Source organism: Onychomys torridus, chromosome 22 (assembly GCF_903995425.1).
Source record: "Onychomys torridus chromosome 22, mOncTor1.1, whole genome shotgun sequence".
Lineage (NCBI taxonomy): Eukaryota > Metazoa > Chordata > Mammalia > Rodentia > Cricetidae > Onychomys > Onychomys torridus.
The window spans coordinates 7,073,813-7,362,170 of record NC_050464.1 but is presented as its reverse complement, the minus strand read 5'-3'; the positions used below and the strand labels follow the sequence as shown (position 1 = coordinate 7,362,170).

Here is a 288,358-nt window from a genome sequence, read left to right as displayed (position 1 = left end):
TTTTGCCTACTAAGAGATTGTTGTTGTTGTTGTTTTATTGTAGCACACATACTACAGCACTCATGGGGGAATCTTTTCAAGTTAGTTTTTTCCTTCTACTCTGTGAGCTATGGGGACTGAATTTAGGTGGTCATACTTAGCAGCAAGTGCTTTACCTGCTGAGCCATCTCACTGGCCAGTTTTGACAATTTTGCCAGTGTTATGTTGAAGCGCTTCCCCTTATCGTCTTTGTTTTTAAATATTTATTCAGTTGTACATTTATATAATGAAATTTGGGGGCTTTAGTTGTTTAAGACAAGGTTTTCATGTAACCCAGATTATCTTTGAATTCTGGCTCCTTCTGCTACTACCTCCTAAGTGCTGGGATTACAGATGTGTGCTGCCACACCTATAATTCCATTTTGCTGTGTTTAGCTGGAGACATAGCTCAGTTGGTAGAGTACTTGCCTAGTTCATGAAGCATTGTGCTTGAACCCCAGTACCACATATACCAGGCTTGGTGGCACATGTCTATAATCCAACCACTTGGGAGGAAGAAGCAGGGTTATCAAAAATTCAGAGTCATCCTTTGCTACATGGTTCCCAGAACCCATTTGGGCAGCTCACAACTTCCTGTAACTCCAGCTCCAGAGGATCCAACGCCCTTGTCTGGCCTCCAAGGGCACAGCACAAACATATATACACATATATACAAGCAGGCAAAATACCCATACACATAAAATAATTTTCTTTCTTTCTTTTCTTTTTTTCCTCTTTTTCTTTTTTGGAAGAATGGTGGTGTTTAACTACTGGCCCACCAAGTTCTTAGAGATTCAACCAATACTTTCAACAGGACCCTCCTGGATGTCCCAGATGATCCAGCTGAGCTCTGCAAACCTTTAGGGTGCCCACAAGGCACCAGGTCTCCATAGCTGCAACTCATTCTGTACTAACCAGACTTCCTATCGTTCAGCCCGCAAACCTCCACCAGCTCTAGCTGGCAGGACACACAGAGCTAGTAGGTCTTCTGAATGATTGCTTGGCATGGAGGAAAACTTGGAGAAGGCTGCAGACAAGCACAGACAGCTACAGAAGCACTGAACTATTCTTGATTCTGATCTTAGGGAATCTAACCTCAAATTATGCTAAAAGCTGGCTTTTTTTTTGTTTTTTTGTTTTTCCTTTTCCTGAATCAGAGAAGAACCTTCACCAATCCAACAAGTCTTTGTCTTGTAAAATCTGTAACTAGAAGTCTTCAAGGCAAGTACTGGGCAAAGGTAGAAACAGTGAGGTGGGAGCCAGGGTAAAGGTTTCCATCAGACAGCCTCTGAGGAATGTGTACCTTAACCCATGCAAGGGGAAAAACAGTTGTGTGTTTGTGTGTGTTTCAACTTTGGGGCTTACTCAAATAAAAACAAAACCTGCTTTGTGATCACATAATGACACGTTGTTGGGGTGCATCTTAATTATGATTAATTACCAGGAGGATTACAAGGCAGGGCTTTCCCTGGGCCAGCTCTGCTCCTCACAGAGTCTCTTGTCAGGTTGTAGCATGAATTCCCAGCTTCCTTCAATGCAGCAGGCTGAGCTTCCTGATGGAACCCAAAGCACACCAAGGCGATGGTGTCTCCTCTCTAGACCTTTGCCTCCCTACCCTTTCCCACAGAAAGACCAGCAGAAGAAAGTGGCAGCAGAGCTCAGGCGTCTGTCACATACCAGCTTCTTGTTTCCTCAGGTGTTTAGTGTGAATTGCCTCAATCATCATCAACAGATGTTCCATCCTGTGCCCTGTGCTGAGTTGGCACCATGGACAGCTGGGGATTTACAGGGAGTTTGGAGAATGGAGGAAGCTCTATCTTTGCCAGTTGCTGAAGTCCCCTCATTCACAAATTAGACCAACAGAGTCAGAAAAGGTGGTCTCCCCACCCCCAACAAAGTGGCCTCGGAGCTGTGTTACTGAAAGTACTTTCTCCATTCCTTTTGTGTTTGCATGAGAATTCATGTATGTGTGTGCATTTTTTTTCCATTTGTTTCTCTCTGTGTGTATGGAGGGCAGAAGACAACCTTGGGTGTCATTCCTTAGGGTCCCCCCCCTTTTTGAGGTAGGGGCTCTTCTTGGCCTGGAACTTGCTTGTTAGGCTTGTCAGCAAACCCCAAGGATCCATCTTTTTCTGCCTCCCCAGCAAGCATGCTCCACCAAGGTGGGCTTTTCTTTATGTGGGGTTCTGGGGATCAAACTCAGGTCCTCAGGCTAGCAAGGCAAGCAATCTCTCTAGCTGTCTTCTTCCTCACCTGGAAGCTGCTCCCTCCTCACACCCAGCACCAACACCTAGTACAGTTCCTTTAGAAGACACCTACTTCAGGCTAAGAGAGGCTGCTGTCTCCAAGGAGTTTACAGTCACAGGAACAATAAAACATGGCATCTGGTCCAGGGCTGGGTTGGGGTGGGGCTGTTCAATTGTTTGGGGGATTGGTGAGAAGCCCTCATCGATGAAGTCATAGTCTAGGTGTGTCTTGACGAGTGAATGGAAGAGCATCTGCCAGGTGAACAAGAGGGGACAGGACGGGCCGTCTTGGCAGAGGGGCCAGCTTGAGCCTACAAGCTACCTCAGTGGGTGATGAAGGCACAAACATTCTGTTCTTGTTTAATTAAAATTTTAAAAGGTTCAAAGCTCCTCAGAAGCTGATAGGATGTGAGGGTCAACCTAAGGTGAAGAGGCTAGGAAAGTTCCGATTAGTAAAAATGAAGAAGGCAAAATCGGTCTATGTTTTGGGTGATAAAATACCGAGAACCATGTTGATTGAAAAGAAGAAAAGAAAAAGAATAAAAAGAAAAGTAAGAAAAAGAAAGAGAAAGTCCCAGATTGACTTATAAGTGGGTTTTTATGGCCTTCTTATATCTTCCTATAATTTACATTTTAAAGTAATTGGTGTTACCTGCTGCCCATTCCTCCGTCTGCAGGGGGCGCAGCGATCTCTACCTCGCCTCCTCCGGCTGAGGGGGCGGAGCCTCCGGAGCCAGTATGGACAGACTATTGGCTGATCTAGGTGTCGGTCACGGCATCCCGCCTCCGCCCTACGTCACATGACGCAGCCCATCATGGCGGCGGGAGCGCGGCTGCCCGGGCCCGCGGCTCCGCAGGGTGGCTGCCGTTGCTGCTGTTGAGGGGCGGCGGCGGCGCAGACGGGCGGGAAGAATGATGAAGGTTCTGCGGCCAGAGCGGCGGAGGCAGACCGGGAACGAGGTTGACATTTGGCCGAAAAGACGTGTGTCCCGAAGCAGCCGGCGCCGGTGTCGCTGAGGCAGCGCGGAGGACTGACTGACTGACTGAAGGCGGCGACCCGAGAGCTGGCCCCGGGGGACCGCGCGGTGGACGAGATGCCGGGGCCGCCGGCGTCCTCGGGGATGTCGGTGCTGCTGCTGCTGCTGCTGCTGCTCCTGACCGTCGGCAGTGCCCGGGCCGCGCCACTTCCGCAAACAGGTGCAGGTGAGCGGGACCAGGGGGCTGCGGGGCCGCTGCGTCTTGCGGGGTGGCGGCGAGGATGGCGGGCCTGCGGGGTCTGGCCGCCTCTGCGATGGATCGGAGGCCTGCCGAGGGCAGGAGGCCGCGGGAAACAGCGATCCTGGGGAGATTTCTTGCCGCAGGGGCGTGGGATGGGGGCGGGGGCGCGGCGACGCGCTGGGGGTGGGGGAAGACGGCGGGGCGAGGTGGCAGCGACGGATTCCCCCACATCCCTGGGGGACTCTTTTCCTGCTCTCTAAACTTGTTGCCTAAAGGTCCTTCAAGCTTTTTCCTTTTTTCCAGATGTCACCTGCCCGTTGTGGCTTTTCTCACGTCTTACAATAAGAACCGTTTCTTATCTCTCTTCATTCCTTAAATGAAACTAGTGACTCGGGGAAGCTGTGCGGAGTTTTCTTTACTCCCCGAAACTTGTTCTAAAGTTGTAAATTGATTTTAGATGCTGTGGTTGTTGATTGATTGATTGATTTAATATTATTCCGGGTAAATCTCTGGGGATGAGAAGGGAGCGACGAAACATATTTTTGTTTTAGGAAGCCAGTGATTAGAGTAGTAGCTTTTGAGTAACTATTGACAAATTGGCCTGAGGGTAATTGAAATTCCTATTTTAGTGGCATTAGTGAGTGATTCTCTTTTCCAGCCCTCAGACCTTCCGTATTTTCTGCATATAGTTTTGATTTAGAGTTTATAGAAAAACTTCAGCTAAAGAAAACATCTCAAATTTTAAGGAAAAAAAAAACTAGGCTAACTTCTCTTCATTACTGCTTATCTTTTCAATGAAGGAGGAGTTATTGAAATTTCAAAGAACTTTAGAGGTAGGAAGAAACTTCGAAGAGATTTAGTCCAATCTCTTCATCTTTTGCTTTGAGGCTATTAGAACCGTGGTGATCAAAAGATATGCTCAAGGTGACACAGCCAAGTTGTAGTTGGATCCAAACTCAGGTCTTGTTCGGTCTTCCCTCCCCACCCGCCAGTTCACGTCAAGTCTTGTCACGGTCTGTGGAATGCATCTGAGGTGAAGGGTTATTTTGGAATAATATCAAGTGCAGAACTGCCTCCCGTCAATACAGGTGTTTCAAACAAATCCACAGTGAAAGAGGTTATATGCCATTGAGTGCCCTTCAGTTGATCATTAAGTGATGTCATTATACTGTATACTAATGTAGCACTGTTTCTGCTGTCTCCTTAGAATCAATCAAATCCTTTTTGGTGACTTCTGTGTTCTGATCCAATGGATAAGATGTCAATGTCAGACGAAGTAGATAGGCAGCCAGGATGGGTGTTGCAGAAACTACCAGGGAAGCTGGGAAAGATTATATGTAAAGATATTGACATTTAAATAGAAAATTAACACTAGAGTAGCATACTGGATAGAGTGTATGTCAAGGGGATTCCAGAAACTTCCAGAAGACTTTGTGCCTATCAACTTTTTTTAATGCATTTTAACAAATATATATATATATATATATATATATATATATATATATACACACACACACACACACACACACACACACACACATATATATACACACACACACACATATATATATGTGAAGTATGTCTGTTTGCCTTTCTTCTCTTATTCTTCCTTTTTTCTATTCTTATATCAGTTTTGTTGAGGTCTTATAAAACAAAGCAACCAGAAAAAAAAAATACAAACTTCTGAATAGAAATAATCAGATTTTGCCTAAATGAAGTCCAGGTGATTTGTATCAACCTTTGCAGATTTTTCTTTCATATTTTGATCCTTGGAGGGTAGCTGTGTAGCTTAAATGTGTGGCAAGGGATTAGCAGGTATCTGAAACTAAACTGGAAATGATGTATCAAATATCAGACAGATTTGTGGTATTGTTCCTCCACCAAATAGCTTCTTGATATTGCAACTGGGGTTCTTTGTGTTTCTCTCTCTCTTTCTCTCTCTCTCTCTCTCTCTCTCCCTCTCTCCTTCCTCTGTACTAGGGATTCAACCCAGCATCTCACACTTGCCAAACACTCCACCATGATAGAAGAGAAGGCTCTATCTTGAACATACATGGTAGATAAAAGAGTAGCTATGCATTGAAAACATAACTGGGGTGTCTGATGATCTAGGGACCTGTACAAGACAGGGGTAGCTTTCCCCAGTAAGGGTAGGCCCATTGCAGAGAACCCTTCGGCTCCTTCCTCTTGTTCTATGGTGCCTTGGAGAAAGCACAAATCTCAGAAATAGGTTGGTTGTGCATGTGCTGGGGGAATATACTTGAAGTCAGGTATGGTGGTGCATAGGTGTAATCCGGGTACTCAGGAGGCAGAGGCAGGAGGATCAATGCAAGGATCAGGGCCAACCACATAGGCTACATAGTGAGTTCAAGGCCAGCTAAGGCTACATATTGAGACTGTCTCAAAAGGACAAAACAGCAATAATAACAAACACATGAGGTTTTATCCTTTGCTTGTCTGTTTGCATGGGAAACAAGGGAGTTGTGACTTAAAGTCCAGCTTTTCTTTTTGAAATTTTTATTTATGTGTGTGGATATTTGCCTGCATGTATGTCTGTGTGCCATGTGGGTGCCCAGTGCCTGAGAAGGGCAAAAGAGGTGTCACATTCTGGAGTTATAGATGATTGTGAATAGCCTAGGTGCTAGGAATCAAACCAGGTCCTCTGAAAGAACATCCTGTGCTCACAACTGCTGAGCCATCTCTCCATCTCATCTCCAGCCCTTTATTTCTTGAATTAACTTTTTAGCTTAGTATAAAAAGTATAAAAATGGATTTCATTAGGATATCTTTCATATATAAACTTTAAAATTGAAATTAACTTATGAAAGATGTCTTTGTTATTCAGAGTCATTCTCAGGATTGGAAGTTGAAAGGTGTTTACTCATTGACTCATTGTAAAACTATGTAAATATGTGGGTTGCCTTGTCCATGGAAGTTTTCCCTTTTATTTTTTGAGGCAGAGCCTTGCTGGGTAGCAAAGGCTGCTCACCAAATCTGGATCCTCTTACCTCAGCCTCTGGAGTGCAGAGATGACAGGGTTGCACCACTGTGCCTGGTGCTTAGTGGCTCAGAAGGCATTTTTAAAAATAAATAAATAACACATACACACACACACACACACACACACACACACACACACACACACACACCCAGACAGGGTTTCTCTGTGTAGCTTTGGATTCTGTCCTGGATCTCACGCTGTAGACCAGGCTGGCCTTGAACTCCCAGAGATCTGCCTTGCTCTGCCTCCCAAGTGCTGGGATTAAAGGCATGCGCCACCACCGCCTGGCTCAGAAGGCATTTTGTTGTTGAATTTTATTGTGAGCCACTTTGTGTCTGAAGGATGCCCTTTTATCTATCTCGTGTCTATGAGTCTAGTTTCTCAAAGATCCCTATTTCTGCTGTATGAGCCCTTGTTATGTAAACTGAGAACTTGCTGGGCCTCACTGGGAAGCTTAGGGGAAGGGAGAAAATATAGTTTTCACAAACTCTGCTAAGTGACCAAACTAAGATTATAGCTCAGTTCTTTTCTGTATGGTTATCAGATCATTTTTAGGAAACGTGTGTACTTGTAAGAGCCTGTGGAGTTATAACATCAATCTGGATGGCTAGAAAGGAAAGATCTATAGTGGTATATGTGAACATATTCCTCCGAGCTACATTGCCTTGTTAATATTAGGATAGTGGTTAGACAGGGAAGCCCATTTCTGTTGTTCTGCGGCATATTAGGTCACAGAGTACAGAGGAAGCTTTAGCAGTTCCAGATAAAGGCCCTCACGGAAGCCAGGGGGACTCAGCCGCTGATTAATGTGGTTTCTGAATCTGGCTCTCTTAGTTTAAATGAAGCAGACAGACTTGTATCATCAAGGAATTGCTTTCCAAAGTTTGAATTTTTGTGATTAATTTTCACAACTTCTGAGAAATAAGTATTTCTCAATAGGCTTCTCAAGGAGATTCTTGGGGCTTGCAAATGGATTTAGGTTAGGATTTCTCTAATTGCTTTCATTTGGTGACATTTTTGTGCCACTAAATATGCTTTTTGTACTATAATTGGAAGTCTGTCCAGTTTTGTAGCTGCTCAGCAATGAGGTTACCAAATCCTTACAGCTTGCTGTTATCAGTGTGCTGACTGTTGATGCACTTCTCTTGAAATTCGGAGAGTCCTTGGGCCCTCTCTGTCCCTTGTGGGCTGTGTCACTTTGATAACGACTGTACATATAATAATAATAATAATAATAATAATAATAATAATAATGAAAGGACATTGTCATGATAAAAGACTGTTTCAGGTTCTGAAACAGTTAAAATAAATGAGTCCTCAAAAAAGTCTTTGTGGCTAAGTGGCAGTGGTGGTGGCAGCAGTGATGGTGGTAGGGTGGGGGCACACTAATCCCATCACTGGGAGGTAGAGGCAGATGGATCTCTGAGTTTGAGGCCAGCCTGGTCCACAGAGAGAAACTCTTTCTTGAGAAACCAAACAAAATAAAAAGTCTTTGTGGATGTGGATGGACATAGAAAAAAAGAGTTGAGGGCTGGAGAGATGGCTCAGAAGTTAAGAGCACTGGCTGTTCTTCTAGAGGTCCTGAGTTCAATTCCCAGCAACCACATGGTGGCTCACAACCATCTGTAATGAGATCTGGTGCCCTCTTCTGGCCTGCAAGTATACATGCAGGCAGAATACTGTATACATAATAAATAAATCTTAAAAAAAAAAAGTTGAACTTTTCAGCCCAGTTGAGAGTAAAACTCATGAAACAATTATAGAGAGAACATGATGTAATGTCCTAGACATAAAGAAGCTGGGCTTTGTGTTAGACCTGGGTATGAGACCTTCTGTTTCACTAGTTTTAAAATCGTGGGTCAGTCCAGAAGGCTGAGGCAGGAAGATCCCAAGTTCAAGGCTAGCCCGAGCAACTTAAGAACCAGTCTCAAAATTGGAAATGTAAAATAAGGACTGGGAGCCTGATGTATACACATTTAATCTCAGTATTCAGAAGCAGGTGTGATTTCTGTGAGTTCAAGGTCACCCTTGTCTACATAGTGAGTTCCAGACCAGCCAGGGCTACATAGTGAAGCCCTGTCTCTAAAAAGGAAGGGGCTGGGTAGGGGTGGGGATATAGCTTAGTGGCATTTGCCCAAGCATGCAGGAGACCCTAGGTTCATTCTATATTACTGTAAAGACAAAAAGAAAGAGAGAAAAAATTCTTTGGCTTAGTTATCTGCCCTCTCTTGGCTTCCCAGAACTCAGCACTTTAAACAAAATAAACAACAGAAAAACAGGGCCTGGAGAGATGGCTTTAGCTGTTTAAAGCACTTGTTAGCTCTTGCAGAGGATCTGGATTCTAGTCTCAGCACCCACGCGGTGGCTCACGATCATCTGTCACTCTAGTTCTATGGGATCCAGTTCCATCTTCTGGCTTCTGTGGGCACATAGTGCACATACATATAAAATAAAGTAAATCTTAAAAAAAAAAAAAACCAAACCTAATAAAATCTATGTAAATGGTTGTTGGAAGGGTGGATGGGTAGCTTCATAATGGTGCACCCATGTCTGTTTTATGTTGTTCTTGGTAATGTAGAGTTCTTCATTGTCTCAGATTTCTTTGTAAGTTGGGTAGGTTAGCTAATCACGAATGGTATAGTTTCAAAGAAACAAAACTTTGTTTTGTTTTTTGAGAAAGGATCTCATGTAGCTCATGCTTGTCTCAGACTTGCTGTGTAGTGGAGGGTGACCTTGAGCTTCTGATCTTCCTGACTAACTCCTGGGATTGGAAGTATATGCCGCCACTGTCAGTTGTATGTGGTACTGGGGACCAAACCCAAGGCTTCATGAATGCTAAGCAAGTGTTCTACTAACTGACCAAATTCCCAGCCCCCAAAGAAGGAGGTCTTTTTTTTTCTTTCATGTGGAGGTGAGGATCGAACCCAGGAGTTCTTAAGTGGTGGTTGCTTAGCATGGAATATCTTATTTTTATTGGATTTGAAAAATCTGTTGCTCAAAATACCTTGTTATCGGGGTTGGGGATTTAGCTCAGTGGTAGAGCACTTGCCTAGCAAGCGCAAGGCCCTGGGTTCAGCTCTGGGGGGAAAAAAACAAAACCTTGTTATCTGGTGGATGGAGACCTTGTAAGGGGAAAGTCAGTCTGATAGATTTATGCAGGCTCTATGAGCTGGCATAGTTACTTCTTCAGGTTCATTCTGTTGGGGAACTATGCTAGAAATTTTTAGGATGATCTAAATTAGTCTGCTTTTATGTAATAAACCTGTTTTTAAGCCCCATGATGACTAAAGCTCTTGCAAGTGAACAATTGCTGGTTTTAATTTACTTAAAGGAACCATGAACAATCTAAATTTCCTTAATCCCATACACAGTTGCATATTTTCTTGAAGTATCCCCAAAGGCTGAATGGTTTAAGCCAGACTGAGGAATAACCAGCCCAAGGATAATGCTTCCCATTTTCAATCTATCCCTATCTATCTATCTATATATCTATCAATCATTTCTGTCTCTCTCAAATCATGCATTTTTGCAGATTACTGGCTATGCTTTACTCTTTAAAATTTTTCTTTGTGGGCCAGCAAGATGGCTCAGTAGGTAAAGGTGCTTGCCCTCAAGCCTAATAACCCAAGATCAATCCCCAGGACTGATATGATGGAAGGAGGAAACAAACTCCCACAAGTTGCCCTTCACTTGCTAGCATCCCCTCCCTGCAAAATTTAAAAAAAAAAAAAAAATGTGATAAAAATCATTTACTTAGTTGTGAAGAAAGGCGTGGTCTGTAAAGAAAAAGTTGGACTGGTGGTTCTGGTCTGGAATATACTGCCTGTTTAGGGTGTAGATTCTTCAAGTGAAGAATCTTCAAGTAAAGATACTGTTTTAAGAGCAAACTAGAGGAAGAGCCTGCTGTTCTTCCAGAGGACTTGAGATCAGTGGCCAGCACCCACATCAAGTAAGTCACAACTATCTGTTAACTCCAGCTCCAGGGGAATTGGTACCTCTGGCCTCTTCTGGCATCTACACTGATCTGTACATACCCACACACAGTCACACACTCCTATATGTAATTAAAATAATAAAATAAATCTTAAGAAAATAAAGAGAAGAAAACTAGGGAACCAGACTAGTAGTGCACACCTATAATCTTTTCACCCTCAAGGTTGAGGCAGAGGGCCATGAATTGGAGTCCAGTCTGGGCTACACAGAGAGGTCCAGCCAGCCTAAGCTACATAATAAGACCTCCATCTCAAAACTAAGGGCTGGAACTTTAGCTCCTTGGTAGAGTATAAAGCCCTGAGTTCAATCCCCAGAACTGCAAAGGAAAGAAAGAAACAAAAACAAAAAGCCAGGGAAATATGGTGAAATCAGTGTGTTGGCAGAACAAAAATATTGCAGTGATGTATTTTAAAATTGTGGCAAGTGACTCACTTGGAACCATGCCTTGGCATCAGGCATATCAGAAAAATAACCTCAGTATTTTAAAAATGTCTTTTGTTGGCAAAGGTTAGCACAGTGCAGCAGTCTCAAATCTCATTTGATTTTATTGTGACTCAAGTGGGAAATGAGCAGTGGGATGGGGCCAGACTCCTAACAGGATGGTGGGCATCTCTCATTCCCACCCCACCTGAATGTGGCCTCATTCTCTGGTCACTCCTGTACCCTCCTGGGCCTTCCTTGGCTAGAGTGGGGGAATGCATGACATTTCAATTTTGACGGTTTGGCAGATTTTGCATTTTGCTATGTAATGGGTATTTGTTTTAATATTTTAAAAAAGCATAAGTTACCGTCAGTTCAAATAAACATGCCAAGACTGTGCATTGTGGCTACAATAGTCCCTGGTTCCTTGTATCTGGCCTCAATTTAGTAGATTCCCATCTGGTATGATATGAGCTCTTCCTGTCTGCATGCTGTCTTCTGTAGCTGGTGGTTGTCCAACTCCCCCACCCCCACCGTGTGCGTGTGTGTGTGTGTGTGTGTGTGTGTGTGTGTGTGTGTGTGTGTGTAAGGGGTCCTAGTGGTGTTCCTCAGGAGCTGTCCATCTTGTTTTTGAGACAGGATCTTTCACTGACCTGGAGCTTGCCAAGTAGGTTAGGCTGGCTGGCCAGTGAGCCCCAGGGGCCTGGTGTGTATTGCAAGTGCCTGGCTGTTTTGCATGAGTGTTGAAGATCAGGCTCAGGTCATCATACTTGTGCAATAAGCACTTTACCAACTGGGCCATCTCCTCAGCACTTTCTTAAGAGCTCGGTTAACTTGCTTATAGTTTATGAAATGCTCTGTGCAGATTCTCATCTTCCTTTTTAAAGCTCTTTGTAAACCCCACTTCCTCCTAAATTCTTTGTTCTAGTCCAGGTCTTAGAAATTCCTACCCCAGTAAACCATGGGTTGCTGGTTGAAAACATTGCAACTTAGGTTTTGATTAATTTTCGTAGCACTCAACAAAGAGACAGACATCTCCCAGTAAGGAAGGGATTCCAAGGATGCTGTCCCAGGTTTTGATTTTTTTTCCTTTTAAATTTTTAACTTAAGTGACACTTGAAGGTATATATCACATTTGTACATCAAAAACATCTTAAAGTAAATTGTACACTGAAATACTGTAAATGTATATGAAATGGAAGGCAGTAAGGAAAATTTACTAATAGGCTGTGTGATCCATAAGAGCATAGATTTCTTTTATCTGTCTACCGCTTAGACTTAGCATAGACCTTAGGTCAAGTCCTCTCAATTGGCTTGCAAGGGCTGTGTCTAATGTTATAGGTATTTCTGGTGCTTTGTATAGCATGTTAGTCTAATGTGTAGGTGAGGACGATGAAGATAGTCCTAAATTCACCAAACTGTGATGCAGTATTCACACATAATAGGAGGTGGTGAATGAATCTTTCTCTATGCTCACTTGATTTTTTTCTGTTTTTATGAAGGTCTCATATTTTCTCTGTAGCGCAGAATGACCTTGAACTTCTGGTTCTCTTCGCCTTCACTTCCCATGTGCTAGGATTACGGACTAGGAGGAAGATCACAGAGATTATAAAGTGGCAATCTTACCAGGTCAGAGATGCCACATCCTTCCAGTGTGACCCTCACTGACCACCTGTGGTGGTCCTTTCCCCGTGGTTACTTTTCCTCCAAGGGTGCAGTCCACGTTTACTGTGTGTAGTTGATTTAAGTTCCACCTCCTTGTGAGGGAACATATCTCTAGAAGTTGTGTTTTGTTTTTTTTAAGATTTTATTTTTATTTGTAGGGGTGTGTGTGTGTGTGTGTGTGTGTGTGTGTGTGTGTGTGTGTGTGTGTCTCTATGAGGATGAAGGCCAGAAGAGGACATCAGATTTTCAGGAGTTACTGGTAGGTGCTGAGACATTGAACCTCTGACCCTTCTGTTTGCATCTTTTCAGTCCTAGGATTGCAGATGTGCTAGGGTGGAACCCAGGGCTTCCTGTGCACTAGGTAGGCACTCTACTAACAGCTACATTCCAAGCCTTTAATTGGCATCTAGAGCGTTTCATTTCTATTGTGGAAAATGTCAAACATATGTGAAAATAGCGTATATAGTATCTGAACTGAGAGCAACACATTGAAATTCATGGTCAGTCTTGTCTCACCCGTGTCCTTCTCACTGCTAAAATCTTTTCTTTGTATGGAAATCCCAGCTCCAGATTGGTTCAGATGGAGCTGATGGGGGACTGAGGGTATTTTCATAAAACAGGATCCTGCTTGCACCAGAGTCACCTACTTATTTGTAGAATTGCAGATGTTGGGGACCCAGACTAACCAACAGCATGAACTCTTTAATTCTGTAGGTTTTCTTAAAATGCTGTACTTAAAGTCCTTTCTGCTGCCCCTCCCCACCTCCATCCTGGCACAAATATTCTATCTAGATAACAAAACACAGGAGTTATTTAATGGGGACTTGGGGCTTGTTTGAACTGATGAGATTGAAGGAAGCAAGAGAAAAACTTAAATTTAAAAATCTTTCAGGCCAGGCGGTGGTGGCGCACGCCTGTAATTCCAGCACTGGGGAGGCAGAGGCAGGTGGATCTGAGTTCGAGGCCAGCCTGGTCTACAAAGCGAGTTCCAGGACAGGCTCCAAAGCTACAGAGAAACCCTGTCTTGAAAAACAAAAAAAAAGTTTCAGTTAGTTTGTGTGTGTGTGTGTGTGTGTGTGTGTGAGTGAGAGAGAGAGAGAGAGAGACAGAGACAGAGACAGAGAGAGACAGAGAGACACGGAGAGACACGGAGAGAGCGTGCGAGTGCGCTGGTGCTATAAAGTATGTGTCAGAAGACAACTTTTTCTTTTCCATCATGTGGGTTCTGGGGATGGAATTCAAGTCCTCGGCTTTGGTGGTAGATACCTTTATGGTTTTTTCTTCCTTTTTTTTCCCCCCAGGGGCAGGAGGGGCAAGGTTTCTTTGTGTAGCCTGACTAACCTGGAACTCTCTCTGTAGACCAGGTGGCCTTGAACTCCAGTGTTCTGAGTGCTGGGATTAAAGGTGTGCATTGCCTTTATTATTTTTCTTACCCCCTCCTCCCCAGCTGAGGATTGAACCCAGGGCCTTGCTGAGCTAAATCTCCAACTCCTTTATGATTTTTCTAAGCTAACTTATTTTAGGATAGCCTAAGATTTATGACTGGTTTCATGTTTTGTGTGCATCAGGGTCTTACTGGCTTGAACTCCCTGTATAGTTAGACCAGGCTGGGTTTGAACTTAGATCCACCTGTCTCTGTTTCCTGGAGTGCTGGGTTAAAGCAGTGCATGACTCCTCCCAACTCAATTTTGTTTTTTTTTTCTTTTTTGAGGCAGGGCTTCTCTGTGTAGCTTTGGACGTCCTGGAACTCACTATGTAGGTCAGGCTGGCTCAAGCTCAGAGATCTGCTTGCCTCTGCCTTCTGATTGCTGAGATTAAAGGGGTGTGCCATCATGCCTGGCTCAAAATATTATTTTTATTAATATTTATTTTACTGTCTTTAAATTACCTGTATGTATGTATTTATGTGGGGTATGCACATATGAGTGCAGGTATTCAAGGAGGGAAAAAACTTTGAATCCCTTGGAGTTGGAATTACAGGTGATTGTGAACCAGTTGATGTGGGAACTAGTTGAAAGGGAACTAACTCAGGTTCCTTTGCAAGACCAGTATGAACTCTTAACCATTGAACCATCTCTCCAGCCTTGTGCAAAATAGTTTCATGAGTTGAAAGAATGAAAACTGTGTAATCAATTGGATATCATTAAAAGAACATCATAGGCTCAATGAATTTTTTAAAGCAAAATACATACCTTGAATAGTATTTACCAACAAACATTTATAAATGTAAGTTTTGATAAAGCAAGATTTTTTTTTTTTTAGACATGGTCTGACTGTATTCCAGTCTAGTTGAAGCTCATTGTGTAGAACAGGCTAGCCTCAAACTTGCACCAATCATACTGCTCCTGCCTTCTGTGCTGGAATTTTTTTTTTTTTCTTTGAGACAGGGTTTCTCTGTGTAGCTTTGCACCTTTCCTGGATCTCGCTCTGTAGACCAGGCTGTCCTCGAACTCACAGAGATCTGCCTGGCTCTGCCTCCCGAGTTCTGGGATTAAAGGAGTGTGCCACCACTGCCCGGCATGTGCTGGAATTATAGTCATGTGTCACCATAGTGGACAGCCTTCAGCTTTTTTGTGGGGGTGGGAGTGGGGGTTGAGACAGAGTTTCTCTGTGTAGCTTTGGAGCCTGTCCTGGAATTCACTCTTGTAGCCCAGGCTGGTCTCAAACTCACAGAAATTCACCTGCCTCTGCCTCCCGAGTACTGGGGTCAAAGGTGTGTGCCACCACTGCCTGGGCCTGGCCAAGTAGACAGCCTTCAGTTTTTTATTGTAAAACTAAGGTGTTGTGAACTGCTGGTTCTCTCAGATGAGCCACAAAAGCCAAGCATTGCAATGTAATCCAGTAGCCCTATGTTCTCAGAAGGCTGAAGCAGGAGGTTTGCTTAAGCCCAGTAGTTCCAGGCCAGCCTAAGCAACAGACTGAGACCCAGTCTCGAAAAAAAGGGTTGCTAAATTTAAAGTATTGTACAAATTGCAGATTTTTCTTCAGGAAGCTCAATAAATTCAACCTGTGCTGCTTTAGAAAGGAAATTCTCTTCCTCTCTGTATTCTGCCCAGAATTCCCCTCTGTAGCTTGGCTCTCTATAGGCAGCAACTGTTCCCTCCAGAGATGCAGACTGTCAGTTACCCAGCAGAGCTGCGCTTGACTTTTATCTCAGACTGTTATTAAAGCCAACACCCGGATGCTGATTGCTAGTAAGGCACTGAAAAAATAACAAAGCTACCAAAATAGCCCCCTGGAAATACTACCCAAGGATCATTGCAGCAGAGCTATCCAGAAATCTGCAATTCAATTTAGTTTTCTTTGCAGAAAATAAAACTTAAGGAGATGGGAGATGACTCAGAGTGCTTTCTGCAAGGGTACCAGAGTTTGATCCTTAGACATCCTGTGAAAAAGTCAGCATCGGTGATAGGCATGAATAATCCCAGTGCTAGAGAGGCGGATAGGAAAGGTCCTGGAGTTTGCTGGCCAGCATACCTAGCTGAATGGTTCAGGTTTAGTGAGAGACTCTGTCTCTAAAAATAAGGTGAAAAATGGATTGAGAAAGCCACTCCACACCAACCTCTAAACTCTATGTGTACCTGCACACACATGAACTTAAACACACACAAGAGAAAATGTAACCAAATATCCCATAGCTGATATTAACCATGAGTACTCAGTAGACTGAGAAAGGTTTGAAGTTTTGATTCCTTGTCTATAGAACTTTAAAGCTGCAATTTCAGTTCACAGATGGAAGATCCAAAGATTGAAGTTGCAAATTCACTGCTAATTTTACCTGAGTGACTCTTGACACTCAGAGCACCCTGTTTACGAGGGTAAGCTGTCTTGTGCTTTGAGCAGCATGCTCGTTTAGTATGAGACATAGTCTAACTCCAGTCACTGTTCTCCAGCATTGACTCATAGTTACCACCCAAAAGCACTGAAGTGAAATTTTAAGCTGCTATGTGTACTTACTCTGCCTTCCTCCCTCCCTCTCTCTCTCTCTCTCTTGAAATGTTAACTGTATGTCTCTGGGTGGCCTGGAGCTCTTTAAGTAGACCATGCTGTCCTCAAATTTACAAAGATCTGTCTCGTGAGTGCTGGGATTCAAGGTGTGTACCACCATAGCTAGCCTATCAAAATTTCAAAGATGATAAAAGAAAAGCAATATTGAAAAAAATCAGGAAACCATGGGGTTGGGGATATAGCTCAGTGGTAGAGCGCTTGCCTAGCAAGCACAAGGCCCTGGGTTTGGTCCTCAGCTCTGAAAAATTAAAAATTAAAAAAAAAACAAAACCAGGAAACCAAAATAACTAAAAGAATAAGCATATGCTGTGTGTGGACTGTGAAGCTTGAGGTATTGGATCACCAGGAGCTGGAGCTTCTGGCAGCTGTGAGTTGTCAAACATGGATGCCAAAGAGAACCTGGTCCTCTGAAAAAAAAGCAGTTCACTTTCTTTCTTTCTTTTTTTGGTTTTTCGAGACAGGGTTTCTCTGTAGCTTTGGAGGCTGTCCTGAAACTCCCTTTGTAGACCAGGCTGGCCTCAAACTCACAGAGATCCACCTGGCTCTGCCTCCCGAGTGCTGGGATTAAAGGCGTGTGCCACCACTGCCAAGTTTAGAATAACTTTTTTGAGACAGGTTCTCGTACAGTAGCCCATTCTGGCCTTGAACTCTATATACCTGAGGATGACCTTGAACTTGTGATCTTACTCCACCTCCTGAATGATGGGGTTACAGGTGTGCATCACAATACCTGGTTTATACAGTGCTGGGGATAGAGCCCAGAGCTATATGCCAAGCAGACACTAGAAGCTGAGCTGAATCCCCAGCCCCCTAAAAGAACAACTGTAGTTTCCACCTCTGAAGTGAAGCTACATCAGTTAATTAAAAGGACAAGAGTGTTTCTGCCTTTTAAGAAACATAATCATAAACTTGTAAATGTTCATTTGTAAACATGAAAATCCTTTAAACACCACAGGCTTCTGTAAGGGCCCGGGCCCTTTTAAGAATCTGCTGACTACTTGGGTTCCAAGAGTAATGCTCATTGCAAGTATTTAGTTTATCTTTCCCAGGTGCCAGGTAGATGTTAAAAATACATAGGGAGGGGCTGGAGATCAGAGTGGGGGAGTGGGCAAAAGGGGGTGAGGAGACAGGCAGACCCAGTCCTTGCTGGCCAGCTAATCAGTGAACACCAGGATAAGTGAGAGAAGCTTTCAAAAAATAAGGTGAAAATTAGTCAGGGAAGACATTTCCATCTTGACCTCTGGCCTCCTCCATACAAAGCTTCATGAGTGAGCACACCTGCACATACACACCCACTCAGAGCACATGCACACACAAACACCCTCAGGTAGTCAGGCTTGGCAAGGGACCTACTCTGACCCACTCCCCTGGCCCCTTGGCATTTATGCTATGACTGCAAGTATTCATAGCTGACTAAAGCATTTATTCAGTTTTTGACACCTTTTACTTTCCCTATGTCACGTGTTTTAGTTTTATGTAATCATCATTTACTCATTTTGTTTTGTTTTGTTTTGGTGTTTTTTGAGACAGGGTTTCTCAGTGTAGCCTTGGAACCTGTCTTGGAACTCACTCTGTAGTCCAGGCTGGCCTTGAACTCCCAGAGATCCACCTCCCAAGTGCTGGGATTAAAGGCATGTGCCACCCTGCCCTCCCTTTACTCATTCTTTACTCATCTTACTGTCCTGAGTCCCCAGGATCCACTGTCCTAATCTTGGAGTAGAGACCCTCTGCCTGTCTTCGTGTTCCTTTGAGAGCTCTGAGGCAGTCTGGCCTATTCTTTTCCTGTGTAGCCTCTTTTCTCTTGCTCTGTTAGTTGTTGTTGTTGTTATTATTATTATTTTTCATCACTGACAAAATACCAGACAGAAACAACCTAAGTGAAAAAGGATGTATTCTGGCCACAATTTGGCTCTGTCCTGCTGGGGCAGTCATGGTGGACTTCATGCAGGCAGCATGTGTACCAGGAGGCTCACATCTTGGCAGATCAGGAAAGTGGACTGGACTATTAAACAGGGCCAGGCTGTTAGCCTCAGGGTCCATCACCCCAGTGGCTTAAGTCTGCTTGGTAGGCCCCTTGTCTCAAAGATTCCATAGCTACTCAAAACAGCAGCAGCAGCTAGGACCAAGTCTTGGACATATGAGTATTCATCCAGCCCTTTGAATCTTCACACTTCTTTGCTTTGGGTCTGGAAAATTCTCATATTTGTTTACCCACATACGCTTTTGGAAAAGTTACTTGTGTGTCCTATTCTTTTTACAGTTTAATTTGACTCATTGTGTGTAGACTAGGTTAGTCTCTAACTCATAGAGATTCTCCTGCCTCTGCCTTCCAAGTACTGTCTTTGTTCTTTTAAAACTCTTAGGATGAGCCTCTGCTTTACTTCTGTTGATTAAAGAAAACATTTAAATATTTTTTTGGAATTTATTTATTTATTTATTTATTTGGGTTTTTCGAGACAAGGTTTCTCTGTGTAGCTTTGTGCCTTTCCTGGAACTCACAGAGATCCGCCTGGCTCTGCCTCCCGAGTGTTGGGATTAAAGGCGTGCGCCACCACCGCCCAGCTTATTTATTGTCTTTATGAGTGTTTACCTATGTATATGTATGTGCAACACATGGGTGTCTGGTGCCTCCAGAGGCCAGAAGAGGGCATTGGATGTTGTGAATTATTGTGGTTGTTTGGGGGTGGGGAGGAACGAGACACGGGACAGACTTGAAGGGTATCCTGCATGCAGGGAAACATTCTGGGCAGAAGCATGCCCTGCGGGCACAACCCAGACACTGCATCCATGTGGAGAGTTTATTATAATAGAGAGATGAAAGAAAGAGATGATGGAGAGAGAGGTCGAGGGTGCACACCTTGTGGAACGAAAAGCGGAAGAGAGGGAGAAGGGGAGAGAGAGAGAGTGGGAAAGAGGAGGAGTTTTTCCTTAGAATGAGGCTTTTATGTCAGGACGCAGGGCAGTGCCAAGTGGGTGGGATTTCAAGAGGCGGGTCAGAATATTAACAGTGTATACCTTGGAACTGCAGTTATAGACAGTTGTGAGCTACCATGTGGGCGCTGGGAACTGAACCTGGGTCCTCTGCAACAGCAACAAGTGCTTCTCTCATACTGGGATTTCAGGCATGCACTGCTATGCCTGGCTCCCCTACTTTTTAAATAGCATCTTCTCATGAATATAGTGTCTCCTTTAGAATTCTAGAAATATTGATTGGAGTTTGCTTTCTACAGACATTTCTTGCATGCTGTTTTTATCTGCTGTGCAGGTTGCTATCTTTGCCTAAATGACATTTTCTCAAATGTCAGGTGATCTTTGCTCCTGAACTAGAGATTAAAACACTAAACTGAGATCTCTTCCCTGACCATTTTTTTTTTTTCTCTCTCTCTCTGCTTCACATCTACCAACAGCCTGGCACTGTTGGCTCCACCCTGTCCCTTTCTGTCAGGGAGTGCTGAGGTAGTGTACTGAGCAATGGCCATTACTATACATCTCTGTCTCTTAGTTGCTCAGTTTTTCATTTGAAGATGGCTACCTGCTTCTGAGGTTGTTGTGGGGTTGCATGAGTTTAGCGTAGTGTCTGGCACTACTTAAGTGCTGTTTAAGTGTTGGTGTTTCATAACTCTCGGGGACCAAGTCACTACCACGTCCTATGTGGATTACTCTAATATCAGACATATACTCCTTGGGGCTGGCTGCACAATCAAGAGGACCTGAGTTTGGTTTCCAGAACCCATGTAAAAAGCTAGGCATGGTGGTGCATGCTTGTAACCCCAGCACTGGCAAGGCAGAGACAGGCAGATCTCTCAGACTAAACTAATATAATTAGCTAGCCCCAAACCACTGAGAGACATTGTCAAAAAAGGCAAGGTTGGGGCTAGTGAGATGACTCAGTGGGTAAATATGCCTGCTGACGATCCTGAGGATCTAAGTTCAATTCCTGAGACCCACATAATGGAAGAGAATCTACTCACACAAGTTGTCATCTGCTAATGCGCACTTGTACACACACACACACACACACACACACACACACACACACACACAACTGTATGTTCCCCAATCATTCCATATACAGTAACAGTGTCTTAGTCCTTGCTTTACTATTCCATGGTGTGTCTCACCCTCTGTGCACTATGAATTTACCTGTCTGTCTAGTCAAGATGATAAGTTATAGGCTTAGCATGGTGGTACACACCTGTAATCCCAGCATTGAGAGTTCAGTTCTAGCCTGGGCTGCATAGTGACACCCTGTCCCTAAAGAAATTCTTGTTAGTAGAATATCTATTCTGTTACTTCTGAGTTGGGAGGGGGTCAGAGCATAGTATTCTGACCGAATCAGCTGGTATAATACTCTTTTGACCAGACCGGGCCACCATACAGTAGTTCTGTATAGTCCACATTCCTCATTAGTGTTTTAGAAGTAGGGGTCAATTGATGTTTCAGTAACAGATTTTAATGGGATAGGCTGAGAGAAACCAGCACTTTCCTATAAAATGATCTCTTTCACAGATACTCAGTCAGCCCTCAAATTATGTCATACTCTGTCAGTGCAAGTGACCTTGATGATCACTTTTGAACCCCACCCATTTTGTGTTTGTAGGCCACTGGTCTTCTTCTTAGGGGTTCTTGTGGAATCTCTGATTCATCTACTGGCCCTCAGTGTGTGGCTGAGTGTATTTAGTGCTGTTTCATTTCCCCTTTCTAATATTAGAACCCTTTGTGGGGAGTCTAGATTGCTTAGTGCTATTATAAATAGATGTATTGTTATGTTAGGAGCTCAGAAAACATTTAGTGACTTAAGGTTCTGTGTATAGAAAGCTTTTATGATAGATGGGCTTGCAGTTTTGAGTTATAAAGCAAAAATGTGGGTCTCACAGTGATTGTCCACATTTTCCCATAAACTGTGAGAGTGACTCACATTACCAAGTCTGGGATGCAGAGCTGCTTGTTTGGTGTTGGAAGAGGAAGACGGTTTTCTTGGTCTTGACCTGCTTAAAAAGAAAAGAAGGGCTGGAGAGAGATCTCTGCAGTTAATAGTGCTTCCTGCTCTTCCAGAGGACTTCAGTTCCTAGCACCCACCTTGAGTGGCTCACATCTACCTATATACTCTAGCTCAGGAGGATCAGTACCCTCTTTTGGCTTCCACAGGTACCTGCCCTCATATGCATATACCCCTCTTCCTAATACACATAATTAGAAAAAAATTAAAAAAGAAAAGCCAAAGCTATGTATTTTAGAGGTGGGCTTTATAGGAGGACTAGTTTGGAAGATTGCTGGTGCTTGGCTTCAGGTCTCCTTCATTAGACCAGCCTGGTCTCCCTGAGTTTCCATTCTCATGCAAGCACAAGTTTCTCTTGTGTCAACTTCCCAAGATGAGAGTGCCTGGGAAAGCAGAAAGTAGATGAACTCTAGAAAGCAGTGCCTCCCAGGAGCTTTGCTTGCCTTGTTTTGCACTTTGCTGGTCAGGCAGTCTGAACTAAGTATAAGCCCCTGGTTCCTGGGGAGACAGAGCGGAAATGGCCTGGACTTAAACTCTTGGTGCTCTCCAGGATGGCCCCTCCACCAGCACCAGTGGTCTTAAATTGATTTTTATCTTGGACATATGATAGTCTATACACCTGTAGTCCCAGCATTCAGTAGGTTAGGGCAGGAGGATTACTAGGACTTTAAAGCTAGTCAAAGACTCTGTCTCAAGGGTTTGGGGATTTAGCTCAGTGGTAGAGCGCTCGCCTGGCAAGCACAAGGCCCTGGGTTCAGTCCTCAGCTCCAACAAAAAACAAAAACAAACAAACAAAAAAACTGACTGTTTGGACCAGGGCTTTTGAAGAGGTGACTGAGTTCAGATGAGGTCATCATGGCAGGCTCTTAATGCCTCCTGACTAATATCCAGAAGAGGAAGCAGGTCAGGGAGACAATAGGGATCTGCACACAGAAGACCATGGAGAGTGTGATGTGAAGGCAACATCTGCAAGGCGAAAGCAAGGCTGCAGGAGAAGCCAGCCTGCTGCCACCCTGAGCTTGAACTTCAACCTGCAGAACTGTTATTGAAACCCCTCAGAGAAAAGTGATGATCACCCCTGTCTCTCTCTCTCTCTCTCTCTCCCTCTCTCTCTCTCTCTCTCTCTCTCTCCCTCTCTCTCTCTCTCTCTCTCTCTCTCTCTCCCTCTCTCTCTCTCTCTCTCCCTCTCTCTCTCTCTCTCTCTCTCTCCCTCCCTCTCTCTCTCTCTCTCTCTCTCTCTCTCTCTCTCTCTCTCTCTCTCTCTCTCTTGCGCGCGCGCGCGCTCGCGTGTGTGTACGCACGTATGTACCATGCATGTCTTTGCAGGTGCACATGTATGTTTGTATGTGGAGGCCAGGAGGCCAGAGGTCAGTCTTGTTCCTTAAGAACCATGCATCTTATTTTTTGAGACTAGTCTTTTTTTTAACTACCACTGGGGAGTCAGTGGTAGATTATAAGCCTGGTCCCTGACCCCATTTAGTTTAAGGGGCATTTAAGATTGTGTGGTGGGGAAATGCAGGGAATTGGGCATCCAAAGGTAGATCCTTAACTTGAGACCTCAGGGATGATTCCCACTGATGGGCAAGGTATTGCAGGGTGAGGTGGGTAGAGGTTCCTGGTAGGTAGGATATAAGGCAGAAAAAGAAGATTGATTTGATCAGAGAGAGGGCCCCACAGTCTCAAGTGGAGAGCAAGGGCAGCTCAGCAAGAGTCTAGGCTGCAAAGGTGGTGGGAGTCAGAGGATGCAGGACACGCCCTTTGTACTACCCTGCGAACACCTTGAACTTGAGCTTGGAACTTGGAAAGTAATGCTTTCTGGTTGTTTGAGTCACCTGTCTTGTGAGTCTTTGTTGCTGTAGTCCTTGCATAACAAAAACACTAGTTCAAGAGTAGATAAGGCATGTGTTGCCAAACCTGAGCTAACAGCCTGAGCTCAACTCTCAGGACCCACATGGTAGAAGGATCATTCTGAAACCAACAATGGTATAAAACAGTGGCAACTTGTTTTCTGAAGTAGTTGTAATGTCAGCAGTGAACAAGTGAATAAGCAGTTCAGTTGCCCAGGGCTGGTGGGGGCGGGGGTGGGGAGCTGTCTTTATTATTACTGTTTCTGCTGCCACCACTGCCGCAGGCCCCACCACCACTGCCGCAGGCCCCACCACCACCACGTGGATTGAGTCCAGGAACTCCACATGCAAGGCAGCACAGGCCAGCACATCCCATTGAGTTACATATCCAGCTGTTAGGCTGTGGTTTTAAATAAACAAGCCCTTGGCTCTTGGAGTACTGATTGACCAGAGGTCTGAAGTAGATATATCTAAAAGGTGAGCCTGCAACATAGCAGAAAACAGCAATCCAAGGCTCCTGGGATTTTGGCAGAGAACTGAGGAGCAGACTTCTGCAGAGCACCTGCTGGGCTATGGGACAGTGTAGCCTCATTAAGAATAACTACAAGCCAAGCATAGTGGTTCACTCCTTTGATCCCACTACTTGAAAGGCAGATACATGTAAATCTCTGGAAGTTCATAGCCAGCCTGGTCTACATATCTAGTTCCAGGACAGCCAGGGCCATACAGAGAGAGCCTGTCTGAATAAAGGAAGGAAGAAAGGGAAGAAGAGAGAAAGGAAAACTACAGAGGATTGGGCATGCCAGGCAAAACAAACTGGAAAGGGAAGTGTCTGTGGCATGACATTGCCATTGCTGTCGTAAATCAGAGCCTCTGTGATGAGCCACAGGAAACTCTCACTATTAACATTCTGCTAGGGGACTTGGAGGAAGGTCTTTAGGTTACCTGAGATCCCAGTCCTCACTCTTGCCCTGGCTGCACATGGTTCTTGGGAGGCGTTAGCCCACAGATGTGCCCAATCCTTTGACAGTGCAACATGACATTGTCATCTACAAAGTTGAACTTGAAAACTATACAGTTGAATTACCAAGAAACAAAACAAAAGAACCCTATCAAATCTTTTTTCTCTGTGTAACAGCCCTAACTGTCCTGGAATTCACTTTGTAGACCAGGCTGGCCTGGAATTCACAGAGATCAGTCTGCCTTTGCCTCCCAAGTGCTGGGATTAAAGGTGTGCACCACCACTGCCGGCTTTTTAAATCTTTTAAATATAGGCTGCTGTGAGGATGTATCAGGTAAGGGCATTAGCCATCCAACTCTAACAGTCTGAGTTTGATCCCTAGAACCCACAGTGGAAGAAGAGAACCAACACCCCAAAAACCTCCACACACACAAAGATGCACATAATAATACATTTTAAAAATTAGGTCTCTGCCGGGCAGTGGTGGTGCACGCCTTTAATCCCAGCACTTGGGAGGCAGAGCCAGGCGGATCTCTGTGAGTTTGAGGCCAGCTTGGTCTACCAAGTGAGTTCCAGGAAAGGCGCAAAGCTACACAGAGAAATCCTGTCTCGAAAAACATAAACAAACAAACAAACAAACAAATAAATAAATAAAAATTAGGTCTTAATATTTTAATTAAGTTTATGATTTTTGTATTGGGCTATGTTCATAGCTATACTGGAGTGCATGTGGCCCACAGGTTTTGGGTTTTGGATATGTCTGTTGAATTTTTGTTTTTGTCTTTGTTTTTGTTTTAGTTTTTTCAAACAGGGTTTCTCTGTGTAACAGTCCTGGTTGTCCTGGAACTCTCTTTGTAGACCAGGCTGGCCTCGAAATCACAGAGATCCTCTTGCCTCTGCCTCCCGAGTGCTGGGATTAAAGGCGTGCACAACCACTGCCTGGCATCTGTTGAGTTTTAGGGGTTGGTGAAGTAGCAGTGAGTCACTCTCACTTGTGAAAATAATCCCCAAGAAACTCAGTGGGAGCCTTTAAGATGGCTCAGCAGGTAAATTGTTTGCTGCACAAGCCAGGTGACCTGAGTTCAATCCCAGGACCCATGTAAAGTTCTTCTCCATAGGTGCACTCACACATGTACATCATTTGTGCATACACAATTTTTTTTTTTAAAGAAATTCATTAGTTCCTCAAGCTAGATTTGAATGGAACACTTTCTTTGATCATTGTTGATGCTCTTCCTGGGTTGTAAACAGACGTTCACACAGCATCTGCCCTGTCCTTCTCCTTTAACTCAAGCTCCCAGTTAACTACCAGGCAAATATAAGGAACTTTTGTTTTGTTTGGTTTTTCAAGACAGGGTTTCTCTGTAGCTTTGGAGTCTGTCCTGGACTAGCTCTGTAGACCATGCTGGCCTCGAACTCACAGAGATCCACCTGCCTCTGCCTCCCGAGTGCTGGGATTACAGGCATGCGCCACCACTGCCTAGCGGAACTTTTTATAAAAATACATTAGCTGGAACCAGAGGAGGAGTGACAGAAAGAGACCGGGATTTGGACATTGGTCATCAATTTCTTTTTACCTGTGACCCTTTAAAATGGACTCCCAGGCAAGTCTCTAGTTAATTACACATGTGCACAGGTTTCTTTGGAGGTTCTGGGCACCATGATCAGATAATTGGCTGGATTTATGATGACTAAATTAATAGGCAGGTAGCAGCTCCTGATCCACCATGAGTCATTACTGGGAAATTATCACCCTTCCCAAATTACCTGTCTCTAAAGCAAATAGTAGGTACCCACCTACCTCATAGAGTTCCTCAAGTTTTAGTAAGCTTAGTAAGTCAAGTACTAGACAGCTATTAGAATGCTTTGAAAACTGTGGGATCAAAATGCAATGGAATGTGCTTTGGAGATGCCGGGTGTTTTTAAATAGTGTCTTGGAGGAAGTACATTAAGGAACCCAAGCCCCTCATTATCTTCCTCCTCTGTGGAGCCTGGGGAGCTGTCTGAGGGTATGGTGACATGCCTGTCACTGTTGATGTTTTTCTACAGCAGACGATTGCTTTGACTTGTGCATTACTGAATGCTGAAGGCAGAGCATGTTAAAGAGAAACTGGCTTAATAGTTTCCTGACAGTTGCAGCCAGGAGCCTTTTCAAGGCTGGGTTTCTAGTTTAACCACTAGGGCCTGGGGATTTCAGTTGTGGTTCTTGCTTCTAGAATTTACTTCCTCTCTGTGGTTTGAGCATACCCAGCTCACCTTCAAGTCTATGGCTTCTTGTTCTCATTTTATGGGAGCTTTTCCCTCACCAGTGTAAGGAAAGAAGGCCTGAGCTTGATCCCCAGAATCTACATACAAGTGGAATACAGTGTTGAACTAGTATAATCCCAGCACTGGCAAGCTGAGAGCTGGAGACTATGTATTCTTGAAGCTCCCTGGCCAGCTAGTGTGTCCTACTTGGTGAAGTTCTAGGTCAGGGTGAGATCTGAGGAGATTGTCCTCCAACCTGTATACACACTTGCACATGCACACTGGCATATGTTTATGCACTGGCCGCACACACACACACACACACAGACAGAGAGAGAGAGAGAGAGAGAGAGAGAGAGAGAGAGAGAGAGAGAGAGAGAGAGAGAACAAAACAAAACAAAACAAAACAAAACAAGAAAGTATGTGAAAAGGTAGGTGAAGCTTGGCAGGACTCCTTGTTAACATGAGTCTGTCTTTTCATACCTGCTTAATGACTCACAGAAGAGCAATGTGAGTCAGATCATTGGGCCAGCCTTCAGGCAGCCCTGTGATCCAGTTTTATAAGAAATAGATTAGTATTTGAAAATGAAAAGAAAGATAGGAGAAGAAAATGATACCATCTTTTGGAGTTTGGAGAAGGGGCTTCGAAGCCCTTAGGCATCGGTGAGCTTGGGTTAAATACACTAGGGTTTCCTAAGTGTAAATGGTAAGCGTGGTGCTAGGCATGGTGGCACAGGCCTTAGTCCCACACACAGGCAGGTGGAGCTCTGTGAGTTCCAGACTAGCCAGGGCCATATCCTGGGACAAAAGCCCAAAAAAGTTAACCACATGGAGGCTTTAGAGACATGGTGTTAGAAGGGTGGGGACATGCTCTTAACACTTGGCCTCTCACTTTCCCAGCACAGGCTCTGGGCACATCAGTCTCTGATGTGGAGCTGCTCCAGTTCCATCAGGTGTTGGGCCAGTCAGATGAAATGATGCTGCCTTTTATCAAATCTCAGCTGCAATCAATTCCAAGCCACACCTTTCCTTTTGTACCATTACAAAAAAAGAATGCTGCCAGTTAAATCAACTTGGTTTCAGGTGTGATGTACTCAAAATTCAGAGATGTTAAAATGTGGTGGGCAAGCTGGACATTAATGCACATCTATAATTCTGACACTCAGGATACTGAGGAAGAAGCATTGAAAGCTTGAGGTCAGCGTGTGTTATATTGCAAGACCCTATCTGGACAAAAAGGGGAGGGGGTTTGGGAAGATAGTTCAGCAGCTTTTAAAGCACTTGTCACTCAAGAAAGAGGCCTGAAGTTTGGATCCCCTTGAATCCATATGAACACCAGATGTTCACCATGGCAGCCCTCATGGTGAAGTGGGGGTGACTAGTCATATCAATGAACTCTGGGTTTGATTGAGAGATCCTGCCATGAAAGGATAAGATGAAAAAGTGACTGAGATGCTGACATCAACTCCCCAACCTACACACACACACACACACACACACACACACACACACACACACACAACTGCATATGCATACACATAAAAAAAGTGGTGGAAAACCATGGTTTTTTGTTTGTTTGTTTGTTTGTTTTGTTTTTTCGTGACAGAGTTTCTCTGTGTAACAGCTCTAGTTGTCCTGGAGCTTGCTTTGTAGACCAGGCTCAGTGATCTACCTGCCTCTGCCTCCCAAGTGTTGGGATAAAGACGTGCACTACCACCGCCCGCTGACAAACTGTGTTTTGAAAATCAGTAAAATCTGACATTTTGGATAGGAAAGCACTCAGCTATACAATTCTCTAGAGTCATATTTGGTCTTTATTATGTGCATCCAGCAGATGAGGTATAGTTTTTAAGAATAAGTAAATCACTGGCAGGCATGGGGAGATGGCTCAGTCATTAAATTACTTCCATGAGGGCCTGAGTTTGACCCCCAGTACCTGTGTACAAAAGCTAGAAGTGGTGGTACACAGATGAGTCCCAGTGCTGGAGTGGCAGAAGCAGGGAGATCACTGGGGCTTGCTGACCAGCAATTCCAGAACTTAGTGGGATCCAGGTACAGAGAGAGACTTCGTGTCACATATATATATATATATACACTAGAAGGCTGGATGTGATAGCAGTACTCAGTAGGTAGAGGCAGGTATTTCTGTGAGTTTGAAGTCAGTCTGATTTATTTTCAGTGAGTTCGAGGCTAGAATCAAGCCTATTTGGGAAAAGGGATTTATTTTTATTTTCTTTGTATGGGTGTTTTACCTGAATGTATATATGTTGACTATGTGGATGCAGTGCCTCAGAGGGTTCCCCTGGAACTGGAGTTACAAATGGTTGTTAGCCTCCTTTAGGTCCTAGGAATCAAACCCATTCTTCTAGAAGAGAAGCCTCCTTTAGGTCCTAGGAATCAAACCCATTCTTCTAGAAGAGAAGCCAATGTTCTTAACCACTGAGCCATCTCTCCAGTCTTTCTAATAGATTCTTGACAAACCTTGGCTAATACACAGATTCCAGGAAGTCTGCAGCTAGCTCCTCAGCACATCCTGGCAAGTATGGGACATCAGCATTGCTTTTACAAACAGACTTTGGTTATTGAAAAAGAACCTAGTTCCTGTTTGCAGTTCATTTTAGGCCTCTCAGTTTTCATCAGTGGATATGCACTGGACTTTGGATCTGCTCATAAGGCATTGAGTCTGACTTGATGGTGACAAGATCCCCTGGATCACATGGCCAAAGTTCACACCACCCGGGACAAGTCATGTGCCTCTGATGTGCTGCAAGTGCAGGAGTGGAGGTGTTCCCTCCTGTGCTGTTTTAGATTCTCCCCAAATACCTGTAATCACTCCGTGGTCTTGGGAACATCAGGCCACCCAAGTTGAGGGACATACCACACATAACTACTGATCAGCACTCTCCAGAAGTATTGGGAAGACTGAGAAACTGTCAGAAATTAGAGGAGACTAGGAGACAATTAAGGACAGTCTGAAGCTTGGCTCATCCTGTCTGTGAGGCTCGCCCTCATGGTAGGAAAGTGCCATGCAGATGTAAGATCTGAGCACCAGTGGAGCTCAGCAGAAGGACTGGAGCTGTTTTCCTCTGCAGTGCCTCTCCAAATCTACTGTTGCTTTAAAATACAGAGTTGACTGGGCCAGCACTTGGCCTCTTCTAGAGTGGTGAAGCAGTATTTTTTTGTGAGCCCTCGGTCCCATTTATATCTAGAAGAAAAGGTGTTGGTTCAGTCAATTAAAGTTGACTTGGGAATTAATTTTAACATAATTTCTGTCCTTGCAGGGGAAGCACCTGTGGCAGAAGTTCCCTCCCTGTTTGTGATCCTGTCCGTGTGCAGTTTAATGATCCTGATAGTGTTAATTGCAAACTGTGTTTCCTGCTGTAAGGACCCAGAAATAGACTTTAAGGTGAGCACAGATGGCATGGACATTTAAAATCATGTGCTGGTTTTTAAAATGATGTATGTGCATGTATGCTTATGCTTTCACGTGTTCACATGCACAGGTGAGTACACTTTGAAGACAGACTACAACCTCAGGTGCCATCCTCACTTTTTGAGACAGGGTCTCTTGCTGGCCTGGAGTCTGCTGAGTGGGCAGGACTGGCTGGCCATCAAACCCCAGGGATCCATCTGTCTGTACTTCCCTAGTGCTGGGCCTTGCGATCACATCCAGCATTTTTACTTGTGTTTGGGAGACTGAACTCAGGTCCTCCTCATGTGTACAAGGCAAGCAGTTTACTGACTAAGTCATTTCCCCAGCCCTAAAACAGCTGAGACATTTATCAGTAGCATTGCTGTGGATCACATTCTCTTGGGAGCAAGGGTCACTGGACTTTTCTTTTCCTGTCCTTGTGTATAGCAAGCTGTTGTGGGCCACAGAATCTCCCTGCTGTAGCCTGTTCACCCTCCATTGTAGTGCTGCATCAATGACAGATGTCCTGTTAACAAATGGGCCTGACTTTGTGCCAGTATAATTTGATTGACAAAAGTAGGCGACTTGGAATTGACCCATCAGCTATAGTTTGTCAGCCCTGCCTTAGGGAGGGAGTATGTATATGTACACATTTGTGCAAGTACACTTCTATATGTGTGCGTGTACATATAGAGAGACCAGAGGTCAACCTTATAGGTTGTTCTTTGGGAGCCATTCCAAGTTGAGTGTTTTTGGTTTTTGGAGACAGGATCTTTCATTGGAACTGGAGTTCATGGATAAGGCTAGGCTGACTGGCCAGTGACTCCCAGGGTTCTGCCTGTCTTCACCTCCCAAGCAATGGGATTACAAGTGTGCATCGCCATGTCTTGCTTTTTGTTCTATTTTGTTTTGGGTTTTTTTTTTTAAACTTTTTTTTTTTTTTTTTGCTGGAGCTGAGGACCGAACCTAGGGCCTTGCACTTGCTAGGCAAGTGCTCTACCACTGAGCTAAATCCCCAACCCCTTGTTTTTGGTTTTTGATTTTTTTTTTTTTTTTTCCTCCTTGGTTTTCCAAGACAGGGTTTCTCTGTGTAGTTTTGGAGCCTGTCCTGGATCTTGCACTGTAGACCAGGCTGGCCTCGAACTCACAGAGATCTGCCTAGCTCTGCCTCTCGAGTGCTGGGATTAAAGGCATGTGTCACCGCCACCTGGCTGGTTTTTTATTTTTTTAAGACAAGGTTTCTCTGTGTAGCCCTGGCTTTCCTGGAACTCACTATACAGAGCAGGCTGGCCTTGAACTCACAGAGATCCACCTGCCTCTGCCTCCTGAGTGCTGGAATTAAAGGCATGTACTACTCCCATTCTGCTTATGTTTGGCCTTTACATGGGTGCTGGTGTTATTGAACTCAGGTCCTCATGCTTGCAGAGCAAGCAGTTTACTCACCAAGCTATCTCCCCAGCCTTCTTGGGACCTCTTTGACAGTAAGCACTTATTGGTGTGTCTTAAGTTTTTGTTTAAATAAGGAACAGTGTGTGGTGATTGAATTCACTTATTTATGGTCTGTCTGCACAGAAGATCAGGCAGGTTTTGGTTTCTTTCAGTCTTTTGTGTAAACTGGCAAATTTGTGATCATTAGCTCATAAAAGCAAAGGAATTTCCTCAGTATTTTGTGTATGAGGAAGGGTACTGGAAACCTCAAGTTTGTCTCTAAACCTTAGTTCCCTAAAGTGAATACTTCCTACTAGGACACTTCCTATCTACAGTCAGTATAACAGAGGATCTGGCATAGTAGCAACAGATGGATAGGATCTATCAGCAAACCAGCTGGGAACTCTTTCTAGAAATTATTTATTGCCCATGTGTTGACATATTAGGGCCTCACAACATTTGCTTGGAAGGAGTATATAGGCCTGGTGTGATGGTTGCATGAATGTGATCCCAGACTGTGGGAAGCTGAGGGGAGAGGATTGCTAGTTCTAGGACAGCCTGTCTCAAAACACTTTCACAGCAAGCACTTTATGGACTGAGCTCTCTCTCTAGACTCCCTCAGGTCATTTTTATTCTGTGCTGTCTGCACTTGGAATCTTTGTTGTCTCTGAGGAGATAGGGAAGTACACTGTCCTCCTGGTTCAACGCTTTGCCCTGCACAGAAAGCTAAGTGCAGGGGAGGGAGGCCTGTAGGGAATCCTCAGCCCAGACTGTAGTCTGCGATAGTGGTGGCCTGTGGGCACCTGTGGGCTTTATGCATCAACACCCTGCCCCCAAGGCTCACATTGATGTACATGCTTCTGTGGGAACTTGCTGACTTCCCCATTGAGCACGATAGATCCAGAATCTGTATCCCCTGGCCATCAGTCCTGCCAAGGGACTTTGCACAGAAACCTGGCCTCTTGGGGACAAAGATAAAAGTCTGATGGGGTTGCTGATACCAAAGTCTGGCCTCTTCTCATGTTTCCAGAAAGTTTGAATGTGAGTATTCACAAGGGAGCCAATTGTGATGCAGCTCAGAATCTGGGAATGTACATCACTTTGCAGCTGCCCCATGACTGATGCAAGGCTACAGTGTGTTTGAGCTCTCCAACTTCAGAGTCTGTGAGTGAATGAGTATTTATTGGTGTTCATGACGTGTTGGTTGGTTTCCTTTAGACTTAAGAGCTCTGCATTTGCAGGGGCTGAGTGGCCCTGGGGAAGATATTTACAGATCAGGAAGCCATTTGGCTTTATCTCAGTATTTTATTATTATTATTACACAGTATCATCTCCCTGAATCTTTAGAGTCTACTGGCATAACTACTGGTATATCAATTGCTGCCAAATTTCAAGTGACATTTTTTTAAAGCTTTATTTATTTATTATGTATACAGCATATATGACTGTAGGCCAGAAGAGGGCACCAGATCTCATTACGGATGGTTGTGAGCCACCATGTGGTTACTGGGAATTGAACTCAGGACCTCTGGAAGAGCAGCCAGTGCTCTTAACCTCTGAGCCATCTCTCCAGCCCTTAAGTGACATTTTAAAGGTGTGATGGATGAAATCCTTTTTAACAAGAGAGGGTTTTTGAATGTACAACTGTAAGTGTGAGGACCTGAGTTCAAATCCTCAGAACGTGTGTAAAGCCAGACACAGTAACACATGTCTGTAATCCCAGTGTCCCAGAGGGGAGATGGGAGGCTTCCCAGAAGCTAGAGGACAAACTAGCCTGACATAGGCAGTAGAGGACAGCAAAGAGACCTGTCTCAACACCCAAACTTGCCCTCTGACCCACGTGCCACAGGCATAAAAATGGAACATGTAGTTGGAGAGCTTCTCTCCAGGTGCCACCAAGTCCCCGCAGTCCCACAACCCATGTATAAAATAATCATACAGACATTTATATTATTTAAACTGCTTGGCCATTAGCTCAGGCCTATCATTGTCTAGCTCTTACTCTTATATTTAGCCCATTTCTATTAATCTATATTTTGCCACATGGCTCGTGGCTCACCAGTACCTTACATCTTGTCATGGCGGCGGCTGGCAGTATCTCTCCCCTCAGCCTTCCTGTTGCCCGTCTACCATGTCCTTCCTGCCTGGCTACTGGCCAATCAGCACTTTATTTATTAACCAATCAGAGCAGCACATTTGACACACAGAACACTCCACAGCACTGGAACAGGTTTTTCCTCCCACTTTTCTTTATTTACTTTACTTTTTTCTTTTTCTTGAACAAAATCTCATGTAGCCCCTAGTAGCCTTGAGCTCCTGGCCCTCCTTCCTCCACTTCCCAGGTGCTGTAAGCCATCACACGCAGCTTCCTTTGTCTTTTGAGCCAGTGTTTCAACCTGCAATTGAGGCTGGCTCAGCCCTGCCAGTGCTGCACCATCACACCCAATGTTGACTCTCATACCGAACTTTCAGAACCTCATTTTACCTGCATGCAAATAGCAGTAGTGTGGTTTAGTGCCTGAGAATGTCTGCTCACATGTATGCAGAAACCTAAATGTCAGATGTCTCCCATTACTATTTGTCGCTTTTTCTTGTAGTAGGTGGGTCGCTAAGGGAATGGGACAGAAAAGGAAAGTGAAAAGAATGCAAGAGTTTTGTTCTCGAATCTGTTCCCCATCTCTATTCTGGTGCTCTAAGGGATGGCACTTGATAATTATCTAAAGTAAGGGATGGCCTCTGTAGCTCTGTTAAGTTCACCTGGGCCCCTGAAGGACACCCAGCTTACATGGATGAGAATAGGAGGGGTCAAGATAGCACGTGCCCATCCAACTCATTGAAGATTCCCAAAGCTTGGTAGTCTCAGTTGAAACAGTCTCAGATGGCTTTGTTTTGTGGTGCTGGAATGGAGCCCAAGCTCTGCCACATGCTAGGCTAGTGCAGCACCACTGACTCCAGCCCTCTTTCTACTGTATTGCATTTATTTATTTTGAGACATATTCTTACTAAGTTGGCCAGGCTGGCCTTGAACTTTCTATTTTGCCTATATCTCCTGAGTAATTGGAATTACAAGGCATGTGCTGCCTGCCACACCCAGCTCCTGGCATGGTTTCTTTTTAAAGCAGAGTACTTTCATTATTTGTAACTATGTATATATGTGTATGTGGGTATGTGCACAAGCACATATGAAGAGCCAGCTATTAATGCTGTGGGGGCTGAGAACTGAACTCAGGTTCTCTGCAAGAGCAACAAATGCTCTATATTGAACCCTCTCCCCAGCCACTTAAATAACTGAATTTTTAAACTCTTTATTTCAGTAGAAATCACATTGCAGTTAGAAGTGCAATTAGAAAATTTCAGAATAAAATTAACTTTGACCCAGTTTGCAAAGAGATTTGTGACAGTAAATGGTGATTTTTTTTTTTTTTTGAAAGAATTGTTTAATCTCTTAACAATTCTTGGTCTTTTCAGTCCTTGAAACTTTTACGCCTGAGCAGATATTTCCAGGTTAAGTTCTGTGGGCATTTTAGAATTTTTTTTTTTTTTTAACTTTAAGCAAGCTGTTAGTTTAAAAATATTACATAAAATATTTATTGCTTACTTTAAAATCTTATTCTCATTCCAGATGTTGTGGTACATGCCTGCTGTCCTAGCACTTGGGGAGAAGGAGCAGGAGGGTCAGGAGCTGCAGGCTAGCCCAGGATATGGGAGACTAGACTGAAAAACAAGGCGCAACAAGAAAGAAAACATCTTATTTTTTTCTGCTATTTGGAGTTAGTGAGCATAATTACTTGTGCTTTTTACTGGAAGTAAATATGAATTGGATAAAACTATGGCCAGGTGTTCCAGATGAGTGTGTACACACTCCTTGTTTCAGCATTCACATCCTGCTTTTCTTATGCGATTTTTTTTGATTGCAGGAATTTGAAGATAATTTTGATGATGAGATAGATTTCACACCACCAGCAGAAGACACCCCCTCCGTCCAATCCCCAGCAGAGGTCTTCACACTCTCAGTGCCAAATATTTCCCTTCCAGCACCGTCCCAGTTCCAGTCTTCTGTGGGTAAGAGCTTCTGTCCTCCTGTCAGTCGTCCATGACCTCTCTCCAGACGTAGAGTATGTAGACACCGTGCTACAGCCACAGCCGCCGTCTCTCCCTCTGCCTGTCACACTGCATTGTGATAGTCAGACTCATCCTGCAAAAGCTGTCTGTCCCTTCCTGAGTTCTTCCTGAAACACTGAAATGGAGGCTGGGGTGTAGCTCAGTGTTAGAGTTCTTGCTTAGCATGCACAAAGCCCTGGGTTCGATACCCAGCATTGCATAAACAGGGTGCATAGCAAGTGCCTATAATTGTGGCACTTGGGAGGTGGAGGCAGGAAGATCAGGAGTTCAGGGTCATCCTGGGTTACACAAAATCCTTTCTTTAAAAAATGTAAAAAGCAAAAAGGTTCCAGTGCTGTCTCTGGTAGGCTGGTTTCTCTAGCCCACAGCACTGCTTACCTTGATGTGTGCTGCCTGACCGAGGAGGACCATAGTGAGATATATTAATTGGCTTGGCTTTTCATAAAGTTTTTTAGATTTATTTTATTTTATTATTATTATTGTATTTGTGTTTTAATTTTACACATCAGCCATGGGTTCCCCCGTCCTCCCCCCTCCCGCCTTTTTTTTTTTTTTAAGCTGAGGATCAAACCCAGGGCTTTGTACTTGCTAGGCAAGCACTACCACTGAGCTAAATCCCCAGCCCAGGTTTTTTAGATTTTATTTCCTGTTATAATGTAACTGTGGTTCAAGAAGTAGTGTTTTCAAGACTGTAAAAAAAGGAAGGCTGTTTAAGTCTTGGCAGGTACTAACCCTGCCTTTTGTGGTAGCCATTGCACTGTGGGGTATGTTTAGGGCAGTATACACCCAGCTTTATCCTCCTTCAGGCACTTGTCTTAGTTACTGTTCTGTTGCCATGAAGAGACACCATGACCAAGGCAATTTATAGAAGAAAGCATTTAATTTGGGGCTTGCTTGCAGTTTCAGAGGGTGAGTCCATGATCATCATGGCAGGGAGCACGGCAACAGACAAGAGGCAGAGAGATGAGAGAGACTAGGCCTGACATGGACTTTTGAACCCTCAAAGCCCACCTCCAATGACACCTCCTTCAACAAGGCCACATTTTTAATTTTTCCCAAAATAGTTCCACCAACTGGGGATCAAGCATGCAAACATATGAGCCTATTGGGGGCGGGCATTCTCATGCAAACCACCACAGCATGTGATGACTAAAAGAAAAAGCAAGCTAGACAGAGCTGGTGACACATACCTTTAATACCAGCCCTCTGTCTTGGTCTACATAGTCAGTTCCAGGACGCCAGAAGGAAAAAAGGAAGGGAGGGAAGAAGAAAAGAAGAAAGAAAGTAAGCCAAAACATGGTAATCAGAGGAGGCTCAGAGAGTAAAGTGCTTACCATGCAAAAATGAAGACCTGAGAGCAGATCCCCAGCACCACATAAAAGCCAGACATGGCAGTTTACATGTTAACCCTGGGGTTAGGGTTGGGCAAGTGGATCCTTGGAGTTTGCTGGCTGTCCAGTCTAGACAAATCAGTGAGCTTCAGGTTCAGAGATAGAGCCTGTCTCAAAAAATAAAAGTGGAGAGTTGCAGAGGACCCACTGGCCTCTTCGAACATCCGGAGGTACCAGACATCCTTGTGGTACACACACATGCATGCAGTCAAAACACTCCGACACATAAAATAAAATAGATAATTCAAAACAACTTTTAAATGACATGTAATATATTAGCTTTAATTTCTCTAAATCATATTATTCAAGGGTTGGCTTTAATCAAAATGGTATTTAAAAGGAGTCCAATGAATCTTTGGGATAGCTTAAGCTAAAATGGAAATGCTTCAGCTTGTTTAAGTCATTCTTTACTTCCTTCTACTTAAGGAAAGCCCTGAGCTGCTCGGTCCATCTTATCCGCAGGCAGTAGAATCCTAACTCAGATGAGTACTGGTGGAAGACAGACCAGATTGTGGAAAGAAAAAAGATGGAGATGGCCTTGGAAATAGCTTGATCCAGGGCCTTCGGATTCAGTCAGCTTTTTTTTATAGTCTTTGCCTGTCAGCTTCATCTCTCAGGCATTTCTCCTTGGAAGAAAGAGTGACTGCTCAGAATTCCAGATCCCTATCTTTGTAGCTTCACTCCTCAGGGACTAGGAAGAATCACCTTGGAGAGGCATTCTGGGTGTGTTTACTTCAACCATATGCAGAAGCATCACTTAGGAAAGTGCAGATAAGAGACCAAGAGCTTCCCTTCAAAGTCTGTTGGGATGGTTAGGATCACAAAGAGACAAGAGCATGAAAGAAATTACCAGTGAGCCAGGCAGCCATGCCTTTCTGTTTTGAAGCCTCCTTGAAGTTCTTGGAGCTGGGGAGATGGCCCGGTAGGAAGATGGCTCACTGCTGTATGGGACCTGAGGTTGGATCTCCCATTCCCATGGAAAAGGCTGGGCAGGATGACAACACTGTTAGCCCTGGGTTCACTGAGAGATTCTGTCTCACAAAATGAGGTGGGGAACAACAGAGGAAAACACCTGGCATTGGCCTTTGATCTACACACATGCACACACAAATGTAGGTGTGCACTACACACAGCTCTCCCTCAAATGTATCAATAAATAAAATTTTTCTCAATAGGAAGAAACCATTTTGCGTTTCTTAGAATACTCTCAAGTATTTTTATCATCCTAGGATATAAAAGAACTTGTCATGCTCAGCACTAAATCTAGATGCCATGAATGAAAACATTGCCAAATTTGATTCATAAAATAAAATATTCTGTATTAGAAAAAATACGCTATACATCAGTTTGACATGGTAGCAAAAAAAACTGTAAAGTACATTAAAGAGTTCACACAAATGTTTTAAGAAATTAAAGAGAAGCACTCGGTATGGTGATATTTTATTTGTACTGAACTTTAAAAATGACTGTTACATCTACAACTCAGAAGTGGGGTGGTGGTGGTGGTGGTGGTGACGGCGGTGGTGGTGCACACCTTTAATCCCAGCACTTGTGAGGCAGAGGCAGGCAAGTCTCTTGAGTTCAAGGCCAGTCTGGTCTGCAGAGTGGGTTCCAGGACAGACAGGGCCACACAGAGAAACCCTGTCTCAGAAAAACAAAGAAAGAAAGAAAGCAGTGAAAGAGTAACATGGGGTGGGGGAGATGACTCAGTTGGCAAAGTGTTAGAGGACTTGAGTTTGAACCCTAGAACTCAAGTAAAAAGCTGGGTGTGGAGGTATACACTTGTAACCCCAGCACTGGGGAGGCTCAAACAGGCAGGTCCCTGGGGCTCACTGGCCAGCCAGCCTGGCTATTTGGCAAGCTTCAGGTTAGTGAGACTCTTAAAGTACAAGACACCTAAAGAATGATACCAAAGGTGGTTCTTTGGCTTCCACTTTCACACTTACGTGCTCACCCAAACGTGCACACAAACTAAACATAAAGAAATACTGTGTCACTAGAACAAGTAAGCTAGGATGTGGAAGGAGATAGTGATGGCATGAAATTGAAAGTGTCTGTATGTGCACACAGGAATAACATCATTAATTGATGAAATACCGACATTTGGAAAGATGATAACATCAGGAGGAGGAAGGGGATGTCCTGGGTAGTTTGGGGAGTGGGAAAGGACCTGAGCCTTCTCAGCCTCTCACTGTCAGTACAGCCAGAGAGGGGAGCTTCCTGATTGTGCCTCTGAGTGTGGATGTTCTTTATCTTTATCCAGCAGGTCCACTTGGTAGCTTATCTTTAAGAACCGATTGGGTTCATGCAAGATGTGCAAAGTAGCAGATTGCAGCACTGTTGGGCAAGGCAGATGGAGTATCAATTGGTAGCTTGCTAAGTTACAGGAAATTCTGACAGTCGTCTGTTATAGGTGAGCAGTGTCTGATTGTTAGAGATAACTTGTGAAATGTGAGGTGTGTTACCTGTTCACAAGCAAGTTTAGAAGCTCTACCTATTTTTTTCTCTGTAGTGTGGCCTGCCTTCCTTCCTTCCTTCCTTCCTTCCTTCCTTCCTTCCTTCCTTCCTTCCTTCCTTCCTTCCTTCCTTTTTCTGTTGGGGGTGGGGGTCTACTGGTTTAGCTCTGACTGGTCTGGAAGTTTCTATATAGGCCAGGCTGGTGTCCAGCTTGAAGAGATGAGCCTGTCTCTACCTTCTGGATGCTAGAATTACAGGTGTGCACCACCACTCCTGGTCACAAAATATATTCTCTTGGTCCTGAAACTGAAGCATAGAAAAGTATCTATAATAAAATGTTCTTCTTTGTTTCTTATATATCTTTCCAGAAGATGTTTTTTGGGATAGGGTGGGGTGGAGGGGTGGAGTGAGGGGTGCAGGGGTGATGACAACAAGATCTCTTTTCATAGCTCAGGTTGGTCCCCTGCTTTAGCCTCCTGAGTACTGGGATTATAGGCCTGTGCCACCACGCTCAGCTTCTCTAAGATTTTTTAATGCATATACACTCTAATCTCACTTTTCAGTTTAAGTATTTTGTTTCCTTTTTAGAAGGTTTTTGTTTCCCCTTGGTTTTTTGAGACAGAGTTTCTCTGTCTAGCCCTGGCTGTCCTGTCTTGGAACTCACTCTGTAGACCAGGCTGTCCTCATACTCAGAGATCCGCCTGCCTCTGCCTCCTGAGTGCTGGGATTAAAGGTGTGCACCACCATTTTCTGGCTTGGAGGACTATTTTTATAGAGCAGTCTTAGAATGAGGAGTTGCAATGGTCTCCACGGTATAGCTCTTCTTGCTCACGTGCTTAGCCCCACCCCCTTTATGCGGTTATCACAATAAATATACTATTTGGTATTGTGCTCTGATTGTGTGTCTGTCTGTCTGTCTGTCTGTCTATGTAGTATATGTGCTGTGGGTTTAGGTGTAGTATATACTCCCATATGTGTGAAGATGTACATATCCATGCATATACAGAGGGCAGGGGAGAGTGTCAAGTGTCCTGCTGTGTCACTCTTTAACTACCCTTAAGACAGGTCTCTCGCTGAACCTGGAGCTAAGCTGACAAGCAGCAAGCACTGTTGCTCCTACTGTTTTTGTCTCTTATAGCACTGGACACCTGGGGTCATGCCTGGATTTGTGTGTGGGTCCTGGGGATTTGAATCCAAGTCCTCAAGCTTGTGCAACAAGTGTTCTTACTTCTCCAGATCCACACTGTGCTTTTTTACAGATTTGCCAATTGGGTTAGTTGTTTTTCTCATGACCATGACAAAGTGTCTGACAAAAGATGTGTGAGGAAGGAAGGGTTGATTTGGGTTCACGGTTGGAGGGTTCAGTCTATCATGGTGGGAAAGGCACATCCCAAATTAGGAAGCAGTGACAAATACTGGTTTTCCTTTGGATTCAAGGACTCTAGCCCATCTTCAGAGTTTTCTCTCTTCAATTTAACCTTTCTGGAAATGCACTTAGAGACATATCTAGACACGGATCTTCCAGGTGATTCCAAAGCCAGTCATCTTCTTGATAGTGACGATCTACCATCACACCGATAAATCCCGAAGATCTTTCCTTATCAATGAACATACCTTGTTTATTTTTGCTTACAGTTTGTAGTACTTGTATTTTTGTATACTCTTAGCATAGTTTATCTAACCGGTCTCTAGTTGGTAGATATATTTGTTGTTTTTAATCTTAAACTATTAAAAAATATAAATCTTCTGGGTGGCCAGAAAGATATAACTCAGTGGTTAAGAGGACCTGAATTTAGTTCCTAGCACCTGTGTCAGGTGGCTCACTACTGCCTGCAGTTCTGGATCCAGGACACCTGATATCTCTGGATTCTGAGGGCAGCCCCCATACACGCAGGTCAGATGGCTCGTGCGTAAAGGTGCTTTCTGCAAAACTTGATGCAAACCTGAGTTCAGCCCCTGGAACCCACATGGTGGAAGGAAAAAACCAACTCCCACTCATTGTCCTCTATCTTCTACTTGCTTGCTATGTGTGTATAAACCTACTACTCACCCCCATAGCAAACAAGCCAAATAAATGAAATTTAACAATTACTTCTTTGTGGAATTCCTTCTTAGAAGTAAGTCAGCATTTCCTTTATTATTATTATTTTTATTGTTGTTATTTGTTTTTTTGAGACAGGGTTTCTCTGTGCTGTTTTGGTGCCTGTCCTAGATCTCGCTCTGTAGACGAGGCTGACCCCGAACTCAGAGATCCACCTGGCTCTGCCTCCCAGGTGCTGGTGCACCATCACCACCCGGCTACCTTATACTTTTGACGGATGTTGCCAGCTTACTCTTCTTCAGGAGTTGTATAGTTTATATTCCTGCTAGTCAGGCATGGATTTTTATGTTATTGATTATGAATAAGGTGGTGTAAATTCATATATTAGAGTGTTATAAATATAGGATGTTAACTGTAGTCTCCATGGTAGCCACTACAATAAAATCCAGTAAGGGATGTCAAAGTTTTTCACTAAAAAACCCCCCAAATACAAGAAAAAGACTTTGATGAACATGGTTCCTGGTTTTATTTTTTATTACTTTACATTTAGTTTGTTTTTTGAGAGAGAGAGAGTTAATTAATTCATGCCTGCAGGTGATGAGGCCAGAGGTTGATGTTGGGTGTCTTCCTCTATTGCTCTCCACCTTATATATTTATTTATTTAGAGATAGGGTCTTTTCCTGACACTCACTCACTCACTCCCTCCCTCCCTCCCTCCCTCCCTCCCTCCCTCCCTCCCTCCCTCCCTCCCTCCCTCCCTTCTGGCCTGGGATCACAGGCATACAGTTGCTAAACTGACTTTTGTGGATGTTGGGGATCTGAACTCAGCTCTTCATGCTTAAGCAGTAAGCACTTTAACCATCTTCCTAGATGCTATATTTAATTTTTTGAGACAAGATCTCATGTAGCTGGGCTGGTCTTGTATGTGTAGCTGAGGATGGCTTTGTACACTCTGTCCTTCTGCCTCCCAGTACCTCTCTGTCCAGCTTCCAGCTTCTTCTTCTTCTTCTTTTTTTTTTTTTTTTAAAGATTTATTTATTTATTATATATACAGAAGAGGGCGCCAGATCTCATTACAGATGGTTGTGAGCCACCATGTGGTTGCTGGGAATTGAACTCAGGACCTCTGGAAGAGCAGCCAGTGCTCTTAACTACTGAGCCATCTCTCCAGCCCTAGCTTCCAGCTTTTAATAAAAGGGTCTCTTGATTTCAATAAAGCACATTGACATTTTTTTAAAAATAAGAATTCAAGGAGTTGGGGATTTAGCTCAGGGGTAGAGCGCTTGCCTAGCAAGCACAAGGCCCTGGGTTCGGTCCTCAGCTCCACCAAAAAAAAAAAAAGTATTCAGGATTTTGGCCATGCCTTTGATCCCAGCACTCAGGAGGCAGAGGCAGGCAGATCTCTGTTCGAGGCCAGCCTGGTGTACAGAGCAAGATCCAGGATAGCCAGGACTGTCATGCAGAGAAACCCTGTCTTGGGGGAAAAAAGAATTCAGGATTTATCAGGTGTTTAGAGATTTTTGTGTCTTAAGAAATCTATCATCAAAATGGTACTTTTAAAAAATATTACTGGGCTAGAGAGGTGGTTCAGCAGTTAAGAGCTCACAACCATCTTGTAACTCCAGTTCCAGGGATCCATTTCTTCTTCTGGCCTCCGTGGGCACCATTCATGCACATGGTGTGCATATATACATGCAGGCAAAACACTCATACACAAATCTTTTAAAAATTAAAACTACTTATTATTATAAGAACTTCTTTTGTGGTGCTAAAGATTAAATCCAGAGGCTCATGCATAGTAAGCAGGCACTCTTTCTATCATTGAACTACACTCACAGCCTTACTATTTACATTTTAAGTGAAATCTGTAGCCTATCTTGAGTTGATTTCTGGGTATGGATCCAGGTCTGGTCTTAGTAGATCTCTGCATCTTTTAGCTTCACTCACTCCTTGGTCCTTCTGAGAGCTGTGCTCCCACATGTGTGAGTCTGGTCTAGGCTTTCTGTTCTCTTTTATAGCTGACGTGTCTGTTCATTGTCCCAGTGTCATGGTTAGGATCACAAAGAGACAAGGGCATGAAAGAAATTACAGTGAGCCAGGCAGCCATGCCTTTCTGTTTTGAAGCCTCCTTGAAGTTCTTGGAGCTGGGGAGATGGCCCGGTAGGATGTATGGGACCTGAGGTTGGATCTCCCATTCCCATGGAAAAGGCAGAGGACAACTTGTGGGAGTTAGTTCTCTTCATGTAAGTTCTGGACATTGAACTCTGATAGTTAGTTTTGTTAGCAGGTACCTTTCACCACTGAGTCACTATGCTGGCCTCTGTGATCTGTTCTGAGTTAATTTTTTATATAGTGTGGGGAAAGGCATTTTTTATTGTTTGTTTGTTAGCTGTTGGTGGTCTCCTGTAGCCTTTCAGCTTTTGTAGTCGAGGATGATCTTGAACTCTTGGTCCTCTTGTCTTTACATTCCCCGCAAGGTGTGCTAGGATTACAGGTGTGTGCCACCATACCTAATTTTATGGAGCCGGAACTCGGGACTTTTAGCAGGCTAAACAAGTACTCTACTTCCCAAGGCCAAGGATAGAATATTAGAGTTTAGTTTTAGAGTTTAATTAATAGCATATAGTTATCCATTGGTCCCAAGACTCTGGTTTTTCCTTCATTGAATTGTAATGGTACCTTAACTTTTTTTTGGTTTTTTGAGACAGGGTTTCTCTGTAGCTTTGGAGCCTGTCCTGGACTAGCCCTGTAGATCAGGCTAGCCTCAAACTCACAGAGGACCACCTGCCTCTGCCTCTGGAGTGCTGGGATTACAGGCGTGCGCCACCACTGCCCTATACCTTAACGTTTTTTTTAAAAAAGATTTTTATTTTTAGTTATGTGTGTGTGGATGGGTGTTTTGCCTACATTTATGTATATACATTGCATGGGTGCCTGGTGCCTATGGAATCTAGAAGAAGGGGCTGGATCTCCTGGAACTGGAGTTAAGGATTGTTGTGAACCACCATGCTGGGAGCCAAAACCTCAGTCTTCTGTAAAACCAGTGAGTGCTCTTAACTGCTGAACTATCTCACTCAGGTTTGGTCACACTAGAAGGCTCACACCTACAACTCCAATTCCAGAGGATCTGATGTTACCCACATGGTACACATACAGACAAGCAGGTGTGCACATACACACAAATAATAAGTAAATAAATATAAAGCAAATCTGAGTCCTCTGGAAGAGTAGCAAGTGCTCTTTACCGTTGAGCCATCTCTCCAGCCATATCTTGGCACCAAAATACCTTCATTTATTTGTTCATTTAGTGTATGGATGTGGGTGCAGTGCGTATGTGGATGTCTGAGGACAGCTCCTGGGAATTTGTTCATTGCTTCCACCATGTGGGTTCCAGGGATGGAACTTAGGTCATTAGGTTTGGCAAGTAGGTACCTTAGCCCAGTGAGCCATTTTGTCAACTTTGACACCTATTTTAAAGAAAATCACTTCACCATTTTTGTTTGGGTTGCTTTTTAAATCTTAACATTAATATTTTTCCTTTTGGAAAAGATTTGTCTTTATTATTTTTAATTTTAAATATATGCATATTTGCATATGGGTATGTGCATGTGAGTGCTCGTCCAGTGGAGGGCAGAGGAAATGATCCCCTAGAGCTGGAGTTACAGACGTAAGCCATTATGTGAGTGGACTAGAACCCAGATCCTCTGGAAGAGCAGCAAGTGATCTTAACCACAAGCTATCTCTTCACCTCCTCTCTGTTTTTATGTTTATTTATTTATTCTTTAAATATTAATGATTGTAATGAAGATTGCAGTTAACATCATACTTTATAACAATTGAGCTTTAATTGATGGCAATTTCACCAGTTGGACTGGAAAGGTGGCTCAGTCAATAGAGTGCTTGCCTAGCATGTGTGAGAGCCTAGGTTCAATCCCCATCACCTCATAAAACCATAAAACTGTGTGGTCATGCATGCCTATAATCTCAGGAAGAATGAAGCCAAGGATTATCCTTGGCTACAGAGTTAAAGGCCAGCCTATTGGTGAAATTATTAAGGCCACTCCTTGTAGTTAAAAGGGAGGTTTATTTTGTGGGGTAACTTACAAATGAAGGGGTAGGTTGTAGGGTCTAACAAAGGTACGGCGCAGTCTGGCAGTGTTCTCTGGAGAACTCTGCTCAGTCTACCTCCTGTGTCCAGCAGTCCCCGAACCAAGAGAGCACGCGCCCCTCCTCTCTCTCTCTTGGGTCTTCCCCTTCCTCCTCCACCCCGCCTTGTGGGCGTGACCATTACCGAAGCCTCAGTGGGGGTTGGAACTTCCAGGCCAATGCTGGGATGGCTAGGATACATGAGACCTTGTCTTAAAAACAAGTAAAATTTATCACACATTACATCTTTATGCATTTTATATCTGTTAACATAGGTTATAACTTTTTAAAACATTTGTATTTTAAATCATGTAAGAAATAAAGAAGAGAAACTATGTCTCAGTAATACAATGATGCTGGTTTTATACTTAACTCTTCAGTTGTACTTTTGGAGACTTATATTTTCTTTATTTTCTTTCTTCCTCTCTCTCTCTCTCTCTCTCTCTCTCTCTCTCTCTCTCTCTCTCTCTCTCTCTCCTCCTTCTCCTTTTTTTTTCCCCCTTCAAGACAGGGTTTCTCTGTATAGTTTTGATGCCTGTCCTGGCTTTCGCTCTGTAGACCAGGCTTGACTCGAACTCATAGAGATCCTCCTGCCTCTGCCTCCCGAGTGCTGGGATTAAAGATGTGAGCCACCACCTTTTGCAGTTCTGAGGTTCTGTTCATTGTCCCTCGATCACATACTGAAGGTATTCCTTTGGCAGTTATTTATTGCAGAGCAGGCATATTGGTAGAAAGCTCTAGCATTGCTTATCTGAGAGGTCTTCATTTGGGGAATGTGGTTTTGCCAGATATAGCATTCTTAGTTCGAAGGTCTTTTTCTCCCAGCACTTTATCTTGGGAGCCCACTGCCTTCTGGTCTCCATTTCTGATGACTTGGCTCTTAGTTTTATTTAGGACCCTGTGTACAGAATGAGTCATTTCTGCCCTCCCAGGTTTCTCTGTCTCTACAGTTTGATTGTTAGAGTCTTGATGTAGTCTCTGAGTCCAATGTTATTGGAGTTTGCTGATAATTTTGGATATGGAGATGCATGTCCTATAGCAGTAGCAGGCCATTTTCTACCACTTTTTTTTCCTTCTGGAACTCCCCATATATATATATATATATTGGTCTACTCGATAGTGTCCCCATGACAGAGTTACTATATCAAGAAAAACAAAACAAGACAAAACCAACAGTATAAGATAGTATTAAAAGAACAAGATATCAAAAACATATTGTCAGCATTTAAACTTAAGGATCTGTGTTGTTAATTTGAAAGAGACGCTAATGTATTTGTTCTTATTAGCACAAATATTAAATTTATGCCAGTATTTTTGCTTTACAGGTTATGTATGTATTTGACATTTATTTTAAAGATTTATTTTCTCTATTTGTGTGTGTGTGTGCACACATACATCATATTCTCTGAAGATAAAATTGCAGGTAGTTGGGAGCAAGTTGGTTGATGTGAGTGCTAGGAACCAAACTTGGGTCCTCGGGAAGAGCAGTGAGCTCTCTTAACCACTGAGCCATCTCTTCAACCCTTACTTATTTTATTTTAGTTAGATATTTGTGTGTGTGTGTGTCTGTGTGTCTGTGTGTGTCTGCGTCTGCGTGTCTGCGTCTGCGTGTCTGTGTCTGTGTGTCTGTGTCTGTGCATTGTTGCTTTGAGACAAAGTTTCGTCATGTAACCCAGGCTGGCCTCACACTCATGATCCTCCAGCCTCAGTCTTCCTAAGATCTGGAGTCAGAAACTTGCACCACCATGATGACTCTTCCTGACTTCCCTAGATGCTTATATTTTTAATAATTTTTCTCTTTTTTTCCCCCAGAAGGTTTGAAGTCTCAAGTTGCCCGACACAGTCTAAACTATATACAGGAAATTGGAAGTGGCTGGTTTGGAAAGGTAAAGTGCTCCTTACTTTCTTTTACTCCTTCCTGATTATACAGTTGATGTTAAAGCTAATTAGGAATTGGGTCATGTGACATTGCATATTCTCTGTAGACACTATAGTGTTAGTAAGACTTTTTCGGCGCAGCGTTGGTGATATAGTGGTGAGCATAGCTGCCTTCCAAGTAAGACTTTTTCATCACCTTTGCAGCTGTGAGGTGGCATAACCTTCTAGGAGGTTTCATTCTGTTCTGACTGCTATGACAAAATACCATAAGCTGGATAACTTTAAGAAGCAAAAAAAGTATTTCTTGCAGCTCTGGAGATTAGTTGATTAGACATCTGATGAAGGTTTATAAATGGCACCTTCTGGCCATTTTCTCACATGACAGAATGGGCTTGGATGGACGTTCTCTGGGATTTCTTGTGGCTTTTGTTTGTTTGTTTGAGACCGGGTCTCACTGTGTATCTTTGGCTATCCTTGAACTCACAATGTAGCCCAGGCTGCCTCGAACTCACAGAGATCTGCCTGCCTGTGCCTCCTAAGGGCTGAGATTAAAGGACTTTGCCATTAAGCCTGGTGCTGGTGGTGGTGCTGGTGGTGCTGCTGCTTCTTGTTCTTGTTGTTGTTCTTCTTCTTCTTCTTCCTCCTCCTCCTCCTCCTCCTCTCTTCCTTCCTCTTCTTTTTAAATAATGATTTATTTATTTATTTATTTTATGTGTGAGTGCTGTATCTGCATGTATGACTTTATGCCAGAAGAGGGCACCAGATCTCATTACAGGTGGTTGTGAGCCACCATGTGGGTGCTGGGAATTGAACCCGGGTCCTCTGGAAGAGCAGCAGGTGCTCTTAACCACTAAGGCATCTCTCCAGCCCTGAGCCTGGTTCTTATGATTATTTTTTCTGTAGATGGTGAGGGAGGGGGGATGTGTGTGGATTAAGATTTTCATTTTATTGGACAGATTTCTCTGAACTCCTAGACTCAAGAGTTCCTCCTTCAAGTTTAATTATTTACTTTCTTCCGTCTCTCTTCCCCATATAACATCTAAACCAGTTTAGATTGTAAGCATTGACATTGAATACATCCAAACGTTTTGATTTTGGATTTTCCTGAAAGTCAAGCCACGACCTAATCAAAGGATCCGCCTAAGCAGTTACATTGCAGAGCGCCAAGATGAAAGCGGGGAAATTAGTTACAGCTGTTGCTAACGTCAGTCTATGTTCCTTGTATGTGTGTTTTCAGGGCTGACCATTGGTGTTGGATAACCCATTGGTGTGTTCCTCTTTCAGAAGACTACTTCTCCTGCTCAGCATTCCTGAGTTCCCTGTAGTTCTTTGTCTAGGGTTGAAGCATTGTGAGCTTTCCCTCTTTCATAAAATATTATTTTTAGACTGAGTCTTGCTATGTATCTGACCTTTTGATCTTTCTGCCTCAGCTTCCCAATTGCTGGCATGAGAAGGGGTGTCCCACCACACCCAGATGTGCTTTAGTTTGTAGGTTGAGAAGCAACTTAAACCTGTTTCTGTGTCAGGGTGTAGGAGAGAAGGGGACAGTTGTGAGAGCAAAGTCGTTGGTAAGCAAGAGGTCAGGGGTCAGTAGCACATTTGAAAATTAGGTCTTAGAAACAGAGGTAGTGTCTTTCTTGCATTGAGGCAGAAGCAGATTGTGTAGGTCTGGGTACAGGTGTACCCCTGGGTGTCAGAATGAGAAAGTTTACTTCTGCTGTCTTCAGGGGGGAGGCCAGTTCTCTCCTTAGGGGAACAGGGGAATGATGTGAGGAAGTTTGCATAGAAGGTGTGAGAGTCATTAGGGAGAATGGCCCAGCTTAGGATGTGGGGTGCTCAGAAACCCTGTATATTTAGAATGGCAGCAATAATCATCTATAATTTTTCCTCTCCTTTTGATTTTTTTTTTATAGTAGTTGAATTTAGCAAACACCAAGGTCTGGTTAAGCTGCTTGCATATTTTAGAGAGGGAACAAGGGATTAGTGATAGGTAGGGAGGCTAGTGGGTTTGCAGGGCAGGTTGACTCCTTGTAGGTAGAGTTAGAGTACAGAGCTAAGTAAGTTTGAGATAAAGAGACTTGTGAGGAAGTAGAGGTCAGAATTCAGGGTCTGTAATGTAAGGTATTTACTAGCAAGGTCTAGATTTGTGGGAGTAGTGGTTGGGATTATAGGAAAAATGTTTGCAAGTAAGATAAAAGGATGGAAAGGTCTGTTGGAGAAGTGCTTCAGCTGGTAAGCATGCTTGCTGCATAAGCCTGAGGACCTGAGTTCAAATCCCAGCACCCACATAACATACCAGTCGTGACCTATGCACACTTGTAACCCCAGCACCAAAGGAGAGAAGGCTGCCGTCCTATCTGAAGAATGCTAGTTGTAGGTTCAGGGGTGGATCCTGCCTTGAAGAACACCCTCCTCTGGCCTCTGCTCACCCACAGGTACATGCAACCCACATGCTCCACATATACCACTCACATTCCCAAACATACAAATTAAAAAAAAAGAAATCCAGTGGTTTGGCTCAGCAGGTAAGAATGCTTGCTATTGAGCTTGGTGGTCTATATTTAGTCCCTGGAACCTACACGGTGGGAGAGCTGCCTGCAGGTTGTTCTATCTCTCAAGTGCTGTGTTTATGTATGCCTGTGCATACATTAGATACAATTTTAAAAGTCTGGGGCAGTGTCTGGTCTCTGCAGACACTGGACACCAAGAATGCTCACAGTGATGGCAGAGAGAAACAAGCAGAGTCAGGCAGATGCAGTAGCCCACCACTGTTCCTCCACTTGGTGGAAGTTATTGTGTAGATACAGGCTGACTCATTAGAGCAAAGACTGTGATTTAGCTAATACTCAGATTTTTTTTTTTTTTTTTTTTTATAAACTGTATGGCCGTGGCAGGCTTCTTGTTATCTACTTCTTCTATCTTAAATTAACCCATTTCTATTCATCTATAACTTGCCACATGGCTTGTGGCTTACCTGTACCTTACATTTCGCTTGTCGTGGCGGAGGCTGGCAGGTCTCTCTGACTCTGCCTTCCACTTTCCAGAATTCTCTTCTCTGCTTGTCCCACCTATACTTCCTGCCTGGCTACTGGCCAATCAGTGTTTTATTTTAACCAATCAGAGCAACACATTTAACATACTTGAACATCCCACAGCACTTCCCCTTTTCTTTTTTTCAAAAAGCAAGGTTTTAACTTTTATATAGTAAAATTACAGATAACAAAACTATTATCAGGCAAGAATTACAGTTACAATATTAAAGAAGATATCCTATCTATCTTATATTTGTGAGTCTAAGGTTTTATATCTAACTTATCTTTTATCATAACTGAGGAAATTATAACCATCTAGTCTTCAACCATATAAAAAACTTCAGAAGGATATAATATTACCTGAGAACCAGGTGAAAGATGCAAGCAACTTTCAGGAGTCTTGCAGGGTAGACAGAGACAGCTGGCAGCCTGGACAGTCACCTAATGTTCCTTTGTAAAGTTGGTGCATCTGTCTGTCTTCAGCCCACAGGGCTAGAGTCTCTCGGTCACTTTTTTCAGTGTCCTGTAGAATAATACTCAGAATTTATTGTCCCGTAGACTCCTGGTAAACCCATTTAATTTTGTAGAGGTTTTTATTGTAATCTCTACATTAAAATTAATCTACCTTATACAAATATTTAAATGATCTTTCTCTGTCTATGACTCTGTCTCTCTACCCATGTATGATATATGTTTCCTGTGCATGCATGGAGGCCAGAGGTTGATGTTGATTTCTCAGTTGCTGTCCACTTTATTTTTTGAGAGAGTTTTTCACTGAACCTGGAACTCTTCAATCTGGAGCTCTTCAATTAGGCTAGATTAAGCTAGACTGGCTGCCTATAAGCTCCAGGGAGCCCCTATCTTTGCCTCCTCAGACCTATGATTGCAAGGGTTCATCCCCATACCTGGCTTCTTTATGTGGGTTTCGAGGATTGAACTCAGGTCGTCATGCTTATGGCATAAACACTTTTTACCACCTGATTTATCTCCTCAGTGTTTAAAGACTATTTCAAGGGGTTGGGGATTTAGCTCAGTGGTAGAGCGCTTGCCTAGCAAGTGCAAGGCCCTGGGTTTGGTCCTCAGCTCTGGCAAAAAAATAAAAAATAAAAAATAAATTAAAAAAATAAAATGTTTAAAAAAAAAAAAACTATTTCAAAAGGAAGTCAATTGATCTTAGCCGTGTTTGGAAATGCTTTTGTTCTGTCCTATGTTTAACCTTTTCCTTGTAGCAAGTTCTTAGGAGGTAGCTCACTTCACCTTTGAATCTCAGGGGAGTGTATTTTTCTGTGTTTTGGCTGAAGTTGGGACAAGTCCAAGGCCTGATGTCATCAGAATCCCCTGGACTTTTCATTTCCGTGTGATGATTGTTGTTGGCTGTTTGTTAGCTGACTGCCTCACATGTGTGGACCGGTAACTGTGCCTGAAGTGCTCTAGAGGAGTGCTTGAGTTGTTTGGATGGAGCTCACAAATTGCTCTACTGTTGCGTCATGGTTCACTTCCGTGAAAATGACATTTCCAAGGAAATGGAAAAGATATGTAACATGAGTGTTTAAATGCCTGGTGGCTGCTTAAGTGGCCCTTCCAGGACAGCCCTCCTCCTTCCTTTTCTTCCTTTCTTCCTCCTCTTCACTCTCTTCTGTCTCCTTCCCTTTCTTCCTTTCTCCCTATTCTGTTCTTTCAACAGGATATCTCTGCGTAGCCCAGGCTAGCCTTTTATGAACTCTCTCTTCCTATGCCCCTCCACAGTGTGGGGTTACATTTGTACTCTTTCATACCCAGATACGTGTTGGAGTTTCCTAAGCTTGAGAGTTGGTGTGCAGGGTAGCAGGCCATTTGGTTGTTACTTGTTTTCCCTCACTCTGTTTCCTACTCGTTGAGACATACTTCTTTATCATTTTGGTAGAAGTGACAAGGAAAACCATTGTTTGCTTTCAGGTCCTCCTGGGAGAGACGTACACCGGCACCAGCGTAGCAAGAGTCATAGTGAAGGAGTTGAAAGCCAGTGCAAGCCCAAAGGAACAAGATGCTTTCCTGAAAAATGGAGAGCCTTACTAGTAAGTAAGCCTTCATGTGTTCTGCAAACAGTCTGAGGTTCTGAAAATTAAATTCCTAAAACTGCTTTGAGACTTCTGCTGGAAAACCAATCTCATTAGATCCAAAGTGCCCATAAGTCAGTTGAGAACTGTTTAACCACTTAGCTTGAATAAGAAAAGGCAACAGGCCTGTGGTGGTGTGCTGCACACCTTTAATCCCAGCACTCGAGAGGCAGAGGCAGATAGGTCTCTGTCTGTTTGAGGTCTGCCTGATCTATAGAGTGAGTTCTTGGACAGTCAGGGATACACAAAGAAACCTTGTCTTGAAACACAAAAAAAGAAAGAAAGAAAGAAAGAAAGAAAGAAAGAAAGAAAGACAGAAAGAGAGAAAGAGAGAAAGAGAGAAAAAGAAAGAAAGAAAGAAGACAACAGCAGTGAGATGACAGGACTTCAAGCCAACCATCATAGAGACATTTCACTGAACAAGTGCAGCACACTTGACATGATAGGAAATACAGGGTTATGTAGACAATCCCAAGGAATCCATTACAAAAATCTAGGAAAAATAATCAAGTCCAGCAAGGTTGCAAGATACAGGATCATTGTGAAAAAGTCACTTTGGGCAAGAAGTGTATTTTAGTGATAGAGCGCTTGCTGGCCCAGAACTAGCTATGTAAACCAGGCTGGCCTTGAACGTGAGTGCTGGGATTTAAAGGCATATGTCACCATCCCCAGTTGTGATGTGACCTTTTAAGTTTGTCATGCTGTAATTGAAATCATTGTGATGTTAAAATGTGAAGCACTAGTGTATTTCTTTTATTTTTACCAGTATTCTTCAGCATCCGAATATTCTTCAGTGTGTCGGGCAGTGCGTGGAAGCAATTCCCTACCTTCTGGTGTTTGAGTTCTGCGACCTGGTAAGTTTTTAGTAGAAATTCAAGTTGAAGTGTTCGAGGGGTATTTGCAGTTTCCTTTTTTTCTTCTTCTTTCTTCAAGACAGGGTTTCTCTGTGTAGTTTTGGTACCTATCTTGTATCTCGCTCTGCGGACCAGGCTGGCCTCACAGAGATCTGCCTGTCTCTGCTTCCCAAATGCTGGGATTAAAGGCACGTGCCACCACTGCCCAGCCAATTTCTCCCCCCATACACACCCAGAAATGGTGGATGGGGCTGGCTTTAATGTCTACCCATTGAAGACCTTTGTGATATGTTAGCTGGATACCTTTGTTACCTTCCTAGTGTTCACTGTACCTGACCCCAAGCTGAGCTGTTTACTATTACTACCATGTTGAATCCTACAGACCTCTGATTTAGCTTTTAGTATCTGTCAGTATTATACATACGACTGAAAGAAGGCTCATGGAATTTAAGCATGTACTGTAGCACTATATGGGTGAGCTAGAGTGTGGATCCTCGATACCCATCCTGAGGGCCCAACGTCCTTCACACCAACCAGGCATTTTGCAATAGATTTTTCACCCATCAAGATAACTCATGAAAACTCTTACCAACAGAATGCCACTAGTCATTCAGATGATTTCTTTCTTGCTTATGCATATGTGTGTATGTGTATGCATGTTTGCATGTGTAAGGGCACATGTGTGCAGGTGCATGTGGAGGCTTTAGGGTGATGTCAGTTGCCTTCCCCAGTCACTCTCTAGAATCTTAGTCATTAAGGCAGTCTTTGGCTGAACCTGGAGCCCTCACATACAGCTAATCTAGCTGGCCATTTTGCTCCAGAGATCCACTGTCTCCACCTTCCACACACTAGAATTACTGGCAGGCTGCCACACCCACTCAGCATTTATATGGGCAGTGGGCACTCAAACTATGGTCCTTACACTTAATCCACCAAGCTGTCTCTCCAGCCCCTCTCCATTTTGAAAACGCTGACTGTATGCATTTATATTGTTAAATTAGATGATAAGTTCAAGGTCATCCTCAACTACATAGTGACTTGAGGTCAGCTGGAGCTATGTGAGACACACCAAAAAAAGGCATTTTTTTTATTTCTAGGCATGTAACATTGATGTTGATAATTAGAAAGATTGTTCTTCATGCAGGTATATGAATGCTTTGAGTAACAATTTCTGTGTGAAAATTTTGAAAAAACATCTTTTCCCCAGTGCAGAATATTTCATCTCTTAAGCCTATTCTTAGCACATAATAATTGTTATTTTCAAAAAACAGTGGTAAGAATGTAATTGAATTTGCCAGATTTTAATTGATTTCTCTGCATTGTCTCAGTTTTCAGAAACATTAAACTTCCTTGGCTATGTACAGAGAAGTGGGAGTGCCCCAAAATAAATCCCAGTTCACTCAGATAACATTCTGCTGCTATAAAAGAAAGCAGGTTATAGTGTGCAGTTAGATTTAACTCCTAAACATACTTCAGATGTTTCTATCCTTGGCAGAGGTGGCCACTTCCCAAGGAAAGTTAATCAGTAAGTTTGATATTAGCTTTAGTTGGATTTTTTCACTGTGACCCTAGATCCCTATGGTTTGGTTTATAACAGTAAAGATGTTTTTCTGGTTTATTGTTAAATCAGTGCCATAGCTGTCTTCTTTTTGTGTATGTTGGGGCAGCAGTGTTTTCCAGACAGGGTTTCTATATGTAACAGCCCTGGCTCCCCTGGAATTCTCTCCCAGGCTGGTCTCAGACTCACAGAGAGCTGCCTGCCTCTGTCTCCCAAGTTCTGGGGTTAAAGGAATTTGCCAGTACCACCCAGCCAACCAAAGCTATCTTCTAGGTTGCATTCATCTTTAGGATCAGTATTTTTGTTTTTGTTTTGTTTTGTTTTTATTTATTATATATACAGTATTCTGTTTGCATGTTTGCCTGCATGCCAGAAGGGAGCATCGGATCTCATTACAGATGGTTGTGAGCCACCATGTAGTTGCTGGGAATTGAACTCAGGTTGCCTGGAAGAGCAGTCAGTGCTCTTAACGTCTGAGCCATGTCTCCAGCCCCTTGTTTTTTGTCTCTCTATATAAATGGTAGCATGTGCATGCATGGATTCATTCATGTACACTCAAACACCAGTCAGTATTTGGACATTATTTCATGTGTGTTTTATGAGTTTTTGAGTCAGTCTATACCTTTGTTCAAATCTATATCCTCCTCAGTTTGGGGTGAGGGTTATGAAGTGTTCTATTATTACTAAAAGAGGTATATTAAAATCTACTGCCCTAGGACCTGGGGAGATAGCTTAGTGGGTAAGAACATTTTCTGTCCAAGCATGGGAACCTGACTTCAAATACCCTGGACAACTAGTCTGGTGATGCATGTCTTTACCCCCATCACTATAGGAAGACAGAGATGTAAGGATCCTGTGGCTCTATGGTCACCAGGCTAGATGAGATATGTTAAGCTCCAGGTTCATTGAGAGAGCCTGTCTCATGGGAATAATTGCATATAGCAATAGAAGAAGACCCCTGTGTCATGGAAATAGGTATATAGCAGTAGAAGAGGACTCCTGATATCCTGTTTATACCAGCTGGTACACCCTCATGCACACACATGAACATGCATGCACATACCACACACACAAAACACAAAATAATAATTAAAAGAACCTTGCATGCTGATTATGTAGTTTCTTGATTTCTTCTTATCTAGTGGTTTTCCTTTATACTTCTTGTTGCCTTGTGTGAGAGGTTACAGATGTAGACTTGGTGTGACTTACTAAAACTTTTTGTTATTGTGAAGGGTTCCCTTGAAGACTCAAAGCATTGGTAAAACACTATGATGATAACTGGTCAAAATGGCTTTCTCGATGCTAGAATTTAATTCTTTTTTGGGGGGGGGTGGTTCGAGACAGGATATCTCTGTGTAGCTTTGCACCTTTCCTGGAACTCGCTTTGTAGACCAGGCTAGCCTCGAACTCACAGAGATCCGCCTGCCTCTGCCTCCTGAGTGCTGGGGTTAAAGGCGTGCACCACCATTGCCCGGCTAGAAAGTGTAACTCATTCACTCTTCTCTGCTTTGAGTCTCTTGCAAATAGTTTATTGTTAAATGCTTGCTAACCTGCAATCCTAATCTGGAACATGTGGTCCATAATGCTTAACCTAGTTAGTGTAGTATTTGGAAATTTCTTTCTCCCGTCTTTTAGATCCCCCAGTTTTATTTTATGTGCATGGGTGTTTTTGCTTCCCTACATCTGTCCGTGCACCACATGCATGCTTGGTGCCCCAAAGGCCCTAAAGAGGGCGTTGAAGATAGTTGTGAGCTGCAGTGGTGAGGGGTAGCTCTAGTCCTGGGAGGTCAGCAAGCACTCTTCTGAGCCATGTCTTTAGCCCCCTGGATTTTGTATTAGTGTCATTTCAGTTTGAATTTAGCTTCCTTCTCCTCTGGCTATGTGTGACTGACATGACTGGTGAGTTCAGGGCCAGTAAATGAACGCCTGTGCCTGCATTCGAGGGCTCAGGCCTGCTCACCAGAAACCTACTTCTCTGGGGCTTAGTGGGTAAAGGCATTTCCTGTAAGTGCATTAAGAACTGAGTTCAGGTCCCCAGAACCAATGCAGAGCTGTACGGTAGCATGTAGTTTGTAACCCTGGTGTTCCTTCAGTGAATGGGAGGTAGAAACAGGAGAATTCCTGGAAGCTAGCCTGGCACATGCAGTGGCAAGCAAGAGCTCCTGTCTCAAACAAGCTGGAAGGCTGGAACTGATACCAAGAAAAGCTCTGTCATTGCTTGGTATGTTAGTGTGGTTAGTCTCACTAACCAGGGTTAAGGCCGTTAAGGTGAAGTGACGTTCATCCCCATGGGCCATCTTGTGCTCACCCTTTTAAGCCTAGAAAACCTCACAGATTGGTTCTTCGGCAATAAAGACTGGACCCTCACTGGGTTCTGAAGTCTGGCTACCCTAAGCTCAGTTTGTTCAGAGACTGTACTGTAGGAGTAGTTAGGTGGCCTCAGGAGCTAGGAGGCTAGAGAGAGAGCAGAAAATGGTGCCCACCTACACAGACTACAGGGTATCCCCTGGGCCCAGCAGGCCTCAAGTGTACCTGGAGCCCTGTTCCTACATGCATACTCCTGCCTTCTCAGAAACAGGCCATTCTGAATGGAGTAATGTCGTCCAAAGGCAGGAGCCACCCTCTAGTCCTAAGCCACTGCAGCCACAAAAGACTGGCTGTCCCCTCTGCTCCCTGGGTCACAAGCCTGGATGGATGCTGGCCTTTTTAGTCGTCACCAGACAGTACTCGTGCTCACCGATAATGTCTGCATGATCCAGGGAGAATAATTGCATTTAAGTGATCCATACACAGTTACCAACCTCACTTTGGAACACTTGTGAAAGCGTGTGACAGCTCTGCTGAAGGAGTTTGTGGCAGGTCTGCCATGGCCAGCTTATACTGCTTGACTTGATGGTGGCTGTGCTGGGGCACAACCTGAACTATGACTGCAGGGTTTGTACAACTTGCCATAGTGGATACATGAGGCTCTCTCCAAGCAGTGAGTGTTTCAGTTGAGGATTGCTCATCCAGCAAAAATGTACTGAATGTGTGTGGAGCTCTGGGAGCTGTGCTCCATACTCAGAGAATTCCAACATGATAAGCTTGCCCTGCCTAGTGTGCCTGCAGGTGACTCACCTGGCCTGTCAGTTTCAGGTAAACTTGCAAAATTCATTTCATCTATGAAATGGTGATGAGGGCCTAAAGGCATTGTTTTACATACAAAAGTGCCTGGCAAACAGGTGTGTGGGGTGTGTGTGTGTGTGTGTGTGTGCGTGTGTATGTGTCTGTGTGTCTGTGTGTTTGTGTGTCTCTGTCTGTCTGTCTGTCTGCCTACACGTATGTATGCATGTGGAAACCAGAGATTGACATAAGATGTATTCTTAAATCACTTCTCCCCCTTTTTTTGGACAAAGTCTCTCACCTGACCTGGCTTGCCAGTTCAGCTAAGGTGGTTGGCCAGTGAGCTCCAGTGATCTGTCTTTGAGTATGCCCTGCCCACCCGCCCTGTAGTGCTGGAATTCCAGGCCCCTGTTTTTTATGTGGATGTTTGGGATACACCTTCAGATCATCATGTTTACAAAACAGAACACTTTACCAGATGAGCTGTTTCCTCAGCCCAGTAATTATTTTCACTTTCTTAAATGAATCTAACTGCTAATTAAATAAAGATTTGTGTGGATAATGACAGTGCTGCTGCTGAGACCCCAGTTGCTCAACCTCAGGTAAACATGGTGACATGCTGGGAGAAAATTTAGAACTATTGGTTTTGTTTTATTTTTTTAAATTGTAATTTAATTTTATTAATTGTGTTTGTATATGTTGTATGTATTTGGGGGTGTGCACATGTTATGGCACACATGTAGAAGTTAGAGGGAAACTTTCAAGAATCAGTTCTATCCTTCCACTATGTAGATTCCAAGAGTCAAACTCAGATCATCAGGCTTGGTGTCAAGCACTTTTACTCAATAAACGATCTTGTCAGCCATCTTGCCAGATGCACCTTTTCCCTCTGGAATGTTTGCTGTATTAGGGATGCAACCAGGGATCTTGAACATGCTAGGTGAAAGATCTGCCACTGAACCACACCCCCAGAGAAGTACAGAAAGTCAGATTGGGATCCTAAGAGAGGCTTTGCCTGGAGGTAAAATTTACAGAGTGAGTAGGTTGACTTTCTTCAGGTGGGACTGGCCAAGCCAGGCCTGGAAGCTTGGTGACATGTTGAGTTGAAGTGGGAGAGGCAGACTGGACTTGCTGGGAAGGATAAATGGGGAGGGTGGAAGGTAGGCTTATGAGTATGCTTGAGGCCAGGCTGTGAGCTGAGGTGCTCAAGAGTAGAGAATGAATTTTCTTACATTCACTTGTGCATTTACCTCCCTCACCGCCTCCAGAGCAGGGGTGCTGGGCATTTCAGGTGGTGTTCTTGAATGTCCTGTCAGACTTAAGACAGCAGGTGGATTTCAGTGCTGCTAAGGAAGACCTTGAACCCCTGATCCTCTCATCTACTCTCAGAGTGCTGGGATTACAGGCAAGACCACTACACCCAGTTTATGCTGCACTAGAGATGGAACCCAGGACTTTCTACATGCTAAGGGAGCAAGCACTCTTACCACTCAGCTTAGAAAATAGCAGGGCACTGTCCTAAGCACATTGCTGTTCAGGAGAGCGGGTGACCTAGCTGGACAAAGTTCAGAGCACTGTCACTGCTCTTAGACCTGGAAGGTATGTATAAGAAGGGAGGGTCCCAGCCAGCGCTAGCTTCCTTTTGGACATTTGTTACTCATTTTATGTGTTTTTGACAGAACAATGGCAGAACTGTCATTGTCTCTGAGGAAGGACACTGGAGATGTACCTTTCAAGAGCAAAGACCACTTTTAAGTGAGCTTTGCAATAACACAGATCCTCTGCTGGAAGTAAAATCAATAGTATTCATCGTACAATGGTGAAACTTTCAGGTAGAAGAATCAGTTAGCTGTGATTGGGATCATCCAGGGTGGTGTGCCAAAGTGGTAGTTTGAATGAGGTGTCTCCTGTAGTCTTGGGCATTTGAATGCTCCCCAGTTGGTGGTGCTGTGTGGAGAAGCTTGTGGCCCTATGGAGGAAGTGTGTCATTAGAGGTGGACTTTAAGAATGAAAAAGCTGCCAGGCAGTGGTGGCGCACGCCTGTAATCCCAGCACTCAGGAGGCAGAGGTAGGTGGATCTCTGTGAGTTTGAGGCCAGCCTGGGCTACAGTGAGTTGTAGGACAGGCTCCAAAGCTACACAGAGAAACCCTGTCTCAAAAAACCAAACAAACAAACAAACAAACAAAAAAGAATGAAAAGGCCTGTGCGTTCCCATTGTGCTCGCTGCTTGTGCTTGTGCTTCAAGATATGAGCCCCCTGCTTCTGCTTTCAGCATCCAGTTCCTGCTGCCTACTGGGTACAGTGGCTCAGGACTCTGATCCTAACACTCAGAAGGCTGCCTGCCTGTCCACACAGGGACTTATAGGCCAGCTTTGTTACAGAGTGAGACCCTGTATGAAAAAGAAAAAGAAAGGAAAATAGTTCCCATGGTAGCTGTCTTTGGCTATGTTTTATATACAAAGTAATGAGGTCATAAATTTGTAAGCCCAATAAAAATCTGAAATTATAGATTTACTCCTAAGTTCATTATTATTAGACTGTTAATGAAATGCTAGCATGGCGTGCATGGGAATGTGGCTGGCCCAGCTTGGACTTGGGCACATCATTGGAGCTTCTCCAAAAGTTTTCTGCCTTCTCTTGCTCGTCAGGCAGATATTTTAAACATATCTGTGTCCAGTATTGTTGTGGGGTTTAGGGACACAGTAGGGAACAGGTGAAAAGCTAGCCGTGTTCACAACTTCCTTGTAGTGGAATAGACAAAGAAAATGATCATCTGCAAACAACAGTGTGTTGAGGGGAGTGTGTTACAGTATGGCTTATGTTTTAAATGATGGACTTAAATGGTTAGAACTGGGGGTTCGAGAGATGGCTAAGCAGTTAAGAACACTGGGTTTAATTCCAGCATGCACATGGAAGCTAACAGCCCTCTGTAACTCTATTTCCCTTTTCTGACTTCTACAAGCACTGCACACATTCAGTGTACAGACATACATGAAGGCAAAGCATGCATACAAATAATATAATAATAAAAATTTTAAAGGCTAGGCCTTTGGATCAGCAATAGAGCACTTGTGATGGGCTGGGGATGATGTAACTCAGTGGTAAGAATACCTGCCTAGAATGAACAAGGCCATAAAAACACAACAACATGGAGAACTTTGGCTGCTCAGACAGAGGTGGATGTATCTCAGACATGATGGCCTTCTGAAAACTGCAAAGGTCTGGAGATAGATGGCTTACAGATGGATCTAAAGGGGGGTTATGAGTGGCATCGTTGATTTTTGTCTGATCTGCTGAAAAATGGAGATGCCATTTTCTGCATCAGAACAGATTGGTCTGTTTCATTCTGTGCATGCATTAGGTTTAAGCTGCCTCTTAGACATCCAAAGAGAAAACCACAAGGTGTCAGAGGAGGGGCTGGCCAGCACAACACACATGGAGCATGAACAGTGAGAAGAGAAAGATCCAGGGAAGGGCCGTGGGAACTTGTGAGAGAGCAAGGCCCACAGGAGACTGTGGTGTCCAGAAGCCAGATGGAGCAGAGTGAGGTAGTTATTTTGTTCAATAACTTCTTACATTTATTTATTTTGTAGGGCAGGGTTGGGTGAACACATGTGTGCCATGGGGGACCATCTTGGAATGGGTTCCTTGTACCATTTGGGGTGTGGAGATGGATCTCAGATTGCCAGGCATGCTGTTAAGCACCTTTATTTGGTGAGCCATGAGGCTGCCCATGGAAAGGCTGGACTTAAAGGAAGAAGGAGACCTCTTGGGGTTTCTTGTTTGGTTGGCTGGTTTTGTTTTTGCTAGCTTTTGGCAGAGCTGCTGGCTGTGGAGAGGTGGGAATTCAGCACCTGTAGCTGAATAGTGGGTGCAGGTGTGTTGGGGGCAGAGAGGCTCATACAAGGAAGAAAGCCAGAAGATGCAGCCAGGCCAGACCAAGCATGTGAACTCAGAAACAGGACCATAGTTAGAGCAGTGTAGAAGGGGGAGGAGCCAGAGGGGTTTGGGTGTTGCTTTTCTCTGAGAGCTGCTGGAGTAGTAGAGCTGCTAGAGAACTCCTGAGGAGATGGCTGTGGAAGGCTCAGATAGATAATCCACAACAAAGAGGCAGGTGATATTAGGACTGCATCCAGATGCAGGCCTCAGTGTGCTTCAGCTGGAACATACCCATTTCAGGAAGGGACATACTGCTGGGGCATACTTCAGTCATGAAGGTAAGAGAAATACAGGCCAGGCTGGGCTACATGAGATCCTATCTCAAAATGCAACAAAGTTCTTTAGACATATTAAACATACAAATGACCTGTGTGTCAGTTATAAGGCTGTTTACTGTTTCCATTACATTAAGTGTTACATGTTTAAAAAATAATTCATTGTGCTCAGTGATCTGCCAAAACCGTGCATAAAGCACTACTGCCTTTTGTGTTGGAATTTAGAAGGGCCTTTAAGTGGCCTATGTGCTATGTCCTTGCAAGGTGCTTCTCTTCCTAGTGCCGGGTGCAGCTCTCTGTCGCCATCTAGTGTCACCAAATTGTCTTTCTTGAGTTTTCTTAAATTTTAAAACCTGGATAAAGGGTATTTAATTTTAATTCAAAACATATTGAGGTTCTTGATGATTTCTTATTTTTCCTTTAAATAATAGGTAGTAGTATTTTTCCAGGTCTATTCACCAAGAACCATTAAAGTAAAAATAAGACAAGCTGGGGCCCTATGGGTATAGGCCTGTACTTTCAGCTACTTAGGAGACAGTATCAGGAGGATCACAAATTCAGGTCCAGCTTGGGCAACACAATGAGACATTGCCTTATAACAAAAAGCCAAAAAAGGACTGGGAATGTAGTGCCCTGGGTTCAAGTCCCAGTATATGTGTCTCTGTTACATTCTCTGTCTGTCTCTGTATACAACCCCTCAAATATCTAAATACTGGTTTGTCTGTTTTAGATAAAATGAATCTTTTTAGAACTTTTCTTGAGGTAAAATTCCTTTACTGTAATTGAAAAAAAGCTGTTCTTGATTGATTGATTGATTGATTGATTGATTTTTGAGATACAGTCTCTATGTAGTTCTGGTTAAATTCTGAGACTTGTTATATAGACCAGGCCTGTTGAGCTCACAGAGATCCTACCTTTGCCTCCTAAGTGCTGGGACTAAAATGGTGTGCACTATGTGCCACCAGTTGTTTGTTGTTTAAACTGTGGTATCAGGAGAGTTCCAGAGTACTTCTGGACCACAGACCTAACCCTGAGTCCTGCACACACAGCACAAGTCTTCCTGCAGAGGGGCGTGGCTGGCCCCTGGAGAGTCACTCAGGGATGTCACTGGGAGAAGGCAGTTTAAGACCAGGAGGGGCAGTGAACACACTTCAGTCGATCTTGGAAAAACAACCCCACTTCTTAGTCACAGTCATTTGTAAACTGTTGACCAACAGCTGATGTTTGTTTTACAAGTTAGCAAGAGGCAGCATGATTATGTGAAAGTTGGTTTTTCTCTCTTTCTTTCTTTCTTTCTTTCTTTCTTTCTTTCTTTCTTTCTTTCTTTCTTTCTTCCTTCCTCCCTCTCTCTCTCCCTCCTTCCCCTTCCTCTGTCCATCCACCCATCCCTCCCTCCTTCCTTCCTTTTTTTCTTTCTCCCTGCCCCCCCCCCCCAACAGAGTTTCTCTGTTTAACTCTGTGTAATCCTGGGACTCGATCTGTAGACCAGGCTGATCTTGAACTCACAGAGATCCACCTGCCTCTGCCTCTTAAGTGCTGGGATTAAAGATGTGCACCACCATTGCCTGGCCAGTGGGTTTTTCTTTATTTTGGGTATTGCCGCAACAATAAGGCTAAACAAAAAAATAAAAAATAAATTTAAAAAATTGCCATTTTGATTGGCAGTGTCAGTGGATTTAAATGCTGTTTCTGTGCTTTATTTTTTAGAGACAGTTCCTGGAGTTTCCTGCTGGAACTTCTCTGAGTTAATTTGTTATTCAAATCTTTCATCATTCCCCCAATTTGCACAGCTGGAAAGAGCATAGCCTTTATGAAGAGCTGTTTGTGTTGGGGTGATGAATTCTAGCAGGAACAAAGGGAGAAAGTTTTCCATGTTGGGAAAGAAACCCAATGGCTCTAATGCCATGGCTGGGTATGAGTGTGCATGGCAATGCTGATGGTGATCAGTGGTGCTGGCTGTACATTTACTAGTGATCCTGTTGAGTGCTTGAGTGTGCATGATGGTGCTAGGTGGCTGGGTGTGAATGGTGGTTCTGGGTGTGCATGTTTATATTGGATGGTAGGCGTGCACAGTGGTGCTAGGTGGCTGGAGAAGGATGCTGTTTCCTTGTAAAGCTGTCATGGCCTGACTGGAAGAATCCCACAGGTGTGTGTTGAGTCATCTCACACTTATTCTTATAGAATAAGTTGATTTCATCTGCATATTGATTTAATTCACTTGCTTGCTGACTAGAATTTTCTTGACTAGATAGTAAATTTTAAAATGTTAGTAGTTTATTAAAACAAATTTCTTTTCCTCCCTCCCTCTCCCTCTCTCCCTCTCTCTCTCTCTCTCTCTCTCTCTCTGTCTGTCTCTGTCTGTCTCTCTCTCTCTGTCTTTCTCTCTTTCTTCAGGGTTTCATTTATTCCAGACTGGCTTCAAAGTAATTTTATTTTATTTTATTTATTTATTTTTTATTTTATTTTTTTGGTTTTCCGAGACAGGGTTTCTCTGTGTAGCTTTGCGCCTTTCCTGGAACTCGCTTTGTAGACCAGGCTGGCCTCGAACTCACAGAGATCTGCCTGGCTCTGCCTCCCGAGTGCTGGGATTAAAGGTGTGCACCACCACCGTCAGGCTTCAAAGTCATTTTATAGCCAAGGATGACCTTGAATTCCTCATCCTCTTGCCTCCACCTTTCAGGTATCAGAGACAGGCATTGTCTTGAGCTCTTGAGCAAATTTCTTACCTCTTCTAAGTTCTGTATCTGAAGTTATAAGAAGTATGTGTCATGGGTAACAGTCATAAAGCCTCCTCAAAAGCACAAATGGTAATCCCAGCACTTGCAAGGAGGAGATGAGGATTTTTGATTAGCCTGGACTACATAGCCAAAGTCTGTCTCAAAACTACAAAATAAGATTAGTCCAAAATAGTCACAGTTACCAGTGTAAACGTGTGTGTGTGTGTGTGTGTGTGTGTGTGTGTGTGTGTGTGTGTGTGTAAGGATCATTAAAGCTAGGGATAGAAACAAATGTAGATCCTGGGTTGGGACCTAGATGCTGCATTATCATTATCATGTACCAAGAATTAAACATGGACATCTGTCTGTGGAGGACTATTATGTTTGCAAATTTCATCCTGGGAGGAGTCTGACAAACTCACTGTCTTCAGGACATTACAAGAAAGTTGGCCAAGGAGAACATCCATCTTCTGAGTCTTTTCTTGAGTCGGATTTAAAGAAAGCTGAATGATCTTGAGTTACTTTCTACTTTAATAACAGATATTAAAAGTCTTCAGTTTGGGGGCTGGGGAGATGGCTCAGTTGGTGAAATACTTACTATATAAATATTAATACCTGAGTTCAGTCACCAAAACTCAGGTAAGAAAAGCCAGGGACAGTGGTATGTGCTTGTAGTCTCAGCCCTGGAAAGAAAGACAGGAGGACCTTTGGAACAAGCCAGCCCGCCAGTCAGGCCTAGTAAGCAAGCTCCAGACCAATAAGAGAGAGACACTGTATCAAAAACTAAGGTAGGGGGTGATTGAGGAACATGCCAGGATTGACCACTGGCCTCCAAATACATATACACTCTTGAACATGTATGTACATATTCCTCTCCCCAGAAAGCTTTTGTTTGGATTAGGTCACATCAGTAACTATCTATTCTTGTGTAAGGAGACTATAACGTGTTATTTCCTTGAGTGTACTCCCCCAGGCAGATTTGATGTCTATGCATTCTCTTAGACAGGTGCCCAGAGCACTAATGGGAGTAACTGGGGAGCTGAATGCCTGTGTGTCTGACTGGGTTTGTTCCTGCCAAGGCTGCCATTCTCTGCCTAGGCTTATTGACTTGAATTGGTGTTGTTTGCAAGTGACTGGAATATTCTTTTCTAGTGTTGGTCTCTGGGGAAGGAAGCGGGGTGAGACTTAAGCCTTGTCACTAACATTCAGTGGCTTTCCTCACCTCTTCCATGTCTTTTTCTCTTTTCAGCCTCTATTCCATGGCTCATTTATGCATTAATGCATTTATGCATTAATGGTGTCCATGGAATCTTGTGATAAAGCACTCACTGACTACGTGAGTCCTGGAAATGGAAGTTAGGTGGTGTGAATGGCACTGTTTCTTTAGCTTTCCATATCACCTCTTTGTTACCTGGAGGTTTCTAGCCATCTTCACAGCACTTAATGTAATTGTGCATCATTGTAAAATTATATTTTGTGTACTGTTTTGTTCTACATGTGTATGTATAGTAACTAGCGAGAATGATTCTTAAAACAAAATCACGTAAACTTTGGGTTGGTTGGAATTACCTTTAAGTCGTTCAGTAAGTCATCCTGATAGTTCAGATCAACTGTAGAGCTTGTCTAGGAGCTTGGTTTCTTCTGGTGCTGCACTTGTCACTCATGTGGGCTGATTTTCACAGGGCGACCTGAAGGCTTACCTGCGCAATGAGCAAGAGCATGTGCGGGGTGATTCACAGACCATGCTGCTGCAGAGGATGGCGTGTGAGATTGCTGCAGGGTTGGCAGCCATGCACAAGCTGCACTTCCTGCACAGGTAGGTCTGGGTAGGCACAGGCACACCCTTCATATTGCTGCTGCTACAGCTGTCTGAAGAGGTTGTGAGGTTTGGGAAGAGGCGCTGGGCTGGGATGCAGCTTATTTGGTAGACTGCTAACATGCCTAAAATTCTAAGCTTGGTAAACTGAGCGTAGTGGTACACATATATAATCCCAACACTCAGTAAGTAGGAGAATAAGAAAGAAGTTCAAGGATATCCTCAACTACATAGTGAGTTTAAGGCCAGCCTGGGATACATGAGACCCTATCTCAAAAACACCAAAACAAAAAACAAAGGCAAGAATGGAGGAAGGAAGGAAGAAACCAAAGAGATCAGGTTGTAGCGTGAGCTCTCTACTTAAAGAAGTATTGGTAAATAAAGGCAGAGTTGGGCTTCAGTTAAACCAACACCAAGGAGTAGCATGAACATAGTCTGAATCTAGGAAATACTTGAGGAATTTGAGGCAGTATAAGAAGTCTGCAAGCCTCAGAGTAGGGAGTGAATGTACCTGGTTCCCTCCTGACCTCTGGCTTGTTGCATCTGATCAGTCAGTTTAGGCTTCTGATTATACCCACAGGATCTCCTTATGTGCCTGTTCACAGTCCTGAGAAAACGCTATAGGCACAGCAGCACCTCGTTGCAGTAAGTGATGGCTTTGGTTTCTGGCTGGTGAACAGGCTAGCTTAAGAGTGTTAGGATTTGGGGCTGGAGAGATGGCTCAGAGGTTAAGAGCACTGACTGCTCTTCTAAATGTCCTGAGTTCAATTCCCAGCAACTACATGGTGGCTCACAACCCTCTGTAATGAGATCTGGTGCCCTCTTCTGGCCTGCGGTCATACATGCTGTATACATAATAAATAAATAAATCTTTAAAAAAAAAAAAAAAAGGTGTTAGGATTAAGTCTGAAGAGGCCTCTTCCTATTTGTACACCATAGGCTTCCTTCTATCCTAGCACAGGTGACTGGTCTGCTCCATGACTTGGAAAGCAGAGTCCTGCTTATTCTCCTTTAGACTTTAGGCTTTTGAGTGCCAACTTTTCAAAACAGATTTATTTCTTTGTGTGTATGTAGAGTTATGAACCCCGGCCAGAAGAGGGGGTCAGATTCCTTCTTGATCACTCTCCATCTTTGAGTGAGAATACCTTTGAGGCAGGAGCTCTTCCTAGCTGGCCTTTTCTCAACTAGGCTGGAGGCCCACAATCCCCAGTGATCCTCCTGTTTCTGCCTCACCTCAAAGCTGGAGCTACAGGTGTGAGTGGCTTGAGATCATTCTATTCCTCATGCTTGCATGGCAAGTGCTCTTAACTACCAGCCATCTTTGCATCCAGATCTTTGTTGATTCTAAATTACTTTCTAAGTCTCTAGGAAAATTTGACAGGGTCTCTTTAGTTGACTTTGGGTAACTCATGTGACTCTACCCAAACTATCTGAAAAGGCATACCTGTCTAGAAGAGATGTTTGTGAAGTTTTTGTTTGTTTGGTTTTGTTTGGATTTTTCGAGACAGGAATTTTCTTTTTCTTTCTCTTTGTAGCCCTGGCTGCCCTGGAACTCATTCTATAGACCATACTGGCCTTGAACTCAGAGATCCACCGGCCTCTATCTCCTGAGTGCTGAAATTAAAGGTGTGCACCACCACTGCCTGGCAAAGTATTGTATTTTTAAAATAACTCTTGGGCAGCCAGGTGGTGGTGGTGGTGGTGGTGGTGGTGGCGGCGGCGGCGGCGGCGGCGGCGATACACACCTTTAATCCCAGCACTCCCAACACTCGGGAGGCGGATCTCTTGAGTTTGAGGACATCCTGGTCTACAGAGTGAGGACAGCTGAGACTATACAAAGAGACCCTTTATTGAAAAACAACAACAAAAATGTCTTGGGCTAGAGAGATGGCTCAGAGATTAAGACTGCTCCTTCAGAGGACCCAAGTTCAGTTCCCAGCACCCACATCAGGTGCTCACAATTGTGTGTAACTTCAGCATCAAGGGATCTGACTTCCTCTTCTGTCCCCATCAGGCACTCCCACACACATAGGATCCACACACATATACACAGTTTAAAAAACAATAAATCTTTTTTAAAACTTAAATAAAAAGCAAGTCTGCAAATAATTTGTTTTTAGTATGAGTCATCTATTTATTTGTTTGTTTGTTTGAGAGCACCTGTTTGTATCTGGGGATATGGTGAGCTGTTATAGGACTGTCCCTTTTAGATGGTCATCACTTCAGGATTAGAAAAATAAAGGAAAGTAGTTATCTTTTTCTTCCACATCTGTTTCTTGGTTGATCTGCAGTAGTAAACACATTATTTTGTTAGAGTACTTTTAAATTGTGAAAGGTGGGACTGCAGAGAAGGCGAACAGTGCAGAGAAGCAATTCAGTTCCCAGCACCCACGTCAGGCAGCAGCTGATCAGCACCTTTAATGTCGCCTCCAGAGAATCCAGGACCCTCTTCTGGCCTCAGTGGCAACTTCACACACATGATACACACACACACACACACACACACACACACACACACACACACACACACACACAAACATAATTAGAGCATGAAGTTTTAAGTATCCCATCAAAGTCAGCAACATGAGGTTCCCAGAGTTGGCTAGAAAGTGTCCTGTTCTTACAAAGATGACAAAGCGTCATAGCCAGTAGTGTTTCCATGCATTCTCAAGGAAAAGTCTTCAGAGACTTGAAAACAAATAAAGATAAATCATATGATTTGGACGATATTCAAGAGCAAAGGCTCAAGGTACAGAAGAATCTGGGAACCATCAGCAGCTGTTACATTCTGCTTTTTAAAGTAACTGCTTTAGGCTGAGTAGGTGAGACAGCTTGATTGGAAAAGAGCTTACAGGACCAAGTTTGACTCCGTATTTTTTATTTATTTAAATTCATTATCCAAAAGATTTATCTGTCCTTTTTTTTTTTTAAACATACATTTTGATTTGATTTGACTTGATTTTTGAGACAGGGTTTCTCAGTGTAGTTTTGGTTCCTGTCCTAGATCTTGTTCTGTAGACCAGGCTGGCCTCGAACTCACAGAGATCCTGCCTGGCTCTGCCTCCCGAGTGCTGGGATTAAAGGCATGTGCCACCACTAACTTGGCAGTTTATCTCTTTTGTTTTTTTTTTGTTTGTTTGTTTTGTTTTGTTTTGTTTTTAATGCGTATGAGTGTTTGCCTGTGTTTATGTAAGGGTACCACGCCCCATGCATTGGCCTCAGAGTTCAGAGAGGGCATTGGGTCCCTGGAACTAGAGTTATAGACAGCTGTGAGCCACCATGTGAATGTTAGGAAGAAACCCAGGTCCTCTGCAACAGCAGCAAGTACTTTTTAACAACTGAGCCATCTTTCCTGTCCCAATTTGTGTTATTTATTCATTCATTCATTCATTCATTCATTCATTCATTCATTATTTATTTAATAAAAGCCAGTGTGGTGTTGCAAGCTTGTAATCCTAGTGCGGGGTTACAGATAGGAGTGGGGGAGTGGTATTGTAAGACAGTGTCTGAGGAGCAGCACCTGAAGTTATCTTGTGGCTTCCACACACACATGTGCATGCATAACTGCACACTCAGATGCCCAGATACACACAGGCTGTTTGATATAAAGTCTCCTGTGGAGCAAACTTCTGTTCTTTATAAATTCTTCTTGTGTGGGTAGCCTTCCATATGGTGTTATTTTAAAATCAAGATTTAGAATATTGGTTGACTCAGAGGACTTGGTTGAAATAGACCAGTCCACCTGTCTAACCCAAAGTTAAGTTGTCCTTTTGTTGGAAACTGATCTAGTAAGTCACCCTAGTTAAAATCTGTCTTTACATAATGTTTACAGAGAACCTTATCTCAGGATCTCAGGCTGCCTACATTTCAGAGGTGACACACACACAGCATTCCTGAAGGCCGTGTGAACAGCACATGCTGCTGTTACCTTTCTACAGGTGACCAAGAACCTAGGCTCCCCTGCCCTCCACTCTCAAGGTCTCCTGAGCAGAAGGGTTTTTTTTATCAGGTCACTTTGGTGGGTAGTGTATGTGCTCAAGCTGGCTAAGTAACTAACTTGTTAGCCAACAGGAACATGCGCCCAGGAGGTGATAGCACACCAGGGAGCCTTTTATTGATTGGCCTGGGTTTTTGTTGTTATTTTGTTTGGCTTTTCTTCCTTCCCTCCCTTTTTTTTAAGATAAGGTCTCAATGTGTAGTCTTGGGTGACCTGGAACTCAAAGAGATCATCGGCCTCTGCCTCATGAGCTGATTAAAGGTGTATACAGCTACACCAGCTAAAAAGATTCTTTTTTTTTTTTTTTTTTTGAGCTGAGGATCGAACCCAGGGCCTTGTGCTTGCTAGGCAAGCGCTCTACCACTGAGTTAAATCTACAGCCCTGAAAAGATCCTTTAAAAGGAAAAAAAAAATATTGTACCCAGTGGTCAGTAGGCCAAGATAAGAGAATGACAAGTTCATATAATGAGACCCTGCCTCAAATAGAAAAACAAAATATTTATCCTAGTATTACTTGAAAGGGTGGCAAATGGGAGAGACAGACATTCACAAAGGAGCTAGTGTAGGTTCCAACTGTACTATTGAATGTAACAGTAATGGCTAAGGATGACTAGGTTGGTTTATAGGAGGGATGTCTGTATTGTGATATCTTAAGTATGAAGGTGCAGTTTAGTAGTCATAACAGTTTATTCTCTTCTTTGTATATTTGTTTTGGTGTGCGTACTATGTAGAAAGACTGTACCTACCAGTTGTTATTCTGTACTACCTGGAAGGGTAGAGGGAAAGGTGGAAGACTTTTAAAAAACAACAAAACTTTGTACTTCAGGAGGGCACAGAAGGAGCCCAACACCCTTACTACCCAGTTAATGTGGTATCTGTGTGTAGCTCAGTTGATAGAACACTGGCCTGGTATCCTCCAGGTGCTGGATTTATCCCAAGTCCTAAGTAAACCAGGTATGGATATGCATACTTGGGATTCTGAGATTTGGGAGGTGGAAGCAGATAAGACCAAAAGTTCAAGGTTTTCCTTAGCTACATAAGAGTTTGAGGCCATTCTGGGCCACATGAGACTCAGAAGTAAATCAAGGGACACACCATCTGCTAGTATGTCTCTATCTTACAAGTGAACAGCCATCTGTAGAAAATCATTTGTGGTATATAAAGCACCAAATACTGCATCTTTCTAGGCTGGTCCAGGGTAGGCCCCCTGAGAAAATTAGCATTCCAGGTGAAAAGTGCTAGCTTCCTTCTTAACTAGCACTTGGGCCACTGATTACAAATGTGCTCACAGATAATACACCAGCTTTCTTTTATCCTGATCCAGCATGGCTTCTAGTCTAGAACTGGCTCTGGGAAGGTTGTCTCATGGTAGTTATCCTGGTGACACTGTGTTTTAGCAAAGCTGTCTGGTTATGGTGTAGGTCCAGGGTACAGGAACCTGAGGGGATAGGCCAGAAACCTCAGGGTCCCTCTCAGAAGTGGAGTCGGCTCACATCCCAGGGAGACTCATTAGACATGCACTGGCTCCTAGGATATGCCCATTCTCAACCCAGGTCTGCTGCCTGCTGTGTTTTGTTTAGAAGTAGGGAAGTGGGGCCCCCAAGTGATTCTAGGATGCACTTGGTGGTGAGCACCATCAAGGCCTTGCCCTAGAGATAGTTCCTTGAAAACTAGGTTGGCCCTTTGGTTTTGTTTAGATTTGGCTCATTTTGTGTTTTGTCAGTGCTGAGGATGGAATTTAGTGTCTCATGTATACCACTGAGCTGTATCTCCAGCCCCTTACTGAGGGGTTCTAGGTAGGGACTTCATAACTGAGCCCTGCCCCCAACCTAACCTTGGTGTTAGACGTTGTCAAAGCATCCTTCTTTCAGGGTCAGCCTCCATTCTTGGGGTCCTCTAGGAAGTTTTATTCCCTGGGCTTAGACTTTGAGCTGGGGGCACGGAGTATGGCCCCTAGAGTGGTACTTACCTCTGCTTTCATATTTCTCCAGGGTCAGTACCCTGGACAGGTTGGTGTCCAGTACCCAGAAACTGCTTATTTGAGTATTTCATCTTGCTTTGCAGTAGTGTACAATGGAAGACTAAGCTAGAGCCAGTAGAGACTCATAGAGGCCTGGCTGTCCAGCTCAGACTTGATGCTGGACAAGCCCAAGGAAAAAGCCACCCAGGAGTCCTTATCCCATCCCATCACCAGTCCAGAAAGTCCAGCCAGCAGTTGCAGACAGTCTGTAGGCACTGTCCTCTATGTCTAGTCATAATTTCACAGTGGAAGACCCTTCGCATTCCCAGAGCCCAATACAGGTGGCTGGTATGCAGTAGGTACTCAGTAATGTGGCATTGCTAACCAGCAAGGATAGATCTAATAAGCAGGAAAAAGGCCATCAACGCTTTAGGAAGGCTTGTGCACTCCCCCCCCCATCCCTCAGATTTCTTGATATAAGCTGGCACATCTGAGTTCTGCAGCGTGATGAACATGGTCCTTCAGAGCTTCAATGTTTGTGGCTGCTGCAGGCAGACAGTGAGGAGGACAGAGAGGGTCAGCTGGGGTTGGGGTTGTTAACTCTCCTCTCATCAGCTTTATAACTGTGAGTCTCCTTTGATCCCTCTGAGCTTATTTCTTCTGTAGAGCTGGGGATCTGTTTTACCCAGAAGTACTGTTACCAAGATAGTGTAAGCCATGCTCCAGAAGAGTATGCAGTGGCTCTCAGGCAACTGGTTCCCTGTCTTCACTCTCTCTATCAGGAGCTTAGTCACTCTGCTTCCTATAGACAGAAACTTGGCATGGATTAATTTGAACTGTCCTTGGTCACCTTGAACCATTTGCACTAGAGAATCCTTTTACAGATGGGCAGACTGTGATGTATAGCTGCCCGCGTTAAAAACAAATGGTGATGAGATGTGGCTTGGAATCCTTGGACCTGCTGCCAAATGGAGTGACCAGCCACTGCCTTCTGAGAGCCAGGCAGGGCTGGAGCTTGGGCAGCCTTGTCACCAGACCTGTTTTTCAGCTTAAAGGAGAATGCTGGCTGCGTTTATGTTTCCTAACCTGAGCAGCTTTGACGTCAAGTTGCACACTAGCACCTTGTGTTTTTTCTGTTCCATAGCTTTGCACATTAATGAGTGCAGAGAATACTTAATGCTAACATTTGGAGGCCAATTATATCATTACCTTGAATCTAGATAGTAGTCGTAACATTTAAAAACATTCTGTGCGTATTTTTTTACGTTCCTGTAATCCCCGTTTCTGTGCACATACACTAAAATTACAAGTAAATAAATAAAGAAATAAGGAAGAAAAAAGAAAAAGAAAAAAATTAGAGGGTTCTATATTGTTCACGACAGCAAAGTCAGAAAGTGTCCAAGGTTTTGCTCATTGGCTTCATGATGGAGTGCCACGTAGATCACCACACATGAGCAGCATAGAGCCGCTCAGTACAACTGAATCAGCATTACTCTCAGAGTGCCCATTGAGACCCAACAATGCAAGGTCCAGTGTTGCTGCCCCCCACTGCTCTGCCCCTTGTAGCTGTTGATGGTGAGGACATGAAAACACTTCACCTGCTGGCAAAGCTACTGCCAGCCTCTGCTCACTAGTAGCTACTGTTTCTTCCTCTAGCTAATAAATAAGAAAACTCAATCACTTAGAGAAAAAGGAGGTTTTTCTTAGAGTAGGAAGGGCATCGTAGCTACCTTAGGCAGCTCACAACCACCCGTAACTCCAGCTCTAGGGGATCAAATACCCACTTCTGACCTCTGAGCAGCTAAACTCATGTGCACAAACCCACACACAGATAGACACTCATATACATTTTTTTAATTTATTCATTATATATGCAGTGTTCTGCCTCAGGCTAGAAGAGGGCACCAGATCTCATTACAGATGGCTGTAAGCCACCATGTGGTTGTTGGGACTTGAACTCAAGACCTCTGGAAGAAGATCAGTCAGTACTTTTAACCTCTGAGCCATTTCTCCAGCCCACATAATTTAAAAATAGTAATAAAAAAGTACTTTAGAAAATACTTTAAAATATTTTGAAAAACCAAAACAACAAAGGAGTTTTTGTTTTTGTTTTTTGTTTTTTGTTTTTGTTTTTTTAACTCATTGAAGTTTTTTGGTTTTTGTTTTTTTGTTTTTTGAGACAGGGTTTCTCTGTGTAGCTTTTGCGCCTTTCCTGGGACTCACTTGGTAGCCCAGGCTGGCCTCGAACTCACAGAGATCCGCCTGGCTCTGCCTCCCGAGTGCCACCACCGCCTGGCCTGAAGAATCTGAAGAATGTTTGTTTGAAAGACAGGGTTTCTCTGTAGCTTTTGGAGCCTGTTCTGGACTAACTCTGTAGACCAGGCTGGCCTCGAACTCACCTGCCTCTGCCTCCCGAGTGCTGGGATCACAGGCGTGTGCCACCACTGCCTGACGGAAGACAATCTCTTATGTTGTTTTTCCTGTCCATTTTATTTGAAACAGTGTCTCTTGCTGGCCTGGAACTCGCTATAGGCTAGGCTGGCCTCCTGTCTCTGCCTCCCCAGCTCTGGGTTTGCAGGTGTATGATACCATGTTCAGTATTTTTATGTGGGCTCTGGGAATTAAACTCAAAATCCTTAGGATCACAAGGCAAGCACATTAGGTCCTAAGCCATCTCCCACCCATCAAAGTACCAGTTTTCTAAAGATGAACTTGTTCTTCAAGTGAATCCTGTCTGTATGTTGTGACAGTGTACTCCCCTCCACCCCCCACTCAGGAGAGTGGGAAGAGACAGCGTTCTTGTAGAGGGTCCGGTACTAGTACCTGTATAGCTTTGAAAAGTCAGGGCAGGTTGGGTGAGGGCACAGAGTGGCTTTTGGACCTTTGGAGTTGCACCTTTATTAAAGATTTAGAGACTGTTTCTAACCAGATTGTAAAGAAAATGAAGTTCTTCCTGAGTCAACTCTGTAAGTACAGTGATCCAAGCTATTGATGTAGGTATGTTCAGTACTTAACCAGTAATCCTAGTTATATGCCTAAAATGTGGTTAGGAATGTGGGATATAACTCTTAAAGTGTGCAGAAAAAAAAACAAAAACAAACAAACAAACAAAAGAACGGGACACTAATTACTAAGCAGAGAGCTGAAGACACTCCGGTTTCTAAGGAAGACTCTGACCTGTGGCAGTTCTGTGTGATGGAGTCCAGGCTGCAGATCCTGTTTGTTCTTACGCTGGCCTTACTCCTTCCATTTGCAGTGATCTGGCCCTACGGAATTGTTTTCTCACCTCCGACTTAAATGTCAAAGTGGGAGACTATGGAATAGGATTCAGCAGATATAAGGTAAGCAAAGCTCTGCCTCTGACTTGTTAACACATGTAGTGTCAGCTATGGAGTTGGGCTGAAAAATGCTACTCATGCTAGAAGAGGGGATGAGTCTTTCTAGAGCAGGGTCTGTCCCGGGCCTTTTAACAGTACCATTGACATCTGGTTTGTCTAAATCAGTGGCTTTGTGCCAAAGTTTTGTGACAGCTTTAGAAAGACTCCATTTAAAGACATTTGTAAGTCAGTGTAATTGATTCAATTTGACTGAATAATATAAAAAAATTAAACACTTTAATTGTGCATATGCATGCCAAGGACATGCATGTGGAATTCAAAAGACAACTTGCAGAAGTCAGTTCTCTCTTTCTACCATGTGGTTCTGCAGGACAGAACTCAAGTTATCAGGTTTAGCAATAGGTGTCTTTACGTGTTGAGCCATTTCACTAGCCCTATACAAAAAAACTAATAATTAACGTGTGGGAAAAATGATAATTAATATTTGTACAGCCAAGCACACTTGTCGTGTAGATGTTTCTCCACTACAGTCAGTAAAACTGCAGCACAAGTTTGATAAACTTGATTTTTAAACTGTTATAAATATACCATAAAGGAAATAAATTAGTAGATGATATTTTCATCTGTATGTGTTTGCTGAGCTCAGCTGGACAAGGATGTGGGCAAAGACATTGCTGCGGCTGGAGAGACAGCCTGGGCTGAAGCACTGCTGTCCTTGCAGCAGAGGACACGGTTCAGTCCCCAGAACCCAGTGGAGGCTCACAAGTCTGTAACTCCAGTTCCAGAGGATATGATGCCCTCTTCTGATCTCCTCCTTGGACTTTGGACACATACATACATTCAGACAAAATAGTTATACACATAAAATTAAGTGAATTGTATCTTTTTTTTTTAAGAGAATTTTATTGCCACAATGTCCATTGTTTTCTAAGCAGCAACATAAAGATAACATTTATCTTCATTTAGTGGGTTCTTATGCTCTCAAAACCTGCAAATTTAGGTTGGTTCCCTGTCAAGCAGTAGCTGTAGTGTCTGAAGCACTTGGTGTGTGCTGTGAAGTTGCTGCTGGCATCCCCTTTCCACCCTCACAAAGGTGTTGGCTTTGTTCAGCCCTTATTTATAGCTAAGGAAGAGGGCTTCTAGTGTCTGTAGCTCACCATCACTTTGCTGCTGGTAAGTGGACGGGGGACAACCTGTAACGTCAGCTGGGGGAACCAGCACAGTCCTTCCTCAGCGCAGAAGGCTAGCCTGTGCTAAAAGTGGCTGAGCAAACGTTGTGCTTTAGAGACCCATTTACAAAGCCTTTAGATTTCAGAGGAATACCTCACATCCTTCCTTCCATCCAGAAGTCTCTCTTCATGCCACCTTCCCCTCCTCCCCCTACTACGTTCTTGGTTGGGTGTGTGTTTTTTGAGAATATTTTGCTCTTAAGCTATCAAACTCCCCTTACATGGACTCCCCCTGAACACTGTGCTTGTGACCATGCAGGAGGATTACATTGAGACAGATGACAAAAAAATTTTCCCTCTGAGATGGACTGCTCCAGAATTAGTGACCAGCTTTCAAGACAGGCTCCTGGCTGCAGATCAGACTAAATACAGTAATATCTGGTAAGTACCTGGTATGCCGTTTTATTTGGTTTCCTTAGCAAGGGCCCGACTCCCTTCTCTTTGAGTATAAAAGTAACTATGTTAGGATGTAGCGGGGAGGAAGACACATCATGTGCCAGAGCAATGATGACAATTGTGAATACTGCTTCTTTTGTCCATTTTTTTTCTACCATAAACAAGAACTACATTGGTTTTACATTTGTGACTACACAGAGCCTGGGATAGAGTAGGTACTTAATCTTTACTGAAGTGAATGGGAAAGCTGAAAGGGGTTTGGACTGTTATGTAAGACTGATTTTTTGTTTGTTTGTGTGTTTGTCTTTTTGAGACAGGGTTTCTCTGTGTAGTTTTGCACCTTTCCTAGAACTCGCTTTGTAGACCAGGCTCTGCCACCCGAGTGCTGGGACTAAAGGCATGCGCCACCACCGCCCGGCGTAAGACTGATTTTTAAGAGTCATTTCAAAAGGTGCTAAAATGATGTGTTCAAATCTTAGACTTGACAGTGTCATGGTTTTCTTAATAATAGCTACATTTTGGGGTGCTGTTTTCATGTTTATTTTTGGCTTTGCTTTGGATTGTTTTCCTTTTCATTTGGGAGCTATGCATTCTGTGCCTGTACTTTTATCAGTTATCCTAGAAATTACAGCATGTGTGAACTTCACAGACCTTAATCTGACTTCATTTCCTAACCCTCTCTCTTGACTAGTGCAGGGACTTAGAACATTTTACTTCTGTTTAGCTGTGCACCCTCACGTATGTACACATGCACACATTCACTTATGTGCCATTGTTGGATAGTCTCATGTTTTCTTTTACCCCCACCTTTCCCAACAAAACACATGTTACCTTTTTTGATTTGTTTGTTTGGTTTTTCAATACCCAGTTTCTCTGTATAGCCTTGATTATCCTGGAGCTCACTCTGTAGACCAGGCTGGCCTTGAACTCAGAGATCCACAGGCTTCTGCCTCCTGAGTGCTGGGGCGAAGGGTGAAGCGGCACGCCTGGCTGACGTGTTACTTTCTAACATCAGTTGATGGACCACCTAATAAACTGCTTTCCACCTGTCTCTTTGGTTCATTCTTGTGTCTGATCTTAGACCGTCCTCTGGGGGGGTGTCCTTCCTGGTTTGCTTTAGTGAGGCCTGCTGGTAACAGACTGCATTTTCCATGAGCCTGCACACACTTGCCTGTTCTGTTCTCATTCCTTAAATCACTTTTACTTGGTGACAGTGATTTCTTCCCAGCATGTTGAAGATGTCATTCTACTGTCCCCTGGCTTCCATTGTTGCTTTTGTGAGTAGCTCTAAGTCTGCCTAAGATCTTTGAAGGTAACGTGACATTTTCTCTCTGGCTGGCTTAACACTCTTCTCTGACTTTTTTCTCTTCTCCTATTTTATTTTCCTGTGATGTTTGCCAGTGTGAACTGTATGAATTTGGATTGATGTACCCACCCCTGCTTGTTACTTATTTGACCTTCTAAATCTATAGGTTGATAAAATGCATTGGTTCTAAAACATTTTTAGCCCTTATCCTTTAAGTCTTGCCTCTGTTTATGTTCTCTCCTTCTGAAAGCTAACTGAACATGTGTTATTGCTTCCTACTCTGTCTTACATCTCTTACCTGATCCTCTGCATTCCACTCTTTGGATTCTAGAATATGTGCTCTAGCCACTAACTTTCTATTTCTAATATTCCCTCTTCAGCTATGTCTATTTTGTTAAATCTCTCTGTTGGGTTTTATAATTTTAAAAAATTATCAGAGTTTTTTAGAACTGAATTATGATCTGTGTCAAATTACTACAGTAAGTAACTTTCCGTTTCTGGATGGAACATTGTCTCCTCTGGCTTTCCTTATGGTGAGAATCCATGGTGGTCTAGACTGAGACACACTTCCCCACGGAGGACCCGTGTTTGCCTCTGTTGGGTACCTGGGTGTCTTGCCACACACAGGGCACTACTCTCTCAGGGCCTTGCAGAATGAGCTTGAAATGCTTCACTCAGATAATGAGGATTGTTCAAGGCTGACTCTGGGTACTTTGTCAGTCAACCCCATTAGTCACTGTTCTCTCCCTACCTGGCAGCTTGCCTTTCAGGAGCTGGCTTATAACTGCCCTGAAGCAGAATCTTCCTGTGGGACACCTTACCTGGGTGGATTCAGGGCTTTGGCCTGCTCAGCAGTGTCTTCTTCCATGGAGCCTTAGGAAACATACAAAGAAGCCTAGGTGCTTGCAGGGATGCCCCAGGGCTCAAACATGGCTTTTGTATTCTCAGTGCTCACAATTCTAGCTTCACACTGAAAGTTCCTGCCTTGTTACCCACCTGAGATTCTTCAAGATGATTTTTTTTTTTTTAATGCTTCACTGGCATTTTTATTGTACTTATCAGGATGATTGACATGAAAACAGAGTCTGTGTTCCCCAAGGCAGAGCTGGCCCTGTTTCTGACTGTCAGAACATTTGTGGGCAGCATTGCCAGGTCCCGCCATACTGCTTATGCCAAGGTGGATGAGGGAACCTCATGCAGAATTTAGAGTGGAGGTGGGGAGAGCAGCAGGACACATTCCTTCCTCAAGAACATGACCTGTGGGCTCAGGGATCTGGGGAACCTGTGCTTTCTTTCCTGTCTTCTGAAGAGTTGGGGGTGGCAGAAGCCTGGGGCTTTGGTCTGACAATGTCTTACTGGAAGAGGAGAAGGAAGTGAGGTGAATGAGGGTTGTGAAAACCTGAGGCAGGGAGACAGGCCTGTCTAGGGCCCGCCCAGGGGAAGGCATTGCCACTCATTCTGCCACCTGCCAAACAAGCCTTTTGGTTTAGTGTTTCACATGGACTTCTTATTTTCTTCAATAAAACTGGCAACTCTCAGCCGGGTGGTGGTGGCACATGCCTGTAATCCCAGCATTCGGGAGGCAGAGGCAGGTGGATCTCTGAGAGTTCAAGGACAGCCTCCAAAGCTACAGAGAAACCCTGTCTCAAAAAACCACAAAAACAAAAAAAACAAAAAACAAAACAAAACAAAAAACCACCTGGCAACTCTCCAAGGTCAATGGACAGTGTTTTAAACATTTTCTACTTAAAGTGGTCATCCGCCCTGCTGATGTTTACCAGGGAGGACCTCCTTTGCCAGGGAGAAGATGCTGCCTTCTGGGCTGGTGTGAGGGCTTTTCATCCTCTTCCTCCCTTAGGAGCAATAACCTCTGTGGCCATGGAACACTGGCTCTTCTCAGTCACTTGTAAAGAAGCATCAGAAAATTGAACACCAGGTTGCACAACAGCAAATAGCTCCAGTCTGTGCTGTTGTTACTCACTAGGTTCCTAGTGGGCATTGAGCAGTCTCATAACCACACACCCAAATCTGGAAGAAGACAGAATCGCAAATTGCAGGGAGCTTTTGAAAAATTCCACTTTTCCAGGTCAAACCTGGCTATGTCACTGAATACTAGAAATGAGCCATGTATGGTGGCATACACCCTTAATTCCGGCACTGGGAAGTAGAGGCAGGCAAATCTTTTGCATTCATGGCCAGCCTAGTTTACATAGTAGGTTCCAGGCCAGCCTGGGCTACATAGTGAGACCCTGACTTTATTAAAAAAAAAAAAAAAAAGGGTGATATGGATCCTAAGTACCAACTTACTTGTTAAAAATTCTCCCAGAAGAATCTAAAAAGATGGCTAAGTGGTTAAGAGCATTGGCTGCTCTTGCAGAGGACCTGAGTTAGACCGCCAGCACCAGCATGGTCACTCACATTCCATCTGTAACTCTAGTTCCAAGGGATCTAATACCCTCTTCCCCTCTTCTGGCCTCCATGGTGCACAGACATGTATGCAGGCCAATTATACATAAAATAATAAAATTTTTAAAAATTTAAACTTCCCAGATGACAGGCATGGCTCCCTGAGAACATCCCCATAGATGTCCATATGATGGAAAGTAGTGGAAGAAATGAGAGGCTGGGAAGGGGAGGAGAAGACTTCCTTTGAGCTAAGCAGCTGAGGCCTTCCAGGGCGTAGAGCTCAAGGGTACAAGTTGTGGGGTTGGGGGGGTATTATATCACATGTTTATAATTCCAACGCTGGTTGAGGCAAGAGGACCACTGCGAATTGAAAACCAGTCTAGGCTATGTGATGAGTTTCGTTTCAGCTTAGTCTACAGTGAGAACTTGTCTAAAGACAACACCAATAACATAAGAGCTAGTTGGATAGACCCTGAGATAGGGTGTCCCACTGTGGTGACACCATCCTGGGGCCTCTGCTGGCATCAGACAGCTGCCACAAGCTGGGATGCTGAGGAGTAACCAAAGCAACAGGTCTAACTGCCAAGTGAGTTTTGTTCACATGAAAGTTTCTTGGAATTATTTTATAGTGTTTATCATTATTCAATAGGATTCCCCACCTCAGAATTCAGAGTATTTATGTTGTTGAACCATTTTGTCAAGCTTTAACACATTCCATCAATCTTTCAATTAATTCCTTTTAAGTTGTTTTTTGTGGGGTCTTTTTGTTGTTGTTTTGGTTTTTCAAGACAGTGTTTCTCTGACTAACAACAGCCTTGGCTGTCCTGGAACTGGCTCTGCAGACCGCCTGCCTCTGCCTCCCGAGTGGTGGGACTAAAGGCGTGCGCCACCACTGCTCTGCTCCTTTAGGTTTGAAAGTCACAAGGGGGCTGGAGAGATGGCTCAGAGGTTAAGAGCACTGGCTGTTCTTCCAGAGGTCCTGAGTTCAATTCCCAGCAACCACATGGTGGCTCACAACCATCTGTAATGAGATCTGGTGCCCTCTTCTGTATACATAATCAATGAATGAATGAATGAATGAATATTCCTTTTTTTAAAAAAAGAACTTTAAAGTCACAAGGGATCCTATTGTTGAATTCCTGTAATTATTATTATACTCTGTTATAGTGATGAAGTAAGAGAAGGCCTTTTGGTCACTCTCATTTTAAGAGAAATAGCTCCTTTTTTGCCATTGGGATATTATTTTAAGAGCTGTTTTATCCTGATCTTACTAATAAATACCACTTCCATGCATATCTTGTCCATACAGTTGCTGATGCTGCAAATAAAAATGAGGTTGTTAGAGACTTCAACATGACCCTCTTGCTTTCCACAGGTCATTGGGTGTGACACTTTGGGAACTTTTCAGCAGTGCTGCTCAGCCTTATGCAAACCTTTCCGACCTGGATGTTCTCAATCAAGTCATTAGAGAGAGGGACACGAAACTCCCGAAGCCCCAGCTGGAGCAGCCTTATTCTGATAGATGGTTGGTAGCTTCCTTCTGCTTTGTAATCTACAAAAACAAGGAAGGGGACTGGGGAGATGGCTCAGTCAGGGTTAGTGCCTGCCACTCAAGCAGGAGGACCTGATTTTACACCCCAGCACTTTTGTAAAAAACTGAGTATGGTAGTATGCACTGGTCTTCCCACATTGTGGAGGTGGGGACAGGAAGATCCCTGGGGCTTGATGGCCTAGTTAAGTCAGCCTAGCTGATTCAGGGAACTCCAGGTCCAGTGAGAGACCCTGTCTCAAAAATACGATGGAGACTAATTGAGGAAGACCCAGTGTAGACCTCTGGCTTCCATGTACACCTGTTCAGACACACATGTTCGTTCATATGGCTCTTATTTTTAGACAGTAGATATTCTGAAATGCAGTCATTTTTACACTGTTCGTGGCTGATTTTAGAATTATCATCTCTGCATTATAGCCTATCTCATTGTCATCTGCACTTACACACACACACACACACACACACACTTAAAATAAAATCTTTAAAATAATAATAAGTTAGAAACTCAGGGTAGGGCTGTGAATGTAGTGCAGTGAAGAGCTCTGGTCTAGCACACACAAGGTCCTGGCTTCTGTTCCTAGTATTTGGCAAAAAGTGTTAAGAGGAAACACATCCCCTGCTAAACAGAGGAGAATGTGGGGCTACCATGATGGCTCAGGGGGTAAAGGTGCTTATGGCCAAGCCCAGTGACCTGCATTTGACCCCTGGGACCACATGGGGAAGGAGAGAATTGACTTCTCCAAAGGGCCTCTGACCACACAAGTGCCATGGTGTGTCCCACTCCTGACTAAACAAGTAAATATTTAGAAAAAAGAGGAGAGAGTGTGGCAGAACCATTTCAGAATTCAGTGGTCATGGAAGAAAGGGGTGCTCATGGGGTCCTACCCCTCCTTAAATATTTATACACACAGGATTGGTGATGGAGGGAGTGGTTTCCCAGTGTATAACTGCTGGGAAGGCACCCACAGTTCTGTAAGCAGCCCTGGTGAGCACATTTGGGTCTCTCTCTCTCTCTCTCTCTCTCTCTCTCTCACTCACACACACACACACACACACACACACCACAGATGCACCAACAAAAATAGAAGGGAGACCAGTTGGGAAGAACGGGATGAGTGGGAGTGGGACAGGGACAAGGGAGGGTAAGGGAGTATGTGAGCATGATCCTAATACAGTATGTGCTTATGAAAATACCATAGTGAAACTCATTAGTAAGCATAATTAATATGTGCTAATGAAAACATTAAAACTAAGCATATCTAAACTAGAGCACAAATCAGGCTTTAAAATTTTTTTTGCATGTTCTTAGAATGCTATCAAAACATTAACAATAAAAATTTAGAGCAGCAACTGCAGGTAGGGTTGTCCTGCCTGGCCCACAGTCAGGACAAATCTCTCTCACCCACCAGTCCCACAGCCCCTCAGACCCAACCAAGTAAACACACAGAGACTTACATTACTTATAAACTGTATGGCCGTGGCAGGCTTCTTGTTATCTAGTTCTTCTATCTTAAATTAACCCATTTCTATTCATCTATAAGTTGCCACGTGGCTCATAGCTTACCAGTATCTTAACATCTTCTCATAGCGGCAGCTGGCAGCGTCTCTCTGCCCCAGCCTTCCACTTCCCAGAATTCTCTTCTCTCCTTGTCTTAACTATACTTCCTGCCTGGCTACTGGCCAATCAGTGTTTTATTTATTAACCAATCAAAGCAACACATTTAACATACAGAACATCCCACAGCAAGCAACCCAAAAATATGTATTTTTCATGGGAAGGTTATTACAAGAACATGTGATCTGGATACTGTGAAATGTCCTGAAAACAAAACAAAAAAAGAATGAGTGCATCACATGTTCTTTCCTTTCCTCTTGTACCATAGTCACACTCTGAGTTAAACTCTTCATGTGGCTAGCAGTGTTTGGGGTGTAGAAATCTTGGTAGGGAAGGGCGTGTTAAATTGGCTCTGAAGTAAGGTTATCTTTTTTATTTTTATTTATTTATTTATTTACTTATTTACTTACTTACTTACTTACTTACTTACTTGGGTTTTTCGAGACAGGGCTTCTCTGTGTAGTTTTGGTCCCTGTCCTGGATCTTGCTCTGTATACTAGGCTGGCCTCAAACTCACAGAGATCTACCTGGCTCTGCCTCCCGAGTGCTGGGATTAAAGGCGTGCGCCATCACTGCTGCCTGGCTGGTTATTTCTTACTTTAAATTGGTGTGTTCCATTCACTGTTGTCTGTTGTGTGCCTCTCAGGTATGAAGTGTTACAGTTCTGCTGGCTGTCTCCTGACAAGAGACCAGCTGCAGAGGATGTGCACCGACTGCTCACTTACCTGCGGATGCAGAGCCAGCGGGACTCAGAGGTTGACTTTGAACAGCAGTGGACTGCTCTCAAGCCAGACACCAACAGCAGGGACACATCGAGTAGTGCTGCCTTCCCCATCCTTGACCACTTTGCCCGGGACAGGCTAGGTCGGGAGATGGAGGAGGTCCTCACAGTGACTGAGACCAGCCAGGGGCTGAGCTTCGAATACGTGTGGGAAGCTGCAAAGCATGACCATTTTGATGAGCGAGGTCATGGTCACCCAGACGAAGCCTTGTCTTACTCCAGCATGTTCTTCCCCGTTGAAGTGTTTGAGAGTTCTCTTTCAGATCCTGGCCCTGGCAAACAAGATAACAGTGGCCAAGAGGTACCCCTGAGGGCCCCTGGGGTGGTTCCTGTGTTTGACGCCCACAACCTCTCTGTTGGAAGTGACTATTACATTCAGTTGGAAGAGAAAAGCAGTAGCAATTTAGGGCTGGATTATCCACCTGCACTGCTCACAACTGAAGTGGATAATCCAGAGAGGGTGGGAGCTGAGGCACCCCAGCTTACAACCCTCAAGAACCTATTGTCTGAGGAGCCCAGTACAGATGATGATTTCTTCCAGAGCAGTGCCCACCCCAAAGAACCCAGCTCTGCTGAGGACTCACATGCTGCCAGCATTCCTGGGAGCCCTTTTAACATTTTCAGTGACCTTGACAAAGCAGATGACCTGCCCAGTCACCAAAAAATATTTGATCTAATGGAACTAAATGGAGTTCAAGCTGACTTTGAGCCAGTCACCTTGATTTCAAGCCTGGATGACCCCAAAGACACCTGCCACTCTGACAAGGAAAAGCCCCGTAAGCTCTCTGACCAGGATCCTCTGTGCTTATCAGAAAGCCTTTTGCACCAAGATCACTTTGATCCACTGAGTGTTCAAGAATTGTCAGAAAACTTTTTATTTCTTCAGGAGAAAAACCTTCTGAAAGGCTCGCTGCCTAGCAAGGAGCCAGTGAATGGTCTTCAAACAGAACTTAAGAATGCAGGTTTTACCTCCGCGACGTTAGATTCACCCCGGAGAGATTCTTTAAGTTCTGAAGTTGAGTTTCCTGAAAATACACTAGGCTTTCCTGTGTCACAGGAAAACATGAGTGGAGAGAATGAAGGTACAAGTGTCATGCTTCAAGGCAGTACATCACCACAGGCCTCCCCAGAAGTGCAGGTACCTCTGGCCCCACTCACAGAAGAAGCATCTCCTAATGGCCCCTTAGATTCAGTTCTGAGACCAGGAGAAACCAAATCCTTTGTAGATGTCAGAGTCTCTGAGGACTCCATCTGCCTGGATCTAAGCCCCAAGCCTATGACTGCCCCAGATGAAGTTCCTTCTACCAATGCCAAAACTCATGACGAGGGCAATGGGCCCCAAGACATCACCTGCCAAAGCAAGGAAGCCTTGAGTCTAACCAAAAGAGACTCCACCCTTGTGAATGATGGTCTTGCTGGTCAGGGTAGCATGGGGGGTAGTCTTCCAGAGTCTAGACAGGATTTACAAAATCAGCCATTTTCAGAAGACCTTCTTGGTGGCAGCTTACTGGAGAAAAGCTCAGAAGCTGTGGAGACTGTAAGTCAGCTTAATTACAGGGCTGCCCCCAAAGATGCAGCCTTGGCACCTGCCCTCTCCTCAGACTCCACCAGCCAAGACAGCCTCTTAGAAGACAGTTTTTCTACACCCCTCCCCACCTCAGAGCAGTCTGTGGAGACACCTGACTCCCTGGATTCAGTAGATGTCCATGAAGCATTACTAGAGTCCCTAAGCTCCCACACCCCTCAGAAACTCTTGCCCCCTGATAAGCCTGCAGACAGTGGCTATGAAACAGAGAACCTGGAGTCTCCTGAGTGGACCCTGCACCCTGCACCTGAGGGTGCTGCTGATTCAGACACGGCTGCAGCAGGTGACAGTGGCCAGAACAGTTTGCCTCCCAACCCAGTTATTGTCATCTCAGATGCAGGCGATGGCCACAGGGGTGCTGAAGGTCCTCCTCAGAGCTTCACACTTGGCACCCAGAGTTCATATCGAGACTCTGCGTACTTCTCAGACAATGATTCAGAGCCAGATAAAAAGCCTGAGGAGGTCCCAGTAATATCTGCCTCTGCCCTGGTCTTGGTAAAAGACCAGTCCCCACCTGAGCCTGTGGTCCCAGAGGAAAGCTCTGATGTCGGAGACAGCTGTCTTGAAGCCCCACAGAGCAAGCCAGATCAAAATCAGGTATCTGCTTTGCAGAATTCTTGTCACTCAGAACTGCAAGAAATGTTGCAGTCCACACCAGCTGATGCTTCCAGGGAGACATTTCCTGTGGACGATGAGGCCAGTAGCCCCTTGAGTTTGTTGAATTCAGAATTTAGCAGCTGTGATGACCTGGAGACACAGGAAGATCGCCCATGCACCCTGGCCTCTACTGGTACCAACACCAATGAACTCCTTGCATACACAAGTTCCACACTGGATAAATCCATGTCCAGCCACTTTGAGGGCCCCAAGCTGAAGGAGCCAGACATCGAAGGGAAATACCTGGGCAAACTCTGTGTATCTGGGATGCTGGATCTCTCGGAGGATGGGATGGATGCTGATGAGGAAGATGAGAACAGCGATGACTCAGACGAGGACCTGCGGGCCTTCAACTTGCACAGCCTTAGCTCTGAGTCAGAAGATGACACAGAGCACCCCGTGCCCATTATCGTCAGTAATGATGATGGCAGGCACTTGCGGAGTTTGTTGAAACCCTCGGCTGCTGAGGCCGTTGAGCAGCTGCCAGATGACTGGAAGAAGGAAAAGAAGGCAGTGACATTTTTTGATGATGTCACCGTTTACTTGTTTGACCAGGTATCCCAGACTTCTGTCCATATATATTGTGGAGAATTTTAAGAAGTGTGGAACTAACTGTGGCCTGATTGGGTTTTGTTTTTAAAAATCCAGTTTTATTTCCTATTATGTATGTGATGTTTGGGTATATGTGTTGGCATGTGTGGGGGACTGAGGTTGGTGCCGGTGTCTTCCTGGCTCACTTTCCACATTATAGAGAGGCAGGTTCTCTCCCTTAAACCCAGAAACTTGCTGATTCAGCTCATCTCAGCCAGCTTGCTCTGGGGATCCCATCTCTATTTCTCATGCCCTCAGATGACAGGAGCATCCTTTTCAGCATTTACATGGGTGCTGGGGACTTGCGTCCTCTTGCTTGCTTGGGAAGTGCTTTACCACTGGTTCTGTCTTCTGACTCCACAAGACACCCGTTCTTTTGGTGCCTTGTTCCTTGTGCCATCTCCCCTCACCAATCCAAACCACCTGCATCATCACCTTCCCCTGGTGCAGTGTCCATGCCCTACATGAGAGACCTGTGTGTTGGCTCTCATGTCACTCACTGAGCTCTAAGCCTTAGAAGTAACTTTTTCATAATGACTGCCACCTGGGATGTGACTGGGCTCCAGGTTCTCACACTCAAGGCAGGCAGTGGAAGCAATGCAGACATCTTTGACTGCCTCCTGCCCTCCATAGACCATGAGGTTGGGACAAGCATACCAGGCTCCCCAGGAGGGCATCATCATGTCATCACAGCTGTGGTCTTATTCATTTTATTTTATCGTTTGTTTTTCTGAGACCAGGTTTCTCTGTGTAGCCTTGACTGTCCTGGAATTCACTCTAGACCATGCTGGCCTTGAACCCAGGCATCCACGTTCCTCTGCCTCCTGAGTGCTGAGACTAAAAGTGTGCACCGTCATGCTCAGCTTTGAGGTCTTGTCTTTTAATTGCTGTTGAGGCAGCAGACTGTGGTAATGTAGAAGTCATTTGAGACTGGTGATATTCCAAGAATGGACAGAAATTAATTTTGCACAGGGCATTTGCATTCAGTTAAGGGAGAGAACCCTGGGCATTCTTCCTGGATCTCCTAACAGAGTTCCACTGAAATTAGTTGACCAAATTTTAGAATCTGACAATTGGCAGGAACACCCAACACTTGGGTGCAGGCCTAGAACAGTTGCTGGCAAGGAACTCTATAGCTGGTGGCCAGCAGCAGCCCCTGCAGGGTGAGTCTGGAGAGTAGGACTTGCAGGCAGCAGAACAGTCCTTCTGCTTTGACCCTTGGTGGCTTAGTGTGTGCTCTGCTTGGTGGGTAGACAGGCTTCTTGAAAATGGAATGGCTTATAACTAACTGGAGATCTCTTCCCCCCCCCCCCCCCTTCTTCCTCCTCCTCCTCCTCCTTTCTCTTTTGTGTGTGTGCATGTGTGGGTATACTTGTGTCTGCTCACAAGTAGAGGTCGATGTCACATGCCTGCATTGATTGCTGTCCATCTTATTTTTGAGACTAGTCATCTGGTTGAACCAGGATCTCTCTGTTTTAATCCCCAGCTTCAAATTTAAAAACAAAAACAAACATCTGTGCACCACTTGCATGCCTGGTTCCCAAAGAGGTATCTCCTAGAACAGGAATTACAGATGGTTGTGAGCTACCTGTGTGTGTGCTGGGAATCAAACCTAGGTCCACTGACAGAACAGCCAGTGCTCTTAACTGCTGAGGCATCTCTCCAGCCCCAGACACCTAGCTTTTTATATGGGTGTTAAGGATTGAATTTAGGTCCCCAGGCTTTCATGCAAGCACTTTACCAGCTGAACCTTCCTTCCTCCATGTTCTTTGTAAACTTTGAGTTACTAGTTTATGTGATGTTAATGGATCCCAGGGCCTTGCGCTGGTGGTGTACTGTCACTGCCATACATCCCTAGCCTTTGTTTTTGAGACAGGTAAGGTAGGTAGTTCAAGCTACTTTTGAATTCTATAGCTCAGGCTGTCCTTGAACTGATAGTTCTGCTGCCTTGGTCTCCTGAGTGCTGAGGTTGTAGATGTTAGCCATCACATGTGGACCCTGGATTTGCTTCTTGAATCAGATTATGGTTAAACTTTCAAGTCGTGGGGCCTGAGAATGGTGTCGGGTCCTTGGTGTCTCTGATACTGCCTGCCCTACTTTTTGCTTAGTTCCCAGAGCTAAGCCCTTGGCTTTCATCCTGTCCTCTGGGAAGCAGCTTCTTAGGGTCCTGTAGTGGAGGCTTCCCTTTGTCCCTAGGATGCTGTATTCTTGTCAGCCTGGCTTGCTGAGCCCTAGGTGGCCAGCAGCAGACAAAACCCTCCCATTCCCTGCTGCCATGGGAAAAAGAAACATACCTGGCTGAGGCTGATTCCTGGGCGGGCTGCCTACCACCTCCTGCTGCTTCCAGGGATCTCCCCAGGCCTGACCTCCAGAACCACCCAGCCAGGATGGCTCCAAAGACCAGAAAAGAACCTGCCTCCTATTTGGCTCCCTTGTTGCTTTGTTTAGCTTTGCTGTTTGGTGCTGTCTTTGCCTTCTTCCTCAGGGAGCTTCTGGAAGAAGACACTGGAAGATTTGTGCTCTCTCTCTCCAAAGAATGGCTTTTGGTTTCATGATTTTTTTTTCTTTATTGTTTTTCTCTTTTCAATTTCATTGATTCCTGCTTCATCTTTAGTATTTCCTTCTACTCGCTTGGGTTTATTTTGCTTTTCATTGTCTAGTTTTCTTTTTATTGTTTAATAAGTATGAGTGTTTTACCTGCCTGTATGTCTGTGCACCACATGTACGCTTTTCCCAGAGGCCAAAAGAGGGTATCAGATCCCCTGGAACTGGAGTTACAGATGGTTGTGAGGTACTTTGTGGGTGCTGGGAATCAAACCCAGGTCTTCTGGAAGAGCAGCCAGTGCTCTTAACTCCTGTGCCATCCCTCCAGCCCCTTTTTCTAGATTCTTAAGGTAAAAACTTTGGGATTTGAGGCTTCTTTTAGTCTCTTCGACTTTAATGCTATAAATTCCTTCTTGCTGCTAGAGCTGCTTCCCAAAAACTTTATGTGTTGTGCTGTTACTTTCCTCCAGCTCAAAATGTCTTCTCATTTTCCTCAAGGCTTCCTCTTTGACCCGTCCAAGACTTGTATGTATATTATGTCATTTCTAAGACTTGGAGATTTTCTTTTTTATAATTGTTACTGCATTTATTTTGTACATTTATTATTTTTAATTTATTCAGTATATGTGTGCTTACGCCACAGTGTAAATGTGGAGGTCAGAGGATAGGTTGAGGAGTCATTTCTCCATGTGAGTTCTGAGAATCCCAACTTTTTGAGTCATCAGGCTTAGCAGCAAGCACCTTTACCATAGAGCATATCTCCCAATTTCTCCACTTATTCATCTGTTTGTTCAGTGTGTATAGGTGTAGGTGTACAAATACCACGGGCACATGTGGAGGTCAGAGGACAACTTGAGAGTTGCTTCTCTCCTTGGCAGCAGGCACCTTTACTTGCTGAGCCAACTGGCTGGCTCCAGTTGGAGATTTTCTTGTATCTTTCTGGTATGGACTTGTAGTCTAATTGGGGGTGTGGGGGGGAAGCTAAGGTACAAGTGTTTGCCGCCATGCCTGGCAAATGTGCATGCCTCACATCCTCATGCATGGCAGACAAAATCTAAAGTGACCCACCCTTCAAGGAGCCAGGACAACCTCACTGCCCAGAAGAAATGATCCACACAGGTGCCAAAGGTCACGAGCACTGGGATTATCTAAAGAGAGTTTAAACAGTGAGGCCAAATGCTGATGGGAAAGGCAGGCGGCACTTTATGGGTTAACCCAGCTTCCCAGCCCCCTGAAAGTCTGTTTTCAATGGTGTGCTTGAGTTTAGGGTGTGCCATTTGATTCTGCTCTTCTGAGTCAGACTACTTCCTTCCTTTGGAATAGTGTCAGTAGTGTGTTTCTCTGTGGTGGGTGTTAGTGAGTCCTTTCACTTAGACATTGGAGGTAGTTGTCACAGGGATTTCATCATGTCTATTTCATCATGGCCCCTTTGGGGTCAGCTTGGATCAGCATTTCACCACTTCAGATAGAATGTAGAGACTTTCCTTCAGGGTGTGGCTTACTGTCCCTCCTTCCTGGCTTTGTCACGTGCTTTAGATCTAGATCCATTGGAAACCTTCATCAAAATCTGGGGTTACAGCTCAGTGGTAGAACACTTGCCTGGCTAAGACACCATGACCAAAAAACAAAAAACAAAAAAAAACAAAAACACCAAAACCGTGCAGTATATTTTACTTCCAATCATCAAACATCTTAAGAAATTCATGAGCTTGAGCTAAAGATGAGGCTTAGTTGGTGGAATATTTGCCTAGCATGTGTAAATACCAGCACCCCAGAGTATGGGTCACATAGAGTGTAATCCAGCACTCAGGAGACACACACACACACGCACGCGCACGCACACACACACACACACACACACACACACACTCTCTCTCTCTCTCTCTCTCTCTCTCTCTCTCTCTCTCTCTCTCTCAGTGGGGAAAAGTGCTTGCTCCCAAGCCCAGCAACCCAAGTTCAGTTCCTGGGACATAATGGAGGAAGGAGAGAACTGACAAGTTGTCCTCTGACCTCCACATGTGTGCCATGGCATATGCAGACCCCTACTCCCACAGAGGAAATAAATAAGTGAATAAAAGCAGTATGATCATTTTTGTAAAAAGGAAAAAGCTCGAGGCAAATGGTTTAATATTCACTCCAATGGTTCTGTCTTCAGCACTGGTGCTCCCAGGCTCCTGTCTGTTGTCTTGTTCTACTTCGAGACGTTCATTCAGCTTTTCTCAGCCTCTTTCCCCCCAAATCCACTGACAACCAGTTCTTCATCTCATACTTCCTCCTGGAGGATGTTTTCTCTGACCATATTCGGAGTTGATAGCCCTTTCCCGTCAGTATTTGGCCTCACTGTTTAAACTCTCTTCAGATAATCCCAGTGCTTGTGACCTTTGGCACCTGTGTGGATCATTTCTTCTGGGCAGTGAGGTTGTCCTGGCTCCTTGAAGGCTGGGTCACTTTAGATTTTGTGTCTTCCCATCATGCTTATGGGTCATCTGTCTTTTCAGGTTGGTGGAGTGTTGATATGATTGTCTTAGGCCTTCACAGCTGGCTTCAGGCCACAAGCTCCAGCCAGCCTTCTGTGAGCTTTGGTATCAGAACTAGTTCCTCTTTCCAATCTGTGGCCAGGGGATGTACCCACTGGCCAGGCTGGAGTGTGGTGGCATCCCCTCATCCCCCACTGTCCAGTCTTCACAGCTTTGGTGTATTGTTTGGGAATAGCTCAAAGGTAGGCCCAGAAACTTGTCTAGTTGCTTTTCTGAGCTCCTACCCTTGGTGATAACCCTGTAATTGCAGCCCTGTACACCTTCTTGGTTCTCCAGGCAGAAAGATGGTACCCAAGCCTGCCACACAAGCCAGGAAATCATAGAAACCATCAGGGATCCTCTTCAGAGCCAGCCATCAGATTGTATGGAGATGGTGACAGGGACAGAGCAGGGACAAGGAGAGAAAGGAACCTTGAGTTGTCCTGCTCGGAGAGTTAAAAGATCCTTTCCTTTCCTAGAACCAGAACGAAAACCTCCAACAACCCTGTCCAGGCCAGGGTGTTCCAAAGGCAACATGTCTGCTGTGCAGTCCCAGTGTGGTCCCACTTTGGAGTCTGGGACTCTTCCCTCCTGCATCTGCTTGTTCATTTTCTTCTCAGAGGCTTCAGGACTGTCTTGTACAGATGCTAGAGCTACATTCGAGGGACCATATATGGCAGGACCTTGCCGTACATAGTGGCACAAGCCTGTAATCCCATCATTCAGGAGGCAGAAAGGATCAAGAGATTGATGCTAGCGTGAGCTTGACAGCAAATTTGAGACCTCTCTGGGTTATATAGTGAGATATTGCCTAAAAAAAAAAAAGAGGCCAGGTAGTTACCATTTAGTCCTAGCACTCGGAGGCAGAGGCAGGTAGATCTTTGTGAGTTCAGGCCAGCCTGGTCTACAGAGAGAGTTTCAAGACAGCCAGGGCTACATAGAGAAACCTTGTTGGGAAGAGGAGGGAGAAAGAAGAGGAGGTGGAGGCGGGGTAGAAAAGGGGCTGGAGAGAACTAACTGGTCTTGATATTGCACACCTTTAATTCCAGAAATCTGGAGGCTGAGAGGCAGGTGGATACCTAGAGTTTGAGGCCATCCTGGTCTACATAGTAAGACTGTGTCAAAAGAGAGGTGGGGGTGGGGACTGGAGAGATAGATGGCTCATGAATTAAGAATAGCAGCTGCCTTTGCAGAGGACCTGGGTTCCCATCACTCATTTGGTAGTTCAAATCCTGAGGACCTGATGCCTTCTTTCTCACATAAAGTAAATAACTCTTTCTAGGACACGCCACCCAATGAACCTGTGTCAGCCTGGGTGTGGTTAGGTATGTGGGCTCTCAAAAACTAGAATATTTGTTTGTCTTTTCAGGAAACTCCCACCAAAGAGCTGGGGCACTGTGGAGGAGAAGCACATGGTCCTGGGCCCAGCAGCCCAGCAGCATCCTCAGGCTCACCCTACCTGGGCAGGTGCATGAATTCAGAGAGTTCCACAGATGAAGAAGGTATTAGACTGCTGAGTTGATTAGTTGTAAAGGCAGTGGAAAGGAACATTATTCTCGGGGGGCAGGGGTTTGTTGTGTTGTTTGCTTTTCTTTTTTTTTTTTTTCCGGAGCTGAGGACTGAACCCAGGGCTTTGCACTTTCTAGCAAATGCTCTACTACTGAGCTAAATCTCCAACCCCTGTTTGCTTTTCTTTTAGACAGAGTCTGGCCTGGAATGTAAGAGATTCCCCCTATCTTTGCCACCCAAGTGCTGGGATTAAAGATGTGTGCCACCATGCCTGGCTTATGTTAACATTGTTGGAAAGGAACATCACTTGTTTTGAAATGACCCTTGAAGAAACACACTTCCCATGTGTTTCTGCTCTGCCATCTGTTGGCAGATTGTGTCTTATGCCCTGGGCTCCTTCTGCTTATCCTGATAAGCATAAAGTGATAACAGGGTGACGTTCTTACTGCAGGTGGAGGCTTTGAATGGGATGATGACTTCTCCCCAGATCCTTTCATGTCAAAAACAACAAGCCTTCTGGGTTCCAAGCCTTCTCTTCAAACCTCCAAATACTTTTCTCCGCCCCCACCAGCCAGGAGTGTGGAGCAGAGCTGGCCACACGTGTCCCCCTGTTCCAGGTTCTCCATCTCTCCTGCCAACATTGCCAGCTTCTCACTCACACACCTCACGGACTCAGACATTGAACAAGGAGGTGAGAGGAGCCCTGCATGTGCTGGGGGTGGGGCTGTGGCAGAGGCATGATGGCTTTCAGCCAGGAGTGCTCCTACCCTAGACCTTAAGGAATGATGAGCTAATGCTATTTCAGTCTTTCCTGGGTAGATTACATATACATTTGCTTGAAAATTCTGTGTGTGGTGGTGTGGGGGGGTGTTCCTTAGGTGTGCTAAGCACATTGTTCTACCTTTGAGGTATATCCCCTCACTGGGGAATTCTAGGCAGGTGCTCTACCACTGAGCCACACCCCAGCCCCTCACTGGGGAATTCTAGGCAGGTGCTCTACCACTGAGCCACACCCCAGCCCCTCACTGGGGGTTCTAGGCAGGTGCTCTACCACTGAGTCACACCCCAGCCCCTCACTGGGGATTCTAGGCAGGTGCTCTACCACTGAGCCACTCTCCAGCCCCTCACTGGGGATTCTAGGCAGGTGCTCTACCACTGAGCCACTCTCCAGCCCCTCACTGGGGGATTCTAGGCAGGTGCTCTACCACTGAGCCACACCCAGCCCCTCACTGGGGGATTCTAGGCAGGTGCTCTACCACTGAGCCACACCCCAGCCCCTCACTGGGGGATTCTAGGCAGGTGTTCTACCACTGAGCCACACCCAGCCCCTCACTGGGGGATTCTAGGCAGGTGCTCTACCACTGAGCCACACCCCAGCCCCTCACTGGGGGATTCTAGGCAGGTGTTCTACCACTGAGCCACACCCAGCCCCTCACTGGGGGATTCTAGGCAGGTGCTCTACCACTGAGCCACACCCCAGCCCCTCACTGAGGGATTCTAGGCAGGTGCTCTACCACTGAGCCACACCCCAGCCCCTCACTGGGGGATTCTAGGCAGGTGCTCTACCACTGAGCCACACCCAGCCCCTCACTGCTTTACCACTAAGCTCTATCCCCAGGTCTCTTCTTACTCTTTGTTTTGTTTTGTTTTTGAGACATAAAGTTTTACCAAGTTGTCCTGCCTGTCCTGTATTCAGTTTGGCCTTGAACTTTCAATCCTGCTTCAGATTCCCAAATGGCTGAAATAACAGGCCTGTTATATCTCTCACAGCTTGACAGTGCATGTTTGGCCATACTTAGCACATTTGGAATCTCTCCCAGTGCTCATTTCTGTCTAGCCCTGCTGGTCTGGTCCTGGAGAGGCTGTTTTCTTCCCCCTTGCTGCCAGCCCTGCTTCCTTGGGTCCCACTGCTCTCTCCCAGAGGAGCACCCTGCACAGGCACCTGCTCTAGGCACACTTGACCTGTGGTTTGGACTTGAGCCCAGGCTCTCTGTCTCTACCCTGGCAGTGTTGATTTTGCCATTAAGTCTTGGTCTATGTGCGATACCAGAGGGCCAGCTGGGAACTCATAGCAGGGCCAATTTGAAGTAGCAATACCTGAACATATGGGCCCCTTTCCCTATACCAAGATTGGAAGATAAATGTTAATAGGTACATTTTTTATTTGAAGTTTACAGATCAAATAATAAATGTAGGATATGAAGTGCTTTTATTTGTTTACATAGTTTTCACCTGTGCTAATGAGATAATGCCTGTGCCTAAGGATCGCAGGGGGGCAGGTGCATGGGTCAGGCTGGCTTACTTCAGTGCCCCTGAGTGTGGCCATGGAGCCACTGTGGGAGCCAAGCAGCTGTGTATGCAGAACCCCGCCGGCTGGGGGAAGGAGGGACGGACAGGGCAGCACAGGAAGGCATGAAGCAGCCTGGGCACCAGCTGAGGTTCTTTCCCCATCGCTCTGGTCTGGTCACCTCCATGCTCATAGTGTCTGGGTAGTCAGTTCTTAAAACTGATCCACTTTGTCCTGTTGCTTCTGTCTGGGAAATAGGAAGCAGTGAAGATGGAGAGAAGGATTAGTGGCTGTGGACGCACTCTCCGGCCCAAGCAGTGTTCCTGCATGTCCGCCTGAGCAATGACATCGACTCCTTGGTGGCTGCTACCAGACAGTGAAAGGCTCAGGAGTGATGGGGAGCCAGGCCAGCAGCCAGGAAGCCAGCTCCCTCTACAGCCCTCGCCTGCGCTGCTCATGCACTAGGAGTGCTCTGGGGGCAACCTGTGGAGGTGGCTGCACTGCCATAGGGCTCTGGCGTATGAGTGTTGGGGGACCTGTGCACCCCAGGTCATGGGTCTGTTTTCTGTGTGGGTGTCTTCCCCACCACACCTGTGCCTCTAGTTTGGGCACAGATGCCACAAAGGAGTACACCAGGGGAAGGTCACAGTGAGCCATATTTATTGTTTCTAAGGAAACCACTAATTGCTCTCTGACTGCACTGTGGGTGAGTGTTTGAGCTCCCAATGTTGTACAGCATCGTAAATTATACAAGGAAAACATGGCAGGCCAAGATGGTGCTGTCTACTGGTTTGATTTTTTTTCCCCCGTCTTCTCGTGTGTTTGCCCTGCATGGTACTGTAAAGCTTCGATATTTTGAGTGTTCTATCTTCAGACCTGTGGGAACTGTACACAGGTACTCTTTCCCAGTCCATGCTGACTCTGGGTGTTTGTGTTCTGTGTTCCTAGAGGAAATATTTTTGATGAGTTGAAAACGGCTGCTTCATTTCATTGATTGCATCAAGCATGTTTCTGAAGGAGGTGGATTCTTCCTGAGCAGTCTGTCCTGCCTCTTATGCTTTTAAATCCTTTTGTGTAGAAATCCAATAAGAGATGCACCCAGAACTCAGCGCTCAGTGCCCAGGGCCATTTTCTGGGGTGGCAGGTGAGGCCTGTACCACTTCCTTTCCACGGAGGCCAGCCTATAAGAGATCTCATATGTCTTGCAGCAGGCAGGGACCTCTGAGGCCCTGAGTTCCCATGAAGAACTGTGGGTGCAAAGAGCAGTTTGTCAACTATGGGTGCTGCTGAGAGAGCTATTTGAAAATGTTTGGGGTTGGGGCTTCCCATTCCAGGCGGCAGCACCCAGGAGACAGAGAGCACCCTGTACCTTCAAGGAGGAGGACAGGGACCCCAGCAGGGCCTCCAGCAGCCCTCATGGCCTCCTGGCTGCCCTGGGAAACCCACACATGCCTCCCCTTCTGTATCAAGCACCCAGCTTTCCTCTTGTCCTGAAAGGGATCTCAAGTCTTCAGGATAGTCTCAGTTCGTCATCGAAGGAATCTGGTGTCCCCAACACAAGGCTGGCCTCGCTCTGCTGCCCAGGAGTCCTGCTTTGACATAAGGAAATGTCGGTGGCTAGTGCCATGGCAATGCCATGTTGAGTGGGGACTGCACCTGTTGGGGTAGCCCTTCTTACATGGGCTGATCATCCCAAATAATTCCCGGTGCTGATCCCACTACCCAGACTCCAGTCTCCAGGCCCTGGCTAGGACATTGTGATGTCAATCAGAGGGACTTGGGCCCTCCTACAGAGTGCAAGTGTGGATGTCGGCTTGAGTTTATGTAGCAAATTATGATCTTTATTATCAACTCTGATTCGATCCATGAATTTTTTATACTAAGCAATAACTTTACAATCAACAGAAGACAATTGAGAACAGATAGTCTCCTTTTCCTGTACTTGGTGCAGACCTAGCATGCCTGGCTCCATAGAAAGCACTGGATCTTGTGACATGTATATTACAAACAGGGCATTTGAAAGTAACTTTGCCAAAATTGTCATAACTGAATTTTTTGCTGTGTGGACTTTCTTAATTTTTTTTTAACCTCTATCTACCAGTCTTAGTTGAGAAAGAGAGAAGCAATTATATTAAGGTTTTGGTTTTTTTGTTTTTTTTTTGTTTTTTTTTTTCAAATTATAGGTTTAAGAAGTTCAGATTCACTGATTACAATCACGTGAATCCATAGACTATATATAGCCTTCTTCCGCAGTCAGCCTAGGATAAATTTATTGACATCTGAGGACTGATCATCTTTCACCATGTTGAAGGGATTTTAACAATACAATTCCCATTTATATTTATATCTATATCGCTTTCATGGTTAATTGCCAAAACAAAAGCATTTTATAGATTGAGTTGGGGTGGGGGTGGGGTGGGTCTCTCTGTGGTGTCGCATGGAAGGGAAGACTTTGTATAACCCTTGTCAACACACCCTCCCAAAGTCTCAAGCAATCTGCAGAGATCTCAGTAGATTAAGTTCTCGGTTTTGAAATGTGAGCATGCGCTTTGCCATCCTGTGGGTTTTGTCTTGTTTTGTTTTTTATTTTTGTTTTTGGCTTTTTCAAGACAGGGTTTCTTTGTGTAGCCCTGGCTGTCCTAGAACTCGCTTTGTAGGCCAGGCTAGCCTCAAACTCACAGAGATCTTCCTGCCTCTGCGTCCCAAGTGCTGCCACCACACCCAGCTGGTTGTGTTATTTTTAATGATAATTTGGTTGCTGTTGGTGGACTTTCCAAACTTGTTCATTCAAATAAGTGAATGTGAAATCAGTGGTCCCTGTAGCTGGCGTGGGCTGGGCTCAGTGATTCTTTTCCTGCTCTCCCTTGAGTGCCCTCCATCTTCCACCTGACAGACAGGAAACTGTCTTTTAAGTCCTCTAATAAAAATAATGAGCCCTCCATGTCTTTTTTCAATATCCTCCATTTGTTATAAGGTGACCGATCATAAGTCAGAAAGAAAAAAGTAGTCCCCTTCCCCATGAGACTCAGACTCTGTCTGGGCCAAAAGTCCATCACTAAAAGGCTGAAATTGCGAACAGCCTCCCTCCTATTTCCAGATGTACAGACCTGACTGTTTTTAGAAGGATGGCTTTATCTAAGGAAGTCTGTCTCCCTGCTGTGGAATGCCCTTTAAAACCTTTTTTTTCCCCCCTCCATATTTCTCAGAGGGTATTTGTAGAACTAGTGACCTATTACATGTCTGTCCCCAGCACTAGGGAGGAAAGCAGGGAGCTCCTCATCCTCTCACCTCTCAGCCCATCACCCGAAAACTCAGGTTCTGTGTGCCACATGTCAGAGCACCCACCTCGAGAGAAGTCACCTTCCCGTAAGAATGGGCAGACACGGTTACTTCAAACATACATCTCAATATTCCTTAAGCAAACAGGGTGGCACCGTCTTGGCTGTTAGGAAAGTCACTTAACTTACAACTGAGTTCTTAAGATGCACTGACAGTATTGAAGTCACCACAGCCATCCCAGTGGTGTTTGGTTACTGAAGCCTGCACAGGCAGAGCTGGATCCTGACCAGACTGGTGCATGTGCCCTCTGTTTCACCCTGTCCACAGCAGAGGCCTAGGTGGGGCAGTCACACCCACCAGGCCTGACACCTGCTGGGTTGGACTTAACACAGTCAGAAGGGGTTCACGGCAATATAACAGTTAATGAACTTGGAGTTTAAATTGTGTACATTTTTAAATTGTGAGGTTTTTACTGTATATTGAAGCTTAGTGTGATTCAATAAATTGCTTGTAATTTAAAAACTATTTAATATTCAAAATAAATATAGTTATATATTTATAAACTCCGTTGCTAGGATTATTCCTTGTTTTGTCCTTGTGTCGGGTTGGCCGGGTGCTGTGGGTCTCTGAGTCCCCCACAGTCCTAAGGGCATGAGGATGGGTCACAGGGCACTATAGAGTCTGCACATGTATGTGGATGTGATTTCTGTAATCCAAGCCTTCCTACTTACTGAGGAGTTGAGGTGAGATTTGGTTTATGAAGTCTTGGCTTGGCCCAGGCCCCAAGTACTCCAAGGAGCTTACAATTTCATGAAGCTCACAACTCATTTCCCTTCAGGATGTGAAATGGCTTATTTGCTAAGACCCATGTTCAATTTCTAAAACCCATGATGTTTAAAAATGAAAAGACCAAGCCAGGCGGCGGCAGCGCACGCCTTTAATCCCAGCACTCGGGAGGCAGAGGCAGGCGGATCTTTGTGAGTTTGAGGCCAGCCTGGTCTACCGAGCGAGATCCAGGAAAGGTGCACACTTGGCTCACTGGTCAGCCTAGCATACTATGTCCATTCCAGGCCACTAAGAGGTCCTGTCGAACAAAAACTGGTGGAGCACCTGAGGAACCTTTGCATGAGATATGTGTGCACATGCACTGGCACCACACACACAACAGCCTTTCACTGGTCTTGGTATGCCGTGTGCCTTTGATCCCAGCACCTGGGATACTAAGGCAGGAGGAGGGTTACCATGAACCTAAGACCAGCCTGGGCTGTGGTATAAATGAGGTCCTGTCTTAAAAACACTAGCTGTTCTGTACAGTATTGGGGTGTCTCCATGACCCCGACCCTTCTCTACTGTCCTCTCATTGAGGGAGGTGATAGCTTCCTACCAAACATTGCCCATAGGAAGGCTGGGTCACAGGTTAGTGACACCCAAGCCTGCCAAGCATGAAAACTCACTCGGAGACTCCTGGCAGAATTTTGACTTGTCTTATCAGCCCATAAAAAAACAAAACAAAGCAAAACAAAAAAAACTCCTGTTTAGTTGAGCATAGTGACCAGCCACACTTACAAACACCAGGAGGCTGAGGCAGGAGAATTGCCATGAGTCTGAGGACAGCCTAGGCAATGGAGTCTGTCTCTAAAACAAAAAGAAAGGGAGCCAGGCATATAGTTCAGCGTGCATGTGGCCCCCAGCACCAAACTATCATGGCACACATCTGTAACCATAGCACATTCACTGTATTAAATTATTTATATATTTCTTTTACATATAATTTTCATATTACTTTAATTTACATATAATTTTCAGCACACTTTTGTCAATAGCTGAGTCCAAAGCACAGGAGTTAAGCTGAGTGTGCCAGTACCCAGTTGTAATTCTAGCACTTGGGAAGCAGAGGCTGGAGAATCAGGAGCTCAAGGGCAGCCTGGCGTACAGCCAACAAAATGGCTCAGTCCCTTGCAGCCAAGTCACTTGTACCAAGCCTTATGACTTGAGTTCACCCCTGGGACTCACATGGTAGAAGTGGAGAGCAGATTCCTGCAAGTTGTCCTCCGACCTGTGAGCACACACACACCAAACCAAACAACAATAAAAAAAAAATTGTTAAAAGCCAGGCAGTGGTGGCACGCCTTTAACCCCAGCACTCGAGAGGCAGGGGCAGGCAGATCTCCATGAGTTCGAGGCCAGCCTGGGCTACAGAGTGAGTTCTAGGACAGGCTCCAAAAAACTACACAGAGAAACCCTGTCTTGAAAAACAAAACTGGAAAAAAAAAAAAAAAAGTTAAAAGCCAGCAAGAAAGCCTGTTTTCTGTGAGCACCGTGACATTCATGGGTAACTTGGTTGGTTCTCTCCTTCCACCTTGTGGGTCCCAGACTCACGCCATCAGACTTGCTGTCAGGTGCCTCTACCCACAGATCATCTTGCCACATAACTCTGTGTAGCTTTGTAGCCTGTCCTGAAACTCACTTTATAGACCAGGCTGGCCTCGAACTCACAGAGATCCGCCTGCCTCTGCCTCCCGAGTGCTGGGATTAAAGGCGTGCACCACCACCGCCCGGCACCACATAACCTTTTATATTGTAATTTCCTTGTAACCTCAAGAAACTGAGGCAGGTTCCCTCAAAGCAGGTAGGCAGCTGGTTGAGTTTTCTTTCTGCCTTTCTGCCTTTCTCTCTCTCTCTCTCTCTCTCTCTCTCTCTCCTTTTTAAGCCCAATTTTCTGAGTGAAGACAGTGACACCCTGTCACCAGGAGATCTAGTGGCCTGGATGGCCTTCCTGACTCACCCCATTCCAGTCTGGAGAGACTGCAGCAGGGAGAAGCTGAGCCCTTAGGACCTGCAGGGTCCACTGGAATTCAGAGTGTTCTGGGGCAGGGTAGGAGAGGTCTTGCCAGCTTTGTTCAGGGATGTGGCTGTAGTTCCTGTAAGATTTCTCAGGGTGGTTTATCCTAGACGCTGTTCTGAGCCTTAACCCCAAGGCCAGGTGCACTGGCCAGGTGCAGTCCCGGGTTTCCCCCATCCCAGCGGGTCCCCTGAGACACCACGGGCTCTCAGACCCAGAGGGACAGACAGGGAAGGCGGGTCGGCACTGGTCCCCAGAGCGGGGGGCGTGGCCGCAGGTGCCGCCCTGGCCCCGCCCAGCGAGTTCATTTACATGCTTCCCGCGGCCCCGCCCGTGGTGGCTAAAGCTACGTGTCCTTGTCCCCCGTGGGCAGCCTCAGAGCGTGCGGCTTCAGATCGGATCCCCAGGTAAACCAAGGGGTTGGGGGAACTGGATGGGACTACTGGGAGGGGACCCAGAGGCAGGACGCCTGGCTCAGGGTGAAGGAAAACCCAGATGGTGGCTCCCACTCAGACTGGCTGGTGCCATCCACGTGGTGGAACTGGGGGCTGCTGCAGGGCCTTGGCGACTGTCAATCTGACCTGTGAGCTGTTCTGTGTGCACTTACTGCAGTTCTGGTTCTAATAGTGTCTGGGCCTGTGTCATGTTCAGGAAAGCTGTAAACATGCCATCTAATGGGTGTTGCCTGCCCCTGGGACAAATGACAGTGTTGGGGGGACCCTATAAGCCAGGGCTGGGACCTGCTCCTGGGTGGTTTAAACAAATTGTCAAGGGTCACCTAGGCTCAGGAGGTACTTGCAATAGTAAAGGGTTCTCAGTTCAGTGGGGAGGGGGCACTGCAGGTGAGAGAAAAGTGTGTCAGTGTGGGATTAACAAGAGCTATGGGTGCAGAGGGGAGTCGGTAGGGCCAGTGTGAATGGGAAGCACATGGGTGTCACTATGCACCAGAGGTCAGCTGCACTGGCTGTTGATACCATTGCATTGGAAAGAAGCAATGAGACCGCCATGCTGCTCCCTGACCACACTGAATGACTGCAGAGGGCTGTGTTCTGAATTTCAGTTTGAAGGGCCTCTTCAAAAACAAGCTATGAAGACCAAGAACCGACCTCCTCGGCGCCGGACACCCATGCAGGACACAGAAGCCACCCCAGGAGAGCAGAGTCCTGACAGACCCCAGTCAGGCTCAGGGGGGTCGGAGCTGACAAAGGGTCTTCGGAGTAGGACGGCCCGTGCAGGCGGAGCCCGAGCAGAGGTCAGCCGCCGGCGACAGGGGTCTGGTGGCCGCAGGGAGAACAGTGTTCAGAGGCGACTGGAGAGCAATGAGCGGGAAAGACAGCGGATGCATAAACTCAACAACGCCTTCCAAGCACTGCGTGAGGTCATCCCGCATGTGCGGGCTGACAAGAAACTCTCCAAGATTGAGACGCTCACACTGGCCAAGAACTATATCAAGTCACTGACCGCCACCATACTCACTATGTCCAGCAGCCGCCTCCCAGGGCTGGAGGGGCCAGGTTCTGCACCAGGCCCTAAACTTTATCAACACTACCATCACCAGCAGCAGCAGCAGCAGCAGCAGCAGGTGGCTGGGGCTATGCTGGGCACCACCGAGGACCAGCCCCAAGGCCACCTGCAACGGTACTCTACACAGATTCACAGCTTCAGAGAGGGGAGCTAGCACCTGCTCTGGGCTCTGGGGTGGGTCGACAGTGCTGACCAGGTCTGCTCATCTCAGCTCTGGTCCCTCCATGCCACAAGCCTGACTGGTGATGACACTATTGGGTTCATTTGGGGGTGCAGTGCTGGGGTATGAACTAAGGGCTCTGTGCATGCTAGACACGCACTCTACCTACTGAGCTACATCCTGCAGCCCAAGGTTGAATCTCTAGTGCCTAGATTTTCCTTGAAAGTCAGCTCAGCCACCAACATAGGGTGGTTTTTCCTAGCCACCCCAGGGACAAGGGAGTGATCTGGGCCATCAAGGCATCTTGAGACCCAAATCTCTGGGGAAAGCCTGCCCAGTCCCTGCAGTTCTTTCCACAAAATAGGCAGGATAAGGAACATTCTTGCCTTCCTCACAATTTTTTTTTTTTTTTTCAGAGCTGAGGACCGAACCCAGGGCCTTGCACTTGCTAGGCAAGTGCTCTACCACTGAGCTAAATCCCCAACCCCCTCACAATTCTTTTTACATGTGGTGGCCAAGGGGAAATTCCAGGAAGAACTTTACTTACAAATGTCTCTGCTACTGCTGAGCCCAAGGTCCATCCTGTATTGTGGGGCTACATGGAGGCTGGGACCAAAGCGTCACCCAAGGCCCTTTAGAGAATTTGGCAAAGCCAAGGTGGCAGCTTGTTCTGCAGGAGCCATCTTGACAGCCCAGATTTCCTGGGCCCAACTCAACAGCTGGGGTTAGAAAGGCCTCATGGGACTTTAAGTGGATAAGGGGGTTCTCTTTTTTTCCTAAATGGAGACTTCTGGAAAGGCTGCAGTGCCCTGGGCTGTGGCTGACCACAGCCCGAGTGGGGCCTGGGATCTGAGGCTCTCTGTTTGGGCTAGGCAAGGTCTTTATGAAGAGGGCCTCCCAGCCTCTGTAAGGGATAGACTTGCCCTGGGCTTTTTGCAGGCTTCTCACACCTGTACCCCACTCCCACCCCTCCATTCCAGGGTGTACCACCATGCTTAGTTCTCATTCTTCTTGCTTTTGCCCCTGATGTATGGCTGCCATGTGTTTTTTCACAGGCTCGTGGGACTTAGCTCTTGGTACCTTTGGTGTTTTCTCTGAGGTGGAAGTTGAGTGGCAGGCTTGCCCCTCCCCCAACCTGATCATTAATAACAAGGACCAAGTGGTTGGCAACCTAGCTGCCTCCAGCCCAGCTTCCTGCCCCACTGGCTCTGCCAGACTTCACTACTTCGCTGTCAACTGCTGTTGGTCTCTCCTTCCTCTGGTCTCTCTGACCAGAACTGTCCTGGATCTCCTTGAGGCCCATCCCACCCCCTTTTTTAGAGTGACAGGAATCTCACGATATGTAGCTCAGGTTGGTTGCAAATTATGCAGCCCAGGCTGGCTTTGAACTTATGCTTCAGCCTCCCGAGCACTGTGAACATAGGTATAGGGGACAGTCCTGGTACCCCAAGAAAGAGATAATAGACACACTGGGCCCGGGGGTATTGAACTCTCCATCCCAGTGAGACTTGATTTTGGTCCTGTCCCTTCACAGATCATAGGTCAGGTAGACTGAAGGCCTTTGTGTCTGTGATTCAGGGATGGTTACTGGGAAAGGTCAATAGTTAGGGAATTTGCCGATGTGAGCTGAGGCCAGGCACAGCTCCAAGTTGGAAAGATAGAGCCCAGATATGCCTTGCTATGGGGGACCTGCCCAGCAGAACACTAAAGGTCTCCGCCGACAGACAGCGCTACAACCTAGTGGCTGGCTTCCAGGTGAGGCCAGACCAGAGCTTGGCTCATTCTGCTGGACTTTGCCTGGAAGCACAGGAAGGAAGGGAAGCTAGCTGGCCAAACTTCTAGCCTAAGGCCTGACTACAGCCCAGGGCTGTCCAGGGTCACTGCCTTGCAGGACCACAGCCTTGTGGCTCTTTGTGCCCCACAAGCTGGCACTGCACCTGCTCCCCAGAGGACGGCATGGGTCTAGCTGTCCAGTTCATTACCGATGACAGACAGGACCTATATCCCTTGGGAGGCTAAGGGACAACAAGTCTAGGATGCCAGTAAGGCCTGTTACCCTGTCTCCCTGGCCCAAGCCCAGGCTATTTTTTTCTTTATTGAGACGGGTCTCACGTAGGTTGATCTCCAACTTGCTGTGTAGTGAAGGATGAACTGATTCTCCTGCCTCTACCTCTTGTGTTGGGACTGACTACAGGCATGTACCCCTCCCCGCACCCAGTTTAGGCAGTTCTGGGGATTGAACTCTACCAAGTGATCTATACCACTAGCCTGGTCTCTTCATTCCTGATGGGTAACAGGGCTGAGTTTCCTCAAGCCCCTGGACAATGGATAGAGTTGCCCCTGACCAGGTCACCTGGACTGTGGAGCCACCAGAGCTGATCACCTTCCCATCAACAGAAGCAGAGAAACGGGAAATGTGACCTGTCTGGAAAAAGCCAAGATGAACAGAACAGCCTGTATCCTGCCTGTCACCGTGGTGACAGTATTCCTTAAATGACCTGAACTGGCTCTTTTCCCCCCTAATGGTTCCCTCAAAGTACTAATGAAATTGCCAGCTGTATCTTCAAATGAAAAGATTCCATTGCCACTGTGCTTTGGTTCTCAGCATAGGTACCTGGAGACCTGTGCCTTTTAATCCAAATGTCTAATAAAAATACGTCAGTCATGCTGTAGTGTAAATTTTTATTAAATAGAACATCTGAGGAGCCTAGACAGTTTGGTGCCACTGAGGGGGTGAACAACTGATGTTCAGCAGTGAAGGGATGTGTCACCCTGGCAGAGTGACACCCTCGAGGTGCTCTGTTGAGAACCATCTATAGCAGAACACACAGGTCACAGTTGCTGGGGACAAGCCAGGATGCACACTTGGAATCCTGACACTGACATGCAGACAGGAGGTGACCCCTCGAACACTCCTCTGCACATGGGTATGTCTGCTCCCACCTCTGGAAATGCTGAGGACATGGGGCTCCTCAGATATCCTTGAGATGGGGCCCCAGAGTAGTTTCCTCTTAGCTTCTAGGGACACCCCTCACGCAGAATGAAATCCTAACTATGACACCACACAGAGGATTCCAGGGCAAACCAGTTAGGAGGGGTGAGTCTGTTCTGTGTCAAAATGAATAAGGATGGGACACCTCATGGGCAGAAACATCAGACATCACCTGCTGGGGCTCTCACCTCAGGGCAGCAGATGCCTTCTGCCCAGCCCTGGGGTACAACACAGTCTAGGGTGCAAGCTGCCTCCACCCAGACCTGGGCACCCTACAAGATCCTGGGCAGGGAGGCCCTGCTCGATATCTGAAAGAGGGGCTAAACTGGGGTTCATGGTGGTGATTCTCTACATGGAAAATACCTTGCGTGTACCCCAGGAGAGGACCCCAAACCAGGATAAGACCCTACCCTGGTTCCTAAGGCAGGGTCTCGTGTGGCCCGGCTGGCCTCAAACTTACTGTGGAGCCAAGGGTGTCCTTGAACTCCTGATTTTCCTGCCTCCGCCTTCTGAGTACTGGGATTACAGGCATGCGCCGTCATCCCTGGTTTATTTATCTAGATGTGTGTGTGTGTGTGTGTGTGTGTGTGTGTATGATAGTCTTGCTATGTATGTAAAACCCTGTGTGGTTTTAAACTCACACTCACAATCCCCCTGCCTCAGCTTCCTGAGTGCTGGGCATATAGGCATCAGCCACCAAGCCCAACTCCTTTGCTTAACTTTTGAAGTAAAAACCCATTTGGAAACCTGCTAAAGGATGACTGCAGACTGAGGCTTGGAGACCTGAGCCTCACAGCTGGTTCTCCTGGGGGTGATTTGGGGTCCCCAGGTGAGGAAGGCCCCTCCTTGGATCTGCCTCTTTAGGGCTAGAATTCCTGGAGGGCTCTGAGCTCCTGACCTGGAAAGCTGGGAGGCACAACAGGGAGGGACTGGGGCTGAAGGTCCCAGGCAGTTAGTCATCTCCACTCTTCCCCCTCCAGCATCCCTCACAGTCTTGGAACACGTGTGGGTGCACCCCCCCACCCCAGTTTCACATATCTGGGCATTTTGTCAGTACTTCAAAATGGCTGACTTTGACCTAACTCCCTGTACATGTGTGGGTCTGGATGATGCCCTCCCATACTACACAAGAAAGGCTCAGTTCTGGTCCTTCAGGCTCAAACCATCCTTGCCTCCAGGTGAAGAGAGGCATCAGCAGTAAACGGGACCTTGACCATGAGCCTCTTGTTCCCCGGACACGTTCCTGGGTACCATAATGGTATTGGCTCGGACAGAGATGTGGTCCCAGCCTCCCTATAAGCAGAAAGCCATGTCACTTAGGACCCAAGTATTCTCCCAAAGGCTCTCCCACCAACCCCCATGCTGAGCCTGGTGCACACAGTGCCATACAACCATCCCAGATTGCCAGTGCACTTACTCCAATGCCATAGTCCCAGCCCTGCCCCTTGGGTTCCCGAGGTTGGACACCCACGCGATGACACACGGTCCCCCGGCTCAGGCCATGGCTCCCCTGGACTTTGTTAGCAATCACCCAGACCTGGAACATAACTTTGTTGGAGTTCCTGGCCCAGTTGTAGAGGGGCAGCTGGGTACAGAAGAGAGAGACCAGAGAGGAGACCCCTCTTCCCCACCGCCAAAAACCTGCTCTCCTCCCCCTCACCTGGTCCAGCGGCCCCACAGACACTTTGCGCACATTGTTGGACACATGCTCCCAGCTGGAGCCTTGTGGATAGCTGGGGGTGATCCCTGCTCGGTACCACAGGTTCCCTGGGCAGAGAAGCAACCAAGGTCATTGGCAAAGTCCTCTTGGCTCATCTTGGCATCCTGTGGGGTCAACCCCCAGCTCCCCCTCCAATCCTTCACACCCAAGGGCTCTTGATGACCCACGGGCAGGAACCTGGGCCACAGCCAGCCCTGTCTCTCTGTGCTCTAGGCTTCATAATCGTCTCATTGTGCCTCTTGGGGCTGACAGCCTCAGCCTCTCTGCTAAGGGAGAAGCCGAGGACAAAGAATGTTTTAAGCAAATAAAAAGAAAACCGGATCTGGACGCAACACCCTGGACTCCGAGACTATTTTTGTTTTCTTTTCTTTTTTCAGAGTCTCATGTAACCCAGGCTGGCTTTGAACTCCTGATCCTGCTGCCTCTATCTCCCAGTACTGAGATCACTGGTGCACAAACCACACCCAGTGTGTGTGGTGTTTTGTGGGTGCGAGGCAGGTGCTCTACCAACTGAGCTGGGTGTTTTCTCCAGGTTTTCAGAGACGGGGTCTCACTATGGAGCTCAGGACAGCCTCAAACTGATCCTTTTGTTGAAGCCTTTCTGGGATAGGGGTTATAAGACATGTTCTACCATCCCTGCCTTCAAGTTTCTGAGACAGGGTCTCATGGTCTCCAGGCTTGCCTTGAACTTACTGAGGATGGCCTGAACCTCTGACCCTCTTGCCTCTGCCTCCCGAATGCTCGGATTACAGGCCTGTGCTACCACAGCTCCAAAGTCTTGATTCTGCCTTCTCTACCCATCTCATCAATACAATCGGTAAAATCTGGAGAATGGGCCAGGGCCCTGTCTGAGGTGACACAAGGGTCAGAAATGGCCCTGCTGCCTGTGGGGCTGCTGTGTTCCACACCCAGGAGCTCCTAGATGATGTTCTAGATGCATCTGGGATCAGTGTCATGAACCAAGTAAGTTAGGGGAGAGACGGAGGCTGGTTCTGAGCTGACGTTTCTGGCCTCATGCAGGTTCCCAGGGGCTTTGACGTTTTGTCTTGGTTCAGGCCCTGCCTGCAATGGATCCTGAGGGTCAAGACTTCACTGAGTGCCAGTGCCCTGTCTCCATGTTGACCACAATGCAGAAGGGTGACCTTAACAGCTAAAGTCCCTTGTCCCTAGGGAAACAACACTTCCAAAGGATGCTGAGAAGGGGTGACATCTCAGCCTACTTGTGGGCTGGTCATGACCATGCTGGGGTGTCCATGGGACCCTATTCTCCCTACTCATGCAGACTCTCAAATAACTTGCCGTTTTCATCCAAGGCGTATACCGATGTCTGGCCCACAGACACCTGTGTCAGCTTCTGTTTGGGAGGAGATGGGATATGGTACCAGCAGTCACCTGTGAGGGGAAAGCTGACTCAGGAGGTAATCAGGAGACCCCCACACCTGTGAGCCCTGACTAGACCTGTCTAGTGCTCCAAAGCTCACACTAGGTTGAGTCCTTGCAGGCAGCCTTCAGCCCCGGCTGAAGGAATGTGTCAGTATATGAGCTGAGCATCATGTAAGGCCAACTCAGGCTCTGCCATCCACCCAATATCTCAGGCTTGCCCAGGGTCCTTTGTGGTCCATCCTGGGTTCTGCTATCAAGACCACCTACCTCATCCATGTGACAGAAGATGCCTAGCCTGGCACACAGTTGGCACATGAACTCAGTGCTGCCCTTCACTCCCCTGCAAAACCCAGCGAAGGAAAGGCCAGCATGGCTCACACCCCCAGATAACAAGGGTAGTCCCATAGCTCAGGAGCCCTCACCCGGGGTGCTGTCCCAGGCGGTCCCTGTGTGGATGGGGTAGCCTCTGAGTGAAGTGCCTACTCATCCCTTAACCTGCCCCAGAGGACCCACCCACCATCTTCCTGGGAAACTTCCTTCCCATACTCCACCAGTGTAGGGCTAGAGGTGGGGTATGGGTGCCACTCACCAGCTGGCTGGGAGGGAGACACAGAGCCCCGGTAGAATGCAGAGCCATCCCTGGCCACAGCCCACACCTGATAGCAGGCCCCAATGGAGACAGAGGCAAAGGGCTGGTCAGTGCCAACATGTAGCCAGGAGGAACCCTGGAGATGGAAAGACAAAGGAGGTTGCTGAGGGGTCAGTGGGACCACCTGGCCTCCTCCTTGGAAGCTGAGACTCAAAGGAGGTATAATGCACTTAAGCCTGCCTGGAAGGTGAAGGGTGTCCAGGGTGGTCTGACCTAGCCCAAAGTACAGTCTACCTTGGCCTATTGTTGAACTCTGGACTCAGGCCTCTCAAAGGAAAGATAACAGCATGTGTACTTCATCAAGGGTGCTAAGGAGCCACTATGTCACCCGGGCCCTGCCCCACCCCTCTTTGCTCCTAGGCCTGGAGAGATGGCAAGTCTCCATGGCAATGTCATCCTCGACACTACCTGCCTCATTTGGATTATATATGACATCTTCCCACCCTGGAGACCCATTCTAGGCAGGTCTGGGGAAACCTCTCAAGCAAGAATCCTGATGTCCATAAGACTGTTCAAAACGAACAACCCTGAAGGCTAGAAGGCTGGTGCTCACCGCAGGGTTGAGTTCGGATACACCCAGGCGGCATAGGACATCCCCCTTGTCACTGACAGCCCACAGCGCAATGTTGTGTCCTCGCCCATCCGCATCTGCACTCTCTGGGATGATGGACACATCGCCGAGGGCAATAGGGGCCACCTCTAGCCACGGCCCACTGGTCACCAGCTTGCATTTTCTGTTCAGGGAAATATGCACCTGAGTGCAGGGACCAGGTGTGACAGCAGGCCCCAGGACATGTCACTGCTCATCACCACCTGCTGCCGCACAGGCACGGCCCAGCATGCAGAAACTGAGATGGACAGGGCTAGAGGTGAACCACAGACTCCTTAGGGGAGGGGCAGAGCACCCAGTGGGTGGCAACGATGGGCTCCTGTCTGTCCTCTGCCCTTCCCCCAGCTCTTCCAACCCATGGGCAGAGCCCAGCCATGGGCAGAGCCCAGCCAGTGACATTGCTCTTATTTGCTCTTCAGAACAGACCTGAGCGAAAGCAGGGCACAGGAGCCCGCGGGCATTTCCTGGGCTGACATTTACTTTGACTCGGGTTTCCTCCCCCCCTGCTTCTTTCCTGGGGACTTAAGTCAGAAGCCAGCAGATCTGGCTCAAGAGAAACCAGTGTCCCCTTCCCTGGGCACAGAGGAAGAACGGGGCAGGGGCGGGGCCTGAACCCACGATCCTGGCAGTTCTGTCTCTCACCTGGCCCAGCACCTTCTCCTGACAAAATCCTTCATGGTTTTGTACCCATGGTAAGAGCTGCAAGAGGAAGAAATGGTACCGTCAAGATCACTGTGTGGGGCTTTCTAGAAGGTGACAATGCACACACTCTTTCCCCAACTCTAGATCACATAAGCAGAGGAGTAGCTGTAGCTGCGTATAGTTCTCCTAGCTGCCTCAATGAGGTCGGGGCAGAATTGTAGCTTTCCAGCGTCCCCTGAGGCCTGGGCCTGGCAGCAGCTGTCCAGAGTGATGGGCTCAGCCCTCCCCAGCACTGTCAGAGTGTGCTTAGGGAATGGGAGCCTTTGGTCTAGTTGAGGGCTGGAGAGTCAATCTGAGAGGCCTCACGGCTACCTGAGGGGATGACCTGGATTCTCACCCTGAGTCTGCTCAGAAGCCATCCAGCTGGGGCCCTGGCTTAGGTTCTTCTGGTTCATTATTCTGATTGGACATTTGCACTGTGAGGGGCCTGAACTAGCCCCAGGGCTCCCAATACAGTATGACAGCCATCAACCCCCACTTTGTATGGGTACACGGAGGACAGAGAATAATCTTGGCTGCCACTCATCAGTCACTCTCTACTCCCTCCCTCCTACATCTTTGAGATAGGGTAGGCTGACTAGTGAGTCCCGGGAATCCTCCTGTCTCCACTCCCCAGAGCTGGAATTATATGTGTGAGTGGGTTGTAGGGATCAAACCCAGGCCCCATGTTTGCAAGGCAAGCCCTTTACCAACTGAGCCAACTCCCAAGCCTAACATACCACCTACTTTACCTTTTATCCACTTGCCTTGGCATGCCTGGCTTCCCAGGACGGCTTCCGCCTCACTCCAAAGGACTCCCACTGCCCTTCAGCAGTGACTCTCCCTCATGTTGCCCCTCCCATTACCTGTCAATCAGGGCTGGGCCTATAGCTCCCCAGAAGCCCCAGTGGATCCCAAGGTTTTCCTCGCCCTTCATGAGTCTCTTAAGCCAACGTTACATTATTGGGCTTTGTCTGAACCTTCAGACCTGCCGCAGCAGGGGCAAAGTCCTCTACCACAACCAGAGTGTAGTAAGCAGAGCTCCCCAGGTCCCTCCTACCCAACTCTGAAGCAGCTAAGATAACAAGACTGAGGTGGGTTCTGCTACTCAGCCAGGCTGGGGCAGAACTTGCATGGCAGAGGGTCGCAGAGGTGCCAGGCACAGAGAGATTGCTTACGCAGGGAAGTCACTGGCATATTGCCATCCTTCCTGATCGGTGCCGCCGGGGACACTGAAGTCCACGTACCAGTCAGAGACCTGGGGAAGAGTAAGTCAGTGTGAATGGGAGACTCTCTTCCTCAAAACCCACAGACCAATAGAAACTTGGGGGATGGGAGAGCCAGGGCCGGCAGATTCCCCCCCACACACACTGGTGAGCGGGACTCACCCAGGTCCACTGCAGGGATGGTGGCTTTGTGCCGGCCTTGGTGCATTCCTGCAGCCCCGTGGCATCACTCCACATGTACCGGTCTGTGGGCAGACCCCTGGAGCAGGATTACAGATGGAGGGAGACGACAGAGGACTCAAAATAGGCCACCCTGCCCAGACACTCCTGGTAATAGGTTCCCACCTCATCCCTGCTGGGAACATGGCCGAACTGCCTGAACAAGACACCTCTAGACCCACTCACACACCAGACGTAATGGACAAAACCAGAACTGCCCCAGGGAGGCAGAACAACTGAAATCACCTTGTGTCACTACAGTGCCTGAGTCATAACAACCAAACCATTTATTGAGGAGGCCATGGCCACTCTCCTTCCCTTGTGTCATGACCTTATTAGTTGTGCTCCAACCCACAAGATGCTGCATCCCTCACCCAGTAACCATGGATAGGACCTTAGTTGGAAAGGATAGCTGATCTTTTTTGTTGGTTTCTCCGTGTAGCCCTGGCCAATGATGATTGCCAACTTGCTCAGATTGAGAACACGAAGAGAGTAACAGAAGCCTTTCTGAGCATCTCCAGAGTTTACAAACAGGCCCTGAAGGCTCTAACCTACCCCACGGATGGAGTCAAGATCTGAACAGCCCACTGGGAAGGTGATGGCACTGTTGGGGGGGGGGGGGTCTGGCTGGAGGAAGGAGGTCACAGGCAATGTGTTGTCATGGGTTACATCTTGCCTGCTGCCTCTCTGCTTCCCGGACGCCGGGTGAGCAGTTCTGACTAGGACATCCCATCTCAGGCCCCAAAACAAATGCAGCCAGCAAGGACTGTGACCCCCCGAGGCCATGAGCCAAGTACAGCTTTCTCCCATTTTAAAACATTACACTGATTTGTTGAATTGTGTGTGTGTGTGTGTGTGTGTGTGTGTGTGTGTGTGTGTGTGTGTTACACACATGTGGAGGTCAGAGGACAATTTGGGGAAGTCAGTCCTCTCCTTCTAACATGTGGGTCCCAGGATTTGAACCAGAGTTGTCGGGCTTGGCAGCAAGCATTTTGTCTGTCTGTCTGTCTGTCTGTTGAGCCTCTCACTGGCCTCATCCCTCTTTTCTTTCTTTCAGGTACTTTGTGATGTCATTAGAGTGAACATTAAGCTAATAAAACTGACGTCTTCATAAGAAGAGAAAATTCAGAGCAGGGGGAGGTGCAGAACAGCTGTCGGTCAGGGAGGACTTGCCTTGTCATCAGTCAGGGAGGACTTGCCTTGTCATCAGTCAGGGAGGACTTGCCTTGTCATCAGTCAGGGAGGACTTGCCTTGTCATCAGTCAGGGAGGACTTGCCTTGTCATCAGTCAGGGAGGACTTGCCTTATCATCAGTCAGGGAGGACTTGCCTTGTCATCAGTCAGGGAGGACTTGCCTTGAAAGCATGAGGAATTGAGTTGGAGCCCCAAATCCATGTTTAAAAAAAAAAAAAAAAAAAAGACCAGGCAGTGGCACACACTTGTAATCCCAGCTCCTGGGGACTCCAAATTTCAGTGTCCACAGATCAGACACCACGGAGACCTACTGGTGTTCCTTCATGCACAAGTTGCCTGTGCCGGCTCTGATGTGACAATCACCAAGCAGAGTGATGTGGGTAGCTGTGACTGCCCACTAATAAGACTTCTCAAAAGGATTTTTGTTTTTGTTGCTTTGTGAGACAGTCTCTCACTTTATAGTCCTGGGACATACTAGGTAGCTGAAGCTGGCTGGAATTTATAGAAATCCTTCTGCCTCAGCTTCCTGAGTTCTGGATTACAAGGCATGAGCTATACCCAGCTCAGAGGTTTGGGGAGGGGAGACTAACAGCTCTATGGCCTTTATTTACTTCATTCATTCATTTATTTATTTATTTATTTATTTATTTATTTATTTATTTACTTACTTACTTACTTACTTACTTACTTATTTATTTATTTATTTATTTATTTATTTATTTATTTATTTATTTATTTATGGTTTTTAGAGACAGAGTTTCTCTGTAGCTTTGGAGTCTGTCCTGGTCTAGCTCTGTAGACCAGGCTGGCCTCGAACTCACAGAGATCCACCTGCCTCTGCCCAGCTACATTTTATTTTTAAATTTAAAAAAATGTATTCCCAGCCAGGTGTGGTGGTACATGCCTTTAATCCCAGCACACAGGAGGCAGAGGCAGGAGGATCTCTGTGAGTTCAAGGCCAGCCTGGTCTACAGAGTGAGATCCAGGACAGCCAGGGCTATATAGAGAAACCCTGTCTTGAAAAAGCAAAACTAAAAACAAACAAACAAAAGTTATGTGTATGTATTTGTGTGTGTGTGTGTGTGTGTGTGTGTGTGTGTGTGTGTGTCTGTATGTCATGCATGCAGGTGTCTGCAAAGGCCAGAAGAGAACATGAGACACCCCCACCTCACCCCCCACCCCCGGAACCGGAGTGATAGGAGGTCATATTAGTAACTCAGGTCTTTGGCAGTAGTGTGCACTTTTCACACTGAGCCATCTGTCTACAGAGCCAGGGTCTAGGAATGGAGTTTAAGAAGAAAGGGAAGAGTCTGGGGAAATAGTGCAGTTGGTCAAAGCTATCCTTGCAAGCACGATGATTCAATTTCAATCCACAGAACCCACATAAAAGGTCAGACGGGCTGAGGTGGCTCAGGGATTAAGAGCTTGTACCGCTCTCACTGAGGACCTGAGTTTGGTTCCCAGCACCCACGTAGGGAGGCTCACACAGCCTGCAACTCCTGCTCTGTAGATGCAGCACTCTTCTGGCCTCCATGAACACCTGCATTCGCGCGCGCGCACACACACACACACACACACACACACACACACACACACACACACGCGCGCGCACACACATTTAAAAAGAAAATAAATCTTAGAGGAAAAAAGAAAAGCTGGATACAGTGGTCCACACTTGAAACCCTATCACTGGATGGCACCTGAGCTTGGTGGCCTCCATACGCACATGCACCCACACAAACATGTGAATGCTCCACATGAACACATGTGCACTCACACTTAAAAAAGACACACCATCTAGTTACTTCCAGGCTAGAGGCCTTGACAGCAGCTACAGGCTATGCTGAACACCACTGTCCAGCTTTTGCCAGGTCTGTGGCCTTGGCTAGACAGCCCCTTTAAGCATCCATGTCACTTACCTGCTGGTATAGCCTGTGACAGGGTTCCAACGCTGGTTCTCATAGATGTAGACACTCTTCACGTCTGACTGTGTGTAAATGTTGCTGGTGCTGCTGGCCAGGCCTGGAGAAGAGGGGAGAAGAGGCTACTGGGCCCCAGGCCACATTAGCCCTGAGGCTGCAGCCAGGAACTTGGCCTTTCTGTCTGAAATAGGTTGGGAGAACAGGTCAGAGTGGGGTGCTGAGATGAGTTATTGGATCTCAAAGGGACCAGCCTCGTTTGGGCTTCTGTCTCTTATGTGTTCCTAATTCCTTTTGGACCACATAGCTTCCGTGGGAGAGATCTGCAACAGAGTCTCACTGTATGTCCCAGACTGGCCTCAAACACACAGAGACCTGCCGGCTTCCGCTTCTTGGGTGTTGGAAGTAAAAGCAAGCGACCACACAACTGGCCCTCCTCCATTCTTAGATACCCTGTCTTCCTATCCAGTGCCCAGCAGGTTACTGCCAGGCTCACCTCATTAGCAAAGCTACCTTGGCCCACACATATGACCTCTGTGAGTCTGGATGTTCTCACAGGCAGAACAGAGACCAAAGCAATTCCTGCCTCGAAGTTAGGGACATTCTTTGGCCTGTGAGGCTGTAGGTTCCTTTGGTCTTGGTGGACCCCAGTTCTCCAGGGTCAACTACTTCCTCACCATGGGGTATTGGGGCTGTGGCATAGAACATGCCTCGGAGTTTGCTTTTGTCCCTACTTTCCACCCTAAACTTGGGGATCCCTATGGTGGGGATGATTCACTTTCCCTAAAGAGTTTGTAATTTGGGACAATCAGGGAGCATAGGTTCTGGAGTACCCCAAAGTACTCTGTGACTTCATCGATGAAATGGGGTGCTGGACACACCAGAGGCAGCTAGAACCTTAGAGGTCCTCTGCTTTGCTGGTGGGATCCCAGAGGGCATCTCAGAGGCTAAGTCTACTCTCTGGGTTCTCAAGTGCCACGGATTGGCCTGGGACTGCCCTCTGTGGAGGCTGGCAGTGGTGAAGGTCACCTGTCAGCCAGCTGTGGGACAGCATCCTGGGCACTGGGAAAGCTAGCCAGATGGGATCAGGAGAGGTAGACCCAGAGGGTGTTGGGAGCTAATCTTGCCAGCCTCAGGTGCTCAGAGACACCCTCACCTTGGAAGCAGCCTCCGCCATAGCCGCCTGTGTATACCCACGCTGTGTGGTCATAGCCAATGCCCCACACCACACCTCGGCTGTTGGCTTCTATGATCCGCAAGTGGCCTCCCATCTGCCGCCAGAACCTGCAGGGGTGGTAAGAGCCCCTCAGCCCAGTTATCCAACAGACCCCACTTAGCCAAATACTACAAGTCTGAGACTTCCATGCCAGTACAACAGACCACCCACTTGGCTCCTGTTGGAGTTAACCAATTCGAGAGTGGTATACAAGAGGCAGGGTGTCCCTAAGATCTTGTCCCCCATTACCCTTTGGCCACAATGACTATGGAACAGGACTCAGAAGTCTAATCCACAATGCTCCCCTCTCAGAGCCTGGAAGTGGAGTCAGGTTGGTCACAGTGTGCTAGGTGCATCCAGGCTTAAATGTCATGGCAGAGAGCAGGGAACGTGCCATTTAATCCTTTGTGTAAGGTACAGTGTGGCCAGCTGGCTCCCAAGCCATCCCAGGGCGGCTACCCAGAGACAGCCAACTCTGAAGTAGGAAGGTGGGTTGGTTTTCTGTAGGCTCTGCCTCTGCCACCAGGATGAGTGCCCTGGCTACCCATGGGAAATTTCAGTATATGATTCCTGGGCTGGACTGTGGTCATTGCTAAGGGAGTCTAGGGCTTCTCTGGCAGTCCTCAACCATCCTCTTCTTCCCCAGAGCCCTGCTCCTACCTGTCCCTTGAGACCCTCTTGTATCATGTCTCATGGATCCCAGGCTGTCCTCAAACTCACTATGCAGCCAAGGATAACCTTGAACTTCTGATCCTCCTGCTTCCACCTCCTTTAGTGGGACTAAAGGCATGTGCCATGATACTCAGTTTATGGGGTACTGAGAATTGAACCTAGGCAAATACTCTAGCAACTGAAATAATCAATGTCCTACCCCCTCCATGGCTTTAAATGCCCCAACAGAGAAATCCCTGCTCTAGGATCCCCCATAGCTAAAGGCAATGAGAACCCATCCCCACTCTCCTAAGAGCTTCTCTACCCCACTCCTAAACTTCCACCCTTAAGACACATTCCAAGCTTCTTTCTCCCTCTCCTCTCTGCTTCCAGGGAGCCCACACCACAGGGTCTCAGCAGAACTGGAAGGGACTGAGCTATCAGGTGAGAGAGATGTGGGTTCTTTACTTTTTCCCTGGAAGCCCCTTGGGGTGGGACTAGATCACGTTTACCACACTCCAAGTACCCTAAGCTACACCACATTCCAAGTACTCCAGGCTACTCCAGAGCTACTCAGTGGGCACCAATGGCCTCTGAGATCAACCTTGAACAGGCCCAGTGGATCTCAGGGTGCAGGAAAACAGCTAACCACTTTTCTGGCTGGTCAGTGAAAAGCTGCAGTAGCGGGTTCAGGTCCCCCTAGGGGGGCCTTTTCTAGAAACACAAACTCTGGAGCCTCAGGGTGGGTGGGTGGCGGTGTGAGGGGCCAGGTACCAGGTCCATTTAGGGCACAACCCACTCACATCTGGTCGCAGGGTAGCAGGTGCTCACGGGCTTCCAGGTCTGGGCTGGGCTCACTCACAAAGATGTCACCCTTGCAGGTGACAGACCAGATGGCCTGTGGGGACGGGCGTCCATGGACTTTCCGGCTCTCACAACAGGACAGGCTGAGCAGGGCGAGCTGGCGTGGGTACACAGCTGGTTATTGCCAGGCAGGCTGAGGCCTGAGTGGTCAGTTCTCACTAAGCCCTTTTGGACCCCTGAACACTATACTCACCCAGTCATTCATGTCTTGCTCTGTGGCAGCAGCCAGGCGCACAGGCCACCTCTGTCGAGTCCTCTCGGGGGTGTAGAGGGCAAAGGAGTGTTTGGCTTCATTAAGCACTGGGACCAGCACGGTCACCTCATTCAGGAACACGTGTAGGTACTGTTTGGGTGGGGGTGCACAGTGAGCCTGTCACCTTATGCAAGGACCCTCATCTAGACCTCATTCTTGGGCCTCATGACCCAATTGCTAGTGCTGAAGCTATACTTGAGGAACAAATGCTTTTGGGCCGAGACTGTGGCTCAGTTCATTGAGTGCTTGTCTAGCATGCACCAAGTTCAATCCCCCAGCACCGCATAGACCAGACATGGTGCGGCATGAGAGCCTGTTTCCCACATGCTCCTCCTAAAAAAAAAAAAAAAAAAAAAAAAAAAAAAAACGCCTTTATGTTGACTGCCTGGCACATGTGAGACCAGGAGTCATCTTCCCTGCCAAGCATGATTCAAACTTGTGACCCCAGCACCTGGGAGGGTGACATAAAGGATGGTAAGTTCAAAGCCATCCTAGGCTACGTGGTGAGTTCCAGGACAAGCTAGTTAACTTAGTGAGGCTCTGTCTCAAAATAAAAAGGACTTGGAAAATATACAGTGATATTTGGATTAAAAAAAAAAATCAGCTATTGTCAGAGGGGTGCTGGTTTGGTGAGGCCGCAGCACAGGCCCACATGTGCCCACACTGGGCTTTGACGATGAGGACAGCTCTGGAGTGAGCACCCCAAGGGCCTACTTCATGTGGCCCTCTCAGGGAGACCATCCCTTGACGGCCCTCCTCCTCTGACAAGGGCTTCCCACCCTGTACCTTCTTTTCCTCATGGACCATGTAATAGATGAAGAGGATGCTGTCTCGAGCTCCGTCATGTCCTGTGAACTGCTCCAGGGCCACACGGACGTCCACCCATTTGTGGGGCTTCCAGTCACACCACCACTGCAGGGCCCCAGTCTTCACCCACACCGACTGTGGCACAGACAACCCAGAGCAGTTAGGAGAGGTCCCAGAGTCTCACAACTGTTCTAGCCCTCGGCCTCTCCTTTTCCTGGTCTCTCCCAGCTGTTTCTCGCTTCCACTGTCAGTGCCACAATTGGATACTAGGTGGCGCCAGATACACAGCTGGCTCATCAGTTTCTGTGGCCACATCCTTAGCCCATGTTCTGGACAGGGAAACTGAGGCTCAAGGAAGAGGTCATCACACCTGGCCAACATCCGAGAGGGAGTCAGTCCTGGAAATCAAGGTCTCAGGCTATCTAGGTGCACAGGCCCACAAGCTTCCGGGCCAGCCTAGGCCAAGATTTCTTGTGTTCTATTTAATTTCTCTTTCCCTGGCCTGACTATGACATCCAAGGTTGGGTCTCTGCCTTCAGGGGTATGAGGTATGCCAAGGAGGGTGTTCCTGGGGAGGGCAGTGACTGTCTACAACTCCATCCTGACTCAATTCATCAAAATACCACACCTGGTAGTTTACGTTCCTGTAAGGGGACAGACAAGGTGACATGGTAGGTCTTTCTCCCTGTCCACCGCCCTTTGAGGACACTGGCTTCCCAGGGCCCACAGGGTATCCTGAAGGCAGTGGGGCCCCAAGAAAAGTCCTTCAGGATAGATGAATAAACCACCAACTCTATTCCTTATCTGGGTATGTGGGACAACACCATGTATCAGGGTTGGCATACAGCAAAGAAGCAATCACTAAGCAAGCAGGAGCTGGTGTGGTGGTGAGTGCCTGTGACCCCAGCACTCGGGAAGTGGAGGCAGCTGGATGACCAAGGTGACATTAGCCTGGGCTACAGAATGTGTTCCAGGCAAGCGTGGGGGCACAGTGAGACCCTATCTCCAAACAAACACACAGAGCGCGGCAGAGCCAGCCTACCTGCTCCACGGCCTGCTCATAGTGTCTGAAGCTCTCCAGCTCCCGCTTGGTCCTTTCCGTGAGCTGCTGAAAGATCTGTTTCCTCCAGGCAGCGGTCTGGGCAGGTGTGATGGACAGGGACAGCGTCTGTACTGATGGGGTCTGGCCTGCAAGAGGCCAGAGTCTCAGGCCAGGTGCCATCCTGCCTGCAGCTGGACAAGTGGCTAGTATGGCTCCCTACACCCCATTCCTGTGATGATCTGACAGGATCTAGACCCAGGGAAGAAGGGCCTAGACAGGTTAACTGAGATGGGCGGACCCACCTTGAATGTGGGGCAGCACCATCCCATGAGCTGGGGCCCTAGCCTGAATAAAAAGGAAAACAGCATCTATCCCTGTTTCTTGACTGTGGATACAGTGTGGCTCCCTCCACCGTGATGGACTGTATCCTTGAACCATGAGCCAAAATTAGCCTTCCTCCTAAACCCTCCTTGGCAGGGTCTTTGTTGCAGCTACAATAGTCCCCAAATCAGCCTTTAATTTTTTCCTTCCTTCTCTTTGTGTGCTGATGGTGGGGCATCTTTTCTTAATCATTTCTCCACCTTATTTTTTTTTTTGAGACAGGATTTCTCACTACTTTAGTTGCCTGGCCAGTGAGCCCCCAGCACTGTGGTTAATGGCATATACTGCCATGCTCAATTCGTACATGGGCTCTAGGGATCTGAACTCAGGTCCCCATGCTTGCACGGCAAGCATTTTACCCAAGGAGACACCTCCCCAGCTCCAATGTGTTCTTGCTAGAAAGTACCATCTTACAAACTGCCCTGTGAGCCTTCCTCCCTGGAGCCTCAGAAGGCTGGACTGACCCAAGGTCTTGGCTAAGGCTGTTGAGCACAGAGCCGTCAGGCAGGGCGGCAAGGTGTCTGGTCCTCAGGCTAACCTATATCCCATGCACCCACAGACACTCACGGGGATGCTTTGGATACACCAGTCCCATGAGCTCCCTCACCTGGCTGGACAGTGAACCACTTGAGCACAGAGCCTGCCTCCACTGCACACCCTCCTCCAGACACCCAGGCCCACAGAGGATGGTCATCTGCCCCGTAGGGCTCCTCCATGCCCAGTGCGAAGAGCCCCAGGGAGGAAAGGCCCGTAGTCTCAGGAAAGCCTGCAGCTGGCTGGTTAGACACCCTCTTGGGCTCCTTTAGGTCAATGTTGGTCCAGGGCAGCTCGGCTGGTGTGGAGGCTGGGTCATGGCATTCATCGACGCTAGAGGCCTCAGGAGCCTTTCCTCTGCCTTTGGCCAGGCAGGCGTTCTCCATGCTTTGCTCGGTGTCCTTACTGGTCTCAGGGCCCTTGGACAAGCTCTCTTTAAGGGTCCTGGAATTGTCCAAAGATTCTTTGGGGAGAGGTTGTTCAGGGCCCTGTCTCTTGACTTCTGAGGTGGCATCAGTATCACTGGGTGCAGACTCCGAACCACTGGCCCTCACCTCATCACCAAAGAAGCAGCCAGCACTGGGGACAAAATAGCACAGACTCACTTTCTGGTGGAAGACATGTTTTGCCACTGTAACTAACTGTGTGCATTCAGCCAAGTCACAAGCTCACGAGCTCCTGTCTGCTGCTCCTGTCCAGCACACACGGACTCTGCTCCCCAGGGACTGAGGATCCTATCACACCCCAAAGGGTTGAGGGGTGTACATTTGTTGTCATTCTTAGATGGGCTGGGGAAATAACTCAGTTGGTAAGGCAGTTGCCTGGAATGGGCGAAGCCTTGAGTTTGGTCCTCTGTACCCCACAAAACTGGGTGCACGCCTGTCATCCCAGTTTGGGGGAGGTAGAGGCAGGAGGACCAGGAGTTCAAGGGTCATCCTCCATGACACAGACAGGCTATATTCCATGTTGCCTGGAACTCACTCTGTAGCTACCCCTGAATTTATAGCAATCCCACCACACTCAACTGGAGTACCGAGACAGGGTCTCATGTATTCTGGGCTGGTCTCAAACTTATTCTATAACACGGATGACCTTAAACTCCTGATTCTCCTGCCTCTACCTTCCAAATGCTAGGATTACAGTGTATCACCATACCTACTTCATGTGGTGTTGAGGATGTACCCCAGAATTTCGTGCATGATGGACAAGCAGTGCTCCAACTGAGCAACATCACCAGCTCTCTGGTGTCTTTCTGATTAGGGGAAAGTACACTGAGGGCTTTTTCTTCTTCTTCTGTTTTTTGTTGGTGGTATTATTATTATTATTATTATTATTATTATTATTATTAAAGTGAGGATTAAATCCAGGGCTAGTGAAGTGGTTTAACAAAGAGCTATCTTCTTTCTATCTATCTAACTATCTATCTATCTATCTATCTATCTATCTATCTATCTATCCATCCATCCATCCATCCATCCATCCATCCATCCATCCATCCATCTATTTATTTTGGCTTTTTGAGTCAGGGTTTCTCTGTGTAGCTCTGGCTGTCCTGGAACTCGCTCTGTAGACCAGGCTGGCCTCAAACTCAGAGATCCACCTGCCTCTACCTCCTGAGTGCTGGAACCACCATCACCCAGCTGTACTTTTGTATTTTAAGATGACCTCACTAAATTACCTTTGTAGGTAATCTTGAACTCCCTCTGTAGTCAGTCCAGGCAGACCTTGAACTTGTGATCCTTCTGTCTTAGCCTCTGAGTGATGGGATTACAAGGCATGTGCTGCTACCATGCCCAACTAAAGTTGACCTTTATTGTTGCTGCTGTTTTGAAACAGGGTGTTAGCATCATACTCACTATGTAGCCAAGGATGACTTGACTTTGACCCTCCAGTCTCCACATCCCCAAGCACTGGGACGGCAGGTGTGTACTACCATCCCTGGGTGACACTGACTACTTTAGAGCATGCAATCCAGTAGCATTTTGCCCACTTAAAAATTCATGCAACTGTTACTATTACCCAGTGTCTTGGTTAGCTTCGACTGTCAACTTGACAAGCTCAGAATCAGCCATTTGGGAGGTGACTCTCAACTGAGAATTGCCTAGATCGTCCTGGCCTATGGGCAAGTCTGTGGGGGAGTCTTGATTATTAATTGATGTAGAGGGAACAGCCCATTGTGGGCAGCACCGTTCCCTGGGCAAGTGGTCCTGAGCTATAGAAGGAAGCTAGATAGGCTTGAGCCTGTGGGTGAGCCAGTAAGCAGCGTTCCTGCATAGCTCAGGTTGTAATTCCTCATTCAGCTGTAACTTCTTTAGTCAGAGGTAATGCTCAATGTGGACCAGCAAGCAGGCCTGCCTTCAAGTTCCTGTCTTGATTCCCTCAATGATGGACTATGGCTTGCAACTGAAATAAACTCTTTCCTCCACTAAATTGCTTCTGGTAAGAGCATTTTATCATAGCAATCAAGATATGATTAGGATGCCTAGCTACAGAATTTTTTCTTTTGTCTTTTCGTTTTTGTTGGAACAAAGTCTCACTGTGCAGCTCAGGATAGTCTAGAACTCGCAATCCTCTGATAGAGACTGATTTTCTGCAAGGTCATTGGCTTTGCCTCATGAGGCCACAGACAGTCTGTCCCACCCAACTCCTCTGTGCCCTGCTGCCTGGTGTCACCTGAGGAGACTGGATGAGCTGCCAGAGTGTGACCGGTCACTTTCTCGGCCCACAATGATGGCCTTCCATGTCTTCCCGCTGAGCTCACTGGGGGTGACGCCCTGTCGGAAGTACACAGCTCGGTCCTCACAGCTGATACCCCAGACCTGGAACAGACAGGGGTGCTGCTGAGAGGCAGCCGGGCACACACCTGGAGCTCCTACCCCTCTGTCAGGGGCTGGGGAAGAGTGGGGGTCCAGGAGTGCTCAGCAGGGCTGCAGGATAGGTACACAAATGCAGACAGGAGTCCCCTTATCGTGACATGGGGGCATGTGTGAGTGTGTTTGTCAGGCCTAGGAATATCTGATGGGGGTGCCAGATGATGGCAGAAACCCAGAAATCCAGGCAGGAAAAGGCTGGCAGGGCTGGGGAAGGGAGAGGTTACAGCAAATCCAGAGAATCAGAAGCCTGACTCTGGGTCTCCAAAACTTCAGGCTGAGGCTATGGGATGACAAGGTCCAGGGTAGACAGGGCTGACAGACACTGTGCTGGGATACTTGACCACTTGGTGCTTTTGCCTTAATTTTAAAAAAAATCAAAAAACTAATTATGTGTGTGTGTGTGTGTGTGTGTGTATGTGTATGTGTGTGTGTGTGTGTGTGTGTGTGTGTGTAGGTATGTGCATGTGAATGCAGGGGCCCATGGAGGCCTTGAACTTCTGATCCTCCTGCCTCCACCTCCCCATGCTGGGACTGCAGGCATGCACAACACTGGTTTTATGTGGCACTAGGGATCTAACCCAAGAATTATTTATTTATAAGTATGTCTGTCCCTGAACGAGGTTATGTGCACCACAGGTGTGCAGGTGCCTGCAAAGGCCAGAAGAATGTGTTAGATCCCCAGGAACCGCAGTTATAGACAGCTGTGAGCTGTCCGATGTGGTGCGGGGACTGAACAGGGTCCTCTGTAATAGTAAGCACTTTTAACCACTGAGCCACCTCTCCAGCCCCTCATTATCTTTATAAAAATTATTTTTTAGATGGGTATTGGTGGTGCACACCTTTAAACCCCACACTCAGGAGGCAGAGGCAGGTGGATCTATGAGTTAGAGGCCAGCCTGGGCTACAGAGTGATTTCCAGGACAGCCAGGGCTATACAGAGAAACACTGTCTCGAAAAACAAAAACAAAACAAAATAAAAACCCCATTATTTTATGTGTCTAATGTTTTGTCTGAATATATGTCTGTGCACCACAAATGTGTCTGGTGCCTGCAGAGGCCAGAAGTGGTAGTTGGGTCCCCTAGAACTGGAGTTACAGACAGGTGTGAGCCACATGGTGCTGGGAATCAAACCTGGGTCCACTACAAGAGCAGCCAGTGATCTTCACCACTGAGCCACCTCTCCAGCCCCAAACCGCACTCTTTTTTAGGAGGAAGGAAACATTGTCCTACTGTAAAGATGACATCCATGAGAAGAACATGGCATCACAGAGTCAGAGAAAGAACACAGTTCTCTTATTTAGCAGCGCCTCCTGCCCAAGCCTCTCAATGCCACCTTCTTCTAGCTAGGATGCATGCCCCACCCTTCCTCACCAGCAGACTGCTCTGCAGGGTCCTAAGTGAAATGACCTTGAGCCAAATGGAGATGCCAGGACTCTAGACTCCCCCTACCCAGTGCACCCTCAGCCTCCTCACTGTGCCCATCTGGAATCCCTGCCAGGGGAGAAGGGACAACAGGGTGGCAGGTAGTTAAGTTGTATTGGGATGAACCATATGCATATCTACCTGGTCATTCAGCCCCACATTCACCATGGTCATTTCTCCAACCATCTCGACCCAGCTGGTGCCACAGGGATTGTGAGAGTTGACACCCCTTCGGAACCACACCTGGAAAATCAGAAAGAAGCATTCATTCCTGGAGATCTTTGGAGACAGAGGGCTGTGTGTGTGTGTGTGTGTGTGTGTGTGTGTGCGCCATCTGGACATCCGTCTATCTGTGTGCTTGAGCATACAGATATGCGTGTAGGGCAGAGGACAACCTCATCCGTCATTCCACAAGTGCCATCCACCTTTTTTTTTTTGGGGGGGACGACGACAGGGTCTCTCACCAGCCTAAACCTTGCCCAGTAAGCTTGGCGGTCTGGCCTGGAAGCTCCAGGGACCTCTCTGTCCCTAACTCCCAGCACTGGGAGTACAAGCAAACACCAGCATGCCCAGCACTCTTATACTGGGTCTAGGGCTGAAAGTCAGGTCCTCATGATAGCAAGGCAAGTGTTTTACCAACTGAGCCACCTCCAAATCTGAGGGGAGCTTTTCACTGTATTTTTACTTATGTATTTGGGTAGGCAGAGAGGGCATGTGAAGATCAGAGGACAATTGTGGGGGTTGGTTCTCTCCTTCCACCACGTATGTCCTGGGACTTGAACTCAGGTTGTCAGGCTTAGTGGCAGGCACCTTTACCCCTGAATCACCTCACTGGCTCATTCCCGAAAATCTTTTAAGGTACTGGGTTGGCAGGAACAGCCCCTACATATAGTCAGAATGAATTCATGATGTACAAGGTCCTAGCTTCCTTCTCCACAACAGACAGGGAGATCATAGATGGACAGACAGATTTCACAAAAGCATCTAAAACTGGCTAACTTGACTGGACCTGCCTCTGATGAGATACAGAGGCAGAGGGAGAGAAGAGAAGCATTTAAATGGCCAAGGTTACTGGCATACTGGCTTCCCACTGTCTGAAATGGTCGGCCTATGAAATAATAAACATGGTTGTTCAGTGTTTTAGTCCAGGGATATGAGTGAGGGTACCACAAGCCAGAGATGGGTGATCATTTCAACAACAGAAAAAGCTCGTAGCAGGGGTTGGGGATGTGGCTCAGCTGGTAGAGGAGCTGCTTGGCATGCATGAAGTCCAGGGTATGGTCCCTAGTACTGTGTCAGCCAGGTATGATGGTAAACGTCTGTAATCTGAGCAGGAGGGTCGGAAGCTCAAGGCCAGCCTCTGCTACCTACTATGCTTAGTATACCATCTCAAAAAGAAAAGAAAAACTCTCAGGATTTATACTAAAGGGTTTAGATGGCGCTCACAGGAACAGAAACCCTTGGTATTAAATGGCACCATTACCCACCCCAGCTCCAGCTCCCAGCTCTTACTTTGCGGTCCTTTGTGATGGCCCAGACCACACTGACTCCCGCGGAGACGTGCATGATACCATTGTCAGACCCAGGAGGCTCCACTATGGACCAGGAACTTCCTGCCAGTCCCCAAAGAAACCCCAGGCAGCCTCCATCAGCTAAGATTCAGGACAGGAAGTAGCTCGCTTCCTGTTATAGGGCTGGCTACCTTTTGGGTTATTCCTGCAGATTCCTTCTCTGACCAGGGCTTGCCCCTCCCAGAGGGTGGCCCATATGAGGTCATGAGGCCCACAGCTGATCTGGACCACCTCCCCTGGGGTATCCACAAGAGACCAGGAGGAGCCTTCTGGGTTGGGGTGGCTGACATCCTCTCGATACCACACCTGGGAGGAGAGAAGCAAATATGGCATTCACATCATCAAATCTGTCTACCTGCAGAGGCCACATATGACACACTCATATACCTTCACTCTGTAGACCTCCCTTCACATACACACCTCGGTGAGAAAGTGCAAAGCCTGCATTTTGGAGGGTCTAGAGAGACAGACCTATTCTCTGCAGCTGCCTGTGAGAACAACTACAAGCAGACTCCAATGTCAGCATGGAGTGCTCAGCAGCTCCCAGGCAGTCCATTAAACCTGTGCCCCCTAGTGGTGATGTGCTCCCAGGACACCTGTCACAGGGGAAGGCAGGCAGGGTCGTGGTGGTTTAAGCAGGGGAAACCCAATGTCTAAAACGTCTGCTTCTTTTTACTCTTTAATCTAAACAATGAAATTCCTCTTTCCCATATCTTTGCCAAGGATTTTTGTCCATTAATTTCTTGATGATAGCTATTCTGACTCCGGTGAGATGATATCTCAAAAGTAGTTGTGTCTGTTTGTGTGTGTGTGTGTGTTGCATGCACACGCATATGTGCATGTGTGCATGTTCATATTTGTGCATGGTCATGTATGCATAGGGCCTGTAGAATAGGACTTGCAGCTGCGATTGACAGCCCACACCTATGCAAATGATTCAGGTCAGGTAAGGGAGGTAGGGAAGGATGGCTCCGCAGAACCACCTTCAGACTCGGGACCCTGACTTCTCCGGTCTTGCCAACCCACCCTTATGACAACTGCTGGACCAGCTCTGGGAAGCCTCTCTTTTGCTACCAAGTAGGCAGCTTCAGGGAACAAGTCCCTCCCTTCTGGAGCACAGGGTCCTGGGGCCACCTCTCGTGGCGCACAGGAGTGGTGCTGGGTGACACTGGCTCATAGCTGACACTCAGGGAACACAAACACAGGTGTGCAGCCCCTACTCTTCCTTCTCTCTGCATCCAGATGGGATGTCTTGAGCTGGTGCTCCCACTCTGCTCGGCCCCTCTCCATCACCCTTCAGAAAGGCTCAGAGGAAATGACTGTGGTTTACCTAAACCTGAGAGAGCATGACCCCAGCCAAAGGTAAGCCTGCTAAAAATAACCTGCATTGGCTGTTCCAAAGACAGGGGAGACTTGTGGTTAATGTGGTTAATGCAGGAGTTACTGAATATTCATAAAATAAGATCTAAAACCACAAGGAAGGCATCAGACCCCCATGCTTGGGACTATCTGTGTTTCTGTTGCCATCCAGGTTTTGTGTTTTTCACAAACTCTCTGAAAAAAGCTTTCTCTCTAAATATGCATCTATCTATCACTACCACCTACCCATCCACCCATCCATCCATCTACTCATCTATACACCCCCTCACCATCCATCTCTACACCTACCATCCATCTACCCACCATCAATCTACTTCCTACCCACATATTATGAATCCAACCACCCACCCATCAACCACTTGACCCACTCCTCATCCACCTAATCACTTCCCATCCATTCACACACCCATCATCCATTCAACCATCCACCCAACCATCTACTCACTCACCCACCATCCATTTGTCCAACCAATGACCTATCCATCTCCCTGTCATCTACCCACCCACGCACCTACCCACCCAGGAGTCTTTTTATCATCTATCCCATCTACTTACCATACATCACCCATCCATCCATATACTCACCATCATCCATCTAGCCACACACCATCAGTCTCTCCACACATCAGCCATCCACCCACCCACACATCCACAATGCTCCTGGAGACTGGAGGAAGGAGCTGGCAGGGAGCCCAGAATCTGTCCCAAGGAGACAGAATTGCTTACATCTGAGTCTGAAGTGGGCTAGGATGAGGGACAGATCCCAAGGCTTCCAGGGTATCGTGGAGTCTGGTAACTTTTCTGCCTGCCCAGAAGTCCCAGTTTCAGGGACAGGAGGCAAATAGCTCTCTTCCTCCACCTTGGGTAACTCCTATACCACTCCAGCCTGCAGCTGGCCTCCTTTGCCATGTCAAACCTTGGGCACTGTGGTAGTGGGACTTACCTTTCCCTGCAGGGACACAGCCCACACTGACAGGCGGCCCACAGGTTCCTCTGTGATCTCCCACCCTCCCACAGACAGGTCGTTGAAGGGGTCAGGGAGTTCCTTAGGGTCATCCTTTGAGGGGATCTGAAACAAAGGGGTGAGAAGCAGTGGCTGTCACCACCCATGACCCGCACTGTGTCACCTTCCCCTGCCAGCCTCTCCTCCAGTCCTTCCACCCTCCCTGTGATGCCACAGGAACGCAGGCCTGTGGACCTGGTCATGGACACCCTCTGTTCTGTCCCCTTTCTAAGATGCCAGACCTGAGCCACTGCTTTGGAGTTGGGTCATGGGAACAACGCTAGTGCTTTGGTGGGGGAGGGGAAGCCTAAGAAAGGACAAGTTTTGTGTTGACTTTGGCCCCTATGTGGCCATCTCCCAAATGAGGGGACTTGTAAGGCTACAGCAAACAAATCAAAGGCCAGGTCCTAGGGGGGCATGGTGTCCCCTTCTCCTCCAGTGTGGGGAAGAAGATGCCTATCCTTGTGACCCTCCTATCGGGGACCCCCCCACCCCGCACTCTTGCCCCATTTAGGCACAAAGACCTTGGCCCAGGTGTCCCGGGATTTGTATCTCCTATACCGGATCCACTTTCGCCTCCGCACGCATGAATTCCACTTCTTGTCTCTAGTGTAGGAGGCGGGGAAGTCCATAGCATACGTCCACCCCTGAAATACCAAGGTTGGAGCCTTATCTGGCTTGGCGGGGGAGGGCATGGAATCTGAAGAGATGGAAGGTGGAGGAATAAAGGGAGGGGAGGAGGGAACAGGGGATCCAATCCCAGAGCAAGCAGACGTTGGACACCAGCAGGGAGGGTGGTACTGGGGGACAAGCTGAGCCCAATGGGCATCCATGGAGGGTACTGAGTTCACCTACCCCTTTCTCGGTGGGCTCCCCTCCAAAGTTCTCATCCACGTACCAGTCTGATTCCCATTCCCAGTGTGGCGAGGGCAGGGCTACCCCATCCAGCGGCCGATGCTGGATCCCACTCACGTCACTCCACGACCAGCGGTCACTTGGCAGGAGCTTCTCACAGAAGCCTCCCATGGGGTTCCAACGCTGAGGCCAGGAGATAGAGGTGTTCTCAGGGATGAGCTGGATGGGAGCGGACCACCTGAGCAACCACACACACACCCAGCACTACCTGATTCTCATAGGTCTCCTCTCGGTGGCGGATGGGCACATCGCTGGAGCACACGTACAAGTAGACCTGGTTATCGCAAGCGATGCCCCAGCAGCACTGAGTGGCTGCGCTGACCCGCTTGAACTCCATCTGGACATCCTTGCAAAGCTCCCAGTACTGGCCAGCCGTGGACAAAGTACACACTCTCCCGAAGAGGTCCACAGCCCACAGCAGAGAGGTGGGCATGGCCACAGTGCTGTGGCAAAGACAGGGACAAGAGAAAAGGTATCAGGATCATGGCTCCTGGACTAGGGACATCATGGGAACCTTGTGTGGTGGCTGCTTCATCCCATACAGGTCCCAAGAGACAAGCAAGCAGTCACCATAGCAACTGGAAACAAAGTAAGTCTTTCAGTATAAACTTCTTTCTTTGCCTCTTTAAATTTGAGACAGGGTCTCATGTGCCCCAGGGCTGGTCTTAAATTTTCTCTGTAGCTAGGATGATCTTGACTTCTGATCCTCCTGCCACTACTTCCCAAGTGCTGAGGTTACAGGCGTGCACCACCACACCCAGTTTATGTGGTGCTGCCTAGCATGCACAAAGTGCTGGGTTTCATCTCCAGCATCCCAGAGACTAGGTGTGGTGGCTCATGTCTGTAATCCCAACACTCAGAAAGGGAGAGCTGAAGGCCAGCCTTGGCTACGTGAGAATCCGTCGAGAGAGTCTAGCCTGGGAATTGGAAGTACTGGGAAGATAGGTAAGTTTATTTAGGGACCTCGAGGCTGTGCCAGGCTGCTCTACTCTTGGTGCCTGCCACAGGCACGGGGGCGCTCCAGAAGGCTCCGTCAGTGTGATGAGGACTGGAGATGGAACAATCTGAAAACAGGAGCATCTGTCTCAGGCAAAATTGGCTCTTTTGGAACCCAGTGAGCCTGAGAGTCACAAAGGAGAATGCAGGCTTCCAGGGATATGCAACAGGAAGCCAGAGGCAGGCAAGGACAATGTTTGAGAAACATCCATGACCTGAATGAAACAGATTCCAGGAGGGAGACTGACAACCAGAATGCAGTGATTTGGGGGGGTGGAGTGTTCCCACAGAACCAATGATCTCTTCAACACAGGGGCTCTCTTCCTCTCTAGCAAACACACACACACACACACACACACACACACACACACACATACACACACACACGTGGGTGGGGTGGGAATCAGGATACTAGCTTTCTGAGTTCATCTGAAAAGTGTCTTTGTTTAGAGACCTTAGTTGTGGCCCCAGTGGCACCAACTTCCTTCCTTCCTCTGGGCCAGGCTTGAAGTCCCTCTACCTGCTTCACACAGACTATTGAGAGTTGTCAGAATCCAGAGCACCAGAGTTAGGGGCCTGGCTCTATTACTTCTTTTCTTTATTATTTTGTTTGCTTGTTTTTATTTTGCTTTGAGATAGGGTCTTCCATAGCTCAGACTCACTGTAAACCAAAGGATGATTTTGAATTCCTAACTCCACCTCCCGAATGATGGGCTTACAGGTGTGCGCTCCCACAAGTGCCTTCTGACATCACCAAAGCTAACTATCCTCTCTGTACCTTGAGTACATGTAATAACATGTGACACTCAGAAAGGAAGATGACCTACTTCCTAAGAACTAAATGAGGTAACATAGACACAGAACTGACGATAAACTGTTCAGTGTCCAGTATGACCTCTGTGACTGTCACTGATGTCACTTTATCACTGGATACACAACCATTACACGCTCACCTCAGCTTTTGTTTATACGTTTGAGTCAAGGTCTCACTATATAGTCCAGGCTGTCCTGAACCCCACAATCTTTCTGTCTCAGTCTCCCTAGTGCTGGGATTACAGGTGTTTGCTGTCTTACCAAGCTCTGGTCTCTTGAGGAGAAAAATCAAGCCAGAGGGGGCAACATGGCTCAGTAGGTAAAGGCCATTTGCTACACAAGGCTGGCGATGTGAGTTTAACCTCCAAAACCACAAAAGGGTAGAAGTAGAGAACCACTAGACAAAGCTGCCCTCTGACTACTAGTATGTACACACACACACAATAGTAACAAATAAATTTAAAAAGTAAGTTTTAAAAAAGGAAATAAAACTCAAGCCAGCCAAGGTGGTACATTCCTGTAGTTCCAGCAGCACGTGAGAGGCAGGATGAGGAGTTCAAGGCCAGCCTAGGCTACATTGTAAGATTCTGTCTCAATCCCCTCCTCCAAAAGCAATTCACAGGCAGGCAGAGGCAGGCAGATCTCTGTGAGGTCGAGGCTAACCTAGTCTACAGAGCGAGATCCAGAACAGACTCCAAAGCTATACAGAGAAACCCTGTCTCGAAAAACCAAAACCAATTCACAATTCAATGTATAAACAACCCATTAAGTCAAGCTGGGCCTAAAGGCTGAGCTCAAAAAGTAAAGATGTATTTGAAACATTTTCCTTCAGATAAATGACTAAGCAGTAATTTTCTTTCAGACATAGTTGAACCTTCTGAGCAGCTAATGGAAGAATACTCTGCTGCAGAAACAGGACGGAGCGGGGGCTGTATTTACCCTCTCCCTTCCAAGTGGGGACCTGGGCACCAGTCACATCTGAGCTAATGGCCATCCAGGGCAAACATCCTTGACCAATTACAGCTCCTTTGTGCCTCCACAGGATGGAAGCTGGTCACATGCCTCTTCCTGTGAGATCACCATGCAACCTGGCTTGGGTCACTGGGTCACAGGACTCTTGAAGTGGGTGTATGGAGGTCTTGTGATTCTGGGATCCTGAGATATCATTGTTTTTGCAGAAGCGAAGGGATAGAGGGCACATCTCTCATGGAAGCAACCTCTACTTCACCACAAACCTCTAACAACAAATGTAACTTGGTCCTTCAGTCATTTGGTTAAACACACTCAGCACCACAAGTCATCTGTCTTTCTGGGTCAGTTTATCCACAGATCCCTTCAGAGACCGAAAAGATAGCCTGGTGTGGTGGCACATGTCTGCTGCACTCTATGCACCTGGAAGGCAGGATTGCTCTGAGTCTAGGCTAGTCTGGCCTAAATAGGGAGCCCTATGTCTCAAAAACAAAGACAAGAGGACTGGGAAGATGGCTTAGTTGATAAAGTGCCTTGTAAGGAGGAGGACCTGAGTTAAACTCATGTTAAAAAAGAAAAAAACAAAACAGAACAGAACAAAAAAAGGAAAAAAAAGTGTGCCCTGGAGGTGAGGGGAGAGGTGTGGTCAGCCAGGTGGCTGATTGGATAAAGATACTTTCTTTCAAGCTAGACAACCTAAGTTTGGCCCCTGGAACTCCCATGGTGGAAGGAGAGAACCCACACCTGCAAGTTGTCTTCTGATCTCCACACGTGAGCCATGGGAAACTCAGCGCGTGCGCGCGCGCGCACACACACAATAAATAAATGTAAAATAAAAACGTTTAAGTGAGGCATAATGGCACTTGTTTATAATCCCAGAGCTGGAGAGGTGGATCCTTGGGGCTTCCCGGCCCTTCAGCCTAGCCAATTCAGTGGCCCCAGGCTAGTGATAAATCCTGTTTTAAAAAGAAAAACCAAGGTAGTGCAGGTTGACCTCTGGCCTCCACATCCACGTGTGCATCTATCTGTACAGAGGGGAGAGAGAGAGAGAGAGAGAGAGAGAGAGAGAGAGAGAGAGAGAGAGAACACGAACGAACCCAGGGCAAGTAGGGTATAGATGTCCTAGAAGCCACACCACTGCACAAGGAAGCATCCACATGTTTACTTCTCCCGAATCTCTCTTAGGACTTCCTCTTTTTCTTATTACACCCCCCACTCCTATCTGCTGTGCACTGGCTATTAAAGTTGTTCCTGGCTCCAAGTGCAGGAACTACTCCAAAGCGACATGAGGGTTAAAAGAGAAGACAGGAAATAGCAGAGCTTGTATGGGAGTAGGGGCCCTTCCTGAAGAATAAACAGAGTCCGCCCAGCCCCAGCCGGCAGGAGGCATCCTGGCTTTCATCCAGTTCCTGCACTTGGCCGACAGGTGGGTCCCCTGCACTGCCATCAGGAGCATATGTGGGAGCTGTAGGGCCCTGACCATCTGCCTACACTAATCCCAGGGCAAGGAGATTTGTTCCCAACAACGTCAAGGGAGAAGACTACGGACAGGCCCCTGGACGCTCCATTTCTCTAAATCATTCCGGCTTCAGCGATCGGCTTCTTCAAATCACTGCGGTCCTAAGGCTGCAGTGGGGGCGTGCTGTGAACCTGGTCCCTGGACTGGCATTTGGGGGTTCGAGGTAGGGGTGGGGGCGGTGCCTTGCAGGTGTGCAGCAGAGAACACAGGTACAGTCCCTCTCCCTCTGTCGACCGTCCCAGAAAACGCAGTCAATGGAGGAGGGGGAGCGGGAAACCGGAGGCACCTCGGCTCTGAGCCTCCCCAACCTCCCCGGATAGGAGTCCCCATGGGCCCGTCACCGATGCTATGGGGACACCACGCTGCACTTACCTGGGCCCACGCCCGGCGGGGCGGGTTCCTAGTGGATGCTCCTGAACTCCTAGTCTAAAGCTACGGCCGGGCCCTCCCCCGGCCTCAGGCGAGAGGGCAGGCCGGAAGCAATGGTCAGCTCAGCACTGATTGGTCAGACTCACAGTGACGCAATTGCCTGGGAGCTCTCGATTGACTGCTGCACTCGGAGGCGAGCCCACCAGCGCTGGGTCGGCGCACATGCGCACTCCTGAGGTCGCGTTTGGTGCCGCGGGCTGGCTGAGTCCTGCGTGTGAGGAGACTAGGCGCCAATTGCTGCATCCTCTCCTTTCAAGACCTGGCTTCCGGAGCGGAGCAGGCCGGTGTAGACGCGAGACCCTCAGGCGAGGAGGGGCCGGCTGGGAGCATGTTGAAACGCAGAATGTATGGTGACCTAAGGACAGGCGGGCGTGTCGGGGGCGCGCCTGGCCTGGGACCCACAGAGGAGGACGTGCGACTGGTTGAATTCCTTGGAACTAGAAAGTAGCCCTGAGCACAGACGTTAATCTTTTTGGGAGGACTCCTGGAAACGAGACTTTTGAGACTGTACCGTGGCGTCAGGGTATTTATTGCTCCGTCACTTGGGGTTGCTGTTGATAACCTAGATCGATGGAGCATAATATTAATGTCGATGTGTGAATGTTCCTTGGATGTACAAGGATGTTGCAAGAATTCCTTCCCTGGAGAAATGAAAAAAAAAAAAAAAATCTTTCTGCTCCGCGTAAGGTCCCAATGACAGATCAAACTGATTGCACTAAAGTTCATCGGACTTACAGTACATGGGTGAGGAGTTGCCTACAAGAGTGTGAGTGACCCTGAAGTTGGGCCCCTGAAAGTCCCCACCCGTCATAGCTGATGGCTTCCGAATAGTCTGTGGAAGCACCTCCTAAGAGCCCATGCAATTGGGGCAGAATGGCGTATAAATGGCTGGGGGAAGCAACTGGAGCTCAGGTCCAGTGACCTTCCAGTCCCTCTGAGGGAACGTCAGCAGTCTGGCCTCCGAGGACCTCATTCTACAGCACACTTTGACCTACACCATAATCCAAAAGAGCTGAGAACCTCAGCCCTTTACTTTCATTCATTTTTTTGAGTTTATGGCCTGATATAGCAGGTTTTGCTCGGCCACATGCTTCTTCCATGGTGTGCTGCCTAGCTAGGGACCTAAAAGCATCGTAGTGAGCCATAGACTCACAAAATTGTGAGGCAAAATAAACATTTATGTATTTATTTTTGAGACAAGAGTTTTGGTATGTAGCCCAGGTTACCTTGAACCCATGGTCATCTTACCTCCTGAGTGCTAGGATTACAGGTGTGCACCATTGCACCCAGCAGCCTTTGCTCTGCATTAGTTATCTCAGGTGTTTGCTGCAGCAATGGGAGGCTGACTGCACACCTCCTCCTTTCTTGGTTCTTTCAAAAACGTTTATGTGGGGGTTGGGGATTTAGTTCAGTGGTAGAGCGCTTGCCTAGCAAGTGCAAGGCCTGGGGTTCAATCCTCAGCTCAAAAAAAAAAAAAATGTTTATGTGTATGAGGGTTTTCTCTGCATTAAGTAAGGTATGTGCACCATGGGCACGCAGTGCCTGAAGAGGTTTTTTTTGTTTTTGTTTTTTTAAAGGCATTGGATCCCTGGGATCCAACCCCTGGAGTTGTGAGCCTCTGTGTGGTTGCTGGGAACCGAACCCAGGTCCTCTGCAAGAGCAACAAGTGCTTTTAACCACGAAGCCTTCTCTCCAGCCCCCTGTCTTGACTCCAGTCCGTTTCTGAGGAAGCAGATTCCTGTGCAGGCAGCCCCAGACAACTTCAGGGGAAGGAAAAGCAGAGGCTCCTTGTGAATACTGTGAGATTGGCATTGGTGGGTTCAGCGTGGAGATATGGGGAGAACTCTTTCAAAATATAAGGTCTCAGGGAGGCAAAGGGGGTGGTTCCTCTGAGATGAGGATGCTGCCTGCTGCACCACACAAGCATTAGCAGGAAGACCTGGGTTCTGCTGTCTGTGACACTTGTGGTCTTCTTTGTCCCCAGTTTGCTCATGATGAGATCACCAAGGACCCTGGCATCTCTTGTGATGTTTGGGCCCACGCCCTCCACTCCGTGCTCTTTCGAATTTTGTAGAGTTGGTTTTATTTTGTTGTCAGGACTCTGTTTTTTAGTCTTCATCAGAAAGGATCATCGTCATTTCCAATTTTGTATTTTTTAATTAGTTTTTTGGTTTTGGTTTTGGTTTTTTGGTTTTTTGAGACAGGGTTTCTCTGTAGCTTTGGAGCCTGTCCCGGACTAGCTCTGTAGACCAGGCTGGCCTCGAACTCACAGAGATCCACCTGCCTCTGCCTCCCGGGTGCTAGGATTACAGGCGTGCGCCACCACCACCCGGCTTAATTAGTTTTTTTTTTTTTTTTATCTAATTTTGTTCATATGTGAGAGTTTGTGCAAATGGGGGGGGGGCGGGGTGTACACCCGTATACAGCTCACACAGACCTGAAAAGGGCATCAGGTGTCCTCTGCTGTCACTTTCTGCCTGTTCTTCTAAGGCAAGGGCCTTGCCTGCACCTGGGACTGCCTCACTGTCTCAGGCTAGAAGCCAGCAAGCCCCAGGGATCCTCTTGTCTCTGCTCACCGTGGGTTGGAGTAAAAGGCATTGCAGAGACACCTGGCTCCTGGCTCGTTCAGTGCACATTGGAACTGAATTCTGGTCCTCATGGTTGCAGAGCACTCTCTCCAGCGCCTGGTTGGTGGTAGGGTACTTCCCCTCCTTACAACATTTATTTATTTTGTGTGCGTATGTCTGTGTACACATGCACATGTGCCACAGCACAGCTGTGGTAGTCAGAGCACAACTTAGGAACTGCTTCTCTTCCTTCCACCGTGTGGGTCCCACATGGAATTGAAGTCCAGTTGTTAGTGAGTTCCTTTACCCTCTGAGCCATCTCACTGGGTTGCCCAAACTGGGATGGAACTCACTATGTAGCTCAGGTTCGCCTTGAACTTTTTGGAGTGGGGTGGTTTCAAGACAGGGTTTCTCTGTAGCTTTGGAGCCTGTCCTGGAACTCGCTTTGTAGACCAGACTGGCCTCGAACTCACAGAGATACCTACCTCTGCCTCCCGAGTGCTGGGATTACAGGCGTGTGCCACCACTGCCTGGCTTTCGCCTTGAATTTTTAAGCCGCCTGCCTCAGCCTTATGAGTGCTGAGATTACAGGCTGAACCACCTGACAGATTATAGCTGACACCTGACGTTCTGCTATATTTTGACGTTATTATTGTGTGTGTACATGATATTCCACAGTACTTGTGTAGAGTTCAGAGAATAACTGTAGAACGGCTCTCTCCCTCTACCTTTACGTGATCCCCTTTTCTGGGGATCAGACTCCGGTCACCAGGCTTGCCCAGCAAGTGTCCTTAGCTACTGACAAACCATCTGTGTTCTTTTAACTTCCTTCATACTTTGTCCCTCTGCATCCAAATCTTGCCGATTCTCTCCTCGGCCAAATTGTAACTCTGTCACGTACATCATGAGTCATTCAGGCTCTGAATCTACGCTGTAAGGTCATGTTATCACTTGCCTCTTGTTGGAAGAAGGTATGCGGTGGCACCGGCATGTTGCTGTCTCTTCTGCATCCATGGCTTTCTTACAGGGCCTTGCACATTCTAGGCAAATATTCCACCACCAAACTCCCTTCCCAGTTCTTCTGTGCAATCAGATTCGGGTCATTTGGTTGACTTTGCCTATTGCCTGGTGAGAGTTCTGGAAACACTTTAGAAAAAAGCACTGGCTCACCTCCCTCTCCCAGAATTGACAGTTGCTGTGCCTTCTCTGTCAGTGTGAAGTGTACTCAGTGATAGAGCGCTTGCCTAGCAAGCACAAGGCTCTGGGTTCAATCCTCAGCTCAAAAAAAAAAAAAAAAAAAGAAAAGAAAATTAAACCACAAAACCTCTAATATAACAGAATTTTCCCAAGTTCCATCCCTAAGAAAATTCCTCCCAGAGTCCTAGGAAAGACGCGACCTCAAGTGTCGGGTATCTGAGGGAAAGGAATCTACAGACATTACACTCTTTTGTCCATTTACTTTATTCCTTTATGACAAAACTCTTCTTCAGTTCCATCCTGAGTCTCAGTTCCTCTTTGTACCTACTTTTTCTGCCCCCTCACAGCCCTGGTCATAACCAAGACCTTATGCTTTTGGTCTCGTCTTCACCCTCTGTTCCTTCATCCTCCATCTGTTCTTCCTGGCTCCTTACCCCTGGCCCTGATAAACTCTACCCCTCCAGAATCTCTGTCTTACTCTTTCTCTGGCTGTGAGGTTCTGTGTCCGCATCTGGAATTTCCAGTCCTTACAGCACCTGGTTATGCAAAGACCTCCTTTGTTCTCAGTCAATTGCTCTGGAAAGCCATTAGGCCTGAAGACAAGGGATGGTCTGAGCTTCATTTGCAGAAGAAGCAAAGCTATGCATCTACAGCCCGCTTGTTTCCTAGGCTCGGCTGGGGCCGGGGTGGGGGAGTTAGTTGCCTAGAGGTTCAGCAGGTCTGAGAAGCTAAACTGTTTGTCAAATGGTCTGGTAGTATATGGGCACACAAGAAATTCATAGCAAAGCACAGCTCAATATTAAAGCTGTATAACACCAAATATTATGTGATAAATGGCTTCCCACTTGACGAACCCTTGGTCAGTCAAAATATAGCTTTAATACACAGCTAAATCTCTATACTACATTCTTACGGCCTGCAAGACTAAAATACAGATAAACAACAATGGGCCAAACCTGGAGGTCAATAGTAGTGACTCAGGGTGCCTGAGAAAGTGCAGGATCCTCTTTACAAAGTCCCTCAGACATGGTGAATGAGGCATGCATTTGACAGGCATTTACAGATTCTGTATTAGCACAGTGGTTTATTCAAATCGGCCAAGAGATCTTTTCACCAAGAGGTGCGTGGGAAGTGGGAAGAGAAAGAAATTTGAGAGAAGGCAGGAAAGAACCCATGCAACTCTAAGGGTCTGAGCTGTGTGAGTGAAGGGTTAAGAAGGATAAACTGATAAGGTCTGTGGTGGAAGTACAAGGGTCAGGAGCAGGAGGCAGAAATCTCAAATTAATTTACCTAGCAGAAATTACTCTATAGGAGGCAAATAAAATTTGCACTTGCCCGGGGGTGGTGGCACACGCCTTTAATCCCAGCACTTGTGAGGCAGAGGCAGGCAGATCTCTGTGAGTTTGAGGCTAGCCTGGGCTACAGAGTAAGTTCCAGAACAGCCAGGACTGTTTTACAGAGAAACCCTGTCTCGAAAAACCAAAAAGAAAAAAAAAAAAAAAAAAAAAATTGCACTCAGCTGGGCGGTGGTGGTGCACGCCTGTAATCCCAGCACTCAGGAGGCAGAGGCAGGTGGATCTCTGTGAGTTTGAGGCCAGCCTGGTCTCCAAATCGAGTTCCAGGAAAGGCGCAAAACTACACAGAGAAACCCTGTCTCGAAAAACCAAAAAAAAAAAAAAAAAAAAAAGAAATTTCACTCACCCCAGTGTGTGCACACCAGCTGTTTCCCGCCCCTCCCTGTGTATTCATGAGGGACTAAAGCTTGCTCTTGTGGTTCAACTCTTACAATAGTAAAATTTCAGTGTATTCAAAACCAAGCTATAGCTCATGAAACAGTTTTTGTTGCTTTTGCTTTTCTGGCAATGCTGGAGATCTAGTATAGGTTCTTGCACACAGACTAGGCAACTGTCCTACTACTGAGCTGCATCTTCAGCTGTGGTATACTTATCTAGACAACCTATCTGGGGCTGGGCTTGGAGCTCAGTGGTAGAGACTTTGTCTTTCAGGTATGGGGACCCTGGCTTTGATAGCTAGTAGATTACTAGGGAAAAAACAACATGTAAACAACTGTATTTTGTTTTTACTCAAGAAATGTAATTTGTCAAATAAACCAGTTTTTGGAACTAAGTATCTTTCATGGTGTTCTATAATCATTTGCACAAGCATTTGTGTGTATGTGGCGTATACCTGTATACATGCACATGTGTGAAGACAGTTTGTGGACATCAATTTTTTTTATTTTTATATTTTAAGTGTGTGTATTTTGCCTGCAAGTAATTTGCACTGTGTGTGTGTGTGTCGTGCCTGGTGCCTATGGAGGTTAAAAAAAAAAAAAAAAAAAGGGTATCAGAAATCCCAGCTCTGAGACGGGCAAGTGGATTCAAAGTCCCATTCCTAACCAAGAAGCTATTTGCAATTGATACCTGCTGGGAAGGGAAAATCCTTTTCTCCAGTGGAGTGTCACTGGGTGTATCAACCACATTCCAGGGCTGAGATTAAAGGAGTGCACCACCACCACCACCACCACCACCACCACCACCACCACCTCCACCACCTCCACTGAAATTTTAAGAAAGAGTTGGGAAATAGAAAAGAAAAGGGTGCCAAATCCCCTGGACCTGGAGTTACAGGTGGTTGTGGGCCACCGTGGTGGATTGAATGAGAATGGCCCCTTGGTGCAGGTGTTTGCGTGCCTGGTCCACAGTTGGTGGAACTGTTTGGGAAGGACTAGGAGGCGTGGCCTTGTTAGAGGAGGTGTGTCACTGGGGTGGGCTTTGAGGTTTCGAAAGCCGACGCCATTCCAGTTAGCTCTCTCTGCCTCTAATGTTTGGATCAGGTTGTAATCTCTTAGCTGCCTGCCTGCCTTCAGACATGCTTCCCACTATGAAGGTCATGGACTCACCCTCTGAAACTGCAAGCAAGCCTCAAATTCAGTGTTTTCTTTTATAAGCTGACTTGGTCATAGTGTTTTTTTCACTATGTAAAGAAACTAAGTAGTAGTAAAGTAACTAAGACAACTACCCTGTGGAGCTAAATCCTGGTCTTCTGCAAGAGCAACAAATGTTCATAATCACTGAGCCAACCCTCTAGTGACTTCTTTTTTTTTTTTTTTTTTTTTTTGAGCTGGGGATTGAACCCAGGGCCTTGGGCTTGCTAGGCGAGCACTCTACCACTGAGCTAAATCCCCAACCTCTCTCTAGTGACTTTATTTTATTTTATTTTATTTTATTTTGAAGCAGGTTCTCACTATCCCTGCTGGCCTGGAACTTGCTCTGTAGACCAGACTATCCTCAAGCTCATAGACATCTGCCTGCTTTGTCTCCTGAGTGCTGGAATCAGGGGCATGTACCACCATGCCTGGCTCACTGCCTTTTAAATCTTTGTTTGTATTGTAGGAACACGGGGCATACTATAGCACACTTGGGGAGGTCAGAGAATGTTGTTAGGTGTTCACCCTTGCCTTCCACCTTGAAACAGAGACTCTTGTTCTGTGCTCGGACACCAGGCTACCTGGCTTTGAGGATTCTACTCTGCTCACCTTCCAAACTCTGCTAAGAGCACTGAGATTTTAGGCACATGCTACAATATCCGAGGTTTTGTTTTAACATCATTCCGCAGCTCACCCAACCCTCCACCTTAGTTTGTGAGCAAAGGTCTCTCATTGAACCTAGAATTCAGCAACCCAGTTAGGCTGGCTGGCAAGTGCTAGGGAGCCTCCTGTCTCAACTGTTTTATAGGTCTGTGCTGACACACCTGAGTGTTTACATGCATGCTGGAGATCCAAACTCAGATCTTCCTGTTTGCATGCCAAGATTTACCATCTCCACAGCCTCCCACACAAGTTCTGCATAGTGTCATTACCTAAATGGTGATTTCTTTTCATCCCAAACTCCAGTACAGAAATGGAGTCCCATTGACGGCTGCTGTGGGTAGGATGCATCCTCTGTGGAGACTGATGAAACCCTGGTTTCTGCCCTGCTAAGCCTCATACAGCAATTTTAGGCAGGCAGGACGCTTAGATGTGTGTCATCCAACCAGCAGGTGAGAGTTTCCACAATGATCAATTATGATCATCCACACTTCCCAAGGGCAGTCATGTACAATGGCCAGACTTGAGATCAGCAAAGAAGTAGTCTTTGTGAAGAAGAAAAACTTAAAGAAATTTTACAGGCACATTGGAGAGCAGAAGAATGTAACTGGATGAGATGTCAGGAAGATGCTTGAGTCTAGACATGGTCACTGTGGTGGTTTCAATGAGAAGGCCCCGGAGGCTCATAGATTTGGACCCTGCTGCTGGCACAGGTGAAGTGAGTCTCTAAATGCTTTGTTCTTATTACAACTGAAGTCAGAGGCTTGAGTGTCTGATTGGCTTATATCCAGGCAGAACGTCCTTGTTCTAGGGACTGGGCAGTTGAGGGCCTTGGTTTTACCACCCCCTACCCTGGGGAAATAACTGTTTCTCTACAGTTCATATGAACACTCTGAAATAATTTGTGTGTGCATATATATGTGTGGTGTGTGCATGCGTGGCAGTTGTTTGTGTGTTCGTGTGCGTGCGTGCACCTCTACCTCCTGGCTGCTGGATTTGTGGTACTGGGGATGGAGCCCTGGACCTTCTGGACTTCATGCATGCTCAGAGAATACTCTACCAATTGCCAACTGAGCTAATTCTTTATCCCCAGCTATGATTCGAAGACACCATGTGTGTGTCTGTGTACACATATGTGTATGGAGGCCAGAGATCAATGTCAGACGGCCTCTTCAATAACTCCACCATATGTTTTTTGTTGTTTATTTTTTGTTTTTTGTTTTTTTCCGAGACAGGGTTTCTCTGTGTGGCTTTGCGCCTATCCTGGAACTCACTCTGTAGCCCAGGCTGGCCTTGAACTCACTGAGATTGGCCTGCCTCTGCCTCCCAAATGCTGGGATTAAAGACGTGCGCTGCCGCCACCACCACCACCTCCACCACCTCCGCCACTGCCTGGCTCACCATATGTTTTTTGAGACAGGGTTTCACTGAATCTGGAGCTCATTCAGAGGCTGTACTGGCTGGCCAGCAGCTCAAGGATCCTCCTCTTTCCCCCTCATACTGTCATTACAGGCACAAGGCGTGGCACTTGGTTTAGCACTTGGCTTTTTCCCCTGAGTGCTTGGGATCCAATCCCTTGTTCTTGTACCTTCATGGCAAGCACTTAACTGAGCCATCTCCCCAAACCTCACTTATAGTCTTTTCTATTAATATGGAAACACCAAAGATGAAGATTTGGTTAGTGTGGTGTGTGTGTTGTGTTGGAAACAGCCCCTGACTTTGCACATTCTAGTCTGATACTGACCTACATCCCAGCCCATGTATTTGGTTAGTTAGCTCATTTGTTTGTTTTGTTTTTCTTAGGACGAAAATCTCAGGCTGACTGGGATTAAATTTATGGCAGTCTTCCTACCTGTTCCTCATGAATACTGGAATTGGAGGCAGGAGCCAACATGCCTGGCCTTGTGTCCAGTTTTTTTTTTTTTTTTCTTTTAGTCCCTAGGCTTGTAGAGCTAGAAAGGCTCATTTCCAGGAAGTTTTCTTCTTTCTTTTTCCTTTCTTTCTTTCTTTCTTTCTTTCTTTCTTTCTTTCTTTCTTTCTTTCTTTCTTTCTTTCTTTCTTTCTTTCTTTCTTTCTTTCTTTCTTTCTTTTCTTTTTGACTTTTCAAGACAGGGTTTCTCTGAATATCCCTGGCTGTCCTGGAACTCACTCTGTAGACCAGGCTGGCCTCGAACTCACAGAGATCCCCTGCCTCCCGAGTGCTGGGATTAAAGGCATGCATCACCACCCTGGTTCCAGGAAAATTTTCTAAAACAAAAGAAAGAAATGACTACTAAATGGAGGGCTGTTAACATTTGGCTATGAAGTTCTCCCACAAAAGGCACATGTATTAACTGTGTGTTCCCAGTAGGTGGCAGTATTAGAGATGGGTTCATGAGGGTACCAATCTCACAACTGGACTCATCATATCATCATAGGAAGCAAAGCCTCTAAGGTACACATGGAGGTACACATCTGAAGAGAGTGATGTGCTCTTTTTTTTTTTTTTTTTCTTTTTTGTAGGGAAGGGGTGGGTTTTTCTGTACAGCTCTGGGTGTCCTGGAACTCACTCTGTAGACCATGCTGGCTTTGAACTCACAGAGATCTGCCTGCCTCTGCCTCCCAAATGCTGGGACTAAAGGTGTGTGCCACCACAACTGACTACAAAGAGGGTAACTTAAAAGGAGGAAACTTTTCCTTTGGCTCATAGTTTGGTGGCTTCAGTCTCAGGTCTGTGGCAGCACTGCATTCAACCTGGGGCACAAGGAGCTACAAGCTGCTCACACCACAGTTTTCAGGAAACAGACAAGCAGGCAGGGGCCAGGGCAAGATAGACCCTTCAAAAGTATGTCCTCAGTAACCTAATCCTCCCAAACAGGTCCCACTGCCTACTAAATATTTTCTACTTCTTGGGACACTGTGTCACAGCTAGTGGTGGCTCACTCCGGAGGCAGAGGCAGTTGGATCTCTGAGTTTGAGGCCAGCCTGGACTACAGAGTAAGTTTCAGGACAGCCAGGGCTACACAGAGAAACTCTCATAAAGAAAGAGAGAGGGAGACATTGTGTCACTATGTAGCCCAGAGTGGTCTTAACTCAAGATCCTCCTGCTCAGCCTCCCCAGTTGCTAAAATTACAAATGTGTACCGCCATGTGTACCTTAGAGGCTTCGCTTCCTATGATGAGTCCAGTTGTGAGATTGGTGCCCTCATGAACTCATCTCTAATACTGCCACCTACTGGGAACACGCAGTTAATACATGCGCCTTTTGTGGGAGAACTTCATAGCCAAATGTTAGTAGTCATTTCTTTCGTTTTATAAGATTTTCCTGGAATCAGGGTGATGATGCATGCCTTTAATAATGTATAGGATCTAATACAAAGTACAGCAGAACACAGGAGTACTAGTGAGTGCATGGTAATACAGGGGTGAAGAGAAGGATCATCACAGTTCTTTGTCCCATTTTTTGAGGGAGCCACCTACATCTACAGCCTTACTTTTTCAGGGATGGGCACTTATTAGCTGAATGTGTAGTGTTCTTAACCTGAAGTCTCAAGGGGCTTACATTGGGATAGTGTGTGTGTGTGTGTGTGTGTGTGTGTGTGTGTGTGTGTGTAGTGTGTGTGTGTGTGTGTGTGTGTGTGTGTGTGTGTTGTATACTTGTGTCTACACGTGGGGGGATTGCTAGAACAGTCCAGAGGTTGACTTTGGCTAGCTTGCTCTGTTGTTCTCCACCTTAGTTTTTGAGGCATTGAGCCTAGAGCTTGCTATTTTGCCAGATGGATAGCTAACAGGCCCCCAGAATCCTCTCATTTCTGCCTCCCCAGAGCTGGGGTTACAGGCACACACTGCCACATTCAGATTTTATGTGGGGACTGGGGATCTCAATCCAGGTCTACCTGCTTTTGAGCCCCTAGGATGGTGAGACATAGGTCTGTCACTTTAGTTTAGGAGCACAGGGGATAGTTAAGAATTCCTAATGTGGGGGCCCAGTGGTTAAGAGCACTGGCTGTTCTTCTAGAGGACCTGAGTTCAATTCCCAGCACCCACATGGCAGTGCACAGCTGTCTGTAACTCCGGTTCCAGGGGATCCGACACCCTCAAATGGACATACATGCAGGAAAAGCAGCAATGCACATAGAGTAAAAATAAATAATTTGGAAAAAAAAAAAGAATTCCTAATATGGTCTGTGAGGCTGAAAGAGGGTTTATGAAGATGTTTCCAGTACAAATAATCACAGAGTGGAAGACCACATGATGGTATTTTTCATCTCTAACAGTGTGCTGTAAAAAGATTGTTCTATAAGCTATGGGTTCAGTTTAGGGACTTTTGTTAATTACAATAAGTCCCTGCGAGCATAGGGGACTTACATATTTGTTAGAATAAAGAATCACTTAGGAGGGGGCTGGAGAGATGCCTCAGAGGTTAAGACCACTGGCTGCTCTTCCAGAGGTCCTGAGTTCAATTTTCAGCAACCACATGGTGTCTCACAACTGTCTATAATGAGATCTGGTGCCTTCTTCTGGCATGCAGGTATACATGCGGGCAGAACATAATAAATAAATCTTTAAAAAAAAAATCACTTGGGAGCTAGGCCTCTGGGCATGCCTGTAGGGGGTTGTCTTGATTGTTTGAGGTGGGAAGACCTGCCCACTGTGGGTGGTACCATTCCCTGGCTGGGATCCTGGACTGTACAGGTGGAGGAGGGGAGCTGAGCCAGTGTGTATTCACCTCTCTGCTTCCAAACTGTGGAAGGGATGTGACCAGCTGCTTCAAACTCTGGTATCCTTGACTTTCCCACAGTACTTTTTTTTTTTAATTTGTTTTTTTGTTTTTGCTTTGTTTTGTTATTGTTGTTGCTTTCAAGACAGGGTTTCTCTATGTAGCTCTGGCTGTCCTGGAACTCACTCTGTAGACCAGGCTGGCTTCAACCTCACAGAGATTGCCCTGCCCCTCCCAATGGACTGTACTTTAACAGTGAACCACAATAAAGCTTTTCTTCCTTAAGTTGCTTTGGTCAGGTTTTTGTTTTTGTTTTGTTTTGTTTTGTTTAATTCACAGATGTAATTGGCAGGATTTTTTTTTTTTTAATCACAGCAACAGAAAGAAACCAGATAATAATCCTTTATCTAGTCTCATGAGTGGCCACTGATGGTTTAAACAGTGATGACAGCTTTTAGCTAGAGGAGATCTGTGATTATGCAGCATCATGGTAGTCTTAAGCCAACGAAAATTAAAGTTTTTCAATAGTTTAATCATTTGAATTAGCACGTGCCATCTGTCTCAAGAACCAAGAACCATGTGCAAAATGGCCACGTTGGAATGTGGAATTGCAGATTTTGCGAACTACTGAACAGGTTGCCTAGTGTTACAGAGCCGCTGTCACTATGTGGCTAGGCTACTCCCTTCTCATTCTTAGTCTCTGTCCATTGCTGTGAAGAGAACCATGACCAAGGCAACTCTTATCACAGAAAACATCTCATTGGGGTATTGCTTACAGTTTTAGAGGGTCAGTCCATTCTTGGCAGGATGCAGGCAAGCATTGGAGCTAGAGCTAAGGGCTACATCCTGATTTGTAGGCAGAGAGAGAAAGACTGGGCTTGGCCTGGGTTTTTGAAACCTCAAAGCCCAGTGACACACTTCCTCCACCAAGGTCACACCTCCTAATCCTTCTAATGCTTTCAAGTAGTGCCATTCCCTGTGACTCGGCATTCAAATATATGAGCCTACGGGGGCATTCTTACTCAAACTTCCACACTCCCTAAGAAAGGATAATCTTTGTGGGTTGTATTTTACAGAGTGCCACGTCTCAACATCCTAATTGCTGAGATTACAGGCGTGTACCATCATACCTGGCCAAGAATCATTTCCATGTATATGTGTGTGGCGGGTGTGTGTCAGAGATCAACACCAAGTGTTTCAGTCACTCTTCACTTTATGTGTTAAGACAGTATCTCTCAGCTGGGCAGTGGTGGTGCATGCCTTTAATGCCAGCACTCGGGTCCTGAACTTGGGTCCTCTGGGAGAGCAGCCTGTGCTGTTAACTACTGAGCCATCTCTCCAGTCCCAGAAGCTAGATTTTTTTTTTCCCTCCCAAGGGGTTGAGGAGCTGGGGTTGTAGCTCCATTGCTACAGTGCTTCCCAGCATGCATGGGCTCATTCTCCAGCACCTAATATATCACCCACATTTGTAATCCTAGCACTGGGGAAGTGGAGGCGGGAGGATCATAAATCCAAGGTCACCCTCAAGTCCTTATCAAGCCAAGTACTCTCCTGACTTGCCATCTCCCTGACCCCTGTGTTTTAAATATAAGATGATTGAATTTCTCTGAGGACTTGGCTATGAAGTATGTTGAAGGCTTGGTCTTCAATGCAGTGTTCAGAAGTGAAGCTTTGGGCATGTGATTGGATCAGGAGAGTGCTGACCTAATGAATGGATTAGTCTTTGATGGTTTTGTAATTGATGGACTATTGAGATGCTAGAAAGTGTGGAAGGTAAGTTCTGGGAGGTTGCTGAGAGGTAGGCCATTGAAGTCTCTCTCTATATATATATTTTACTTACTTACTTACTTATTTATTTATTTATTTATTTATTTATTATTTTGGTTACTTACTTGCTTATTTATTTATTTATTTATTAATTTATTTATTTTTTATTTTGGTTTTTCAGAACAAGGTTTTTGTGTGTAGCCCTGGCTGTCCTGGAACTCACTCTGTAGACCAGGCTGGCCTCGAGCTCACAGAGATCCACCTGCCTCTGCCTCTGAGTGTTGGGATTAAAGATGTGTGCCCGGCTAGACTATATGGGTTTCCCTTTCCTCAGGGCTCAAAGGAAGGAGTGAGCAGGGTTTGGACGTCATGAGCATGTTGAAAAGAGCATCCGGGATACAGCTCATTTTATTGGTCCAGGGGTAAGGTATATAAGGTTCTTAGGGCTACAGATGGGAAGGGCTGATTGGTCACCACACAGCACCTAATTATCGTACTGTCAGGATGAAGATCGAGACTTATATGCTGAGTCATACAGTGTTTGCAGGGAGCTCTGTGCAGAGTCACCCTCCAAATAAGGTCGGGCATCTGAACTTAGAGACACTCTCCAATAGGTTAGAGGAGAGGGAAGTCCCCCTGAGAAAGGGGTCCTCCATTTTGTGCTGAGCTGAGAGAACTGTCCCGACATGGTGGACTGCAGCCTTAGTGGCAGGGGTTCTCCAACAAGACTGCATTTAAAAAAAAAAAAAAAAGATTTATTGTGTATGTATGTATGTATGTGCTTGCGGCGTGACTTTATGTGCACCATATGTGTGCAGGTATCTGTGGAGGCCAGAAGAGGAGTCAGTTCCCTTAAAACAACAGTTAAAGGCTGTTGTGAGCCACCTGATAATGGTTCTGAGAACTGAACTCTGATCCCTCCGTGAGAGCAATAAACACTCATAACTACCAAGCCATCTCCATGCCTCCAGCCCTGAAGACTGTGTCTTGTCCCTGGTCTCTTCCTTGCCCAATCTCTCGGTATCCCAGCGTTCCTGAAGTGAGTGACTATGCTTTGCCACACCTTCCCCACAGCCTATAGCAGTGAAGCGGCCCAACACAGGCTGAACCATTCATTGTTCAGCCATTGTGTCATAACAAAAGGTGACCAATACTTTCTCTTTTGAGCCTTCTATTGTCATCAAGTGTATGGCTTATCCGTGTGTGTGTGTGTGTGTGTGTGTGTGTGTGTGTGTGTGTGTGTATACAGGGGCATGTATGTGCATGTCCATGTGGAAGCCAGAAGCTGAGTTAGGCTGTTTTTCTCAGGAATGGTATCTTAATTTTTGAGGCAGTGTCTCTCACTGGCCAGGAACTTGCTGAATAGGATAAGGTGGCTGGCCAGTGAGCCCCTCCCCACCCCACCCCTTGGGGGGGGCATCTGTTTCTGCCTACCCAGGGATTACAAATGCATGCCATCATCAGGGGCTCAAGCTCAGATCCTCATGTTTGCATGGCTGACACTTTCCTGCTAAGCATTTCCCCAGCTCCTCACATGTATATATGTTTGGGAGTGAAGGGATCCTTATGAGATAATTTTCCCTAATTTCTTTCTCTCACCTCCCTCCCTCTCTCCCTCCCTCCCTTTTCCTGGGACAGAGTCCCATTCTGGAGTTCAGGGGGTCCTGGAACTTGCTATGTAAAACAGGCTGGCCTGGTGCTCACAGACATCCACCTGCCTCTACTTCTCAAGTGCTGGGATTAAAGGTGTGTGCCACCATGCCTGGCGTGTCCCCTAATTTCTATTTTACACTTCCTATCATTGCTCTTTCTCCCAGGTGGTAATGATCATTTGTTCAGGGAAATTGTAGGAATGTTCACTTCAGGATAGCTTGTCCCCACTCCACTGCTTGACTTCCCATGAGACAGGGTCACACACTATAAGCTAGGTTGGTCTCAAACTTGATATCCTCCTGCCTCAGCCCCTGAAGTGCTGGAGTCACAGGCAAGCATCACCATGCTTATCCTTGGCACAGTCCTTCGGTATCACCGGTACTCTGTAAGTGCCGGTGTTGGGTCTCAGGAGATGATGTCCCAAAATGGAGAGCTTTGACATGCTGCCTGGGGAAGTCTTAGAATTCAGGACACTCTGACTTCCCACTTCCGTGTGTGTGCACATATGTGTGCACATGGAGCTAGAGGTCGATGTCCAGAGTCCTGCTGCATCATTATTTGCCCTGTTCCCTTTAGATAGGGTCTCCTGCTGAACTTGGGGCCAGCAAGTCCCAGCGATCCTACCTCTGCCCCTTGACATTGGGTTACAGGTTTCTGTAGTCAGACTTGGCTTTTTTGGGTCATGTGGATGCTACGGATTTGAACTCTGGTCTTTATGCTTTCCAAGCAAGTGCTCTCACCCACTGAAGCATCTCCTCAGCTCTTTGTCTCCTACGGGGCAGGTGAGGGAAGGTCTTTGTGATTCCCTTCCATGCCTAGAGGCTAGACTTGTCAAAGCAAACACAATCCTGTCTCTGAATTCTCATGATTTGTCACAGGAAAGGCCTTAAGGCTGCAGCTGGGCCCAAGTAGATTTGTCAAAATGTAATGCCTGTCTTAGACTCATTCCGATTCAAAGGAAACAGTTTATGGGGCTGGGGAGGTGGCTCAATTGTTAAAGTGTACGCAAGTATGAAGGACCCAAGTATGGATTCCCAATACCAATGTCAAAAGCTGGGCGTGGTGGCACATTCTTACAATCCCAGTGCTGGGTAGGTGGTGACGGGGGACTATGGGACTTGCTGGTGAGCAGCCTAGCCAAATGAGTAAGCTCCAGTGAGAGACCCTGTCTCAAGAGAGGTGGACACTGTTTCTGAGGATGACATCTGAGGTTGTCCCTGGCCTCACCAGGCCATGTGTGCATGTATACTTGTTGTGTTTTAGAAATCCGGGACAAATGGCTAGCTGAGGTACCTATTAACATGTCAAAGTAGATGCTGGCCAGTGCTCCCTAGCATCGCTCAGTACTTGTACCTAACAGTGCTCATCATGTGTGTGAGTACGCGCGCGTACACACAGATTCAAGAAAACCATTTACAAGTTAATTTCCATTTCTTGGGCCCTTTAATTATTTATTCCTGACCTATTTACTCACCACTGTTCCCTCTGTCTTCCCCATTCAGGAAGACACAAACACCGAGCTTGGGGTTCATGGGTAATCATATTCCTGTGATACCCTCTGTGCACATAATACATTTGTGTGTCTTGTCCCTTCTTTTTTTTTTGTTTTGTTTGTTTCAAGACAGGGTTTCTATGTGTAGCTTTGTACCTTTCCTGGAACTTACTTGGTAGCCTAGGCTGGCCTCAAACTCACAGAGATCCGCCTGGCTCTGCCTCCTGAGTGCTGGGATTAAAGGCGTGTGCCACCACTGCCCGGCTTTTTGTTGTTGTTGTTGTCTTGTCCCTTCTTAATTCCCTGTCAGTACACTCCTGTGAACTGCCTGAGGTTAAGGGAAGTTCTCACACACTGTAGGGGTCAGAGATGGGGTAGGCAATCAAAGTGATTTGGAGAAAAGAGAGTTTGGGTCTCCTTGATGTGTCAATTGGTGTCATTGTCTCTGTTTAGTTAGCATTTCTATTGCTGTGAGAAGAAACCCTTCCATCAAAAGCAACTTCGGGAGTTTACTTGGAGTTTACTTCATCTTAGAACTCAGATCACAGTCCATCCCTGAAGGAAGTCGGGACAAGAGCCTGAGGCAGGAACCTGGAGGCAGGAACTGACCAGAGGCTGTGGAGAAACTCACTGGCTTGCTCCTCATGGCTTGCTCAATCTGCTTTCTTATAGAACCCAGGACCACCTGCCCAGGGGTGACATCACCTACAGTGGGCCCTCCCACGGCAGTCCTTAATCCAGATAATACCCCATAGATCTGCCTCCAGGCCAATCTTGTAGAAACACACCCTCAAGTAAGATTCCCTCTTCCCAGATATGTCTAGGTTTGTGCCACACTGACAAAAACTTACCAGCACACATCTGGTTAACATGAAGAATTTATGCCACGTGCTTGGGCAGAACATCATGGTGGTGGATGGGAACTCAGAGAAGAAGGCTGTTCCCTTCCTAGTGGACAGGAAATAAACAGGAAGTGACCAGAGCAACGTAGAGCCCCAAAGGATCACCTTCAGTGATCCACTTTCTTCAACTTGGCCCCAACTCCTCAGTTCTACCATCTCCAAATATTTTGAGACATTTTCATGAGTCTAGGCTGGCCTTGAACTTGCTTTGTAGCCAAGGCTCTGAACTCTCATGTAGCCAAGGCTAACCTCAAATTTTGATCTTCCTGGCTTCAACTCCCTAGTGCTGAGATTATAGGCAAGCACTTCTGTGCCCATCTTATGCAATGATGGGCATCAAACCTAGAATCTCTTGTGTGTTAGGCAACTAGTCTACCAACTGGGCTACACCTCAACCCCTCTATTCAATTTATAAAAAATATTCATTTATAGCTGAGTGTGGTGGCACACACCTTTGATCCCAGCATTCCAGAGGCAGAGGCAGTTGGTTCTTTGTGAATCCAATGCTAGATTAGTCTACACAGAGTTCCAGGACAGCCAGGTCTATACAGTGAGATTGTCTCAAACAAACAAAACCAGAAATAAAACCTCCACATTTAGTGTGTGTGTGTGTGTGTGTGTGTGTGTGTGTGTGTGTGTGTGTGCTTGTTAGCTACTTGTGTGTAGGTGTCCCTGGCTGGAGTCACAGGCAGTTATGGCTGGGAACCCAGCTTGGGCCCTCTGGAAGAGCAGCGACTGCTGTTAACCACTGAGCCATTTCTCCAGCCCCGTCTGCAGTTTTTGTTTTGTTTTTTAAATAAAGGAATTGAGATTTATTTTTTTACTTTTATTTTATGTATTTGGGTGTTTTGCTTGCTTGTATGTCTGTGTACCACTCTGGTGCCTACTGCCCTCAGGCCAGAAGAGGGTATCAGATCCACTAGAACTGGAGTTACAGACAATGTGAGCTGCTTTGTGGGTGCTGGGAATCGAACCAGGCTCCTCTTCAAGAGCAGCCAGTACTCAACCACTGAGCCATCTCTCTAGCTCTTTAACTGAAATTTAAACCCAGGATTTGGTTTTGTGGGGGGTTGTTTGTTTGTTTTTTCGAGACAGGGTTTCTCTGTGTAGCTTTTAGAGCCTGTCCTGGATCTCACTCTGTAGACCAGGCTGGACTCATCTCACAGAGATCTGCCTGGCTCTGCCTCCCGAGTGCTGGGATTAAAGGCATGCACAACCACTGCCCAGTGGTTTTTGTGGTTTTTAACACTGTCACATGCCTTTATTTGTCATATAATGGGTACTGTGTTTGTACTGCATTTATTACTGCAGGTTAGACCGTTGAAGAGGATTAATGTGCCAGAGAGAATGGTTTTAAAAATTTGGCCTGTAAGATTTACAAGGTTTTTGTTGTTGTTTGCTTGTTTTTTGGTTTTTCAAGACAGGGTTTAATCCCAAGTGCTGGGATTAAAGGCTTACGCCACCACCATCCAGCAAGATTTACACTAACTTACTTACTAGCAGGCGGATCTCTGTGAGTTCGAGGCCAGCCTGGGCTACAGAGTGAGATCCAGGAAAGGTGCAAAGCTACACAGAGAACCCCTGTCTCGAAAAACCAAAACAAACAAACAAATAAATAAGTAAATTACAATTAAACGAGTTACTGAGAATGTGGATGTCATTTTTTCCAGTCAGGGCCCTGGGACAGTCATTGTTTTGTTGTTTTTATGTAACAAACACATTTCCACAAAGGTAAACTGTAGTTGGAGTTTTTCTGCCTGGCCCAGTCAGGACAAATCTCTCTTACCCACCAGTCCCACAGTCGCTCAGACCCAACCAAGAAAGCACATGGAAACTTACATTGTTTACAAACTGTATGGCTGTGGCAGGTTTCTTGTTATCTACTTTTTCTATCTTAAATTAACCCATTTCTGTTAGTCTATACTTTGCCACATGGTTTGTGGCTTACCAGTGTCTTTACATGTTGCTTCTCCTGGTGGCAGCTGGCGGTGTCCCTCCCCAGCCTTCTACTTCCCAGAATTCTCTTCTCTCTTGTCCCGCCTATACTTCCTGCCTGGCCACTGGCCAATCAGAACTTTATTTACACAGAGCGATATCCACAGCACTTCCCCTTTTCTTTTTTTTTTTTTAAGGAAGATTTTAACTTTTACATAGTACAATTACATATAACAAAACAATTATCTAGCAAGAAATACAGTTTCAATATTAAAGAAGATATCCTATCTTATATTTGTGAGTCTAAGGTTTTATATCTTACTTATCTTGTATCATAACTGAGGAAATTATAACTATCTAGCCTTCAACCACATCAAAGGCCTCAGAAGGATATAATATTACCTGAGAACCGGGAGAAGGATGTAAGCATTTTTCAGGAGTCTTGCAAGAGTAGACAGAGACAGCTGGCAGCCTGGACAGTCACCTAATGTTCCTTTGTAAAGTTGGGGCATTTGTCTTCAGCCCACAGGGCTAGAGTCTCTCGGTCACTTCTCTCAGTGTCCTGTAGAATGTCTGGCAGTTTCCTCTGCGAAGCAGGAACCTGAAGGACCATTTTGTCAAGCAAAGTTTAGTGGTCACCTTTCTATGGGTCCTGCATGTCCAGTTGATCGAGCAGTCCAAGCAAGAACAGTTTCTTGCCCAAATGGCTATTTTTGCCAAGGTGAAGATAAGATATGTCTTCATGAAGATAAGATGTGTCTTCAATGCCCATCCTCCTCTCTAAAGTAAATTGGTGCTGCCAGGAGCAGACATGTCTCACTGTCCAGAAAGTCTAAATTTTAAAAATATTTTAAATGCCATATTCTGTAGACCTTTGAAGTGTTTGAAGAGTACCTGTCTATCTGAAATATCTCTGTGTATACCTAGAAGACTTAACTAACATGGCTATGAGTATGATTATCATAGATGACCAGTTATTAATCTATTTTTAATTATCTATTACAATTTTAAATGAGCTATATAAACATAATACCTTAAACAAGAGTAGAAATATACACACAATATAACAAAATTAACTAAGTTTGTATCAATAGACTAAAATCTAAACCAATGTAAAACATTTTAAACAAGTTGTTGCTCTTTAGAAGTTCCCTAATCTACCTTTTCATCCTATTATATCTATATCATATTCCCCTTTCTTCTTTAGAAAGAGATCTCATTTATAATCAACCTGCTTTAAAGAAAAATATTGTTTTTTTCTCTGTCCCACACCAGAGGGCTCTTCTGATTTGGGACACAAGAATCTCTTAACCTTTTCTTTTAGCAATATGTCTGGGTTTAGAGAAGGAGTGAGCCAATTCCATCTCCAAAGCCAGCTTGATAATTTTGGGAATGTGGGTGTAGTTTCTCTTACTACTTCCTGCTGGAGGGGGGCGCTGTATCTTATGGGGATACAAAGAAAATTTTAGGATTATGGAGTAGTCCATTAGGGTGAACCTCTGAGCCAGTTGCCTTGAAAGCATTCTGGATGTTGGATCATCTGGGCCATGGTGTCATCAGAGACCTTTCAGGTGGTCTTGGCTGATCAAACCTGATGTATCTTAATCTGGAACAAATCCACAGCCTCTGGCTTTCTGTGGAAACAAAAGCAGAGACTCTTTTCCAAAGCAACATATCCTTATATCCAAATTTTGAAGTCAAGGTACCTTTAAAATTTACATATTTATTTAACTTAACAGCCTTTACGATCAAATCTTTTTCTGCAGTTAAAAGTCCCAAAGACAAGACAAACCAGATTCTCTGTGTATAATATCCATCTTTGTAAGACTGAAATGCCACTGTGGCTGCTGGCTCCACCCACCTCAGTTTCCCAACATGGCGGTGGTACAGTTTACCATCAGTTCTGGGTCTGGAGCCATGTGTACCATCAACTGTCAGAAGCAGTTCTATCAAAGCAGTGCATAGCCCAGAAACCCTTTTTTTTTTTTTTTTTTTTAAACTGGCAAAGACTAAATCCACCACGCAGCAGAGTAAAGTGTCGCTTATAGATTCCTCATTCCTGCCACACTGCAGGTCAGACGCACACGCCAGGAACCTGCCATAGTAGCTCAAACCGGCAGGCTGTCGCTAACTTGAGGGAGACAACTAGGAAGCTGTTTTTAGCTCCGTCTTAGAATCTTTTTTCTCAGGTTTTAGGTGGAAACTCTTGCCAACACGTTGGGCGCCATTTGTAGTTGGAGTTTTTCTGCCTGGCCCAGTCAGGACAAATCTCTCTTACCCACCAGTCCCACAGTCGCTCAGACCCAACCAAGAAAGCACATGGAAACTTACATTGTTTACAAACTGTATGGCTGTGGCAGGCTTCTTGTTATCTACTTTTTCTATCTTAAATTAACCCATTTCTGTTAGTCTATACTTTGCCACATGGCTTGTGGCTTACCAGTGTCTTTACATGTTGCTTCTCCTGGTGGCAGCTGGCGGTGTCCCTCCCCAGCCTTCTACTTCCCAGAATTCTCTTCTCTCTTGTCCCGCCTATACTTCCTGCCTGGCCACTGGCCAATCAGAACTTTATTTACACAGAGCGATATCCACAGCAGTAAACAATGAGCCACATACTAGATACAGACTTGTAATAAAGGTTTTATTTGTATTTCCCATTATGTGCGTGTCTGTATGAGCATATGCATTTGAGTGTAGCTGCCCTCAAAGGCTAGAAGAGGGTGTTGGATCTCCTGGAGCTGCCTGACCTGGGTACTGGGAATGCAACTTAGTTCCTCGGCGAGAGCAGAGCATGTTCTCAACTGCTGAGCCCTCTCTCTACCTCTAACACTAATGTTTATAGGAGAGGTATATCTACTCTGAGCTGACTCATCCTTCCTACCATGTCCTCAAGGACCCCCCTTTACTGCTGCTGGTGGCAGGGCTGGGCTGCACCTTCACCACTGCTGACATCTTTGGTGGCCCACCTATGGGTTCCTCTAAATCACTGTTGCTTCAAAGTAATCCTCAGAACAAGGTCTCCTACACAGTGTGAGGATACAGTCCATTGCGCAGAAATCAAGCATCAGGAGCCCAAAGCCTCTAGTCACATTGCAGCTACAGTCAAGAAGAGAGAGATGGAACAGTGTTATGATTTGAATACTCAGTGTCCACCACAGGCTCCTGTCTTTTCTATGTGGTCCCCAAATGCTGGCACTATTTTGAAAGGCTGTGATGGTTAGTCTCCCTTGTTAACTTGACAAGTCATCAAGGAGGCAAGCCTCCAGGTACACCTCTGAGTGGTTATCTAGATTAGGTTGAGCTGGCCGTGACAGTGAGGGGTGACAAAGTCCCACCCTAAAGGACAGTGACACCATTCTCTGGACTTGAGTCTTGGATTGCATAAAAATGGGGAAGCTTGACAGGTACGGTGGTGCACACCTTTAGTCCCAACACTAGGCAGGCAGAGGTAGGTGGATCTCTGTGAATTTGAGGCTAGCCTGGTCTACACAGTAAACCCAGGCCAACCAGGAGATAGTAAGACTCTGTCTCAAAAAAAAAAAAAAAAAAAGGTGGGGTCCTGAGTTTGCTTCCCAGCAACTACATGGTGGCTCACAACCATTTGTAATGAGATCTGGTGCCCTCTTCTGGCATGTAGGGATATTACAGGCTAACCCTAACCCAACAAACAAATATATATAAAAAGTCTTGTGAATTTCCCAACACAATGAACAGAACCCTGAGAATATGTTCCTCCCTTACATTGTTTTTTGCCAAGGTGTTTTATCCCAGCAAGTGGTAAAACACGGTAGATACACGGAGGAAACGTCAGAAAGTCTGGCTGGGTAAAGAGGGTCCCTGGGTGCTTGTGCTGGGGTCTGTAGCTCACCATTTTTCTTTATTCCCATTCTCTGCTTTCTGGCTGCCCTGCTGTGAGCTGCTCTCATCCTCTGTACTTGCTCGCCACAGTTATGTGATCCTTCATCTTGACTGCTGACTTTAAAAATTACATTAATTTAAAAAATTGTTTTTGGTGCGGGAGGCATCACAGGACAACTGGAGTTGGTTCTCTCCTCCATCCATGTGGGTCCCAGTGATTGAACCCAGGTCACCAGGCTTGGCAGCAAGTAGGTACACTGAGCCATCTCACTGGTTCCTTGATTCTCAACTTGAGGAAGATTTAGAATCTCCATAGAAACACTCCTTTGGGTGTGACTATGAAGGCATTTCTGGAAGGATTAAAGAGAAAGACCAATGTTGGATGTAGGGGGGCACCATCCTGTAGGGGGAAGAAAGCAGATAGTGAGCTGAACACCGGCATTCCCCGGCCCCCCTCCCCTCCTCTCTCCCTCCCTCCCCCAATCCTCAGCCTGGGCTCAGCTGGCCTTCTAGAGAACAGGTACTCTGTAATAGGGCAGAAGTAGACATGTCTGTGGAGGTGCGAAGATCTCCAGGGAGTCTTGAGAACAAAGCTCAGTTCTTGCCCAGCATGCACAAAGCTCTGTACTCCATCAACTGCACACTAGGATTCAGACATGGTGGTACAATTGGGAGGTGGAAACAGGAAGATCAAGACTTCAGGGGCATCCTTGGCTACACTGTGAGTTTGAGGGCAGCCCAGGATACAAAAACAATGCAAAACAAAAACAAAAACAAAAACAAACAAAAAACCAAAAACAAACAAACAAAAAATCTCCAAGAGAAACAAGACCACAGAACACAAATACTTTCTCCAGTCTAAAATTCCCTCAGACAACAATGAAGAAAAGCTAGAGAGGGCCTCTAAAAACTAACCCATCTAGAGCCACCCTCACCCCAGATTTGTTCCAGCCGATGTCTGTTCTCTGGGCACATTGTTTCCTGTCTTAGCTAGGGTTTCTATTGCTGTGATGAAACACCAGGACCAAAGAGCAAGTTGGGGGGAAAATCATCACTGAAGGAAATCAGGACAGGAACTCAAAACAGGGCAGGATCCTGGAAGCAGGAGCTGATGCAGAGGCCATGGAGGGGAGCTGCTTACTGTCTTAACTCCCCATGACTTGCTCAGCCTGCTTTCTTATAGAACCAGGACCACCAGGGATGGCATCACTCACCATGGGCTGGGCCCTCCCTTATTGATCATTATATGAGAAAATGCCTTATAGTTGGATCTTAAGGAGGGATTTCCTCAACTGAGGCTCCTTCCTTTGATAACTAACTTGTGTCAAGTTGACACAAAACCAGCCAGTATATCCCCCAGCAAAAATTAATTGCTACTTCCAGCTACTGTTTTCCCTATGAAGAGAGTGTTTAAGCTTCAAACATCTGTCTCCCCTTAAAGATATGGTCTCATGTAGTCCAGACTGACGTCAAACTCACTGTGTAGCCCAAGATGATCTTGAACTTCTCATCCTCCTGCCTCCACTTCCCAAAATGCTGGGATGACAGGTGTGCACCTCTATGTCAGGTTTGTGTTGTGCTGGGGATGTAACCCAAGACTTGGGAAATGTGGAGACACATCCCAGTGCACACCCCTTCATTTGCGGTTTATATTTTGCGTGGTTCCCAGGGATGTGTGCATGGTGATAAATTAGCCTTTTCTTCTTCTTTGTTTTTTTCCAAGACAGGGTTTCTCTGTGTAGTTTTGGAGCCTGTCCTAGAACTCACTCTGTAGACCAGGCTGGCCTCAAACTCACAGAGATCCACCTGCCTCTGCCTCCCAATGCTGGGATTAAAGGTGTGTGTCACCACCACTGCCTGGCACTTTTTTTCTTCTTAATCTGCCTTTTCTAACTATATTTTCATAAACACAGTTATCAAATATTCAGAAGGAAAGACATGTATGTATGTGAGCTTATGTGTGAGTGTGTGTATGTGAGTGTGTATGTGTATGATCTGTGTGTTTATGTGTGTGTATGTATATGCGTGACTGTGTGTATGCATGTGAGAATGTATATATATATGACGTGTGTATGTGTGTGTTTATGTATGTTTATTTATTTATTCTGAGACAGTTACTTCATAGAACCTTAGATGGTCTGAAACTTGCAATCTTTCTCCTCTTGACCCGAGTACTGCACTTACAGGTGTGCCCCACCTCGCTCAGCCTCATGAAATTATTATATAATGTTCATTGTTTATTTAGCTCAGGGAACGTCGGGGCTATTTCTGCCTACTTGGGGATAAGGCTGCAGGTCTTGCCTTTCACTCTGACCTTTCTGGGGCCACAGGTTAAAGTCTGACACTGGACCATGTCTTTACTGCCTTGTGGCAATTCATCACATGGTGGCTCTACAGTCCCCTCATGAATCCTGGGTTGTATCACATCTCTTGGCAGAGGGATGAAATAGCTGAGCTGGTATTACCTCCTGCAGACCAGAGCTCAGAACCTAAGAATCTTGGCACAGAGCAGGATTGTGAGGCTACATTCTGTCCCCTGTGAGGCCCAGTCCACCCAGTTCCTCCCTGCCTCCCCCGTATTCTCAATGGTATGACTCTTCCTCACTGGCCTTCTGGGTCACTCCTTCATGTCGGTCACTGCCTGTCAGCTGCTGGAGCATAAGGGGGCTTTTCCTGGCCCAACCTCAGGCTCCCTCTGGCCACTCCTGGGCATCTTGCAGGGACTAGCCATGGGCACCACAGTGCAGGAAGCAGGTACGAGGCCCTGGGCTGAGGCCTGGCTGGGGAAGACACTCGGAGGGAGTGAGAAGGGACAGGAAAAGCGGGTGGTTTTTTCTCTGTCCCTTTATCATGGTGCTTCCCCTACCCCCGCACACGCGTGCGTGCGTGCGTGTGTGTGTGTGTGTGTGTGTGTGTGTGTGTGTGTGTGTGCGTGTGCATGTGCGTGTGTGTGTGTGTGTGCACATGTATCTGTGTCAGCCACAGAGGACATTGGGTGACCTACTTTATCACTCTTCATCTTATTCTTTTGAGTCAGGGTCTCTCACCTCCCAAATGGTGGCGCTCACCTTTAATCCCAGCACTCTGGAGGCAGAGGCCAGCCTGGTCTACAGAGCGACAGGGTCTCTCACCTGGACCTAGGCTAGTGGCCAGCAAGCCTCAGGGACTGTCTTAGTGACTTTTCTGTTGTTATGATAAAAACACCATGACTAAAGCAGCTTCTGGAAGGAGAGTTTATTTGGGATTATGGTTCCAGAGGGGTGAGAGACATCCTGGCATTAACGCGGCGGCGGCGGCGGCGGCAGGTGGTAGACATGGCTGTAGGAACAGCTGAGAGCTTACATCTCAAGAGCACAGGAAGGAAGGAGAGAGTGTGAACTGAGGAGTTGAGTCTTTGAAGCCTCATAGTCTGCCCTAGGGATGTCTGTCCTTCAGCAAGGCCACACCTCTCAAACAGCACCACCACCTGGGGCTCACTGGAGACTATGAGGGACCTCTCACCCAGACCACCACAGTGATCCTCCAGTCTCTGCACGGCACAGCACTGTGGTGACAAGCACGTGCAGAAACAAAGCTGACAATGTGGGAATCCGGGGATTTGAACTCATGTCCTCCTGTTGTAGAGTTAAGTGCTCTTTCCTGCCCAGGCACCTCTCCAGCACATGGCATCCTCTCCTGTCAAAGGCCCTCCCCACAGCAATTCCCCAGGCTTGCTTGTCTCACAAAGCCAAGTCCCCGCCACGACACCACCTTATCTCCTCTGACCTTGAGGAGGACGAGTTCTGGGCAGCTGTGAGAAAGACAGCAGGACCTTTAGCCACCCCACACATGAAGAGCCTCTGAAAAGAGTTTCCAGGTTGGGTCCTAGACATCCTGATGGACCCACAGTCATGAATTATTTGTCTCAACTGGGACTGGCCCCTTGTCTGCTTCCCCCAAACAAAGAGAACCCGTGTTCGTCACCAAATTCAGTCATCAGTGGTTGGGCACAAGTGTGCCTTCAGGTTCTATTTGGTCTCCTGTTGCCACTGTAAGTAAAACACAAACTTCCTGCAGCACTCTGGATCAGACCCAGGGCCTAACATATGTTGAGCAAACACTCTTTTGATGGCCACACCCTCAGCCCTCACATGTAAGGGGGGATTCTAGGCAGGTGCTCTACTGCTGATTTTCCATCCCTACCCTGGAAAAGACTTCTGCAAATCCAGGTAACTCCATATCTATCCTGTGACAGAGTTACACACCATTTTCCCCAGTGACACTATGTAACCACAAAAGATCATTCAGTGGGATCCTAGGCTCATCTTCCGTGATGCTGGCAATTTCCTTACTTTTGAGTGGTCTAGATTATTACCCCCCACTCCTTTAAGATGTCTAACGTAGTACAGGCTGGCCTGGAACTCTGTGCTGACTGGTTTTATGTCAGCTTGACATAAGCTGGAGTAATCTGAGAGTAGGGGCCCCAGTTGAGAAATTGTCTCCCTAAGATCAGGCTGTAGGCAAGCCTGTAGGGCATTTCTTAGTGATGGACCTGGGAGGGCCGAGACCACTGTGGGCAGTGGTCCTGAGTGCTATAAGAAAGCAGGCTGAGCAAACCATGAGGAGCAAGCCCGTAAGCAGCACCCCTCCATGGCCTCTGCATCAGAACGGTGGGTGAGTTCCTGCCCTGACTAACTTGATGATGAACCGTAAGAAGGAAGAATAAGTGGACTCAACTCTCTCCTCCCCAAGTTACTTCTGGTCATGGTGTTTCATCATAGCAATAGTCACCCTTACTGAGGCCAACTTTGAACTTTTATACTCTCCTGTTTCCACTTGCCAAATAATGGGATTCCAGGTGGTAGCCATTTTTGCAGTGCTGGGGAATGGAACCCAGGTCTTCATGCATGCTAGGCTGCCCCACAACCTTATCTATTCTTCTTTTTAGCGGGACATAGGATCTTGTGGAGCTGGAGTTGCAGGCATTTATGGGCTGTTTGATGTGGGTGGGGAATCCAAAGTCTGGGCCTCTGAGAGAGCAGTAAGTGCTCTGAACTGCTAAGCTGTTTCTCCAGACTCCCATACACATTTCCCTCTACCTCATTCTGCATTTTTGAAAAACCAGACATGGCTTTCTGGAATGATGCAGACATATTTTTGACCTAAAATGGGAATGTACTTCATGGAGTCTGGCCAGAACTGGAATTTAGAAAAGGATTGAAATCCTCCTCTATCAGTTGAGTGGTTCTAGGCACATGACATGAGGTCATGGCATTTTCCATTCCTTTGAGGGAGGATCTCTCCCTGTACTCAGAGTTTTTGTTGTTGGTTTTTTGTTTGTTTGTTTTTGTTTTTTTGGAGACAGGTTTCTCTGTAGCTTTGGAGCCTGTCCTAGACTAGCTCTGTAGACCATGCTGGCCTTGAACTCACAGAGATCCACCTGCCTCTGCCTCCCGAGTGCTGGGATTACAGGTGTGTGTCACCACTGCCCGGCTTTTGTTGTTGTTTTAAGATTTACCTTATATTATTTTGAGACAGGGTCTCACTGTGTAGCCCTGGCTGGTCTGACACTTATTATGTAGAGCAGGCTGGCCTCAAAGTTGCAGAGACTTCATCTTCCTCTTCCTCCTGAGTGCTGGGATTCAAGGTGTGCACCACTATGCCTGGTAAGATTTATTTGAGTATGAGTTTTACCTACATGTAAATATGTGTAGCACATGTGTGCCTGGTGCCCATGGAGGTTAGAAGGATACCTGATCCCTTGGAACTCAGAGTTATGGATGTTTGTGAGCCACAATGTGGGTGCTGGGAACTGAACTGGGGTCCTCAGCAAAAGCGGCCAGTGTTCTTATCCATTGAGCCATCTCTTCTGCTTCAGGGCGTGTGTTTTCTTGACTAGGCTGGAGGCCAGCAAGCCCCAGATATCCTCCTGTCTCCCTCCTCTGAGAACTGCGGTTACAGGTATACTTGGGATACCTGGCTTGTAACATGGGTGCTGGGATTCAAATTTGGATAGTCATGATTGTGGGGCAAGTACTACTTCCCAAGCCCCAGACCTTGTTTTTTGAGACAGGCAGTCAATGGCCTTGAGCTTGCCAATTTGGCTGGTCAATGAGCCTGGGATTACAGGTGCATGCCCCATGCCTAGTTTTTTAACATGTGTTCTGGTATCAAACTGAGGTCGTTGTAGCAGGCACTTTACTGATGAACCATTTCCCAGCCCAGGAAACTGTTCTAATGTTGAAAGATATTTGATGTCTCCAGTTTAGGAGGCTCAGTTGCTTGCTCAAATTATACAGGAAGTTCCTAGCCTAAAACATTCTTGATGAGAACCAGTTGTTCTTCCAACCAGGATCTTTCCCTCCACCTTACCTGCCTCAATATCTAAATTTGGTTGAAATGTCCTTGGACTCTCTGCCCCTCAGTCAAGAAATCTGGGAAGATTGGGGCGTAGCTCAGTGGTAGAATGCTTGCACAGTGTGCCAAGGCCTTGGATTTAATCCCCACAGAGAAAGAGGAAAAGCAAAGGGCATTATGTACATTTGAATATGTATATATGTGACTTGTAAAAGATTGTATGTGTGTCTGGGTATGTATGTGCATGCAAAAGGGTGCAGATGCATGTGGAGATGCACTCGTGTGGTGACCAGAAGTTAATCTCACATGGTGGTCCTCGGGATTGCCCATCTTGTGTCTTCTGACAAGGTCCTTTACAGGCCTGGAACTTGCCTCATAGGTCAGGCTGGCTGGACACTGAGCTCCAGGGATCTGCCCATCTCCGCCTCCCCGCCCAGTGCTGGTAGTACAAGCCGTGGCCTCCATGCCTGGCCTTTTCATGTGTATTTAGGGGATCAAAGGCAGGCCATCATGCTTGTAGGGCAAGCACTTTACCTACCAAGCCATCTCTCCCAGCCCCATGACTTATGAAAGATTTACCACCCGACAGCAAAAGAGACACTTTTGTGTGGCGTGTGGAACCCGATATGCTTAATTTATAACAATACTTAGAAGTATTTGCCTAGTAGAATTGTAAAGCTCGCAACTGGCTTACCATAAAACTCCAAAGTGTTTATCTAAGATAAACATTTAGTTGCTATTCAGCAAATATGTGGTAACGTCCTTCCTCAAGCCAGGCACTTGCAATTGGCCCCAGCCCTGGCTTTTGACACTCTGCTTCCTTCTTATTTTTTTCTTTTCTTTCTTTTTTTTTTTTTTTTTTTCTCCTTTGGTCACAATCCCAGCCATGTGAGGTACCCAGTTTCTGTATGTGCCAAGAAACCCACGTGATGGGTTATCAGTGCTTCTCAAGAGCATGCAAGAAAAGGGCACAACCTTTGTTTCAACTTCCTCTAGTACATTTGAGGACAGTCACAGTGACTGTCAAGGTCTGGAGGGTGACGACTGCCCCAGCCCCAGGCACATCTTCTGTGTGTCCAGATCACATCTTGTGCCCTCCTTAGGAATCATTTATATACTCTACTCAACATCAGAGTTGAATTTGTTTTTAACAGAAATGGCAATACTAAAAATAAATAAATTTAGTGTGTGATAGATGTATAAGCAGATAAAGAATAGAATTGAAGTTATCAAAAAATATACACAGGACTTATTTATGAAGCCCAGGCTGGCTTTAAATCCACTGTGTAGTAGACTACTGTACAGGCGACCTTGACCTTCTGCTGTGCCAGCCTCTACTTCCTGAGGGCTAGGATTATGGGTGCATGCCACTACACCTGGTTTTATCAGTGCCAAGGATAGAACTCAGGGCTTCATGAAGGCTAGGTGAGTGCCACAGCCACTAAGTGACATCTCTAACCCTTATTTTTATTTTCTGTTTTGGTGTGGAGTCCTCTTGCATGCCACACAAACATCCTATTCCTAAGTGATGTCCCCAGCCCAGAGAAGATATGCTCTAAATGAAACAAATTCTCTCTTATTCTGTGGGAATGTATTTGTCATAGAACCAGTGGTCAGCAAGTCTGGTGAAACAGACTTGTAACCTCAGCTACTCAGAAGGCTGAGGCAGGAGGATCATAAGTTTAAGGCCTGTCTAGGCTACAGAGTAAGGTCAAGACCAATGTGGGCAACTTAGTGAGACCCTGTCTTAAAACGGTCAAATGACTAGATCTATATATACCAACTATGAAGAGGGCTGGCGGTGTACACAGCTCGGTGGTAACTCGGTGGGCGTGCACGAGGCCCAGGGTTCAGTCCCTAGCAATGTAAGGGCAAAGGCGTGCAGGGGCACACACACACACACACCCCACAGTCACCAGTGTTTCCATTTTGCACACTTGGTGCAGGAGAGCATGGAGTAGGGCTGCAGGTGGTGGACCTGGTGTTCGAAGACCAGGATTCCTTGTGAGTGCAACTGAGTCTCCTGTGCAAACAGCGAGGGGTGCTGATGTTTACTTCCACGGGATAACTCTAAAGAAGCCAGAAAACAAACCATATGACGTGCCATGGAGAGTGCCCAGCACACCCAAATCACTGTCACCGGAGCTTTCACGGTTAAAGAAGACCGGATAAGCTAGGTCCAGCCACCCGGCCTCAAACACACCAGTTAACGACACGCATAATAGTGAAACACAGAGGTTTATTCAATATGGCTACATCTGGAAAGAGGAACAAATGAAGAGGTCCAGGGACCCCAAAGTCTACTTTCAGGATCCTGGTATAAGGGTTCATGATTTTTAATTTTTGGTTTTAATTCTTATTTTTTTTGGGAGGGGGGTTCGAGACAGGGTTTCTCTGTGTAATTTTGGTTCCTGTCCTGGATCTCACTCTGTAGCCCAGGCTGGCCTTGAACTCACAGAGATCCGCCTGGCTCTGCCTCCCAAGTGCTGGGATTACAGGCGTGCACGGCCCAGCTGGTTTAATTGTTTTTATGTGAGGTGAAAGGGTGTCCTGCCTACTTGCACCTCTATGCACCTCATGCATGCAGTTCTTGCAAGGGCCAGAAGAGGGCATCATATCCTTTGGGACTGGAGTTAGAAATGGCTGTGAGCTGCCATGTGCGTGCTGGGAATTGACCCCAAGCTCTCTCCAAGAGCAACTAGTGCTCTTAACCACTGAGCTATCTCTCCAGTGTCTGAGGTTTGTTTAAATGGGGGTTATGCATAGCTAAGAAATCTCAGTCAAGGTGTGTCCCTGTCTGCCACTGACCCATCATTGTGTCAGCTTCCTGTCTCTCCTTCAAGGTGGTCTGACAAGTGGTGACAAGCACCTGGGGCTTTAGCCTTTTCTTCCTCCAATTCTGAGACTTGGGCAGGGGTCGGGGGTGGGGGGTGACTTCCAATTCCACGGAGACCATTGTTTCTATAACCTCATAGCTGAGACACAAGTGTCTCTCTTTAGTATATCTTGGCTCCAGCCATGCCAGTGACACAGGGCAGCTGGATCCTGACTGTATGAGGGTGCTCTGAGGGAGGGGTAAGGCTTGGGCATATGTGCATGGAAATGACAATGCCATTCTATATCAAGCTTGAGCCCTAATGCAAACAATGACTGGTGTGCTTACAAGAGGAGGGGCCAAGAGAGACCTGCGAGGGCTAGAGACATTTTCAATTGCTGATTGACAAGGACTCTGGAGTCACCAGGTACTAGAAATGACAGGAAGGGGCGTTTCCAAGAACCTTTGGAGGGAGTGAAGCCCCGCCCACACCTGGATTTTTAACTTCCTCTCTGCAGTGAGACAGGACAGAAAGACAGGGGTATGATGGGGACAGAAGAATGGAAAGGAGTCTCATCCAAGAGCCTGCTTGAAGGCTTTCTCCAGCTAGGAAGCAAAAATTCCAGCACCATTAGCCACATTTCCTTAAGGCCTTTCTCCTTTCCCAGCTGTGACTTGCAACTTTCCAGGAATCTCACCAGGCACTCCATTATGGTAAAAGATCCTTCCTAAACCTTGTGCAACCTAGTGCTTCCTGGATTTTCCTTATCAGATTACGACTCCATGCAAGTCACCCCTGCAGCCACTTATCAGGAAGAAGAGGGTGGGGATATGCTCAGCTGGTAGCAGGTTTGGCTGCCACCATCAGGAAGCCTTGAGTCCAGGCTTCAGTACCATAAACTGTGTGAGGTGCACAGCTGTAATCCCAGCGCTTGGAAGGTCAAGGCAGGAGGGTTAGAAGTTCAAGGTCATCCTTGGCTTCATAGAAGGCCACATGAGACTCTGTATCAGAGAAAGAGGGAAGGGAGAGAGAGAGAGAGAGAGAGAGAGAGAGAACCTTTACCAAGCCTTTGAGTTGTAACTTGAGAGTCACCAAAATGATAAATGTGGCTATTGTCAGGCACTTGTTTCTCTCCCTTAAGAAGTCATATTAGGTGCTGGGTGGTGGTGTCCCACGCCTTTAATCCCAGCACTTGGGAGGCAGAGCCAGGCGGATCTCTGTGAGTTCGAGGCCAGCCTGGGCTACCAAGTGAGTTCCAGGAAAGGTGCAAAGCTACACAGGGAAACCCTGTCTCGAAAAACAAAAAAACAAACAAACAAAAAAAATCAAGAAAGAAAGAAAAGAAAAAAGAAGCATTAGTTACTCTCTGTTGCGATGGTAAAACACCACAAACAAGGCAACACAGAGAAGAATTTATTTGGGCTTATGGTTTCAGAGGGATAAGAGGGTTCCATTGTGATAGGGAAGTGTGGCAGCAGGCGGCAGCTGGAGCAGGAAGCTGAGAGTTCATGTCTTTAATTAGGAGCATGAATCAGAGAGCAAATTGGAAGTAGGCAAGGCCTTTAGTCAAGCCCTCCACAAGGATGCACTCCCTTCGGGAAGGCTGCACCATCGTAGTCTCCCAGGCGTCAGCCTTTTCTTTCTCCAGAGTCTCAGTTAACTTTCTATCGCTGGGAAGAGACACTAAGGCAATTTATAAAGGAAAGAGTTGATTGGAAGCTCACTCACTCTCAGAGGGTGAGCCCATGACCACCATGGTGAGGAGCATGGCAATACGCAGACAGGTGTAGTGCTGGAGCAGTAGCTGAGAGCTTGCATCTGATCCACAAGGAAAGGGAGAGAGAGCTAACTGGGAGTGGTGGGGGCCCACCTCTGGTGACACGCTTCCTCTGACAAGGAAACACCTCCTAATCCTTCCCAAACAGTTCCACCAATTGGGGGACTATGTATTCAAATTATGCCCCATTGGGGAGTGTGCTTCCACTCAAGCCACAACACCTTAGGCACGAGGTTTCCTGGGAAATTCCCATTCCTTAAGGTCCATTGTTTCATCTGCCTGATGGCCAGAACGAGGGCTGAGAACGTTTTCCCTTCTGCTTGCGTGGATACATCACTGCCTCACATGGCTCCAGGATCACACTGCAATTCTTCCTCTTGCTGCTTAGACCCCTATTCTGGGGAGTCCCATGAACCATCTATTTCTTACACTCCCTCCTCTGGTCTCAGACTCAGTTTCTGGCTTTGCTCCTAATTTCATGACAGAGTTAGCAACACTCAGGAGAGAGCTCCCATGCTGGGGATGTAGCTCAGGGTGGGGTGCTTATGTAGCACCCCCAGTAGAAAGGAGAAGGAGAGGGAAAGGGGGGAAGGAAAGGAGGATGAGAGGGAGGGGAAAGAGAGGAAGTGGTATCTGTCCTAGCATCTTTGTGTCCCCTTCTATGGGTGGCCAGTCCAATTTGATAGGGGACTGTCCTTGCTGTGTACAAGACTGTCTCCCCTCACCTATCACCCCTCTTCTGCCTTGCTGAATCCTATCACTTTACAAGTGATCTAGTGTTTGCCCACATTAAACAAACAAGCAAGCCTAAACACTATTCTTTCCATCTCTACATGGCCAACTGTTTTATTTTCTTATTTTGAATGTGTGTGTGTGTGTGTGTGTGTGTGTGTGTGTGTGTGTGTGTATGTATGTATGTTTGTACTTGCATGCATTTGTCAGTGTAGAGGACAGAGATCGAAGAAGTCTGGTGTCTTCCTTGATTGCTCGCTCTCTCTCTCTCTCTCTTTTTTTCTACAGGGTTTCTCTGTGTAACCCTGTCTGTCCTGGAACTCTCTCTGTAGACCAAGCTGGCCTTGAACTCAGAGATTCGCCTGCCTCTGCCTCCCAAGTGCTGGGATTAAAGGTGTGTGCCACCACTCGGCTCCATCTTATTTTTAAAGACAGGGTCTCATCCATTTGGCCAGGCTGACCGGCCAGTGAGCTCCAGGGATCCCCGTTTCCGCCTCTCTAGTGCTGGGGTCACAGGTGCACCCCACCTTGTCTGGCTTTTACGTGGACGATGGAATGCAGACTCAAATCCTTACTTTACTGGCTGATCCAACAGCACCTCCCTCCCTTTTTTTTTGGTGACAGGGTCTTGTGTAGTCCAGGCTATCTTCAAACTTTCTCTATAGCTTAGGATGATCTTGAACTCTTGATCCTCATGCCTGTACCTCCCACATGCTAGGATTAGAGGTATGACATAGCACCACACCTGGCTCCTCTCTCTAGTCTTTTCTCTGGTTAATTGTCCCCTTCCCAACTAGGCACTCTAAACACTGGAGGACAGCTACAGCTCACCCCCTGTCCTCACTGACTCCCCATCTCCTTGAGCCTGTTCATTCCCACGGCATCACTTCTTAGTAACTCCATCCTAGCTCATTATATCAGCTCCAAAAGTGGGTGACTATGTCCTTTTAACCTGCACAAACCAACCAACAATCAGGCACTCCGTGGTGCTGGCACCTGAGTGGATTCACCATGAACAGATCAGGTGCTCCACGGTGCTGGCACTTAAGTGGCTTTGACTATGAAATGTCCCAGACCTTTCACCAACAGGGTGGCATTAAACCAGGTGTGGTGTTGTGCCTGGAATCCCAGCACTGGGGAAATGGAGACAGGAGGATCAGGAGTTCAAGGTCATCACTTGTTACAGGGTGAGTTCAAGCCAGCTTGGGCTACAGAAGACCTTGTCTCCAATCTACCATCCCCCCTGACACACACACACACACACACACATACACACACACAACACACACATATATGCACACTCGAGTGTGCACACACATAGCTGGCTGGAGAGATGGCTCTAGTGGTTAAGAGCACTTGCTGCTCTTGCAGAGGACCTGGGTTCAGTTCCCAGCACTCACACGGTGGCTCACAACCATCTATAATTCCAGTTCCAGGGGATCTAACATCTTTTGGCCTTTACAGGTACCAGGCACACATGTAGTGCACAGGTACACATGGGGGAAAATAGTCATACATATAAACACAGAAATCTAGACCAAAACACCATAAAAAGGAGGAGATGTTCCCAACACCTGCTCAGACTCTCCCAGCTTATAAAAAGTGTCACTTAGGGAATGGGCTCGGTGAAAACTGGACCTGTCTGGCTCTTTCCCTGAACACAGCTTTGCCTTTGTGCACAGCCAGGTGTTAGCCCTCTGTCTACCACTGTCCAAGCCACAATCGTGAGCATCCTTTCGTCAATTTGGTACCTCTCCTCCTAGGAAGTTGCCAACGCCTTTCATTTCAGGTGGGATTTTGCTGGCTTGGAATGCTAGATCCTCCTGCCTCAGCCTCCTGAGTGCGGAGTTGCAGGTGCATGGCACCACCCCTGGAAAGGTCAACAGGCTTTGACAGGTACCTCTCATTTCCTTCCCTCCCAGTTTCTCCCTGGCCTTTGCTGCCGCGTGTTGTTTCCTCATCCATCTGTCACCACGCTTCACTCTGCTCAGCTTCAGAGATTCAGGGGGGCGGTTATGTGCAAATCTGATGCTCACCCCTGTTTAAACCCACATAGTTCCCAGGTGTGGTGGTGCACACCTTTAATCCCAGCGCTTGGGAGGCAGAAGCAGGTGGGTCTCTGAGTTCAAGGCCAGCCTGGTCTACAAAGCGAGTTCCAGGACAGCCAGGGCTGTTACACAGAGAGACCCTGTTTGAAAACAAACAAACAAACAAACAAACCCCAAGCCCATGCAATCCTGCAGTTAGATCCTTCAAGGCGCTTCCTCCACTCTAGTGTCATCGACTTCCCTGAATAGGGAGGGCCTCCACCTTTGTCTCTTGGGGACCCTTTAAGGCCACCCCAAATGACTTAGTAACACAGCATGGGACTGCCTACTGTTGATGTTTTGGGATCGTACCTTGGGAGGTTCTTGTTCTGGTCCCAAGGGTCGGTCACTCCCATGGCTTCCTCTAGACATTGATGCCCAGGCCCATGGCTTCCTCATGTGCCTTCTGTCCCTTCACCTCACTGCAGTGTCATCTCACTCTCTGGCTCCCTACCTGACCGCTATTTTGCATCCCATTCAGCATCGTCTTTGTCGCCTCAGGTGTAAATGTGGGATGTGGGCTAGCAGGCACACATCCACGGTCAGCTGTACCAGGGGTTTGTTGGTAAGTGGCATTCTTCAAGGCTACACTGGGAAATTCCAAAGCCCCCTCCTGCAGCTCCAGCGTTCATGAGATAGAGTCCTTAAACTTTTTTTTTACAAAAATTTTAAAAAGATCAGGAGCAAGGTGTCAGAACTTCCCTGAAAGCCCTGGAGTCCACGAGGGGCGGGGATAGAATGAGCACAACGCCCCGCCTCCACCGCCGCAGAGGCGTCTTTAAGACGCCCTCTCCAAGCCCCGCCCACAGCCCCGCCCCGCCCACGTGACCCCGGTCTTGTGACCGGCAGGAGGGCGGGGAACCCTTGGCGCGCCCGCCCCGCCCGGCGCGCGCCTAACAGGGCCGAGCTGCTTGGGACACCGCGGTCGCTGCTACCTCCTCCATCCCCGCCGGGCCGAAGGGAGCGAGCCGGGCCGGAGCTGGCGGGCGCGCGGCCCCGGGGGCCGCCATGGACCACAAGCCCCTGTTGCAGGAGCGCCCGCCCGCCTACAATCTGGAGGCCGGCCAGGGCGACTACGCGTGCGGCCCGCACGGTTACGGGGCCATCCCCACCGCGCCCCCGCCGCCGCCCTACCCCTACCTCGTCACAGGTGGGCCCGCGGCTCGGCGGGGGTCCCCGAGAGGCCTTATGGCTGAGCACCGCGCTGTCCCGGCGCAGGCCTGCAGGGGCATCTGCTGCCTGGGGCGCCCTGCCCGGCCAGGCCCTGCCCCGGTGGCCGTGAACTTTGTGTCCAAGGGTTTGCACTTGGCTTCTAGAGCCCACCCGCAGGCGCGCTCAGCCCAGTTGGAGGCGGGGAGGACAGGGGATTAGGGGGAGGGAGGAGGAGGGCCGAGAACGCCCGGTGCTGATCTGCGCTCCGCTCCCACAGGGATCCCCACCAGCCACCCCCGGGTCTATAACATCCACAGTCGAACGGTCACCCGGTATCCTGCCAACTCCATCGTCGTGGTCGGAGGCTGCCCGGTCTGCAGGTGAGTCTTCAGCCTGGGGTGTGGGGGTGGCGGAGAACGCACGTGCCGGGATCTTGCAAAAGGCCAGCGGGGGTGGGATGGGGTAGGGTCACAGCCGGGATCCCGTCTTAGAGTGAGTCCCGCATGGGAGGGACTGCAGTGGGAGAAAGGTGGGGTTACACACCCCTGGTTCTGAATTTACTTTATGCGGCAGAAGGATGGGTTCCCTTTTTCTGTGGGGAGTTGAGTGCATTTGGGAGGCATGGCACCCCGAGTGCGTGGGACGCAGGAATGTTAACAATGGAGACTGATGGTCTTTCCTCCCTTGGTCTGGGATCCGCAGCGAATCAAGGTTTGTTTTGGTTTTTCGTCCAGTTTCCGCTAGTGTACTGTTAGAGTTGAATCTTATTTAGGAGGTACTGGGACTTGAGTCCGCTGGCCAGGACTTGGGAGATCCAAGTAGCCAGGAGAGTAAAGGCTGTGAGGGCGCAGACTAGGGTTTAACGACTCCGGGCCACCAGCTGGCCCAGAAGGAAACCCCGTGCTTCTTTGTTCCGGCCTGGAGTGGGTTTTGTTGTTGTTGTTGTTTTTTCTTTCATATCCTCAAACTGGAGCTGACAGAAACTTTGTGAGGACTTTATGTAAGGCAAGAGATGCAGCCAGGCACGTTTTAGGCAGGCTTTGAGGAGTCAGCGTCCAAGTAAGACTTGGCCACTCACTCAGATGCACAGGGCAGGGCTTCAGCCTTTGTCTGGGAGGAGGAAGTTCAAGTGTACGAGATGGGATTAAGAAACCCTTGTTTGGATTTAGACTCTATTTCAAAAGTGTGTTTCAGAGGCGCAGAGTGGAGCCATAGGGAAGTTAATGATTTTAGAAACTGGTGAGTGGCCTCACAGATGACTGAGGGTGGAAGACACTGGACCCTCAGAGCTATCATGTGCATGGTGAAGGCGAGTGCGTGCTGGTTAGAGTCCTCATTCAGTGACCCTGTACAAACTCAGGGTGCGGCTCCTGTCTGGCTGTTGCCTTGCTGACTTGGTCTTTGGAGCTAGTGGAGGAGAGGGGCAGAGGGTAGGAATTAGCTCCAACTGTAGATGGGCTCTCAGCTAGCTTAGTCTTGCTGACTCCTCCAGAGGGCAGTTCTCTGCAAGAGTTCCACCTGAGGGTCTGAAGCACACCAGGTAGACATGAGGGAGTTCCGACGGGGGTGGGGTGGGGTGTCCTAGTTTGTTGAGCAAGGGAATCAGTATTGGGTCCCCTGTGCAGAGAGCCTTTGGGAATAGTGGGGAACCTTCCTGTTTGGTGTTGAGGCTAGTCCCTGGGGGCCTCAGAGCCCTAAGGATGGGGCAAATATTAGATGATCTTAAGTTTAGGAGAGGTGTTAGGCAGGCTGGCTGGCTGGCTGGCTGGAGGATGGAGAGAGGCATGGCAGTGGAGGAGCCTCTCGTATTTCATGTCTGTGCTTTGCCCACCAGTGAGCTGGATGAGGAACTGGATCTACCACGTGCAGCTGTTTTTTTCTCCATCAGTGGACAGGGGTGTTCCCTTGAGGCTCTTGGCCCAGACCTCTGAGCTCAGAGAACGGGGGAGGGGAGACCAGCAGCAGGGCAGTGCTAGAGCCTGGGAGTCAAGGCAGTCCAAACCCAAGAGCTGTGGAGTGTCTAGGCTGCAGTCTGGGTTACTGAGAACACTTTCCCTGGGACGTGAGTTGTGTGGTTCTGTAGGCTTGTGGCTTCTCATGGGGCCCTTCCGTGCTGCAGAATCTGGGACAAGGTCAGGCTGTGTCTGCCGCCCTCTCAGAAAGGTCTTGGGCTCTTGTGGGTGCTTCCTTCTTTGGGGACTAGTAACTGCCACTGGGTGGAGGCATCCAGCATTCAGGAAGCTGGGTTCTCTGAGGACTTTTGGGGGTGCCTGATCCTTAAAGTAGTGACCACTTTTCGATCTTCCCTGGCCACTTGTGTCTTAGCTGGGAGGAACAGGCTGTTGTTCACACCTGGGATGCCTGCAGGCTGTTCACAGTGCCCTCTGCTGTTGGCCCCTGGCTCCCAGGCTGATTCCTATTACAAAAGCAGGCATGCAGGGTGTGGGGGCTCCCTCTCCCAAGCAGGGGGCGGGAGGTAAGTATGGAATGGGCAGCACAGGAAGAGGTGGCTGGCTTTACCTTTGGTTTGGGGAGAGTGTGTGTGCTCCTACGGTTGGGACAGAGAGAGTCCTCTGTAAAGATTGAGTCTGCCCCTGCCTAGCCTGTTAGGGCTGAGAGATAGGACACATCTCACGTGACCAAGCTTTCTCCTTTCCAGACGTAGCCTGCCAGGCCCTGTCCCTTCCCTCCCTAGTGGCTTGGCATAAGAGACCAGCGTCGCTTGTCACTTTGCCGTTCTGCCTGAGTCGTAGTTAAGCAGCCTGACTCCATCTTCCCTTTATAGACATTTGCAAGAAGCGATTCTCTCATCCCCAGTGGATGAACCAGGCCCTTGCTAGGCTTCTTCCAGCCCTCCGTAAGGTTTTCCTGCCTCACCTGCAGCAAGCAGCATATCCACGAAGGTCCTGGGTCTCTGAGGCTGGCGCCTTTCCAGGGCTGTGGGTTGACCTTAGAGGCAGGCAGGGCAGGTGAGGCAGCTCAGTGTGCCCTGGGAGCACAGGTCACAGCTGGAACGTGCATGCACAGGCTGAGGCATGGCTGTGAGTGCAGAGCTGGCAGGCACAGGCTCCTCGTGAGTACTGGCTGGGTTGTCACTGGGTATTTAGTTTTGGAGGTGACCAAAGAGACAGGAAGAAATCCAAGGGAGGGTGGAGTCTGGATACAGCCCTGGTGTAAGAGCTGCTGCTATGAAAGAACCCCTGTGGGCTGAGGTGGGTTTGGGTGCTATAGAGAACATGAGGTGGCAGAGAGTCTGGAGAAGATGGGGTGGTGGCAACCTTGGGTTTCTAATAATGGTAGGTGATGGAAGGGCAGTTCTGCTCCTTCTGTGGCGGAGGAAGGAGGTGAAGGAACTGGCCATGCTGGGCAGGAGCTAGAGGCTGGTGTCCTGGCTGTGCTGGACAAGGCATGCAGTCTGAAGGAGGCCCACTTCTGTCTCCTAGTCCTATCTGGGCCCCCCAGCTCTGGCAGTGTGGAATGGCACAAATCTGAGTGGTGGGAGCCTGAGGGCACATGCCTTGCCCCCCACCCCCCACTGTGAACATTTGAGGTTAGGCCTGACAGTTGGGCTTTTGAGACCTCTGCTTAGGTGGCAGGATATTTTGGGGGAGGTCCTGGTGAACCGCCCCACATCAGGGTGGTGCTGTCTGCTGTGTGGGATGCTCTGGGGAGTGGAGCCCATTGTCTGGGAGCTTTCACTCAGTCAGGAGCCATCCTTTTCCTGGGATGTCGTCCTTCCAGTTCTAGGAATGGTGCAGGTGGCTTCTGGGTGGTGCCTCAGGGCTCCCGGGGCTTGGGAGAAATACTTGAACATCCGGAGGGCCGGGGCCAGCTTGGATCCCTGCCACACTTCACAGTTGTATGGCCTCCTGCAGCTCCGACCTCATCCACCTGTAAGATGGGGCCAGGCTGTACCGATAGAGTGGGGTTTTGTAAGGACACAGGATAGGTCAGGATAGTCCTTTCTGGCTAAGTACCTTCCAGGGTTGCATGTCTTCCTGCAGCTCAGAGCTTCCTCTGTCCACTTACCTCCTGCAGCCAACCTGTCTGGCAGATGTCAGGATTGAGTGGCTGCATGTTTGTGGAGGCTCCAGTTAGGGGTTAAAGAAATAAAAAGGCTTTCGAAGTTAGCTATTTTCCTAATTCCCCGTGCTGTTTCCTCCCCTTCTGTGTGACTGGTCAAGGGTGGAGGAGGGGCTGTCCAGGTGCTGCCAGGAGGCCCAGCTTTGGGTTTGAGCCAATTGGAAGAGTTGAAACCTAGTAGAGCTCTAGGGAGGCTGCAGAGGAAGAGAAGGTGAGGAGGCTGCTGGGGACAGGCAAGCTGGAAGGCAGCAGCTGTTCTCTTGGGCAGGGTCTTCACTTAGTGTTATTACTCCCTCAGGAGCCTGCAGCATTTGGTTGAATATAAGTTGATTTAGAGGCCATATTGTGTTTCTGGAGCCAGGCGTTGGCTTTTAGAACTAAAACTTTTGCCAATGTTCCCTTTGAGATCTGGGGCAGAACTGAAGTTAAAATGTTAGTACTTTTGCAGCAAGACGTGAATCTTCATGTTAAGTGGATATATTAAGGCTATAAACAGGTCGGGCAGTAGTGTATGTACACTTTCAATCCCAGCACTTGGGAGGCAAAGGAGGGTGGATCTCTGAGTTTGAGGCCAGCCTGGTCTACATAGAATCAGGGCTATGGAGAGAGCCTGTCTAAAAAAAAAACAAGCAAACAACCAAACAGAGACTATAATCTCATACACATTCACATGCTGCATCCAGGTTGGGCCTGCTCCATATTTGGGGAAAGTTCTGCTTCCATAGCTTTGGGCATTTGGATTTTTTTTTTTTTTTTTTTTTTTTTTTTAGACAGGGTTTCCCTGTGTAGCTTTGCACCTTTCCTGGAACTCACTTGGTAGCCCAGACTGGCTTCGAACTTACAGAGATCCACCTGGCTCTGCCTCCCGAGTGCTGGGATTAAAGGCTTGCACCACCACTGCCCGGCTGCTTTGGGCATTTGGAATTGTGGGTTGAGGGCAAGGGATTCTGGGGCATGAGTTCCCTCGCTTACGGCTAAAGATAGAGGCCTGGAGCAGGTCTCTCTTCCCCATCCCTCTAGTTCACTGAAGCCTGCTTACAGCTTGGGTTCAAGTTGTTTTTGTGGGATGAGGATATGTGAGTCTCCAGTCACAGACTTCTGGTTGCTGTCAGGTGTCAAAAAAAAAAAAAAAAAAAACACCTTAGGTGACTGGTCCCCAAATAGTGTGATTGAAGGAGCATCCTCACTTTTCCTGGAGGCATAGCGGCCTTAGTCCTCTCAGAGGTGGGCATCCCTGAGCAAGTTGAGGGGGAAGGCTCCTTAGGAAGCATGAGGTTCTCAGTCTGGCTCTCGTGACTGGAGTCAGCAGAAGGTGGTTGCTTCCCAGCTCTGAGCCTCTGACAGAAAGGTATGTGAAGACTTAATGCGCTGAGCTGTCCCAGTGCCTGAAGGTCCAATAGTGACAGGTCAGCTGGGTCCACTGTGGCTCTCTCTTGCTTTTGAAGGTCTGAGCACTGTTAAAGGGTTCAGAAGATAAGAGGTCTTGAGCCAAGACACTGGGCCTGGCTACTTCTGGTAATGGTGCATCAGGCAGTGTGGGCTATGAGGGAGTGCTCAGAGGAGTGAGCTGCCATCCTGGGCTCCTAGTTCTGCAGCTGAGTTGCCAGATGGTTATAGTCTGGATGGAGCATTAAGAGGGACAGCAGGGTTAGAGTGTGCTGCTGCTCTAGAAGGATTGTCCCCAAATACAGTAGTAACCCACAGCTGAGGGGCTACTCACGTGGATGAGAGGCAGGGCAGCATGGAGAGCCCACCCCAACCCCTTACCCCCTGGCATAATCTTATAGTGCCCCAGCCACTGGCATCTTCTGGGCTCTTTTCTCCCTTGGGAGCAGCTTGGCAGGTGCTCCTGTCTCTTTTCTTGGGTATTGAAGATCTTGAGGCCCCTGGTTTCTTTGAAAGCTTCTGGTGACCCAATCAGAAAGCAAGATTTGATTCCTGTGACACAGTGCTCTTTTATGGGACATTTTCTTTCTTCTCCTTTCCTTTCCTAACCTTTTGAGACAAGGTCTCATGTAGCCCAGGTTGGCCTCTAATTTGCTGTGTAAATGAGGATAACCTTGGACTTCTGATCCTCCTGCCTTTATCTCCCGAGCGCTGGAGTTAAGAGGTACACAGCACTATACCCCATTCTCATGGTATATTTTCTAACTGGAATATGCAGACCAATGTTTCTTGGAATTTTACCTCAAGATTGGACAGTGTGAAGGTGCTAGGAGAAACAGAAGGATGAAACCCAGACAGAAATGCCCTTAATGGGGCAGGACCATATGGTCTTCTGCCAGCCACTCTGGACATTTCTAGGCCCAGGGCAGCAGAGCAGCCTCAGGTAGTTCTCAGCTGGGTTTTCATCAGTCTCACCACTGGTTAGAGAGGGCACTGCAGCCTGGTGGAGGAGTTCTGCCCAGTGTGTGGATAGGCTAAGGAAGTGTGGTAATGTGGTGACCTTGTGGTAGTTAGAAAGGGACACTCGAGTAAGAGTCGTATGAGACAGGCCTTGGTGGCACAGATCTATAATCCCAGTACTTGGGAGGTGGAGGCAGGAGGGTCAGAAGTTCAAGGTCATCCTCAGTTATATAGGAGTTTCAGAGACCCTGTTTTGATGCTCCCACCCCAAATCAGACAAGAGGTAGCTTTGCTGACACAATGCAGGCATCCTGATTCGTGCTGCCTTAGAACAGATTGGTTTCCCTGTGCCCTGGCCTAGCTAAGCAGCAGTGTCATTAGCTCAGGTGTTGGGAGCTTGGAACCAGGTGGAGTAGAAAGTGCCCAGGAGTGGGGTTGTTTCCCAGCCCTGCCTGTCCAGAGTCCCCGCACCCGCAGAGCTTATCAGGGTTCAGGGTCTTACTGCTTGCCATTGGTTTGTTTCTGGCGGTTCCTCTTGAGTGGGTGGGGGAAGCTGGCATGGAGTTTGCCTTGTCTCTTAAGGAGTTGAAAATGTGATTCCCAGAGTATCTGGGTTTGTCATGGCCCTAGGGAGTCCCAGAGCTGGGACCCTGCCCACTACATCTGGTGAAACCTTCACTTTCCTGCTCTCTCTGAGGAGTAGCCAACTGGTCTAAACAGTTTGCAGTATCTAACACCATGGGGAGGGATAGGCTGCTGGGAGCCACTCTATACCCTCCCCCTCCTTACCCAGTGGGAGCAGAGCAAGCAGGGTTAAACCTCCAGGCAGCTTTCTGTCCCTGTGATATCCCTGCTGAGCTCCGACCTTTGCAGACCAGCTGTGACGTCACTCGGACAGTGTCTCTTCAGCAGCCCCTCCCCTTCTCCCTGCTCTGTCCCAGCAGTGTGTACTGCCCATGGGCTAGTGCCTGGAGAACTGGACGGGGGTCCCTGTTGGGAGAAGCTTGTGGGAGTCTGTTGGGTAAAAGTGAGGCTTGGTGTCTAGGACTTTCCAGAGGAGCCTTTGGAGCTTTGCTTCCCACCTTTAGGATTTTAGAGAAGATCCTTGAGCTACCTATGGTGACAAAGACCTGGAATCCTCATAGGCGAGGCAGAAGGAGCCAGAGTTTCAGGCCAATATGGGTCACATGGGGAGAATGATGACCTCTGACAGAGACATCTGCTCACTGGACCTCTTTCCGTGCTTGATACTGGCTTTTCATGACGTCCCTTTGTCATTGTGTTCCACATTATGCATGTGTACTTGGCTTTTAAGGATTTATTTATTTTATGAGCATTGGTGTTTGACCTGCATCTGTTTGAGGGTGTCAGGTCCCCTGGAACTGGAGTTAACAGTTGTAAGTCGCCATGTGGGTGCTGGGACTTGAACCCAGCTTCTCTGGAAGAGGAGCCAGTGCTCCTAACCCCTGAGCCATCTCTCCAGCCCCCTAAAATTTCGGCTGACTTAACTTCACACCAACCAAATGATCACTTTTAAAACACTTTCCCTTAGAGTAAAGAAACAGTAAAGAAACCTAAAACATTTCAGCAGTGGGGAAAGACTCTGGTTTGGAGACAGAGCACTTAGCCTGCTACGCAGTAGGCTTTGGTTTCTGTTCCCAGCATAGCAAACACTCTATGGTGGGTTTCATTTCTGAGATGTCGGAATTTTTTTTTTTTTTTTATGATTTTTTTTATTTTATGTGCATTGGTGTTGCCTGCAGGTATTTCTGTATGAGACTGTCAGATATTGGAGTTATAGACAGTTGTAAGCTGCCATGTGGGTGCTGGGAATTGAACCTGGGTCCTCTAGAAGAGCAGCCAGTGCTCCCAACAGCTGAGCCATCTCTCCAGCCCGAGATGTTAGAATTTATAATTTATAGACTCATTTGCTTCGCTCTTGTTTTTCCTGTTGTGCATGAAGGCAGAAGCCAAAGGACAGCTTCATGGAGTTGGTTCTCTCCTGCCACCTGTATGTGGGTTCCAGGGGCTGAGGGGATCAGACTTAGGTCGTCAGGTTTTTGTGGCAAGTGCCTTTACAGCTGAGCCATCTCACCAGCCCCATCTCACCCCTTTTCGTAAGACTGTGACCTGTGGAAAGTTATCGCCTTTATTTGCGTTAGGTGATACCTTTCAACTGTGTTCTCTGAATTTGCCCAGGGTGCCTTCAGTAGCAGTGGTAGTTTATACTGGCTCCAGCCAGTTCTGTGCAATCCAGCCCTGGGCTGTATGCTGGGGTGTGTGCCTATTCCAGGCACATTCCCCCTGCAAGGCAGGCAGGCACCCTGTATAGATTGTGTGTGTGTGTGTGTGTGTGTGTGTGTGTGTGTGTGTGTGTGTGTGTGTGAGAGAGAGAGAGACAGAGAGAGAGACAGAGAGAGAGAGAGAGAGACAGAGAGACAGACAGAGACAGAGACAGACTCACAGGAGGGGAGGGTGATGTCCTGTGGGTTGTCAGGCTTGGGGGTCCTAACTTGGTTGCCTCTCTCTGCAGAGTTGGTGTCCTGGAGTACTGCTTCACCTGCCTGGGCATCTTCTTGGCCATCGTCCTGTTTCCTTTTGGGTTCATCTGCTGCTTTGCATTGAGGAAGCGAAGATGCCCTAACTGTGGAGCAGTCTTTACTTAAAGGGAACAACACACCCAGTTTTCCTACATTCAACTATCTTTTCTAATGTAAATGTTGTGTACAATAGTTTTATCTGATTAAGCTTCAGGACTGTTTTGTAAAGTGTGGTGGGATAGACTTGGCCTACATGGGCTGACTCGCAGTGCAAGGCAGCGAACTGCTCCCGAGGTTAGGAGAACTCAAGACAGCACCGCTTCTAGTTTCTGCAGTCTTCGATTCGAGATGGTGAGAATACTGTTTAAATAAATGAGATTCATACCATTGTGTAGCTTTCTGCTTGCCCAGTGTCTTTACACACTGCCCCTCTGTGAAGTCTTGTTGTGGAAATGCCACACATGCAAAGGCCCTGTGGCCATCTTGTAGTCTTCAGGTATCACTTAAGGCTCAGAACATGTGTTTCAGACTCTCCTTTATTATCAATATGAAGCAAATGGTAACCTTGGTGTTTGCAGCGCTAGGGCATGAGTCAGGTAAGTGACCCTGTGAGGGAGAGCACACCCCAGTAGATGTTTCTGTATGTGTGTGACAGGAAGGATGTGAGTTCTCAGCGCACTTCACATATCTGAAAGCCACACTTGCTTGTTCTCTGTCGGAGAAAACACAGGGTTTCTACCTTCACCTGCACTTACGTGTTGATCACAGGGACTGTTTGAAAATGTGGTTCTTTCTCCATCAGGCCAGGACACCTGCCTAACACAGTGATAAAATAGGGCATGACCCTGACTGTGATCTATGGAGGGTGTTGGCATGGGCAGGCCTGTGCCAGTTGCCTTTCATGGGGCCAGCAGATTTGTCCTTCCACGTGAGCCTGGCACTGTTTGGCTGAGCTGGAAAGACTGAAGTTTCATGTACACAAACCCTGGCCAATTTCCAACTTGTAGAAAAATGATTTCTCTGGTGAGATCCAAGAAACTGAGGTAAGCAGCAAGCTTCTATCAATAGTGACTTGCCTGGGTGTTGGTATTAATCATGTGCCATCCCAGAATAGGTCTATATCTTGGGCAGGTAGGGACAGACTGATCCCTGGCTCAAGGCTCTGTGCAGAGGCCTAAGCCACTGTTGGTCTTAGCCAGAGTCTGAGTGTGGGACAGTGTTAGGCTGGAATAGCGCCCTACCTCTCCTGACTACCAGTCACCAGGCTTTAGAAGTCACAGGCCAGTACCTGATTAAAAAATGGAGACATTCAAACCTCAGGATGTGTCACCAAGCTTATAGAGATGTACACAGACCCCTGCTGGTGACTTTGTAACACTGAACTCAGTAGCTCCTGGAGATAATTTTCTTAAGTGCTGATGAGGTGGGCAGACTGTCTGAGCACTCTAGCAATGCCTGTCAGTTGTGGTCAGAGTTCTCCATCTTTGAGAGTGCCACATTTGTTTAATCAAAAGGTTAAAATTGGGTCATTTAAAAAATATTTATTATGGTTTCATAATTTATATTGCTTACTACTAGATTTGCATGCTCTGATGCAAACTTACATATTTTATTTAGGTGAACATCATAATGCTACTTAAGAACACAGGCTTTATAAAATAAAACTCTGGTCTTTTTGCGTTCAGCCACAGAAAGCCAGGCACAAAAGCATAGAAGAGACTAGCCCTTATTCTGGCTGTTTTCTTAAAAATTAAAATTAGAAGAACTTGAACCAAATTTACTGCTTTTGAATAGAAAAGAAAACATTTCAAATGATTGATCTATTCACTAAGCTACTCGTTTACCTTAAAGACAAAAATGTGTAAACCCAGCTCTGTTAAACTGAGAAAATGCATTGCTTTGCTCAGGTGGGGTTCACTGAAATCAGGCATCCTCTGAAACTTTGACAGTGCCTGCACCGGTCCAGCAACCTGTCATCTTGCAGGTGAGAACTCAGGTAGAGAGAGGGACTAGTAGGATCCCTCTTGTCTTCATCGAATGATTGGTGCTGATCGGTCATTTGTCACTGTCGGCCGGAGTTTCACAGTAGCAAAGGGGTTCTCTCCACTATAGGGGAGGAAAAGAGGAAGAAAAAAAAGGCAGGAATTAGATATTGTGGGTGCGTATGGGGGTGTATGCATGCACGAGTGCTTGCCACATATGTAGGCCAAAGGTCACGGTTAGGTGTTTTCTATCATACTCCACCTCCTGAGACTGGAATTTGCTGTTTCTATGAGCTGACCATTGAGTGTCCAGAACCTGCCTGTCTTCCTCTATGGTGCTAGGGTTATAGATGCATACTGTGATGTCCTGCTTTTTTGTGGGTGTTGGGGATTTGAACTTGGGTCCTTTTGATGCATGTGCAGTAAGGACTTTACTCATTGAGCCGTCTTCGGATTGCATTCCATCCTGGACTGCCTGTTCTGAACACACAGGTATCTGGCAGTTTACTGTGCTGAGCTAGGGAGCAGGTCACACAAGAGAGGCTGCTTTAGTCTGATGGAAGGAGCCCTGTGGGACAGACCACCCTGCCATGGGTTAGCTGAACCATGCTGTTCTGTTGCTCTGCACCCCACTCTTGGACTGTCTAAAGCCGGTGGTGGTAGGAAAGGGGACATCAGTTTCTTCCACCTCCATGAAGGGCTTCTGGGGGGCACTACTGGCCACTTAGCGGAGTAGGAACATGACACTGACTTTGTACACTGGGGTGTTCATACCTGAGGAATGGTGGCTTTGCGGTCCCGTTTGCATCACTCTGGAAAAGACAGATTATGTAAGGCTTGATTGACATTGGGACATGTTTTGTTTTATAAGACCCACAGGTAAAGACATGCAAAGTTAAGTTTAAAGCCACTGTTGGGGCTGGAGGAGATACAGAGCTGTTCCTGTAGAGGACCCGAGGTCAGCTCCCAGTCCTTATATGCAAGCTCACAAGCACTTGTACCTCCAGCTCCAGGGGATCTGACTTCTAGAATCTACACTCATGTGCTTGCACACACATGCAGACACACAAATAAATGTTTAAAAGCATCCCCTGTTCTTATGCTGAGATTGCTTTATGTCTAAATTATTTCAAAAGAATAAGCCAAGAAGAGAAAATGTTTTAGAACTTTGAGGGCCCTTTGTGTGTCAGAAGGTGGAATAAGAGGTGCCTTCAAGTGTGGCAGCAGTGCTCACTCAGGTCAGCATGGAACATCCTGAATGCTCACTGAAACTCAGATCTTACCAAATTAAACAGGAACAGTTATGACATGGAAGGAAAACCTGTACAGATAGGTTTAAGACCCAAGCTATAGTAACTGAGCCCCCCACCCTACCCTGTGCCTTTATTTTTAGACTGGAATCCTCAATGATGACATGAGTAATAGTAACTTGGTTTGGGAGACTGATGCTAACTGATAGAGCCAGCTATTTGGGGATCTGGGGTGTGGCTTGGTAGAACACTTAACCTAGCTTGTAAGAGGTCTAGGCTTAATCCTAGGGAAAGCAGGGAGGCAACAAGGGGTGGGGGCTTCTAAATTGAGGATCTGTCCAAATCCTGCAGGTGTGTGGCTCTGAGCCTCACGGTAGGTCACAGATCCCATCTCCTTCCAGCATATCTATCTCTAGGGTGTTGGCTGGGGGACTGGAAAAATCGCAGTCTCAAATCTTTCGTGTTGTTCCTCCAAGAGCACCACCCAGCAGAGGGCAGTAGAATATCATCTCCAATTGTCTAGAAAGCTTCCTAGGCTTCCCAGTAGTCTTGGGCACATGTAGATTCAAAGCAAACAACTCACTTTCTTGTGTGAATTCTGAGGCTAAAGGTCTGGGCAAGACTGCAGGGCATGTGGGCTGTGACCTCAGGCTCCCCAGGGGTCAGCAGTCATCTAGCACAGGACACAGTGTATACTCATCACAAGCACAAAGCGACTGCCTGGCTTGGCACATCTTAATCAGGCTTGAAGTGGTGTAAAAGTGATTTCTTCCTGCAGGGCACCCAGCATCCTTAGCAGGCCTCTGGACAAGTCATTTCTGATGTAACTTCTTATGATAGGGATGATTAAGAGCCGATTTATGATGTCTTTGTAAAGAACATCAGGAGGTCTAGTTTGCTGAATGCCTGCTCAAATTGCTGGCGTGATTGGACTGCCTGGAACAGCAAGTCAGGCAACAGCCCTAGTCTGGAAGGAGCCTCTTGGCACCTAGAAGTCAGACCAGAAGAGCAACCTTGCAGCCCCCAGGCCCCCTCACTTTCCTATTGGAAACTTGCTTTCCCTTGGACAAAACACTGGTGTATCCCATGTGGCCTTGAGGACAGCATCATATCCTCATTGGAAACCAGAAAGCTCTCCACTGAACATCACCTGCAGTTAGCCCTCTTAAAACCACCAGTTCAGTGGCATTTTAAGGCACTGGGATGTCTCAGCATTTGCACACGAAGAGAAACAAGCACATCCTTGAAAGTAAAGTGTGTCCATGTGGCTACAGACACCAACACAGCCCCAAATCCAACAGACTAGCTCTTGACTTTCATCCATTCTGTCCCTGTGAGATCTCAGTGCCAGGACATGGGGATTCTGGCCTTGGGGAGAAACAGTAATTGGGGCATGCACAAGGTGTCTGAGAATGTTGTTTCTTGATCTGATGCTGATTTCGACAATCACTTCAAGAAAATTCATTTTAAGGCCTGGTGTGGCATCTAGCACCCATATGCCTAATACTTGAAAAGCTAAGACAGAATAGTTTGAGGCCAGCCTGGGCCACATAGTGAGGCCATATCTCAGTTCCCCCACCTACTCACCCTAAAAGATCTAGGGATATAGTTCAGTTGGTAGAGTATTTGTCCAGCATGCACTAGGAACTGGGTTCTATTCCCAGTACTGTATAAACTGGCCATGGTGACACCAGGTTGTAATCTCAGCACTGGCGAGGTAGAGGCAAGAAGATCAGAAATTCAAGGTCATTCTTGGCTACACAGCACATTTTAGGCTAGTGTGGGCTATAGGTCCCTTTTTTTAAAAAAATAAAAGAATGTTGTGTACTCTTTGTGTTATTCTTTTGGGTGTTCACGCACATCTGTATGTAATTCTTTAATAAAGTGTTTACTTGAAAATCAGGCAATGGCAAGTCCCTGCCTTAAGGGGGTCCCCATTGCTTCCCCTATCTGTGTGCCTAGGACTCCTGATTTGAGTTGGTAGCAATGACATATGGGTGGCCTGTCTAATGGGAAGGGCGGTGTCTGTGGAAGATTGGCAGTTCTCTCTGTCGTCTTCATAGGATCTAGAAATATTACTTCAAGGTGTTTGTTCTTTCTGTAAGTGGTAAAAATGCAGTACAAACCCATCATCTAACCTCATCCTGTAACTGTGAAGCCCTTTGCATTTATGTAAGGGGTCACTGTCCATCTTCTGTTTTAAAATAAAGCAACGTAAACATCCTTAGTGTGATTGGGATAGGGACCCTCTAAGCCTGGGTAGAGAGACTCTCAAGTATTTCCACCTTTGGATTTTGAAAGCCAATTGCCTTTTTTTTTTTTTTTTTTTTTTTGAGATAGAGTCTCATGTAGCCCAGGCTGGCCATGACCTTGCACTTCTGATTCTCTGCCTCCACCTCCTTAGTGCTTGGATACAGGTGTGCACCACCATGCTGGGTTTATGTGGTGCTGAGGATGGAACCTACAGCTTTATTCAGGCTACACAAACACTCTAACATTATTTTCTAGTGACTTTTGACTTTTGACTAGCTGGTATTTTCCATTATCCTCTGGAACTGAAAGGCAATCCTGCATCATATCAGGGCCTTGGTAAACATCAGAGAAGGCAGTGGAATGTGCCTTATCAGTTAGAGCTCCCAGCTCCCTTCCCCTCCTTGTGCTGATAAACAGTGCTAGTCTTTACAGCTGTATTTCTTAGTCCACTGCAGACCTAGGAAGTGGCTGTCATTCTTCTCTGCTCTCCCTTTTCCTCCATTCCCACGGTCCTGCAGCCCATTTCATCCTTGGATCCAGCCAGGCCAGCTCACAGCAGGGTCCAGGAACAGCGGCTCAATTGGTTGTGGCAGGAGAAATGCTATCATTCCACTATGTGTGGGTGTCAGGTTGGGACAGGAGTTGAAAATTATGTATCATCCATCCATCTACCTGTCTATATTTATTTAAATCTGTATCAAAATAAATATATTTCCAGAATATGATTAACATTCAATTATAAGCATTACTAAAACTTTTCATATTTTTTAGTTTTCAGAAAACCAAAACAAATCTATCTTTTTATATTTTTGAATGGTGCTGGGGGATCAAATCCAGGGTTTTTCACATTCTAGTCAATTGCTCTACCACTGAGCTATATCCCTAGCCTCCTGGATTATTGCTATTATGATTATGTGTGTGGTGCTTGGGATGGTACCCTGGATATTGTGCACGTTACCCATGTGCTCCACCACTGAGCTGTACCCTCACTCAAAGTGTACCTTCGGTAAGGATGTAGTTACTAGCATTTTTATATTTTACAAAAGGACTGGGATAAAACTTAGACTCTGATCCTAACAAAAACCTGTAGCCGTGGCTGCTCTGTGGACCTGAGTGTGAGCCCAGCACTAAACAGGGTTTTCTGCCATTCCTTTAAGGCTCAGGGACATTGTACAAGAGGGGGCAGACTCCTAATTTCTTTTCCTTTGGAGGGGTGGTGTTTTTGTGACAGTCTCACTATCTAGTCCAGACTGGCCTGAAACTTAGTTTTCCTGTTTCAACCTCCTAAGCTATTATTACAGGTATATGCTACCACACTGACTCCGTTTCCCGATATTAACAGTAGCTTATGATTTAGTCAAGTAAGAGGTTTAAAAATCAAGCCAGGTCTTATTTAAACTATAAAATGCTAAATGAGGAATAAGTTATTATTATTGATTATATTTTATTTGTATGTGTCTGAGAATATGTGACTCTGGTCAGTCAGTCAGTCTTATTTATTTGGAGACAGGGTCTCACTATGTAGCCCTGACTGTCCTGGATCTCACTATGTAGACCAGGTTTCCCTTGAACTCACAGAGATCTACCTGTCTCTGCCCCCCAAGTGTTGGGATTAAAGGCATGTGCCACCACACTCTGCAATTTTTTTTTGAGAATCCTTCTTTATTTTTTTGGTTTTGAACCAGTATTTTTATTTTAAAACTGGATTTGTCAATTTGTCCATTCCATGAACTGAGGATTACTCTCTCAGCTCACATGATCCATGTGACAAGAGTACTGAAGGCAAAAAACATGTTTTTGGGAATGAAGAGAGAGGGCACAGAGGTTAAGAGCACTTGCTGTTTTTTTTAAGAGGTTCCCAGCATCATCAGGCAGCTCAGAACTGTAACTCCAGCTCCAGGGGATCAAATGCTCTCCTCCAGCCTCCATGAACATCACCTCAAACAGGTGTGGAACATGGGTGAGTACACACACATAAATAAAATTAAATTTTCTAAAATGGCAAGGATGTAGCTTTGGTAGAATACATGCCTAGCAAACAGAAAGCTTTGGGTTCAAACCTCAGCAATGCAAAATAAAAACAAGCAAGCAACCAACTGGCAACTGTTCCATGGGCAAAGTGCTGGAGGTTGTTGTTGTTACTGTGGATGGAGCTCAGGGTCTCATGAGTGCTATGTGCCCTACCACTGAGCAGCATCCCCAACCTCTCCTTTTTATCTTGAGAAAGATCTCACTAAGTTGCCTAGGCTGGCTTGAACTTGCAATCCTCCAAGAATCTGGGAGTATGCCATCAGACATGTCTTGGTCAGGATTCTTTTCTCTTAGAACACATCAGACAACCAGGTGACCAGCAATGAACTGTTGCTATCATAAAAAGGGAAAGCATGCTGACTACCAAGGACAAGTGATTAAAGAGCAGCAGAGAGACTGGGCCAGAGCTCCAGAAACCGGACAGTGAGGGACACAGTAAAAAGCACTATATGGATATAATTGGCATAGTGCAGACTGGAGACACCCTCCAGGACAAACAACCTGGTTCTTCTAAATAATGATGATGATATAATAATAATAACAACAATAATACTAACAACAATAATAATAATACAATGATAATAATTGCAAGGAAAGAGACAGAAGGGAGACCTGTCAATGGGAAAGACTCAAGAAACCTCTTGACTAATTACAAAGTCTAGAGCTGATTTGGATCCAGATTTAAATGGCTGTACTATACATGATCTCTCTGTCCCCCCAAACCCTTCAACCAGTCTCTAAAAATGACCTTTAACTTCAAATCTTCTAGTCTCTACTACCTGAGTACTAGGATTACAGGTATGTGCCACTACATCTGGCTTTATAAACAATATTTTAATGACATCATCAGGAATTAGAACAGTGACTAGTTGATGGTGTTCACAAACTATTGTTACTTTTTAAACATATATTGGTCTTGTTATAATTTTGAAATGGATCTTTTTTTCAGTCTTTACATTGTCTGGCATTAGTACAAACTGAGCCAGGAATGGAAGAACCAGGGAAGACACAGGTTGGTAAGAGAACTGATAACTGTTAAAGCGGAGAGCAGGGTCATTATTCTATTTGCATTACATTTGAATTTCTATAAGAGACAACAGCAAGTTTAACAAAAGTAGAGGAAACACTGTAGACTCAGAACATGAACAATGGCTCCATATGCCAGACTTGAAGTTGTGACATGCAATTGTTTGTTTGAGACAGGGTCTCACTCTACAGCCTTGGTGGGCTGAGACTCACTAATACCCCAAGTTGATCTTGAACTCATGGCAATTCTCCTGTCTTGGTCTCCTAAGTGCTGAGATTACAGTCACGAATCCCTAACCTGGACTTTGTGCAGTTATACAGTGTGTTATCTAAGAAGGAAGCCAAGACACTAGGAGTTCAGAAGCTCTCATTGCCTGGGCCCAAATGTGCCCTGTAGCCGAGGAGAGGGAGGAAGTGGATCCTCAAGGCTCACATGAGAGCGGACACATGTTTTTTTGTACAGAATCCCCATTTCATATACTGAGAGACTGCACTTGTGCACCATGCACTGCTCAACAAAACCTGCCTTGTAATTGGTTTTTGCTGTGGTGCAAAGTGTGGAATTGCACCCCTCCTGAGAAATGGGAGGCAGTATACATGTGCTCTACAGAAAGGACCATACAATAGTACAAACTAACAAGAAGACAAGTAGTAAAAGAGGCGTGGACTCAGTTGTACCTGCTCCAAGAGGAACACTGGGAAAGGGTGGGGAGAAGCTATGGTACATACAAGTAGGGCAGGCTCTGGTTCCACTTGGCTCTGTCCACACCTGGCTGTGCTGCATGGGTACACATAACTTTCAGCTACTCATCCTCCCGAGGCTAGCTCTGTTTCCTATTCTCTGCTACTCTTCAGCTTCCTACAAGTTTTCTCCATGCTGTTGATTACACTCCTCAAGGAGACACCTGCAACTACCCCAGCCCATTCACATTCCATGGAGCCTCCTTAGCTGGTATGGATTAGTCTCAGACAACCACAGCCACGCCTACACAAACACCCCCAACTCCCCAATCCTCCCAACTCAAGTACTATGACTTCAGTTAATCCTCAACTATTTGGTCATGCTTGAGGCCTCTCCTGTGACGACAGACTGACTGTGTATGGAGTTTGTAGTCCTAAGACTTCCAATGATATATTTCTCAGAAAGCATCCCATCAATAAGGTACACGATGATACTTCTCATCTGGACTTGAGCAGCCGAGAAGCACAGTGACAATTTCAAATCACTGCCAGCAGCTTTAATGGGTGCATGGTGTTGCCCACCCCCCTGCTTTCCTGTTGTGCATGAACTATCACTCTGCACACTTAATTTGTCAAACCTGCTTGATACCTGGACCCACCCCAGCAGCTGCTGATCTTCCTTCACCATTAGGCAAGTAGAAATAGCTAGATGGGAGACACTGGCCAAGTCAATGCCCGGCTTTGTCTTCTCTCACAACAGGCTCTTATGCCTGGATGCATCCTGACTCCTCAGCCATCTTCCTTCTCTCTGTCTTCCCCTCTTCTGTCTTCACTGGAGAAAGACATCAGGAGGAAGGCCCCCTGACCCAGAGTCAGTCCTCTCCCAGCTCCATTCCCTGTGTATGTGCATCACACACAATGTTTAACCTTTCTGCTCTCTGCCTTCATACACATTTCCCAGGGACTTCTGCACAGTGGTTCTTTCCTGTCACAGCTTGAATGTTACTTCAGAGAGACCATAGCCACATATGCTACCCTGTGATGCCTGTTGTCCTGGATGTACCCTACACTTGGGACAGAAGGGCTGACTCTCAGATGTAGGAATGTGTCTAGTAGGGTGCCCTGCTTCTTAACCAGCTCTGGCTGAAGGTCTTGTCCCTTCCTACAAACCCACACCCACTGAGGCAGCTTGAAGGCCATCCCAGCATGCTACTCTCAGTGGAATCCCTGGAGGCCTAGGCCAGCTCCCCACTTGGAATGGTTCTTTTCTTCCCCTTCTCAGAGCTCCATCTTGGGACACTGAACTTCAAATAAGTTTAACCTGTCACATCCACCTAGGATGTCACCCTATCCACTAGTACCTCCCCCTATTTTCATTCTCAGTATGGCTTTTAACCGGTTTTGGTTTATTATCTGCTTCCAATCACTAGGCTCTATGTTTCAAAGGAGTAAGGGCCTCACCTGTTTGTCTAGAGCCCACAGTGTGCCAGGTGCTCTGTAGACACTCCACCTGCAGTTGCCAAGGGCAAAGAAGTGGCTAGGAGCTCAAGCCCTCCATTTTCCTTCTTAGAGGTAGTTTAGGATTAAAGACAATGTTTGCACATTGGCTGGCACCAAGTCCCCATTTTTAAGCTTAGTCCCTCCCCTTTTCAGAAAACAACAGGAAAGGAAAAAAATGCAGAGGAAGAGGATTAAAAGAATAAAAGACTAAGACAAAAGCAAGGAGACATGAAAGTTCCAATAATACCTAGCAAACAAACTGTTAATTGTCCTGCACAAGATAAAGTAAAAAGGAAAGAAAGAAGGCACAGAATTGAGGAGTTGGGGGGAGCATGTGTCTATGAAGAAGTGAACCCAATGGCCTTATCCCCCACCAGCCATGGAGAGAGCTAGGGCCTCTAGTTAGCACTCACCGGAGATGTGGATGTGGCATCTGGTTTGGACACTGGGGCTTTGAAGGTAGAAGTAGTAGTCTTGGGAGCACCTGTTCTCTTGTCTGAGGTGGCTCCCATGGACAGGCACTCCAGGTAGTCAGGAGGAGGGATGACAACGTTGCTCTTCTCAGTCAGGTCCACAGTACTGATGCTTCTCACTGGTGCAGGGCTCAAAGCCAAAGGTTAGGGGGCCAAGTCAGATAAGGTCATGCCACTTGCACCCCTATGCCCCAAACATCCCATGGTCAAGGCTAGGGTAGTGGGCAGTAACTTGACAAAAAAGGATGTGTCAGAGCTAGAAGAGATGGCTCAGCAGTTATGAACACTGGCTGCTCTTCCAGAGGACTCCAGTTTGATTCCCAGCACCCACACGGTGGATCACAACTATCTGTAACACCAGTTCCAGGGATCCAATGCCTCTTCTTCTAGCCTCTGAAGGCACTGGACACACGTGTGGTGCACAGATATACATGAAACCAAAACATCCATTCACATGTAAGAAATGGTGAAGAAAGGCGATTACAACATTGCACTACATACATACATAGTAGTTTATATGCATAAGTGTGCATGTTTATATACATTGTATTTATCTTTAGCTATATATTGAGACCCTCAAGAAACAACTCTTACCTACTCCCTAAAATGATAATTTTTCCTTCTTGGTACAATGGCATTTTTAGACTCTGCTAGAGAGGAACATATGGAGATACTTTATGAGGAGAAGGCCTGAAGGATGCTGAGCATGGCATTTGAGGGTTCAGAGGCCAGAAAGTAGCATGCATGAGGGAGTTTATGGTAAAGATGACCAGTTCAGTGTAGACATGTTATTTCTGAGGGTCCATTGGGCAGCCAGCTAGGAATATCCACATTTCAGCCTGGATGAGTTATGACTGAGTTCCAGTCTCGGTTCTGTCCTTGGCAAGTTCTTAAAGCTTCCTTCCCTGTGCCTCTCAGTTTCCCCAGTTTTAAAGTGGAGCCCTATCTCACAGGGTTGTGAGAACTCATTGTGTTCAGCAATTTAAAGCCCCTGGGATTGCTGAGAAATGGTTATTTTTTTTTTAAAGATTTTAAATGTATGTTTACCAGTTGTGAGCCACTTGACTGAGAACTAAACTTCAATTCTCTACAACAGCAGAATGCGTTCTCAAACCCTGAGCATCTCTCCAGCTCCAAGATGGCTGTTTCTACTGTTACAACCTAGACTGAGGAATGGGATTCTCAGCATGGAGGTGACAGGGAGGTCCACTGGTGTAGCTGCAAGTATAAAGGTAAATGAACTATAGCTGGTGAGTCGATGAGGTGCCAAGGTGCCAAGCCTGACAACCTGAGTTTGAGCCCTGAAGCCCACATGATGGAAGGAAAGAACTGACTCCAGCAAGAGTCATACATGTCCATACACGTGCTATGCCACCCACTTCCTCCCCCACCAAAATTAATCAATAAAATGAAACAGCCCGGGGAACAGACAGTGGAGGACTGAGGGTGGATCCCGAGGAGCATGGACGCCTACGTGGTGAACAGGAAAAGACCCACAGAGATCTCTGAGAGTTCGAGGCCAGCCTGGTCTACAGAGCTAGTCCAGGACAGGCTTCAAAGCTACAGAGAGACCCTGTCTCGGAAAAAAAAAAAAAACCCACAAAAAAAAAGACCCACAGAGGAGGGACACAGAATGAAGGGCAAGCACAGCACTAGGTCAGGAACTCAGGTGAGAGAACACTTCACGGGAACGCTGCACAGGGCTAGGGCTGCTGCTAAGAAACAGCGAACACGTGCTGCGGACAGAGCACTGCAGCTGGTGGGCTGGGCTGGCCTGGTCGCAGCAGAGAGCTAGGGAAGCTCGTGGACCACAAAAACCACAGAGGAGCAGCCGCTGTCTCCTGTCACACAAGTGATGAAGGTTAACCCCAGCGTGGCTGCACACCTAGGTTGTAACTCTCATGTGTCTGGGGACATTAGGGTCAAGGTAAGTTTCCAGTTGCTGGGAGAGCCAGGCCATACTCCCCTACCTTGGTGTAGGCACAGACACAGCTTCCTTCATATTTTCTTCCAGCAACTTTGTATATGATGATGGGAACCAACCCCTCCTAAAGGTGAAGATAAAGAAAAAGACCCATCTGTGATACCTGAGGCAGGCACGTAAGTAGTACTCATATTTGGGGACATCCTGACGACAGCTCGGGTATGCTAGCCACTCACAAACGGGCTGAATGAAATGGAGGCTTTTACAGGTGTCTCCTACACACACAGACACCCACCCAATGATAGCTTGATGGTCTCTGGAATCCACATGCTGGAAGGAGAGAACAGATTCCTGGAAGTTGTCCTCCTACCTCCAGATTATATACACACACATGCATGTACACACAAAGTAAATAAATATAAAAACATTTATGCCTTTTGTCAGCAGTGACGTAATATGACCTGTTAAATCTTTAAAAAAGAAAGAATAGATTATTTATTATGTATACAGTATTCTGTCTACAAGTGTCTCTGCGGGCCAGAAGAGGGCCCCCATGTGGTTGCTGGGGATTGAACTCAGGACCTTTGGAAGGGCAGTCGGTGCTCTTAACCACTGAGCCATCTCTCCAGCCCAATAATCTATTCTTGTACCAAGTTTATCTATACATACACCAAATAGCTTGTGATGTAATAACAGCAGCTGCCCACATTTTACAGAAGAATAAAGGGTTCCTATACCACAGACAACTTGCAGTTCACAGGGAAGACAGCAGCTCTCAGAAGTGAGGGCCATTTGAAACTGGTGCAGAGAGGTTTGTGCCAACTCACGCTTTGGTGGTGTCGTGCTCTCCGTAGAGCCAGCCGTCCTTCTCCTCGGGGATGAGCAGTGTGATGGTGTCCCCCTGGGCAAAGCTAAGTAAGGTCTTGTTGTTACCAGCAGTGTGAGGGAAGATGGCCTTCACCTTTTGTTTCTTCATCATGTTCAGTCCGGTTGCAACAGAAACCGATCTTTGTAAACTGGGATCTTCTGAGGTGTCTGTGGAAGTGAGCATAGGAATGAATGATGGTGAAAGAATGCTTGGCAGGCAAGTTCAGTGAGTAACCCCAGAAGACCATTTGTTTCTGTACTGTGCCCACACGATCCTTTTATGGAAACAAATTCTGGCCTATTTCCAGGCCTTTCACATTGCCCATGAGGAGGAAACAGGTATGCCTTGGCCTGGAGCCTTCACAGAGGGCAGAGGAGCCCTGTAGCCAAAAGCACTTGTAAGAAGGGAAGCCCAGCAAGAGTGTGTCAGCTTCCCCTGCGCCATGGCAGCCAGGCCAGTTCTTTTCCCTGGTGAAGTGCCCACACTATACTGCTTTCAGTTTGGCACGGAGGACGCTGAGGCCACAGCTCAGACCTACTGCCTTTCTCTGTGCTACAAGAAAAGGGGTGAGTTGGGAAGGCTGGTATTCTGCCTTCTCGCCTGAGCACAGACATGTGAGTTCCCTTGGTTGAGAATTTGTCAAGAATCTCAGTGCAATACAGCTACCAGCCACCTCCATAGGAAGGCTCTGTGACTGCTGATATTGACAGACAAGGGAATTAAGCTCAAGAGTTCCAAGACTGGTCCAGATCATAGGAAGGCTCTGTGACTGCTGATATTGACAGACAAGGGAATTAAGCTCAAGAGTTCCAAGACTGGTCCAGATCACAACTGGCAAATGGCAGTATAGTCCCTGGAGGCACCTACACTTGGATACTATGCCACCACTGTCTCTCATCTTAAACACAGGCTGATATGTGCCACTCCAGAAAATGGGAAACTGGCATAGGGATTTAAAATATCTGCTTTATTATTGCATCTTTGTAACAATTACAATACACATTTTGCTATTTCTTAACATATCTCTAACTATCTCAGCACTAAATCTGCCAGGGATTTTCACTTGACTTTTACCAAAAAGAACCAGAGTTATTTGAATGAATTATATACTTTAACTTTCTTCAAAAGCTATTATTATCCCTCATTGAGCAATCCTGGTTGTCTTTATAGAAATCTCTTCTCAATCTCTCAGCTCCCCCTACAGCTGAATACTACAAGCTGTGAGTTCTCTCCAGAGCACAACTTGACTGCCATCAGATTTGTACTGAGGGAGTGATCAGATATGGAACATTGTGTGAAACTAAATTATTAGAGTCTATCCTGTTTATTTTTAAATACAATACCTCTCAGGCTGGAGAGGTGGCTCATTGGTTAAGAATAAGTATTACACTTGCAGATAATCTGAATTAAGTCTTAGCACCCATGGCAAGCAGTTCAAAACTGCCCCTAGATTGTCATTTCATAATTGGTTACTACACCTAGCACAAAAGTAGCCACCACAGTTAGTTAATCTTTCATTCTATTGGGCATGACAAATTTAAATCAGTAGTTATATACATTTCGATTGGCTTTGAAAGTTATAAATTTACAAACTCAAGTTCCATTTGCTCTAGGGATACCATCTTACAAGGACTCCAATTTGCAGTAAGGCTCGTTAAGGAAGGGAATGGCTCAGCTGCCTTTAGCCTACTGGCTATGGGTGGGTTAAGACTTCTGTTGGTCTTTTCTGTGTCGAACACACAGATTGCAAGCCCAGGGCCACTTAGAGATCTTTGGCAACAGTTAACTCTGGAGCTCTCACACCATTGAGCCTGTATGATAATGAGTATTCAGAGACGGGTAATGCCTGGGGGGCACTTACCAACCTAAGACAGAACGCCTGTGTGGCCTGGACAGGTGTCTCCATGACGGGTAAGGAGACCTGCTGACATCCCACGTAACCTAAGTCAGAAGCTCATTTTTTAGTAAAAGGGGGGGGGGAACCTGTAGGGCCCTGGCCCCCGTTTTGGGTAACTGTTGCCTTGCTTGCTGACCCTGACCTTGATATCCTCCCTATGCTAATTCACTGTGGGATTCCACCCTCCTGAATGCTTAAGGGAAGTTCTTTGTCTGTGTATCCTGCATATTGGGCGCTAACAGCTTAGATACAAGATTGTAAAACATCAGAAGGAACTTCTGCCCTCCAGGGTTCTCCCATTGTGCTGTAAGGCTGTATTTAAGACCTCCTCCTAGGTTGGGGATTTAGCTCAGTGGTAGTATGCTTGCCTAGCAAGCACAAGGCCCTGGGTTCGATCCTCAGCTCAAAAAAACCCCAAAAAAACAAAAACAAAAAACTGCCCCAAGGGACCCTATCCCTCTTTTGGCCTCCATAAGCACTGTACTCATGTGCATATATCCACACACAGGCACACATGATTTAAAAAAATATGTCTCAACAGTAGACATCTGTAGACATCTACCAGTAGATAGAATAGTGCTATATAGAAACATGTCACTTATTAAATGTCTTATGGTCTAGACTAGACCTTATTTAGTTCATCTCCCTCCCTATTTCCTTCCCACTATATATTGGGAGTGGAACCTAGAACTTCACACATGCTAGACAAATGTCCTACTATGGAGCTACACTCTCAGCTCCAGCCTTATTTCTTTGAGGTATAAGTTATTCGAAGCCAGGGCTGTATGTTTCCACTATACCTGTGTGTCTGCATTTCCCTCATAGTACATTTATCAAAAAATTTATTTGAAAAAGTATTTTTTAAAATGTAAAAAGGGAGCTGGAGAGATGGTTTAGAGGTTAAGAATACTTCCTGTTTTGGCAGAGGACCTGGATTTAGGTCTCAGCATCTGTATTGAGTGGCTCACAAATACCTGCAACTCCATCTCCAGGGGATCTAAAACCCTCTCCTGGCCTCTAAAAGCATTAGCACACATGTCGCATACATTCATGTCAAACACATACACATAAATAAAAACAAATACTTAAAAATTAAATAGAACAATTTAATAAGTTTCCATAAAACAAATCAAACTAAATCTCTTACCTGCTGAGTTGTTTATCTTTTCTGAACTCTGTGCAGCTGTTGCTGGGTTATTGAACATATCAATCAAAGGGCTGGTATAAGCTTTGACTGAAGGAGCAGGGGGCATCTTTGGTGAGTATTTAGAAAGGGTGTCATAATCTTTCCCAATCTGTAGAAAAAAATCTTTATTAGTCTAATATTAGAACAATATGAGAGACTAATACAGGTTTCTAGGATTGCTTTTTATCATATAGCAGAAACCCCACTTTCTTAGTTGTGAATTATTTTAAAAGTATTATTAGTTTTAAAATGTATTGATTTAGAGAAAGAGTCTGACTATGTGGTCCTGCCTGGCCTGGAACTCTCTGTGTAGACCAGGCCATACTCAAACTCACAGAGAGTTACCTATCTCTGCCTCCCAAGTGTGAGCCACCACACATCTAGGTAGGCTCCTTCATAAGCACTCACTACTTGGCTTCCGGAGTCTACATTCGATTAAAGAATTTTGAATGTGTTATATTAACTTGTTAAGCATATAGCTTCGATGACAATTAATTTATGGCCAATTTTGGATCATATATGCCCTCACCCAGATTCCCAAACAAGGCCTACATTATTTTGATTCAATTCTCAGACATATAATTTCTTTTCTTCTTTTGGATAAAGGTCTCACTGGGTAGTCTCATTAGGCTACCTCAGACTTATGATCCTCCCGCTGCAGTCTTCCGGGTGCTGAATGGCACCAGGGTTTTTAGTCAGTTCTCTCAGACAGCTATACGGTCTTTATTGGTGATAAACTTATAACGTTGGAATACAGTAATAATGACATTTCTAAAACATAACAGTTTTAAGCAGAGTATAAAACATCTGCACAGTCAATTCTAGTTCTAAAGGAAGCGGGAAAAGGGGAAGAAACGGGGTCTAAGAATAGGAAAGAGGGCTCATGGTGTCTAGCACTGAAGTCAGTCCTGGTCCTCCAAGTCAATATGAACTGACTCATACTAGTGAATGCACAAAAGGGGACTGATTCCTACCATCTTGCTTCTTTCGATCATAGGTGAAGGCTGTGGTGTCCCGGACACTGGTGTGGAGATGGGTGTCTTTATCTCTTCTATCATGTTCATGATTTTCTCTGGTACTTTTGTGGCATCACAACAGGTTTCCTGCCACCGGGGCAGCTTGGAATTAAGTAATTCTGCAGACTATAAATCCAGAAGAAACAAAGTTAAAGACAAAGGTGCACTGTTTGAAGAGATGACAAGAGCTGCCTCAAACAGTATCTCTACTGATGTATTAAGACTTGCAACCAGGAGTCGGGGCTCAGAGTCTAACTCAGCAACAGTTTAAGCAACTAGGAACATCTACCTTGTCATGACTGCTGAGGAGGCAGGCTCAGGACCTAATGGGAACTTACCTGCTTTCTCAGCATGAATACAGAACTTCCAGTTAACGGGACGTAAATGATTAAGAATCCTGCTGGGGGAGGCGGGAGAGACAGGTGTAGGCTGCTCCCTCCTGTATTTCCTCAGCATTACTTGTACTTCTGCCCTAATTGTCTCATGGTCTCAGGTGGTGCTACAGAGGCTACAGTGTGTTAGGGTAACAGGAGGGGTGGGGTGAAATGGCTTTTTCCTGTCAGTTACCCCTCACCCATGCTCTGTAAGCAGGCTCAATAAAGATATTATTAGTTCTCCTAACTGAAAAAAAAAAAAAAAAGAATCCTGCTGGGACTGGGAATAGCTCAGAGGCAGAGTACATGCTGAGTATGCATGAGATGTGTGTGTGTGCTCATGTACATCTCAAAAACAAAACAATAAAGCCATTCAAAAGCTAAAAGGGAGGACCTGAGCAACCAATATGAGAGTCTTTCATTTTCCAAATGGCCCTGGAAAGGACAATCACCGCCCCCCCCCCTCCCCCTCCGTGAGTCCTTCTAAACTCAACAGCTCTGCTGTGCTAAGATGCACGGAGTGAAAGTGAAATGAATGGACTCGTTCCAGGACGCCCACCTGTGGGAAAGAGCCTATGCAGCCTATAGGTGGAGTGGTGGGGATGGGGGAGCAGGTAGGGATGTGTTAGTGCTGAGGGGTGCTCCTGTCAACAGTCTACCTGGCTCTGCACAGTAGTGGGGTGGCAGCACAAAGCAGACAAGTGGCCAGAGCAGAGACACTGCAACTCTGGAGCTGAAGCTGAGGAGCTGTTCGTGCTCCCAGGAGCCTAGCTCTGCTCCTTCAGTAGAACTAACTCTCAGAGGCTCCCAAAAACTCCAGTGAACTCCTTTTCCAGGGCAGCACTCAGGTTGGAAAAGGACATAGGGTTCCATCCCTGAAGCTATTTGTAAGGCAACAACACTGTTTTGTTTTGCAAAGTCACACCAACCACTTCTGACCCTTACAGGCTGGGGAGTGACATACTGAAGACTACTTGCTAGCACTGGCTAGGGGAAGGACTAGAATGTTCTAACTGCAACAAGGGGGATCACAAAACAGTTTTCAAATAGCTGAAGAAGTTTCTGGTACAAAAAGAAGCAGGATTGGTCTATGCTGTTCTACAGAATACTATGAGGGCCCAAAGATTAGTCTAAGAAAGACCTTGTCAGTAACTAGAACTTTCTGAAAACAGCCCAGGTCACCTCCTGACATTGTGGGGCATTGCCACAGGAAGGGACTCCTCTACAGCGGTGACCCTGTCATTCTGCCACAGCAGGAGGCCCTCATCATGGAAGCTTGCAGGCTTCTAAGCATGCTCAGCTCTTACTCATGTAAATGCACTCTGGGCAGACATGGAAGCAAACACCGGAGACAGCACTTTTTATTATAGCCATTTTAGAGCGTAAGTATTTGGATTAGGAAGCTGCCTATCCTTCGAGTTACAAAACGTTTAAAGAATATGTGACCCATGCACACACACACAGGCCAGGGTTTCTCCCCTCGAAAGAGTTGACTTACATTCTAGCATTTGCAGAACGTCTTCTCATATTTCGGAATTCTCTCTTAAATCACGTGCTTATGAACAACAGTGAATGTTTGACCTCAATCATGCTAGCTTAGGATGCTTACATAGGCCCAAGAAAATTAAAAGGAAAAAAAGAGGAAGGGAAATTTAACATGCCGTGGAATTGTCCCTGGGCTCTAACCCCACAGCTGCATCTGTCAGGAGGAGGGAACTAAATCAGCCATCTGGTTGAGGTGATCATGAGTAAACAAGAGTCAAAAGTAACAAGTAGCCAGGCGGTGGTGGCACACGCCTGTAATCCTAGCACTGGGGAGGCAGAGGCAGGTGGATCTCTGTGAGTTCGAGGCCAGCCTGGTCTACAGAGCTAGTCCAGGACAGGCTCCAAAGCTACAGAGAAACCCTGTCTCGAAAACCCAAAAAAAAAAAAAAAAAGTAACAAGTAATTGACTGTAAACAAGAGTGAAAAGTGGGGCTGGAGAGGTGGCTCAGAGGTTAAGAGCACCAATTGCCCTTCCAAAGGTCCCGAGTTCAATTCCCAACACCCACATGGTGGCTCACAGCCATCTGTAATGAGATCTGGCTCCCTCTCATGTGTGTACATAATAAATAAATAAATCTTTTTTAAAAAAAGTGAAAAGTAACAAAACTCAGTGTCTTGATGGCTGTGAATGGGGAGAGGGTGTCTGTAGCCTTGGGCAGAGCTGCCAGTGGTCCTATTGATTCCCACGATCATCTAGAACCACCCAGAGATTGAGCCTAGTCAAGCCAGTAACACCCAAGATACATAGGAGCCTACCGAAAGTTGACTTTTTTAGACAATGCATTTTTATTGTTTTGCTTTGGAGACATAAGCCCAGGCTGGCCTCAACTCACTATGTAGCTGAGGATCCTCCTGGCCTCACTTCCTGGGGATTACAGGTGTGTACCCAGTTTATGCAGTGTGCTAGGAATCAAACCCAGTGCATGCTAGACAAGCAGTCTACTAACTGAGTTACAACCACAGCTCTAAATGTGTCATTTTTACAAGGGATTTTAAATATGGATAATTATGAAATTAATGATAAGTGGATGTTTGATTATTCAGTCCATCTGTATTTCTGTAAAGCTCTATCCTATGCTTATCTGTAGGGAGCGGCACCTCGAGGGCTTTTGCCTATAAGATTAAGCTCCTGCCACACTTAGTGCACACTGCTGCACACTCACCTGCAGGTGATAGTAGTGTATGTGATTGGCAAAGCTACAGTGCTTGTCCACCAGAAAGCAGAAGCGCCTTTTTTCCTCAAGCAGGGCTTCTTTGCAGCCATCTGCAATGAACTTCTGGATTTCACTCTGGCGAGAAGTAACAGTCTCCACATACTATGAAAATAAATAATAGAAGCATGACAGGAGGCATCTGGCTGCTGCATGGCATGACATTTATCACCAGCCATCTTTATACTCAGTTTACTTTGATTATGGAGAAAACACAAAATGCAAATAAACACTGGACAAAATACTTGTAGCCTAGTCTGAGCAGGTATCATTGTCATGGCTCAGAGGTTAAAAGCACCGACTGCTCTTCTGGAGGTCCTGAGTTCAATTCCCAGCAACCATATGGTGGCTCACAACCATCTGTAATGAGATCTGGTGCCCTCTTCTGTATACATAATAAATAAATAAATCTTAAAAACAAAAAAGACACTGACTCAGGCCGGGAGGTGGTGGTGCACATCTTTAATCCCAGCACTCTGTGGTGGATCTGTGAGTTCAAGGCCAGCCTGGACCACAGAGTGAGATCCAGGAAAGGCACAAAGCTACACAGAGAAACCCTGTCTCAAAAACAAAACAAAACAAACAAACAAAAAAGACATGGACTCATGTAGAGAAAGGTTACTTAAGGCTTTACATTCCCCACTGAGCAGCTGGCATAATACAACTCTGTACTCTAGGGATGACTCTCTTCTACTGAAAAATCCTTTGGAACTAGAAGGTTCAGGTTTGATCACCGTTCCATGTACCAATTATAGGACTTAACCTAAGCTTCATTTTCCCATGATAAAATGAGGACAGTCAGGTCAAGCATGGTGGTGCACACTTTTAATACTGGCACCTGAGAGGCAGAAGCAGGCTAGAACTCTGTGAGTTGTAGGCCAGTTTAGCTTACACAGAGAGTTTCAGGCCAGCCAGGTTACACGGTGAGGTCCTATCTCACACAAACAGGAGGGATAATCATGCTAGTTAAAAGGTGCCTTCCCTCCCCTGAGTTAAGGGGAGATGCCTGTAAGTACCATGTGCTATGTGACCTTAACTCTGGAAAGCCCTGCAATACTAAATCGGCTTACACATGCTTTGTTTTTCTTTTTTTGACACAGGGTCTTACCATGTAGCACAGGCTAGCCTAGAAGTTAAGTCCCTTCCAACTCAGCCTTGAGAGAGCTGGGATTGCAGGCATGTGTCACCACACTTGCTTGGAATGCTTCTATTTCACCTCAGCAGTAGCACAGAAGGGAGTGATATGGTATAGATGACTGAAGTAAGCCTCCCCTTAAACTGTACACACAATAAACTGACAAAGAAAAATACTGATGAAAAGCTCACCTCAATTTCTTTGTGTTCATATTTGAGTGCATTTCTTCCTCCTTGACTTTTTCTTCTGATCTTCTTCAACTCCGCCTGAGATTTCTCCAAAGAATCTAATTTGTTCCTGTGTTCTGCTTGGTATCTTTTTAGAGTAGCCTGGAAGTGAAATGTTGTTATACTGTGCCACCAGACAAGCTGCTGTGTACTCACTTTTGCTCACACTTCCACTGTGTGTGGCTGACTGGCCTCGACATCCTCACACTCCTATGGCTCCATTCTGGCTGGGGCTTAAGATTGTCAGTCCACACCATTCTCACACCCACACTCCAGAGGACCCCCTCCATTCAACTTGAGTTCTTAGGCATTGTTAGTTCTAATGTTTCTGTTTATGAACAGCTCTCTAAAGATAAAAATCTTTTCTTTTTAATTCTTTCTTTTTTCAAAGTTTTTTTAGACACTGTGTAGTCAGTGCTTTGGCGACTACACAATACTAAAGGGCTAGAGTTGTAACTCAGTGGTAGAGTGCTTATGTAGCATATGTCAGGCTGGGTTCCATTCCCAGCTGTGCACTTGCACGTGTGCATGCACACACACACACACTACTGGCTGTTATATGATTTACAATTCAAGAGATACAATGAATAAGTGCAATTGCTCATGAGTGTTCAGGGTGCTGTATAGCATAGTGTTTAAGAAACTAGAATAGCTGGGTTGGGGATTTAGCTCAGTGGTAGAGCGCTTGCCTAGCCAGCACAAGGCCCTGGGTTCGGTCCTCAGCTATGAAAAAAAAGAAAAGAAACTAGAATAGTTTCTTTCCTCATTACCCATGTGAGTTCAGTACTTAATTTCTATAAACCCATAAACCCATGTTTCTCATCAAATCTGTAAGATGATCATAAGAATATTGATATAGGGATTTTGTAGGGATACAAATTAGAAAATGAGCTGGGCATGCTGGTGCATGCCTATAACCTCTGCCCTTGGGAGGTGGAGGAATGAGGATAAAGAGTTTGAGGTCATCATCATCATACTAGTGTGAGTCTACTCTGGGCTCCATGAGATCCTGTGAAGGACAGTGAAGGGGAGCAAGAGGGGGTTGGAAAGTTGGTTCAGTGCTTAAGAACATTTTCTGCTTTTGCAGAGGACCAGAATTTGATTCCCAGCATCCATGTCAGTTGGCCTACAACTTTTAACTTCAACTCCAACCTGTGTGTATGTGTACTCACACATATACACACACAAATAAATCTTTTATTTGATTTGTTTAAAGAGAATGTAAAAGGCACAACATTCAGTCCACCTCAGCAGGTGTGTGTAACCCCATGGCCTGTGTATGCATAGCTACAGACCTATAAAGATCTCTGGAGAGGATGATTTGGAAGGGTAACACGGGGAGACCATACTAAAAAGTGGGGGAGGCTTTGGATGACAAAAGGAAGTAAGCATCCTACAGCAGAAAGGGGAGATGTCACGAGCCTGAGTCCTGGGAGACCAGGAGCTGGTGAAGGGAGGCCTACAAACTGCCTGGATGGATGGTTGTGGGACAGGCATGCAGCCACAAAGCACAGGTGTTCTCCTAAGTACAATCATATCCAGCTGTAGAATACAGACACAGACGTCCTGTCATACTAGCATGTTCTCTGAAAACACTGTCCTCTGTAAGCAGTGATTTCCAGTAGTTTTTCTGTGTTTTGTTGTTGCTGTTTCTGTGGTTTTTTTTTTTTTTTTAATTTATTTTATATTTTGCCTGTATGTACATCTGTGCACCATGTGTGTAAGGCCAGAAGAGAACATCAGATCCCTTGGAACTAGACTTACAGATGGTAGTGAGCTGCCATGTGGGTCCTCTGGAGGAGCAGCCAGAGCTTGTTACTACTTTAGCCTGTTTCTGTGTTTTTTGTTTTGTTTTCGTTGTTTTAAGATAGGGACTCACAGGCCTTTAATCCCAGCACTCAGGAGACAGAGGTGGATCTCTGTGAGTTCAAGGCCAATCTGGGAGTGAGTTCCAGGAAAGGCTCCAAAGCTACACAGAGAAGCCCTGTCTTGAAACACCAACCAAACCAAACAAACAAAAAGGGACTCACAATATATCCCAGGTTAGTTTCAACATCTTCCTCCTATCTCAAGTGTTGGGAATTATGGGCATGTGCCACCTGGTGCCTCTCTCTCTCTCTCTCTCTCTCTCTCTTTTTTAACACACATACCAAGCAGTGGCAAACACGAGCCCACTTAACCCAAAGGGAATTTGTTAGTTTTATGTATTCCAGTTTGTGTTAGCACCCAAACTCCACCCTGCTTCCAGAAGTAGACAAAACTAATTCTCTCTCTCTCTTTCTCTGTGTGTTTGTAAAAGTTCTCCTAGGCCGAGAGCTCAGGTGTTGGCCAAGGTAGATGAAAACGGCACTCACATTCATATACTTTACGTCAAGTTCTGTCTTCTTCTCCAGCTCATGGATAATCTCCTTATGGAATTTTTTGAACTGTTAAAAAATGAAAATTAAAAAAATTCACATCATATTTGAGTTTTAGGCAAAAATTTTAAAAAATACATAAAAAAAAAAAATATAACAACTGTCCACGTACATTTTCATCAAGAGTCTCATTGAGTTTCTTGTGGATGCTGGAAATCTCTATGAGGACATGGCCTGTGAATAAAACCAGACATATAAGGAGAAGCCGTTGCATGGTTTTGCAAAGATATAAACAGAAACAAAATAGTGGAAATAAACGGTACCAGGTTGCTCTCAGGGGCTCCAAATATTAAACCCCCAAACAAGTCAAGAGTATGCTGGCTCCCCAGGGAACGCTCAGAGGGAACACCTGCGAACTAACTTCCTCCTCGAGTTAAGAACACCTACTCTGTTGTTGGATTCATGCTGGTCTATTTTACTCATTCCCTCAGCCAAATCCTATATATGACTTAACTTTTTAAAACAGGTTTTGTTTTTGTTTATATGTCTGTGCAAATGTGCACGACGTGTGTGTGCCCACGGAGGCCAGAAGAGGGTGTCAGATCTGCAGTTACAGAGCTGGCCGATGGCTGGGGCTAAGATTCTAACTCATGTTCTCTAAAAGAACAGTGCTGGTATTCCCTCTTACCCATGAAGGCATCTCTCCAGCTCTGTGATTTAACTTTGAATTCTCTTAGAAAAGATTAACTTATTCAATACAGTAACTAATTATAGGGACAGAGGGTTTATTTTTATCTAATCCCCAGAGTAATCTGATTATCTGCTAATCACAGAGAAAAATCATTTTCTTTTTTTCATTTTAGTTCCTGTATTTGTTCTGGAAAATATTAGCACAAGGGGAAATTGTACCAGCCAAAGTGTTCCACTTTGGCTCTTCTGGGAGGATGCAGAGTTCCTGCAACAGAGACTGTTCCAGGGCAAAGGAGCCTCCCTCCAGAAATCAACAGGTGACCACCTGGTTTGCAAGACCAGCTCTCTTATAGTTGGGGGCATGTGCTAAATCTCTGACACTTTTCTCTGATAAAGGTAGACAAGAATCTCTCTGCCAACCTACTTGCCTCAGAAACCACACAGGTCTGATGAATATAAGTAGAAAAACAGAGGGACTCGTTTGGAATGACTGCCACTGCCATATGAAACCATCACAGAATGTACTACTGGTCTATATGTCAGTGGCTAGATCCAAAGGAATTCTTATGGCAAGCTGAACAGCTGTGGATGAGAATGGATGACACAGTAAGGCCCTGGTAGAATAAGGGAAAAGAGAAAATGAGCACAGAGCCCACATGGCCTCAGCTGTCACTAGTGTACAAGTGACCCAGCCATGCTTTCAGAAGCATTTGCAGACAGCTGCTTCTCAGATATGCCAGCCCAGCCCCTCCCGCATCCTCCATCCCAGAAATCCAGTCTCCTCCCAGTCTTGGGTGTTCCATGTGTAAGAGTGAGCTCACTGGCACTGTGCTTCCTAATCCACCTAACCCCAGTCAGCCGGTCACGGTGGGAGACCTCTCACCTATGTGTCATGCAAGAGTCACTTACTGTGTACTGGTACTATCAACTGAAGATGGCATTGGTGCCATGGCAACTGGTGCCATGATGAAGAGTTACTTTGTACTGGTGCTATCAACCTCTAGGGAAGAATATGAATGAGCCTTACTCACACTACTTTCTTGGGCCAGAGCTATGCTTGTCTGACTCTGAGGAGAAGACACACTGGACAAACTGTGAAGTCATAGACACATACTTCCCAAGTCCACTCATCAGAAGTGGGAGGACTCTCCTTGGTCCATACACAGATCCAGATGGCTAGGCCTCTAGGAGAGTCTCCTTCACTCCATTCCTGGCTGGCTTGTGCTCTTATTTCTCTGGAGTATGTTCTCTTCCAGGTCACTTTACATGGTGCCGGGGGTCTTTCTAAAAGCAAAGGCAGCAGCCTCCCTGCTCTCCCCACAGTGTTCCAGATAAACATACTTGTGAACTACAAGCTGAAGGCCTCTCTGTACAAGTGTTGTCTAAATCTTGGGTATGGTAGGCACAGAGAACCTCTGAGAGGTCACAGGCCATCAGGATCCAGGGATACACATTATTCTCAAACCTCTGTGAATCTGAGAAGTTCCAGTCAGACAATGTGCTGGGTAAAGGATAGTTATGGCAGAATCATCCTCAGGATTCAGGTTTGTTTTTTTTGTTTTTTGTTTTGTCTTGTTTTTTCACCCACTATGTTCATCAGCTTCCTACCCTGACAATGCCATCTAAAATTCCCAAAAGTCAATATGGAAAAACAAATGAGAAAAGCCTGCAACCTGGCCAAGAATATAACTACATTACTATGTCATTTCAGACACTGAAACATTCAGTTACTTTTATATCTACTTTGAACCATAAACAATTCCTTGTTGGAGATTTAAAAACAAATAAGATCAATTTTAATTATCTGAAAACTAAGCACTCAGTTCTTGGCAAGTTGAATTTTTTTTTTTTTTTAAGTTGGATCTTCTTAAGGAAAAAAAAAAAATCTAAAAATATTTTGGCTGAAACCATCAGAAGAATTCTGTTGGAAAGCAAAGTGGTCACATTTCTTTCTTACATGACCCTTCTTGAACTGTGTTTCCGCAGTTCCACTCAAATATGGACCTCAGAGCAACATGCTGTGTGTTAGGCACAGCTCTGACCTCGGTACTGCCTCGCTGGCTCAGCCACATGGGTTCTCACTGTCCATGCTCCTGTGTGGTTTCTGTCACTGCGGATAAGTTCAATGAAATGGGCCATTCGCAGTGTAGGATGGGAACCCTGGCCTTGCTATTCTTGTCCCTCACGGTTTGTGGAATTCCAGAGCTGGTCTCCCAGTGGTAACCCTGGCGAGTCCTTGGTTTTAAGGATTGACGGAAACACACCTTAGCTGATTGTGCAAGCTGCCAAAGCACATCTTGACACAGAACATGAAACTGCCTTTAGCTTCAATCCACAGATACTTATTCTTAAACTGAGTAAGTCCACAGATGTTTACCCTCCAATTGAGCAAGTATTATTGCAGATTGAAAATGCTCTGTTTCTGTGATGTTTTACTCTTCATACTCTAACCCACTTTTTCGTGAATATATTGAAGAAGGAAAAAGACGCAGAGAACATTTGAGGGAGGAGCTGAGAAAGCACAACACGGATTCAAACAGAGCAGAACTGACAGCATGCCCCAGCAGGAAGCTTGCGCTGCACCAATCCTTTCCTTTTCAAGTTTGGAGCCAGTATCTCAGGAAGAAACTAATATCATTACAGCCATGTGACTCAATCTGAATAAACTAGATTCTTTTTTTTTTTTTTTTTTTTTTGTTGTTTCGAGACAGGTTTTCTTTGTGTAGTTTTGTACCTTTCCTGGATCTCACTCTGTAGACCAGGCTGGCCTTGAACTCACAAAGATCCACCTGGCTCTGTCTCCCGAGTGCTGGGATTGAAGGCGTGCGCCACCACCGTCCGGCTAAACTAGATTCTTAAGGGGGCAATAATAAGGAATTTATTATTAAAATTAAAATTTTTGCAGCACTGGAGATGGAACTAGGGTACTCACCCATGCTGGGCAAGTGCTGTACCATTGAACCACAGTGCTGGCTGTGGAATTTAGGTAAAGCATGCACACATTTCAAGATCATAAACTCAACTGAGACAATGCTCATAGCCATCTGGAAAAAAACAGCAGCATTAATTCTAGGTTTTAGGAACTATGAAGAAATGTATTCAACATTTTGAGCAATGCTATGTAAGGCTATGCATGTGGCCAGTAGACAATGTGGCCTTTAAATATTAAATAACAAAACTTAAAGAATGCTATTGGTATGAGATACTTTTTGTTTGAAATACTTTTGCTGATTTTTCTTTTCCTGGGCTACTACTGCAGATGGAACTTATAGTCTGGCTTTGGGCAAGTACTCTTCTATTAAGCTATGTCCCTAGCTCCCATTGGGAAGTTAGTTAGTTCTTTGACACAGGGTCTTGTTACATTTATATAGCCCAGGCTATCCTCAAATTTACAATCTTCCTACCTCTACCTTCCAAGTGCTGGGTTTAAAGACATGCATCACCACACCCAGCTGGTCTATTAATATGTTTCTGTGAGAGAAGTCTTTACCAATTCACAGTAAGAATGTGGAGGAGCCAGATGGAACCTGCCAAGGACAGAGACATCAAAGAACACATGCTGAATTCAGGCAGACATTAAAAAAAAAAAAAGAAAACCAAGGCTAACTCTCTCCATTTATATCTGGTCACAGATAATTACAACACGTTTGTTATTTCCAGAGAGTACAGAGTAATGGCTGAGTCACAAGCCACTTCCTACGTGTTACTACAAGTGGAATCAGACAATAAATGGTGGTGTGGAAGCCAACCTATGACTGGCCCAAGTCACACTGTGCGGCAGGCTGAAGGGAAAATGACCAAAAATGTCCCTGGGAAATGGATAGTTTTTCTGACTTTTTTTTTTTTTAACAGTCCATAAATGTGAGAGGAAAAAATACAATGAGGGCTAAAAAGAGGTCTTAGAAGGTAAAGGTGCTTGCTGCCAAGCCAGACAACTGAGTTCAATCCCTGGAACCCAGTTGGTAGAAGGAAAGAAGCAACTCCTGTAAGTTCTCTTCTGACCGCCACACACAAAATAAATAAAACGTGGTAAAACATGTTAACAGTACAATGATGGGAAAAGCAAAGCACACACATGTTATGCTGAGTAGACAGGTACATATGCTGGAGATCCACATCACCCACACTTAACCACAAACACACAAGCACACTGGAGATGCTCTACTGCCGCTAAGAAGGGCCCTCAGTCCCTGGAGGCAGGCAAGCGGCTCTCCTCTGATCAGTACTATGCTATACAAATAGCAACATGTAGCAGTGCATGGTGGTGCACGTCTTTAATCTCAGCACTCAGAAGGCAGAGGCAGGGGTAGGTGGATCTCTGAGTTCAAGACCAGCCTGGTCTACAGAGTGAGATCCAGGACAGCCAGGGCTACACAGAGAAACCCTGTCTTGGGAAAAAAACAACCAACTAACCAACCAAACCAAACAAACAAACAACAATAACAAAACTCCCACAAATAGCAAAATGTGTGTGAAACACAGCTTAAATGGGTCTCATTCTTGGCTTAAACAACTGAAGTGCTACAGTTCTAATTAATGCCTTGCAATCATCATATAATTATTCTTCCAGTGTTCCCCCAAATAAACATGGGGTATTCTACTCTGAGCATCAAAACAGTGAAGGATGGTAATAAACTACAGATCCCTAAAACAATCCGGGGATCTGTGAGTCCACAGCAACAGATAATATAGGGACAACGGATGTTCCTGCCAGAAGTAGAATGTCAAGTGCCAGTGAGGAGAGGCTGCTGGCCCTGGGAAATCACCATTTTGCTGCCATCATGGTAAAGATAGGTTAGAGCCAAAATCATTAACAGATGTAAAACTTAAAGTGAGGAACCAGATATTGCAGTCTGGAAGTTTCCCTCTAAGATGGCTTGTTAACAGAAATATTTTTAAAAATCCAACAATGAGGGGGCTGGAGAGATGGCTCAGAGGTTAAGAGCTCTGTTTGTTTTTCCAAAGGTCCTGAGTTCAATTCCCAGCAATCATATGGTGGCTCACAACCATCTGTAATGAGATCTGGTGCCCTCTTCTGTCATGCAGTCATACATGCAGGCAGAACACTGTGTACATAATAAATAAATAAATCTTTAAAAAAAAATCCAACAATGAACTAGAAATCAGACAGTACCTTTATATCAAAAATGAGAGGAAAATGACCAGTGTGCTCTCATTTGATGCTCACCAGATGCAAACCAGCTTGGATAGTATTCTAGCAAGAACAGAGATCTGGCATCTCAAGGTCCTGAGTACCCTCAGCCCCTATTTAGCAGTTATAACAGGCTTACACTACCATACTTTAAGATTTTATATATATTTTAGTTTTTCAAGACAGGGTTTCTCCATGTAGTTTTCGTGCCTGGCCTTGAACTCACAGAGATCCGCCTGGCTTTGCCTCTGGAGGGCTGGGATTAAAGGCATGCGCCATCACTGCCTGGCCAAGATTTTAGATTTTAAAATTACATTAATTTATTTGGTATGTGGTGTACATCCATGTGGAGATTAGAAGACACCTTGGCTGGAGTTCGTTCTCTCCTTTTACTACATAGGTTTTGGGGATCGAACTTAGTCAGCACTATACAGGCTTTTGCCTACTGGGCAAAGTCTCTCATGTTTTAGAGGAGGAGGAAGGAGAAGAGGAGATAACAGGAGTTAAGAGGTGTGTTGGTATCAATGCGTACTTAAAGCAAGCTCTCTGGCAGCCTACTTCTTAGAAAGTGGGCAGCACAGTCAAAGACCAGAAAGTGAATATTTCTCTGGGTCAAATGGAAGTTGTAGCCACAGGCTGGAGAGATGGCTCAGGGGTTAATAGCCTGTACTGCTCTTGCAGAGGACATGTTTTTAGTTCCCACTACCCATGACTAGCATTACAACTCCAGCTCCGTGGGGATCTGATGCCTCTGACCTATGTGGGTACCTAGACACACATGATGTGCACACACACTACACACACACATAATTAAAGATAATAATTAAAAAAAATCCTTTTAAAAGGTTGCAGTCAGAGTGGGGAGTGGTGGCTCACATCTATAGCCCCGAATTCTGGAGGTTGAGACAGGAAGATTTTTTTAGTTTGGTACAAACCTGGGCTATGGAATGGGATCCTGTCTCAAAAAACTGGAAAACAAAACAAAACAAAACAAAAAACAAAAAAAACCAAAAACCCCATAAATGTAGACTTTATTCTTCTTTTTGGGGGTGTCCCTTTTAGACACAGTACCAAAAAAAAAAAAAAAAAAACCACTTTAATTTTTGATAGCTGGGTGTTAGTGGTGCATGCCTTTAATCCCAGCACTTGGAAGGCAAAGGAAGGTAGATCTCTGTGAGTTCAAGGCCAGAATGGTCTACACGAGTTCCAGGACAGTCAGGACTATATAGAGAGACAGATTCTGTCTCAAACATCAAAACAAAAACTCAACAAATAAGCAATGACAAAAAATAAAACAGAACAAAAGCAACTTGATTTTTATGTGGAAGTCTAGAATAAGCTGTCCAAAAGGAATTGGCTTTGCACGTTGGACTGTCAGAAGCTACTGCTGACCTCTTAGTATGGAGCACAAAATCGTTAGGAAGAAGGTGGGGGCTGGAGAAGAGCAGGTATTGGGACTCTCGGTCCCCATGGATCTCAAGGGGCAGGGAGCCTCAGCCAAGGCTAAAGCATTTGCAGGAAAATGTGATGGTGCCAACCAGGCTGCTCAGCACCAGTGCACATCTAGACCATTACTTCACATGTTTAAAGAGACCCCACACTTCCCAGAGTTTACCTCAAGAGTACCAGTGTTTGCTCTCTGAAAAGATGGGGAAAACTTCCCAGTAGGCTTCTCCCAACAGAGATAGGCAGTCATCATGAAATAAGTCCAGAGTCCTGTTCTGGGCTCTGTTAGAGAGACTGGCCCTCAAGGGCAAGCTGCTGCAATGAAGTCTTATCTGACCTGGGAACAGCAACTAGTTATCTCAGGCCCCCTCAAGCTTTCTCACTAAGGGGAAAGAAAGGGTAAAGAGTTCTTCCAAAGGTCAGATTCCAGGTATTCAGGTTGTCTAAAACTTTCACAAAACAACTCAAGATTCCCTCTGAAGATAAAGGAACAAAGCTCTCCTTTCCCAAGAGTTTATATCACACACCAATCATCAACGGGGCCCCAGGAAAGGATCCTGGGTACAACTGGAGAGCTGCAAGGCACAGGCTCCACTAAGAATGATACCAGGAGGAGAGGAAAATAAAACCTCTGATATAGTTAGTTACACCCAACATTACATATATCCAAGTCCTAGCCAGATTCAAACAAGCAAAGCCATTTCTCCAAAGGCCTATCTTCCACTGTTCCTATTACCTGATAAATTATATTCACTTTTCATTAACCAAGTTAGACACACTAAGGAAAACACAATCTGGAGAGACAAGGCAAACATCAGACCCAGACTTGGATATGGTGATTTTGAAACTGCAAGACTATTAACTTAGCTAGGTGTAATAATGCACACCAATAATCACAGTATTCAAGGCTCCCAATTTAAGGACAGCCTGAGCAACACAGTAAATGCTAGGCCAACCTGGACTACACAGTAAGAGTCTGACACACCCCCAAACAAAACAAAAAGACAAAGAACTTGAAACAACTAAGATTAATATGCCAAGGATATTCCTGGGAAAACTGAGTGGCATGTAAGAACATATAAGCAATGTACTCAGAGACTGAAACTCAAATAAACAATCAAGAAAATGATAGAAACAGAGATATAGAATGTCTCTGATGCTCTGGCTTTCCAGGTGACTGGCCACAGCTGAGAAAAGAGCTTAAAGATATGTTGATACAACTTTCCAAAACTGACATACAAAGAATGAAAAAAAAAAAAAAATGGAACAAAATATCCAAGGACTGTGCGCAATTAAAAGAGTAAAACACCAAGAAAGGGAAAAGCAGAGAGAGAAGGGAGTGGAAAGCCATCTGGAGCAACAGTGTTGGAGACTACTCTCCAAACTAAAGACAGCTATCAACTCACAGACCAGAAAGCTCAGAGAACACAGAACAGAGACTCAGAATAAACACTGAAATACTGACACCCCGGTGCATCACACACCAACTGCAAAATACCAAAGACAAAGACACATTCTTGGAAGAAGCCAGAGGGTGGGAAATGCCAAGGCTGGAGAGCCACAGGATAAGAATTACACCAGACTTTGCCTCAAAAAACCACTTAAGGGAGTGTAAAGTGGGCCATGGTGGGGCAAGAGTGGAAGCTCAGCACTCAGGGAGAGCTAAAAGGATTGCAAAGTCTAGTCCAGCTTGTCCATACAGTATGGAGAAAGCAAACAGCATGCTGGCACCTGACCTAACCTACACTCCAAGTACTCAATACCTGAAGTAGGACTGCCATAAACTCAAGGCAAACTGGGCTATGTAGTGAACAACAGGCCAGCTAGGGCTTCACACACTACAAAATACCAAAAATAGTAAAATATCTAAGAATTCCAAGATTCACCACCAGAAATTCATTTATCTAGTAAAATTATCCTCTAAATATACAAGAAATATGTACACACACACACACACACACACACACACACACACACACACACACACACACACAGGGGTAGGACTGGGAGAGAATGTGTTTTGAGACAGGGTCTCACTATGTTACCCTGGCTGACTTGGAACTTGCTATGTAGACCAGGCTAATCTTTTTTTTTTTTTTTTTTTTGTCCCCAGACAGGGTTTCTCTGTGTAGCTTTGCGCCTTTCCTGGAACTCACTCTGTAGTCCAGGGTGGCCTCGAACTCACAGATATCCGCCTGCCTCTGCCTCCCGAGTGCTGGGATTAAAGGTGTGCGCCACCACAGCCTGGCGACCAGGCTAATCTTAAACTAACAGAGATCCCTGCCTTTGCCTCCTGAGTTCAGGGATTAGGAGAGTACCACTGTGCCCAGCTGATTTTTTTCAGACAAAATCTGTCACCAGTAGGCTTCAGCTACCAAAAATGTTAGAAGATGTTTTTCAAAGAAACATGTCAGAAATTCAGAGCTACATAAAGAACACTTAATAAAAGGAGAACATTCTAGAAATAAAGGTAATAAAATATTTTTTTCTTCTACCTTCCTTTTTTCTATTTCTTTTGAGATAGGGTTTCATTCTATGGCCAGTCTGTTCTTGAATTCATAACCCCTACCTCAGCCTGTCTGCCATAGCCAGGTTTGTAAAAACTATTCTTGGGGACTGGGGATGTAGTGCAGTTGGTAGGTACAGTGCTTGTTTAACATAAACAAGAAGCCTGTGGTTGGGCTCCAGTACCACATAAAATGATATGGTGGTGCATGCCTATAATCCCAGCACTCAGGAAGTAGAGGCAGCAGGATCAGGAGTTCAAAGTCATCCTTGTTACAGAGCAAGCTTGAGGCCAGCCTTTGGCTACATAAGAGCCTCTCTCGAAATAATAACACCCCCCAACTACCCTTGGTGACAAGGATAGATGACTGTACAATACTAACAGAAACTGAGTGGTTTTAGTCTGTGGATAACTGAAATGGATGGCAACAATGCCACCAAGATGGAGAGGAGAAACTGTTAAGCTCCTATTACTAGACAAAAACGGTCTCTGTTTTTGTTTTGTTTTGTTTGTTTGTTTGTTAATGGTGTGAAAGAAACATGTAACTTATTTCAATAGAAACTGCATTTTAGACTTTCACTTTTGGTCTTTTGCTGGGCTAGTGACACAGGGCACAATACTTCCTTATGACATGGGGCAGTGGTAAAGGGTCAGGGCTGAATCAGTCACTTAATCACAAGGGGAAACACCTGGGCATGAAGTAAATGTTCATTGTTCAGTGATGGAACATGGACACGAAACTTAAATATTCTATGATCCCAACTACATGACACTCTAGGAAGGCAAAAACTTCAGAGACAGTAAAAAGATCAGTGGCTGCCAGGAGCTTGTGGGTAGTGACAGAGAGACAGTGTACACTTGCCAAATTCACAGAATGTAGCATGAACCCTAATGTAAACTGAAGCCTTTAGTGAATGGTAGCTTACCAATACTGTTACCTATTATCCGCACAATAAATGTATCACACAAAGAAAGATGCTTAAAACGAGGAGCCTGAGTGGAGGAAAAGAGGATATATGGACACAATTCAAGATCTATTCATTCTGTAAGACTGAAGCACTAGAAAACAGGCTGAAAAGAAAAAAAGACAAATTGTTAACAACAGCCCTCTGGGTATTTAAAAAATCACGTCTCAGTGAGGTATGGAACACAGGAGCTGTAGAACACCAGGTCTGTAGAATGGAATAGCAGGGATCTAATGGTGCACTTACACAGACAAGTATGTATTGTCTAAATTAGGAGCAAATTTTCAAAACCAGAAGAGAGATACAGGGTTTAAGTGACATTTCTGTCACTGGCTATGTACTGGCTGATTTTGTGTCAACTTGACACAAGTTAGTTATCAAAGGAAGGAGCCTCAGTTGAGGAAATTCCTCCTTAAGATCCAACTATAAGGCATTTTCTCATATAATGATCAATAAGGGAGGGCCCAGCCCATGGTGAGTGATGCCATCCCTGGGCTGGTGGTCCTGGTTCTATAAGAAAGCAGGCTGAGCAAGTCATGGGAAGTTAAGACAGTAAGCAGCTCCCCTCCATGGCCTCTGCATCAGCTCCTGTTTCCAGGATCCTGCCCTGTTTTGAGTTCCTGTCCTGACTTCCTTCAGTGATGAACAGGAATGCTGAAGTGTAAGCCTGATAAAGTCTTTCCCCACAACGTGCTCTTTGGTCCTGGTGTTTCATCACAGCAACAGAAACACTGGCTAAGACAGCCTGATAAACTGATCCTGAAAGCAAATATTTTCCACTTGACTTTGATTAACAATTAAGCCAATTAGCCTACCTGCTGTGCACAAGTATAGCAAGCTACACACAAGATTTGTGATACTACTTAAGGTTAATTTCTTACTTAAGATGTTTGTGTGTATGGTGTATCTATGCATATGTGTTCATATGAGTGTAAGCATGCATATGCAGAGACCAGAGTCAGCCTCAGGTGTTGGGCCTCATCTTTTTTGCCTTGTCTGAAACAAAGTCTGTTCTTTCTTCACAGCTGCAACATCAGACTAGCTGGCTCTGAAGCACCCAGGGATTCTCTTGTTCCTGCCTCTACCTAGCACTACCGTGTCTAGCCTATATGGGTTCTAGGGATCTAAACTCAAGTCCTCATGTTTGTATGACAGATACACAGAGTCATCTTGCCAGCCAAATACCTCCAGCTGAATTTTAATGTACTACTTTTATTTTAGCTAACAGAATAGTTTAAATTTTTTATTATTATTGTGTGTATATGGTATGTGGGTGTGCATGCCATGGTATAATATATGGAAGTCAGAGGATAACTTGGGAGTCAGTTCTCTCCATCAACCTTTATGTGAGTTCTGGGGATCGAGCCACCAGGCTTGTATGGAAAGTGCTTTTACCCCACTGAGCCATCTTGCTGGCCCAAAAGAATAATTTATTCAAATGTATAAACTGTATGTCACATAGAAGAAATTATTAACTTTGTCCTGTTATAGAAATGATAAGCAATTGTTTTCTTTATATCTCAATGTAAAATACAACATTAAAAGAGTAGTGTGTTCTATAAGTAATTTCAAATGAGGTGTTGAACATTAATGATCCATTTTCCTGATTTACTGACGTACATCCACTGAGATGCTGCAGCAATGAAAACAGGTGTGCCATCAGTTAGGAAAGAGGATGACAATGGCCCTTTTCTGAGATGAAGTCAGTAACTGTCGGCATTTTCATTCAAGTCTTAAACACCACCACATCTGGAATTGTACACATTTCTGTTTTTGTGTGTGTGTGTGTGCGCGCACGCACACATGCCACATGTGTAAAGGTTCCCGAAAAGGCTAGAAGAAGGCATCAGATCCTCTGAAGCAGGAGTTACAAATGGCCAATATGGGTGCTTAGAACTGAACTTGGGTGCTTTGGAATAGCAACAAGTACTCTTACCTGCTTAGCCATCTCTCTAGCCCCTGAGGAATTTACTGAGGTTTGGAGAGGCTGGAAGACTTTCATTAGAGTGGGAATCTTGTGATCCTGACTACTAGGTATCCTCGATTCAACCGTGAGTCAAGAACCCACAGGGAAGGGGAATTAGGTGTGCTCTCCCGGACACCTATGACGGTTCATCTTCACTCTGACTTGATTGAACTGGAAACTCACATTTGTGTGTCTGGAAGGACATTTCTAGAAAGTCTTAAATCAGGAAGGCTCTGACTTACTCAACTGATTAATCTCTTGATGGATTCATACTATGAAGGCATTACTGGGAAGTGGTAAAAAGTAAGGTGGGGCCTAGCTTGTGGAAGAAGGTCCTTGGGACTGTGGGGGTGTATATCTTATCCTCGTTACTTCCTCTTTTTTTTTTTCCTGCTTCCTGGCTACCATAATGTGCCTACTCTGCTCTTTCACACCTCCTCATGACTGATTATCACTGCTGAGAACATGAGCTCCAATCAGTAATTCCTTCCCTTTACATTGTTTTAGGTAGCAACATGATGCACAGTAACTAATAAAGTACATAAGGCTGAAGTGATGCCCAGGATGTGAGAGGCAAAAGTCTCATCAATATCAGAACACTCTGGATTGGTGAGATGATGAAATGGCTCAGTGGATATCGGGACTTGACACCAAGCACGATGATGTGAGGTCTCATATATTAGGACAGAGCCACTCGGACAAGTTGTCCGATGACTTCCACATGCATGCGTGGCACACTCATATATGTATGCACAGAACTATGTAACAAAATAAAATGTAATAAAAACTTAGAAAACAAAGTACTAGAACACTTGAATTCTTGTTTAAAAATAGAATTGTGGAAAGTTGGGCAGAACCATAGAGGCACACATAGGCTAAGGATTGGACTGGTCCTTGGAGCTATTTCAGCTCAGAGTGAAAGGGCCAATAGAAGGTAAGACCAAGGTGGTAGAATTGCCTTTCCAAGGCTCCACGGGAAGCCTGGTGGTGTCCTAGCTCACATACACATACCAAAGCCCTAAAACAGGAAAAACAGGGTACATGACTGTCGTCTGCTCCATACTCTCATCAGCGGGAGGCCTTTCAGAGAGATCTGGCTCCTGGGCTTGTTTGAGAAGCACACAATCTCTAGCTTGTCCTATGCAGCCAGCTGAGTCTGTGAGACTTGACAGAAACCCCTCCTAGGACCTAGTGACAATCAATGTGAAGACCATAAAAAGAGTGTACCACAGTGCGGTCTTCGAGAATGGCCACATTTTGGATCCAGGGAAGCCCCAAGCACTGGCTTAGTTAGCATCCCTGTTGTAAGGCTGGTGAGACAGGGCTGCCCTGTTCACAGGGCCACACAATGGTCTCCAGACTCAGGTTTCCAGGGGAAGGCTCAACATCTCCAGCTGATGAAACAGGCACCCAGACTTCCTTCTAGGTGGTGATCAGTGGACCAGCAAACAACTGTCTCTGTCTTCACCTCCAACCCAACCACCATCCTGCCAAACCTGGTCTGACATATCAGCTTTGTACCATGATTCCCCATTTCTACCTTTTACCATTTATTCTTCATTCAGAAGCCAGGAAAAACTTTTACAAATCTAAGTCTGATTATTCCATTCCCGGGTTCGCCATCTTCAGAGCCTACACATCCAACTCAGGTTGAAAGGCCAAGTTCTTACCTTGGCCCACAGCCCCCATGACCTGGCCCACCTTCTTACCTTCTTCATCTACAGATCTCACCCCTTCCCAGTTTCCTTGCTTTCTCAAGGACAGAGGCCTATGCCCACTCTGGCTCTAGGACCTTTATATTTGCTGGTTTTCATTGGAATTTTGTGTCAGACATCTACCTCACAATATACCTTCCCTAACACAAACTGTCTAATGCCAGCAAAAGCAATTCCACTCCATCCTTTCATCTATCACTGGATACTCCTCATCTTTCACCTGACATGCTGTCTACTATCCCCACTAGAAAGTCTCTGAGAGGAAGTTTTGTTTTATTCATCTTCAAAACTAGAACAGGGCTTACTGGACAGCAGATGCTCATTTAAATCAGAAAGGAGGGGTTGGAGAGAGGGTCCAGGTTAAGAGCACTGTCCTTTCTTCTCAGAGGACCCAGGTTTGATTCCCAGAACTCACATGATGTCTCACAACTATCTATAATTTCAGTTCCAAAGGACCCAACACGTATGCACATGGTACACATACATGTATATAGGCAAAATATTCATATATATAAAGTAAAATAAGTAAATCTAAAATATTATAATACTAAAAACTAAAAAATAAGTAGGAAAGAAAATACTCTGTTATCACTTGATTCAGCTGGAATTTGGGTTTTATGTGGCTTTTCAGAATACCCAGAATGACTTTTCTTCTGTCCAGTTTTCTCTAAGAGCCAAGAACAAAGAAGCCCCACACCTCCACGGTACTACAGTGTTTCCCTTCCTCTCCAGCACCCAGCTCTAACAGAGGAAAATTTACAGTGAAATATAGACAGCCATCAAAAATAAAGAACACCATCAATGGGGAATATAGTCCAGTGGCAGAGCATTTGACCAGTATGCATGAGGTCCTAGGTTCAATGTCTAGTAGTGGGGAAAACAACAACAACAACAAACCCAAACAAAACAAAACAAAAAATGGTTTCTCACCCCAAGTAAAGGTGTTCAAGCACCTGGATTAAAGCACCAGCAGCAAAAATTTAATTGATGAAAGTTAAAAAATAAGTTTTAGAAATAGTCAAAATGAATCTTTCCTCTCATTAAAGAGTTGGGGGCACTGGGATTGGCTCAGTTGGCAAAGCTACATGCCTAGCATGCATAAAAGTCTGGGTTCAGTCCCCAAGTGTACAGAATCACACACACAGGGCATAGCGGCACACACCTCTAATCCAAGCACTTGAGAGGCAGAGGCAGAAGAATCTGAAGTTCAAGGCTACATAGCAAGTTGAAGACAGCCTAGAATACTTGAGTCTTTAATCTCAAAAAAAGGAGTGCTGACCAAAATAATTTATAGCCATGGGTTTAATTATGTAAAAATAGACATTTTAAGATAATAAAGAGAAAAACTAAATTTGATATTTATTAGGTTCATTTTTCAGCCAACATATAAAAATTTTTTTAGAATGTAGTTTTAGTTCTCATTACAAAATCTAAGTGTGTCGTTTTCAACATCCCAGAGGACTTGTAAGTTATAAAGCATTAATATGAATGGGAAATTAAGCTGGATTGAGTACAGAATAAAAGAGCAATAAAATTAAAATATTTAATCAGATACAGTGAAATTTCAAAAGAACAGCCAGGCATAGTGGTATAGGCTGAACTCAGGAGAGACTGAGGTGGGAGGGTTTTGAGTTTGAGGTCACTCTTGAGCTACACAGCAAGACCTTGGCTCAGAAAACTAGAGAAAAGCTGAGGATAGGACTTAGTTGGTGGAATGATGCTTTAAACCTCCAGTAAATAAAACAAGCATGGTGGTACACATCTACAATCTTTGCATTTGCACTCAGGAAAGTGGAGGAAGGAGGATCAGGAGTTCCAGGTCATCCTCAGCTCCATAGTAAGTTTGAGGCCAGACTGGACTACATAGAAAAACTTTCTAGGCAGGGCCTGGAGATGTAGTTCAGTTGGTAGAGTGTTCACCTAGCATATATGATGTCCCAGGTTCTGCTGCCAGCACTGCATTAGCTAGGCATAGTGGCATGTACTTGTAATTCCAGCTCTCTGGATGTAGAAGCAGGACGACCAAAAGTTCAAGGTCATTCTCAGCTACATAGAGTTTGAAGTCATCCTGAACTACATGAGACTATCTATCTATCTATCATCTCCCTCCCTCCCTCTTTCCCTCCCTCCCTCCCTCCATCCATCCGGTTTTGTTTTGCTTTGGTTTTTGGAGACAGGGTTTCTCTGTGTAACAGTTCTGGCTGTCCTGGAACTCACTTTATACACCAGGCTGGCCTCAAACTCACAGAGATCTGCCTATCTCTTCCTCCCAAGTCCTGGGATTAAAAGTGTGAGGCACCACAGTTGTTTTTGTTTTTTCAAGGCAGGGTTTCTCTCTGTAGGCTATCCTAGAACTTGTTGTGTAGACCAGGCTGGCCTCAGTCTCAGAAATCCAGCTAACTGCCTCCAAAGTTCTGGGCTTAAAGGTGTGCATCACCATGGTGTCTGTGTGTGTGTGTGTGTGTGTGTGTGTGTGTGTGTGTGCGTGTGTGTATTTTAAGAAAAAAATGAGAAGTGATGAGAGAGAGGAGAGAAAGAAGAAAATGAATGAATGTAATAGTGTGCCACAAATCCTATCATGACAAAAATGGAAGCTGTGCCTGAATGATGCCTCAGCCCTGGGGCCCTGCAAAGTCACAGAAGTCGACTGCTGCCCTGTGAGGTGCAGGTCATGGTTATAATGTGCCTCCTTACTCATCTAGTAATTTGCACTGTACCTTTGAACCATGCTCCTAAAATGAGTCAGTTCATAATAACTCCCAACCTTTTGGTGCCAATCCTACTAATTCCTCACTTTGAGATACTTAGAAACACACCAAGAAACAAGGTTCCATTTTTCTTTTGCACATTATTTCTCATGATCCTCTCCACAAGCTCCAATGCCCAGGTAAGTGGAGACAGACCTTATTCCCTAAAAGAAAGCACAGCTTCCTGAACCTCCCCTGTAGCCCAGTCAACATTCTCAGACTTCAGTTTCTCTGCCCCTCTCATGTAGGTGGGATCATCTTTTCCCATTAAATTCTGTAACTCTTGTTACTCTTTACTCTAGTGCCAATCTCAAATCAAATTATGTATGTCTATATTTTCGCAATCCCTTTACTGTGTTGTAGGTGAAGACCAGGTCTGCTGCAAAAGATGACCATGGTCTCAAAGAAACCTGTTTCCTAGATAGGAATCCAACAACCCCTTGTCAACTCAGCCAATCAAGCATTTTTAAGCTTATCTCTAACGCTTCTTCTCACATCCTTGTCTCACCAATCAACTTATAGCTGAGATGGTAAGACGTTGGTTCCTGCTGCCTCCTCTCCTCTGTCCTGTCCATCTGGTAGTTCCTGCTGATGGATCACTAGGACACCTTCACCCAGCCTCACAACCATTCCTGAGATGTGAGGTTGCCAGCTTTTAAAAATTTTTTATTTTTATTATTATTATTATTTGTTTTTTTGAGACAGAGTTTCTCTGTGTAGCTTTGTGTCTTTCTTGGAACTCACTCTGGGCTGGCCCAGGGTGGCCTTGAACTCACAATTATCCACTTGCCTCTGCCTCCTGAGTACTGGCCACCACTGCCAGGCAAAATTTTTAATTTTTAATCACACACACACACACACACACACACACACACACACACACACACACACGTGAATACCCATGGAAACCAGAGGTCTCAGATCCCTTGGAGCTGGAGTTATAGGTGGCTGTGAGCTGACTTTTGTGGGTGCTAGAAACTAAACTTGGGTCCTCTACAGGAGCAGCGAGTGTACTCAATTGCTGAGCCATCTCTCCAACCCAACTTACTTTTTGTTGTTGCTATCAGTAAAGTACCCCTAAGTATTAAGAGTAACAGTATATTCACCCACACTACTGCCCACTACTCATTAGGTAACCAATCCTTATTTGTTCCCCAGGAAACCTCAAATTCTGCTTTGTGTTTATGAATGTTTTTGGATATGTCATATAAATGGAACCATGCGATATATGGTTGGTCCTTTTATTTGGCTTCTTCGACAGCATGTTTTAGAGGCTCAACCATGTGGCAGCATGCCATCAATACTCTATTTTTCATGGCTAAATAATACTTCATTGTAGGGATGGATCACAAATTGGCTTTCTAATCATCAGCTGTAATTAATGTTTAAGATTATGTGGTGTTATATATTACATTTCTCATACATATCTGAGAAGTAGAATTATTGTGTCACATGGGAGTTTAAGGAACTGAGGCTGTTTTCCAACATAGCTGTTCCATTTTACATTCCTACCGACAATATATGAGACCTTCAGTTTTCTGCATTTTAATTAATTTTTTGAGAGAGGGTCTCCTTGGCTGACCTAGGACTCACTGTGTAGACCAGGCCTACCTCAAATTCAGAGATTAGCCTGCTTTTGCCTCCCAGGTACTGTGATTAAAGACATGTACTACCACACCTGGCTTGATACACCTTTGCTAACATCGACTACCTTTTAAAACAATTTTATTATATGTGGGTCCCTGGGATCTAACTCAAGGTTGTCTGATTGGCGATAAGTACTTTTATTCACTGAGACATCTTGCTGGCTCTTGGCCATTGTTTTAATTGCAGCTGCTTGGCTGGGTATGAAGTGGTTGTCTTGTGGTTTGGTTTGCACTTCCTAGTACTTTTCCAGTGTTTCTGTCTTTTCTAACAGAGAGTATTCATCTGTAAACAAGAAATCTGCCTAGCCTCCCCACTAGAGCTGCTACCCTCCACCAAGGCACTATTGCATGCTGGGAAAGGTCTGCAGGAATAGGCCAGGCCTCATTCTTTTGATGGCCTCTTGCTGTTCCTGTGCTCCTGAGCACAGCCATTGACCTTGGTGTGCTCAAGTGCCTCCCTGTGTGCTATAACCCAGTGCTTCCCTTTCTGACACAGTGCTGCTAAAAGTTTAAGAAAGCTGCATTCATTCATTACAGTGTGTAAGAAGCGCTAGTCACCAAGGATGGTGTCAGCAACTGAGGCAGAGTCCCTAGGTCCTTGGCACTGATCGCTCAACAGGATGGGCCATTGCTTTGGCCCCCTGAGCCAGTCTGACAACATGAGCACAAGGGTACCCACCGCCTCAGCTTTTTTTAAATTTAAAAGTTATATTTGTATTTGTGTATGTGTGTGTGTGTGTGTGTGTGTGTGTGTGTGTGTGTGTGTGTTTACATAAACACATGTGCCTTAGGAGTGCAGGAGAGGGAGTCAAATCTCCTGGAACTGGAGCTGTAGGTCCTCTTAACCATGGAGCCATCTCTACAGTCCTTTCTTCCTTATCATGAATTGCTTGGACACTTGATTTTCTTCTAGGAGAAAAAGACCAATTTAATGGATTGGGAAAATTGGGTTGAAAAATTTCTGTTGTACATTTCCAAATTCAAAGACTCAGAGGATGGGCAAAGTGATAAAGTGTAATGAAAAACAGATGTTGTTTCAGATTCAAATGTGTGTCCAAGGAATCAGGCAGCATTAAATGTTAGCCTATTAAGAATCTCATAACCTCACCTCTATGGGGTCTGTCACGGTTCAAACATGAAATATCTCTCACAGGTGCATGCATTTGAACACGTCCCCAACTGGTGGTGCTGTTTTGGGAGATTGTGGGGCCTTTTAGATAAGGGGACCTAGCCAGTAGAGTGAGTCTCTGGTGTTGGTCTGGAAGGGTTTTGTCTAGCTTTGGACAAGCTCCCTACTTTCTGATCCACTAAGAGTAGGAAGAGCCTCTGCCACACTCTGCCATTGCTATAACTCAGCCATAGGTTCCATGACCATGATGGACCAAGGCCTAAGAACCTAGAGCCCTTCCCCCTTTAGGTTGCTTGTGTCAGGGGTTTTGCCATACTGAATAAAACCACCTGCTGCCAAGCTCGACGACCCAAGTTCAGTCACCCAGACTTACCTGGGAAGTGGGGAATCAACTCTTCCAAGTTGTCCTCTGGCCTCCACTCACATGCCACAGCACATGTGTTCCCCCCCCCCCCCCGTTTAAATAATTAGACAGGTAATAATTTCCCCCCAAAAGCTAGAATAGCAGGTTGAAGAGATGGCTCAGTCATGTAAGGATAAGAACCTGCGTTCGGCACCCAAGCACCTATATAAAAAGCTGGGTGTGGTAGAGGTAGTTTGTACTCACAATCCCAGCACAGAGGAGGGGGAGACGGTTGGAACCCCAGGACTCCATGACTAGCCAGTCTAGCCTCATCCAGGTTCCAGTAAAGGACCTGTCTCAGAAAAGAAAAAAAAAAATGTTCCAGGGGAATAATACCTGTGCCTGAATACCTGAAGTTGAACTCCAGCTTCCAATGGATGCATATGTGCATGTGTGACACACATGCTGGAATATGTAGTCATGCTGTAAACTGTTACAAAGTTTCTGGCCCTATGGTGGCTGTGGTTTAATACTTTCTTTTATTCTGCTGAGTAATGATGACAGGATAATCTGACTGACTGACATATAATAAAGCACATCAGAAAACTATCTTTTTGATGTATAAAAAATTAAATTGGTGCTTGGTGGTAGTGGCCATGCATGCCTTTAATCCCAGCAGTTTGGAGGTAGAAGCAGGTGGATCTGTGAGTTTGAGGCCAACCAAGACTACAGAACAAGTTCCAGGACAGCCAGGGATACACAGAGAAACACTATCTCAGAAAAACAAACAAAACCCCAAACACAAACAAACAAACAACAAACCAAAAAAACCCCCCAAAAACCAAAAAATTAAACTAGAATGTAGCATGAATCTTAAAAGTTCTTCAGGTGGTGGTGGTGGTGGTGGTGGTGGCGGCGGTGGCGGCGGCGCACGCCTGTAATCCCAGCACTCGGGAGGCAGAGACAGGTGGATCTCTGTGAGTTCCAGGGCAGCCTCCAAAGCTAGAGAAACCCTGTCTTGAACAACAACAACAAAAGTTCTTATTAATAAAAACCTGGAGCCAGGTAAAGGGGTCAACGCTAGAAGATCAGAGAAGCAGAACAAGCCACAGCCACCTCATCTTGCCAATTCCTCAGCCGATCCTGTTTCTTTAGACTGGAAGCCTCTGAGTCCTCATCCAAACAGATCTCAGCTGAACTGCTGCTCAAAAGCCTAAAAGCTTAGCCAGGCCTAGTTCCTGGTTTTTACTCCTTAAATACCTTTCTGCCTCCTTCCATTACTTTCTGAGATTAAAGGTGTGAGTCACCATGTCTGGCTGTTTCCAGTGTGGCCTTGAACTCACAGAGATCCAGATGAATTTCTGCCTCCCAAGTGATAGGATTAAAGGCATGTGTGCCACCATTTTCTAGTCTCTATGTTTATCTAGTGGTTGCTCTGTCCTCTGACCCCAGATAAATTTATTAGGATGCACAATATATTGAGGGACATAATACATCACCACACTGGAACAATAAGCCACACATCTGGTATCTTGTCAACTACCTATCAGCTAGCTAGCTGATCTGGGCAAGTGATTCTCTTTCCTGTTTCCATATCTGTGAAAGGGATAGGATGCTAATGACATATATCTCATAGGGTTGTTAGGAGGACTACAGAGTCACTATATATACAGCAGTAGGACAGTGTGTGGCATATGAAACATATGAATCAGTATGGTTCTTTTAATGTGAATGTGTGTGCAAAGGCTAGGGGTTGATGTTGAGTGTCATTATCACTCTCCACATTATTATTATTATTATTATTATTATTATTATTATTATTATTATTGAGACAGGGTCTCACTATGTAGCCCTGGCTGGCTGGAACTCACTATGTAGACCAGGATGGCCTTGAACTCATAGAGGTCCATTTACTTCTGTTTCTTGAGTGCCAGGATTAAAGGTGTGTGCCACTGTGCCTGGATATATTATTTGAGACAGGTCATTCACTGAACCAGGAGCTTAATGGCTAGTAAGCTATGGGGATCCTTACCCAGCAGGGCTGCATAATGGGATGATTTGGCCATGGGTGTGGTTGCCAGGTGTTTTGAAGGGTCTACACTTGGCTGTACGTTATGCTTTGATCTTGAAATGAGGAGGTCTTTTGCCTCTCCCCTTGGCAGTGTATAAAAAGTTCATCAGAATAAATCTTGAGGCAGCTGGGTATTGACCCAGGGCCCTCCCAAAGCGATCCCGTGTCTCTATCTTTTTTCTCTGTCTACATTTCTATCTAATACTTCCTCATTCCTCTCTCTTCTCCACAAGAACCTTTTGACAGGTGGGAGCTAGTCTCCCATGGACTTTCACAGTAAGCCCCCAAGATTCTTCTGTCTTTGCCTGCTCTCCACATTTCCCCAATGCTAGCATTGGGGCTTTTATGCAGATCTGAACTCAGGTCTTTATGGTAACATAGCAAGCATTCTACCCACTGAGCCATCTTCCTAACCTTGCATATTTCTTTTAAAATTATTTCTTCATACTTTTTTCTGCATTTTATTTGTTGCTTTTTGTTTTTGTTGTCTTTCAAGACAGGGTTTCTCTGTGCAGTCCTAGCTGACGTGGAACTCTGTGGTGGTATTGTGTTCCCTGAAATATTGTGTGTTCCCCAAAATAAACTTATCTGGGGTTAGAGAGCAGGATGGCCACAATATTAAACATGAGGATAGGCAGTGGTAACACACACCTTTAATCCTAGCATTTCAGAGACAGAAATACCTCTGGATCTCTGAGTTCAAGGCCACATTAGAAACAGCCAAGCATGGTGACCTACGCCTTTAATCCCAGAAATCCAGCCTTTAATCCCAGGGAGTGACAGCAGAGAATAGGAAGATGTATAAGGCGTGAAAACCAGGTACCAGAGCTAGTTAAGCATTTGGCTGGTTAAGCTTTTAGGCTTTGGAGCAGCACAGTTTAGATGAGGTTCATGTGGATGAGGACTCAGAAGCTTCCAGTCTGAGGAACTGGTGAGGTGAGGTAGCTATGGCTTGTTCTGTCTCTCTGATCTTCCAGCATTCACCCCAGTAACTGGCCTCAGGTTTGATTTCATTAATAAGAACTCCCCCCCCCCCCACCCCAGACAGGGTTTCTTTGTGTAGCTTTGCACCTTTCCTGGAACTCACTTGGTAGCCCAGGCTGGCCTTGAACTCACAAAGATCCGCCTGCCTCTGCCTCCCGAGTCCTGGGATTAAAGGCATGTGCCACCATACCTAGCTCTGGCCTTTTAAGACTAAAGACTATCAATTTGAAAATCAGTAAGAGAAAACACAGTGGTACATGCTTGTATTTCCAGCAGTCAGACAGTTGAAATGGGAAGATTGTGAGTTGGAGGGTAGCTGGGGCTACATCTCAAAAGTCAAGAAAGGTAAAGAGGAAGGAAGGAAGCCCATGGTTGTTTAGTGTACTGATTAGAAGTAAGAATCTGTTTTGTTTCCAATTTAAGAAGCTGTTTTGGGGTCTGGGTGATGGCTCAGTAGGTAAAGGTGCCTGTCACCAAGCCTGACAACCTGGGTTCAATCCTTGGAAACTACATTAAGGAGAGAACTGACTCCCTTAGTTGTCCTCTGCTCTCATACCAGCATCCAAGCGCGCCCGTGCATGCACACACACACTAAAATAAAATGTAAAAAGAAATTAAATACATAGCTCAAAATAATGGAATAGCTTACTAAAATAGAACAAAATAACACTGTCTAAATTTATGGAATGGTGAGATACTAAAAAAGTTTGTAAATTTCCAGAAGAAAGCATGTTTTTTATTTTTGTCTTTTAAATAAATAAATGCAAACAATCTTTACTTTTTTTTCTACTTAAAAGATCACATTCTCACCTGGCCATCTTCTGTTTTTCTCTTTCAATGTTTTCATTATTTTCTAAGTTTTAAAAATAAGTGCTGTGGAGCCAGGCGGTGGTGACACACACCTTTAATCTCAGCACTCAAGAGGCAAGAGCCAGGCAAATCTCTGAGTTTGAGGCTAACCTTGTCTACAGAGCAAGATTCAGGACAGGCACCAAAACCACACAGAGAAACCCTGTCTTGAAAAACAAAACAAATAATGCTGTGAAATCAATATGTCAGCTTCGCAGAAAATTGGGAATCAATCTATCTCAAGACCCAGCTATACCACTCCTGAGCATATACACAAAGGACACTCCATTGTATCACAAGGACACTTGCTCAACTATGTTCATAGCAGCTTTATTCATAATAGCCAGGCACTGGAAACAATCTAGATGTCCCTCAACTGAAGAATGGATAAAGAAAATGTGGTACATTTACACAATAGAGTATTACTCAGCTGTTAAAAAAGTGACATCATGACATCTGCAGGCAAATGGAGGGAACTTGAGGGGCTAACCAGGAGGGCTGAAGGGGGATGCAAGGATCTCGCTAGGAAGGGGAAATAGAACAGATTTCATAGGTGGACTGAGGGCAGGTGGGGTTGGGCACAGGAGTGATCAAGTGTGTGTGTGTGTGTGTAGTAAATACTGGGGGAAATGACTAGAGTTGGGGGCCATTTCAGGGGTGAGGTGGAAACCTAGTGTAATGGAAACTCAACGGAATCTATGAGAGCAATGCTAGCAAAGACTCCTAGCAATGGGGGGTACGGAGCCTGAACCGCCATCTTCTATAACCAGGCAAGGCCTCAGTGGAGGGACTGGGACACCAACCCAGCCACAAAACCTTTGACCTATAGCTTGTCTGCCTGCAGAATGTTCTGGGACTGGAAGAGCCTAGCAGAACCAAAGAGACCAGAGACTTCATCCAGCAATTGATGGGAGCAGATACAGAGTTCCACAGCCAAACATCAGGCATAGCTCAGGGAGTCCGGTGGAGGATGGGGAGGAAAGATTGGAGGAACCAGAGGGGCCAGGGACACCAGAGAACATGGCCCACAGAATCAACTGTGTGGGGCTCAAGGGGGCTTGCAGAGATCAGAGCACCTGTAGAGGTCTGATCTAGGTCCTCTGCATATATGTTATGGCTGAGTAGCCTGGTGGTTTGTTTTTTTTTTTTTCTTTTTTTGGAGACAGTGTTTCTCCGTAGCTTTGGAGGCTGTCCTGGAACTCCTGGAACTCGCTTTGTAGACCAGGCTTTCCTCAAACTCACAGAGATCCACCTGCCTCTGCCTCCCAAGTGCTGGGATTAAAGGCGTGCACGACCACTGCCGCCCAGCCTGTATTTGGTTTTATTGCAGCATATTATGGTGTGATTAGTTGATGTCCCTGAGAGGTCTCCTCTTTTCTGAGGGGAGACAGAGCTCTTTTCTGAGGGGAGACAGAGGGAGAGTAGATCTGGAGGAGAGGGTGTGTGTGTGTGTGTGTGTGTGTGTGTGTGTGTGTGTGTGTGTGTGTATGGGGGAAGATGAGGGGAGAGGGAAGGAAAGAGAAACTGCGGTTAGGAAGTAACATATGAAAGAAGAATAAAAAAGTGGGGGAAGGGGCTGGACAGATGGCTCGGAGGTTAAGAACACTGACTGTTTTTCCAGAGGTCCTGAGTTCAATTCCTAGCAACCACATGGTGGCTCACAACCATCTGTAATGAGATTTAATGCCCTCTTCTGTCCTGCAGGTATACATGCAGACATTACACTGTATACATAATAAATAAATAAATTTTAAAAAAAGTGGGGGACAAGTGCTGCTTGCTTAAGACGTAAGTCTGACGCCCTCCTTACACTGCACTCCCCTCTATGTACTAAAGGTCAGCATGCTGTCGATTTCAGCTATGGATATGGCATCAAGTTTTATGCGCCTGACTATACGTTACACCCTGGCACCCTGAAGTCATGAATTTGAGCCTGAGTTATTATTTAACAATGAAACACAATGGATTAGACCACTTTACCTGCTGAACCCTGTCTACAGAACTACAGAGCTCCGAGTCTGTTCCTCCCAGCAAGCCCAAGTGGTTTAGGATTGAGCTCCTTAGAGTGCTGTAGTTATTAGCATCCAGTTCTTAATGTCTGTTAAGTCCAGGCACTCAGAAACAGTTTTTCCTATCAAACCTCTGTCATGATTACTCATGTTTAATTAAGCACCTGCATGATATTAAGGTTTGCTCTTTTTTTGAGACAAAATCTTATGTGACCCAGGCTGGTATGAAAACTCACCGTGTTGTTAAGAATAACCTTGAATGTATGATTCTTTTCCTCCCTCTACATCCCCCAAAAGTGTTGGGATTACAGGCATACGTCACAATGTCTGCTTTTATGCTGTTTGGGGATTTGTGTGTGTTAGGCAAGCATTCTACTAATTGAGTTTTGTACCCAGCATCCCTTCTTTTGTCTTGATATGTAACTTAAATCACTAGAAACATTAAGACCTAAAGTTAATTTGTTGTTTTTATTTTATTTTTTTGTTTTCTGAGCAGGGTCTCACTAGATAGCCCAGGCTAGCCTCAAACTTGTGATCCTCCTGCCTCAGTCTCCTGAGTACTTGGGTGGTAGATACCACCACATCAGTTGACTTCTCTTTCAAAGCTGGTTTAGGGTAAACTAGGTATGGTGGTACACACCTGTAATCCCAGCATTTGAAAGGCTGAGGCAGGGGGAGCAAGAGTTTGAGGAAAGCCTGGGCTACATGGTGTGATCCTGTCTCAAAACAAACAAAAGCAATTACTCAGGAATAATTTCAACAGCACTTGCTGACTTCTCATATAACTTCAGACAAGGACCTAGAATATTTTTTCTGTGCTTTAACAAACAGTCACATCCTTTCTAAGTTTGGATATGCTTTGATATGTATGAAAAATGGATAATGCAGCTCAGAGGTAGGGCTACATTTGCAAAGCTGTGGGTTTGATTCCCAATATGGAGGGTGGGGCAGGAAAAGGCAAACTCAAATTCTTCATGCTTTGTGACCATGCTCACACACCCCCAGAAAGCAGTTCTGCACTAGATGACAACTGGGTGGCCTCAAATTCAATTCTGACACTGTCTACCTGAAGACAGTAACAGATCTCACCAGTTGAGAGCTCAGTCTCACAAGGTTGCTCCTATTGCACAGCTGACAGAAAGTAGATTATCTCTTATACTTTCATCTGCCAGCTATAAGCTGGGGTTCCCACCTGTCTTCCAAGGGTTTGGCATGGGGGTCTCCTAGAACAGGTAAACATTACTGGTTCATTAGAAAGGGCTCTTGGCCAGGCAGTGGTAGCACTATCTTTAATCCCAGCACTCAAGAGGCAGAGGCAGGTGGATCTCTTTCATTTTGAGGCCAGCATAGTCACTTGCTGGCAAACTGCCCCCATCTTGAGCCTCGGGAGTCCAGTTGTCAGTCAGCTCCTTAGCATACAAAGACTTATCCCTCCAGAGACTGAGAGTCAAAGGTAAGAAGCTCTATGCTACTAAGCTGGACAAAGATCAAAAATATATTTCACAGCAGGTATCACAAAAAGCTTCTAACGTCTATCCTTTGTGGTTATGATGTTGAAATGTCTTGAGGAATTCCTTTCATGTGAAGGGATTTTGCTAGCATCCTTTTCTCAGAAACATCTTCACCCTTTCATCACAACCACTTCCTCCAATTATGCCAATAAATCTGGGCTTCTTTTAGTTCCTGAGGTTGCACATGCAGAGTCTGCTGAAAGAGAGCAGGGTAACTGGCTCAGTCAGCTATGCCTTATCAATTCCATTGGCATCTGGTTACAGGCTATTGTTTTTCATTTCTTTTCTAGTTTAATCTCTCTCTCTCTCTCTCTCTCTCTGTGTATGTGTGTGTGTGTGTGTGTGTGTGTGTGTGTGTGTGTGTGTGTGTATTAAAAAGAGTCACCATGGCCAGGTGGTGGTGGCACACGCCTTTAATCCCAGCACTCAGGAGGCAGAGGCAGGAGGATCTTTGTGAGTTAGAGGTCAGCCTGGGCTACAGAGCGAGATCCAGAAAAGGCGCAAAGCTACACAGAGAAACCCTGTCTCGAGAAAAAAAAAAAGAGTCACCATGGAAAAATGTATATTCTTACAAACTCACATTACCTACTTTATGGATGAAAAGAATGTCAAGGAACACTAGTAGGAATTTCCAAATGTTTGTGAAGTGGGGACTAGATGCATCTTTATAGTCTTTGATACTTTAGAAGCTGGGAGGTACAGTATCTCATTTCCTCTTCCAACAACCGGCACAGCATGACTTTCACCTCCTTTAAGCACGCCCAACCCACCCATAAAGGTCAAGTGTTGTTCAAGCTCTGCTGCACCTGTAGGCAGCAGCAAACTGTCAACACACTCTATGGAGGTCTCTCCAGTAACAAGCACCTAGAGGTCTCAGCATAGTAAACAGTAGCCTGGCTTCATTGTTCTGGGCACAGGGTCTTTCCCAGGCTACAGCTGGATGGTATACACTCTACAATGAAGGCAGCTGGACCTGTCCACCTCCATAAGGATCTTGGGCTTCCTGAGTGTTGCTCTGTCTTGTTTGACTACAAAGTGCATCTCCAGGGAGACTGACCCATTGTGGTCACCATGGAGGTGGGTAATCTCTTACCTCTGCAGAGGAGGTAATTGCTAAGTTTGTTCTTAGGCCTAGCAGCCACCCCTAAGAGATCATTGCACCTGCAAATCATTCAGAAAAAATTCACTCAGGAATGAATGGAATGACTAAGGACATCAGGAACCCTTCCCCTACATTTTCAGTGAGAATTTAATGAGACCCAAATTTGGGTGGACAGTAAGACACTGTGTGTGTGTGTGTGTGTGTGTGTGTGTGTGTGTGTGTGTGTGTGTGTGTGATTTACCTGTTATTTAAATATTACTAACTTCTTGACTCCTGTTATTAACAGACAGATCTGAAGTAACCATCCTTTTCAGGGGGTACTGGTCATCATTATATACTGGCCAGGCCTGCTCTGCCACTAAGATTAACTTTGACAACTTTCTCTCTCTCTCTCTCTTTTTTTTTTCCCCAGAACTGAGGACCGAACCCAGGGCCTTGCGCTTGCTAGGCAAGCACTCTACCACTGAGCTAAATCCCCAACCCATTTTTTAAATTTTAAAATTACATAAAAATTTGAGAGGTTGGGCAGTACTTGCCACAGTGTGTATGCATGTGATGGTCAATTAGTTCTCTCCTTCTACCCATGTGAGTTCCAAGGAGCAAACTCAGGTCTTCAGACTTGATGGTAAGTACATCTTGTCAGCCCACTCACCATTCTGAGTTAGGGTATGACTATGTAGCTCAGGCTAACCTTGAACTCAGGATCCTGAATGCTGGGAACACAGGCATGTGTCACCATGCTTGACTGCACCTCTTTTCTGAAAAGGTCCCTAATGTTGAGAATTCAGTGGCTCCTGGGCTGGCCCTTTCTTCTCCCACGTGTCTCAGTGCCAGTAGAGAGAGGTAAAGAACTCAGATTCTAAAGTCAGACTGCCAACTAACTCAGTGATCTGAGCTGGCAGCAAGTACTTAGTGTGGGCTATTACTTCTACAGCGTGACTGGAGACGGGTCCTCTATTTCTCACTGGGAAAAGTGGGCTAGACAAAGGGGGACACACTAACAGCACATTCTTTAGAAGAGACTGTACAGGCAATGATAGATAGATGTACACAGTAGTAACTTTATGGGCGATATTTATAACTTTTCTCTGTTTTCTTAATTTTCAATCACAAGGCTGCAGGAATCACACAGGAAAGCAGCTACTGAGCAGAAGAAATAAGGCAGACACAAGAAAACTACCCTGGAGTCCACAGTCACGAGACATTCAAAGGTGAGCAATAAAACTTAGTAGGTGGAAGAAACAAAAAGTCCCCAATGCTCTTCTTCTTTTCTGGTTAGATTCTTGCCTCTGAACAGAAACACATGGGAAAGGCAGCTGTGGCCTTCTGGGAAAAGAAGTACAAGGGGCCTAGGAGAACAGGTGACAAGGTCTGATGTATACAGATGCTAGGCCAATGCTCAGCAGCCCACATGGGAAGAAAACAAATCCATGCAGAATGCAGAAGCATCACAAATGTCTGCAGGGAACATTTGTTTAATGTCTTCCCCTTCATACCAAACCACTGAAACCAGATCATTAATGCCAGAGATGCCTGCTATCAGGATTGTCTCCTAACAGCTGTGCCCTCTCCTCTGCAGTCCTCAGCCAGCCACACACCAAGGAATCTTTCTGGCAGCTGGACATGGATGGTTTGGAACGTAGAGGGATGTGTGCTAGAGCTTCTGGGCAGGGGTTCCTCCTTTATAGAAGGACACACACGCCTGAGAAGTTATTTTACTTCCTGTACTTACAGACAATGAGAAGACAAATGTGATAATCAGACTGGTAGCCATCTTGGGGCCATGGGGAAGTGGGTATGAAGACAAGAAAAAGAGATGGAATCTTGAGTCCTTGGTGATGATTAACTAAACAGGAACTTGCTGCTCCTGGCCTTACATGGAATAATAAACATGCCTATTGCTTAAATCACTGTAAGCTGGACATTTTGTTATGTTTGAGCAAAAGCATACTAAATTATTCACATAGCAACAGATGAACTGATGCTAAGTGGAATTGCCTAGATGGAACCATCTATAGCTAAAAATCCACTCCATCTTTACCAACAGAAGTTAATTCAAAAGACACGCTGAATGAAAAACTTGAAATGATTCATGGTTTCACTGAAGTTATACTGTAGTCTTTGTGCTGGGATGGAACTCAGGGCTGTTTGTGTGCTAGCCAAGTACTGTGCCCCTAAGCCATATCTCAGTCCTTCGTTTAAAGTTTTTCTAAATTTACATTAATTAAATGTGTGTGTGTGTGTGTGTGTGTGTGTGTGTGTGTGTGTGTGTGTGTGTGTGTTCAGGCGCAGACCACAGGACATGTGGAGGTCAGAGAAAAACCTTAAGGAGTCAGTTCTCTCCTTCTACTATATTGGTCCCTGGAATTGAACTCAGGTTGTCAGCCAGCAGCACACACCTTTCCTGCTAAGCCATCTTGCCAGCCCCAGTCCCACTCCCTTTTTTGGAGACAGAGCCTCACTATATATAGCCCAGGTTGACCTTGTGATCCTTCTGCCCTAGCTTCCAAGGTGCTGGGATTACAGACATGTGTCACCATGCCTGGCTTCTCCTTAGCCTTTGTGTTGGCTAGTTTTATGTCAACCTGACACAGGCTAGAGTTATCTGGATAGAAGGAACTTCAATTAAGAAAATGCCCCAACTAGGTTGGCCTGTGGGCAAGCCTGTGGTGCATTTTCTTCATTGATGATTAATATGGTAAGACACGGCTCACTGCAGGTGGTGCTGTCACCCTGGACTGGTGGTCTTCAGTGGTATAAGAAATTAGGCTGAGCAAACCTTGAGGAACAAGCCAGTAAGCAGCTCTATATCAACTCCTGCCTCCAGGTTCCTGTCTTGTTTGAGTTTCTGTCCTGACTGCTTTTGATGATAAACTGTGACATGGAAGAGTGAGTAAAATATACCCTTTTCTCCCCAAGTTGCTTTTGGTCAGGGCGTCTTATTACAGCAATGGAAAACGAGCAAGACAGTCCTAAATAAACTTGATGTTTCACGAGGTTATGAGGACCAGAACCCACAGGCTATAACCACACAAAATATTGGGAAAACAAAAGAAACACAGTCTACCTTGGTTATTTATTCTTTCTTTTGGGGGGCAAAGGTGTGTACAGGTACCTGTGAACATGTGTGCATGTCTGTGGAGGTCAGAAGTTGATATTATGTGTCTTTATTTTTAAGACAGGGTCTCTCCCTGAATCTGGAGTTCACCTATTAGGGGAGACTGCCTGACCACCAAGGCCCAGAGACACGTGTCTCTGCCTCCCTCCTGGTGATGGGATTGTAGTATGTGCTGCCATGCTCTGCTTTTACATGAGGGCTAGGGATTTGAACTCAGGTCCTCATGCTTGTGTGCCAAGTAATTTGTTCACATTTCTCTAGCCCTTCTTTCTCTTTCTTCTTCCTCTTCTACTTTTTGAAAATATGTGAATTTTCTGCTCCTCTTTCATACAATTTAAATGGATATAGTATGGTATTTTAAACAATACCAAAATAAAAACTATTCAAGTCAAAAATAGTTATTATTAGGTTACCCCAAAGCAAGGTTACTGAGGTGAACTTTTTATCTAGGGAAAAAGCCATAAATGGGTAAAAAACTAGTAAATCTGAGACAGTGGACATAAGCAATTGGACAACTTGAACAAAGCAAACTTGGAAGGAACTTTACTTCCATTTCCCCTTCATAGAAGGAACCTGCACCTTCATAGCATACTTTCCCCACTGAAACCGGAGCTTCAAGGTGGTGTTTATGACAACACAACACTGTTACTGTGGAAATAGTTGATTCAGTGTTATGAACTTGCAGCTGAATAAAGTAAGGTGTGGAACAGAAGTCTTATTTAAACAGTGGCAAGACCCATAAAACATTAAAATGGCAAACTGAATGGTGGTGAGTCAGAGCACCATATGTTTTAATGTGAGGGTCATACCTTTTTTGCCCCTGCTGCTTGGCACAATGGGATGTTTCTTTTTTAATTTAAGCTTATTTTTGGAACCCTATTATCATCTCAGCTGCTTGTGGAGCCCCAAATATCTGAAATATTGCTATTGCTATATAAGGCAGGCTGCATGTCATCAAACTGATGGCGCTTCAGAGTTGCTACCAGTCATCATGACACTGGGAAGTCACAACACCCACAGAACATGAGCTGGGGTTTCAAAAACCACGTGATTGACTCTATCACACACAGCAGTGCTGCCACTAATCATGTAACACCACTGCAGATGTGCACTGTGCCCTCTGCTGCTTCACCAACTTTTTAAAATAAAGCAGCCAGAGAACATAAACCCCGCCTGTTCCACCCTGCCACCAGCATCAAGCCTCTAGCTTGTTCCAGCCTTTGAATGGGGTCAGTGAGTTTCTCAGGCAAGTCTGAAAAGCCTCAAGACTACTGGACACTGATTAGAGGGCATGTCACTCTACACACACACACACACACACACACACACACACACACACACACACAGTTTAATATGTTTTTCAGAATCCTTAAAGCAAATTCTTAGCATCTATACAATAAAACATAGTCAACAAAATTTAAAGACATGTAACATGTGGGTCTATTGGCAAAGTACCCCTGCCCTGCAGGAGATGACCGCAGCACATAGCTCCATAAATAGAAGCCCAGCTTCCCTTGGCTGTGGTGGGGGCTGCCTAGGGTGTGGTTATCCTCCTTGCCTGCACAGGGGATCCATTCATACCAACAAAACCGGAAAAATCACAACCAAAGGCAACTGGGGAAGCATGGGAGCCAAGAGTACAGCATAAAGGAGTCAAGGAGTCATTTTCCACAAGGTGAGTCATCAGAAGCACTTGGCCTGGTCAGAGGCCTGTCTCACCCACCTTGTTTCAAAATGTAGGTCACAGTTCTTCAAGTTGGAACTTCAGGGATCTGAGGTGACAGTCAGCAAAGGTAGGAGTAGAGTTCCTAAGATGCCTGGGAAGGGGCCTCTACCCAACCCCCATGCCCCTCTAAGGCTTTGCCTGCCCTCCAAAAACCTCTCCATTTTCATGAGTTAGTGTGAACTCAAACTACAGTGCCCAACCAGTTCCCTTTTGGGTTCTTGATCTGAGCCACCTGACACACTCTTATCAAACTCCTACGACAGCAGATTAGGTTTTTGTAAAAATGGATGGTCAGCTCACCTAGTTCTGTGGATACTGGAGACCCAGTGGCAATCTCACCAATCTTGGCCACTCCATCGTAGTAGGCCTTTCCAGCCAAGATCATAGCTAGACAGGAATGTGATACACAAAATCATTACTCAGACAAGGAAAGGAGGAAGTAACACAGGTTCAACATCCAGGTGTGCCTCTTACAAGAAGTTCTAGACCAACTGTTTCAGCAGGTGAAGTTCACAAGGCCCTGCCTGCTCCTAATGTCAGTTCCAGGGCATATGTTCCTGACATCAAACTGACACAGGGAACAGATACATTATGGGATACATACAGGTCAGTCATGTCATTACTCAAGGAGTCTTGAGTTCAGTAGCCTAGGAACCTGTTTCATGAAAGCACATTTTTTTTTTTTTCCATTAAAAAAGAGCCAGGTCTGGTGGTATAGGCTTATAGTTTCAGCTACTCAGAAGGCTGAGGCAGGAGAAATTTAAAGCCTGTCTAGGCTTCAGAGGGAGTTCAAGGCCAGCGTGGAGAACTTGATGGGACTCTATCTCAAAATAAAAATAAATGGGCTGAAGATATGAAGAGCAATTGCCTAGAATCCCTGGTGAAGGGCTGAGGGTATGGCTCAGTGCAGAGAGCTTGCCTAGCATGCACTATACCCTGAGTTCAATCCTTAATACTGTAAAAAGACAATCTGAGTCACAATTAACCAACACATTTGCTACTGGAGTAAAAAAAAAAAAAAATCTATGAAATTTGAAATACATTAACATTCTAAAAATTACAGACTTATCTAAAAAATAACCATATGTTCTCCTTCCTTTTCCTTCTAGCAGAAACAAGCAAAGGTTTTATTGCAGCAGAAGCTAGGTTCTCATCATCCTAAAAATGTTTCTCTAATTAAAAAAATAAATAATACTTTTAAAATGGAGTTAAGAATGTATACTGCTCTTGCAGAGGACCCAAGTTCAGTTCCCAGCATCCATGTTGGGAGGCTCACAACCACTTGTAACTCAAGTGCGGAGGGATCCAATGTCTTTAGCCTCTGTGGGCACCCTCACTCATATACACAATTTAAAATAATTAAATTAAACATTTTAAAACTGTTTTCTCCTTCAAACTGGCCCTGAAGGGTATTTGGACAAGGTATGTGCCATGGTGGAGATGAAGGCTGCCCATTCTATAAAGTTCTCTAATAAAGTCAGTGTGGGTCAGGCGGTGGTGGCGCTCGCCTTTAATCCAGCACTCAGGAGGCAGAGGCAAGGTAAGTCTCTGTGAGTTCAAGGCCAGCCAGAGCAGGATCCAGGACAGGCACCAAAACTACACAGAAAAACTCTGTTTCAGAAAAAAAAAAAAAAAAAAAAAAAGTCAGTGTGGTACAGATAAATGGCAGTCTGGCTTCTTTAGCTTTACAGGCAATTAACTTGAGAATGGTGTATGACAGACAAGCATTTCAACAAGATCCAGCCAAAGCCAGTGTGATTCTGGAGGAAAAAAATCTCCACCCTTCCCCTAAATTCAGAGACTGCCTTCACACACAGCAATCAGTTTTTCCTGGCACTCTGGAGAGCATAGAAACTTGGAACTAAAAGGGCCTCTGGCCCATTCTCTTTACCCACAGGACAGTAAGTGCTTTACCACTGAGATACATCCTCAGTCCTTTAACTGTATTTTTCATTTTGAGACAGGTCTCAACTAAGTTTTCTAGGCTACCCTTGACCTTGTAATCCTCCTGGCTTTAGCTTCTCAAGTATCTGGGATTACAAACCTATGCCACCAGGCCAGGCTAAAAAGTAAGTTGTCATCCATCCATCCATCCATCCATCCATCCATCCATCCATCCATCCATCCATTTATTGTGTGTATGTGTCTACATACACTCATGAATGCTTGTATGGAAGACAGAAGACAACCTTGGGTGCCATCCTCAGGAACATGGTCTACCTCCTTTGAGACAGGGCCTCTCATTGGCCTGGAGCTAATCAATTAGGCTAGACTGCTGAGCAATGAGTCCCAGTGCTCTGCTTCTCTCTGCCTCCTCAGTGTTGGAATTACAAGTCTGTGCCACCATACCTGATATTTTTATGTAGATGGTGAAGAGTAAACTGAGGTTCTCATACTTGAGTCAAGCACTTTACCCAAGACAAGCAATCTTCCCAGTCCCTATTTGTTATTAAGATAGAAAATTATATGTGTGTGTATATCTGTGTGTGAATATGTCATGTATATTTGGATACCTGCAGAGGCTAGAAGAAGACACTGGATCCCCTGGAGCTGGAGCTATATGCAATTGTGAGCTGTCTGGTGGTGATGGGAACAGAACTCAGGTCCTCTGCAAGACCACCAAGTGCTCTTAATTGCTAAGCCATGTCTCCAGCCCCTATTTGTATTTTTAATTCTCACATGCTAAGGAAGCACTCTACCACTAAGCTACACTACCACTACACTAAAAGATGGACTTTTATGGGGAACTATTAAAAAGATCAGATAATTCATCATGTATATAGGTGTAGCTGAAGATATTACAGGCCAAATTCCTGCCCCTGTAATTTTTTTATATTTCAGCATTTACTATAATTTTAAAAAATAAAAATAACTCTAGTTCCAGGGATCTGACACCTTCACACCAATGCACATAAAATAAAGTTAAATAAATATAAACTAAGGCTTTTATTGTATCTGCATGTAAGTTTAAGAAATGCAATATTCTGCTATATTACTATTTATAAGATTGGAGAAGAACTTATAGTGTAATTATCAATAACAGACAGCATTTATATAGACTTTTCAAGTCATTACTTAGCTAATCTACAGACACTGTTAAGACACGGGCGGGTAATGTTATCAGCTCCTTTTGCTAAAGGGAGTGGAGTGGAGCCATTTCTTGGCTATCCCCAAGGTCAATGTGAGTCAGTCACAGTATACACAACTCCTGCTGAGGTACTTCACTTCCTCAGTTCTAAATCATAGTGCTTTGGCTGGAACTGAAGAAAAAGCAACTCCACCTAAAAACAAGTGTGTTGCCAGTGAAGTGTCAAGTCAATAGATGATGTTCGAATGAGAGGTTTAGGTTGTAAAGTACTGATAACCTGAAGAGCACATTAGTGGGAGAGTACAGGATTACACAACAGTTAAAATTTCTGGTTTACACCCACACATTAAATTGAGATTTTTTTTCATTAACTGTTGACTTATATTTAAAACCATGTAACCTTCTCAGTCTTTCAAAGTAGCTTTGCTTTTTATTTTTTTGCCTTTTCACATTTAAAAAATATTTGCTTTGCTTTTATAATAAAGCTAAATTAACTTAAAAACCACGTAACTTATCCAGAACTAATAGTATTTTGATAACTTTGCCCCTCCCCTGCTTTGTGAGTTTCTGTTTCTTACTATTTAAGGAAACCTATGAATTCTTTTTTTTTTTTTTTTTTTTTTTTGGTTTTTTGAGACAGGGTTTCCCTGTGTAGCTTTGTGCCTTTCCTGGAACTCACTTGGTAGCCCGGGTTGGCCTTGAACTCACAGAGATCTGCCTGGCTCTGCCTTCCGAGTGCTGGGATTAAAGGAGTGCACCACCACCGCCTGGCCTATAAATTTTATTTTAGTGATTATAGCCGTGGTGGTCCTTGGAACATACTATGTAGGCCAAATTGGCTTCAAATTCAGAGATCAACCTACCTCTGGCACCTAAGTGCTTGGATTAAAGGCATGTGCCATGCCTGGCTGATAATATTTTTCTTAAAATATAGTTTCACTGGGTTACTGTTCTAAAGCCTCCATGGATCTCCCACAAGCCCACATTCCACAAGCTCATGATAAGATTTTTTTATAGTAACAGTTTCAGTGAACTACACCCCTCCAGATTTCCAGTCTATGCTTTCCTGAGACACTGGTGATGGAACTTGATTTGGCCAGTGTGGTATTAACAAGCATGGCTTACACAGGAACCTAGTAAATGCTAGGCCTTCAAGGCTAGTGCTGCTATAGTAAGGGCTAGGTGTGGTTTTGATGGAGAAAGGCCATCCAAGAACAGAGTATGTCAAGTCCCCAGTGGAATGTCCCTTGAGACTCCAGAGAGCTACCTTGCCGTTACAGGGGAAATAGAAAGTAGCACCTTCAGCCACCCAGTCTGTGGGCAGCTGCAGTATTTTCTGTAATAGTAGGTGCCTGGTGCTACACTGCAATGCATGGCTAAGCTGACATTGTCCAGTCCTACTTCTCCCAGTTTAGGGTGGCTCCCAGGGCTCCTATTTTCTGCTTGAAGCAGTGTATCTGCTGATATCTCCTATCTGTTAGTTAGCTCAAGCTCTTGCAAGGTTTCCTGCCTGCTCTGGTGGTCCACACCAATCACTACTGCTCTGCTCACTGTTGACAACGTTCTAGATTTCTCTCTCAGCCATTGATGTCACTCTACCTTTATAAACTATTGACTGCACTACTGGCTGACACCCTCATCTGTACTCCAAATTCTTTTTTTGTTGTTGTTGTTTTGTTTTGTTTTTGTTTTTCGAGACAGGGTTTCTCTGTGTAGCTTTGCGCCTTTCCTGGATCTCGCTCTGTAGACCAGGCTGCCCTTGAACTCATAGAGATCCGCCTGCCTCTTGCCTACCGAGTGCTGGGATTAAAGGCGTGCTTCACCACCGCCTGGCCCAAATTCTTACCAAGGGCTCATAAATGTATCTAAATTTATCAGTGGCTTCTGATATATTCTGATATATATCTAGATGGCCTTCAGAAGTTCTGGGAATACTTATCAAGTACAAAATCATCTCTAGGAGGTGATGAAGTAGTAAGAGCCCTTTGAGAGAAGTCTTGTTAACAGGAAGCTAAGCTGCAAGCAGCTCACTAAGTCTATTAACTATGCCTTAGAAAGTAGTTCAGGCTACACAGTTAAACATAAAAGTTCTACAGTGTTCTCCCTATGAAGACTGGAAACAGTGATGACTTTGTGGCCCAATGATTAAGCAATCGCCGAGGGGCAGAGGTAAGATCAGCCTCTTGCTCTCAGAGGAAGGAAACAAGATCCTAGAACTGTTGTATTTCCTGGTACTGAAAGCTGTACATGAAAATGCACAGCCATGCAGTCTACTTTTCCAGTGACTGCAACTATCACATTTCTTGCCATCCACAGCTTAGAGCCTAGGCAGTAAGTACACTCACTCTCTTGCTGGGCCACATTTTAGGGTGGTTATCAATGTATTCTAATAGCATTCACTTTTAGTAGGAGTGCAGGAGTAGCTGCTTATAAACCTCAGTGAAAGCCTTTCCAAGGTAGCTAGCAACCTGGGTCCCAAAAGAGAGGCAAATATCAACAGTTGAATTTATCTATCTATCTATCTATCTATCTATCTATCTATCTATCTATCTATCTATCTGCTTACTTATTTGTTGCGAATTGAAATTAGGGCCTCATTCATATTAATTAAGTACTTCTCCAGCTTGCACATGACCCTGAAAGTATATCCCAGCTAGCTGGTTGCTTGCCTGAAACTCATCTGTCCCTCTCTCCCTCTCCCCATCTCTCTATTTCTTACCTTCCTTCCTTTATCTCTACCTTCCTTCCTTTCTCTCTCTATCTCTGAGACAAGCTCTTGCTAAGTTGCCCAGGCTAGCACAGAACTTGTAATCTTTCTACCTCAGACTCCCAAGTAGCTGGGATTATACACTCATGCCATTGGGCCTGGCTTCAATTCCGTTTCAATGAACCACTTACTTTGAAATGATAATTTAAGCACAACCTTTAATGTAGATGTTCTTCCATTGAAGTTAAAAATATTATTTTTCATGTTACTATTTAAAAAAAAGATAATCAGCAAGTTGTTATAGTGGCTCGAAGTTGTAATCTTGGCACATGGGAGGGTGGGAAGGGGGACTGCTTGAGTTCAAAAGCTGGCTAACCTATGTTACAAAGTAAGATTCTGTCTCAAAACAAAAAAGTAATCTATCTAGAGGCAAGAAATCCTATACAGCTAAATGAATGTTTCTCATGTAGCAGGACACTAATGTTCAAATATTGTTGTGTAGCCCTGACTGATTTTATTATGTAGACCAGGCTGGCCTGGAACTCACAGAGTTCCACCTGCCTTTGCCTCCCAAGTGCTGGGATTGGAGGCATGTGCCACTGTACCACAAATATTCAAATGTTTTAAATATAAGTGTAGCTAGAGAGCTTTTCTCCAGAGCAATATCCATAGCATATAAGTTATTAGTTCACAAAGATTTGGTTTACAAAGTAGAAAAGTTCATGGAAATGATATTAAAGCCTAATTATATCAGAAAGCACAATTTTAAAGTTAAAATGTTACTTATAGTACCTTCACAATTACTCAATTAACTCACTGCACTGCCACTGCAAAAGTCCTGTAGATAAATTATAAAATTCCATTGAAAGATATTTTAAAAATGCAATGTTAAGTATTTCAAGATAAATACAATGTTAACAGATTTCATATGTGCTTTACATTAATTGCTATAGAAACAAATCAAAAGACTTACCATTCACTGCTTTTTCGTAATTTTTTCCTAGGTTTATTAAGTTTCGTAGCCCAGGATTAAATTGTTCCATAACATTCTAACAAACAAACACACAAAACAGACAAATTAATAAACAAAAGAGGGAGGAATATCTAGATTCTATCACTATCAGGTCTAGAATTCCTATATAATACAATGTACAACAATAAAGTCTCAAATTTTTCTGTTTCTTTTTTTTCTTTCCAGACAGGGTCTCAGGAATCCCAGGACTGGCCTGAATTTGCTACAGATCTGAAGATAACCTTGAACTTCTGTCCCTCTGCTTTCAGCTCCTAAGTGGTACAATTACAGACGTGTACCACCATGCCTGGCTTACAGTTTTGGGGATCAAACCCAGGGAGATTCACATATGCTAACTGAAGCCAAATCCTTAGCCTACAAATAATGCAGATGTAAAAATCCCAGTGAGCTCGATTTTCTGACCGGATGGAACAGGCAGCAAGGTGGATATAACCTAGCAGTTTTCAGTTGCCCAAGGGCTGCCTACAATCTGCTGTAAAGGAAGCAAGCAGCAGACATTCAAATCTCTATCATACCCCAGGGGACAGTGAGCCTGGAGGCCAAAGAATTCTCTCTGGCACAAGTAGATTGCTCATGGCCCTGACTCTAGCATTACGAAATAGTCTGCTTGAGCAGCTACCTCAGTTTAATTTATAATTAAGGGTAATGTTTGGGCTATGGAGTACGTAAAAACTTCAGGGTAATCTTGCTTTCATTTTGTCTAAACCTGTACAGTACAAACAACAAGCCACTCCCAGAGTGCTGGCTTTATGACCAAAATACATTAACATATGGTGACTATAGATATTTGTTCCATCTTGGATCAATAAGTTGCCCTATATTCATCCTTCCAAATGGACTACTCTGGTATCCCCACCGCTTCTCCCATGTATATAGTTATCTGTAGATGACCAAATGATAAAACATGGAAAATGAACCAACACTCAATGAGTCACATGCTTCACATCCTTCAGAAGGAAAAAAAGGCTCTGCATTAATAACTGGGAATAGACAACTTACAGTAATTGAATAGTGATAAAAACCACATTAAAAAGCCCACACCTCATGCTTTCTTATTACTCCCAAGAATGCTTCCAATCACATGGTTACTCTCCCCTTTATTACCACTATTCACTAATCTTCAATTTTCAACAGTAACTTCTGGCTCCCTTTTATAGTTCAGGAGGAGCTACTTCTCTATTATACTCCTCATTCTTCCTGTTTAATCGACAACTGGTCAGTCAATCATATTTATTATGACTGTAAATATTGGTTACTACAATTCAAGGAATGTACTAAAGATCACATTTCCTTTCTTAGTAATGCCTTTTTGTTTTTCCTCGAATAATTGGCTTGCCCTTCTTCCCTCTTGCTACTACATATCCACCCTCAGTCCTTTCCCATGCAGTGTCAGATCAAGCAGAGGCCTACCAATTCATTTCTCAAACAGAATAGCCAGCTGATCTCACATCTCATTTTCCCCTCCTAAAACTTCCTCTAAGGACTCTCTGTCCTCTCCCTCAGCCTTATCTGATTTCCCCCAAGTCTGCCAGGCTGTTGTCCTTGCATGTTCTTATCTGGCTGCCTATATCAGATTAGAGCTCTCATTCTCAGCCAGCGGGTTGTGGCCCACACCTTTAATCCCAGCACTTGGGAGGCAGAGGCAGGCAGATCTCTGAGTTCAAGGCCAGCCTGGTCAACAGAGTGAGTTCCAGGACAGCCAGGGAAACACAGAGAAACTCTGACCCTGTCTTGAAAACAAACAAACAAACAAAAGCTCACTGTCTACTTTCTTCTTTTTTGCTGGAAATTATTCTTCAAAACTGATGTAAGAATGATGTGAGAGGTGTATCTGTGCCCCCACATGTCTAAAACTACTTAAAAAATTTTATTTTTTGCTGTTGAGAAGTGGCCTTTCTGTTTGTTTGACTCTCCTACCCCTGATTCTTTTGGAGTGTGTGTTTGTGTGGATGACAGAGATCAATAACATGTGTCTTTCTCTATTGTTCCTCACCTTGAGTTTTGAGACAGGGTCTCTTATTGAACCTGGAGTTTGCCAATTCAGCTAGACTAGCTGACCAGCAAGACCCAGGGATATGCCTGTCTCTGCCTCCACAGTACTGGGATAACAGGTGTTTGCAGCTGTGCTTGGGTTTTATGAGGCTGCTGGAGACCCAAACTCAGGTACTCATGGTTGCAAGTAAGCACTTTACTAACTGAGCCATATCCCAGCTTCAGACTTCCCCCTCCTTTAAAGGTTTGTTTTAGAAGCCAGCTCTTTATTCCTATGTTGTAAAATCAAATACTGATCCACTTCATTGTGGGTATCTTTTCCATTTATTTTATGAGATGTTTGGTGGCTTCTAGCCATGTAGAAAATAGGTCTCTCAGATCTAGAAAATGCTTGTTTTACTTTTTGTGTCTTTATTTCTTTTGGAGCTCAGATGAAGGTTTAATTTTTTTTTTTTTTTAAAGGAAGGGTTTCTCTGTGTAGTACTGACTGTCCTGGAACTCACTTTGTAGACCTGGCTAGCCTTGAACTCACAGAGATACACCTGCCTCTGCCTCCCAAATGCTGGGACTAAAGGTGTGCATCACCATGCCCAGCCAGATGAAGGTTTTATGCATCCTGCATTTATCTAACTTTACCTTTTCTCTATTTCTCTACTGTCATTATGTTCTACATCTGAAAAACATTCTCAACTTTACATCCTAACTCTTTTTTGTTCTTTTTTAAGCTTTTGAGTTTTGTTTTCTTTTGAGAAAAGGTCTTGCTAAGTAGCCCTTGACTGGCCTCAAACTCATGATCCTTCTCCCTTAGCCGTCTGAGTGCCGGGATTACAGGTGAGTGTCATCATATTTGGTGCATTTTTATTTATTTATTTATTTATTTTGGACAGGGTTTCTCTATGTAACAGCTCTGGCTGTCCTGGAACTCATTTTGTAGACCAGGCTGGCCTCAAACTCACAGAGATCTGCCTATCTCTGCCTCCCGAGGGTACGACCACTGCCTGTCCTTACTGAATGCTTTTAAATATGTATGTATGTATGATGATGTATAAAATACATATATGTAATTTTTTCTAAGAGTTCTTTAGTATCTAACTCTTCCTTTTTAAAATCACCATTCTAGTCTTGGCTTATGATGCTTTGTCTTCTCTGAGTAACTGTAGAGTGTTAGTATTCTATTCCAGTTCCCCATGGCATCATATCCTAATTACATTTTCTTTTTTATCCAACTTCTGGTGTTATTATTTGTTTAGTTTATTTAGTTTTAAAAATTATTTTACTGTTTTATGTGTATGAGTATTTTGGCTACATATATGTCTCTGTATCACGTGTCTGGTGCCCACAAAGACCAGAAGTGTGTTGGACCCCATGAACTTGAGATATAGATGGTTTAAGTTACCACATGGGTGCTGGGAACTGAATCTCAATCATCTAGAAGAGCAGCCAATGCTCTTAACCACTAAGCCACCTTTCCAGCCCATTTGTTTGAGACAAAGTCTCTCTCTCTCTCTCTCTCTCTCTCTCTCTCTCTCTCTCTCTCTCTCTCTTAGGCTGGCTTAAACTCACAATCCTCCTGTCTCAATCTCAATAGTGCTGGGATTAAAAGTATGTGCCAACATACTTGGCTTCTGGGGATTTATTTATTTACTTATTTCTTTGTTTGTTTATCTATTTATTTTAAAAGACAGGGTCTTACTATGTCACTCTGGATGGCCTAAAACTCTGCCCCTTGAATGGTGGGATTAAAGGCATGTACCACTATGCTTGGCCATAGTGATCTTTTAAGTGAGTTTGGGGGCAGGAGAGATAGTTCAGTGATTAAGAATACATATTGATCTTACAGAGGATCCAAATACAGTTTTCAGTACCCACACCAGGCAGGTAACAACTGCCACTAACTCCAGCCCCAAGGGATCTGATGTTCTCTTTTGGCCACTATGGGCACCTGTGCACATGTAGTGTACACACACACTTTTCTTTTTTAATAAATCAGTTCATATTTACAAGTAAAGCCCTTCTTGCTGCTGCAAAGCTGTGGGTTGACTAGTGGCTTTAATCACAGTGTCTAGACAGCAAGTCCATGGGGAGCCTGGTTATGGATAGTACTCAGGACTAATGTTTCTACAGAGATATTGCTAATTCCCAGTCACCGGATAAAAAGGAGGGCATCCAATCAGATAATTAGCCTTTCTATCAGTCATGAATGGGGGTTGAGAACCAGAGTATACTGAACCACTGTCCGCCAAATTCCTCTGGTGTTTTCAAGACCCAAGCTCCAACATGCCCTTATATTAAATCTGGTCTGTAGGCAAAAGAATCAGTTCTCAGAATCAGATGGGATAGGGAAGGGAACCTGGAAGTTTAACCTTATAGGCATACATACTTCTATAGCAGCCCTGTGTGTCCTTGTCTCTACCCTTCACCATTGGGGTCCTAGGGTAAATGGCTCACTTACTCCCAACACTTCTCTATGGATCCTTTGAGAACCTATAAGTCAGCCACCACTCTAAACTCAAATGATACTTCCTTCCTTCCTTCTTTCCTTCTCTCCCTCACATGTCTTATGTACCCCAGGCTACCTTCAAACTCTTTATGTAGCCAAGGAAAACCTTGAACACCTTCTGAGTGCTGTGATCAGAGGTACTATGCTCAGTTTATGTAGTACTAGGGATGGAACCCAAAGCTCCAGGCATGCTAGGCAAGCATTCTAGCAACTTAAGCTACATCTCCATCCATATTACCCAAATCTTCTTTAGATGTCCTCTTCAGATCTCTTCATTATATATAGATTTGTGTGTGTGTGTGTGTGTGTGTGTGTGTGTCTTATTCTATACTGCTATCTTAGAAAAAAAGAAAACACAAGGGTGACTCTCCTAGGTCTACAAGTGGCCAAGTGGCCCCCAGAGCCTCTGGCTCCCATTCTTTTCAAGATGAACCCTCAGTACCTAGTACTGTATATCTGTAGATACAGTTGCTATTGCTCTAGTTTCTTCTTAACTCCCCTTTGAGCTTTTTATTTTTAAAATAGGCTAAGCCTCATAGAGTTATTAAAACAACATACATGCAAATGTATGCTGGTGAAATGGCTCAGCAGGTAAAGGCACTTGCTGCACAAGCCTGACAACCTGGGATTGACTCCTACAACTCATGGTGGAGGAAGATAAACAACCCTTGAAAGTTATCCTCTGACTTCCACACATGCTATGCCATGTACATGCTTAGCAAACACACACACACACTTTATAAAAACCACAAAATAACCTACTGTTCCTACACATGATTTCCCTTATCCTCATAATGACATTCTCTATAACCACAGTACATTAAATAGCTACTGGTACTACTATGGGCTATGATCTTATTTGGATTTTGCCAATTAAAAATATTTTTATCTTCTAATTATGTGATAGTTTTTTTTTTTAATCAACTTTGACACAAGCTAAAGCCACCTGAGATGAAGAAACCTCAATTAAGCAAATGCTTCCATAAGATCAGTCTGTAGGCAAGCTTGTAGGGCAGTGGTTCTTAATCTTCCTAACGCCACAGTCCTTTAATACATCTCCTCATGTTATAGTGACCCCCAGACATAAAATTATTTAATTGCTACTTCATAACTGTAATTTTGCTACTGTTATGAATCATAATGTAAATATCTGATATTTGATCCCAAGGGGTTGTGACCCACAGGTTGAGAACCACTGCTCTGGGGCTTTCCTTTTTCCCCCTTAATTAGTGATTGATAGGGGAGGGCCCAGCCCATTGTGGGTGGTGCCATCCATAGGTTACTGGTCCTGGGTTCTATAAAAAAGTAGACTGAGCAAGTCATGAGGAGCAAGCCAATAAGCAGTGCTCCTCCATGGCCTCTGTGTCAGCTCCTGTCTTCAGGTTCCTGTCTGATTTGAGTTCCTGTCCTGACTTCCTTCTATGATGAACAGCTATATGGAAATGTAAGTCAAATAAACCTTTTCCTCCCCAAGTTGCTTTGGCCATGGTATTTTATCACAGCAGTAGTAACCCTAACTAGGACAAATTATATGTACTTGTGTGCGTGTTGTGTGTGTGTGGGGTTATGCACATGAATGCAAGTGCCTGAAGAGACCAGTAGAGGAAGTCAGATGCAATGGCGCTGGAGTTCAGGCAGATAGATAGATAGATAGCCACTTTACTCAAGTGCTGGGAACTAAACTTGGATCTTTTGTAAGAGCAGAATGTGCTTTTAACTGCCAAGCCATGTCTCCAGCCCCAGATTTTGCCAGTCTTTGTATCCCTTATTGTTTTCATAGAGATGATTATCTGTACAAAATTGTATCATGTATATGGATCTGCACAGCCATTACCTCAACCATAATGCAGCATGGTCCCTTCAACACAAAAATCTCTGTGTCCCTTCCTAGTCACCCTCTCCCCACCCAACCTGACCAGCACTAATTCTGTTCTTGTGAGAATGTTATATAAATGGAATCATACAGTATGTGATATTTTGAGAGTAGTTTGTTCATTCATCACAATGCCTTTAAAAAGTATCCAACTTGGTAGGTATACCAGTAGTCTATTTCTCTTTTCTGTTTTTCAGGTGCTGTGTTTCATGGTATGGATATATAACACTTGCTTATCAATTCATGCAGCAAAGAGCATTTGGGTTGTCTCCAGTTTGGAGTTATTCCAACTAAAGCTGATATAAATGATCATGTACAGGTCTATGTATGAACATAAGTTTTTATATCTCTAGGATAAATACACAGGAGTTCAACTGCTGCGTCACAGGGTAGGTGTGTGTTTAACTTTAGGAGATGCTGCCAGGCCTGTAGGCAAAGCAGCTGGTCACTCTGCCATCCCATTAGTAGTCTAGGAGAACTCAATCATTCTTAAAATCTAATGATTTCATGGGTTAGGGAATGTGGCTTATTTGGTAGCGCATTTGCCCAGTAAGCATAAAGTCCTAGGTTCCATCTCCAGCACTACATAAACTGGGCAAGGTGGTACAAAGTATAATCCTAGCACTTGAGAGGTGGCAGCAGATGAGAAGTTCAAAGTTCAAGGTCATCCTTTACTACATAGAGAGTTTGAAGCCAGCCTGAAATATGTGACTATTTCGAACACCCTCATTAGAAAATAGTCACTTTCTAATTGAAAGATAAATTAAATACATAATAAAATTTAAATAAAATTTAAAATTTTAAATGTAATGTGTCTACAATTCCTGTAATATTCTTTTATTTATTTATTTATTTTTCCTTGAGACAGGGTTTCTCTGTGTAGCTTTGCGCCTTTCCTAGAACTCGCTTTGGAGACCAGGCTGGCCTCGAACTCAGAGATCCTCCTGGTTCTGCCTCCTGAGTGCTGGGATTAAAGGTGTGTGTCACCACCGCCCAGCTCCTGTAATATTCTTATGAAGTTGTGTATACCGTAAAAATAAGAGGAAACCACTACATAGCTAACTTGTCCTATAGCATACAAAAAGCCTTATAAAGATTACTAGATCTTTTCTAAATATATTATAAAATAAGAGAAAAGTATAATTTGATGGTGTATGCTTGTGCATGTATGCAGGTGTGTGTGTGTGTGTGTGTGTGTGTGTGTGTGTGTGTGTGTGTGTTTGTACATGTGGAGGCCAGTAGTCAACCTTAGGTATCTTTCCTTAGGACCTACCACCTTGTTTCTTGATACTAGGTCTCTCAATGGATCCCAGGGCTTGTCTATTAGGTTAGGGTGGCTGCCCAGCAAGCCCCAAGCATCTACTTGTCTCTAACAATTGGTGAATACACAAACATGCCAGGTTTTTATGTCAGTGCTGGGGATTGAACTCAGGTCCTCATGCTTGCAAGCACTTTTCCAATTGAGCTATTTCCCATGGCCCCACAATTTGTTGATTTTTTTTTTTTTTCCCGTTTAAGACAGGGTCTCTCCATGTAGCCTTGGCTGGCCTGGTACTTACTAAGTAAACCAGGCTTGCCTTGAACTCTGAGATCTGTGTGCCTCTGCTTCTCAAGTGCTGGGATTAAAGGTGTGCATTACCACACTTGGCTCATAATTTGATTTTTTAAAAAAATATAATTCTTGAAAACTCTTAACAGCTTATGAGAACACTAAACATCATACATCAACCACTATCCACACACACAGTTTTAGCTAAAAGACCAAGAAATGAGTATCACTATCCTAAGTAATTCATAGAGAGTTCTTAAGCTAGATAAGTTTAACATGTGCATTTTAGTTCTTTGTTTTGCTATTTAGGGTTAGCTACAGAAATGTTGGCCCCTTTCAACTATGGAAAATCCATTTCTAGACTGGCTTTTGGCCATTAATCTAGTTATTTTAGCTGAAGTACAAGTTATTTTTAAACCCAAGAACAAAAAAGCAACACTGCCTTTGCACTATGAAATCTGGAAGATGTTACAGCAGCAGCCAGTGTACTTGTGTGTTGAATGCACCCTGTGTTTTAGGACGGCAGTCACTGGGTCAAAGGCCAGGGCTGTGGCCAGGTTTGCTAAGAGCTGTGGTAAAATCTATAACTGAAAGATCAACTCCATTTCAAGTTTGAAGGAAAAAAAAGAAGACTTAAGACAACAGTATTTCAAAGTAAATGGAAAAGATATAAATAGGCCAAGAAACACTACTTTTGCTAAACAACAACAACAAAAACAAAAAACAAAACAAAACAAACAAAAAACAGTATATACCCACCAGTTACTACTTGACAATTAGTATAATTTATCAAATCAGTTTCCACTAGAATGTTTCTTTTCCATTCAGAAGCATGGACACCTACAGTTACAAAACAAATTCTAAGCTAATCCACTGGCAATATAATTCTGCTTGTGCCAAATCTGATGTGAAGAGGATGTTCTATCCAAAAAGCCTCAGTAGCTCTGGAGAAAGGGTGGCTGTTTGAAATAAACTGCTGTGACAGCACACATCCCAGCTACTTTGGAGGTTAAGGTGGAGGATTGAAAGTGGGAGGCAGCCTGAGATACTCAGGGAGTTCAAGGATACCCTGAGCAATTTAGCAAGACTGTGTCTCAAAATAAGAAAAAAATTTAAAGGGTTGGGATGGAGCTCACTAGTAGAGCACTTGCCTTGCATGCATACAGCCCTTAACTTCAATCCTTACCACTTTAGGTTAATAAACAGATTAAAATAAGACAGGTAGGTATGGTGGTGGCATACATCCTACCACTCTAGAGGCCAATGAAAAAAGATCACTGAAATTTGAGGTCAGCCTGGTCTACATAGTGAGTTCAAAGCCAGCCAGGGCTATATAATGAGACTTTGTCTCAAAAACAAAACAGAACAAAACGAAAAACCCCATAGGGCTGAAGATATGGCTCAGTGATTAAGAGTGCTTACTACACTTGGTTCTCAGCACTAATATTGGGCAGCTCACAATCACTAGTAACTCCAATTCAAGGGTGATCTGATGACCTCTTCTGGCCCCTGCAGACAACACACCAACACACACACACACACACACACACACACACACACACACACACATACACAAATTAAATAAATAAAAAATAAAAAAAATTTAAAAACTAAGCCAAAGCAAAACAAACAAAAAACAAAACAAAATGAAAACCAGAAACCAGAAATAAGCTAAGACACTTATCACTCGAGCTGGTCTGGCTATGTTAAGCATTTACTTCCCTTACCTCATGCAGCTACAGATAATAATTTAAAGACAAGTATATAATATTATGATTTTTAACTTCCTTAGCATTTGGTTTTTTATACTTCACCTTTACCAACACAGAACTATGCATAAACTAACAGTGATACTTTGATTGGCAGTTTTGATGGGTAGTGAAGCTAAACAGCCCCAAAGTTTCTGAGACTGTTCTCTACAGGACCAAGGGCAAATTGTTTAATATTTCAGTACTTTGTCTTTTGCAGTTAAAAATGTGAATAATATTTACAGAAGATAATCTTGAAGTGATTTACAAATCTCTAAGTAAATGTCAAGTTCTACAGCTTGGAATTTTATGTCATTTTGTACAATCCCTCATATGAATAGAGACAGATTTTAAAGTTTTGTGGCGAGAACATCTGTAACAAGAGTTAACCAGGGTAAGGCTTCATCTGAATAAAGCTTTGCTTCCTCCTTCCTTGAGTGTTGCTGGAAGCTGCTGTTCCTGTCCTAACCTTGCTGATATTTGATTACCTCCTCGGCCTTGGGGAAAGCATTAGTAAGCAAAGTTGGCAAAGAGACAACTGCTTGAGGGCCAACAGATACCATGAGTCACATTGTTCATATCCCGTCATGGATGTGGGGCACACACACGGTCAAAGAAACTTGGATAATTGAGATGGGTATTTTTGAGGCATTAAGCTAGACCAGAAATACTTATTTGAACCAGCTGTGGTGATATATTCCTGTAATCCTGGCACTTAGGAAGCTGAGGCAGGAGGATTGAAAGCTGGCCAGGCTGGATGACTACTATATAGCAAGATCCTGTCTCAAAAAGTAAAACAAAGCAAACAAAACTTTTTCAAATATGTAAACTCAAAAATGCTCCCTGTTGCTAGCTGTGGTGGTGTATACCTTTTTTCCCAGAGGCGGGTGGATTTCTTTGAGTTTGAGGCCAACCTGGTCTATAAAGTGAGTTCCAGGACAGCTAAGGTTGTTATACAGAAAAACCAAAATAAATAAATAAATAAAAAATAAATGTTCCCTGTCAAATATGAATAATGTTTTAGCTCCCATAAATCTTTCCTATCTATTATATTACCTGTCAGATGGCATTATATACTATTTGTATTGTTTGTAATCTGTAACGTGCCATCACAGGAGCAGTGAATGTGATTGCAAGTGTTGGGGACAAGGCACACTTTGAATAATAACTGAGTGAATAACATCACCTCTCTGATCCTTAATCTGTTTCACAAAACAGAAATAGTGATAATTTTCATTTCCTAAGAAGTGAATGATAATCTAACATTATGGAGCACTTATTTATTACATATCTGTTTTTGTAGTTCTGTGAGCAAACTCAGAGCCTCGCGTATGCTAGTCAAACACTCTGCTCCACCCCCAGCTCTAGAGAGCACTTACACACTCTTCATAATACTCAATGCTTGCTACACACTGAACCAATGGTAATTAATATTTCAAGAGCAAACCTCTAAAATATTGGTCGATCTTCAAACAGATGGTCATTCCTGTTTACTCAGGAATTTCTAGGTAACATGGAAACAAATACATCAGCTCTCCTACTTCAAAATGTCATTATCAGGATGAGAGAGGTCATGACCACAAAATGCCCAGAGAAGGGGCCAACCACAGAAAGGTGAAGGTTTTCTTTCTTATCTATTTTACTCCTGAGAGGCTCTGATTCTTTTATTGTTTTCATGTGAAATAGCTGTTAACACTCATGGAGTTCTGTTCCTGTCTCTGTACCCAGCACTGACTGGGATCTTATTTGATTTCAATGTCATTGTTATTAGTTATCCCACTTTACAGATGAGGTTCAGGAGCTCTGAGACATCTTAAACCTCAGTAAATAGACTAAGTGGGCAGCGGGAGGGCTCGCTATCAACTTTTGCACTCATCCGGTGCCTCAAAAGCTTCTTCAAGTACACTGTGAAATAAACTGAGATGAAGTGCTTTCATGATGTCAGAGCACTGCATTATGAGAAATTATGGAAATATCTACTGTATTTTTTTTGATACTTTCTTAGACTCTTACTACCCATTTTTTATGACTGTAATTAACCTTCTAACAGCATCATGATCCACACTCATTCTTTTTTTTTTGGTAGGGTGTTTTTAGAGACAAGGTTTCTCTGCTTGTTTTGGTGCCTGTCCTGGATCTCACTCTGCAGACTAGGCTGGCCTTGAACTCACAGAGATACACCCGGCTCTGCCTCCTGAGTACTAGGATTAAAGGTGTGCACCACCACCATCAGGCACCATACTCATTCTTGAGTATTTCTAATCTCTTCCTTTGTTTCTTCCTCACTAAAAACAGAACAAAAACAGGAAGAAAAAGAAGAATCTGGAGCCAGCAAGATGGCTTAGCAGGTAGAGAGAGATGTTTGCTGCTAAGCCCTGAGTTTGATCTCCAGAACCCACATGGTGGAAGAACTGAATCCTGCAAACTGTCCTCTGACCTCACACATGTGTGCACATGTACACCCAATACATGTTTTTAAAAAAGGTATAAAAGAAAAAAACCCACAGTCATTTAGTCCTGACAGGAATTATCTAAAAGCTAACACTGTCTTCATGGGCCTGTTTGCTGGAAGCTACACTACTGTAGACAAAAATCACTGGGTGCCTTAAGGGCCCTATGCTAATCCACAGGGAATCTGTAATCAAGCTACTGATAACTTTCTAATCTGTCTTTTATACCTTTATATACACATAGATTAGTAATGAGAAAGAGGTTTTTACTTTATCTATTGAAACAATATTTAAATGAGAAAAATATTTATGGTATGATCCAGTTCATTTCACTCTCGTCTTTTTCTTTCTATTCAAGGTTATGCTTCTGATACCGGGCCACAAAGATATCTGTGGCCTGAGTTTATTCCTACAAACAATATCTCACAGTGGCAGTGTTAGGTGTCCCCCTGGATAAGCTACAGTACCCAGTTAGTCAACTCTAACTGAGAAATTGTCACAGAAGTATTTTGTAGATATGGTTAATATCTACTAACAGATGGCAAATTCAATTCTGGGTGGATGTCATCTAATCAGCTGAAAGGCCCTAACAAAACTGAGGTATCACTGCATTACTTGGGGACCATGTCACCTTCCAGCCCTACAGTGCTCATTTACCACCTCCAAAATAAGTCAGCTCCCTAAAACATTTTTCACAGCCGGGCAGTGGTGGCGCATGCCTTTAACCCCAGCATTTTGGAGGCAGAGCCAGAAGGATCTCTGTGAGTTCAAGGACAGCCTGGTTTACAGAGCAAGATCTAGGACAGGCACCAAAGCTACACAGAGAAATCTTGTCTCAAAAAAACAAAAAACAAACAAACAAAAAAACCTCACATTTTCCACTTTTTAATGGACATACATACAAATGTGCACATACTCATCATATAAAAACATTGAATTCTGTTCATCTATTCCTCCACTGAGTGACAAGATGATTCTTACAAGCTTGTGCTACCAATCATACAGTAATAAACTACATGCCTCCTATATGCAGGGGTAAGAACTTATGTAAAAACAGAATTTCTGAGACACAGAGTATGTAAAAGATTTTACTACATAGATCTCCAAACTGGAAGAAAGTGGCTGCAGCAATTTATACCCCCATAACTGCTACACAAAAATACGATTTTGCCACATCTTTGCCAATATTTTCAATTATCATACTGTTTGTCTTCTTGATAGGTAAAGGGCAAGACTGCTACAAAAGTTCCAAAAGCTGTTTCCAATGTCAGTATTAAAAGTCTACATATCTGGTGGCTGGAGTTCTATCTCAGTTGGTAGAGCTCATCCCTAGCACCACAAAACAAAACAAATAAAAACCCCAAACTACACATCTAAAAACATCTATTCAGAAGAAGAAACACAATCTAACATAGTTCCTGGAAAAATCTGATGGATTTATTTTCAGTTTGAGTTTTGTCATTTTAGCAGCAGGGCATGAGGAAGAGATAATTTAAACTGGGCATTCCTGCAACTGAAACTCCACCACCCCAGCCACTGTGTTCCAGGTTCTTCATATGCTGCAAGTCTAAAGAGTCAAATCAGTTCCTCCATGGGGAATTGTACTTGCTCCTCCTCCTAGTTGAGGGCTCTGGCTCTGGACACCAGGCCCACTGGGTCTCAGCTCACCTCTCAGATACCAACCTGACTCTTTTCTTCCCACAGGCAATAGTATCTGCAAGCTCCTTGCCTGGTTCACTCTTGCTATGCTCCTGGATCTTTCTTCAGGAGCTTGTCCTTATTTACACTCTATTACCTATCTGTTTACTCCCAGTCACCTTATTTGAAAGTACATGTAAATTAAGGTCAAGGACCTGAGTTTAGCCCCACTGCATCACTATTACCAGGAACAGGAGCAGTGCCTCAATGTCCCACAGTGAATGAGGCGGCAGTTTTGGAAATCGGTATATAGAGATATATGTGTTCATGTTGGGTTCCCTGCTTGCTGTCCTTTCAGCTTCACGGGCACATCGGAACACAGCCACTACAGACACAATGGCCCAGTGGGCCAATTAGCCATGAAGATCAAGCATGAGATAATGGGGCCACTGCTTGCAACTTAATTAACTCAAAGTAAAAGCTTCACTAGAGAATCATAAAAGAATCATAAAAGCTGCAAGGCTTTGCCCTCTATCTACTAAGGATTAACAGGCTTGCAAAATCTGAAAATACCAGGGCTTTCCTTGTGAATTTTGCTTCCAAACCCTGTGTCCTTCCTAACTGTCATTTAAATCACCTTATTACCTAGGCAATAGTGTGTCTCTTTAAAAAAAAGAGTACCTTATTAGAAACCATCCAAATGCCATCGACTAGTAAATATAAAAACAAAATGTGGTATAGTCATACAATGAAATATTATTTGGTCATTAAAAGGTATCAAGTAAAACATAATACTCCAGCATGGAGGAATTCTTTTACACTCAGTAAAAAGCCAATCACAAAAGACCACATATTGGGGTAAGGAGGCAGCTCCAAGGTATAACATTTATCTAGTATATAGGCCCTGGTTTCAATCTGTAGTACCAGAAAGATAGAATGGGAGGCAAGGACATTGGCATTTATATGAAATAGCCAGAGATGAAGACTGTATGAAATAATTCAGTTTCTGTTATTTTGAGACTTGGTCTCGCTATACAGCCCAAGTTGGCTTGGATCTCATTAGGTGTCCCATGATGGCTTCAAACTTGCAATCCTCCTCTCTTAGCTTCTAGAGTGCTGGGATTATAGCTGTTCACTACCAAGTCAAGTCAGAAAAGGTAGATCGATAGAGAGAAAATACAGTGTTGGTTGCCTAGAACTGGAAATAATTTTTTTTTTTTTAAAAGGGAATCACAGCAAATGGGCATGAAGAGTGTGCATACTTAAAATGAGTGAATTTTATATTACATAAATTATAACTCCATAAAGACTTAAAAAACAACACAGTAAAGAAGCAAACACAAAAACCCTTTGGGGATGAGGGATGGTTTAGTCAAGCCTGATGACCTGAATTCAATCACTGGAACCTATATGATGGAAGGTAAGAAAGGATCCCTGAAAGTTGTCCTTTGACATCCATATATGCACCATAGCACATATGACTCTTTCAAAAAGTATGTTAAAAACAAAAGAAACTGACAGCTTAAAAAAAAAAATCACGGGCAGGTGTCTCCATGACAGGTAAGGTGTCCCACACAATCTAAGTCAGAAGCTCATTTTTTAGTAAAAGAGGAGACTGTAGGTCCCTGGCCCCCGTTTTGGGTAACTGTTGCCTTGCCTGCTGACCTTGAACTTGATATCCTCCATGTGGGGTTCTAAACTCCTGAATGCTTAAGGGAAGTTCCTTGTCTTGTATCCTGCATATTGGGCATTAACAGCTTAGATGCAAAATTATAAAACATCAGCAGCGAATTTCTGTCTTCCAGGGTTCTCCCATTGTAATGTAAGCCTGCATTTTTTTTTTTTTTTTTTTTGGTTTTTCGAGACAGGGTTACTCTGTGTAGCTTTGTGCCTTTCCTGGAACTCACTTGATAGCCCAGGCTGGTAAACCTGTATTTAAGACCTCTTCCCTCCTTCAATAAATGGCATTCAGCATTTAAAAAAAAACCAAAAACAAAACAACAACAACAACAAAAAAAAAAAACCCATGGTGCCTAGGCTATCCCCAAATCCATTAGTTCAGGCCTATGCTCCTCCTGCCTATGCCTAGAATAGCTGACTACCTCTCTGTAGCACTTCGAAAGGCTGGTAACTCACATTAAAAAATAAAATAAAATAAAACTCTCTTTAAAAAAAAAAAACCACTTTGACTGCTAAAGATTCACTCTACATCCTTAATGCTATGAGATGGCACAATGCATTTGCTTATTCCTTTGTTGTAGCTAAACAGTCCACATACAGATAGATGATCTAGCTGTGGTGTGTGTGTGTGTACACACACGTGCGCATACTCTCTGTCTCTCTCCCCACACATACAAAGGTCAGAGAACAACCTCAGGCATTCCTTAGATAATGCCCACCTTATTTATTTACTTACTTACTTATTAATTTAATTTATTTATTTAGACAGTCTGCCACTAGCCTGAGGCCCATTAGGCCAGAGAGCCCCAAAATCTGCCCGTCTCTCCTTCCCCAGTGCTGGGATTACAAGTGTGCACCACCATGTCTGTTTTTTTTTTTTGTTTGTTTGTTTTGTTTTGTTTTGAAATGTGTGTTCTGGGGATCTAACCTAGATTCTCATGCTTGCCTATTAGACTGTCTCCCTAGTTCAAGTCAGATGTCTCAAGATGAGGTCACCCACTGTTCTTAGTGAACACTGGTTCAGGATGAGCAGAAAGTATTCACAGTCTATAGTGTTTACACCCATGTCACTGTCTGCAGCAACTGCCTCTCCCAGGGTAAAAAATATCAATTTGGGCCATTAGCAGAAAATGGTAACACATCCATTTGAGTCAGATCTGCTGGATTAGCATCTGTCTTTCCAGCTATGAGTGGAGAAGGTGTTTGGCAAACATTTGTTTCCAGGAAAATATAACCTTACTGTGTCCTTCTATAAAGGGAATTTCCATAGGAAACATCCGGCTCCCAGAGAAAACTCTCCATTGATCATTCATTATAACTTCATCATCATTTTCCTTCTTCCATAATCCAGCTTTGGTTACACAGAATTATTTCTGCAAAAATAGTCCTTCTAGGTGCAAAAGTCACACAGGAGGGCCTCTAGGCTCTCACATGGATCTGTCTCTAGCCACATGGCCTGAGGGAAAAGAAGCTACTGGGGCAGTGGACAGGGATAGTCTTCTGTTATAGAAGAATGTTCTTGAGCAGAAAAAGGAGTACCTCTTAGGTCCTTATATTCCCAATAATCAGTTGAAAAATCAGAAGCCAGTGTCATCACCCAGAACAAAGGCCTCTATTGTCAGGTACAATTCAGTTTCCATGAATTTCTAGTCTACTGTCTAAACAGATTTTAGGAATGAATATACAGCTCAGTTGGTAGAGAGCTTATAACATGCTTTGTTTATTTCCAGCACCACATAAAATAGGTGTAGAGGTGTAGGCCTGTAATTCTAGCACTTGGAAGGTGGAGGCAGGAAGATCAGGAATTCAAGGCTAGCCTCTGCTACATGAAATCAGCCTGGGCTATGAGACCCAGCTTCAAACAAACTATAAAGAAGCAGATAGCTGCTGTGAGGAATCCCGATCCCTACTTGTTTAGGAACAAAGCCTAAAGCTAAAGCTCAACAAAATCAAACAAAAGGGTCCTCCATCATAGAGGCAGGAATGAGAAAGCTGTCCTACAGTTGCTCCTACCTTTTGAGTAAAATTTTCATGGCTGCCAAGAAAATTACTTTTCAGAGCATTCAAATCATCATACTAATATATAAAGTCTAGGTTCTTAATTATTTAAATAAAAAAAAAAAACCATGGGGGATGTGCAGGGGTACATCTGTAATTCCAGCACTCGGGAAAAAAAGCAAGAGAATCACGGCAAGTTCAAGGCTACATAGTCTAAATGGTGTGAGTTCCAGGAGCTAGGGCTACACAGTAAGACCTCATCTAAAAACAAACAAACAAAGGCTGGTGAGATGGCTGATCAGGTAAAGGTGCTCACAGCTAAGCCTGAAGACTTGGAGTTTGTTGAGTTTGATCCCTGGGACACACATGGTACAAAGGAGAGAACCAACTTCCAGAAGTTGTCCTCAGATACACACACACACACACACACACACACACACACACACACACGATTTTAATTAAAAACAAGAGCAACAACAAAAACAAAAAATATGGAAGGAGATAGGTGTAGTGTTACATGCCTATAATGACAACACTTGGGAGACTGAAGCAGGGAAATTGAGAGTTCAAAGCCAGCCTGGGCTAGTGAGGCACTGTCCCCCAGACAAAAATTAAATAACTAAAGTAACTTGCAGAGGCATGCACAGGTATTCTGACTGCATAATTGTCTGAGAAGTACACCAAAGTATAAAAAAATGACTGACATCTAGTTCAAGTCTAGAAAACTGCATTCTACTTTAAACATTAGAGTTTAATATTTGTGTCAGGGAAGAATTACTCTAAGCCTCTTTCTCCATGATTCAAGTACAGGTGATTATACCAAGTTTTAGTTTAGCAGAGTCTATAATGCTATGTAACTACACACACACACACACACACACACACACACACACACACACACACACTTATATATACAATCACTAAAATAAAAACTACTCAAAATTCCAACTACAACAGTAGTCTCCACTACTGCATGATTTGTAGAGGTTTGTTTCATTTGAAAGAACAGGAATGCAAGGATTCCTAGTCTAAAGTACAGTATTGTCAGTTATATAACTTTAAATATGAAAGTAACATTTTAACCAGAGCTGAAAATTTCTGGTATTTTCCAGAAATAAAAATAAATAAGAGAATGAATGGATCATGGCAAGAACTGGAGAACATGCACACTTAAATTTCATTCTACTAACTCTGTAAAGTCCTCCAATTGAGATATTTAAAACATTAGACACCAGACATTTATGCAACCTTTATTAGAAGCCCACATCAAGCTTGGCCCTATGCTAGGTCCATTTATCTACAAAGACGAATGAAGGGAATTCCAGTTGCATGGCCAAATAGAGAAATAGGTATGAAAAATACCCAGGCAATCCAAGTGAAGATGGAGAAAGTAAAACACCAGGAGATGGCTCAGAAGGTAAACTGACTTGCAGTGCAAGTAAGAAGACCTGAGTTTGAACCCCAGAACCACCATAAAAGCCAGTCGTGCACCGCAGTGTCCACAATCCCGATGTACTCCTATGCAGAGACAGAAGGTAAAGACAGGACAATTTCCCGAAGCTTCCAGGTCAGATCGCTTGGCCTACACAGTAGCAAAACAACAGAGACCAGGCCCACAGAAGGTGAAAAGTCAGGATGGGCTGTCCTCCGATCTCCATACGTGAGTGGTGGCAGACACACAACTGGACTCATTCACATGCACTCAAGCTTGCGCCTACACATGCATGCACACACACTGTATACATACAAATATTTTAAATGTTACTCACATATTGCTTAAAATATATAACTTTATCACAGAAAAGTCATATAAAAGGGGCTTGCCACTAATCTGAGTTTGATCCCTGGAAGGACAGCACAAGCTGGAAGGAGAGCACCAACTCCAGAATATTGATTGTCCTCTAAATCCTAAAAGGGTGTCATTCATTGCATACACACACACCCAAACAGTTTTTTTGAAGGCAGACATTCAAGAAGTAATAATTTGGTAATTCAAGTGTTTTAACTGTCAATGGAAATACACTCTGAAGGAGTATACTAGACCAGTTGGTTAAGTGGTCTCACCTGACTGGTTGCTGTTTGTTTGTTTTTTTCTGCTTGTTGTTTTTAAAAGGTATGTCCTGGTATAAAAACCAAGCAAAAAGCCAGGCATGGCTTTAATCCCAGCACTTGGAAGGCAGAGGCAGGAGGAATTCTGCGAGTTCCATGTTGGCCCATCTACATAGTGAGTTCCAGGTCAGCCAGAGTGACAGACTAAGACTTGGGGGAAAAAAAGGCAAACAGTGGATTATCAGGAAAGGCTGATTTATAGGCTAGGCTGAATTTGTTTAGAAATCCCCCAAAGTACTTAACAGTAACAGGAACTTTATCTGATCAAGTACACTCATTTCATACAAGTACTGTTTGTTGTTCTGAGTGCACCAGTTCCTTTCAAGTACCATTCTTATAGTAAAGTGTGGAATAACTCTAGTGAGTCCCCATCAAAAAGACTGATCATTCTAATGTGCATTACAACTGCACCCCTTGTGATCAAAGAAAAAAAAAATTAGATGCTCAAGTAATTTTAAGATGGCTCATGATCTTTACTTACATTCTCAGATTGAAGGATGGGGGAATAAAAATCTATTTTAAATATATGCTTTTTAAGATTTATGTGTATGCATGTGTGTCTGAGTGTGGGTATGTACTTGTGAATGTGGCTGACCACAGAGATCGGTGGGTGTTTGATCTCCTGCATCTGGAGTTACAGGTGGTTGTAAGCCACCAGTGTGGGTACTGGGAACCTAACTTGGGTTCTCTGCAAGGGCATTCTGTAGTCTTAACCATGGAGTCATCTCCACAGTCCCTAAAGTATGTAATTTTTGTGTCTCATCTACTGCTTTCATATATCCACCTTCTCAAAAACTTCTTACAGATTGATTTTTAAAAATCCAAAGAAATGAACAGATAAGCAAGGCCTAGGACTAGGCCCAGGGTTCCTAGCTACTTAGGACGCTGAAGCAAGAGGATCTTGAGTTCAAGTCCAGCCTGGGTAATTTAGTGAGACACTACCTCAAAAGAAAAAGTAAAAAGACTGCCAGAATTGGCTCAAGTGGTAGAGCATCTGGGAGTACAGGTCAGTAGAAAACACTGTCTAGCATGCAGGAGGCTGTGATTTTATCCTAGTACTGCAAAAATAAAAACAATAAACAAAAAAGAAAGTTCAAAAAAAGGGATAAAGAAATAAACAAAAAAGGTAGCACTCTTCTGGGACAAGTCAAGGAAACAATCGATGACACTAGGCAGGCCACAGCTGAGGGCAGATCCTGTTGCTTTGTTCACCGTGGTTTCTGGTGGGGACCACAGGTCCTGGCACAGCTATGGTAATTTAGAAAGTAGCTGAAAGTATGGATGCTGTGGTAAGCTTGGTAGAAGCATAACAGATAACAGGTGCTTGAAACAAGTAGTTGTTATTATTGCCACTTTCTCAGTCCCCTTGGATAAGGAGCAAGTAACGATTGTAGTCACCAGAATGTGATCAGTACCAATCTTCAGTATTTATATACAGGTATTTCTGAGTTCTTACTCTGTCCTGCAACAGTGAAGGATTAAAGACTGCTGAAGAAGTGTGTAGCTAATTAAAATAGGGGCAATGTGTGCTGATAATTTCAGCACTGATCTTTTATCAAATCCATGTATCAGTCACCCCTCTAGATACTGAGAATAGTAGTAAAAGAGGCAGGAAATCAATGCTTGCATCATAGTTGCCGTCCAGTTAACACACACTACTTACACAAACAGCTAACATTAACTGAACACCTACCTGCCTGACACTGTTTTACTTTCACATTGGAACCTAGCAGTAACCTCATAAAGTGGACACTATTTTTAAAATTAGGTATATGTGTGTGCCTATGAGTCCAGGTGCCTGTGGAGTCTGGAAGAAGGCATCAGATGTCCTAGAGCTGGAGTTATAAGTAGTTGTGAGCCACCTGACATGGGTGTTGGGAATTGAACTTGGGTTCTCTATAGGAGCAATATGTGCTATTAACCACTGATCTATCTCAGCCCTGAAATAGACACATCATTGTCTTTATTTATAAGCATAAGGTAAACAAAGGAAGGTGGCATTATTAAGTATCAAATGTGTCAAATGTGGTATAACACAATGGATGCACTGTTTAATTGAAGAAATCTTCTCAAAGGGCACACAGTTTGATAGAAACCCTGTCTTGAAAACAAAACAAAACAAAACAAAACAACAAAAAACAAAAATTTAAAAAAGGAAAGAAAAACAAACAAATTTTACATGTTTAAAGAATTTACACACTTAGAGATACAAGGTACTAGTAAACATGGTCAATATCCTCAAGCTGCTCCAAGTAACAACACTCATGCTAACAAATTATTTAAAATCTATTTATTCATTGTGTATGTTCATATATATGTGTGGTATATGATGAACACTTGAATGTAAGTGGGTTTGTGTGCCTGTGCACACATGGAGGCAGAGGAGGATGGGATATTCTGCTCTATTATTGTCTTCTTTTCTGGAGATAAATCCTCTTCTGAACCTGGAGCTAGGCTAGTTAGTGGCCAGTGGTTAGTGGGCACTGCCATGCTCCTGTCTCCATCCTACACAGTGCTGCTGTTATAGGCAAGCATGTAGCCATTCCTGGGTTTCTATATGGGTACTGAATTAGAGCTCAGTTTACCATGCTTTCACAACAAGCTTTCTTACCATTGAGCCATTTCTCCAGACCCTATTTATTTAGTTTTAGGGCTTCATACATGCTAGACAAATGAGGCCTCTACTATGAGCCACACTTCCAGCCCAATTGATAAAATTCATTAAAATAATCATAACACAACTTAAGTGTAAGGAATTATCATTGTAATTTTCCTGGTTTGTTATTTGAGGATACTTTTCAGTCAGAAATGAACTGTCTATTACCTGCAGTCCCAGGAAGCAGACTCAGACAAGCATCTGAAAATGACAGGACTTTTCTAATACCTTTCTAATAAGTCACAAGGCCAGCTCTGCACTTAAGAGTAGCAGTCACCTGTCCTAACCTACACACTTATCATCCCTATGTCTGTCCTGGGTAGTGTACTCTCACCAGATGAACTTCCCCATACTCTTCCCAGGTGATCACTAGTTTTGACCTGTCCAGGCTGCACGTAAAAAGAGATCAACTACTGTCAACAGGGAAAACTTTAAAAACAGTCTCAAGGTTTGTACTTTGAATATTTTTAACTTAACTTCTGTTGTAATTGTAGTTTTAGATTAGTAAGCATCTCAAATGTATCCCTATATGTGAAACTTAAGAGAAAAAAAATCTTAAGACTTTAAAGGTTAACTTGCGAAACAGGTAGCAAGTAACAAGCTCTACCTCAGTTCCAATACATTTAATTGAAATGAAAACTATATATTCATTTCTGCTTATTTTTGGTAAAATATAAAAATAACCATTTCAGGGCCAAGGAGATGGCTCAGTAGGTAAAGGTACTTGCTTTCAAGCCTGCTAACCAGCCCTAACTCAAGCTAAATTCTATCCCTGGAACCCACACAGTAGAAGAATCAATTCCCACAAGTTGTCCTCTGACCTTCTGGGGTATGCTATCACACACACACACACACACACACACACACACACACACACACTTTCTTTTTTTTTTTGTAAATCTAACACATTTATGCTTCTTGTTTTTTAGAAGCATTATTTATTGCAACAAAGGAGTTTGTGTACAGTGTTGAAAATCTACAACTTCTTGTTAAATTCACATTTGCACTTCACCTTTATAAACAAACATTTATAAGCATTATTTTATACAGATATATATATATATATAAACATCGAGTTCAGTGGTCCTTCAGCATTTTCCACTTAAATTTTTTTTTAATATAAAAACAGGTCATAATTCCAAAATCTAGAGTTATTTGAAACTGGAAAATATTTTCTCTGTAGAAAATATTTAAAATGATAACATTTCACAATAAGCCCTTTTAAGCCAAATAATAGCTGAATTATATATATAAATACTGATTAGATTCTGGAATACAGAAGAAAGCTATCTTCATCTGTTGAGAGAGTTATATTTTACTTAAGTTGTGTAAATGAGATTCCTATTCATCTTCCCCTTCACTGTTTGATTTATGGCAGACTTCTTTTTTTTATAGGCTTATCCATATTTTAAAAAGATTTTAGCCTCTCCTCCTGAAAGTACAGCCATCATACCCTTTCATCAGCTTGATATGGTACAAATTCTTATCCTAATAGTGATGTGTTTCACTAAAGCTTGCCCAGTGATGGGCAAAACCAAAACTTATTATAAGCCACAGTCATCCTAGGGTCCTCCCTGCTAGGTAGCCTCCCTGGATCTGACACACAGACACTCTTAAAAAGTAAATGTTTCGGGGTTGGGGATTTAGCTCAGTAGTAGAGTGCTTGCCTAGCAAGCGCAAGGCCCAGGGTTCGATCCTCAGCTCCACAATAAAAAAAGTAAATGTTTTATACAAAAATTATAAACACTCGCGGTGGTGCACTCCTTTAATCTCAGCACTCAGGAGGCAGAGGCAGGCAGATCTCTGTGAGTTCGAGGCCAGCCTGGTCTCCAAAGCAAGTTCCAGGAAAGGCACAAAGCTACACAGAGAAACCCTGTCTCGAAAAAACAAACACACACACACACACACACACACACACACACACAAACTTGTAAACACTCAAGAACATAAGAGTGTAGAAAGGCCATGTTTCTCTCCTGCTGCCCTCCACTTAACTGTTTTTTTTTGTTGTTGTTATTGTTGATGTTTTTAAGGTTTTATTTTTTAGTTTTAAATTGTGTGTGTATGTTTGCACATGTGTACATGTGAGTGCAGTGAGTTTGGAGGCCAGAAGAGAGTACTGGCTCTCCAGGAACTGGAGTTATAGGCAGCTGTGTCCTGGGTGCTAGGACCTAAACTTAGAGTCCTCTCTCCAGCCATCTCCAGCCCTTACTGTTAAGTTTTATAGTGAAGGGATTGTTACTGCTTTAGGACTTTCAATCTCCAAAGTAGCAAATAAATAAAACAGTTGAGGGGTAGAGCACTAGGCCCTGGGTTCAGTCCTCAGCTCCAGAAAATTTAAAATAAAAAATAAAAACAAACAAACAAACAAACAAAAACAGTTGAAGCAACAAACTGGAGGGCATTTCAACCCCCTGCTGTTACATGGCCAAATGTGCACCTTCTCCAGCCTGTAAAACACCCTTTACATCTCTAAGGTTTGCTCATCTATTTCACTCCCTGTTTGGGGAACATACTAGCAATATAACCCCACCCCTACCCCCGACCCTGGAAAGGGAGCAAAAACTGAAACATTTTATGTCATTTACACTTGTTTCATCTTTATCCACAAAGATTAAGGCTGATGAACAAGAACAGAAGCACACAGGCCTGATTGTTCACAATGCCATGTGATTACTCTGTAAATACCCATAAGTTCCAAATTATAAATTACACTAATAGTGGTAGACATACACATATGTATACACCCACACACATACCTATACACCCACCCCACCCCCACAGAGAGAAAGAGAGAGAAAGAACGAATTAGAGACACAAAACATTTCCTTTAGTAGATACCAGTACTAAAATTTCTTGATTACACTGTAACTCACTGAAACTGCTTTTAAAGACTAGCTTACAGTACCCATACCAATAAAAATTGTACATTTCCAAGAAGAGTTGTATAGAAAGAGAGGTACTTTCATTAACAATCAATTAGCAAGAAAATCCAATTGACTGTAGCTCTACATTCTATTCCAAATATTCCAGTGTTTTTTAATAGAACCCATTGAATGTCTTGGACATCTTTTCCATAATAAAACTTTGTAATGTGTTCAGCTATGACAGCGTAGTCTCTAATAAAGTTGGTGCATTACTTTAGTGAAAACCGTAACAATATAGCCTGAGACCCATAATCCCTATAGGTCCTGACTCTATCTCTGACAATAAGTGTTCCCTACCAGATCCATATGAGATCCTGCACAGAATCAGATCATCAGCAGGCCTGGGGCAAACATTTTGAATGTCAACTTTTCATTTACACAAACCAATCAGAGAGCAAAAATAAAGAAAGACCAACAATATCAATTTTGGGCAAGGTTACAGAGCTACTGGAACTCTCATAGGCAGTCTCGAGGGAAGTTGAGGGAGTCAACCAGTATAACCACTGTGGAAAACCACTCAGTACTTCCTCCTAAATCTCAAGGTCTAAATGCTTCACACTTAGTCAAGTTACTCCCGTGTGCATGTCCAAGAAATATGAGGGCCTATGCCTATTAGACATGTACCTGAGTGTTAGAAAGCATTATTTGTGACATCCTGGAGAAGTTTAAAAACAACCCAAATGCCTGTGATATATTCTGATGGTAAAATATCAATTAGAAACAAGAATCAGCCACGACAATTAATGTACCAACATGGATGAATCTGATAACCACAAACAGCAAATACCAGTAGAAGTTAGGAGAGTGACTACCTATGCTGATATAGTGACCCGAAGGTAACACAAGGGCAGTTGAGGGGGGCCTGTCTTCGTCTACTTCTTGATCTGGGTACTGGTTACATAGTGTTTACTTTGTGAATACCTGTGTTACAGGTAAGTCAAGTCAATGTTAGAGCAGCTTTTGTGGTAGTTTTTACTTTGTAACTATAGAATAAATATCCACATGGAATGTTGGAGGGGAAAAAAAAACCAAGTGCTTACAATTAATTCCATGCACACTAGGTTTCCTTTGCAAGTCTATGCAAAACCACACATAATGCTAAGTACTGAAAAATGTTACAAATATAAACTTAAAAGCTACCTAAATAACTCACAGAGGATGCCATTACTCTAAGTGGGCCCAACTTCCCTCATATCACAATAAAGGATGTTGCACAGCCATGTTACCATAGTTGTAAAACTCCTTAGAAACAAAAACGTGCTTTGGTAGCAAAAAGCAAACTACTCTTTGTTTGCTTTATGTTTTTATTTTACCAGACAAAAAGCTAAATTACTGGGCTGGTCCCATTCATATTCAAAACCTGGCAACTCCTTCTGTTGTTCCCTGGCACAGGGTTCTCACATCCCCTTTTTCACCGGATAGCTAAGAGCAAGCTGTCTAGACTTCTGCAAATCTCATTTTATCTTTAGAATATCTGAAAGAAGAAGAGTTATAGGAAAAGATAGAGATGCCAAATAGGGTACAGAGCTATAGAAATAAATATACTAAATGCACCTCAGAAGGATAGTTGGTTTATCTTTTTTTAAACGTTTTTTAAAAAGCTACTGGCTTTTAAAACAGATTTACTTGTATTTGTGCATGTTTATGTGCACACACCATGTGTATTGGAGGTATGGGATCCCTTGGAGCTGGAGCTGCAGGCAGTTATGAGCCATCCAAAAGGCAACTCAAAACTGCCTGTAACTCCAGCTCCAGAGGATGTGACACCTTCTTCAAGCCTCTACAGATACCAGGTATGCACATATATACATGCAGGTAAACATTCATACACATAAAATAAAAAGTTAAAGAAAATCTTGTTTTCTCTGTTTCTTTTTCTAAACTTTCTTTTATTTACTCTTTGTGTCTTTCACATCATGCATCTCAACCACATTCATTTCCCATCCCTTTGTATCCTCCCTCTGCCCTTGTAACCCCTCCTCCAAATAAAATTAAATTAAATTAAAAAGAAAAAAAAGAGGAAAAACCTCATTGTGGAAGCTGTAGTGTGACACAGTGAGTCACACAGTAAACCCTTTTATTCATATATCTTTATGTGCAAGTGTTCATTGCAAAGAGTGTGGTTCAGGCTTCTGGTTTCTGCTGCACTACTGATGCTGGGCCCTCACTGGGACTCCTCTTGAATATCCTGTTGTTGCCCTGTGTGGTGGAGATCCTGTAGCTTTGGGTTTCCAGACCAGCCGCTTCATGTGCTCCAGCAGATCATAGATGGGGTTGATGTTGGGGTGGGCCAACTCATAACCCTGGTTCTGGGCCTGGGTAGTTGCAGGGTTGTTCAGCCCTGTCTTCATCACCAGGGTGAGCCCTCCAGCATTGCCTTTGCTAGTCCACCCCTTGCAGAAATGAGCAAGGGGCAGGGCTGTTCTCCTGCTTTCATAACTTCAAGGTTGGCTCTCCCACACCTACACCATCAAAGCCAGCTCTACTGTGTTGCCTAGGTGAAGTGTAGGGCCAATCTCTCAGGTGCTGCAGCTGATGAGGGGCAGGAGTAGCTCTTCTCTTATGACCTCAGAGCCAGCTCTCCCATCCCTCACAGGCAGGGAGGTGGGGGCATCTCTCCCTGCACACTACCATATGGCAGATGAAGGGCGGAGCCAGATCTCCCATGTTCATGTTCTTGGGGTCAGTTCACACCCCCTTCAATAGGGTCAGCTCTGCTGGGTTGACCACAAAAGGTGCAGAGTCCACTTTCCCAAGTGCTGCAACTGGTAAGGGTTAGCTCCCTCCCTCACCACAGGTGGCAGGGGTGGGGGAGGGGGGTGGAAGGGGGGAGGGAGAAGAACATGTTTCTCTCACCACCACATGGCAGACAAGGCAGGGAGGTATGGCCAGCTATCCCACTCTCACACCCTCAGGGCCAGCTCACCCACACCTCTGCCAACAGGGTTGCTCTACTGTGCTGCCCAGGTGAGGAGCAGGGTTCACTTTCCTGCTGCTCAGCTCCCTTGTCTGTCACAGGTGGTGAGGGTCATGGGGTAAGGAGGGCATCTGTCCCTTGCCCACATTGCCACATGACAGATGAGTAGTGGGGACAGCTTTCCCAGACTCACAGCTTTGGGGTTGGCTCTACTGTGCTGCCCCTGGTGGGGGGCAGAGGCATCTCTCCCACTCTTACCACCTCAGGGCCAGCTTTCCTACCGGCCTCTGGAGTTGAGGGATGGGAGGGCATCTCTCCCCTGCCCATGCTGCCATATGAGGGGGCAGAACCAGATCTCCACACTCACATCTCAGGGCCAGCTCACTTGTGGCTTCCTCCACCCTGATCAACAGGGTCAGTTCCAATGTGCTGCCCAGATAAGGGGCAGTGAGAAGGGGGGCTTGCTTTCCTGAGTGCTGCAGCTGGTAAAGGAGGGGAGGGCCAGCTCCCTCAAAAGCTGACGGTAGTAGGGGCACCGACTACCCCACCACCACACCAGCTATGCCCCTCATGTCTTCAGGGCTGGCTCACCAGCACCCCTGTAGGGTCAACTCTACTATGTGGCTCCAGTGAGGAGCATGGCCTGTTCTCCTGAGTGCTGCAGCTGGTGAGGGGTTGGATTAAATAAAACCTTTAAAAAAAAATGATAGCACAGCCAGGCGGTGGTGGCGCACGCCTTTAATCCCAGCACTTGGGAGGCAGAGGCAGACGAGGACCTTTGTGAGTTCGAGGTCAGCCTGGTCTACAGAGCGAGATCCAGGAAAGGCGCAAAGCTACACAGAGAAACCCTGTCTCGAAAAACAAAAACAAAATAAATAAACAAACAAATAAATAAATGATAACACAAAATCCACATTTACCTTTGGGGTAGATGTAACATTATAATGACAGGAAGCACTCTATGAAAACGTCAAGGGAGGGAGCAGAGATCTGAATGAAGCACTAAACACTTAAATTGAATGAATGTGCATTGGTTCAACAAATACACCTTCGAACCAGGAACTGTTCTAGGTGCTTGAAATACAACAAAACAAAGCTATTTACCTTGTGCGGCTCACATTTCCATTGGGGAGGAAAGAGAGATGACAAACATAATGAATAAACATACCACATAGTATATCCTACAGTTGTAAATTTTATGGGGGGAAAGGTGGGGTTGGGAGATAGACTGGTAATTCTAAGGGAGTTAAACAGGCCTTCTTGAAAAGCTGACATTTACTGACTGCTTTATGTGAAACATTTTATCGGACTTTCCCTGACTTGAGACAGGGTCTTACTGTGCAGCCCTGGCTAGCCTGAACTCACTTTACAGACCAAGCTGGCCTTGAACTCACAGAGATCCACTTGCCTCTCTCTGTCTTCTAAGTGCTGGGACTAGAGGTATGTACCACCATGCCAGGTATGATTATTTTAAAAACTGAATTTGGGGGTTGGGAAATGACCTAGTAGGCAAAGTGTTTTTGCATAAGTAAAGAACTTTAGTTTAGAGCCCCCCAGAAACCACATGAGAAGTTAAGGAGGCAGAGTGTAACTGAAATCCCAGTACTGGCGAAACAGAGACAGGAGGATGTCTGGGGCTAGCCAGCCCGTCTACCAATATGGTGAACTTCCAAGCTCAGTGAGAGGTCATGTCTCAAAAATAAGGTGGAAAGTGACAGGGGGAGATGCTTGTTGTAGACCTCTATTTTCCACCATTTACACACATGCACACACGCACGCTCTCTAAATTGTTCCTTGGCACTGTAAATAATTTTGTGAAGACTGAAAAGGATTACAATCTTAGAATTTTAAAAAATTACAATTGGTGCCAAATGTTTGTTTTAAAAAATGTATATTTGATTTTGTTTGTTCTAAAGATTTATGATTTATTTTTTTATTATTTTAAGTTATATTTTTGTGTGCACATGTGAGTGTAGGTGCCCTGATGACCAGAGACATCAGATCCCCTGGAACTAGAGATATAGGCAGTTTTGAGTCATCCTCCATAGGTGCTAGGAACCAATTCTGGAAGAGCAGTAAATGCTGAGCCATCTCTCCAGCTTTCCCATGTATCTATATATAATCCTAAGTCCTATGCATTGCTCCTTAGTTCTTTGACAGAATGACTCTTACTATGTTAAGACTGTGCCTGTGTTCCCTTCCCTCTTGGCCATTTCCCTCTTCACTCACTATAAGACTTGTATAGAACTGAGCTTGGTGGCGCACGCCTTTAATCCCAGCACTCAGGAGGCAAAAGCAGGTAGATTTCTATGAGTTCTAGGCCAGCCTGGTCTACAAATCGAGTTCCAGGACAGCCAGGACACAGAGAAATTCTGTCTCAAAACAAACAAACAAACAAACCAACAAAAACAACAATAACAAAAAAATGTCTAACTACTAGGAATATTGTGGTACCTCTTAAGCAAAGTTTTTTGAACTTTACTTCATCTGCATTCACTAAAGGATGCATTCATTCATCAGAAACTATGCAAAATCACAATAAAGCTTTTGAGGGCAAATTATGGGCACACTATAGACTAAGCATGAGGAAAGGGATTGAGATCTTTGGCTAAATTTAGATTATCAACAGTACTTCATATTTCAGGGCTCATTATCATGCTATTTGTTTATGAGGCAGTAAAACACACATCCTTCTGGGTGTTAGCATGGATATCCAGTAATCATTTGTCTAAGTATATTTAAAAAAAAAAAACTAAGCCAAAGTATAAATATATATTTAAGGAGATCTGATACCGCGTAGAGGATCACACCACTTTGCCAACCTCCTATTGCTCCAAAGAATTTATTCCTTTATTTAAAAGATATTTGAGTATATATTTAAACACACACACACACACACACACACACACACACACACACACACACCTAAAAGCCAGACAGGTAAGACATTAAATCTCATCTGCAGGTGGCCTTTGTAATCGTACCTGGTTAGGTTGTGTTTCTATTAGTAAAATACTGTAGATTGCTAGGTAACACAAAGGGAAATCTATTTTTAAAAGAACAACATTTACCAACAATGTCAATAGAATTTTTGCATACTGCACTTAAATTGTTTTTAGCTTTGATTATAATAAAAGGCTTTTCAGGCTTCTAATTACTCCAGGAAATGTGAAATTAAACTGTGAATGTCCTTACAGGCAAACCATGGCCTAGCAGCCTTCACTTTGTTTTATAGATACAGAAACCTCCTGTCTAGTGCTGATTTTTTTTTAATCCCACTATCTAACATTAAACAACAACAACAGCAACATACTGGGCAGTGGTGGCCCATGCCTTTAATTCCAGCACTTGGGAGGCAGAGGCAGGAGGATCTCTCTGAGTTCCAGGCCAGCCAAGGCTACACACAGAGAAACTGTCTCCAAAAACCAACCAAACAAACAAACAAACAAACAAACAGACAGAAACAAAAAAACCACCACCAACAAAGAATTGATCCCAAAATACTAACAAGGAAATGCTGGCTAAAATCTACTGACATTTTGGAAGCTTGTGAGATGTTTTCAGCACCTGGGAATGGAAAGCGATAAAGCACTGGTCTCTGATCTTCATTCTATTACATCCTTTCAAAAACTGAAAATGAGCCACTGTGGTGACACATACTTTCAATCCTAGCACTGGGGAGGCTGAGGCCAGCCTGGACTACACAGACTACATAAAGGAAAGTGGCTCAAAAAAAGGGAAAAAACAAAGAAAAAAAAAAAAATACAGCCAGGAGTGGTAGCCCTCTAATCCTAGCACTTGGGAGGAGAACCTCTGAATCTGAGGCCAACTTGGTCTACATACCAAGTTCCAGGCCAATTAGGGCTACATAGTGAGACTCTGTCTCTAAATAAATTAGAAAAACAAAACACCCTAAAAAAAGATTTACTATGCCTTATGTCCACAAATACGGATAACAAAAACAACGAAATCAACAATTCTCCTCTTGCTCTAGTGCTGTGGGTAAAAAGACATGCCAAGGTGGTTAATAGTTGTACTGTAAAGTGCTTGGACACACCCCACCAAGGATTTCTCAGTCAGAAGTGAGAAAAAGAGCCGTTGGTTTACTCAGAGCATCTGATTGCTTGTCTCAAGTTGACATTTTCTTTCCAGACCAGCAAGATAAACAATCCAGTGTCTGAGAAACTTCAGCGCTCATGTGCCCCCCCCCCCCCCAGGCAGATCCTCAGATCCCACACACAAACTACAATAATCTACATCCTCTCAGTTACAGCTTCTCCTTTCCTCTCATCTGAGTAACTTGTCTCCCCCAAGGCTAAGAGTTAGACCGATTTACTTAAATCCTTTTTCAGTGCCCTGCACCTCCAGTCCTACCTCCTTCAGATCATGTAGGAACAATCTCAACGCAAATATAAGGCTTTAAATTAACATTCAAATTTCGGGCATTTCTAAATTTGCCACGTATTAAGGAAACACATCAATAAGAACAGGTTTTGGTCATAGCTGTGGACCTCCAAAATAACAGTAATAATAATGTCTACTTTGTCTACCTAGAAAGTATAATTCGTGTTAAGTGTTTATAGTACACAGATGAAGGGAGTTGATAAATTCTGGAGCTTAAATGGACTTTGAAAATATTTTCATACTACTTCAAAATGATTTTCCAACAAGTCAATAAACTCCCCTGATTTCAGAAACTCACTCAGACCTTGCAAATCTAGAAATTAAATTTTAGGGATTAAAAAAAAAAGCGATAGAAATGACCAAAGAGTGGGCTTTAACCATGACTACAAGTAAATTTAGAGAACTTCAAATCCTCGGGCGTTCAAAGGGCCTAAGTGGAATTAAAACAAAAGTTGTTTTGTATTCTATTAATAGCATATGATGAAACGCATATCTTATTTCAAATGGAATTCATTTATAAGTACTTAAACTTACTAAACTGGCCACTAATCTCATGTCTGTTTCTGGAAAAATTCTCTCACATAACATGCAAGTTAAGTGACCAATCACCACGCGTTCGGTTAGCTTAGGTCAATTCTTATTAAAATCTCAGTGCTCTCTGACTCCAATAACAACCTCAAATCATCGACGTAGAAAAAACCCAAACACGAGCAAAAATGATCATAATTCATCGTATACATGTATAAAACTGCCAAAGCGGGAACAAACAAACAAAAAAATAATCCAATAAAGCCAAATTGAACTTGAAAGAGTCCAGGGGGAGAAGGCGTTTCAAGTCTTCCCAAGAGCAGATTCTCTGGCCGCCTAGAAAATTCCCTGAACTGAGGGAGCCAGGCTCACCTGGCCATGGATTCCTAATTACGGAGGAGTTTCTCCCCTACATTCTTGAGCGCTTTCTTTTCTTCGAGGAAACTCGAGCTTGTCTCTTTTTTTCTCCTCTTTTGGATCTGGGAAAGGGTTTAGCCCCAGCGGTCAGACCAGCACCGTCACTGATCACAAAGAGGGGGGGACGACAAGGACTCCGGGGACCCCATAGATTGTCTTCCAGCCCCCTCCCCCACACGGGAAATGTGAGGGTCCCCTGGGCGTCTCCGAGGGTCCAAAGGGAGGAGAGATCCTTCCCATGTAAAGTGCCCACTTTATCTCAAAAGTGAAAAAGAATCTCGACCTACACCCCCTGGTGACAATGGTCAGCTGCTTGGCAGGGCGGACGTTCCTGGCCTCGAACCCCGGAGTCCAAGTCTCTGGACCTCCCGGCCTCCGCCCTCAGCCTGGAACCCCGATCCCACGGGGTCCCAGACCTCCCTTCTCCGGTCTCGAGCTCTTCAAAGTCCCACACTTACCCGGTACGTGTTCTCCGTGAGTCGGTTCACCTCCTCCGGCCCCCGAGACATGGCTGCAGCCTCCCGGAGGGCGAGCGCGGGAGGACGCGGCGGGGCCTCGTGGCCGCCGGGCTCCGGGCGGCGGGAGCGCCTAGGACTTGCGACTGAGCGGCCTCTGGGGAGTCGGCCGCCGCCACAGCCGTCAGCGGGAGAGAGCCGGCGCGCGTCTCCGCTGCCAAAATGTCAAAACTTTGCGGCGCTTCGAGCTCCGAGGAGCTGCGAGGCAAACGTAGCCTGACGCGGCTGGGACGAGCGAAGGGACTGCAGCCCCACCTGAGGCGGGCGGGGTAGGCGGGGCTGGGCGGCCAGGGGGCGGGGAGCCCCACCTGAGGGGGCGGGGTCAGGGCCGGGTAAGGCGGGTGGGCGGGGCGGCCCCGCGCAGAGGTGGGAGAGGCGGTCTCTTGTTAAAGCAACCCCGGGGACGGGGAAGAGACTTGTTGCGCTAGGTGGGCGGGGCCTAGAGGCTGGCTGGGCGGAGCTGCAGCCCGGCCAGCCTGCAGGGCTGATTGGCCCCAGCTGAGGTGGTGGAGGGGTTAGTGCTCAGAGGCCAAGGGGAGGGGACGCGCCCCTAGCCAGCCTGAAATGGCCTGCTGGGCGTGGCCTAGATGGCGGATGGGCGTGGCCGAAACAAGATGGGACGCGGTGGCCGTAGCAGCCCCGGCTGAGGCCGCCGGAGTGGCCACGCAGAGTTGAGGCGGTGGCTCGGTCTCGCAGACTGATGGGCGGTGCTGAAGCGAGGATGGAGTGGGTCGAGCGGCCCCAGCTGAGGCAGGCAGGGCATAGAGGGGTCGTCATAGGCGCTGGTGGGCTAGACTAGGCTCTAGGGATCGATCAGGGGACCTTAAGCCCTTGGACCCAAGGAGCCAGACCGCCTCTCCTGTGGCTGGCGGGGGTAGCCTTGGTGCGCCCTCTCCAGGCCCTCCCAGAATTCCAGCTACGCCCTACACCCTCACCCTTGCAGTACTTTCTAGAGCAGGACCTGGACCTAGAGTCTAGGTCTCTGGGCTAGTGCTCGCCACCAGGTGCTGGCCCTGAAAACTCGAGGCCCACGCCCTTCTCAGGCGAATCTTCTGAGCTCCCTGCCTTTGAGGGACTGTGAGAAGAGGGTGTTCCACATACACGTATCGATTTCCCTGAAAGTTCACCTCGAAGGTCCGTAGGACACAACTCATGGATGGAGGAAAGGGGCTGCCACCTGCAATTTTGGAATCTTTGGTGTGTAAAAACGTAATTAACGCCAATATCTGATTCCTGGAATAACAGAACATTAAGAATAATTTAAAATTCCATGCCTTACTACTGTGTAAATCACAAGATTGTTAAAAAAGTTTCGTGTGTGTGTGTGTGTGTGTGTGTGTGTGTGTGTGTTATACAAAAAGTCAACCTTAGGCATCATTCTTCAATTGAGATCCACTTTTTTTTGAGACAATCTCTTTACTGGAGCAGCCAAGTTGACTAGACTGATGACCATCAAGTCTCCACAAGTCCCCGGGGATCCATCTGTTTTCCACTGGAATTCCAATCTACCATATGTAGCTTTTTTTTTTTTAAACATGGGTTCTGGGATTGAACTCAGGTAGGTCCCTCTGCTTGCACCACCAGCCCTTTACAGGCTGACCCATCTCAGCCCCCGATGCAGCACTTTTTAGAGTCATGGCCAGCTAAGGTGTTGAGGATGTCTGCTCTCCTTTCCTCTTGCAGAAGCTGTGGACGTGTGTGGTTCCTGGCACTTCTTTATAATTAAAAAAATTTGTTTAATGTACACAGGTACAATTGCTTTGTTTATGAGCTCTTAGGATCTGAAGCTTCTAAACTGCTCTGGGATAAAGTTCACTAGGAAATAACACACAAAGACAGCACTGTGTGGCCCAGGTGGAAACACGGAAAGTATGAGATGCCTCTGGACTTAGAACAGACACAAGTGCTTGGACTCTGGTGCAGTCTTATCACGTTTTTGCTGGCTATAAAACATATCTGGCTTGGGAACCCAATGATGGTGTATGTTGCATGTTGGAGGAAATAACACGTTGGCCCTAGGTGGTAGGCCCTGAGAGAAGCTCCCCATTTCTAAAGGACCTTCAGGAGCTGGCTCAGAAAATGTGCCAACTGGGTTTCCCTTGCCGTATGTGGGGTGGTAAGCAGGACCCTACAATTACCACCATTACATATTAGGGTTCATCAAGCATGTCTGCTGACTTTTATTTGAACTTGAAAATCCTTGTCTTACTTTGGCAGATCACCTTTTGTCTCAGAACGTCTTACTGTGCTTTCCTTCTGATGAATGAGGTCATTTCACCCTCTGCTGCCAGGCAGTCATCCGAGGAGCTGGAGAGAGAGCAGAAGCTTAACCTCTAACATCATACAGCTTGGCAGCACCAGTTCTGAATCAGAGAAGACAGATTAACAAGCCATCATAAAGCCAGCGAGGATCTCAGTTGGCCCAGTTAGATTGCCAAGGTTGGAATTTGATCAAGGACCTAGGTTCTTAATTGTATGCAAATCTTTACACAGATTATCAAGGCGTATATAACTCAATTTTATGGAAATAACTTCCTAGTTATGATCTTCCTGCTTCCTGTAAATCCTTTGAGAATAGTCAGTTTTGTATTTTTTTTTCTAAAACTGACCATTACTACTCTAGAGTTATAGCTTAGTGGTTGAGTACCTGCCTAGAATCCCCCAGTGAGGGTCTAGGGTATGGCTTAGCAATAGAGCATTTGCCTAGCATGAGCAAGGCCTTGGTCAGGTGGTGGACTTCTGGCTGAGTGGTGATGGCACACACCTTTAATCCCAGAAACTTGGGAGGCAGAGGCAGGCAGATCTCTAAGTCTGAGGCCAGATGGTCTACAGATTGAGTTCCAGGACACAGAGAAACCCTGTCTCAAAAAACAAAACAAACAAACAATCAAAAAACCCAAACCAAACCAACCAAACAGCCAAACAACAACAACAACAACAAAACAGAATGGTTAGTTTAAAATCTGTCCAGGAATCAAGTTTAAGGAATCCAGCTCCAGGCTAGGCACTAGGTATTTAACCTAGGAGGTCTTTGTTGAACAAAAGAGCAAGTAGATATTGATTGTTTCCTTAGTGCCAGGTACTCTGAGTGTATGTGGATATGGGTGGGGGTTGTTGAGAGGTAGAATGAATTGGGCTGGACTCAGCTTTTAATGCATGTGCAGAAGGCAGAATTTAAGGATTGAGATGAAAGCTGTAATAGAGGTACAGTGGATTGTGCCATGGGCAAAAAGGTGGGCTCAATCTCAAAAAATCCATTTAGAATCATCAAGGGTGTTTGTTGATGGCACGCACACTTGAGAGCCCATGAGGTCTTAGATGTTCTTGGCCTTTACAGTGCTCATCAAGAATGGAAGAAAGTGAATCGATAGAAAGGAATGACTTGGTAGAAGGTAAGGTGGGCTGGCCGCCATGGTCTTGTTTCTTGGTGCAGTAAATGCTGAGAAATCCACCTTCCCCCAACCCCTAGCCATCTAGCCTCTTAATATCTTAGCAAAGTACTTCCCCAGGGTCAGGGAACTACTGTCTCCTCTTCTGGCTCTTGCTTCAGTTAAAATAACCAAATGTCCTGTTTACGTTGACATAGTTTGTAAGATGGTTCAGTAGGTAAAATGTTTGTTGTGCAAACTTGAACACCTGAGGTAGGATCCCTGGCACCTACACACACACACAAAACAAACAAACAAACAAACAAACAAACAGTCCACCAAAACCAAAAACCTAGGTGTAGATGTAACTCCAGGGTTGGAAGAGGGTGGGTCAGAAGAGTGACAGGAGGGTCTGGGGGCTCCCTGGTCAGCTAGTATAATTGAAATGGCAAGGTCCAGGGGCAATGAGAGACCTTGTCTCAAAAAAGTAAGGGAGAGAGTGGTTGAAGGAAATACTGGTGTCAACCTCTGCCTTCCACATCTGTACACATGGGTACACATATCTACATATTAGTGTACATGCAGGCATGCAACACGCACATTCACTCAAAAGATGTAATTGCAAGTGATAATGCCAATAAGATCTTTTGTTTATTTTCAAAGGATTTACTTTATTTATTTACTTTTTTTTTTTCAAGATAGGATTTCTCTGTGTAGCCCTGGCTGTCCTAGAACTCACTATGTAAACCATGCTGAATTCAAACTCACATAGATCTGCCTGCCTCTACCTCCTGAGTGCTGGGATTAAAGACATTGTACCACCACATTTGGCTGATTTACTTTATTTTTAATTTATGTGTATGTGTGTGGGGTTTTCCTTGGAGGCCAGAAGAGACCTTCAGATCCCTGTGTTAGGGTTTCTACCTCTG

The 288,358-nt window shown here is 45.3% G+C and overlaps 5 protein-coding genes and 1 long non-coding RNA gene across 8 annotated transcripts; 4 read left to right on the top strand and 2 right to left on the bottom strand.

Moving 5' to 3' along the window:
• Nucleotides 1–3,059: 3,059 nt before the first annotated feature.
• Nucleotides 3,060–99,275, top strand: Lmtk2 (lemur tyrosine kinase 2). Of its 2 annotated transcripts, none has more exons than XM_036171953.1 (14): nt 3,060–3,467; nt 29,905–30,029; nt 35,381–35,525; nt 47,436–47,506; nt 52,466–52,584; nt 53,393–53,480; nt 66,755–66,888; nt 76,102–76,186; nt 77,672–77,793; nt 82,896–83,045; nt 85,334–88,265; nt 94,731–94,863; nt 95,322–95,561; nt 97,416–99,275. In XM_036171953.1, the coding sequence occupies exons 1-14, from the start codon at nt 3,359–3,361 to the stop codon at nt 97,442–97,444; spliced, it is 4,482 nt and encodes a 1,493-aa protein (XP_036027846.1). In that variant the 5' UTR covers nt 3,060–3,358; the 3' UTR covers nt 97,445–99,275. The 2 variants fall into 2 exon arrangements, with proteins under 2 accessions (XP_036027846.1, XP_036027845.1); XM_036171952.1 differs by having other exon boundaries at nt 47,433–47,506.
• A 4,329-nt stretch (nt 99,276–103,604) lies between these two features.
• Bhlha15 (basic helix-loop-helix family member a15) lies at nt 103,605–105,368 on the top strand. Its single transcript, XM_036172575.1, has 2 exons — nt 103,605–103,685; nt 104,339–105,368. Exon 2 carries the CDS (start codon nt 104,366–104,368, stop codon nt 104,954–104,956), a length of 591 nt encoding a protein of 196 aa, XP_036028468.1. The 5' UTR covers nt 103,605–103,685; nt 104,339–104,365; the 3' UTR covers nt 104,957–105,368.
• Nucleotides 105,369–108,501: 3,133 nt separating this feature from the next.
• Nucleotides 108,502–137,268, bottom strand: Tecpr1 (tectonin beta-propeller repeat containing 1). The gene is made up of 25 exons (XM_036171887.1): nt 137,137–137,268; nt 132,676–132,910; nt 132,408–132,590; nt 132,077–132,199; nt 131,493–131,618; nt 129,301–129,475; nt 129,111–129,211; nt 127,740–127,841; nt 125,977–126,122; nt 123,377–123,882; nt 122,389–122,534; nt 121,326–121,481; nt 120,480–120,629; nt 120,226–120,383; nt 118,712–118,839; nt 117,556–117,658; nt 114,386–114,482; nt 114,176–114,255; nt 112,959–113,015; nt 112,260–112,440; nt 111,647–111,782; nt 110,974–111,066; nt 109,615–109,721; nt 109,372–109,491; nt 108,502–109,247 (listed from the first exon to the last, which is right to left on the bottom strand). Exons 2-25 carry the CDS (start codon nt 132,898–132,900, stop codon nt 109,146–109,148), a joined length of 3,501 nt encoding a protein of 1,166 aa, XP_036027780.1. The 5' UTR covers nt 132,901–132,910; nt 137,137–137,268; the 3' UTR covers nt 108,502–109,145.
• Nucleotides 137,269–163,479: 26,211 nt separating this feature from the next.
• Nucleotides 163,480–185,115, top strand: Bri3 (brain protein I3). Of its 2 annotated transcripts, none has more exons than XM_036171989.1 (3): nt 163,480–163,606; nt 176,030–176,132; nt 184,715–185,115. In XM_036171989.1, the coding sequence occupies exons 1-3, from the start codon at nt 163,480–163,482 to the stop codon at nt 184,845–184,847; spliced, it is 363 nt and encodes a 120-aa protein (XP_036027882.1). In that variant the 3' UTR covers nt 184,848–185,115. The 2 variants fall into 2 exon arrangements, with proteins under 2 accessions (XP_036027882.1, XP_036027881.1); XM_036171988.1 differs by lacking the exon at nt 163,480–163,606 and adding an exon at nt 175,428–175,750.
• A 1,145-nt stretch (nt 185,116–186,260) lies between these two features.
• Nucleotides 186,261–284,279, bottom strand: Baiap2l1 (BAR/IMD domain containing adaptor protein 2 like 1). Its single transcript, XM_036171987.1, has 14 exons — nt 284,005–284,279; nt 250,101–250,176; nt 243,633–243,719; nt 209,830–209,891; nt 209,655–209,726; nt 207,265–207,402; nt 205,891–206,043; nt 202,767–202,934; nt 201,754–201,901; nt 198,669–198,876; nt 197,888–197,965; nt 195,858–196,047; nt 187,478–187,515; nt 186,261–186,827 (listed from the first exon to the last, which is right to left on the bottom strand). The coding sequence occupies exons 1-14, from the start codon at nt 284,053–284,055 to the stop codon at nt 186,752–186,754; spliced, it is 1,545 nt and encodes a 514-aa protein (XP_036027880.1). The 5' UTR covers nt 284,056–284,279; the 3' UTR covers nt 186,261–186,751.
• LOC118572393 lies at nt 192,095–198,003 on the top strand. The gene is made up of 3 exons (XR_004943490.1): nt 192,095–192,166; nt 197,014–197,149; nt 197,932–198,003. It is a non-coding gene; the product is annotated as an uncharacterized LOC118572393 (long non-coding RNA).
• Nucleotides 284,280–288,358: the final 4,079 nt, after the last annotated feature.

Coding starts and splice junctions, on each gene's coding strand:
- Tecpr1 (XM_036171887.1), bottom strand. CDS start 132,900: ATGCCCACCTCTCTGCTGTGGGCTGTGGACCTCTTCGGGAGAGTGTGT. Junction 123,883..125,976: donor AGCTCATCCAGTCTCCTCAG/GTGACACCAGGC, acceptor TTTTGTCCCCAG/TGCTGGCTGCTTCTTTGGTG. Junction 122,535..123,376: donor GTGGTTCACTGTCCAGCCAG/GTGAGGGAGCTC, acceptor GGCCTCTTGCAG/GCCAGACCCCATCAGTACAG.
- Baiap2l1 (XM_036171987.1), bottom strand. CDS start 284,055: ATGTCTCGGGGGCCGGAGGAGGTGAACCGACTCACGGAGAACACGTAC. Junction 250,177..284,004: donor TCACGGAGAACACGTACCGG/GTAAGTGTGGGA, acceptor TTTGTTTGTTAG/AATGTTATGGAACAATTTAA. Junction 186,828..187,477: donor GCAAAGCCACCATTCCTCAG/GTATGAACACCC, acceptor CCTCCCCTATAG/TGGAGAGAACCCCTTTGCTA.
- Bri3 (XM_036171988.1), top strand. CDS start 175,609: ATGGACCACAAGCCCCTGTTGCAGGAGCGCCCGCCCGCCTACAATCTG. Junction 175,751..176,029: donor CTACCCCTACCTCGTCACAG/GTGGGCCCGCGG, acceptor CCGCTCCCACAG/GGATCCCCACCAGCCACCCC. Junction 176,133..184,714: donor GGAGGCTGCCCGGTCTGCAG/GTGAGTCTTCAG, acceptor CTCTCTCTGCAG/AGTTGGTGTCCTGGAGTACT.
- Lmtk2 (XM_036171952.1), top strand. CDS start 3,359: ATGCCGGGGCCGCCGGCGTCCTCGGGGATGTCGGTGCTGCTGCTGCTG. Junction 35,526..47,432: donor CCAGTTCCAGTCTTCTGTGG/GTAAGAGCTTCT, acceptor TTTTTCCCCCAG/AAGGTTTGAAGTCTCAAGTT. Junction 52,585..53,392: donor AAAAATGGAGAGCCTTACTA/GTAAGTAAGCCT, acceptor TATTTTTACCAG/TATTCTTCAGCATCCGAATA.
- Bhlha15 (XM_036172575.1), top strand. CDS start 104,366: ATGAAGACCAAGAACCGACCTCCTCGGCGCCGGACACCCATGCAGGAC.